Raw genomic sequence first — 239,865 nt, 5'->3', positions numbered from 1 at the left:
ACATAAAAAAAGCTCTCAAGGCGCTTTTTTTGATGAAATGCTGGGATGAGGTGCCAGCACCCTGTGAACGATTTCCTATCATGAAAAAAAGATGCTTTGTGGACACGGGCCCCTAGTTAGCATGCTAACATTAGCTAATTAGCAGTAAACACAAAGTGGAGCTGAGGCTGATAAGAATTAGTCATTAGTTAATGCCGTTAGATAAAAAGTCAGGGGATCAAGAAGGGTATCGGGATTTTATCCTCTGGGGAACATGAATGTCTGAACCAAATTTGAACAATCCATCAAGCTGATATTGAGATAAATTAACTGGATGAATGGAACTTGGACCTGCTTGTTGCACTAGATGAGAAATCGGCGGACCACTAAAGTTGGTAGGATTCATCCATTTAGGAACATGAACGTCTGTACAAACTCTCATGGCATTCTATTAAATAGTTTCTCAGATATTTCTGTTTCACCACAGTGGTGGATCAACAGACACACAGCCAGGATTGATAACAGAAAACAGTGAAATCCCATCATGACAAACAAACGGAGGCCACTTCAATCTTCACTAGGAGTGAAATCCATCCATCATGTTTCTGTGCATCACAGGTGGTGGAGTGGCCAAGACATCCTTCATCGTGTGTCCCTCTGCGTCTGTTTCAACTCCCCATATTCATGCACCAATATCACCAACAACAACTCCATAAAAAGGAGATTCGTATTGTGACGCATCGAGTGATTGTGTCGCAGACCTGACCCCTGAGTATCAGTCAGAGCTGAGTGGATGCATGAGGATGTTCTGCTCTGATGATGGGGTCAGGACTCCACAGTTTGATGGATGTGTTTACCAACTCCGCAGCGCAACGACCTCATCACAAGTCTGGGTTCCCTACAGTCAATAAGAAGCCTTCTTATCAGCCCCAACAAACAATCAGCTCCGAGATTGTTGTGTAAAATGGGAGAAAATCATCTCTCCGAAGCCCAAATGCAGCCAAATATAGGCTGACTGCAAAGTCATTCACCACATGAGGGTACCGGGATATTATAATTGCTTCATCCTTGTTTTAAGAGAAAAGTTTTCAGCCTTGTTAATGCAAGTTTACCATTAGTCCATTTGTTACTGTTGTACAATCAGACAGTTTAATTCTCTTTCACAGCTGGAAGCTGCGAGATACAAACAACCAGAGCAGTTAGAAGATAAATGTTTCTCAGTGGGGGTTTGTGAGGAGTCTGGCTACAGGTTTAGTGCTGCATAAAAGCTGGAGAACGGAATAACATTAATAATACAATACTGAATGGTTGTCCTTGTCCTATTGATGAGCGCTGTCAGATGGCAGTGCAGCAGAAAAGTGAGCAACAACCTTGAGACCATGATATACGTTGAATAATAACCCTCATCCCTGAAGTGTTTTAGTGTAGTTCCTGTCTCAATTTATCTTTTAACCAAAGTGTGCGGTTTGGCACCCGGCCGTACCACCAAACTCAAGGGAAACAGCAACTCGTTAGATGAGTTGGACTCACCAGGGTGCAGGTGAGGCCCAGATCCTTTATATTACCTTCAGAAAATAGACAGGAATGAAACTGGAAAGTTCAGTGTATGTAAATGCTACTGAAGTGGAGATTTCTGGCTCAAAGTTTGAGGAAAAACTCTTCAACCTTTAAAGAAATGAATTACATAATTTCATACATTTTTCAAGATACTGTAGGTGAATAGGGTACAAAATGTAACTGCTAGATATCACCATTAAACTTCCTCAATTTATTACTTACCTTATGACAAATAGCATCTTTTTAGATAGTAGTGTCTGCAGCTTCTCCTTTCAGTACATGTATGACCCCAAACACCTCCACTTATAAGGATGGGCTGAAAGAAGAACGATTTCAGCACAAAAAATGAACATGATTATTTATTTATTATTTTATTACCCATCCCCAGTGGAAATCACACCTTTGCCTAGAATTTAGAACGAACAGTGACCAAGATTTAGACTGAGAAGCAGTGGTGTTTGTGTCGAGGTGATGAATGAATAGTCTAATATTCACTCTCTTTTACCTCTGTTTTTGGTCTCCACCAACTCCTGAGGGACATACATGTCTGTTTAGCAGCTAAATGCTCCACTATGTTCACCATCTTGTCTGTCTGCGGTTTGCTGTACAGCAGACCTGTTCAGTGGCTTTTTACAGCTTTTTATTGTACACCAAGAAGTGTACAATATTCATTAAAAGGAAAATATATTTGTTACTTCAGTTGCTCATTCATGCAGAGAAACATACACTTTTCACAGCTGTTGAACAGTCCACGCCAGCTGGGCTGACTCATTCTGGATGTCGGCTGTTTGAGAAAGAACAAACGATCTGAATGAAATGTCAGACAACCGTTAAACTGTCACATTGATTAGATGACTCAGTGACGGTTTAGACAAAGCTGACCAGCTTTTACGACTCGTCCTTTGCCAGGCGAGTCAATTAAAAGAGCTGCTGCATCCATATAGGAGGTTTGTCCCTGCTGTGTGCCGGCAGGTCATTCAACTCTGAATAGGTTCTCATAAAAGTGTTATTTTTAACAAGAGATTTTTAAAGGTTTGAGCCGGAAACAACACTGCATTTACTCAGCAACTGCCACAATTACTAATTTGTTGAGTTGAATATGTAGCAAGTAACTCAACTCCACAATTTATTTTTGTTGTTGTTGTTGTTGTTGTTGTTTAGTTTACAGTTGAAAATAATTACACTCTTGGCCTCTTCCACCTCAATCAGTCGCAGGCAACACACCTGCAAGATCGCCGTCTTTAATTTTTGATTTCCAGATGAGTTATCTCTTCAGCAAATGTTACCTTTCAAGTCTATTTTACTCACACAGGAAGCTCTGTTGCTCTGCATTTGTTACATGATGAAGCTTGTATCTGGGCCCTATTATTTCATCAAAATTACAACTTGCAAGCTGCCATTTGCAATATGAGATCTTTGAAGAATGACGTGTTGCATATATTCTTTTAAGAAACAGACTCCTAGTATTCAGAGGGAGCACAAAAGCCTAACAGACTGCAATTGAGTCCTTTTTCCTTTGACGTTGTTTTAAAAAGTGTTTTGGTAAACATTCATACTGTCCGTTTACATGTTCATAGCCTGGAGGTCTGATGGTTTATTTCTCACCACACCTGAGAGGAGAAAAACCTGGACTGATCTGATGTCAATGCTCTTCCTCACATTATTTATTCAACTGATTTAATTTAATTGTGCATAAGAACTGATAATTAACTGACTCGTTTCATACAGAGCTCTGAAAAGGTGAAACAACTCCCATATGTAATGCCTCTGTGTGCGTTTGACCTCGTGCTTTCTGTTAATATGATGACATTCAGTTCAAGCTTGTGCTGCGTAGGAAGTTCTAAGGTCAATTTAGACAGATTGCCTTTTGTGACTTTTACAGTAAAGTGACACTGTTTGCACTCTGCTCATTTTCAGATATTTAAAACTCTCTCGGTTTCCCTGTAAAGCATGAAACCCTGAAATGTCATTAGTCTGACATTTACTGCTATAAAATACATCACATTGTGATTCTTTAACTGTTTAATGGCGTACAACAGTGATTAACATTAACTGACAGCAGAGAGGAAAAGCATGATAACCAAATAGTATTATTAGCTAGATGACATGAATGAAGTCAACAGCATTTATATTACAGTGGTGGAAGTACTCAGATCCTTTACTTAAGAAAAATCAGTCTAAAAATATTCCTTCCTGAATTCAAAATGGTGCTTAAGTGCAGGTAGAAGTATTATCAGCAAAATGTAGTAATATTAATAATATATATATATAATATATAATAATCTAAAAGTATTCATTATGCACAACTTTCAAAGCCTCATAGAATATTATATTATTATTTATATAACTAAGAGCATTTTAATGGTGTAGTTCATCAATGAGGAGCCAGTTTAAGATATTAGTACTGTACTGCATCGTATGTTCTTTATTTAATTAAGTAGCATATATAGCATGTACAAGTACCTCAAAACTGTAGTGACACAGTACATTTGAGTAAATGTTAGTTTCAGTCCATCGCTTCCACTATTTGTTCTCTTGTCTCCTTCATGTCTCCTTCATGCTCGGCCACTTCTTTCCTCTCTTGGTTTTGAAGCCGATCACCTTCCTTATGATGTCACAGCAGCCGAGGTCTCCATGGTGACGGGCTGAAGGAGCTGGGTCCTGGGGGCTCCGATGAATACCTTGGAAACAATTACAGCTGTAACAGATCCTAATGTCATTACTGGGACGGAAGCAGTGCTCCCACACAAACAATATGATACAAAACAAACATTTAAGAGTCCATACTGAAGACGGAGCACGGGGTTAACACGTCGCTGTCCACGGGGGGGGGGGGGGGGTAGAAATGACAACAGCTCGGACAGAAAGAGTTCAGCTCAGAGGATATATCAAAATACTTTTACTGCAAAATACTACAAATGTTGCTTTAACTTATCATTATTAAGTGAGAGCTGAGTATTTCTTCCTCTACTGAAAATACAACATTCATTTATTTAATTAATTAAATCAAATGTATTTGAGTTTAATTGAAGCGTAAGTCTTCTCAAAGTGAAGAGTTCCTATTATTTTATAAAGTCAAGTTAAAGAAACACTATTAATAGCCAGGACGAGCCACAGGGTTCGTCCCTTGGTCCTTGATGTACCTGCAGAGTGTGTCATGAATGCCGCACTCACCTGCAGTTCTGACGGCTGCTCGCTGAGACACCTGAACGCCACAGCAGACCAGCGCACGATGACACTCTCACAGAAAAACCCCCGCAGCCAAACGTCAGAATAATGACTCTTGGTACCGTAAAAATGAATCTGGATCTGATGCGTCACGTTCGCGCCTCTCATTCTAATGTTACTCAGGTCCCACACAATGAATGCACACTGTCGCACCCGTCACGTTGTGGTTCAGCAGACCCGTAAAGGACAGCGTGTGTGCAACGTGTCACTCTGTTTGAGTTCATGCTAATAGCTTTAAAGGGGAGGTTATAAATAAAGAGGTGAACTGCACCGTGAGCAGGAAACATCCATCACCATGGACACTGATTGAACCTTTCATCGGTTGGCTGGTGTTTTATATCTCATGATTAATGGACATTGTATCAAGCTGCATGTGGTAGCTTATGTTCTTGGGATTGACATGACATTTCGTGCAGAGCATCTGAGTAAAAAGTACAATATTTCCCTCTGAGATGTAGTAGAGTAGAAGTATAAAGTAACGAATGAAAATACTCAAATGAATTACCTTAAAAGTACATCAAATTTGTACTGAAGCACAGTACTTGAGTAAATGTACTTAGTCACTGTCTACTTGTTTTGCAACCAGCCTTTATATGTCGATCCCTCAGAGGGTTTGGGGGCTGAGGCTGAGCCCCTGACTCTCTCTGTAGTTATTATGGAGCTTTCCAGATCCCTCATCACCTGACCCGCCACCTGCTTGCACACCTGTTCATCGTCAGTCTCTGTGTGCACATTTAATCCCAGTTTTCACCGTTGAGTTACCACATTGTCTGTGTTTAGTACCGTGAAACTTTCGTCACTTTCAACAAGGCAGACTCTGCGCTATGGGAAGCCCTAAAACCTACACAAATTCTTCCCAAGGTGCCATGTTGGGGTACGTAGGGCGCCAATTAACTGAGAATAACCTTTTCAAGAATTTCTGACAGGAATCCAGGTTTGGAAATAGATCTGCGTTGGACAGAAATGTAGAAAAAAAAACATTCATGAAAGTTAAGATCATGAGATACGATGAATCAGCAGAACACTTCAAAGTTTGAATGGACTATATGAAAGAATCTAAAGGACAATGGAATATAAATTCAAGCATTTGTGCATATAATCCAGTCCATCTACTTACTGCTGGAAAATGTTTTTGACTTATCAGGAAGGAATTCAATCACATGGGTTAGTGATCACACCATGGGCACATCTAATATCCTGATTTACATCCACTCCGCCCCCTTAAATTATTTATACCGGGACACTGTGGTAAACAAACACATGTTTCATATTCATCAGCCAGCTTCTCAGATTTGCTCTTTTGATACGAGGCACTGAGGGAACAGAGCTCTTTAAGGTAGCTCTGTTCCAAAATATACTTTAGTTATTTATCTATTTTCCTCACATCCTACTTGTTTTATTTTCTCTTCTTTTTAGAGGATGCGCTCAAAGAACTGATTAAAAATATTAATGGATTCAAAAGACACTTACTGCAGTACATTTACACAAGTACTAAAGTACAAATTCAAGGTACTTTGACTCTTTTCTTTCATGCACTTTATACTTCTTTTACATACTTTACAAATCAAGATTTTTGAAAACTAAATATATTCAGAGATTATAAATATGTTGTTTTGTTATAAATCAAACTACCCAACAGTTTATACAAGTATACAGCTGAAACAAAAAGTCAATTTTCAGTTTAAGATTTGCTGCTTTTCCTTTTAATAATGTGAATTATTGTAATTTATTAGCAATAACTGAGATTACTGAAGGATCTGAATACTTCCTCCAGCATTGAGTATGAATTTAGGTGGACTTTAAAGCAAAATCTCACCTGTTGGTTTCTTAAAAAGCTAATTTGGCAATGATCCGCTGAAAGAGATGAAAAGTGCATTTGATGTCTTTGGATGAGATGAAACAAAATCAGACCTTTTTTAGGCTTCTCTCACATTGTATGCTTCTTCATTGCTCGATTGTTGAGAAACGTTCGCTCAGCTACTTCACTTAAACGCTTCATTCAGCCCAAACAAGCTGCACTCTCCTCCCTCCTCCCTGCTGCTTTGAACTAAAGAAAGAGTTTCCACTGAGCAGTTAAACATCTTGCTGCTCTTATAACGTTACATAAAAATGTTCATCACAATGCTGCAGCACAAACAAGATTATTCTGCTTTTAGCAGGCTGTCAAAATGAATTAAATAAAAGTATTTTGGGTATAACAAAATTCGGAATAATCTCATCTTTAGATCATGAGAGAGCCATGAAGTGATGCACGCAGGGAGGTTTCTATCATGAGGAATGCTAAGAATCAACCAGGTGGTTGTGGAGGACAGGTACTGTGAGGAGATGAGGATACGACTTATAAAAGAAGACACTTCAATGCGTCCGTTTCCATCCATGAGTGAGAATTCAGAGAAAGAAAAAGTCTAAATACTCAAAATATGTTAACACTTGTCTGAGGTGGAAAAGTTGGTGTCTGGGTAAAAGACTAAATTGAAAAATTATATTTATTCTGTGAACAATTGTACATTCTTGCACGTTCTATCCTCTTTGTATTAAACACAGTACGGTAAAACAATGTACAATAAATTGTGTCTACAGTACTTTTTAAAATTTTAAATAGATATTTCTCTTGTAAGTTTTTAGATTTTAAATTCTTGACTTTAATTAATACTACTTGTTTTTTTTGTGACCGTTATGCACCAAGATACTGAAGCAAATTCCTCGTGAAAATCGATTTGGCAAAAAACCTGCTTCAGATTCTGAAACAGACTTACAGAACATGAGATCTGTATGAAGCGCTGAGGAGACTGTAACCTTCCTCGCATTAATAGATTAAACGGACAGAAATGTCATATTTCGATGTTTTCCACATGGATCTCCATCGTTTCTTGCATGAAAATATCCAGTATATCTGTAGAGTCCTATAATAACATGTGGTTTGTGGAGCTTTTACAATTTGATGAATACCTTTGGACTAAATCTCATCTAAATGATATCGAATTAAACTAAAGATATCCTTAAATTGATATGCATGCAGAGAGTTCCTCATTAAATCATATATATCCAGAGTGTGGCGGAGTGAGAGCAGCCAGCAGGGACAACAAGTAAAGGTCAGCACAGAGGAGGATGACCACGGAAAGTGAGCTTAATGTCACCTAACAAGCGCTCCAGGGGATTCTGGGAGTGTGAGTTTTTTAGTTGGCAAGGCTCGCTTGTATCCGCGGACACGGAGAGAGGGATATTTTTAATATAACTGTAGGTCTGATATTATCTGTGATCCATTACAGGGAGAGAAGAGTGGTTTGGATACGAATATTTATGTTCAGGGCTGACCTTTTATAAATGTAGAGTAGTGTGACTTAAAATGAATGAAGAGACTAAATCAAATGTTTGTAAGAGACAAAGTAACACAAAGTCACTAAGACAAAAACAACAATAAATGACAAAAAACGAAATCACTATGATGCAGGGAATATGTGCTAGCATAAATAAAAGTCAGTAACTGAATGGGCAACACACACACCACTGGCTTTGTCTCCTTTGTGTTGCAGGTAATTGGTTTCCCCAAATATCGAATTCCTGCACACAAGCATCACCTCATATTGAAACAGCTATTGTCTTTACAGTATTTCATCTACCATATAAAGATGACAGTGGGCTCAAGATATCAGAAATAACTTGTCTCTGTTGAGTCTGTGAGACAAAGACACGGCGGGTTGACCATGTCTCATTTTCAGAACAGCAAGTGTTTGATTCCCTATATAACACAATATAACACATGGTTTCAGCCTTTCAGACAACAAAGCTTTTGACCTAATAAACAGCATCCAAACTCGACATATGAAACACCAGCGGTCGCCGCCGTCAATCTGCTGAAAGGAAGGAACAGGAAGCTGTCACGTGAAATAAAAGTCAGACAGAGCGCTGTGGGTTATACTCCAATATCTCATGTCAACGCACGGACACAGCACCATTACACTTTCATTCCGTGGAGACAGAGGAGAGGAGGGAGATAAGGCAATGAGGAAAACACACCATCTTAGAAAAAAATATTTATGGGATGAACACATCACAGAAGTAGGAACATTTTCTACACAAAATATAGGCAACAAATAATTTATGATGTATTATTAGAGGGAAATATACAACTTTATTGGTTGCTGCAAGAAAAATTCAGAAGCTACACAGCAGATAAAGTATATAAAGTTAATAGACTTTAGTTCAAATTAGCTCCACTTTTAGCAGCTGCTACGGGAGGCAGACCTTAGCGCTTAGCTAGTTAGCGCTTAGCTGTAGCAACTCAATGTGTCCTCATACAACGGTTCGATTGATATCTTCTGAAAAGTTGATCCTCATTTTTTGCACGTTTTCCTTCAAAAGTCCTGCAAAAACTGTCAATCTATAGGTTTAGGAATAGATCATGAAATACTTGAGGTTTCGGCAACAAATCTAGTTCAGGAAAAGACAGGCTGGTCTCATCCAGCATTCGTAGCAATACCTACGAAAACTAATGTGCCGTACTTTGTAGATATCCCACAAAATGACTTCTTATGTTGCTTACTTGGCGTACGTATTATAACCCAAACGACAAAAAAGTGGTTTTGTTGCCTAAACCTGAGTTTCCTGAAGATGGATGTTTTTTTTTATAAAGACCGTATACATGTAACGAGCGGCAAATTGACTCGTGTTGCTGGCTGTTGTTGGAAAACGCACGAAAAATGAGGAGTAACTTCTCGCAGGATATCATACGAACCGTTGTATGAGGATACGTTGGGAAAAAAAACATGGTATGGGTTAAAATGATCATGGAAGTGCCGTTACTGAAGTATGCAAGTTATGTGACAAATAAATCAACGTTAACTTATTCACATGGGGAACGAACAGCCGACTGGCTTTTTTTTGTTTCCGATGACTGCATGTATGTGTATTGTAGGGACCCAGCAGTAGATGTGAAATGCTGCCACCTATCTGATTGGTAATCTGGTAATCGGTCATAGCTCAGGCTAAACTTAGTAGACAGACATGTCTACTGCAACAAGACTGTGATATTGTGAGTGTATGACTCCGATCACTGCAGCAGCAGAGACTTTGCTTGACGAAACACACACGCCTACATTTCTCACTTCAAAAGTTCTTCAAATGGTTAATGAATCAGGTTTTTATGGAGTTTTTATTCTAAATGTGCCTGTGACAAATCTACCAGTGCCACCATCACTCCCCTGCATGTCGTGGCTGTATGGAGATGACTTCCTGTCGACTCTGTGAACTGAGCTGCTTCGGGGTGTAATAACGTGAATGAAGAGCCACTGGGTGCCGGAGAGCTAATTTTACCTCTCCCCCGAAATGGCAAGAATTTAAAATGAACGTCTGCTGGGGAGGTGTGACAGAGAGACACAGCGTGGAGGAGGGAAGTAACCGCGACCACTAACTCACAATGTCCACCGCTGTGTGAGTGATGGATACTGATATGGAGAGACTATTTCTGGAAACCATCGGCTGAGTCATGCTTTGAAAAGGTGATTTTTCTTTTCTTTGCCTTCTTAAAAGTAACCTGTGGGAACAAAAGGGAAGATATGTGAATAGGCCTGGACTACGCAGCCACCGTAGAATCTCTGTGAGGCTCAAAGGAAGAATTTAATGAAATGAAACATGATATAGAGTTTTCATTCGGTTCAAACACACCACGTTTCTGAAGAATATGGTAGAGAAATAATAATTGTAAACGTTTATTTGTCTCAATTTTTATTTAAAGGACAAACAACTTGTTTTTAAGGCGCAAAAACCTGGAAATAAACAGACGTTTAAACAAAAGCTAAACACATAAACAATAGCAATGACAATGCATTACACAATTCAAACGACACAAAAGAAGCAACATTGACACATAAACCAGAACAAACATAAGGGCCCTCCCACAGTTCCACACTACACACACAGTGTCATATGCACAAAAACAAATCAACACTGCCAGACAATATAGCATGATTTGTTCATATAGTTAACAGTTGTTTTGATGACATTTTTAACACGTTTGTAGCTCATTTAAACAGTAACGCACGCTTTGAGACATATAATACTATCTTGCCAAAAACAAAATTAAACTCACCAAGCTGTCAGCCCGCGGCTGAGTTGCAGAGAGGTATAGCACTCTGTGTACTGGTAGTTCCGTTAGCTGATAGCGGTTAGCCAAACACACAAACTTTAGTGTAATTAAATACATCAATAAAATAATAATTAATACAGGCATACATATACATCCCACAACGTTACTGTACATGGTAATTGTTGTCATTATGTCATTATTGATTTATTATTTTTCACCCTACTTCTCGTTTACGTCCATCTGGTTTATTACTCCTGATGCTGATGTGGAAATATGTGCTACCATGCGACCCCTCGGGGAGGGGGGTCCATCTGTCCATGAAAGTAGTCGGTCTGTGTGTGTGTGTGTGTTCACTCCAGGCTGCTGGTTGTTCACACATCATATACAGGTGAGGACATCTGTCTGTCCAGCTGTTTCCAGGTTTCTGCAGAAACCACCTGCCTTCTTACTGTCAGCTGAGATCTGTTTGTGTGTGTGTGTGTGTGTGTGTGTGTGTGTGTGTGTGTGTGTGTGTGTGTGTGTGTGTGTGTGTGTGTGTCAGATAACCAAACACACTGTAAACTGAGGGAGAAATTAATTATGGAATAGTTTGACATCTGTGTGTGCTTGTTTGCAAAATCGGAAACATGAAAATGAAGTGACATTTTCAGTTTTCATTTTGTTGCCGCTACTTTTAAGGAATAGTCGGACATTTTGGGAATACACTATTCGCTCTCTTGCTGAGAGTTAGATGTTGTGATCACTCTCATATCTATCCGTTCAATGTACAGCTTCACTCAGCAGCCAGTTAGCTTAGCTTAGCATAAAGACTGGAAACAGGGGGAAACAAAATCCACCTCCCAGCACCTCTAAAGCTCAATGATAAACATGTTATATCTCGTTTGTTGTATAGGTAGTGCCCTCTTGGATGCCCATGATCTTGCAAAGCAGAACAAGAGGACCATTTAATCGCTCTGTTTCTGTTTATTTGACCGTTTTATGGAAATGTCACAGTTCCGACCTTGTAAGCAAGTAAAAGTTTTATTCAGAGTCCGCCATTTAAATGAAAATCACATTTATGCAAAGAGCTGTAAGAAAGTTGAGTAATGTAAATCCAAACAAAACATTTCGGAGACCACAAATATGTTTGGACAGGACAAAACAGTTTCTTACTTGGCAGCTCAATTTACAATAAATCCAACATGACTTGAATGTGGCATTAATTGTGGTTTGGAAGTCAACATGGTACCTGTAGGTGGACAGGTTTGAGTGTGAGTGACAGCTCCATCAGCAGGCAGCCTCAATTATCTCTATTTAAAACGACATCTGCCCCTTTCCTCTCCTTTACACTGGAGAGCAGAGAAAAACATCAGCATGAGTCATCACACACCTGTGGAGAGGACGAGCGAGCCTCACTGATGACCAGAGAGAGAGAGAGAGGGGCGAAGAAAACACGCTGCTGATGATGACGACTCAGACACAAATTACATTACGATCAAACCCGAGAATCTGCAGTGAACAGTAGCACTCAGAATGAAAACAATGAGGTTTTCTTATGTGGTTTATTTTAGAGGAGCATTCTGGTGTTTCCCACACACAACTACTCGTCTTCTTGACAGTGAGTTGACCATTTTGAGAAGGACTCAAACATGTTTTTTTAGCAAAGCTGGTGTCGGTGGACCACTTTGCTCCAGACTTAAATATTTCAACAACTTTGGGATCAATGGCCAGGAAATTTGGTTCAGACATTCATGTTCCCCTCAGGATGAATCTCAAAAACATTGATGATCCTCTGACTTTTTATCTAATGCCATCATCAGGTCTATGCAACATTGTGTACAGACAAACAGTAAAGTCGTCTGCTGTAAAAGTCAAAACGGGCTGAATGATGCTAAAAGTCAGGAGATAATTATCTGTAGGTTTATCACTACGAGAGACCCCTTCCATTCAAATAGTCATGTGATCCAAATTGTTCATAAGAAAATATTTCTAACAGCCGCTTTAAATGACGTGAATTGGACATTAATCACTAGAAACAGAAAACAAGGAGAAAGATGTTTGATCAAAGTGATTGTGCAGCCATGAAATTGAACGTTAAGCTTAGTTTAACATCAGAGTGGAGCTCAGCTGCTGTGACCAAGTCAATCAGGATTTAACGGCTCACTTTGATCAACTCTGCAGTGACACGGAAATGAAACTCTTCAGAGTAGTTTTAAAACTTGTAACATGCAATATACACAAAAATAAATAAATATTCTGCACTTCACCGCTGTCAATACATGCATTATAATCAGTTCTATATTAAATAATTTACAATAAAATTCAGCTGCTCTGTTTGGTTTACCTCTACAGTCTGTCTCTATATAACTGATCATTTCTTATAATTGTAATTGATTATCGATCACTGTGGTCCATTATGTGTTACTTTTAAATGATGTATATATTGTGTTTCTGTGCTGTAAGCTTTAATTAGTGCTTCATAAGGCTGCTTGGATTTATTAGTATTCACTCCATTTGCAAGCTAGCATAGTGACACTAATGCTGTTTTTAGAAAGATCGTGCACACACAAATGTCTTCACAACTATTGCATAGATTACCATGAAATTACCATGAACACTGTACTGATGATCAGCTCACAGCAAGTTTGATTTAACGGAGCAATGTTTGGATTGAAGAGAAACCTTCGACAGGCATCGTCAAATCACCATCCAAATATTTAGTTTAGCATTTTGGCTAAAAATATAAGAGGCTCAGCTACACGGCATTCACAAAGGCACCAAAGCAAGAGGTCTTTGTAAGTATGATATAATATGGATTAAATATCGTAAACTACCACATTTTTTATATATTACGCAGAGCCTTGACATCATACCAGCCGGGGGATCATGTCAGTGAATTGGAGTTAAATACAGACGATAGGAAATAATGTGTGGAAGTGTTTCAAAGTTTTACGTCGCAGGTATAGTGTTGTCTTTTAGTTTGCTATAGATAAAGTGTTTTTCCTCCATTCTGTATTCCCATATTCATTTCTGTCACCAGTTTTAATTATTTCCACCTAGTTTCTGAGATGTTTTGTCCACCCGTTTGGCAGCTGCCTCTAAATACTACAATACCCATGAGCCCCGGCTGCTGTGAAGCCAGTCAGAAAGTGGTAGTGAATTTAAAACGATGTGTTGCTGCAGTTTGGGGTCAGCCACCACAGTTGTCCCACTCGCTTGGCACAGAGGGAGAAGTTGCAGTTGGTTGCAGTCTGCAACTTCACCACTAGATATCCCCAAATCCTGCACACTGCACCTTTAAGTAAAACATCTGAGTACTGTAGTGCATGTACCCTTTAAAAGGGATATAAGTTATGTGGTTTTCATTTTATTCAGAATAACCAGAGGACGTATTCAAAGCATTAAACCCCATTTAGCTTCTTGTCCTGCCATCATTTGGACGTCTTCTACAAGTCTGATCAGTGAAACGTCCCTCTGGCTGGTTTGGGCATACCCGAGCTCGTCATCCTGCTGGTGATTACCGGCAGGTGATTGGTGGGCGGAGTCGTCTCATCAGTGATTGGGAGCACCTGAGCGTGATGCTCCTCAACCACTATAAGAGCTCTCTACTGGTGCGTGGTTTATTTCAGTCGCACCACAATCCCCCACACAGCAGTCACTTGTGTGAAATGCTGTACCGACTACCACTAACATCCTTGTTGCAGGAATCTCTTCGTCTTCTCCCTTTCAATCAGTCTCTTTCTCTGCCTTTAATAAATTCATATGAATGTAACACAGTTGACTCTAATTTAATAAGATACAATCTGATGATGCAATGTCAGACAGATGGTTTTGCGATCCTATCAGCCAGGAAACATCTGCTGCTGCGTCTGGTTTCTCTTCCCACCGATCACCGTCTGAGCTCTCGCAGAGAGATGGTGAGAAAATAAAACTGGACCAAGAAAAAATCTCTGCTAACACGAGATGGAGTCATCATGGCAGCTGGTTGTAAAAATACTCCATTACAAGTAAAAGTCCTGCATGGAAGTGTTACTTGAGAAAAGTTTGCAAGTACTATCGGGTAAATTAATTTAAAAGTAATATATGCAGTTAATCTGCTGATATATAGCAGAGATTATATATATGTATATATATATATTTATCAAATATTTATGCTAAATCCTTAAATTCCTACAGAATCCTCTATTAATAGAAATCCAAACTTCAAAGTTCAGACTGCAGGGCTCAATAACGGAGGCGGATTCTGATATTAGCAGAGAGCATTAGAGATATTAAATGTCCTGAAATAGGACGTCACTCAATTTAGCATCCTTGAGCCACGAATGATGAAATTAAACTATTTATTTGCTTTAAATCTGGGAGGGATCAGAGACGGAATGGAAGAAAGAATGAACGGTAAAAGAACAGTGAATGGAGGAATAGCAGTCTGGTGAAAACTCTCTTATGTTGAGGAAAAATGCTATTTATGTAAGAAAACAACGTTTTCAGGTTGTTTTGGTAAAGATGTCCGTCCGTAAATCCCTCCTTCATATTCTCTTGGTCGGCAAACAACATACGTGTTTGTTCCATTGTCAGGCGCTTCATGTCAGATGTATCTGAGCCTTCAGAAAAATCTGTTTGCCCGTCTTAACTCGGATGGATGTTGATGTTGAAGTCAGAATCTCATTATTACGAGAACTCTGATGTGACCTGAATGCAGCGTGTGTGAACGTGATCGGGGCGTTCCTGGAAAAGAGCTTACAGCAACGTCTCCCCGGATAAATAAAGCTGAAAGAGGATTTGTCTAATATACTTAACTTAATATACCTGTTGACTTCATATATTATCGTGGGTTGAGTCATTTCCTCCTCTGCAGGTATTTAAAACTTGAAAAATCCACAAAACTTTAAGTAAACTTTTTAACTGGGCCACTCAAGAAATATTAATGTCATTTCAAGCACAGAATGCAAATTTACTTTTTCTGAATGGGCTAAAATGACCAACAACCACCACCTCTCCCACACACACACACACAGCTTACTGAGGCTGATCGGCCTTATCACCACGTGAGTAAATGAACTGGCAGCTGCAGCAGCACGACTCCCCGAAACCCTGAACCTTATCAGTCTGCGCCAGCTGAGAGCAAACACCCGGCCGAGCCTACCTGCATGTATTTACACTGCAGGACCTCCATCACTGTCTGCACAAAGGTGGAGGTACTGAGGAGGAGGAGAAGAGTCTGCATGAGAGAGAGAGAGAGAGAGAGAGAGAGAGAGAGAGAGAGAGAGAGAGAGAGAGAGAGAGAGAGAGAGAGAGAGAGAGAGAGGAAGAAGAGATGGAAGGAAAGTTATCTGTGTTTTTGTGACCTAATAAAATGATCAAGGACATTTGATCATTTTGAAGCTCATCACTTTCAGGCTGAATCATGCAGAATGGTTACAAATTAGATCTGTTTCCATTTACATCACAAAGTTGCTGTGTTTGCTGCCAGAGGTAACTATGATGATGAAGATGATGACCGCTCTGAATAGTTTATTACTTACACAAACAAAGCGTGGTGCAGCACATGAAATCAAATATTAAAAGGTGAGTTTTTAGTCACGTCTTGACCAAAGCAAGAACAGAGTAGTCGTAGTAGTAGGAGACTGTCCTCACCAGAAAAACTTCAGAACTTGTCCACTACTTTGTTTTACGACATACCTGCAGAACTAATGACATTCCCATCAGCCATAGCTGTACTTTGATGACTGCTCATTCATATGAGCATGCCAACATGCTAAGGTGCTAACGTCAGCGAGTTGTTACCCATGGATGTGGACAGAGAACTGCATGCAGCGTATGAGGCGGGGCCCCGTTCATTCAAGTTGCTCAGAGGTGCATGAAGCCAAAAGTTAGACTTCCGAGAATGAAATAATCTGGATCTTCCCATGGAGTCCATAGAGCGAGTGCACAAGCTTTTCTTTTAACAGCGCCTCCCACCCGGTCGATGTCGGGTTATTCACATGAAAGGCAGCAAGAAAATAACTCAACATTAGTGCCTAATGATTTGAATAAGGTGTGTATAAGTGTTTGTACTGGAAATTTGATCGATCTAAAAAGAAATTGAACATTTTAAGTATAGTATCTGAATACTTCTTCCACCGCTGTGTCATAGTAAAATATTCTAAATAAATGTTGGATCCTATCTGAACTATACTGAGTGACAATGATGCACATTGTGTGTACATATGTAATTCAACAGCCAAACTTTTCTAAGATGGAGATCTGTGGTTCAACATCTGGGAAGACAGATGTGTCCTGATAAGAAGAGGCCCTGATCGCTGAACGCACAGGTTTTTTTTCTAAGTGATACAATGTGTGTTTGGTTTTCTCTTCAGTCAGACATGCTGTTAATCTGCTCAACGTTCTTCCCACATCGCTGCAACAAAGCAGGCGCCAACCAGCCAGCGGCAGCAGATTAGGATTCACAGGAGAGCGAGTCTCCATCGGCTGATGCTGAGGGAGGACGTGGGAGTCCAGATGTGATGCGTGTTGGCGTTTCAAAAGACAGATCAAACACAGCTGGTGGAGGAAGCATTTATGTATTTTTTTTACTTCAGAAGAAGAATTGTTTCAGTTTAAAGAACTGAAACAATTCTCTGTTGAAGCCCGACCTATAAGGGATATTTTCAGACCAATACAAACATTGACATTTGAGAGTTTTTGAAATTCTGATACATCTGCATTTTTATTTTTTATTTGACATAAACCCATAAATATGTTTAATATGTGTCTTCTGATCTGACACCTGTATCAGCAGGACGATGTCATTTGTCTGTTTCAAATCAGAGAAATAAAGTTTTATGATGCGACAAGCTTTCATTTTTTTTCATTCCTCCATGCTCTCTAACCACAAGGTACATATATTGTGTGTTAGCAAGTTATGTAAAATTACTGTCATCTCTTTCTTTTGGCTAGAAATGTATTTTAATCAGCGCTAAAAATAATTTTTACCCATTTTCACGGATGAAAGAAAAGGAACGGAGTGATCCTGGCAAAAAAAAACACCCACAGATCAAATACAAAATTGAAGGGGCTTAGGAAGATTATCAGCAAAATCATGTAGACACACCAGAGCAAACAATTTAGATGACTTAGAAAATGGAGCTTCAGATTTTCTCTCACTTGGCTTCCGAGACCTTCCTTCTACATTGGCTTTAGCTGCAACCTTGTTTAAAAGTATTAAATAATGATTCATTCATGACAAGGTTTTCTGCCTCTGTGGCCTTTTCAGCTCCAGAATAACATGGCAGCAAGTATGTAGAGAAATGTCTTTTCTTATAGCTGGAGGATAAAAGTTGAGCCTCTGTGTCACAGAAGAAGAAATCGTGGCAATAAAAAAAAAGGCCTGAGCAAGGTCTTCAAAGCCGAGTGTGTGTGTGTGTGTATGTATTGTGGCGAATTACTAAAACCAGCTTTTCATCTTTTGAAACATCTACAGGTACAAATTCACCAGCTGTCTGCTTCCTGTTATCCCTGGAGTCGATTTCCTTTTAATTATAGTCTGCTTTGTGTTCACAGGGAATTATTACACACTAGTGAAGGTGATGACGAGGTGTGAACATGGCAACGTTACTAAAATAGGTCCGGTACCTTAGAGTTGAGTCATGCTACTTAACTCCCATGGTTCAGTGTGAATCTTGGATCACTTTCACACCTGTGGTTCTGCTAATTTGGTCAAGATAAAAGTGGAAAAAAGGGTACAAAATATCACATTTTGATGATGGTTTGCTTTATATTCATGCTGAAATGGCTAAATTAAGTCTAACAGGGCGACAAATACAAGCAGCTAGATTATCTAAGATGCTGTCAGTTTAGTCAAATTTATTTGAGGGCGGAAAACAAAAAGGCGAACACAAGAATTATCAGCCAAACTGTCTGTCGTAAAGCTTGGATTATCAAAACTCTGTCCAGTAATTTATACCCGAGTCATGTGACTCAACTCTCCTGGTTGGTGCAGAACAAATAAGGAACATTATGACATTATTGTGTGCTTTGTGTTCACGCTGACTTACAAACTAAACCAAGAGCTGTAAACACACAGTCACATGGACTGTCAGGCCAACAGTTTTGGTTAAAACTGCTCCACTTTGTTCACCAGCTAGTCTCTAACGGTTTGTCTGCTGCTGAGCAGGTAGAGTTCATTGGAGTTTTACAGATCATTGCTGAAATTCAATATAAAGCTCCGTGAAGACGAGGGGAGCTGCAGATTCATCACGACCAACAAATTGTCATTTGATGAATTGTTGAACAGAGTTTGGATCATTACGTGTCTATTTCTGTCTATATGAGTCAACGGCATTTTAACCTGCCGTCTTCTGTTGTGCCACTAAACACCCACTCCAGCAATCAACCAGCCATTAGAGCCGGCCTCGTGTGACTGTTACACAACAAGAACCTGTAATCAGAGCGAGCTCCGTCAGGGCCACGGCAGTACCAACGCAGACGGAGACAGTTAAACATTATAATCAACAGAACGGAGTCCATGACCACACCGTCGGCCATCCTTATTAAACACAAGGAAACGAAACAGTTGATAAAAGTGATAGTCTATACTGCTTTGAGCAGTTGCAAGGCGACCAGCAGATTATCCATGAATTAACTGGTCGTGCCCAAGAAATAGCCTGAAGCATAACCTGAAGCAAAACAACAAATGTGGTAAATTTATTCAAATAATGCCTAATTGGAATTTTGTGACTGGCTGGCCAATGGCCCTCAATGTCATCAGTCTTATCTTGGCAGCCAACTTGTTGCTGGTTCTGATGTCTCTGTAGTGTTTTCATTTAATATTTAATTCCTTTTGGAAGATACATTTTCGTCTCAGAGCACAAGTTTAACATTGCTGCCTCTGTGGACTTTGGAGTCCTTTTATATGTACGAATATCACCACACTTTAATATAAATTCTACATTACAGTTTGGGCTGAAAAAGCGTTTTTTTCCCCCAGAAAGCTCGGCTCGTGGACGTTTGATTTGAGAATATGTCACAGTACAGTCAGGTATGATCACAGATTTATACATTTTTTTGTCCACAGGGAGTTAGGAATCGGGATCCTGCCAAGTATGTGTACTATAGCATTACGGTATTTACGAAATATTCTACGGACCCAGATAAGTGGCAGAAAACGGACGAATGGATGTTTTCGTTGATACAAAAAACCAAGACAGGAAAAGAAACAAACCACAGAAACATTGGTGTTCTCAGTATTTTATTTTTTCTTCCTTTGTAGCAGCCCATTGAAGGAGCATAAATATTTTACAGCGAGAGAACATCAGTTTGGTTATTTACAAGATATAACAAATGACGTACAACTCACGACGTTGCTTTGTGTTCGGAGCGCTGCAGGAGGGAAGAGAAACCACTACAGTCATTGTATCGTTGTTGTGAGAGGTCACAGCCGGCCTAAGGTCTGACATTACATACAGAAACAAAGAAAGAGAATATGGCTACCGCTGCGTGGCATGATGGCAGACTGAACATACAGTGGAAGCCATTGCAGAAGTCCCTGTTCAACCCTGAAGCAAGACAATGAACGGGATTCAGTAGGACTAAATAAATACACAAACACAAATCTCAAGTGTCTCCATTTCTTGTAACTTTCAACATGCAAAGGGAAATAAAAAACAACTAAAAAAAACAACTCTTGCTGCAGTAGTTCTTTTAAATGAGGGACTTCTACGATGGCTGCATCCAACGGGACAATAAACCTGCCGCTGAGGCCGTTTAACGATCTTATCTGGTTTACGCTTCGAATGGAGAAACAGATGCGACTCGTGAACATCCGCCTGCACCTCAGACGTCCAGTGCGCCCTCATTAGCAGACACAATGACGCATATGCTTCACTTAAGCAGGACGGGGTCAACAGATCTCCAATATATGCGATGACAGTGAGAGGATGCACACGAGCTCACGCTACAGCAGCTTGCAAATGATCATCAGGGAAGAAAGAGAGACGAGCGTCCTTTTGCTCATTTAACGGAGCGACAGACGAAGTGGACTCAACCACATCGTGTCGATTTCACTTTCGCTCGACTCAACTTTAAAGTTCCTCCCTCGGGGCTTTTCTCTGGGAAAGTTCAGTTCCACAATAGGAACACTGAATAATTCATTTGACTCATTTAAAAATCTGAGATGCACCTCTGTTCAACACGACCCTCCCCCCACACACACACACACGGAGCTTTACCAGCAGCCGAGGCAGAAACAGAAACTCCAGGACCGTTCGTCAATACCCGCCCCAGATCTCTGCAGCGATCAATACGCCCCGGTCCACAGGTGTCACAGCTAATATTTTAGACTGACAAATGTGACCTGTTCAAAGCCGAGGGTGAACCGTGTGAGCCATGCTGACCCTGCAGTCTTTATCCATCAGCACTTCATGCCGGGAGGTTTGGCGTCTACAGACTTGAACCACCAAAACACTCAAAACTTAAAGCTGGAGTTCAGGCTTTTAATCAACTCTTGAATCTAGTTTAGCGACATTTTGTCTTTTGGTGATTTATTTCAAATTACAGCTGATAAAATCTGCCACAACGGCTCATAGTGAGAAGGTTTATAATTTATCATTACTAACCAAAGAACCAGGAGAGCAACCTTTGTAACACTCTCACTGCATGTGTCCAAAATTGAGAAAGTCCAGACATAGTTTTGGATTAATTTGTCCAGGCTTAGGGGATTTCTTTGTTAGAATATAAGTTTCAGCAAAAACTTGATTCACCTCCATCATATTGGGATGGCGGCATCTCAAAAGCTGGAAAAAAAATAAATCCAAAACCATCTGCATGGATAGATAAAACTGGAGGTAAATTATATCACGTTTTTTTTTTAGGGAAAAAGGAAACGTGTGCTATTTGCCCAGTAAAGACCGGCTGATGAACACTTCAGTCTACAGGAGGTAACAGAACAACGTGGAGGCGTCTGCGGGGGGGAAACAGCTCATTCTCGGAAGCAATTTGTGTGTCTAAACACTATTATTAAATCAATGCTGCCGTGTTATTCAGCGTATTTGACTGAGACACAGCTCAGTATTTGTTTGGCTTTTCAGCACCGATTTATGTGTTTGATGAAATACTTCAATGTTCTGCACAGAGGGAACAAATGTTTTTTATTCTGTTACATTCCTACTTTGAGACAAAACACTGAAAAGGCACTCATACAAAACTGTGTGTTAAAGAAAGTAGTGCGATTACAATCCTTGTCCTGATGCCTTTTCAGTCAACCATCTGCACCCACTTGATATAACAACAATCAGCAAACTATTCATTTTAACTGAACTGAAAACACTAAATAATGCCAGTCAGGCTTCAGCTGCAATGCTTGTATTTCTCTAAATAAAAGGGCGAAGGACCATTTCCCAACAAGAACTGAAGTAAACAGAACAGGTCATCGCGTGTGAAGGAGTTGAAAGTGGAGGTTTGTGCGTATCGACTCAAGTGCAACTCAAGTTTGTAGGTCTGAGGAAACGTGAAGGATGACAAAGGGTTGAGACTGTAAGCGGAGATGCCAGTGAGACTAAAAAGGAGGCTGCTTTCTGCCTAAGTGAAACCTGTTGCGGACTACCCTGTTGGACACCTGTACAGAGTCATGCCATCATGCCACAGCACAAGAGGGAGAAAACTACGCGTCTTTGATCTCCTCTCAGGTGTGAGAGGCTCGTCTTGCTGTCCGTCTGTTGGGGTGGAGTGGTGGGCGGCTGGGGGTGTGATGGAGGCAGTGCTTGGGGGAGGAAGTCATGGAGGTTTCTTTCTTAGATGGGCAGCTGGAAGGTGATGTCCACTTGAGCTTCCTTAGCCAGTGAGACGATTTCAGAAAGCTTTACAACCTGTGACCAGAGAGACAGTCAAGTGAAGTCAAACGAACATTTTTAAATTCAAAGTTCAGCAGATCCACACGGGAATATACTTGTTTTGCATGTTTTGGCCCATTTACTACAAATCATATATATACTTCACAACACAGCTGAAGAGTTTGAAGACCGTGCTGCTGTTTTAGAAGTATTTATTATATCAGATTAACTGTTCAAGGAAGCCATTAGTTTCTGAATGATTTGAAAATGTATTAACAAGTAACCAGGGCTAAAAAAAAAAGCTTAATTTGAGTTGTAAATTGCTATTCAACCGTCTCAGATGCAAAAAAACAAACATAATTGGCATCTTATCAACTGCTAAGAATGTGTCGGTAGAAAACAAACTAAATTAGGCTCAACTGGTCACCTAAAAGATGAACAAAAAAACGAGAAGTTTAAAAGCAGATTGGTGAAGGTGTGACCTGTGATTTTGGGGGGTATTACAAATATTCTTTTGTCCAAAGTGAAGTAAAAAGGCAAGACACAGTACAACAAGTAATACAGTTACATGTTTCACCTGACAATCACAAATTGAAGATGTTCATACCACTCGGAAAAAGATGGAAACCAATGACTGCTCAGAGCTTTAGAAACAAAAAAAAACATCCACTAATATAAAAAAATAAAAAATAACTGATTATTCCAAAGGAGCTGTCGTGCTTTTTGGAAAAAAGGAGAAAAGAACTGCTTCTTTTAATAGCTTTTTAGTTTCAGTACTCGTGATTGTAGCCGGTACTGACAAGAAACAAAAAGACAAAAAGAAAAGGAGAGCAGGGACATGAATAAAGGATGATGAAGAGAAAGGTTGAAAAGTTAAAGATGAATTTAACATTCATCAGTGGGAGGCAGCTTACGTACCTCACTGCAGTTAGTAAAACATATATTACCATCAATCACATTTATGTGTCCGAGTTATGTCCATTATGTAATCTCCGTAGTTTGTTCTTGAGCTTTCCGATTTCTCCGTTCTCTCGGATTCACTCACCCTCACTCACCTGCTTCTAACCCTTTTCTCACCTGTGTTTTCACAGGTTGCTGCTTCCTGTGCTCTGGTGAGCTCATGTGTTATAAAGCCAAAGTGACATTTCATATCACACCTGGAGCTTTTAGAGACAGGTGCATGTTTATTCATCTATCTACCTACAATACATGGTGGTGTGTGCTTAAGTGTGTGTTGTCACGGTAAATCAACTCAACGTTTTTTTTCACAGCACGAGGAAGAGAGTGTATTAGTGCGTGTGTGTGTGTGTGTGTGTGTACCATTTTGGCAGCCTCGTCCAGGTCGTCACAGGCCAGGATTTTCAGCGGACTGGCAGCGATCAGAGCTTTGGCATCGTCCACTCTCGTCCCTTCAAAAAAAGAAGACAAACGAAATTCAAGATTTTATCGAATGTGAGTTTTTGAAAACAGTCTAACATCTCAGAGGAGAGCAAAAATAAAGCAGCTGAATCATTCATGACATTCTTAAGTTTTTTTTAATTAAATATGCATTATTATGATGTCTTATATCAAAATATACTGAACTTAAAGTCAGCCGTTCTGGGAGTTAATGAAGCCAGTCTAGCCAGGAGGCAATGTCTGCTTGCATGTAGTTGATTGGCTAACGTAGCGTCTTGCCAGCTGACATACGGTCGCTGAAGTGTCTTCTCACTGTGGTGTTCAGTCGTGTGTCACAACCGCTGTCAGTCACTTATGACTTCAGGGGATTTTAAAAAGGTAAGAAAAGAGTTGTACTTATTATATTTCAGGGTTTTATTAAATCAGAGATTTAAAAAACGTGTCCAATTTCGTTCCCTGTTTTTTTACACATGGACGACAACTGCCAGGAAAGACTAATAAAGTGTCACTGAGTACGTCTGTTTATGCACAGAGTGTTAGAGCTTCACTCCAAACCGAGACATCGGGCAGGACGACCTGATGATGCACCAAATCTGTGAGCTCGCAAATATTTCTAAACGTCATTTGAAGGTGATGTACAGACAAAAAGGACTTTTTGATCACCAGTTGCCCCTCAACAATACAGAGTATAAATGTACACATGCCTATAAATACACAACAATCCACAGTTCAGTCGGGTTCATCGTTCTCTGCATGTGTCCAGGAGCCAGACTTTGAAGTGGGAGGCATCAAACAGACACAAGTTCCTCTGAGCTGCCAGCTGCTGCCGGTTAACCCGTCTGACTGGAGGTGGTGAAGTCTGTCAGTGTGTGTGTGTGTGTTTAGTTTACTGGAGTGTAAAGAGGCTGATGGCTCAGGTCGGTTGAGTACGTAAAAAGCTTTCAGTTTAAGTGTGTTTAAATTCATTTTCAGGACATTTTCTAAAGCAAAATGTCTCAAGTATAGATGTAGTATTTGGGTTAAAGGGGCTAAATTAAAAATTCAGAGCATTTCTATTGCCTCCACATGGCTCCAAACATGGCGACGGCTGAGCCAACGACTTGCAGCTAACGGTGCTAACAGCGCACACAGAGCTAACAGTGTTAACCTGAAGGGGAACCAGATGGTGGGTGCTACACTTCCGCAACAAGCTGTAACCATTGTATCAGAGCTAACCACTGGGGCATGCGCACATGCACTAAAAGACAAGCGCAGTGAGACTGCCTATGTCCGGCATCCATGGATAAATTGTTCCAGGTTTTCCCAGATGTGTGAGAATCTAACTGTTCATTTTATGTGAGAGATTTCTAAGCGTGTGTGCGTGTGCGTGTGTGTTTTACCTTGTAACCGCACTACGATGGGGATCTTGAGGTCCAGTTCGCTTACAGCTATGATGATGCCCTGGGCGATGACGTCGCACCTCATGATGCCTCCGAAGATGTTGACCAGGATGGCCTGAACCTGAGCAACACCGCCATAACATTAGCATTAACTAAAGTGTAGCTATGCTACAATAAATAATGTCATGGTGTAGCAAACATAATTCCAGCATTACATAAAGAATTAAGCAGCCTGTGGGATCAGCAGGCGGTGCGTTCTTACCTTCCTGTCAGAGGTGATGAGTTTGAAGGCCTCGGTCACCTGATGAGCTGTGGCTCCTCCTCCTACATCCAGGAAGTTGGCCGGTGTGCCGCCGTGGAGCTTGATGATGTCCATGGTGGCCATGGCCAGACCCGCTCCGTTAACTAGAAGGAACAATGCTCTTTGGTCATTTCAAAGTAAAATATCAAACTTGAAAATCACTGACTGCAGTACAAGCTAGCAGGAAAGTTATGCGTTTGTTTAGTTCACCTCCCATTGTTGACATATTGAAATAACAGATGTAGACGGTCCTGATTCAAAACTATTATGTTGACACACTGATAAGCAGAACGTTGTAAAGAACGGATTGGACTTTGATTGGCAAATACATTGAAATATGCCCGGATCAGCTGGTTATCATCATGTTTGGTATATTGGTGTTTGTTAATTCTTATCTTATTTCACAACTTATTGACAAAAAAGCCTCACTTATAAATAGAAGACAATAACTTTGAGCCTCAGGCAGGAAACACTATGTCCTAAGAGGGATGTTTGAGCAATTTAAGAGAATGTGTCAGTCACACATACGAAGGTCCAGACTTGTCGTACGAGTCATACTCACAAGTCAATCAACCAATGTAAAAATAAAAACCTGAAATAAACTTCTATTCTGTTCACCATATCATCATGGCTTACTGAGAGGTTTGACAGCTTTTCTTGCAGGTCTCTGTCTGGGATCATCCCCCGTTACACCAGCAGACGGTGTAATGCCAGCAACAACTTCACGTCAAACCCGTCACAGTACAGTGCTGCTCTGATGTCACGTCGCTGGCAGCTATATTCAAATTTTCTAACTGCTTTGAGTCCTCTTTTATCACCACTGACTCTGCCAACTTTTCTCTATTTTAGTTTGATGATTTCTGACAGCAGACTTGAAACTCTTCGGTAACATTTTTGTGAATGAAACATGCCCACAAATGGAGCAGAACAGCCAGCCTTATACGTGCGCAACTCCTCTTGTCACGAACATGAGGAATTCATCAAGGAGATATGGGCGAGATTCGGGTTAGGAAAATGTTCTCGCATGAGCCAAAATGTTTTCCAAAAAGAAAAATTGTCACAAACATTTTCTTTCAACCACAGATATTTTTCAACATGTTTGACATCTGATTTTGAAGTCCTTGAAACCCCTTATTGACATTGCTTGTTCCTTTGTAGTCGTCTTTGGGGCTTTTTGCGGCGCACTGACCCAGACAACCGATGGTTCCATCCAGGCCGATGTAGTTGAGGTCGGCCTTGGCAGCCTGCCTGTCCCGGGGATCCTCCTGGGTCCAGTCCTGCATGTCGAACACCATCTTCTGGCGGTACTCTGCGTTGGTGTCGAAGTTGATCTTGGCGTCCATGCACATCACTGGGGACAAATAAACACAACATTTTGCTCTACTGATGTCACGGACGACATCTGCAGTGGTGTTTTGTGCAGAGATTTCCATTTCGGTCTTAAAACCAGAAGGGGCACACACAATCATAACAATAATCAACAGATAAATACACAATAAAAGGAGACATTAGTTTGAGTTTAAGCATCATTACAGTACATTGATACATATTTCAGGCTCTCGTTAGCTAGTGGTTAAGGTTCGGTTGCAGCCGGAGGAACCTTAGTAGTCCTGCAACTAATGATTGTTTCATATCTGATGGACCTCTCCATTTTCTTGGCTTTTTTGTTATTAGTTGTCATTTAGCACAAAGGTCTGTGTTCTCCTCTTCATACGAGTGTGTTTAAAGAGCTCTGACTCACGCCTGAAGAGCTCATCAATGTGGGTTTACAGAGAGTCATTAACCAGCACTCAACACACGCAAAACACCTCAAACTGATCTCTCTCTCTCTCTCTCTCTCTCTCTCCAAGTTAAGTTTGTGCAAATAGTGAGATCCACCCATAGATTATTAGATGCTAAATGCCTCCCTAACTTATTGATCCGAGAGAGCCGGAATTCAAGCCACGACTTAACTTAAAAAGGTTAAATATGGAGCTTTTGTTTTATTCTTCTTTCTTTTCTTCAAATCTCACGAAAAAGACCAAAATCACCCATGTGTGTTAGTCCATCTCTCAATATTGTCTGACTTCCTGTCTGATGCTTTCAGCCACAAGCTCATTGGTTCCAACTTTGCTGCTCTAGTAAGTATTTGGGGCAGCAGGCCTGTGTATGTGGGATTGAGTCAAAATAAACTACAGTGTACGTGTTCATAGTAATGAAACGTGTAAACATAGTGTTTACATTTCAGTTAAAACGAAGGACCTCTACGGCACAGAGGAGAAAGATAAACCAGGCGTTGATGCACACACAATACTTGTTAGTAGATACATTCAGTGTGTGTGTGTGTGTGTGTACCGATTCCAGATGCGTCCTCGACCATGGGGTTGATCTCCAACATGGAAGCGTCGTACTTGATGAACAGATTGTACAGTTTCATCATGTTCTCCGCCGCCTCGTCCACCAGCGCCGTTGGGAAGCCCATCTTCTGAGCTACCTGCAGCAACACAAACGATTTCATTATTAAACACTCAGTGTCGTGTTCACGCGTTCTGAAGATGCAGCAGGTTAGCTTAGCTTAATACATGTTCATCGTTGAGCTCAAACATGTTTTCAGTTTGTTTATAGATCAAACAAACAAGAGTAGATACTAAAATACCGTCACATCAAACAGATTATAGCACAGCAGATGGCTCGTGTGTGCGTCATTTCTCAGAACATTTCCATGTAATTCAGCATTACACGATTAAACCATGGTGCTCATACTCTTTAGTAAAACCAGGACTGTAGTACTTGACTCAGGTCTACAGATGTCGTTTCTATTAATTCACAATCTCCACCAGTTTGCTTTTTCCTGCCCAGAGACTCGGGAGAGGCTGCTCTGCTGTATGTTTACCATAGAGATGCAGAAAAACCTTTAATAATCACGTTTTTCAGAGGGCAGAGTCAGAGGGTCTATCTAACAACCATGACAACACATTAGCTAGTAGACCTGTGGATTTCAAACATTAAGTGATGAAGAGAAAACTCTGATGTTTTGGTATAATTGAGGGCAAGACACTAACATTACATTATAATGACAATAATAATAGTATTATTCTTGTTCTTTCATTTCTTCTTAATCTTCATGTAAAGCAAGGCACATTGTGTTTTCCGTATGAAATGTTGCAAATAAATAAAAGCAGGTCTTGAATAAAGGAATTCCCAATAAACTGTCCTAAACTTTTAACATCCAACCTGCTTATATTCATAAAGTTGTTTAGTCTCTTCTGTGTCAATGCTTTTGTAGAATCCAACAAAGTTACATCATACGAGGAACGAGTAATTTATCCAAATGTGAAAGTATATAATTTAATGGAAGTATATCATGAATTACTTTTATATCTTTATAATAAGGGTCGTATATTACACGATCACTTGATCTGTGAAAACAATGAGAATCAACAGTTAGGCGTGAAGTAATTTCACCACATTTTAACTCTAATAGAAGTTTTAAAAATAAATGGAGGTGGAATGATGGTACTCTACAAACTTTTCTAAAGACACTTATGAACATCAGCTTCTTCATGCATCACTGTAAACACAGTAGAAGCTGCAGATGTTTCGATGAATGTCGTGCAGTTATACAAACGTGGTCTCGCTGGACAAAAATAAATGAAAAGGAGTGAAAGAACATCAATGAACCTCCGACTACTTGGAGAGCCTTGCAATCAGCACCTCTCCCCTTTGTCAAATATATCGAGTCTCTGCTCTCACTGCGACAACCAACATTCAATATCCAGAGCACAAAAACACAAGATTATACAGCGAGAGACGAGAAGGAAACTGGACTGAGACAAAGAAGATGAAGGGAGTGGAGAAAATAGTACATTCACAATCAAATTCAGAGAAGATAGATTAAAGATTTATAAAAAATAAACTCTTGAATCAGCTTCTGAAAAGACGTCAGAAAAGATAAACATGTCCGTTCACAAAGCCTGAGCAAAACACAGAAATGTCAATGTCACAGTTTTTGATTTGTTGCTTACAAATGCTGCATCCATGCATGAGCCGTTTGTTTGGTTTATGTGTATTTTACATATACAGTGGAAACAAGAACTCTGTTTTTGTTCTCTAAAAACTCCTGAAGGAAATATCTAAACTTATTTTCTCTGTATTCGCTGAATGCTTTATGATGTTCACCAGCTAGTCTCTAACTGTGTCCGTTCGCTGCTGAGCAGGTGGTGTAAAGTGGCTTTTTACAGCTTTTATTCTGAAAATGATGCTATGAGCGCTGAGTGAATGTGCCATAAAACCAAATCTCCGAGCCAAAAGAGGCTGAAATGCTCCTCGGAGCTGCTGACGGGTGATAATTCCCTGTGTTCATCACTACAAGCAACGTCTCTCACATTCTAGAGTCAGTCGACGCTTTATCAATATGACAACTTTAATTAGCGCAGCTTTAGCGACTTCATTGATGTTTGCTGTATCGCACATGCATGTCAGCTCTTAATAATTCAGATGGCAATTGGTTCCACACTGATGTTTGTCCAAAAGACTATTTGTTCTGTGAAAAAAAAAGCTAAACTGTTTAGAAAAACTGTAATCTTTGTAAATAAAACAATAATTGTTTCCCGTCATGTTCTTCAAAGTCGAGGGTTTATTTATGACTAACGGACGATTTGAAACATCAGAGTGTTGCTAATAACAATCGGACTGAAAAATATAAATAGGATGATTATTTTCAAAGCAGCTTCCACAATCATAAAATACAGATTGTTTTCTATAAAGACCTGGAGATTGATTATAATTTTGTTACTCTGAAAATAACATCTGCATCCGGGAGGAATGAAGTCTGCGGAGAAGAGATTCTCTCTAACCTGAGACTTGATTTGTGAGAAAAGCATCTTGTTAAATAAAACAGTTTCCGTCTGAGAAACAACATTTAGCCTCTTGTGATTTAGACATCGTCTCCCACAATGCAGCGTGAACACAAACAGCATCCCTTCCTTCTCTTTTTCGATTTCTCCTGCAGCCCAAGCCACACAGTTGGAGCGTCTCCCGTGTGTTTTGTGACTTGCTCCATCTACTATTGATTGTACCTTGACAGCCTGCTCCTTCTTAATGCCCTCGACAATGTCGATGGGCTCCTTCACAATGGCGTCTGGACTTTCGGCGGCAACATCTTCGATGTTCACGCCCCCCTGCGAGCTGCCAATTAACACGGGGCCCTGTGGGAAACAAGAGGGGGTGATGAGGAGTTTGACACTCTGACTTTCTGCACTATTTCAATTAGAAAATGTGTGAAATTAAAAGATTTTAGAAAGAAAAAAGGATGGAATCCAATGCCAGACACGCACACATTTTCACATTTACAAAGAATTACAAAATATCCGAACGATGTCCACAAACTTCAGGTAGCCTACAGATTGTTTGACTTCCTGTAAATTCTTTGAAGGCTGCTGGAAACTGTCCCGACTTGATCGCAGCTTTTGGTCTTCGCCCTGATGAATGATCTCGAACTATTTCCATCCACATACTAAGGAAAGTGGTTTAATGACATAAAATGAGAGATGACGAGCATCTAAACAGCAAAAAGTGGAGTCTTACATTAACTTAAAGTTATTTTTAGGGCTGGAATTATCAATAAATGATAATGATTGAATCGTGTTGTCCTTATATTTAAGGTTTTTGTTTGAAACGTGACTCAAACGATTAGTCAATTATCTAAATAGTTGCCAATTAATTTCTGTATTTCTGCATCAATTTCTTGATGTATTGATTAATTAACTCAGCATTTCAGCTCTATTTTTGTATTACAAGACGAGGACAAGTAGGACAAAGGACAAGCTGCACTTGCTCAAAAAAGTTAATATATCCAAATAGTATTTTTCAATCCAGTTGCTAGAAGTTCTGTCAGTTGTTGTCATTTTCTGATAATTCTCTGTAGGTTGAAATACTCCGAATCAACAAAAACAATGTCTGCCAACTGTTGCTTGTTGTCCCAAAGTTATGTTTCCCTTTCACAGATCTAAGATCCACATTTCCAAATCTGCATTTCGAGACGGCTGAATGCTGCGTCCTAGTCACACTTCTTCTGCACATTGAGGCTTAACCTGTGAAGCAGCAAGTCTCTCTGAAATGTAAATAAAGGTGAACTAAACGTTGTGGAGATGCTGGATAGATTGGTGAGCACAGCTGGATCTTAAGATCTGTGGTTACTAGAAGTCTCCCAGTCGACAGATCGTAAGGGGAGGAACTTTACTTCAAACACTCCCCTTTAATCAAAGGTTTAGTTCCACAGACTCCCACCAGTGAAATAGCTTCTTTTGTCTTTTCTCTGCTGTAGGAGTGAAGACTAAGAGCAAAAGGACATCGCTGATGAGTATCATTATCTATGACATGTATGGTAATGATCTCATTGTGTGTGTGTGTATGTACGTAATGTCTCTGTATTACCTTCTGCAAAACGAAGAAGAGCAAGGATACTATACCTGCTCCTACAGACATCTTGAGACGCATTTAGTATCTTATCTTACCACTCAGTCTCTTCTAAACTGTACCATTGATGTTTTTCATCTTGCGGTATGTCTTTGGACTTGACCTCCAACTTCTCTCAGACTTAAGAGCTACTTTTAGCACTAAAATGTTGGGGAATTACTCTTAAAGTCAAGACTGACAAGCCCCTTATTTTAATTCCCACATTTGCTTCTAGCGTTATGGTAGTTCAGGGAATACCGCCCCTAATTCTAAGCTTTTGGGAGGTGGACTGACAGCAGGGCTGCAGGCAAACCCAGTGGTCAGATGGAAAATGCGTCAATGATGAAGCAAGGGTACAATTTAGTTTCTTCGCTGGTGAAAGATGATGCAGGTTTTCTAACTCGTTAAATCACATTTAAAGCCTTTCATATCCCATCAACAATGCCCATTCTGTATTCCCCTGAATGAGGACACTTCAGATTCACTGGATGTTAAAGGGATCAAACCTCTGACGGTCTGTCATTTAACGTACATTAAACCGTGACCTGAGACCATTGTACTCGGTGTCACCATTATCTTCAGTGCTGTGCTGCCATCTAGTGGTGTGATACAGCACAACCAGCATAAAGGGATGACTTTTGTTTTTAATAACTCTGAAATCACTCTCCTTTTGGTCTTTATTGATTTTCTGCCTTGTGTATATTGTTGTCCACTAATAGAGCCATTTGAGCAAGAAACATAATATAAATTAGGCCTTCGGCTACAGCAACGATTAGCACCTTCATCAAGCTACTGAACGACGCAGGAAATAAAGATAGAATTATATATTTTTTATTAACGCGAGTCTGTGGTTTTAATTTATAGCAGAGAGTCAGATGTCTTGTACATCATAATGTCGTATTGTGCTTTAATTTCATTAATTTACTTTGTAATGAAGAGCAATGGTGGGTTGCACACAAACTTATGTCTCATTCGTGAATACGACACTATCACAGTTGCAGTTGTTGTGTTTCCATTCCCTCATTAACACAGAACAGACATCGTCAACTTCCTCACCCTTTGTCTTCACTCTCAACAATCTCCACCATTACCAGAAACGTGTAGCAGACAGTACAGACGGCAGTTTAAATCCACCTTAAGGCCTCACAGTATCCAAAGGTTTGTGTGTGTTCCCTCACCTGGTAGGACCGCTCCATGGTGATGGCAAAGTAGTACTCTCTGCGCGGGTACCTGCGTTCGCAGATGAACACCTGGTTGCAGATACGACCCGCCTCCCCGGTCTGCTTGGTGTACAGCTTTCGACCAATCATCTGGGATGAAATGTCCCGGGCCTCCTCTGGCCTGGACAGGAGCGTGAGGAAGAACATCATGAGTGTCAGAAGAGACGTCATGTACACGGCCTTCTCATCACATCTAATAAGTAAAATCTAAGAATACCACATGAAGCTGATGGGGACTTCTAGAGAGCTTCTGGTAACTGTCTTTTGTTCCCTACATGCAGCCTGAAGATAATCGTCCCCTTCATGTTCTTGCAGCTTCTCTGCAGGTTGTTCCTACCACACTGTTGACATTTTACCAGTTCTCAAAGACAGCTTTGCCCCTTAAAACTAATGTAACCTTCTAAAAGACGCCTGCAGCACTTCAGCTGTGACTTAATTCTTTGGCGTGTCTTGAAAAGCAGAAGTTTAAAATTTCTCTACAGGAAGCTCAGAAGAAAATGTGGATAATGGTTCATGAAAAGCAAAAGCCTAAAGTTCCCAATGTGGGTGTATTGCTGAGGACCCAATGATGTGCAGTGTCCAAGTTAGGGAAGTGAGGACGCGTTCAATAGTCTTAAGTGGGCCTTTACAGGCCGTGGCTCATAGACTTCAGTTTACTTTTACTGCTGGATATTTCATCGTTACAACCAAACTCTTCTTCACCCCCCTGGAGTTAATGAGCGGTTCTTGAGAACGCCGCAAGCACCCGAGCAGTCGGCCCGTTCTCGGGGAGCTGCACTAATACTGTCAATGCAGCATTATTTATGTTTGTTGGCACTGGATTTGTGTTTGATGACAAGAGGCTGGATTACTTACGAGTAGACGATCCTCACTCCTCCCTTCAGTCCGCCCTCAAATGTCCCCTTTCCTCTGCCGCCAGCCAGCACCTGAGCTTTCACCACCAGGTCCTTTGAAGCTGACACACACACACACACACACACACACACACACACAAGCGTCCTTCAATAAAACACTGTCCTATTAACTGATAGTGACAAAACAAGAGGTCTATAACAGATGACTCTGATGATGACTTCTGCAGCCCAAACCTCCCCCTCACATCCCGCCCACCAGTGACAACAAGTCAATCAGGCGACAGATTATCAGAAAACAATTCAGATAATTAATTAACGCTAAGAATTAACATCAAGAGTTTTGGGCTCATCAGTCTTAAATGTAAACTTAATGTCTTTTGGGTTTGGACTGTGAAAAATACCCGAAGACGTCACATTGGAAAGATATTGTGATACATTTGATACACATGTGATACGGTTTGCTAATAAGCAGGTAGAGTACAGTAGCTTTTTACATATTTTTCCTCTGAAAACGATGCTATGGCAGCAATAAGAGTGAACTAGAACATTAAAGCTGTGGGCCTGACGGATAAATAATGAGCTGAAACTCACTATAAAGCCGAGCAGAGATATTAGAGCTGCCTCTTACTGTCCTGCAATTATGTTAGCAGGACAGGACAGTTGTCAACTGATACCACTGAAGCAGGAGGTTGCTATGTTTAGACCAAGCGTGTGTCCGTCCCCATACTAGACAGCTATTTAAAAAACCCTCATAGAAAGGTCATGAAACTCTGGGTTTGTCTATAAGAACTAGAGCGGGGTGTTGAACCTCAATACTCTTGTGGAGGCTGCTGAAAAGTGCGTGTACGGAAGTTAGCATTAAATGTCTGGCCAGATTTGTTATCTTGTTGAATTATTCTCTGATCAACAAACTGTTTATCAGAAGTTCTTGTACGGCTGCTTGTGAAACTCAATATTCCTCAATATAAGATGCTTTAAGTTCAGCAAAGGCCTTTCCTTTGATCCTCTGTACAGATAAATATTTATGATATTATTATTATTTGATTATTGGCAGTTTCTTACCGATCTGCTTGGCCACAGAGTAGGCCTCCTCCGAGGAGCTGGCCACCAAGCCTTCTGGCACAGCGATGCCGGCCTCCTTCAGCAACCCGATGCTCATGTACTCATGCAGGGAGAGGTTCCTCTGCTGCTGCTGCTGCTGCAGCTGCTGGGACACATGGGCTCCAAACAGACCCGAAGAACCACCGAGAACCTGTGCAGCAATAGTGGACTCCTTCAGTGCCGATGAAAACTTCATGTTTTTATATAGAGGGTTCATTACTGCATGTACAAGCATTGAATGGCTTTTGCTGGCTGAGAACATTGTTCAGTCCCGATACCAATATGAAAAAACAAATACTGATATGATATCTGGGTTTTGGGTATCGGCCAATTGGTAAAAAAATAAATAATAAGTCTTCAGAATTCAATAAAATTCCAGTATATCATGTATAAAGTGTAAAAACATAGAATTGAATATATCTGCCATATTGTCCAAGATCATGTTATTGGAATTATTGTCGTCGCATTCCTATTTAAAAACATTTAAATCTTTATCAGAATTAAAATATCTCAGAGAGATGCATTACAGCATCTGTAAAACTGACAACAGCTAAATTACAGACAACAGGGTGGGACTGTCCACCCTAAACACACACATTTATAAAAAACAATCTATAGCAACAACAAAAGCATCCCGAGTTACTCTCTAAGAACAGAGAAGTGTGCAGTCAGCAGAAAAACACACGCAGCAGGGGAAACTTGATTAAGGATATGAAACCGAGACAGTGTGTTAAAGGGCTTCTCGACTCAAAATACCAAAATCTGGGAAAACTACAGAAGTCAGTAATGCTGGTCTGAGAAGTAATTATATATATATATACCGCCTGCTGCATCAGTGTTTACACAAAAGACTGCTGATCTGCTACACCAACACAATGATCAAAACAGGGCAAAAATAGATAGAAGAAGAGCATGTATTCCAACATGGCGTCGGAAGACACTTTCGGTTCTCAATTTCAGCTCCAGCACGCGACTGTTTGAACCCTTTTTTAGCAGCTCGGACATCTGGTCAGGACTAAACGGGGCAGATCGGGGAACTAGGTTCCATATCTTGTTTAGTCTCAGTTTCCGGTTGCTATCCCCATCTGATGTCATTCAAGGTATATATATTTTTTGAATACATTATCGCGAGAGCTGGCTAATGTTAATGTACAGACCCCTTTGCTTCTTATAATCCCTGCACTGCAACAGGAAATTACCTGGGACGTATTTGGAATGTTTACATACAACTGTGAAACGGGAACACAATAGAGTACTTAACAGTAGAATATCACAGATAGTTAACACATAGCTAACAGGAAAAATGCAAAAGTCAATAGTCATGTGGATGAAAAATCCTATTTTAAGCTGCAATACCTATTAAAAATAACAATCCAAATCGCTGATATCTAGTTTTATATACAGAACAGTGCATTCAGAAAGTAGTCCCCTTTCACGTTGCAGCAAAACAGCACTTTAGACATTGAATTATGACGTCTCCCATTGCTCTTGATCATCACTGAGATGTCTCTACACCTTGATTTACATCCATCTGTGGTAAACTCAATTGATTGGACATGAACACACCTGATATTAATGAGGTTGAAGGAGCTGCCAGCAGAGCTCAACAGACCGGATTGTGTGGAGGCTCAGAGCTGGGGAAGCGGTGTGAATACTTTCTGAATGACTTTCAGTCAACCACAAGCTCTACATTAAGGCCCAAATCAGACGTTACAAGCTTCCCTTGAGCTAAGCAACTCAGGAGTTGTTTGCAACTTGCGTGAGCGGGACAATACACGAGACGAACTTGAGTTTAATAGCAACGTAATTATGAGTTTCCCACCTGCTGTGACTTGTACTTACAAAACTAATGGCACCTCCTCTGACATACCAGCAGGACGCCATGTTTGTTGATCATTGTTGTTGACAGACTTTATCTGCAGTGCTCACTGAGGCCGAGTGGATTCGTCCAGCTAACTTTCCTCCAGAAGACACAATGGGAACAGATGCAATGGGACAGAGGCCATGGGACAGAGGCAATGATAGGCAATGAGACAGAGGCCATGGGACATGCGCCATGGGACAGAGGCCATGATACGCGATGAGACAGACGCAATGATACAGATGCGATGGCGCAGAGCTTCTCCTCCGCTGTGCGGGTGGAGGTCACCGGGCTACAACTGCGAACATTCACCTCCAAAAGACACCGTTCAAAACACACAGATGTGTCCGAATAAGCGCCGGATAAAACAAACGTTTATGTGTGTGTTAGCTGTTGTTTCTGCCCGGGTCACTTCATTGTGACAGCCGCTAACGCTAACTCCGTGCTAGTTAGCATGCTAGCCAAAACAACAGGACCCCAATGATGATGTTGCTAATGTCAGATTTGACCCTGTCCGTTTTGGGATAAACTGTAGTCTTTAACGATGGCGGTTCACTTCCACACATACCTGCTCGGGAAGCAGGAGAGCATCGCTTCAATGCAGGACACACACACTCACCTTGGAAGCGGAGCTGATGGTGTTTCTGGCCCCTGAGTTTCTCAGGCTAGCCGTCAAACGGCCGCAGAACAGGGACGCCGCCATGTCTCCCTTCTTTAGTGGAGTAACTGACGCGCATGCGTGGTGAACTGCTAAGACGGCTTTCGACCAGTGTCTTCAATTGCTGTCGGAAATTAGTCAATCATCTAAAAACGGATCCCAGTAAACACGACTGGAAAATATTTAAGTTACTAAAATTTGTTTAAGGTGAAGATGAAACGCAATTGATACCAGATAAAAAAAAAAATAGCATGTCTTTGCTCTTACTCTTTAACTATAATACACACTATTGATGCATGACATAACGAGTTTACAGAGAGTGCATGAAGGCAGCAGTGTCATGGCATTGACACTGTGTAAATATAGCCTCATTCTGGCCTTTCACCTAAATTAAATCAATCACTACTGAGTAATACATGGTAATTATTAGAGTGTTAATCATATTTAAACGAGTCAACTCATATTTGTAGATGAAGAATAGACATTGTATCTTGTATGTTTTTCAGGGCTTTTAATCAACACCTTGTGGAGTCTGAATATTATCAACTCATAAAGAAACACTCCCTCCTTCACGTTATCACAAACATTCACATTCTTTTTTACAATGGAAAAAACGAACAAAAACACACCCAGTTTCTATTCAAAAAGTATTTATTTACAAGGCTGAGTATGTACAATCTTATTTACACAGAGGTAAATCCACAGCATTAGTCCAAATTGTTATTCAACAACCTGCACTACACGTAGAAACACTCACGCTAAAACTGACAAAAAGGAGTTACACACTTCAAACACCGGTCACCAAAGAGCAAGAGGTCAGATTTTGGGTTTGGTTTCTCTTTGAGTGTTTTTGAGAAGATTAGAATAATTACATCGTGTAGAAGTCTAGAATAGGAGTTCATCTTTCTTATTTGTGTTTAAACTACACTATACTTGCGTTTAACTGGTGCAAATTGAGGCTGTGAAAGGAATAGTAAGAGAGTGGTATCAACCTTCTCATTTATCTCTCAGCAAACGAGTAAGAAAGAATTGTTCCTTGAAATAAAATGTCCACGTATCGGCCAAAAACTGTGACACAAACCTTCACTTGACGCCAGTAGAAGCTCCGTTTACTCTGGAGGAACAGCTCCCTTTGACTGATTAAAGCCACACAGACTGACGATTAGGTCAGATTTAATTATGATAAGGATTTCTTCAAACCTTCAACTGCTGGGCCACACTGGACCAGTTATGAACAATCCAGAGAAGAGGAGTTAAAACACAAATATAACCTTAAAAATGGCTCATACAAACCGGCTCATTCGACATGGAAGATGGCACTTATTTACTAAAGGATAGCAGGGAAGTGACTAAACTAAAGATGTCAGCTGAGAAGAATGAGAGTGGAGCTTCTACATACAGCTTTTAATCTCTTTCCACTTTAGGAATTAGCTCCTTCGTGACTCCAGATATTCACTACATGCAAAGTTTTACCACAAGACACTCGTGTAGACTTGGATTTGAAGGCAAAGAAACAAAATGGTCTTTTAAATTTACAAGCTTAATTGTTGTCCTTTTTGTCTGACCAAAGCTCAGTGGTGACCTTTCAAACACTCACACTCACACTCAGTCGTTCAGTCGGAATCACTGCTGCTGCTGGAGGAATCGGTCGACATGGCTTCCACGTCGTCCTCGTTCTCCTTGTTGTGACCCGGAGGCTCAAGGCCGAAGTCGTTCCCGTGATGAGGAGGCAGCATTCCCACGGAGACGTCTGAGGACTGCCAGGGGTAGTGAGGCGTCAGGACGTCTGAGAGGACAAAGAGGAGAGACGGAGGTTATTCTGGGGATTCACAAATCTAGCGAGCGAGTGCCCATGTTATAACAGTAATAATGTCCTCTGAGGTGTCCAGATGAAGACAAATAATACACACAGTAGAGGACTCTTACTTTGACAATTACACCAGACTGGTTTGGGCAAAATCAAATCCTTCATCAAAGAATATACAACGACTTACGACTTAAACTGATTCATAAGAAATTGTGTTATTAACTGATGTCTCACTCGTGCCACTTTAGTGAAGAAGTGCTAGGAGAGTGGAGTAACATCTGCAGCATTACACGTGATAAACAAGCTGATATTTTCTAACCATAACTGGAACATGCGTCTGTCCACAATGCCATCAGTTCATAATGTTGTCCCATTAGATGTTTGTGTGAAACGGTCATAATAAGCACATGAATTCTTGAGTTATGGCCAAAAACGTGTTTTGCAAGGTCACAGTGAAGTTCATTCTTCAGTCCAAGATGATGTCTGTGCCAGATGTAATGAAATCCCCTCCAGGCGTTCACATAGGTACGCACAGACGGATGGACAACCTGAAAACATCCTGCCTCCATCTCCGGCACAGAGGCATAAAACCCTAATCCTTTGGACTTACCTGGCAACCTCCCAGCAGCCAGAGCGTCACCCGGCAGATGACCGTTCACGCCATTGGACGGCAGGTTGGCCATGTGACCCAGCATTCCACTGCGCATTTCCAGGTCAGTAGGATAGGGTCTGCGTGGATCACCTGTAACGGACACGCGTGTTAGCGGTGAAGGGAAACATGAGGAGCAGGGGGAACAGTTATTCTGTGGTTCCTACCTGGTACCCAGTTGAGCGGCGCACACACAGCGTTACTGGCACTGATCCTGTGAGCGTACTTGATGATTTCCTCTGAAGAGATGCTTCCTGCAAAACAACAAGTCAACAAACCATCAGACACAAAACCAGAGCCAACAAGCGCAGCAATCATCAGAGAGCGATGGACAGGTGTTTTAGCTCACCTTTCCTGGCTTTGTCAATGGATTTGAGTTTCTCTTTTGCCTGGTAAACAGCAGTGGCCTTAAAAAATAAAGATGGAGGACTCGATTTAGATAAGATTAGGTAAGAAGTCAGTCCTGAGGAAAGACGGTGTTGGTGCAGAAAGATCTTCTGGACTGTTTTTAATGTAAAAGGTATTAAGTCCCATATTTGAATTTGTCACAAAAGCACCACCCACCAGGATGTGCTCCGCCTCCTTCAGCTGCTTCTGGAGCTGCTGGATGTCGCTGTCTCTCTTCTCCACCTCCTTCTCCAGCAGCTGCATCTCCTGGTGGACCTTCCCCTGCTGCTGAGCCGTCTCCATCAGCTCCAGGAACTCCCGGTCCCTTTGCACCAGCAGCTCCAGGATCTGAGGACCACACACAAAACACTTCTAGTATATACACACATAGGTTTTATTTGAATAGATTGTACTAAATACTACCTCCACCACTCTGATTGAAATGAGATGGTTTAACTATTGGTCTGTGTATCGTTATGAATGAAACTCTTGGTCAGTGTGTTGTGTTACCTGGGTGTCCTCTCCTGTCTGTGGCAGCTTCTGAGTCCTGGACAGAGCCAACATCTCTATCAACTCTCTGAAATAATAAAAACACACGCAAAGGAGATTCAAATAGCGGCTAACGTGATGGTTAGCTAGCTGATTCATGTGCTCTGATGGGCCGAATAAACTCTCTACACGTGAAACAACGATACCGTAATTAACCTTATAAAAGCGAAACCAGGTTACAACTGTGAGAGTTTGAACTTTACCGGGATAAAACCTCCAAATCGTCCAACGCAGACAGCAGCCGTTCCTTCGTTGATTTCTCTGCCACCGTCGCCATGGTTGGCTCGCGTCGCTTCTGCGCAAGACAGGAAGTGACGTCTGCAAATTCTTCTTTGAGTTTTATTTGCTAATGTAAGCTGGAAGTGCCGTACTCTACTACCATCTTCTGGTGAAGTTACCTCCTACAAGTACATGTATTCATCTTCTGATGAAGTTCTTCTTCTTTCTTTTTTTGTAGGTTTATTGGCGGTTGGCAAATACTTAATTGGTGAATTACCGAAATCAACTGGTATGGAGTGTGGACTAGTACTTATGGTTTAGTATGAAAAATAAAATAAAATGAAATGAAATGAAATAAAAATAATTAACTACAATTCTGATGTACTTGTACATTACTTGAATATTTCCACTTTATACTTTTAGTCCACTACATCTCAGAAGGAAATATTGTACTTTTTACTCCACTAACCGTAGTTAGTTGCTGTATATTATAAATGTGCATTTTATTTACAGCACAGACATTAAAGTAATAATACACATTATAACAGTATAATCAAGTATACATGATAGAAATTGAGGTGGATTTTTTGATAGAGCATATCATTTGGTGATACAAAAGCGCAATAATAACAATATTATAATTAAATATTATTATATAGTGATATAAGTATTGTAATTCGTATACATATAATGTATACGTATGGGTTGGACATCTGCTGCAGTCAAATTTCCCACATGTTTCTATATCCTTTCTATACTACATAACTACTTTCACTTGTGATACTTTAAGTACAGTTTACTGATAATACCTCTGTACCTTCACTTAAGTAGAATTTTGAATGTATGACCACGGGGGAAATCAGCCGAGGTCTGGCAACCATTCCCCGGTTATCCGTTGAGTTTTGTTAATGTTGATCCTGTAGCAGCTGTGGGAACCATGGGTGTGAACAGATCAAGCTAACGGTAGGTAGCCAGACATTTTCCGGAACATGAGTGTGTTTGACTTCAAAATAAAAGCGCCATAAACACCATGGAAACATTTTGGGAAATATCTTTATTAGCTTTCTCTCTGGGAGTTAGCTAGATGTTCAGATTGACACCACTCATGTCAGACTCGTGTCTGTACAGTAAATATATGAGGGAACAGAACACAGAACAGCTTGATCTGTGTTCTGTGTGTGTGTTCTGTGTTCTGTTCTATGTTCTGTTGTCTGTGTTCTGTTCCGTGTTCCATGTTCTATGTGTGTTCTGTGTTCTGTATGTGTTCTGCATTCCGTGTGTGTTCCGTGTTCCATGTTCCGAAAGAAGAAAAACATAGAGATAGCTAGCTTAGCGTAGCATGAAAAGTGGAAACAGTGGAAACCGCTAGCCCGAGTCTGTCTGAAGACATCTGAATCACTCAATGTTATATCTCATTTATTGAATCCGTACTAAAAGGTTTTTCACCGGCGTGTATATGTGTTATATATAATATATATTTATATATATATACATTATATATATATTATGTGTTATGTAAATATGGGTGTAGCTTATATGCAAAACTATTTCTTGACCGTTGCTAGGCAACCAGCGGAGAATTCAGGAAGTTAGTCTTTATGCTAAGCTAAGCTAATTGGCTGCTGCCTGCAGCTACATATTAAGCGCACAAACATGACATCAATTTTCTCATGTTATTCCCAGTAAGAAGGGAAAAAGCATATTTACCAAAATGACAAACTATTTAATTACACAATAAAAATACTAGACCCCCCCCCTCTACCGGACTGCAGGTCAAATGTAGAACCTCCTTTAGATGCTTAAAGTCTGTATTATATGCTTCACTCTTTCAGTAAAAGTCCTTCATTCAAATTCCCAAATAATAGTTCAGAAGTATTATCAACAAAATGTATTAAAAGTACCAGCAGTGCTGTTGTGCAATAAAACGTCTCCTGTGACTGATATATTAATACTCAAACATAAACACTCAAAATTGTACAGAATAAATGTACTTTTTTCATCTTTTACTAAAGTTAAAAATGAAAAAAAACGTTCACCAAAGCTCAAAGAGGAAGCGTTGCCATGTTTTAGGAATTTATGCTCTTATGTTGAAACCAAACCGGAAGTAGTTTTGTAGGTTTGTTTCATAGTTTGACCCTCTCTCGTTATCACAACAGATCAGACTTGGCACCGCGAGAGAAGAAGTGTGACTTCCTTTTACTTCGGAGAAAATTCTCCCTGTTTTGCTGTGTTCCTACAGGTTTTTTCTAAGTACTTCTTTCGTCCCGGACTTCGTTGGGTTTACTTCCAGGATGGTGAAAGTGTCTTTTAGCTCCGCGCTGGCTCAGAAAGACGTGAAAAAGGACGCGGAAACTCTCATTCCCGAGGAGGACAAAGTGAGTAGAAAATGGCTAACCGAGCTTCCAGCTCGAGGGAGGAAGGCGCAGTTCATATAAACACACAATAAACACACAATGGGCTAGTTTAGCTAAGACTTCTATTTATAGTTTACCGTTTTTTTAGGTTAGACACTTAAAAACAAAGACAAATGCAATAATTTAACAGGATTTTGTAATCGTGTTATGGTAACGTTATATAGGTTACTTCCTCATGTAGCACTTCATGTTTCTATTCTTTGAAAAACATAATATAATATTTAATATTACACAGTGTTTGTGTTTGACGGTCTGACTTGTCTACTCACATTTTAAATAATTAAATGTATTACACATTTTTTTTCTTCTATTTTTTGAAAAATAATTGCAGCATAGTTTTTAAATGTGTGGTAATTCGAGAAAACATCCTTGTTAGGTTGTGATTCGAAGTTTAAAAGGCATCACTTGTACATAGTTATTTGTTTTTAGTGAGAAAACTCAACATGTGTTAAGAAAAATAATTGAAGTAATCAAAAAGTGAAGAATAGTAACTCAAATGTTTCCTTTAAAGAGGGTCAAACTCCTTTTTCTTTCTGTCCCTTTTGGTTGGATTTGCTCTCATGTTTCCCTTTTAGTCACTCAGTCTCATTATCTCTGATCTTCACTATAAAGAGAAACCAGAACCTTTATCTTGCACTAAAGTGTGTCACTCTTACAAAATAGAAAGCAGACAAGTTTATGAGATTAAATGTCCCATCAAGCAAGAAAACCCATGAATATTTTAGCTGCAACAGGTAACTTTATCTGATCTCCTGCCAATATCAAGCTCATGCAAATGAAGAGTTTGGTCTTTGAATTAGACAGAAAAGCTTTTGAGTTTCTGAGTTGTTCATCCTCTGCCTGTTACAGTCACAGAGAGAAAGCTTCCTGTCACAAGTTGCCTTTTTCACAGGAGTCCTGGAGAAGTTGTGAAAGTTGTTTTCCGAGATTGAATTGCTTTGGAAACGTCAGGAAACGACACATTGTAGGTTGCAGTCGCTGCAAAAATGTGACACCTCTGAGTCAAAACAAAGAAAAAGCAGCTGCTGTGAATCTCAACGTTTCATGTGATGTTTTTGTAAAAGTACAGAGGCTGTGAGCACGCTTTACTTCTGCAGACCAACTGGATGAATAATCCAGGTGACTGGAGGTTAGACTGCAGAGGGTTGTTGTTTCTCTCTCTGGTATAAAGTCTAGTTAAACCCTTCAGAGGGTTGTTGTCTCTCTGGTATAAAGTCTAGTTAAACCCTTTCGTGCAACTCCTTCCGTCTCCACCCTGTTGTGAAAGAAGCTGATTCTGTTTCAGGCTTTCTGAGGAAGACTCTGTAGAGTAATGCATATGAATCTAAAGAGCTGTAGACATCATGCATGCAGAGGCTGTGTTTCTTTTAGTTGCTGTTGAGCATAACGCTGCTGTCTTCCTGTGTGGTTATTAACACTAGACTGGGTTGGTTTCAGTATGACTGTCTCTTATCGTGACAACAAGGGGCTTAATGTTGTTCTTCTGGCTGCAAACGCAGCAGATTCTGTCCGTATTCGTGCCGTTCGGAGGGATTTTCCTGCACTTGGGTGGCGTGGCTCCGCCTGCAGCGTCAGATAGAACATTTCTTAGTTCCAGCGTCTCAATTGCAGGATGAAATTGTATTTAAATGCATTTTAGTTCTTATAACAGACACGACTCAAAAATAAAACATGTATCAGCATGTTGTTCCTTTCAGTTCTAAGGAAGCATGAAGAGGAAGTGATTCTCTGACATGTCTAATCTATTTAGTTAAATTATGTATGTAGAGCTATGCATGTTCTATGCAGCTATTTATCTTTTGTGATTTCTGTAAATTGTTTCTTTTGTGATTTCTGTAAATTGTTTAATGGGCCGTTTTTCTCTGTAGTGTATATGTTAAAAATTAGTGAAACATGCTGTTTAATTTTCCTGAAGCCCAAAAGTAGCGTCTTCAAATTCAGTTTCAGTCTCAAAAGACAATAAAAAACTGCTAATTCATCACATTCTCTTTCTGTGCTTTTGTTTTGAAAGAAATCCCCCAAAACCCGATGTGACAAGTGAGAAGGGAAACAAGCTCGTCTCATTTTCTATGTTAATGAACTTCATCGGAGTTGAAACCGGCCAGCTAAAGCCGGTCGCCGAGACGTTTATAGCAACAACAAAAAATAGACCGAGCTTAACATTTAGGCCGAGCCTGCTGAGTTCAGCCCTCTCCTCGAGTGAGACACGGTGCTGGTTCAGAAAGGGAAGCAGCTTTCTTCCTGTCGAACATTAAGTTCCAGCTCGCTTAAAAAAACAAAAACAGAAATACTCTGATACTTCAAGTAAAAGTATCCATACTACAGTATTTAAATACTCGGTAAGGAAACAAAAGTTATTTCCCTTTTGTGACGTAGTGGAGTAGAAGTATAAAGGGGCAAAACAATGGAAACACTTTTTTCATATTAAATCACTTAGTTTGTCATCAAGTTGCTGAGGTCTTCAGGCGTTAAGAAGTGTGTCTTTAGACGGAGGTAATGGAGCTCAACATGTACAACATCGGGTCTGTTTGTGTCTAATTAAGCCAGAGCATCGTTACAGTTAATCAGCGTCTTATCGGCTTATCGGCTGCAAACACAGTTTGACTTTGTTGCAAATGAACAATGAGCTTCCCGCTGCGTCTTTGTGCTGATTCTGCTGGTTTATAGATGCAGTCTTTACTGGGCTCTGCTCCATTAGAACCAGGACGGACCGCTCAGCTGTCGTCTCTCTTTGCACATTTAAATTCTACACCTGAAAGCATTAAAAACTCTCCCAATCTTCACTTTGTCTTTTGCCCAAAAGGGTCTTCAAACAGTAATAACTGTGATTTGAAAATGCAGCAAATACTCACAAATGAAAAGCTGTTTTTTGAATTGCTATATTAATAAAGCTATTGATTTATCTTTTATAAGTTGTACAATGGAACAGACGTTTATTACGTCGACTTGAGTTTGTGGTGACCGGGCCTCGGTTTCTCTGCTAATAGACGACACTTAAAATAACCTCCAGGCAGCTCACCTGAGATTATCTTCCAGCACGTTAACACGTCACACTCGGCTGTCAGCTCCGCGTCGTAAACATCACATCAGCAGCGTGTGAATCCAGGCTAATCAAGTCTCCATCACAAGTCGCCTGCTTTTAGCTTCACAAAAATCGTGCGTTTGTGAAGCTGTACTTGTGTTTCTTCCACAACAACGGACTGATTATCACAACTTTTGAGTTTTATTACTTTCCTGTCTCGAAGGCAGCTGAGTAAACAGCGTTTTTGTTGCTGATGGAGAGAGAGGCTGAACTATAAAAGAGGTTTTATAGGAGCTGAGGTACTGCAGCCGGATTTAGTCGCGGTGTGTGCTGTGGATGCAGGAAGGAAGCTTTATTAAGACGTGTTGGCTGCTGCTGACCTCGCTGTTGCTCTGCTGCTAATGTGTGAGAGGGAATTATTTTTATATATGCGGGTTAAGAAGCGTGCATGTGGAAAACCTGACGTGCACATACAAGTCATTAAATACTGTTGAGTTTTGTTTGCTTTTACAATGAAAGTGGTGCTTTTTTTTTTAAGTATTCCATGACTGTGCAGTCTGTGACTTTGTGGACGTGTGTCGGCAGGTAACTCACACCTGTGTGTTACCTGTTTGTGATGACGGGATGAGTACACAGTGTACCAGAGGATTCATTGTGTGCAGATCTCAAACAGACATGACGGTGGGAGTGAATCCTCTCCAGGCCCTGGAGCAACGATGACATCTCTCATTTAGTCAACAGAAAGTATGCATGTAATCCATTTCCACCTCTACTTTGTCTCCCTGCTACAAGTGTTTTTTGGGTAGATCACCGCAGGGTTTAACAGGGCTTTGTGAAGTGATGAATCGATGAATCAGTCGATCCTAAATGCTTACAAATGCAACGTTCCAGCTTCTAAATTGTGAGGAAAATAGTCAATTAAGGACAATTAAGGAAATTTGGACTCCTAGTCGGACAAAATATTCAATTTTGGATTCAGGAAGTGACGGAGAGAAATTGTGACGTTTCATCGACCAAATGATTCAATTGGAATGATAATAGTCATTAGTTGCAGGCAGCCATCTTTCATACTTGATGATGTTCTTCATCTTGCAGCAGTTAACAGGTGATTCATTCATGGGAATGATTTGCATCTATTTCCATCTCTGGCTACCAGAAACCGTCTCCATGTGACTCACACGGCTTTACTTTACTTCAGTTTTACTGGCTTTACTTTGGTACATTTGGTGCAAACCCCAAAATACAACCAAACTGCATCAGTTGCATTCTTTTTAGGGATAAAGATGGCTGGTGGACTTGAGAAGGAACAGTCATTTGAAGGGAAAATAACGTGTATTTGTGAAGAAGACTTTGTACCTTTTTAATGTATTAAAGATCTTAGTCCTCTCAGCCCAATCAACTGGACCCGATCAAGCTTATGCTGTAGGAGATTCCAAACCCTCCAGCGGTATCGTACATACGCGGCTACATTACGGGATTACGGCCCAAATTTCTCCCTGAGCCACTTGCCGCTGCTCTCGGCCTGCGTGTCCTCCGATCATCGTCTGAGGCATGCAGACGGCTTGAGAAGGATTACGGTGTAATCGGTCAGATGGAGACTCAGCCGGAGAGACTTAGCAGCCTCCTGCAGGGGCGCCGAGCGCTAAAACTCAAGAAGAGAGAAGATTAACAAACAGATATGCAACCTCCCAGAGACCCTTCACCCAGTGCAGAGAACCACATTTACAGCAACTACGAGATGGATGTGTTGCGTCGAAAGCTGCGGCAACAACTTTTGATAATCGAATAATCGTGTTGGCCCTCTTTCAAACTAAAAAAAACGCCGAACATTTGCCGGTTCCAGCTCCTTAAACGTGGGGATTTTCTTCCTTATTTTGTCACAATATGACAGTTGGTAAAATATCTGTGGGGTCTAGACTGTTGGCGTCACAAAAGAAGACTTATATCACAAAATATCACGTTGGGATGTTTCATAATCGTTAGTTTCAGCTCTGGTTATGTCGCCAGTTAGTGTAGTTCTGCTTTACTTAAAACAAGTCTTGCAGTTTTGTTTTAGTGAAGGCTTACTGTGCTCATTTTACATTTGTTGTGTAACTGGTTTAATGGCAAAGAAAGAGGAACAGACAGTTGGCTTTGGATTATAGTTTCACTTTAGTTTTAGTTTCTCTTTTATAGTTTTCGTGGACTTTAATCACTGGAGAATACATTTTTTTTTTTTCCGTGTGTGTGTAATGTCTCTGATATCTGAATAAGACAATCCAAGTAACTCCTGTGGTGCATCCGCGTGGCTTCGCAATCATTCGTGGAAATGTTCGGTCGAACTTTGTCTGACTTTATCTAAACTACGGAGGAGGTTTTTTCTGGTTAAGTGTTGAAGACGGTCTTCGGTGTGTCGAGTTCCTCGGCCTTCACAGAGGCCGCATGCAGCTCCGAGCAGAGGATGGAGTTTCAGGGAAACTGGAGCGGAGTCCTGGACACTTGATACTCGCCTGTCTCACCTGTCTGTCTCCACAGAGACGGGAACACAAGCTGCTCTCAGGTGAGGCGACGCTCGCAACGCTGCAGGCTGATCCGCTTCAGATCTTTCGCCGTGGACTGAACCGTCTATCTGATCACGGAGAGGAGTCGTGTATTTACGCAATGTAGAATAAACGTTTTTGTTGAGGCGAAATGAAAGACGAGCGCAGTCAACATAGAGTTGAAATGAACGACGATAACGCTGTGGGTGAAAGCAGAACTCAAAATGGTGAAGAATCTGTCGAAATGATGTAAAATGACACTGAAATAATAAAATATTGACATCAAATACATCCTCGAATGTTTCAACGTCAGAAACAAACAGTTTGTTTTTTCAGAATCATTACTTTTCTGTAGGTTAATAACATTTCGAGCAGAAATGCCAAACTGCTTTCAGCTCAATGTGAGGATTTGGGGGTTTTCTAGTTGGTTCATCTCAGTCACACACACACACACACAAAGACGGTCATTGATCGCTGTTGTAGCGTGACTGTGTGATGTGAATGCAGCCCAGATAAACCAGCCTCACCACAGCACACCCACACCGGGGAGTTCTGCAGCAAAATGAGACCAAAAAGTACCAACAGTGGATGTCAAAGTAGAGACAAGTAATACTAATAATAATAATAATACGTTTAAATCATAAACGAGTTGGGCAGACAGTTTGGAGAACAAAAGAGGGAGTGAATCAGTTTAATTATTTAGATACAAAAGGCTGAATGAATGGGAATCAGTTCCTGCACATACATCTGCACAAGTCGGTCAGTTTTCATATATATATATATATATATATATATATATATATATATATATATATAGTTATTTTTCACACCATTTGTTGTTCTGTTGCTTCAGGCGATGTGAATAATTGACATTAGGCTCTTTAATCACTTTAATTGAAGCACTTTGGTGGCAGCTCTAATCTGCAGTTTTCACATTTGCTGCTTAATTTACAGAGTTAAGGAATTGTCAAAAATATTTATGTGAGAAAGTGATTTTACTCCTCAAATCATCAAGTAGGCTTGAAAAGATGTTTATTGATTGACGAGTAAAAGAAAGAAATGCAAAGAAAACTAAACAGTAGTTTAATCCGTTAAAAATACAAATCCTTCTCTGGTTTTAGCTTCTCAAAGGTGAGGCTTTGCTGCTTAATATCATTAAATATTTAAAAAACATTTCTTTATTCAGTAATGGAAGTAATCTTTAGCTGCAGCCTCGTCCTCCACTCCTCCGTGAGTGAGTTTCTGACTGTACATGTTGTTCCTGCTGTGTGTGTGAAGTTGACATACTTCACTGTGTTGACACATGATTGTGTTAATGAGGGTGTGTATGTGTGTGTGTGTGTGTGTGTGTGTGGTCTGTGTGTTGAAGTTATGAAATGGCGGTCTAAAGGCCTGTTGGGTCTTGCTGTTGGTGAAGCTTTAGCAGACTGTTGTGAAACAGGAAGATCGCTGCAGCAGAGTCCAGGGCTCACATGTTGTTTGAAACATATGTAACTGTAATAACATTTACATTGTGTGTGTGTGTGTGTGTGTGTGTGTGGAACAGATTGAAGTAGTTCATCAGAATGACCCGTTGAACTCTCAGTAAACTGAGCTGCTACGCTGTGTTTCATCATTGAGTAACAGATTAATGACTTTAAAGACTTACGAGACGCTAAAACACTTCAGAGTCGGTTGATAATACCAACTCACCACGACTATTATTTCATCTTTTAGCTCACCGGTGAACGGTAGAACCACCGGTCACATGCACAGAGTTTGCCTAAACACCGTAAGAGGAGATAAGTCTCTAAACTCGACTGTTTGATATTCTCATCTGTCTGCTGGAGGACATGCAGTAAGTGCAAACATCCTCCTCTGCCTTCGTCTCTTTTCTTTCCCTCGGAGTCAAAGGGAGGAAGAGTGATTCCAACAAACCTTCACTCGGCAGAGATGTCTGGAGCTTTACAGCCTCGGGGAAATGTTCCCTTCTAGTGTCAGTCACACACTCGCTGCATCTCACATCTAACGGCACGCTCTGCACTTCCCTCTTTGAAGGGCTCACCCTCACTTCCTCTCCTCAAACACTCGTTCTTTGGTTCCTCTTTTCTCAACGTTCTTCTCACTTAGCGCCTGCCAGAAGAAAGAAAAACGGTGCACAACGTTTGGGGAGTTTTGGGGTTTTTTTTGCTGTCCGAAAGAGCTTTCAGTTTTTAAAAGTTGCTATTTTTGTGGTTTTCGGTGTTTTGGAAATGCCGACTCATGCCCCAAATTCATCGATGTATCAAAATTCTAATTTGAATGTTAAATTGACGGCTGACTGTCTGCTTATGTCACGAAACATGTTTTATGATGACTGCAACAGAACATCCACTGAACACACAAAGTACTTCTGTAAATAGTAGAATAATTACCGTCTGTTTATTATAGAGTATGTATTGATTTACATATATTACTGTATTAAACGGAGTTTATTAGCTTTTGACAGTGACTCGTTTTTAAAAGAGGAACTTCAATTTGAATATCTGACATCTGCAGAAACTGTTTGTAAAGCGGTTCCTTCGAGGTGTTTGTTTGTTTCCATGTGTTATGAAGTGATGCATTGTGGGAAACCAAACCCAATTCTGCACAAACATAATGTCAGAAACATTGTAGTTGATCGTCTCTTTGAGGTTTTGCTGCTTTTCTCAGTTTGACATCAGAAGAAATTGTTAACACGTTTTGGAGGTCTGACAAAAGCAGCCATTTAAAGGAGCTCTGTGAGTCTGTGATGGTGTCTTCTATTCTTTCTGACGTTTTGTGGACTTCTAAGGGAACTAAATAGAAAGTTAAACACAAGTGTCTATTTTGGACTGTGACTTGTAAAAGCACCCTAAATAACAGTGACTCATACTTTAACAAAAACAATCTCAAACACCAGAAGTTTTCACGAGAGCCACTTAAGTAAACTTCAGAAGACGCGTGTTGACAATAAACAGCGAAATGCTTTAGTCGGTGTTTCTGTGAGTGAAACCGCAGGCTGTGTTTTCAGGCATAACATCAGTTTAAGAAGACGTGATGGTGGTCGAGGGAAGCAGCTCCTCGAACGCTCAGACTTAATGGCTCCCGGCTGTTAATCCTCAGACCAGGTTTCTGCCAGAGTCTGAAAACGGTTTTGTGTTCGTAGCAGCAGGAGACGAGTCGGGGCTCGTTCTGGAAGAAGCTGCTGCTTTATCCGCCGTGCCCAAAGTCCACCGGCTGATGTCGGTCTGACGGTGATAAGCTCTGGTTTCTTCTGCTCCGTTGAATATTTACTGATGATCGTGCTTTCCCCTCAGCTCCGCTCAAAGTCTCAAGTTTCTCTCAAACACACAACGCAGTGATTCGTGTTCAGTGTTCTCCACGACTCAGGCGGAAATAAAACGCTGAAAGATTCACAGATTCATCTGTTCTTTAATTTATTTGAACTATCTTATGGAATAGTGATCTTTCCGCTTCCACGTGTACTTATATATTTACAAAGGGAGTAGTTGCGTAACCAAGAGGTGCTCCTCTAGCACTATTGGTTTATTGGCTTTATTGGTTGGACTTTTTTAAACTACAGCCACTAAAAACAGCATGAAGTCAGCACTGGTGATGCTGTGTTTACAGAATGTTTTAGTTCCCATTTGATGCTATTCTTCAAAAATGTTTAAATCAGTTTAAATGGCAAAAAAGAAGAGATGAGGGCTGCAGCTCAGAGGTCAGGAACCGGGCCAATGTGGACATGTGGTCTGCAACTTGCATGTAATTTGCATTTGAGGAATTAAAACGTGTCGTAATGGTTAAATGTAGATAAAACACTGTGAATCAAAGGGTACAGAAAATACACTAGTGATGAATTGTGGAAATAATGGAAACTGAAATGAGTAAGTAATGCAAGATCATAATCGGACACGTTGATCTCAGGAAGTGTGTTTTTATATATTCATCATGTGGTTGAAGGACATCCTATCTAATCCCTGAATAAACATTCAAACTTCATGACGTCTTATGGCCCTCGTTCTTCTTCTTCTCCTGCAGGATGCGGAGGCGGCGCTGCCGGTGCGTCACCAGTCTCGGGCCTGGTGCTGGTGCATGTGCCTGGGTCTCGCCCTCATGCTGTCTGGAGTGGTGGTCGGAGGTGCATACCTGTACCGCTACTACTTCCTGGAGGTGAGCTACCAGCCCCAACAAGGGTGGGAAGAAGAGGTAAATTAAAACGATGATCAATTATCAAAGTATCAGCAAAGGAGGATTGGAGGCGGATTAGAACTTGCAGCTTTAAAATGTGCTCGTTGTTTTGCAAAGGCCCGGGAGGAGTTGGCCGCTTAAAAGTCTGGAGACGCAACCGGAGAGGTTTCACAACAAACAGACACACAAGCAAATGTATGCAATACATCATAATAACGTAAAAGTAATAAACAAATCATCTGATAAAGTCTTTATGCGGGTTGAAGTCCACGATCCAACAACAACATCACGAGCGTGGCGTGTTAATTAATCACACGTTTCTGGAGAAAATGTGAACAGACGAACGCGACAGGTTGAAGCAAGTCAGACTGCAGTGAGCTGTTCTTATGTGAAGCGCTATCTCCGCCTACCTGGGCAGGTTTTAAAACGGTGTGACGGATAAACAGATTCCTGGGGATTAATAGCCAAAACAGACACTTCTCAGGAAATACAGCTGTGAGATGTTAAATGAATCTAGCTGTGTTTCCTTTCAACACCTCATCACTTTACAGTAGTTAGTTTTATTATGTCCGGGTGATTTGATCTCGTGTGGCATATAACCCGACTATAAATCTACAGACGCACGAGGCTGTACTGGATGAAAAATGCAGATACACTTTTTCTATTCTTGGGTTTCTAATCTCGAGCATTCCAAACCCTTGATTCAGAGGAAGAACCCTCCAAAATAACGAATCTAACCGGTAAAAAGGAAGCAGCATCAGGTAGAGAAACAGATTGATGATGTAAACACAACATTGATCCAGGACGACGTCAAGCAAACCTCCTGGTGCTACGACCTCTTCTCCACCACTCGCACAGAGCGAGAGGAGACGGAATGTCTCGTGTAGTGATACAGGCTCAAACTAGAGACATTACTCTCTGATTATGTCTCTTTTTCTGTCTTACTTTCTCATATTCTCATCCTCCTCTCGTCCCTGCAGGAAGGCCGGGTGTTTGTGTGCGGCGTGAACTACCGCGAGGAAGACTTCATGATCCAGGAGGAAGAGGAGGTATGAAGCTGTACAACGCATCGCTTCATTAGTGTCTCTTCCTGCTGCATATCAGACGTTGATGTTTTGAGTTCAATACGTGTGACATGAAGTGTGTTTTTCTCTGCAGCTTAATTAATCATTACAGACTGAGTCACCGATTGATTGATGACCAAAGTCACTGACTGACTAATTAACTCCAGTCAACAGTGGACTCGCAGTAAAGCCATTTAAATCTGTGTGTGCTCACAGAGCTTTGGTTCTTTATGTTGAGTTATACGCAAAAAGAACCACTCTGTTGTTTTTGTTAGTTTTAACTTTGGTTTAGTTGAACATTTTCAAACTGTTTGCTGTACAGTTGTAGATTTAGCGGGATTTTTTCTTCATTGTTTCTCCTTCATTTCCACACTATGTTAGCAAGAATGTGATGCAGTGCTGCAAGGATTTGCCAATTAATCATTTATTAATTGATTGGATTTGTTCAACCGTGCGAACTCTGCCTCACGCTTTCATTCCTTCCCTTTATGTGGTTGGCATTGAAAACCGCTCTTTCAGAAAGTGAACAATGGCGATAAATCACCAAATAACCGCCCGTGTGACTGGTTGTGGGGCCGGTTAATTAACTGGCTGAACTGGTCCGTAGGTTGCCGTGGACCTGCCAAACCAGTTCCACCTGCGGCAGATGGAGGAGAGGATCCGGGTGCTGGAGAGGGAGCAGGTGGAGCTCATCAGCGTCCCCGTCCCCGAGTTCGGTGATGGAGACCCGGCCGACATCGTGCACGACTTCCAGCGGGTGAGACACCAGATCCTCTGCTGCTTCCTGTTAGAAGCACGAAGGACTTGAAAGATTGATAGCTAATTATGATTAATGTTAATGTAACAAGGCTCTGTGTGAGAGATTACAGTTACATTCTTAAGACTTCACATAAAGAACACAGTATTCAACTAATGGCAGCTGTCAATGAAACCTGTGGATTTTCACATTAAAAACCCACCAATAACAAGCAGACTGGAAGACTTTTAATGTGAAAAATGAGCTGGAAGTGTCTTGCATTGTGTTAAAAGTCGAAGGGCCATTGAGGTAAATAAAATACTGCTTTTGTAAATACTAGTTTTCTTGGTTTGTAACCGTTTGTTTTGGTTTTCAGAGGTTGACCGCCTACCTTGATCTGAGTCTGAACAAGTGCTACGTCATCCCGCTCAACACCTCCATCGTCATGCCCCCCAGAGACTTAATGGAGCTCCTCAGCAACGTCAAGGTGACTGACGACAGCTTTAAACGAGGAAATAAATACCTGTGGACAGTCTTTATGCTAAGCTAGGCTAACCAGTAGCTGCCTGTGGCTCCATATTTAATGGGACTGTGTCGAGCAAAGAATGTATATTTAAGAGCTGGCAGCTGGTGTTAGTGGATGTGGTGTAATCATTATTTTTATTTGTCCTCCCCCTGCGCAGGCCGGCACCTACCTGCCTCAGTCTTACCTGCTCCACGAGGAGATGATTGTGACGGAGCGCCTGGAGCACGTCGACCAGCTCGGCTACTTCATCTACAACCTCTGCCGCGGCAAAGACACCTTCAAGCTGCAGCGCAGAGACAGGATTCTGGGTAGGAATAGAAAGCCATTCAGGCCTTTTTTTATTTATTAAAATGACTTTTACGTTTTAAGTGTAACAGTTTCTCCCGCAAACGTACTCTGGTGTCGTTCAGGCATGTGGCCACGTGTGTTTCTGTGATACTTGTACAGATCAGGGGGTTTATTGTCTGTATCCACAGGGGATCAGTTCCACAGTTCCCGCAGAAGAAATCAGGAAACAGAAATGAGTTTGAACCTGTTAACAGTGTAAACAAATCTAAAAGACTTATCAACGGAAATGGACGAGACAATGACAAGATAGTGACGATATAAAGAGCCTTAAAGAGGAATTTGGTTCACCACGTGTTGCTTAAAGATCACGTGTGGCTACGGATGTAACAATACACCGAAGTCATTCGTAGCGCCTACAACAACCGTCTGAACACACCTCGATGCTTTTAAGCTGAGTTTTATCTTCGCTGTCCGTGGAGCTTCACAGGGAATCTAACCGGGGACCTCAGCGGTACACTAAATCCCTCCATTTGACTTACAGGTATGCAGAAGCGTGAAGCTCTGAACTGCCACAAGATTCGTCACTTCGAGAACAAGTTTGTGGTGGAAACTCTGATCTGTGAGCTGTAGGAGTCCTCGTCGCCTCACAGCTGCTCTTAAAGTCACTGGTGTGCAGTGAGATCTGTTTGTTTTTTCTGTCTTTTTTTTTTTCTTCTGTCCTTTTACTTCAGGTAGTTTGACTGGTTGAGAGGAGTGAAATGTGAAGCTGTTTGGTAAAAATATTCATTGATTGTGATTTAAAACAAAAAAACAAAACAAAAAATAAAGACAAAGAGTTGTGTATTTTTCCACTTTTCTGTACGGGGATCTTCTTGGAATGTTTTCATAAATAACTAGTTAAAAGTCATCTGATTATGAAATAGTAAATTATTTTAATCAAAATAAATGCAATTATTAGCATGAACACGTATTTCACTAGGCGAGGGTAAATGTAGTTTGCCTTTTTTTCAGTACAAACATTAAGTTTCAGGAGAAAGGCGACTTTTATACCACTCATCCTGGTTGTTGAAGCAGATCAGTCCAGGGAGACTTTTTTTTGTTTTTTGTATTTTGTCTGCTGTAGCTATTAATACACTACAGCTGTTCTTTCTTAACTGGAAAATGATCTTAAAATACGAGTGTGAATACGTGCTTCTCTTTTTAAGCTTCAATTATGAGTTTGCATTGAATAGAAATGAGAAAATAGAACTCACAACAGGGCGTTTAGACACACACTTATGTTGAAATCTTTTTTCTCAAGGGTTGTCTGTCTTTTTTTTGAATGTGTAATTTGTCTTTTGGATAACTCTTCTTGTTGTACTAATTTGTGTATATACTCTCTTTAAAGTTACGAACAGACCAACACAATAAACAAAATAGAAAAACAAACCTGGTGCTCGCGTGTGTTTTCATTCGTTGGAGTCGTCGTTAAGCTGCCGGTGTCCTCCGCACAAAGGAACGTTTTTAGCGACGCTAGCTAACGATTAGTGGATTGTTTAGAAATAACATTCGGACATTCATGTTCCCCTCGGTATGAATTATAATGACTTCGATGAACCTCTAAGCTTTTATCAAGTGCAAACATTTTAATTCGACCATTAGCATTTAGCCCACAGAGCTGCTAGCAAAACAGTATTATTACTATCAGAATTTAGATTTAATGTTAACTTCTACTTTATATTCTCCCCCTTCTTCACTATATTTATCTGACAGCACTAGTTACTCTGGATTTTACATAATATTAAAAAAGTATAACATATAATACATTGTTGAAAAGAGGGGTTTGTGTGTAGTCGCGGCTGTGGCTAACGTGAGAGCAGGGCCGTCCTTCAATTAGAGGATCGGCTCCGCTAGTCGCATGTCGATGTGTCCTTGAGCAAGACACTTAACCCCGTAGCTGTGCCTACAGTGTATGACTGTGATATAATCTAAAAAATAAAAGCGTCTGCTAAATGACTAATGTTAGTTGCGTCTCTTGTAATGTTTGACGTCTGAGTCCTCATCAGTTCCACCAAAGAGACATTTTCCCTCTAAATGTCTCACATGGCTTCATTTCAGTTGCTGTTTTAAATTAGCGATATTTCAATTATAATTAAATAAGAGAGAAACGTCTGTGAGCTGAAACTCGATAGGGCTTGACCCCTCGGTTGGGAACCCCTGGACTAAACTAGCTAAGTGTTAGTACTTAAAAGTAGCTCCACCTTGAGCAGCTACAGTAAAATGCTACAATCTCATGTCACAGAAGACATTTTACAGAATGCATATTTTAATATTTCACTGATACGTAAGCATCATTTTGAATGCAGGCCTTTTACTTGTACTTATTCCACCACTGATTAGTACACATTGTTTATAGTATTATAAAGGATGAATATCAATGTGTACTAGTTGACTTGTTTATTTGTACGACTCTGCTGTGTCATCATGTGTCTGCCGCCGTCACCTCGGAGGACTGACCCCAGATCAGCTGTCGTAGCAGGCGCTCGGCCCCGCGTGTCATTTGATCACAGTGGAAATGTGTCCTTGATTAAAGCACTAATCGTAGGGACCTCGCCAGGGGCATCATGGGAAACGAGCCAGGTGGTTGGAGGTGGCGTGTCACCTTGACGGATCAGAGAGGAGGTTGTTCAAAGAGATCGTGTAACAACATCATTGACTCTTTATTAAAAAATAGAATTTTATTGAACTGAAAAGGGTACTTACACTACTAAAGTATTTAAATGTAATGGTACTTCTACATTTATCTGATAGCTGTATAGTTTCTCCTTTCCGGTACATTTTTATCCAAATGTGATAATTTTACAAAATATAAAACAATACACAATACATTTTGTGGTGACTGAATAATCCCGATGACTATTAGCTCAAACCTTAAATTTAGTTTGGCTGTTCATGGTCTCCAGAGGATGAATCCTACTGACTGTGGTGATGCTCAGACTTTTCCTGTACACCACCAGCATCTTTCAGCATTTTAATTTCATTTATCGGGCACTATGATCACAGCTATGGAGCACAAATATAACATACAAGAATAACAAAACAATGGCACACCAAATCACTGAAGTACAACAAATATTACTTAAATGAATATAGGACATTCTTCAAAAAGGCACCTTACAAATGACTTTTGGCTTATCTGATTGCAATAACGTTTATTTATAGATGGGCAGTTGTGGGTCTGTTTTTGCAGTGGGAAGGTAAATGAAGCTGATAATTGAAAAGCTAAGAGCTGGGAGCTAAAGACAGACCATTACATATTGCTTTGTTAATTCTCTGTCCTCCACTATCAGGTGAGAGGAATATCAGTTTCACGTCTGTATGTTCAGTGCAGATATGGGATCAAGATGTAGTTAGCCGAGCTTAGCACAACAAAAAATGTATTAATGTATAAGGAAAATATTCTGTTGAAGATGCTTACACTACATTTCCACCACTCTTTCAGATAGAGTAACATACAGTACTCTATGAATAACTTCACACACACACACACGATAAATTCCTGGCATATCATTCTGGGGTGTGATGGCTAAAATGTGACAACGGCAACATGATCTGTAACTGTGAATAAAGCACCAAACCTCTGCTGCCAAACTGAGGATTTAAATCAGGATCTTGTATTTGCAGTCGCAGTGAGGCCTGTGGTTCTGATGACAGAGTGGACAGGTGAGAGATGAATGCATAATATATAAATAAAATACCATCACACCGTTATAAATCTCAATAAATCTTTCTGCTCCACACTGATTATCAGTTTTTTTTGTTTTTTACTTAAACCCTTTAAGTTTTACATCAATAATATGACAGCAGTAATCAATATGCTCAAAGATGAAGTACATTAAAAAATCATCTGAATTATCATAAAAATTATAATTTATTATAATAATAAAATAAAGTGTCAATGTTTATGTAAACTGGCAGTTGAGTTCTTTAGGGTGTCTTGTTATCATAAACTGACTCTAACGTTTATTTCATCATTATGCTGAAAAAAAGAGGCATCTTGTCGAACTGAGCAAAGAAAACTACTACAACTACAACTCCCAGCATACCCTGTGTTTTACCCCTTGCACTTGCCGTATTTTGACGGTATTCAGACAGTAGACACATCAACGTCTCATTAGTTTAAACTCGTTGCCACCGCTTTTCATTTCACTATGTGACTTCTGACAACAAGACAACTCTGTAGAGGGTAAGAAGATGTGTTATTATCTGCCACTAAAAGAGAAAACCAGCCTTGTTTTGCCAAAACTCAACTTGTGTTAGCATGGAAGCTAAGTTAGTAGCCCCGTGTATCAGTCTCCACGGCAACAAGCCCTTTCCGCCGGAAGTTGTCACTGGGAAAACTGGGAACATTTTGTTGTTTACGTTAAATTAGCTACAATTGAGCAGATAATACAGACTGCTGTAATTTCAGGAATAGTATCTGTATTGATTAATCACATTAGTGGAAAGTAACTACATATACTCAAGTACAATATTTTAGTACAATGTTGAGGTACTTTACCTGTGTATTCCTATTTTCTATTCAACTTTATACTTCAACTCTACTATATTTTGAGGCAAACACTGTACTTTTTACTTCAGTACATTTATTTAACAGTTGTAGCTGCTCTATTTATATTTCACATACAAAATAAATGATTAGCTTATTAAATAATGATGTACTGCTGTTGGAGATTAAACTAATCAACAGTAAATATCACTACAACATAAAATGCTGCACACATAAAACCTACATTTGTTAATTGATTGATGAATGATCATTTATTTTTCAACCAAAAATGCCAAATATTTGAAGCTCCTCAAATAAAGAATTTTCTCTTCTCACATTTCGGGGAAGAAACTTTCTTGTTTTTTCTCGTTGCAGGTGTCATGAACAACTATGAGGTCATCCGTCAGATTGGAGAGGGTGCGTTTGGTAAAGCCTTCCTGGTTCGAGACAAAGGGGGAGGTGGAGACAGACAGTGTGTGGTCAAACAGATCAACCTCAGAAAGGTAAAACGGTTCCTCACCAACAACCTGCAGCTCACTGATGTTTTAAAACCACAGCTGATACTGCACGGGCCTTGATGAATAAAACTATTTTTAGAATTCATGATTAAAAAAATAACACTGAATGGAAGTTGTATCCATTTTTGCAATTTCCTCAGTTAATAAGCAGTGATTGCTTCAAACCAACTAAATATTTGTTTCAAAGAAACACAGGAAATTATGCAGCATCCCAACATATTAAGGAAATCCAAAGTTCTGAAAAACACGAGTGTTTGTTATGTAAACCAGTTGTTAGCCAGCTGTTTCAGGTCAGTGTTCATTTACACATGTAGAAAGTTAAAGTGTTGGATTAAAAGTCTGTTCGCTGCTCAGATGTCAGCGAGGGAAAAGGAATCGTCCAAGAAAGAAGTGACGTTGCTGTCAAAGATGAAACACCCGAACATCGTGGCCTTCATCAGTTCATTTCAAGGTGAGTGTGAAACTCTATACAGAACATGTAGTCGTGTCTTTGTGCTCAACATGTACTGTAGGTTTGCTGTGTGTGTGTAGAGAGGGGCAGCCTGTACATAGTGATGGAGTACTGTGACGGAGGAGATCTGATGAAGAAGATAAACATGCAGAGAGGAGTCTTCTTCACTGAGGGGCAGGTGAGGTGGCCTCTGCAGGGCTGAGGATGCTCTCCATGTTTCTGTCATTACAAAGTAATTTGGTCTTAAAACTGAGCCGTGTGTTCCTCAGGTCGTGGACTGGTTTGTTCAGATCGGCCTCGGCCTCAAACACATCCACGACAGGAAGATCCTTCACAGAGACATCAAAGCTCAGGTATCTGACCGCCTTCAGTGCTGCACACAATCACACTTCATTCGCTTCCAAAAGCAGCACATTCATGTTGTTTCGACATGAGGGTCGAGTGAGCAGAGGGCTGATGGGTAGCCACTACACAAACACACTTTCAGGTTAAACTTGGTCTGGTTCTTTATGAGATACTCAGAGCTCAGTGGCCTACTTTTGGGTGGCCTATGACTTTAACTGAGCCTTGTATCCCACAGACTCTACATCATGCATTTCCTAGTACAACTTGTACATGGTAAACAACGTTATCCACAGACCCTGAGGTTGAACTTTTTAATTAACAAGTATTATCATTACAGAGTTCAGAGGATTGTGAGGCTGAACTGTCCGGAGCTTCAGCTTTGTTCTGAACAAAGACCTCGCTGTGTGCCAACTCCCAGAATAACTGACCACAGGCTGCGTCTCTGTTCACAACCATCACTATCTTTCATCAATCATATCTGTTTACGCACACACACACACACACACACACACACACACACACACACACATTCTCACACACACGCACACACACACACACACACACACACACACACACACACACACACACACACACACACACACACACACACACACACACACACACATACATGCACAGTCACTGTTTCTCTGCTGGAACACAGACGTGCTTTCATTCCTGCTCTCCGTCTGCTCCAGAATATCTTCCTAACCAACGGGGGGATGAAAGCAAAGCTGGGGGACTTTGGAATTGCAAGAATGTTGAATAAGTAAGTCAGTGTCATCTTCACGCACGCACGCACACACACACACACACACACACACACACACACACACACACACACACACACACACACACACACACACACAGTGCAGCTGTTTGTCACTGACTTCTCTGTAACACATGGAAGATCTCCAAACAAGTCATTATCATTCCACAAACTGTCGACCAGGACATGTAAACACACATGTTCGTGGAAATTATGGTCGCTCTGCAGGACGGAAAAAAGGGGGAACATATTTATATGTATTATTTAAATTATTTTATAGAGATTAGACTAATGATTCACAACCGATTTTGCTTGTAACCCGATACAAGCAAGCAGTTTCTAATTTGGGCCCGTTGCTATGTTTTAGATGTATCTGAGTTGTCGTCAGTTCCACAAAAGAGACGATTCTCCTCTGAACAATAACTGTTCAAATAAGAATATTTCACAAACAAATCAAAGATCTCTTTCCTGTTTCCACTTACTCCCCGGGTATGAAGCCAACTCCTTAAACAAATTGTGTTCCCAGTTGTGGAAGAACTTGACTGGACAGTTTGTAGTCAGGCTGCAGGTTGGCTAATGAGCTAACCTAGCTGCAACTTTAACCTAAACGGCCCTTTTGAGTTGTGTTCTAATGCAGAGCAATAAGCATATTCCTATTTGCTTGTTTCTTTCTTACCTATTAGCTGTTTCAGTGGGCTGCAGGTTGATGTTTTTTACAAAGTTTTTAAAGCCTCATTTTACAAGCATGTTAGGAAGGGGTCATTTAATATTTGGTATGAATAGAAGGAGGCGATTTTACAATTTTGTGTGACTTTATGCCATGAACCCTGACTGTGCTGTGTTTTTGTCCTGTGGCTGTGCAGCACCATGGAGCTGGCCAGGACGTGTGTTGGGACACCGTACTACCTCTCCCCGGAGATCTGCGAGAGTCGACCCTACAACAACAAGACGTACGTACGGATGGAAGCGGATTTCCTTTCACATCTCTGACATTCTGTAATGAGCTATGGTGGCTCATAGTTCACACAATAAAAATAAAAAATCAGGTCCGGACTCAGACAGAAAAATCTTGTGAAGATCCAAAATTAATACATTTTCACCACCTTTACCACCACAAACTTAAACTGTAAAAATCTTTACCAATTCAGCATTTAGATGCAGTATATAAACATTTATAATTATTAAATAACACACTATAATGTAGTTGTAAGCAGATATAAAGACATTTTAAGTGTTTCTTTCTCTTTACTAAGTTTACTGGAATATTTTAAGCAGTTTCCCAAAGTCGCAGTTTGACTGGCTGCATGTTATGAATCAGCTCCTGTTAGTACAAAATGCTATGATTTATTGATTTCTTGTATAATAACTGCCAACATACTATGGTTAGTATACAATTCACACTGTGCATTATTAATGCAGTTTGTAGTGTGGAAATGGTCCAGTGTCTCGTTTATTTACATCTACTTTGAGTCCCAGCTGGGTGGAGTCTATCTTTTCTGGTCAGTTCACAGAGGTTCCTGTAAATTGTCACATAAAGAACCGAAAGAGGAGATACAGTTTGACTGATGAACATTCTGATGCTCGTTATGCTGTTGGCTGAAACAAACCACTAACATTTGCACATGCAGTGTGACAGTTATTTTTAGTTTTCAGTGTGATAAGAATGAGGATGTTGTCGTGGTTGTTTTTTGCTGCAGCAAAACAACCATAACGACAACATCCTCATTCTCATCAGTTGATGAAGACGTGGAACTAAAGCACTTTGGTCTTGTATTGCAGGGAAGAGATAGTTAGTCCTAGTTCATTCTAATGAGCCCCGTTGGCTGCTTAACTTGTTCATATTATAATGATAGAAGTGAATACTTCCGTAATCATACTGTTATCATCTGGTTGCACTGGGGTGTTTCATTTCACCACCACAAACACACACACACACACACACACACACACACACACACACACACACACACACACACACACAGACACACACAGACACACAAACACACTCGCTAGCAGGAAACTCAGAAGTGCAGCAAACACACACACACACGCAAAATGATAATCATTCTTTACCCTCTCTTCTGTGTGTTTAGACAGATCATTGCGCAGTTATTCTCTGTAATCTTGTTTTGATACTACTGAGGTCAAAGTTACTTCCTGTTTCCCACACTCACACATGTTTGGATCGCTAAACTTGTGAGCCCCTACCTTCACCTAAACTTAATTCTAAACTCACTGGACAAAGAGATCTTAATTCCTGGTATTGGCCTCATCCTTAAGTTCTAAAGCTATAGTCGGACCTCACAAAGATAGAAGTACACTAGCACACACACACACACACTCAAAAAAGAAAATGCCAAAGCTGTCGTATGACTCCAGAACTGAAAACCATTTAACTAGAAGTTTGTGTTGGCTTCGCTCTGATTGGAGACTTCACTGTTCTGGATTTTTACATGATGGTTTTGTTTTCTGGTGTTAATGACTTTAGCTCAGGGGGACAGGGGATAATGTCAGGCCCTGCCCCAGCATCCTGTTTCAGCACGAAATATGTCAAGTTACACAAGACGCACTAATGGTGCATCATGAATACAGAAATGCATTCCCTGATTCTGTCAAGTTTTAAAAACATGAGCTGGGAACACATCTGGGGGTGATGTAACAATCCTGTTAAATTAATGTCAGATTGCATTTAATACACTTCATAATGCCTCATGTGTGTGTATGTGTGTGTATCCTCCCTGCAGGGATATCTGGTCTCTGGGCTGCGTCCTGTATGAACTCTGCACCCTGAGGCATCCAGTAAGTTGCACCACACACACCCACACAAACAGCTCGGCACTTACACCGTGCACGCAAAGATTGCTGCAACTAACGATTATTTTCAATATATATTAAGCAGCGAATCATTTTCTTCATTATTTGATAGATTGTTTAGTCTTTAAAGTGAAAAATGGCTGTAACAGGGCTTAGTGCTTAAGATGCTGACCATAAACCACAAAGTAACAAACATATCGAATCCAGTCGGGCTCCTTCGCTGCATCTCTCTACTCTTGAGGTGATGTATTCAAATATCTTGTTTCATACAACCAACACTTAAAGTAACGCGCCAAAACCTCTCACTTTAAATCTGTCACACACTTAAACATTGACTTTCTTCTTTAACGTGTACTATCAACATACACTGTCACTGTCTCAACAGATCCTACACGCAGTATAGACCGTATATAGACATGCGTATAATGTACATATCTACCCATACAATATGAATTTCTTTGCACTATTTGTAGTACAATTTTATTTTGTGTTACAGAAACACTTGACCTGTTTGACACTTGACATTTTATTTATGTCGGTCACTGGTGGTTACTAATACGTATTGATGCACATATTATACTATTATATTTCTACCTGTCTTCACCTGCAGTTTGAGGGCAGCAGTCTGCGGCAGCTGGTCGGTAAAATTTGCAGAGGGAGCTACAACCCAGTACCGAGCCACTACTCCTATGATCTCCGCCTGCTGGTCACCCAACTCTTCAAGGTGAGATACTCATATATTCTCTTCACAGTGTGTGGATATGAGGTGCATCAACCATAAGCAGGTCTGTATAAACAACAGATCAGGACTTGTGGCTAAACCTTGACTTGAACATTGATGAAACAAATTTTAACAATTCAAGTCAATTCAGTTGTGACGTGATTCAAAATTCTGGAAGGAACCTGAAATGAAAACAATACAGAATACCAAAGTTGCTGGTTTACCTAAAGGGTCGTCTGACATTTTCACAATTTGTCAGACACATTCTTCCTTTAATCGCCTGCTGAGTTCTCCGAGTTCAAACTGCAAAAGAAGTTAATTTGAAACAGAAAGTGTGAATGTCAGAAAGTCAGGAAACTGTTTAAGCAGCTGTTCAGGATATCAGCCTGAGCTGCAGATAAGGCAGCTTCCATTGTCTACTGTAGACACTCAGGCAGATGAAACATACTGCAGCATTTAGACTATTCATTATTGCCGCTGTCAGCGGTAATATGTCTTTCAGATGTTCACAGTAGCTTTGGAACAGATTAAACAGAATTTAGAGAAGAGAAAGTGACACTGTTGAAAATCTATGTTTTGTCACTTAAGATGAGTTTTGTTATTGGACTGCACAAATAATGATCAATTAATTATTGCGTCTTCTGCAAATGATGCTGCTCTTCAGTGTTCATCTTCACTTTCATTATGCTCACACACATAAACACACTCACGTTGTTTATCAGGTCAACCCCCGGGACCGACCCTCGGTCAGCTCCGTCCTCAGGCGTCCATTCCTGGAGAAGCACATCAGCAAACACCTGGATCCACAGGTAATGAATCTGATTGGCTCACTACTCACTCCATTAAACAATCAAATCAGTGAAATGTTTAAAAATACACAGTATATCCCTGAAATACAGCTAAATATTTCAGTGCCTTGAATTTAGTGGTACTTAAATTTTACATGTATGTATTCAGTTTCTTACAATATTTGAATATCTGTTTCCATGGATCAGGGTCCCCAGAAAAACAGATGAATAAACATACGTGTGTGTGTGTGTGTGTGTGCGCAGGTGATGCAGGAGGAGTTCAGCCACACGGTGCTGCATCAAAACAGAGCACCAGCGTCTCAGGCTGTTAAAACAAGAGCAGGAGCAGCAGGTAAGGCTGCACACACATAAACATGAAAATAACATGTATACAAGCAGTATATTTTTGGTATCTTGCTGGAACAGCAACTTTTCTTTCAGCATATTCTGCCTTTAAAAAAAAATATTTCACTGAAGAGTCCTGCACGCACATCTGTGTTTGTGGAACAGCCAATAGAAACGCCCTCTCTGTTATATGACCTGTGATTGTCTCATAAAGTCTCCCATCACTGGCCAGATTTAGTAAATCCTGAAAACAGAGCCAAGAGGAGGTTCAGAGGTCTAGGTTTATCTCAGACCACTTCAATTATAATATGCTGAAAGGTTATCGTGGAACGTCTGCACAATAATGCTAAAAATACACAGCCTCCCACAAGGTAAAGGTGTTTCAGTTCTCATAAGATGTGTTGAATCTGGTTTCTGGCGCCACCCAGTGGTCGTTCACCGACACCAGTTCAGTCTGATCAGGCTCTGTTGCTGCTGGCTCGGCTCCAGCTGACGTCCTTCAACACGTCTGATAAAGTGAAGGGAAACTCGACTCTCTCCTCGGTCGTATCACAGCTAGGCGGGATCCTGATCGGACTGATTGTGATCCTGTCACATCTTGGCACGCTTTGTGTTTTCGGTAACATCAGATATTAAAGTCTTAAATCATTGAGGAAGTGCCTGTTTTTACTTGCTTGTCTGCTTCACGATGGTTACCTAATTTCATCTTTCATCCCTGCCCTGGCAGCTCATAATGTCTTATTACATGTTTTTTGTAAACTTAGAAGTGTTTATTCAAATTCATAGCAGTCTTTTGGGCATTTTTAAACACTTTCAGACAAAGGAACAAGAGCAGTACTAAACAGGCAACTCATGCCACCTATAGGTGCACATGTGATATATGCATACAGCAGCCAGTGTTGTTGGGTAGTTTAATCTACATCAATGCATCATATTCTATAAGATCATCATATGTTTATAGGGTTGTTGTTCTGTGAGAACCACGAATCTCTAAAAAGTCAACTTTTCATGAGCTCAGATAACCGGTCCTGTTCTCAGCTTTGTGTCGATGTATTTTACATCTGATCCAAGAGACTTTTTAAATTGTTCAAGTAGCTTAAGAGGAAGGAGAATGTCTTAACTCATAAAGGAACACCTTCATTTTATCAGACACATTCAAAATCAACAAATCTGGAGATGCATGATTTTCACTGGACAGGAAGTTAACTAAAGCTGAAGTATAATATTTGCCTCTGAGAAGTACAAAGTTCCATGAAATGGAAAAAGTACAAGTGACTTGAATTTGTACTTAAGTAGATGTACGTCACTGACAACATTCAAAGTTACACCATTATCTAGATAAACGGCTTGTTTACATGCTTTGCTATTCTAACTTAAGACTTTCCTGTTATCCAGAGAACAAACAGAAGTCCAGAGCAGCAGAGAGGCCCGGAGTCGCTGTGAAGAGACCAGACTGGAGAGTCCCACTCAGAGTCTACACTCCTGCCCACTACAAAGTAATAATAATAATAATTGGCAATAAAAATGGCCTCGTATTGGGGTATGGGGTAGTATGTTATGGTGCTGGTGCTGTATGCCCTCATGAAATTTACCTGATGATCAAAATGTCGTAATAAAATGATTCCAAGTATTGACAGTATTGAACTTAAATACAATTTTGAGGTACTTTCATTTTGATGCTACTTTAAACTTCAACTCCGCTACATTACAGAAGGAAATACTGTCATACTGAAATATTGTTTTTCTTCTTTCTATTGTTCTAATAATTCATTTAATTATGATTGCAGCCTCTTCATCAAAGAGTTGCAGACAGAGAAGCTGCAGGGCAGCAGAAGCAAAGGTGAATTAGATCGACTGTATCAACCTCTTTCCTCCATGAGTGGAAATCTTCCTCAGCTATCAGTGATGTTGTGACTTCTCAATGAGCTTCAGAGGTGCACTTTGACCCAAAACTATTACTGATGCAGGTTTAATGGACAGCAGCCAGTCGGCCATTACCAGCACCACTACGCCCAGCTGGACGCCTTTCAGAGGAGGAACAAGGAAGACGTCCTTCCTCCTCCTCCTCCTCCTCCTCCTCCTCCTCCTCCTCCTCCTCCTCCTCCTCCTCCTCCTCCTCAGGAGAGAGAGAAGGAGCGATGTGAAGACCACACTGTGGAACCATACCAGCTGTGAGTGTTCATACACCCAGGGCAGCAACTAACAATTATATTCATTATCGAGTAATCTGTGGATTATTTTCCCGTCAATGTCCCAGAAGTCAAGCAGATGTATTCAGACTGCTTGTTGTGTCCGATCAACAGTCCAAAACTCAATAATATTCAATTCACAATCACATAAGAGAAAAAAGGCAGGAAATCTTCACATTTGAAAAGCTCAAACTTGGTAATGTTTGTATGTTACCTTACATTAATTCCCAAAATGTTGAATGTTTTAAGTCAACAATTCGTTTTAGCTTGTTCTTTGGAGCTGATATTGTGTTTCCTACATAATTCATTGGTGATGTGTTGTCATAATGGATTCTGATCAAAACCAGACATACTGTCTTAATAACAATATTAACCATGTCTCTGTTTCCACCCCTTCACTTGTTTGTCAGTGTGGCTGCAGCTCGTAATGAATACCTGCAGAGGAGACACGAGGCCAACCAGTACAAGCTGAGAGCAGAGAAACAGCTGGTAGGATGAAGCTCCTGCTTCACAGTCTGTTCTGTCACTCACACATGCTGACTCTACTCACTCTACAACATATTTCTGATTATTGGCGTGACTATTAGATTATTAAATTATTTATTTTAGCTGTCAACTCATTCAGGTTCCTTCGAGTTTTAAAAAAAACACACTGAGAGAACACAGTAATTACCTGAAACAATGAATAGTAACAACAGTACAATCAGATTGTTGGGAAGTTTGGGAAGAAATGAACAACATTAACACATTATACAATTGATTGTAGCATTGAAAAGAGAAATTTGAAGTCACTATGTGGAGAATTTAAAACATAAAACAACTCAGACTGACTTTTACTTTCTGAGCGTCAGGGTCTGCGTCCGTGTACAGCTGAGTGCAACAGGAAGCGCGGTGGTCAGGAGCAGGAAGTGCGACCTGAACAACAACACGCACCTCACGACAAGAGGCAGGAGGGACAGCAGGTAGTACGCACAGGAGACACACCAGTCATTACAGTCAAGGGACAGCTGTATGGCTCTTGAGTTCTGACTTTTTATAGTTTAGATGATTTAGTGAAGACTGAATGAAATGTGTTGGAGTTGTGCTTTGCAAAAAAAAAAGTAAATAGTAGAAAAATGGGCTGGCATAAATGGGTGTTTCACAGAAATCTGGGAAAGAAATAATATATGATAAAGTAATATAAAAATATAAAATACAAAAATACCACTGCTTCTGCAGAGTTTTCAACCACATTTTGGCAGCTACTACTCAAGTATTGTATTAAGTAAATCTGTGAACAGACCTGAGCGTATAGTTTATGTCACTTTGTGTGTGTGTGTGTGTGTGTGTGTGTGTGTGCAGGAGTATCTGCGTCAGCTGGATTTCATCAGGCAGCAGTATCACCAGGATATGAGACAGATGAGGCTGAGAGCTGAAGTAGAGGTACACAAAAACCTAATTTCCAGAACAGCGGTCAAAAATACAACATTTGTGTCTGATTTCAAAGGACGGTTTCTGCCTCTCTGCAGCCCTGTTATCCCTTTATGGCACGGCACGTGGCCTGTGCAATGATTTGTCTGGGTGATCCTAACAGCACCAGTGTGTAGGATTTAGTGTGAACTAAAGGTTGCAGATTACAACCAACCGATACCGATACTGTAGGTACATGGTTTGTTTACCATTAGCTGTGTAGTATATTTGTTGACAGCACTATTATACACTAAGGAGAGCATAGCTACGAATATTATATTCAACTTTTACTTATAGATCCCCCTAAATCCTACACACTGTCCCTTTAAATACATTACAGTACTGTACAGTTATGAGTCAAATTCACCTCCTGCAGTATCTTTGCCTCCCCATCGAGTCTGAATGAGACAACATCAGCTCCTCCTGTCAGTAACTCTGTCATTGTGAATGTATATTTGTTTCAGCATGATGAATGAGACCGAGTTAAACATTAATATATTTTCATTTGATCATGTGTCAGCCACAACACAAACATGAAACCTTTGTGGTGGAGAAACCCAGAGACCCAGAACCTGAGCAGCAGAGAGCTCCACCTGCACAGGTAAATACTCACAAGAAATCAGTTGTGTGACTCTCATTCTGGCCATAATGGTTTTCATACTCCAGTCAGTACTCCATAAATAACAATAATACTCTGTAAGGATTGTTGCCATCGTTGAAATTTTCCTTCATTACTTTGAACACCGTATGGTTTGTTTTTCTGTGACATCCTCCCGTCATCCAGCTACTCTTCAGAGATAAAACATGCAGACACAGAGTTGTTTCAGAATCAACTATACAAGTCACGTTCATCCCATAAGCTCTCAACTAAACACACATGTATGAGTCTCTAATAGCTTGTCCTTCCTGTGTCTGGCTCCTCCTGCAGGACATGGATGCAACTCTGAGGCAGATCAGAGAGGAGCCCAGAGACCAGAAGAGAGCGCTGGAGAGTAAACACAAAGACAAGGTGACTAAACTAAATATTCAGTCAGAGCTGAAGTCTTAACCTGAGAGTCAGACCTGTCTTTTAGTTTAGTATTACAGCTTCTAATCAAGCAGCACACGTGACTCGATAGCTCCCTGCAAGATTTACATGATGTGCTGCTGAGGATATTCCTGCTCTCAGAGGATGATCCCTCTGGATTAATCAGCACCATGATGATGAAGATGTCATCTTTTTAAATTAGTCTGTTGGAATCAGCTGTTATCCTTTTCATCTGTGCAATTTTACTAATAGCCTTCATTTGATGTGTGTATTTTTGGTAATTAAAATGCACAAACGGCCAAAAGACCATAAACCTCTTCGAACAACAGCTGTAAAGTGTAAATCCAGTATTTTATAGATAAACAATTTTACGGCGATTCAGACTTTGGGGAAAAAAACAGTACAAATCTGACAAAAAGATGAGTTTCATTGTTGTTCTCTTGTTTTGTTTCTAACTTTCCTGCAGAAAGGAATCATGTTTGAGATTCGGTTAGATGAGGAAGGCATGAAAGAGGACGCAGAGAAGGAGAAAGAGGAGGGAAGCGAGGAAGAAGAGGAGAAAGTGGGTGATGGAAGACAAATGAAGGAGGAGGTAAGTGACAACTCTCTCTGTCTCTCTTTCACAGCTCCTCTTCTTCACTTTGTCTAATTTCTCATGCTGTCCCTGATTCTCCGATCAGGAAGTGGACCCTCTGAACCAGACTCTGAGCTTCCAGGAGGGGGAGGAGTTGAAGCTCAGAGATTGGTCGGAGGGGAGGAGGGGGTGGAGCCAGAGGACTCCACAGACTTTGCTGGACGCTCTCGCAAACATGGACATCAACTCTGCCCACAGCACCGCTGCTGAGGCTGAACAAGGTGCAGTACACCTGTTAAACATCTGAGTGAAGAGGCCCAGAAATTGTTTTAACTTTTAGTTATCTATTATTAGTTAGTGATGAAAGCACATCATCTCTTCTCTCTATATTTCACATTTTACAAAACCCAAAGTTTCACAGATTTAAAGTTTATTCTCTTAAGTTACTTAATTTTTATTTTCTGTGCTTTTCTTGTCTTCTTCTCTTAGTTTTAAGGTAGTTTTATTAACAATTTGACATTTTCATAAATATGTTTATTCGCTTTCTTTCTGAGAGTTAGATGTTGAGATTAATAGCACTCTCATGTCTGTACCTTATATATGAATTCACAGTCAGTGTATGGGTTAGCTTAGCTTAGCATGAAGACTGGAAAACAAACTTCACCTTAGCGGAAGTGCAACAAAGCTTTAAAATCCCTGTGGAGAAATTCTACAGCTATTCCTGTTGAGAAACTCGACCATGACAATGCGGGATGTATGACTCCTGACCCCGCCCCCCCCCTTCAGGTGAGGAGGCGGCCGGTCGCAGACAGTGGGTGGACGACCCCCCCAACACCCTGCTGAACGCTCTCGCTCAGGCTGAACTCGCATCATCAACTCTGGACTCAGTGAATGCAGGTCAGACTTTACTCTCTCACACCGACATCTGAATAATTATTAGAATGATGAGGTGTTCAGTTAAAGGATTTTAACTTAACAACATGGACAGAAAACCGGAGGTTTTATTACAACCACTTAAAAAAAGAATCTGACTTACTCTCAGATTTAGAGGACAGAGAAGAAGAGGAGAGGAAGGAGGACGAGGAGGAGGACTCTGATGTGGAGATGGATGAAGATCGTCTGGAGCCGAGGTCAGACGATGATGACACGTACGTAACACTGCTTTCTGTTCGCTGCTCTTTACCTCTTAATTTTTTAGGAATATAATAATAGTATCTAGCTGTTTTTTGCTGCAGTATTTGTATCCGTTACTCTTTGTACCTGCTGAGGAACTGAAGAGCATCCTGACCTACCTCGTCATTACATACCAAGATTTCTTAGTCATCAATCAATTACCACAAATCTTCCTAAATTGAGCCAAACATGAATCCTTCCAACTGGAATTTAACCCAACCTTTCAGATTATGTCTGCCTTTGGGAAATACTGTCAGATGTGCTCTGCATGAGATCATTTTAATTCCCTCATCAGCAACTTTGAGGAGTCGGAGGACGAGCTGAGAGAGGCGGTGGCCGACTCCATGCAGAACCTGTTTGTGATGGAGGACGGGAGCTCGGACGAGGCGGAGCTCACAGAGGAGAGGGCAGCGGTTGAGGAAGGGATGAACGAGAAGGAGGTCGGACGAGAAGTGAGCGCTGCAGACTCTCAACACAACCAGCGGGAAGTTGAAGACTCCTGTGCAGACATTGTTTCGCCTGAGACCGAAGAATGTGACGGTCAGTCCGAGCATTCAGACGATCACACGTCAAAACAAGACAGCAGTAACTAAAACATGTCAAATTCAGCTTTGCAAATGTTTTATGGGGGAGGAGATGCATTTGTGTGTTCGACAAATAAGAAGCTTTGGTAAGATTTTCTCTGAGGGCTCCTTTAACCAGCCACTTTCATTGTCCTATTAATTCAGTTTTTAAGGCTCCAGTCTGCTTGATACCGACTAGTTTGAACGTTGAATTATCCAACCAGGTCTAAAAGTGTTTACAGCGGCTCTGAACATAAGTCAAGGCATCCAAATGTAGTCCAAATTATAGCTAAATTTGGCTAAAGTAAAGGCAAATTAATTTGCATGTCCATCCGCTACTGTTGTGTGAATGTGAGTTCATTGGTTGATGGAGATAAGCAGCTGGTGGAGCTAATTATCCGTTCAGCGCCGTTAAAATTAAGAGGACACAATGAGATGAGGTCATTAATTAAAAGAGCTCTGGTCAAAGATCAAATGGTGGAAAACATGATGAAGATATGACATTTATTGTCATGTATTAATGTGAGGAAGTGTACAGTCTCCTCATCGCTCCACACAGACCTGATGTCTTCTTCTGCCACACTGTTTTGTCTGAACTAGTTTAATGTAGAATACATAGAGAGAGCTTGAGGTCCAGCATGTCTGAAGGTCCAGTTGTTAGGTTTCTTCGTCCGTTGTTTTGTACTTTATAACGGATGAGTCTGGTGGTTGTTCTGTATCGTTCTTACTTTCAACAAATCCAACGAAAAGACCAAAACTACCAATGTGTTTGTCCGTCTCTCAATACTTTTCTTCCACGGCTCTCAGCTCCGGGCCAATTGGTTCCTACTGAAGACATAAATCTTTAAAAACAAATGTTTTTTTTAAACAAGGCTCAGTCATTTTAAAAACGGTTGGTCACCGTTATTAAATGGATGTTATTCTCTAATAAGCAGCAGTAGTGTTCTACCTTTGCTGTGCTGTTACTGTTTCTTGCCACAGGTTGGCAGCACAAACAAACCGTTTCTATGAAGTGTTTGACGGTTGCGTTTATTGCAGTATTGTTTAAGTAGAATGTCAGTTTTCTCATCCTCTCTACATGAGACATACTTAAATAGTAACAATTCCTTTTTGAAATAAAGATTTTTAATATTCCACACGTATAATATTTTGGTGAACTCATTACAAACAGGAATGCAGGAAGTGAAACAACATTTAAATGAGAGATATTTGGCCATCATTACTTTTGAAGAGCTCAGAAACATCAAAAAGTCTTCATTTTGGTAACTTCGTGAGGAAAAATAACATCGCAAACCGCTTTACATCTATTTAAGAATCGGTCAGTAATTGTAAAACATCATCATAAATAAACTATACTCAAAGTCACACCAGTATTAACTTCATATAACTCACTTCTACACCAGCAAACACATATGGCCTTCAGTGATGTCGCATAAAAAGCTGGTTGGAATGTAACTACTCTCAATTTTAATCAAACACCTCAAAAGGAAAATTTTTTGGGAAATATGCTTCATAGTCAGATGAGAAGATTCATACAAGTTGAATATCTGTGTGTCCAGTACTGAGATGAGTCCAGCATGTGTTAGCACAAAGACTGGAAGCTGGGGGGTAACTGCTAGCTTAGCATAAACAAAAGAAGAGAAACACAAGCTGGCTAGCTAACAAGATCAAATGTGTTGGTAAGGAAACAGATGGAAGAGAAACTTTTTCTTATTTCACGCAGGCTAGCAGTGTCCCTCTGCTGTCAGCCTTTGTGGTAAGCTAGGCTCAACAGGTCCTGGACCAAATATCACAGCGATATGACGTTAATGATAATAAAAATTCCCAAAATCCATTTCCTCTTGTAAATGTAACTTCCCACTTGGAATAATGTGATTAAAAGTTTCCTGAAGCTTGAGGTCTTTTCTGAGCTGTTAGCCACGTTGATGGTTTAATAGTGAACACGATGAGACTCTTTTATGTTTCATCTGCTTCTCCACGCTGGGTCACTTTGATAAATGCACATTATAGCGATCAGTCCTGCTACGGTTTTCTGTTCGGGGAGGATTTCAACAGTTTGTTATTACGAACATTACAGACGCTTCATCTCTTCTCCGTGTTTCTGTCCGTCTGGTGAACAGTCGTCGAGAGTTTGACACATGCAAAGTCACTGGAAATGTTTTTGTTTTTGCGTATAAGACAGACAAGTTTATCTCTGGGTGTCCACCAGGAACTTAACATTATTTTAAATGAGGAACGAGACACTATGTCACACTTTAGTAACAGCATCGGAAGCTTAGCTTGTTTTAAACTTAGATATGACTCACTGTTTCCCCCCCATATATATGTGTAGCAGAATTAACTTAATATGAAGTCCTGGTCCCTGGTGGACACCGGGCCTCGTCTGGTCCTCCTCATCGCTCCAGTTGACACATCAGAGACTCCATGGCAGCGATGAAACAAGCCTCAAACTCTTGGTCGGAGAATCGCTCCACAGAGCGCCGGGCGTTGTGTCGGATCTCCAGTCTGGCCGATGGAGACAGCGCCAAGATGGCTTCCATGGCAGCGGTGTAGCCGTCCTCGCTGTCGGCCAGGAAGCCCGTCTGTCCGCCTTCGTACGGCACCACGATGTCCAACTTTGGACCTCCAGACTTATGAGCGAGGACGATGGTGCCTGCAGCCATACACTCCACCACACCTGGAGAGGGAGCGAGAGAGAGAGCTGCTGATCTAATACAAAACAAACATGTACCGTCAGAAATCCTCTGCCGTCATTTGTATTTTTGTATCTCTTAAAATGTCTAACATGTCTGGGGAGACCTTCAAAGTAATAAAGTACCTGTGTAGTTTTTGTAAATACTATGGAGGTGAAGTGTGTGTGGGTTGTGAGGGGCGTGTTGTCCTCACCTATACCAAAGTGTTCGTTCCACATGGTGTGCAGACCGATGGTGGCGTCCACCAGCTCTCTCTTCAGCTCATCGAAGGGCACGTTGAGTTTGAAGTCGACGCGGTCGGCCACGTCCAGCTCCTGGCAGAGCCCCCGCAGCATCAGCACCCGCTCCTCGTCCTCCGGGTTCCTGCATCCACCAATCAGCACCAGCCGCAGAGACTCCCGCCCCCCGGGCCCCTCCTTCTTCCTGTCCAGCAGTTTGTGAAACGCCCGAATCTGCAGCCGGTGGTCCTTCTCTGGTCGGAACTGACCCACCGACACGATGGAGTGGCACTTCCTGTCCCCAACTCCTTCCTCTTCACTACTCAGCTCCCGTCCGAGCTCCTCCCAGCCCTCCTCCTCTTCCTCTTTATCCTCCTCCTCCTCCTCCTCCTCCTCCTCCTCATCCAGCGGGACGCCCAGGAAGGCCCTGACGTCGCAGGGAGGGTAGACGATGCTGGTGCGGCTCGGGGCGCGCCACAGAGACAGTATGTGTCCCAGCGTCCAGGTGGAGTTCACCATGATGACGTCGCTGCAGGAGCCGGCCAGGCCGTACAGCACGGCGAAGCAGCAATAGTACACCACCTTGACTGCGCTCAGCACGGGGTTTCTGGAGATGAAGTCAGCGTTGTTGAACCTGGGGTTCCCCTCTCTGATCACAGACAGCATGTCGGTGCTGACAGTGGGATAGTGGACGTAGCTTGCCACCTTACAGCCTCCCAGGTAACGGAAGATGGGCAAGGTGAAGGCGTAGCCCATCGAGTCCACGTACAGGTCGGGGACGAAGGCCGTCAGCGCCTCCCAGCCTGCAACACTCACACAGTGTTAATGTACTTGCATTGACAATCCCCGTCTATGTCCATCAAAACTAATTCAGCACAAGTTCTGGCGCGGCCTTACCGAGGAACATGGAGCCGCCGCTCTGACCCAGCAGGGTGAAGTGCGGGTAAGAACTGGCCTCCACCAGCGAGCGGTGTCGCAGGAAGATGAAGGTGATCGGTCGGGGCAGCGTGATGTTGAAACGCTGTCGGGCTCCCTCCAGAATCTGCTCGCCCGTCACTCCCTGGTCTCCAGTGTAGACCACGAAGGAGACGCTCGGGTATCTGAGGAGATGAAGGAAAACATCAAACCAGTTAAGTACACTGAAGTATGTGAACAATGCAGTGCTGGAAGAAGTACTTGACAGATCTTCTACACACAGGCATTAGCATTAAACTATAATATAACATCAATATTTATGTGTGGACTATATTCTACATTATTAAAGTATCAGGAAATGTAAATACTTCAGTGAAATCTCAACAATTGTACTGAAGTACAGAACTTCCGCTATTAGAACAAGTGTGTCCACGTGCTGTTGGCCATACAGTGTAAACAGGTGGTGCAGTTGGACAGTACCGGTTCATGAGGGCCCTCAGGGAGCACCAGAGGACCCGCTCCCCGCCTCCTCCGGCGTTGCAGTACGGGTGAAAGAAAGCCACCGCGGGGGGGCCTCCGTCCGGAGCCCCGCGGGCCTTGCGGCGGCCATGCAGCCACAGTCGGACCCCCAGCAGGAGCAGCAGCAGCACGAGGGTCAGGACCAGGCTGAGGTAGACGCAGGGCACCACCAGGGACCACAACAACCTAGGACACACACACAGGACTGTGAGTAGACGGGGACACCAGCGGGACTTTACCGAAAGACGCGTTACTTTCCACTCGTGACTCGAGTTCATCTCAGTGGGATTCTACCTTGTTTTAAATAACATTTCATCAAGTGATTGAAGAGGAGGGGTCGTGTGAGAAGAAGCGTACCTCATAAAATCGCAGTAGCACAGAGAGAAGTGATGATCATGATGATGTTCTGCCATTTTGTCAACACAACACAATCCCGGAAGCTTCTTGTCGGCTGACCGAGCTGCCTCTCTGCGATTGGCTCAGCGCTTTGTTTACCTTCACGTCATCGACACGTGACATTTATCTATTTATTTCTTTATTCATTTCGAACACGTGTTAAAATAAAAGTAGTAATGCCAAACAAATACATACACATAGAAAATAAGAAAATACCATATATCAAATAAAAACATTGGTCATGGGTCTAATATCCATTTCATCCATAATGGGCACAATTATATACAATATTCAACAAACACGTTTTTAAAATCTATTTATTAACTGCAATACATGTTAAAATAAAAAAAACATTTACAAAATGTAATTAAGATACTATATGTTTTTACTTTATTTCTTTTTTTAATAATTGGTAATATAATTCTAGTCTCTGAAGTAGTTTATTCCCTTGTATGCATGTGATAAGTTAACAGTGTTATTTATTTATCTGTAAAATCCATCTTTCCACCTGATTTGTCCAATCTTCCTCCTTCTGATTGACCTCAGCCACAAATATGTTGGTGTATATGTAATTAGACAAAAAAAAAATAACAACACATAGTTTACTAAATAAAAATTCATATATAATAATATCACACACACGCACACACGCACACACACACACACACACACACACACAGAAAGCAGGGCGGGTAAATATGAGTTGGTCACATTCAGTTTCATCCCTTGTCATCTACAGTAGGATTTCGAGGTGTAGATGTTTTAAAACAGTTCCCTCTGTTTGCCATTTGGAGGTGCAATGTTCAATGCTGCTCAGTGTAGTTTTCAGTACAGCGAAAAGTATCTCAAAACACAGTTACTCCACTACTGGACTAAAGCCATGGGCTGGATTTAGTTTTAGGAATTTGGGACAAAGTTAGCAAACTTAAGCATCTGAAAGCAGATATCAGAACTCTTCATTCAACTCTCTTAAATCATCTGAATTTGTACAGTAAAAAACAGATCGCAGGCCACACAATCTCTGTCTTCTTCCTGAAATAGTTTAAATATTCCAACCTCAATGACCAGAGGAAGAACAGCAGCTCTCAGCGGTGTGGGAAGCGAGATGTACGCTAACATAGGATTTAAGACCAAACCTTTGTTTGATTTGGACAAATGTCTTTCATGTTGGCTTCGTCAGGACATTTCAAAACATTTTTCTTAAAACTTCTGCAAAAGCTTATTTTGAATAAAGTTAATATCACAGCACAAGGTATTCACAACGTCCGCCTCCTCTAGAAACACAAGTTAGAGTTATTATTGAAGTGACATATTGATATTCGTACTACATTCAGTTTTACCTGACTTAAGGAGTGTCAGTAGGGGGTTCTTGGGGCGTGGTGGTTTACACCCCTTAGTGATTGTGTCCGTCAGAGGGGTGGAGGTGTCAGGCAGCAGAGGGGTGGGTGGGGCTGCACCGTGGGTCAGGGGGGTCTGTTGCCTGTTATATCCCCTCACCCTGATACCTGCTGAGGTAAAGAGTAGAGGTGAGTTTCATGATACCTGCATCGATATACTATCAGCTGAATCTGAAAATGCAAACAGTGATAGAAGAGGAACAGGTTCATCCCACGAAACCAGTCCTGCTGAGTTGGAACACTGACTGTAACTTCTCTTTCTCTGTTTGACACTTCTGACATTTTTATAAAAGTATCAAAACAAAGTTCCTTCTTGATTTGTCATAATTTCTGATACAACCCCCCCCCCTCTCTCTCTGCAATATGCTCACATGATCAGCAGCATAGAGAGGACAGATTTGTTTTAGTTCCTTGTTTGAACAAATGAAAACATCCCCACATACTGGGTTCTGCATATTTTACATATATTTGTGGGAAATCTGCATTCATCAGAAGTGAGTTTACTAGAAGCAGGATTGGGGGTTTTACGATGGAAGGGAGCTGTTTTGGGGGCAGAGGCCTCCGAAGAAGAAGAAGCCAGATGTGATCAGAAGACATGATGTGAAGATGATGTCTGGCTCTGCTGAATGTCAACAACATTAAGGTCATTTTGTGTTTCCGAGCAGCAGATGCCAGAAGCCCATAAACAAACATGAAGCCGATCAACACGAGAGCGCAAACTGTCGCAGATTTTATCGGCACAGAACACAAAGACCGGGAGTTTAACGAGGTCTGGTGTAGTTTAATAGTTGTAGTTTTAATTTTGAATGCATTTACTTGGTAGCTTGTTGGACGAGAAAGTATAGAAAGATTTTATGTAACATTTCATATAACATCCCCAGAGGGAACTGACAGGTACACAGATGTATTGCCAAAAGTATGTAGACTTCACCTGGTTGTCTCCACCGGTCTTATCCGTCTATCTTCACCCTCCTGCCTCTCTACCTGTCTTTATCTTATCTGTCTTAACTTGTCTTTTTACCAGTATTTCCTCATTACTACCTGTCTGACTCTCTTATTTACCTCCCTGTCTCTAATTATCTGCCATACCTTTGATTGGTATTTTAAACTACGTGTCTGTGTCTTTGCCTTTTACCTGTCTTTTCTGTCTTTCTGTCCACCTCACTCTGCCATTCTGTCTCTACATTGACATTTAAAACTATACCCGTCTGCCGTTCTGGCTACTCAACTGTATCTGTGTCCTCTTCATCTAACTGTCTGTCTCTCTAAACACCTGTCTATCTGGCTGCTTGATTTAAATGTCACTGGAAGGACCAACAGTATTGTATTCAGATATAAAATTTTAAAAACTTTGTCCATTAAAATAACATCCAGTTGATCAGAATTGTGAATGTGGTCTCTATCGCCACCTTATTCTGATTATGACAGCATTTCAAGTGAAGCCCACAGTCCTGTAACATCCAAAGGTGGTCACCTTCGCTAGCAGCCAGCGTGCATTGCCATATAAAGACAAAACCTCATTCATTCCTGTTTCTGAAAGGTTGCATGTCACTTCCTTCCATGTAGATTTGAATAGAGGCGTCGTCGCACTGCTTCTCGGTGGCGACTCAGTGCGCTGCTTGTCAAGCAGTGAGTCGCACAGCAGCCGGAGGAACCAACCGAGGAAGAGAGAGACTAATAGTCCTCCACGCCCAGAGATCACCAGCCTCCTCGCCTCACCTCTCAGGTAACTAAGCATGAGATCAGGGGGCCTCTGGTCCACACTGGTGTTTCCTGAAGGCATCACTGCGAGATGAAAGACACCTGAGAGGTTCTTCTTTACTATTCTGTATGTTCTTTTTTAAAGAGGGATGGCAGAAAAGAACAAGAGGGGAAGACAGAGTGTGTTTGTAATCTTATTTTGTTTTATTATATCTACATTTTCATAATCCAAACTCCTGAATGTTCTTCACTGTAGCCCAGGTTCATGCTAACAAATCCCACTTCTTAAACGAACACGAAGCAACAACTGAAACTTAAAACCCGGATAGCTTCCGTTTTTCAACTTTGTGCACATCACGACAAAAAAATCATATAAAACGTGTACCACTGAAAAGATAAGAGCAGTTGGAGGCAGAGTGAGGCCTTCAGGGGGAGAGGAAGAAGAAGTTAAAACCACTGCAGCGAGCTGAAACGGAAGTTTGCGGTTAGCCTCACTTCAACTGCTGCAAAATCCTTCCAGAGACTCTGACATCTGCTCAGGACTGTGTTTCTTTAGTCTTTTATACTTTGACGTTGTGAATGAAGTTAGTGAAACTCAAGCACGTGTGAGGCACGCTGAGGAGGTTCAGCTCATGCAAATATACTCTCACAGATAGAAGCCACGCTGCTCAGAGACAATCCTGTTTTATTGTCTGAAAATGTATTTGTGAAGTCTGAAGTACCTCACTTCTTTGATCAGTCACAGATTCAGAAATTTAATTGCACTCACAGTTGAATAACCACGTTCACTGTATGTCTGTTCCCCAGTAATTCTATGTGGGGGAGAGTTGGTTGATTCCCAGCAAAACCGAGGTGGCTCTAGTGCTGCAAGAAACAATTGTTTTCCTTTTTCAATCAATTGATCCATCACTTAGTGTTTAAAATGCCTAAAGATTCAGTCAAAATGTCCTAGAGCCCGAGTCGACCTCTTCAAATGTCTCGTTGTGTCTTAAACCCAAATATATTCAGTTTACTGGGATTAACAAAAACTGAGAAAAACAGCGAATCCTCACATTTGAGAAGCTGGAACCAACAACCGTTTGTTATTTTTGTTTAATTTATGAAACAATTATCAAAACTGTTGGCGGGTTAATTAATCAGTTATAACGGCTTAGTTGTTTCAGGACTAGGCGTCGTCACTGGGATTCAAACCACAAACCCTCTCAGTGGCGCTGCCTTGCTTTACACATTGAGGTGCTGCACACAGAGATCTGAACCCTGTGAATCGTTAGAGAAATCCACTTTCACAGAGCAAAACTAAAGTAGTCAAATAAAACAATAGAAACAATGTTGATACTTAAGATGATTAAATAATACAAATGGCTGCAAAGAAGGTGGAGCTTGTTGCCATGGACAGAAACGGTAAAGTAGACGTGCAGAGAATCTCCAGTTTTGCACCTTTTAAATGTCATTTAACTAAAATCGGCACAAACAAAGCTGATGAGAAGTGAATGTTTAAAAGTGTTCAGAGGTTCTTTGTAGCGGCTGAGTTTCATTTCTGCTTCTTCAGGACAGACAGAGCAGAGCTGCTGTCACATTTAGACTTTAGAGAAGGAACAAATGTTCCTTAAAATGTAAAGAAGTGACGTAATGTCCTCTCTTACTTTAAAGCTTAAACTGAGCTTTTAAATGTCCTAATAGTAACATTCAGAGGTCACGTGTGCTCGGATAAAGATAAACTTCAGTTGTTTTGCCCGTAAACGATTATCAATTCATGATAATCAACAACATTATGAAAAGTTTCCGGGTGTTTTTACTTCACTTGGACTTGAAATGAGTCATGTCCTCCCCAAACACAAAGATTAAAGATATTATGGAACAAATCAATCTTGTTATTTTCCTTACAACAGAGATACTTTCAATCAATCTGACAGAAGCCAACCAGGAGGCGGGAGCACGAGGGAAAGAGGATTTTAATATTAATGTTTATTTTACATTAATATTAAAAAAGAAAAGAAAATCACGGTTTCACAAGACTTTTATCTACAAGTAATTGATATTTCAATCTGACTGACTTCAGGGAGATTGTTTCAACACATAAGAACAGTTCTCAACTGTCGGCTGCTGGGGTTTGATAAGATCTGAAACATGTATTTTATTAAGAGCCTTCAAGTTGATTTCATCTGAAAGTTGAGCTGAAAACAAACAGGAAACGATTAACTTCTGATCAACCGACTCCCCCGTCTGAACGTCACACTTTCCTGCATCATGAGCAAGCTGTCAAGCTGCAACACGAATGTGTTAGATTTAGATGCAGGTGACAAACAAACCTGTTGAGGTGAGTTGACCTCAGCATCTCTGCTCCAGTTGTTGAATTCAATTCAGTTAGATTTAGAGCTGCAACATTTTGTCAATTGACAGAAAAATTATTGGCAACTACTTTGATAATATATTGATTGTTTCAGTCATTTTTAAAGCAAAATTCCAACATTTTTAGATTCTCAGTTGTGATGATTTTCCGTATGTGATAATAAACTGAACATCTCTGGGTTTTGGAAAAAGACTTTATGAAATTGTTATTTTCTTTTCACTATAATCTGACATTTAACAGACCAAACAAATAATTAATTGATTGAGAAAATAATCAGGAGAATAACTGATAATCAATGAATCTTCAGTTGCAATTCAGTTTAATTTAAAATTAAATTAATCAACTTTTATGATCCTCAGCAGTGGGGCAATTAAAAAGTATGTAGCAGAGCATCTCTATAAATCAGCTAGAACAAAACAACCCAATAAATGTCAAAATAAATAAAATGAAATGTTTAAGGATAAAAGTACCAACTAAAAGTGTTTAGTCAATATAAGTCAGTGGGAGATGTTCACTGTGCTCTGAGCAGTGGACCAGTGATCTGTATCATTTTTTTAATTCTACACATTGAATTGATATTTAATGCTCTTTAGTAACTGTAACAGCAGGAACAGGTTGTTCTCCGGTTACTTACAGAGGAGCAACCAGCAGCTGTGTTGTGGTATTAAGGAGCTAATAAATACTGAATCAACTTCATATTAAGACTATTTCATTCATTACATTAGTCCTTGTTCCCTCCACACTTAAAAAATACAGATTTGATAGAGTTTGACAGATTAATAGGCCAATATATTATCTTGCATATATGTTGGCCAGCAAAAAACTACAGTATGAAAACGTCAAAGATATGTTTGAAACTAAAAAAAATTCCGCGGCTTGCTAATGTTAAAATGTTAGATGCAACAAAAGCACTTTAGTTAAGGTCAGGAGGAAAAGATTGTAGTTTTGTTTACATTTTGATGCTTTGAAAATAAAAAAAGAGACTTTGGGTGGTAAAAGCCCAATTTCTAAGACACAAGGTTTCCTCACATGGACATAGAACATTTTGCTCCCATTGTAATGAGCGGAACAGATCTCTCAGTATACTGTAATATATCATCACTACTTCATTTGGCCTCGGTCTTCACACCGTTGTGCTTCCTCTTCTCATATGTCACCATCAGGCTGCTTTTTTTTCTCGAGCACAGCAGGAAGTTGAATCACTCGTCTTGAGGGTTGAAGTCAGTCTTCTTTGTGGTTTCAAGTGTTCTCCTCAGTATATCACACTCTTCTTTTAACATCCACCGTGATCACATTTATCGCCAAAAAAGGATCTATAGACACACACACACACACACACACACACACACACACACACACACACACACACACACACACACACACACACACACACACACACACACACACACACACACACACACACACACACACACACACACACTGTGTCAGTGAATCACCACAGGCTGAAATAAAATGGCCTTTGTGTCATGTGATTTCCTACTTCTCAGAATTGCTTCACTCTTCCTCATATGCAACTTTTTCCTTTCTTGATGAAGTTGATGTTAACAGTTACAGAACTATTGCTGCAGCTATTTTAAAACACACAATGTACTAGTGTGAAGACCTCATATTACTAAATAAAGACAGAACGTTTCCCCCTTTAGTTTCCCCTTCAGTAGCTTTAACGTTATTGTTGAGATGATACCACATATGATCCTACAGCCAGCAGCCAGTTAGCTTAGCTTAGCATAAAGGCTCTGTGCTCTGACTCTGTCCAAAGGTAACTAAATCCACCTACCAGCACCTCCAAAGCCCACTGATTAGCATGTTTATATCTTGTTTGTTTAAGGGAGAGTTACATTGTGGGTAAGGAAGATGAAGAACATCTGAACCAATACCCCTACTACTATAGTATTTAGTATGTGTCAGTACATGGTACGTAAAACACAGCGTGCCAAATATACCAGGATGTCCTACTGCACTCGGTCACTTTTTCCGGCAAGTTTTTCTGGCTATTTTGACCACAGCGGATATATCACAGCGGATATATGAGCAAGCGTGTCATGGTGCAATGTAATGAGGAAGTAGTAGTATGTCCCAATTAAATGCCTAAAGTACATACTAAAAGTAAAAAGAAGTACGCAATTTGGAAAGCAGTGTATTTCTCTGCTTCTGCTGGCATCAATGTTCCATTTCCACCGTGAGTCTGACAGTGTTATACAAAAGCAGTGTGATGCCAAGTCCACCGGTCAGAGTACAGACTACCTGTGGGACCAGCAGATCTTATTACAAACGGCAGCAACAAACAAAGAAGCACTTCTCTGTCAGGCAGGAAGTGCAGCCGACGCAGGAAGTTGGAGGCTGGCAGAAGTGAGAACTATGAGCAGTTTTCATTGGGAGACACCAAGTTCCTCCTTTACACACGCATGCCGAGCCGCTCCATCCTGTCAGGTTCTGACTTTTCATTTTAAGGATGTTGTTTTTTTTGTTCTGTTTCAGTTTCAGGTTCCCAACATGACCACCCCAACGCCGACCTCTCCGGAGGAACAGGAGGAACTTAGAGAAGCCTTCGCCAAGATTGGTGAGTGAACTGACGGTGGTTACTGCCACCTCCTCTTCTGATTCAACCAGCAAAGGACGGGTGCATCAGAAATATACAAAACACACTAAACTTTAGATATTATAGGTTTGCACCTTATTGTTAACCTGTTTCCATTTCTGGCATTGAGTACATTTGTTTCTTTTTGCACCTTATTGATATTTTCAGTTGTTTACAATTGTTTTATTTGCACAATAACTTCCCTTGGGATAAATTAAGTTATCCTTTCTTAAACCCTTCAGTTGTAACTTACTCATTTTGAAATTGTCATTTTAAAGACTTGACGTTTTCTACTTTTAGCATTTAGAAATCCAAACAAGTCTGTCCTCATTATAGTTATAGCTCAGTAATAAAGGTTACATCTAAAAAATCGAACTAGATCTCATTGAGACTGAAGGAAATCTGTGTATTTTGACATTTTTGGAAATTTAAACCTGAAAGTAGAATGATCTTATAAATAGCACAAAAAAATCAAGGTTTCAAAGTGTGTTCAATGCGCATTTAGGAAGAGTTCAGCATACGCAGGTGTCGTGTATGATAACGGTATTAAAGTTATGCTGCCTGTTTCCTGTGTTTGACCTCTGACCTCTTTCCATTCTTCTCCAGATGTGGACAACAATGGGTTCATCAGCAAGGCTGAGCTCACCGAACTTTTCAGGGCCGCTAACCTGGCGCTGCCGGGCTACAGGGTCCGAGAGATCGTCCAGGAGCTGACCAAGACCACCGACCAGCTCACCTTTGACGATTTTACTCAGGTGAGTCCACGGGTCAAACGTTCAGAAAGAAATGCTCAAAGATTATCTGCCCTCTTGCTGTCGAAACCCTGGACCTCTTCCCTTCTTCTAAACTGTCTTTGGTGTGAATTCATTACTAATCTTTCTGCTTGTGTGTCGACCGTCAGATTGTCCACGGGCTGAAGAGCTCAGAGGTGGCAAAGACCTTCAGGAAGGCCATCAATAAAAAGGAGGGAATCTGTAACGTGGCAGGAACCTCAGAGCAGTCCGGCACTCAGCACTCATACTCAGGTCTGTGATCAGTGACACACACACACACACACACACACACACACACACACACACACACACACACACACACACACACACACACAGTCTTAAGGATTGTGAAGGTACAACTTATTTAGTTTTTCACACAGATGAAGAAAGAGTATTATTTGTATTCAAGTTCAAAATGTTCCGTATATCAGGGCTCTGTAAGAGCACCTTGTTTTTGGTTTTGGCTGCTCTCTGTGACCCGCTGTGTGATTTTTCTCTGTCTGCAGAGGAGGAGAAAGTGGCCTTTGTGAACTGGATCAATAAAGCTCTGGAGAAGGATGCCGACTGTAAACATGTTCTGCCGATGGATCCCAACACCGACGACCTGTTCACCGCTATGGGAGACGGGATCGTTCTGTGGTACGTTCTGCTTAGAAAAATATACCGTCAGATTTCTTTTAAGGATCTTTAAACATTTCGAAAGTTCGCTTTTTTTTTGCTCTCTTGCTGAAAGTTACATGTTCAGATTGATGCGACTGTGATGTCTATAAGTTGCATATGACGCTGGAGTCAGCAGCTTAGCTTAGCTTAGCTTAGCATAAAGACTGGAAACAGTGGGAAACTGCGTTGCAAAATCCACCAACATCTCTAAAGTTCACTAATTGATATGTTATTTATTGTTCCTTCTAATCTATACAAATACTGAAGAGTAAAAGCAACAAATTAGGTGCTGGTAGGTTCATTTCAATACCTTTGTACAGAGCCATGCTAGTCTTTGTGCTAAGCTAACCCTCGGCTGACTGTAGCTTCATATTAACTGTAAAAACAAGAGTGGTATGAATCTAATTCTCAGCAAGTGTGTAATTCCCACAATGTCAAACTGTTCTTAAAGTATGTTTAAGGATGTGCTTTATTCTATAAACGTGTCGATAAAATGTTAAAATGTTCTCGCTTGTTAGTAAGATGATCAACCTGTCTGTCCCGGACACCATCGACGAGAGAACCATCAACAAGAAGAAGCTCACACCTTTCACTATCCAGGTGAGACAGGAAGTGTCAGAGTCAGTTTGGTCCCGCTGTTTCCTGCTCTGCTCTGTGAGTGTTTTTACATCCGGCGTCGTGTCCTTCGGCCCAACAGGAGAACCTGAACTTGGCTCTGAACTCGTCGTCGGCCATCGGCTGCCACGTGGTCAACATCGGAGCTGAGGACCTGAAGGAGGGCAGGCAGCACCTGGTCCTGGGTCTGCTCTGGCAGGTCATCAAGATCGGGCTGTTCGCCGACATCGAACTCAGCAAGAATGAAGGTGTGTGTATGTGTGTGTGTGTGTGTGTGTGTGTGTGTGTGTTTGTTCATTTTGATTCAACTTTGAACAGCAAAACCTAATACAGCCTCAAAAATGAGTTTAAAGGAATAGTTCCACATTTTGTCAAATACGCTTATTTGCCTTCTTGCTGGGAGTTAGATGTTCAGTCTGTACAGTTAGCGTAGCTTAGCACAAAGACTGGAAACTAGGGGAAACAGCTAGCCTGGCTCTGTCCAAAATCAACCCGAGCAGCACCTCTGAAGCTCACCGATGACCACGTTACATGTTGTGTGCAGCTCTGATCGCTCTGCTGCGTGATGGAGAAAGTCTGGAGGATCTGATGAAACTTTCCCCTGAGGAACTGCTGCTGCGTTGGGCCAACTATCACCTGGAGAAGGCTGGCTGCGCCAAGATCAATAACTTCAGCTCCGACATCAAGGTTATCATCACACACACACACACACACACACACACACACACACACACACACACACACACACACACACACACACACACACACACACATACACAGATACACACAGAGAAACACGAGTCTTAGACTGATCCATCAGTGGATTTTTCCTTAAATAAGAGACTTGTTGTTGCATGTCATCCCCTCATTCTCCAGTTTCCTGTCTGTTTAAAATCAATACTGTTGATTTTCTATCTGCTTTAAAAGACAAAAGACAAAGACAGATTAAATATGTTAATATAATCTGTTAAAGGCAAATTCCCCTTTTAACTCCCAAACTGTTTGTGTATGTTTCAGGACTCCAAGGCGTACTACAACCTCCTGAACCAGGTGGCACCCAAAGGAGACGAGGAGGGAATCCCCCCCATCGCCATCGACGTGTCAGGACTCAGGGTGAGAGACTCCGACATCATGTGGAGGAATTGTACAACATCTGTTTAATAGCTATAGTTTGGCAGCTTTAACTTTAAAGGAATAGTTTGTCATTTTAGGGAAAGAAGTTGTTAAACTATTCTAACTATTCTAACTATAAAGACAAACTCTAAGTGTATGAATATAAATTAGTGCTGAAACCCACATCTATTTACTTGATTAATCTGCGGACTATTTTCTATCATTACTTTCAATTCTCTGGTATAAATGTCAGAAAATTGTGGAAAACAATCAGTTTTATTACAAAAAAATGACTTAAAGCTCGAGGTGACGCCTTCAAATCGCATGTTTTTAAAGCAACAGTCTAATAATAATAATGATATAATATAGTAATAATAAACTTGGAAATAAAACAGTGCTAGCTTTTATAAAAATCTTCGAGAAGTGATTTAAAAGATCTGAATGTGAGATAAACACAGTTGTCGTCGTCCATCTCTGCAGGAGAAGGACGACCTGAAGCGAGCCGAGTGCATGCTGGATCAGGCCGACCGGCTCGGATGCAGACAGTTCGTCATGCCAACTGATGTCGTCCGCGGCAACCCCAAATTGAACTTGGCTTTTGTTGCCAATCTGTTCAACAAGTACCCGGCTCTGAAGAAACCAGAGAACCAGGACATCGACTGGAGCTCCATCGAAGGTGCGTTCATCCACAGAGAAGGAATATGAGACGATCTGTTCTTCTCTCTCTTCATCTCAACCTCTGTATCTATGGACGGGAATACGTTTTTAATTACAGCTATTTATTTATTAACATTCAGGCCATCTGAGAGAAAGGAAGCTCTGTAGTCTTGTCACAGCATTCTCTGTCACAAAGTCAAGTCTGAAAAATCGACCGAAAAGTCTGGAAATTTGAAATTTAAAATGTGTCTGACCGCTTACTTTCAGGATTCGTAAGCTGTTGTCAAACGCAAAGACGCAGTTCACAGTTTGCTGCTTTCAACTGATATTTTTGCAGTAATATTTGTCCTGATTTAAACTAATTATAATAAAATAATGCAGAATGATCTATTATTACCCATTTTATGAAATCATTAACTCCTTGTACCAACTTTTACATCCATTTGAGTCTCGTCCCATTCTATACACAAAGAAAGAAAAATCACGAAATGTGACCCAATGCACAATATTTTACTCCCGTTCTGTCTACCCAGCTTTTATTTAGACTCAGTTTAGGCTTTAGTTGTTCTTAAAACCCGACCTAACGCAACAAAAACAGAAAAACACATGAAGAGCAGTGGAAAACAACCTCTGGACTGAATTCAAATATTTTTGTGACGCAGAAAAACAGATCACGTTACACTGTACTTCAGTAATTCCCGTCTTTTAATCGGAGCACTGATGTTGTTCTTTCAGGTGAAACCAGGGAGGAGCGAACCTTCAGGAACTGGATGAACTCACTGGGGGTCAATCCTCGCGTCAACCACCTCTACATGTAAGAACGCTCACTCTTCTTCTCTCACCACTACAATGGGTTGACATTATCTGACGGTGGCCCCGCAGTAAAAGTAAATGTAATGTAATGTTTGTTACAGAGACATCGATGACGCCCTGGTGATCTTCCAGTTGTACGAGAAGATCAAGGTACCGGTGGAGTGGGACAAAGTCAACAAGCCTCCCTACTCTAAACTGGGCAGCAACATGAAGAAGGTACGACAAGCAAAGTTCAAGTCTGTTACGATTGAGAATTATGTTTCTCAGTTTAAATAGTGAGAAACAGCTCAGCAAATATATGCTAACATGCTGATGCCAGCAGGTATAATGGTTCATCATTGTGTCGTCTGTTAGCATGCTGACATTAGTGATTAGCAATAAACACAAAGAACAAATGAGGCTGACAGGAAAGTCATTCGTTTATCAGGTATTTGGTCATAAACCAAAGTATTTGACAAATGTCTGTGTGTGTGTTATTATAAAAAGATCAACACACACTTTCCTTTTTGTATTCCAACAGGAAGTTATACAACATGTGTGTCGTATTTTAGTTTGTTTCTGAGATATTTCTGGAGCCGTCTCACCTCCTGCAAGCGATTTTAATTTTGTCCAGCTATGAGCAGCTCCAGCATGTCCTTTGTGCATTGCATTGTGGGAGAATAATGTGTGACAGCACACTCAGAAGTCAACAGATTAAGCCCGATTACTGTGTGATTTGAACACACTCAACATGCTTTGTGACGCACTGAAAAAGCAGAAAGAAACTGTTTGTGGAGCTCTGTAAAAATAAACGACTTCCAGCAAATACAACTGGACTGTAACTAAAATAGAATATAATTCTTCCGTCTGTTCCAGCTGGAGAACTGTAACTACGCAGTGGCATTGGGAAAGAAGGAGGCCAAATTCTCCCTGGTGGGAATCGCAGGTCAGGACCTGAACGAGGGGAACCGAAAGCTCACCCTCGCTCTGCTCTGGCAGCTCATGAGGAGGTAACAACACCTTTGTGTTTTAAACCTTCATTTTTAAAGAGGTAACAAAAACATCTGTTTTTTTAAGGGAATACGGCAACAAAAATAATGTTTTAAGTACCAAAGTGGCTCTGAAAAGTATGTTTCAGAGAACGACGCGTCTTTAAAAGCATTTAATTGAGTTCCCTCATCTATAAAAGAAGACCTTATGGTTTTGTATCAACCCTGGTCAGGTGAAGCTTTTATTTTGAAAGCAGGTGTTGTTGTGCTCTCCCCTCACGCTGCCTGTAGTGACGGGACCGATCGCTGTCTGTTCCCTCAGATACACGCTGAACATCCTGGAGGACCTGGGCGACGGTCAGAAAGTGACGGATGACACCATCGTGACCTGGGTCAACGACATGCTCACACAGGCTGGAAAACCCCAAATCTCCAGCTTTAAGGTAACTGAAGCACAAAGATGCACATCAGCTCACCGTTTATGGAGCCAGCGACATAACAGAGAACCTGAACTGAAAACTGAAACATTGGCATTCAAACAATTCTTTTTTTTTTTTTTATAATTAACTTACCATTACATTTTATTTTGATATATATATATATATATATATACATTTATTTTATTTTCATTCTACAATATTTCTGACTAAGTGTGTCAAAAATAATAACAAGTGTGTTTATTTGTTATTGGAAACGTTTTTTAATACCTGTGTTCTACTTTTCAGCTGAACTTTTTACAATTGTTTCAATGTTTCCTTTTTCAGTTCGGGTTTTGTTTTCAATGTTGAAATCTAATGTCACTGTGTCGGCTGCATGGTATCTTTAGCGAAGATGATTTCAAGCTTCTTTCAGAGGGCCAAAGTAGTGATAATATAGGTTGTTCTTTATTTTTATTTGTCACCCAGATATTAGGTAAGATGTCACTAAACTGGCCACCACTAGTCAGACTTGAGGTTGTTTCAAACCTCAAAGTATGGACACACTGAATATCAAAAACGATCAGGCAGCCTAATTATTAGATCAGATATTGTGCAAATAATATTTTTCATTTATGCGATGTCTTATGACATACTATACTGTGACGTTTTATGACATTTTTAACTCAACCTTTAGGACTTTTCAATGATGTTCTAATGACATTTTATGACATGCTACGACATTTTTTATTTACTTTTTTATGACATTGTAATGATATATTTATGACATACTAACTATACTAAGACTTTTTTTCATTACATTTTTAATGACAAACTGTGCTTTGACTTTTTTACGACAGGGTTATGAGAAATGAAAGACATTATTAATCAAGAAATGTCATCATTATATTTTAATGACATACTATACTCTGACTTTTTTATGATATATTTATGGCATCCTTTACTTTGACAGTTTTATTTATAGTTCTGTGCAGTTACAGAGGTTCATCATGTGTGTGTGTGTGTGTGTAGGACGGGTCTATCAGCAGCAGTATGCCAGTTCTGGACTTGATCGATGCGATCCAGCCCGGATCGATCCGATACGACCTGCTGAAGACAGAAGATCTAACTGAAGAGGAGAAACTCAACAATGCAAAGTATTGACACATTTGTTACTTCACATAATTTCTGTCTTTTATATCATTTTTAAGTCTTGTAGAAAGAAAGAGATTGTGAGTAAGTGTTTGGAGACAGGAAACGGTTCTTCTCATCGCTCTCATTGTGTTGACAGGTACGCCATCTCCATGGCCAGGAAAATCGGCGCCCGGGTGTACGCGCTGCCCGAGGACCTGGTGGAGGTGAACCCTAAGATGGTGATGACGGTGTTCGCCTGCCTCATGGCCCGCGGCATGAAGAGAGCCTAACGACCACATCCACCTAAAACATTGGCTATACAGGGTTTCTGACCGGGTACAGATATTAGGTTACGGTTCACATTTAGAAACAGTAATGTCTGAAGGCAAAGGGGCATTACAAAGTTTATTTTGGTACAACCACTGCAGTCTATTCCTTTTACACACACTTTAGAAAAGTCCAGACTTTAAACTCAAACAGAACTTCCTGGAGTTTGATTCTGCAAACAATGTAAAGTAATCAGATTGTTAAACTCTTTGTTGTAATATTTGCCTTTTTCTTTTAAAAACATCTGTTATGTGCAGCAGTGAAGCAGGTTGATCAGCAATGTTCCCTTCACAGGTTTGCTGCTTGTTTGTGCACAATGAGGCCCAGTCTTACCTGCTCAGGTGTATCATGTCTTGATTACAGACAGATTCCAAATGTATTGAACAAATAAACAGATTTTTGTATCAAGCACTGTGTTGTTATTGTACGAGAGAGATTGTCCTGTAACAACTAATGTCACTTGACATTTAAAGAGTCGCTCCCTGAAAATCTCGTCTTTGCTGACATGACTGAATGTTTATAATTCACGTACAAACATGAGTGGTATAAATCTGAACATCTGACTCGAGAGAACAAGTTTCTCACATAGTCACACTGAGGATCAGCTCCCCATCTATCCCTGTTGTGTCTTTATGAATGTTTAGCTGCGTTCAGCATCGAGTTGATTCATGTCATAAATATTTACCTGAGAAATTAAAACATCAATGAAAGAACAGAAATACCACAGGATTGAATTAAACACTCTGTTTAATTTGAGAAAAATCGCAAGATTTCCAAAGGAAAGAGAGCCCTGGTTAAAAAAATGAAATGGTGAACAGAGTTGATCCTTTTTTTTTAAACTTCTGGAAAAGAGAAAAGGGGAAAAATGGTGACGGAGTTCAGAGGCAGAACTGGATTTTAAGGTCTGAAGAAAACGTCACTACATATTTACAATATTAACTCGCTTTAGTTCCGGCTCCTGTGACGTACAAAGACATGAAGAATGTTGAAACAAACCACGTCCCTCTGATAGTTTTGATAAACGTGGCATTATTTTAGTAATTCAGGTCACTTCCACCGTCCGTGCAGTGTCTCTGTGAGCGTCGTTATTTGGCCGGTTTGGCCTCGCCGGGGTTTTCTCCGGTGTCCAGGGTCTTGAGGAGGCGGAACAGGCCGGCGGCTTCTCGGATGCGGCTGAACTCGATGCAGAAGGCCTGGACCTCGATGAAGAGGTCCTGGACGTTGATGATCTTGTTTCGGATCAGCGACTGGAGGAAGACGCAGACCAGACGGACCAGGCGGTTCTGGAGGACGGCGTCGTAAACGTCAGTGAAAACAACTCTCAAGCTACAAAACTAAAACCATTAAAAACCTTCAGGAAGGAGGATTGATTGCAGCGCTGTTGAATTAGACTACACTAGATGGACCAAATATTGGACCTGAACAGTTTAGTTATTCTGTTTTAATCATCTGGCGTGGTGAGTATATCTTGTATGAAATAATTACTATAAATGAATAAACAATGAATGTACAGAAGTAGAATTACTGACATGTTTGGCGTCTCAAGAAACATATTTAATGAATTTCTTTCTGTTTTTGTTCGACCGAAGATCTGATAAAACACAGCATTTTAACTATAGTTATGAGCAAAGCGTTGTACTCTACCTGCATGTACTTGTCTTTGATTTGCTCACAGGTGGAGATGCAGTTGGAGATGTAGAGGTGGATGAACTCTGGAGGTAAATCCACAGCTGTGGTCAACCTGAGGAAGCACGAGCAGCGATTTAGGAAAAAAAGATAGAAAAACATCGACATTTAAAGAAGAAGTGGCACCTTTAAAGACGTGTCCACCACATTATGACAGATGTGTTGATATTGAATGTTTGTGATCAACTGAAGGATGAAGTGTGTCTTTATGTGTTGAGGAAATGATCCCGCTTCTTAAGCTAATTAAAAACCTTCTTGGATAAGCTGGAAAATGTAATGTCACAAAGCTGAAATAAGGTTTGTTTACGTGGCTCTCGGGACAGCGACGCTACAAACATGATGATCTCAGTTAAAATGATGAACAACACGGGACATTTTACTGCAGCGGCCTCACCTGTTGACGACCTCCATGGAGTGCAGCGACATGTCCATGTTCACCAGCACGGAGAAATACTCCGTGATCTGGCTGCTCTGCATCAGCTTCAGCAGCATCTCGATGGCCACCAGTGGGTTGTTCTCCACCAGGTCGGGGAGCTTCGCCGGGGACAGACCGATGTGATAAACCAACTTTGGGTCCTTCTCCAACTCGGCCAGCAGCTGGAGAGAGAGAGCGAGAGAGAGAGATGAAGTACACAAACACTGAATGCATCTACTAGTAACAACTGGGCTTTGAACAACCATGTGAGTGACACAGCGGGAGACGAGCTCACCTGTGACTGCTGCTGGGCGGACAGCGGGCTCTTGAAGGCCTTGGACATGATGCGTTTGATCTCCACGCCGGTGCTGTTCTTCACGCACATGGAGCGATCCCATTGGACGCTGTGGTCCGGCTCGGTGGGGTTCAGCCACGCCAGCTCGTCCTCGCACACGTGCAGAGGAGGCGGTGGCCGGATAAACTCGGGCCGAAAGTGACCTGAGGTACGGAGACGGGCGGACAGGTTGTTTGGACGCACATTTTAAGGAGTTGAGAGAGAAGGGGTGAGGGCTCTGGGATCTAGAGCAGCTTCTGTTTTACCTAAAATTCCCCTGGTTACTTGCCAAAGTGACATGTCGAGCAGGTTGAGTTTAAAGACATGAATTTAAGATTTCACTTTGTCTGCAACCCGCTGAGCTATTAGCACTCAGTCAAAAGACAAAATACAGAAGATTGGATAGAAGACTACATTATAACGTGCAACAAATCAAATGCTTTCCTTTCATGTGAATAGAAACCAGTGCGTTAACGTTCACTATCTGCCACATTGAATTAAATGTAGTCTCTGGTTCCTTCTGTTCAAACGCAGTTCTGAGATGTCCTGTAACTTTGTTTCTGTTTTCTACACGATGACCAATTCTTAAACTTTAAAAACAACATCAGCATCCAAAAAGACTCACTCTCCAGAGGAGGGCGGGGCCCTGTGACCAGAGACTCGATGATCTGATTGGCCACGGAGCTGTCGAATCCGGAGTTGGATGAATCTGGATCGGGGTCGTTCAGGATGCTGGGGAAGCTGGCTTTGCTCTGAGTGGGCAGCTCTGACTGACGCTCTGCACAACAAACACAAAACATGGAAAATTAAATAAAGAAACAAGGAGCAGGCTGATGGTGCGTGTGCTCCAACAAATTTGTAAAATGCTCAAATTGTTAACTTTTCAGCAAACACTTAAAGTTCCAGCCTTCAAACATGAGCAGTGTTGTTGTCGTTTCCGATAGATGAACAGTTGTGTAGCCGAGCACTGACCTGCTAACGCTAGCTGCAGCCCACTGATGTCTATGGACTGGGGCATGTTGCCGACATCCATGCAGGACACCTGCCTGGGCGTCTTTTTGAAGAGATCCCTGGGCGGCGCCAACATCAGCTGAGACAGGAAGAACTTCTCTGGCTGGGTGATGGGAGGCAGGAAGCCTGCAGGGGTCAGAACAGACGTATGTGTAAGACTAATAATGCTTCAAATGTATATTTGTATCATTGAATCTGTATCTACAAAGTAAATTAAGTTATCAATCAACGTAGTGGAGTAAAAGGTACAATATTTGGCTCAGAAATGTCAAATATAAATAAAGTAGCAGAACATACTGTGCTGAAGTTATTTAAAAGTACGTCAAAATTGCCCATAAGTATATGTACTTAGTTACTTTCCACTACTGTATTAGTGTGCAGTGTGGACATGGTTCAGTGCATTAAATAGTATCTGAAATGAGGATTTCTTCTACTATTAGGGTAATTACTCTCTGGTCCCCTTGAATGCAATCGGTCTTGGACACACAGGACAACACATATTTTGAATAATGAGTGTTGTGCATCCCACACACCCCTACATACCCACACACCCCTACCTACACCTACATACCCCCACACACACCTCTACCTACCTGAGAGCACCTTCTCCGGCTCCTCCCCGACAGGTGATGGATTCAGAAGGTGTGCAAATACTGCGGCGAACGGGTTAGCGGCCAGCGGCTCCGTGCGGTACATCTCCCACAGCAGGTAGAGCGCGGTGAGCCGCTGTGGAGAGCTGGGCAGCAGGTCCGGCTGCTGGAGGAGCATGACCAGCACCGAACCCACCCGGAAGTGCTCCGCTTTCCCGAAGTAGTGGTGGAAGTGGGTGGAGAGGCTCTCGAAGGTGTTGGTGCATGCCTCCTCTGAGATGATGCTCAGCAGGTTGGACAGCTCCTTCGGGGCGAGGGTCATGGTCTCCTCGCTCCTCGGTGGCGTGACTCTTCGGAGAATGGCGTTATAATAAAACTGTAGTTACCGTTAATACCGTTGATCTGTCATCACCCGCGAGACGTCACAGAACGCACTGAAAGTCATCACACGTTAGCAACGAGTTAGCTTAGCCTAGCAGCGCTAACTGGCAAAAACCGGTAAAAGTCATGGCACAAACGGAAGAGTCTGTCCGAGGAAACCCACGCTGATCGGGTCGGTAGCTACATACGTCTACACGACACCACGAAACATCCACCGAGCTGAGTTATTATGGTCTGTTTGAAGCGTTAAGGGAACTGTTAAACACAGCTCTGCTGCTTTAGCCGTTTAAATTCAGATTTGACCCCTTCGGAGCGTTGCATTGTGGGTAGCGTAGTTTCATGTTCCAGGGTTTCACTTCCCGCACAAATCGGGACTCTTGTCCTCAAAAGAAAACCCTCGCGCTAACACTACGATAATACGTGACTTTAAATCCTGTTTTATTGTAATGTATATGAACCAGTAACCTCATAGCTAACGCCTTTAAAGACAAAACGGACCAGAAATTAACACTAATTTGACTGGCTTAACAACCCTCTTTACCCATAAGCCCTTGCGATGTACTTCCGGGGTTTGCGCTGGAGTAACGGTAAAAGTTGTAACCCCTTAAATGGCCCTTGTCAGCTTCTTGCTGGAGCAATAATAATAATAATCAGTGTTAGGAGTGACTACGTTCATTTACTCAGGTACTGTACCTACACTAAGTACACTTTTAGATACTTACACTTTACTATTTCCATGTTTTACTTTCTACTTCTATCCACTCAGAGGCAAATATTTTAGGCACAACTTTACAGCACATTTATCTGATAACTTATGAAATACAATTACCATTTAGTTTCATTATTGATAATAAAAAAGGTTTTGAGTTTGTATATTTAGAGTTATGAATCAGGGGCTTTGTCTGTAACTATTTAAGTAATTAAGTAAATATTTTGTAATAATTACATTTTCTAAACACATCTTACAGTCTGGTATCAATTATGAATCTTGCATTATGTTTATATAAATTTGTAAATGTGACACAGTGTCCACACACTAATGTCTAGAGCTGACGATTAACCATATTAATTACTTTTAATTAGTTTTACAACTGGTGTGAGGATGATAAATAACTCGTTTTAAAACATTTACTCAAAAACATAAACATTCCTGCTTTAGTTCCACACTATTCCACTGACATACAGGTTGCGTTGTCGGGACATGCAGCAATTTTGTGCTCTCAAAACTTAACTTGTGAGGCTTTGACAGTGTATCTGTGTGTAAGATGAAATAAAGCACTAACACAGACAGGCTGTTAAAACATTTACTTCTGACTTTACCTTTTTTTCCCCACTTTCTTACAAAATAGCAATGTGCTTTCAGTCAAGGTTTAAGTTTGGAAAGCAGAAAGTTTCTCTCGACGTCTCGTTCTACCAGGAACACATGCAGACTGAGGATTCAATCAATATAATGAGAGATGAATCACGGCTCATCAATGAGCTCTCAGGTTAAAGTGTACAAGAACGATCCAGAGGAAAGCTTGAAATTGACTTCACTTCACTCCAGATGAAAGGATTGATTTTAAATGTGAGTCGCTCTTTCTGGTGAAACTTGTTTTTCAGTTACATTCAAAGAATATCCCAGAAAGGTCTCAAATTTGCTGTTTAGCTACGACTTCAACACTTCGTAAACTGCTCTTTGCTGATAAGAAACAGAGCAGATTAAAGGTTTTACATCAGATTTGTTGGATTGGAATCAGACTCAGAATGGAGCTGGTTTTCAAAAACAAAACTTTAACAATGAAGTTAAAGGTTAAACGTCTGCAGGGCGACAGATTCCTGGTAAAATCAGCCTGAGAGAAGCTGTTACATTTCACAGATCATCTCATTTTGCAGTCCACTCTGTTTTAAAGGGTAACAGCAGGCAAAACAAAGAAAATCAGAGTATGCCAACATGTAAAGATTTGATCCAGACCTCATGAATCGATGTCTGAATGTTACGTCTTTCTATCATTGACATCTACAAAGCTCTACAGAAATAATAACTGTTACATTTACACATTTCTTCGATCGCCATGATGAATGTTAACTACCCCCAGAATCCTTTGCGGCTCTGGTGTGTCAAATGAAGATGTCTAAATGACAAAAATACCTTTTTTTCTTTTTGTTTGTTTCCCAAAGCGAAAGCATGAACGTGATGGTGAGACTGAACAGTAACACGGAAATAATTACAGTTCAGTCTGACTATCAGTCCTTTACATTTTAGTGCTGGACGACCCCTTTTGGTTGAATTTTAATTATGAATTCTGCCTTTTACCGTTACCTTATTTCTTGAATAAAACGTGTGACTGCTGTGTGCATTGATGATATTTTTTAATGTCTTTATAATCACAAGAACACTGACTGGCCATAATGTATCGTTATAATACAATATAAATCCATATACTTTAATGCACTATACATATGAATAACTCTAAATAAACGCGTCATCATAATGACCTGAAGTACACTTGATCAGTGTGCAATAAAGAGCATTGAGGAATATTTATTGCCTTTTGTACTGAATCCTTTTTGCTGTGATATGAACACATTATCTGTCTATAGGGGTGGTTCTAAATCTCAATCATTCATAAAATACAGTTATCAATTAGAAAAGTCACAGCAGCCGTCTACGAAGAACGGTGCATCATTTTAGATATTTGTTTTTGTAGCATCAAAACTGGAGGAGATATGGAGCAACATGATGTTCTTCAGGCATGCGTCTTCTTCCTGTACTTCTCAGAACACTAAAAGGTTAAATAATTGAATGCGATGCACTCGTGGCTGCTTAGTGTTTCTAGCGGTCTGTTGGATTCACACTGTGAGGAAACATGTACTAAACCTTTTTATACCGAACACACACCGACTCCATCTTCAGGAAAATAAAGATGCAGCTGAGAAGATTCGTTTTCCTCTCAGGGATCGGCATACTCTGGTTTCTGTGGCTCTTAAATAACACTGTACAACAAGGAAACACTGTTTCAGGTCCATAGTCACTTTAGTCCATGAGGGAGGGTTTGGTTCACACGGCGCGCACACACACACACACACACACACACACACACACACACACACACACACACACACACACACACACACACACACACACACACACACACACACACACACACACACACACACACACACACACACACACACACACACACACCTGGATATATGGCACAATAATATCCACCTCCGATCTGAGAGTCAGTCTGGAGTCCAAACACACGGGACGTCTCTTTAAAGGGCTATTACAACCAAACATTACTGAACAGAAACATCACAACCTCCAGCTGATCAAACAGAGACCATAAAGCAAGTTGGTGAAAAAAAAAAAAATTGATATGAATATGAAAACAATTTGAATAAAACTGTTAGTTATATATCAGGCATGCAGGCAAACACACTGTAAACTTCAACACTGGCAACAGGTCCACAATCTCCACCAGGCGCTTTGTTCAGGTCCACAGGCTGAGGCAGCAAAACAGAAGTCACACTTCAGATACGTGTGAATCCATTTTAAATATGTTCTGGTGTAGTTTAATATGTACTGGTCAACACGTCAGTGGATGCTTAGAGGAAAACTCATCTGATCCTTTAAATTAGAGCAAAATTAATATAAGTAATAATAGGTTAAGTTCTGTTTAGCTACACGTAAATGATTCCTACATTTTATGCAACTTTTCCTACTTTAAAGTTAAATTAATCTATCTTATCTTAATGTCAGTATTTTTTGGGTATCAGTGTAGAGTTAAAATGTTCAAAGACTGAGCTGTGTCCCTTTAATATAATATTCTTATGCTTATGTTTCATTTCTCTTCCAAACTAGAGGTTTAGATTGTCAGGTTTGAGTTATGTTCTTAGACATTATAGTGAAAACTGCAACTGTAAGACCAAACACTTTATTTTTCCTTTGATGAATTTTACTACTAAATCTTCACAATCCAAAAATAATAGTCTTCCTCTACGCCGACCACCAGATGTATTTAAGGTAATTTATTGGTGGTAAAATGCTTCATCACCTCCACACTAACACACAGAGGCTCAAGTTACAGACTTCACATAAAAGACGGATGTGTGAGGAAGCTGATGATGATGAAGATTTATGGCACAAATCCTACTGAAAACTGTTAGTCACAGCAGGATGACTTCCTCTTCACTCACACGGCTTCACTGAGTGTTATTGTTCTTCTATTGAAGTTGAATGAGTTTAACTCTTTTGTGACACTACGTGCTTCTTTTTCCAGAGGTTGTTTCTACTTTATTGATAGATAAGATGGAGGTAAGGCTCTTGACAAAGTAAAATGTTGAGATATCTGTTAAGGCAAAGGTCAAAGGGAAGTAAAATATAAATAAAATAAATCCTCCTTAAACACCGAAGCCACTGATGTCGTGGTGTGTAGGCGTAGCGGTCAGTTACAACACTCTGTAAGCTTTTACAATATTAATACAAAAGCAGGTGAGGTTGACGTGAAGGAGGAAGAAGATGGTAAAAAGTGGAAGGAGGAGGGACAGTTATTGGGGGAAACTTAAAAGATAAAATGCTTATACTTCTTGTGCTGAAAGTAGAATAAAAGACGCGTCACTGAGAGTTTATGGCCGGTTAGGAATGATTTCCTGATAAATCCAGACCCTGAACTCACTTCTGTCCATAAATAACCGAAACATTCTGGCAGGTTCTAGACTTTTTCTAAATTTGATGTGAGTGATATTAGCTTCACTGTTTAATCTCCTGCAACCATATTACATTTGGGTTAAGTTACTGCTAACATGACGTTTCCTGCTGCTGCTTCACATTGAAAGTCATCAACTGGTGAAACACGGAGGGGCTTTTATTGTGAAGCAGTCACAGGAAACACGATGTGTTTCTCACTAAACCAGACAGAGAAGACCAGAGAGAGTCTGTAAAAGTGCTTCAGAGGAAGAAAGACGGGGAAGAAAATACAAAGAAAGAAAATCTCTGAATTTAGTGTTCAGTGCTGAAGTGTTTCCTTTCAACTCTGGAATCAGACTCAGCATATGTAATATATTTGTTCTTGTTTCCTACGTGGTAATATTAAAAATAATCTAAATTTTTCCCACCAGGGTAAAGACTGTGAATGTCTTCTGTTGGGTGTCGCGGTGAGAGTAGCAGGGGCCAAACCTACGGAAGCCCAAAGAGGACATAATGTAGTGTACATGCAATTATTGTTTTCTTTTGATCACAAAAAAACAAATCATGGCCTGAACATAACAAGATCTGTTTTCCTGTAAACATAAAATGATCATTCCATGATTGAAAGTTGAGGTGACAAAAATATTAATTTCAATGTCACGAGAAGGAACGTTTTCACAGCTTCTTCCAGAGTAAAGAAGACGTGTTTAAATGTCTCCTTCAAAACGGGGTCACGCACATTTTGTCACGAAGGATTAAGATAATCATTTTGTGATTTGAAGAAAACAAACTTGTTGTGTCGACATTTATACACATTTCCTGTGATCAAAGGAAACTTCTCTGATCATTTTGTAAAAGAAAAGAAATGTTGGATCCTTCACACCGAACACATCTGCAGTGAAACTCACACCGAACAACAACATTAAGCTGCCTGAAATGCCTCTCAGTTCTCCAACAAGAGACCTTATTAATACTTATTAATACATAAACTGAACCAGCAATAAGAGACCCCTAAATACAAGGCCTATTGGCTAGAAAAAGACAGATGTAGCTCAGGAAGCCGAACAAAACTCACTTACAGCTTCTGATTCTGTCCAATAAACTAAAGTCACATTAAAATATTAGTGAAACTACGAGTTTTGTTCACATGCTCTGATTTGCTTGCGATTGATTGGTGCGACTCTAAAGGAAAAAACAAAACAAAAAGTAGCCGAGTCAACTTTCCCCCTCTAGTTCAGATCCGAGAAGCTGAACTGGAGTGAGACGACACATGTCCGGAGACAAACAGACTGAACAAACAAGGAACAAAGACACTCCTCTTGGTCCTCAGTCGGCGTAGTGCATGATGGACTCCACATAGTTCCCAGGGAAGAGGCCCGTGGTCTCGTTCATCACGCCTTCGTACCACCCGTCCTCGTTCTTCTTGATGACGTAGATGATCGCTCCTTCCTGGAACGACAACTCGTCCTCCTTGTCGGCTGCGTAGTCGTAGATGGCCACCACTAGAGGGCGACAAACACACCATTATATCATTAATAAGAATCAATATGTTCTCTATGTTCTTCTATTGAATGGCGTTAAGGAGAGGGGAGTGCCCGAAAAATGTTTGAGTAAGGTTACACATGATCATGTCTATCCCTGTCCCACAATGCAACACTACACTAAATGTAAGCTGGTAGTGTACGGTGTACGTACCTTTCTCGTGGTAGGTTCTGGGGGCCCATGGTGGGTCTTCCTCAGCGTACGGGTCGCAGTACTCCACCACCGCTGAGTCCTCCTCTTCGTGTCCGTCCTCCAATGGCTGAGGACTAAGGAGGGGCTCCTCGCTCCCTGATTGGCTCTCGGCGGCTGGGTGAGGGGGAGGAGGGACGTCTGAGACTGGAGGTGAAAAATACATTTTACAGACTCACACCTAAAACCTCCCAAACAATATTACAATACGAGTGAAGGAAACTGAATACTTACTGGACTCCTGAACTCGAGCAACGAAACCCATCAGAGGAAGCTGAGGACTGAACTGGAGGAGGGAGGGGGGCGGGGGGGAGGCTGCCAACACACACATATCAGAGGCAATTTACATATTGAGCTTTAAAATACACAAATAATCAAATTCTGTCTGATTCCCAAAGTATTCAAGATGAACAAATAATGAAAATGACCAAAAAGGACCAGTTCACCCGCCAGGCTGAACAAGACTGGTGTGTGTCCCGGGACATACCTGGGCTTTCGTTGTAGTAGGGACCGCCGTTGACCTCGTTCTCTGTTACGATTGGCTGGCCAGTCACAGAGGGGGGGCGGCGGTACGGCAGTGACCCCCCCACCTGTTGAGCCTGCTGTCGGGGCTGAGGCCGGTTCATACTGAAGAACTGAGGGACGATGGGGCCTGACGAGGTTACAGAGCAAGTTAAGAACTGGTAACTAATACATTTAAAAAGAAAAGATTTAACTGTTCCTTTTGGCTGTTTGAACACTCATCAATGAAAAAGCAGGACGCGAAGATGAACAACCAGCCGAATGAATCAAGTGGTGACAGAATGAGTTTTGAGAAACAGCTGTTTGTTGTGTATTCAGTGAACAACCTGAAGCTACAACCTGATAATGAGATGAGCAGCAGAGTATATGAAATGTTGATTAAAAATGTATCTGACACACTGAAATAATAGCTGCAGCACACTGACACTACTCCCAATACTGGATGTCAGTATTATAAAGTTGACTTTTAAAACTACTGATCTCATATGAATTAAAGTTTTTCTGGGAGAACGTGATCGAAGATAGATCGAGGAGATAAAAGATTTGATTAGAAAATAAGTAATTTTTTAAAGCAAATATACCAAAAATGTGATGATTTTCTGTTTTGTATCCTTATAAATAGAATATCTTGGGGTTTTGGACTGTTGGTCGGACAACACTAACATTTTTTTTTTTACATTGCAAAAACTAAAAAACTAATTGATTAATAGAGAACATAATCAGCAGAGTAATCAGTTATTAACAATAAAACTTAAGTTGCAGCCCTAATAGGAACTCAACCTCATAAGAACATCATATATGTTAATACTCAAACATTACAAGATTCACTTTTCATCTCTACAATGTAATAAAAACACAACAGAGAAAACAGATGAACAGTTTCTTGGTAAGAAAGTGGAGAATGGAGGAAGGGAGAAAGCAGGCGATGGAGGTGGTGGGGTCGTTGGAGAAACTCACCTTCGGCAGGTGATGAGGAGGAGGAAGAGGGGGAGAGTGGAGGAGGAGGGGCAGGAGGAAGGAGAGGAGACACCTCTCCAGGAAAAACAACCGATTGTACATCGGACGTGCTGGGGGCGGGGTTAGAGGCCGGAGAAGTGTTGTTGGGTGCATTTGATTGTGGGTTCGGTGGAGGAGGTGAGTCGGTGTGTTGCGAAGATGAGTTTGGTAACAAGGGTGCGTTGGGTTGTGTTAAGGTTGCGGTGGAGGAAGAAGACGAGAAGGAGGAAGGAGTTGGGGAGGGGGAGGAGTTAGGAGCAGTGGAGGAAGAGCTAGCAGGTCCAGTAGTCGGGGAAACTTCAAAGACGAAGGGTGGAAGGAAGGAAAAGAGGGACGAGATAAGCAGGAAGGGAGTGAGAAACACAGCTGGAAATATCTCAAGCAGCGGTTGCTACAAGAAGACATTCAAACATCAGGTCCAAAACATAAGCTGTTCATGTGGTTACACATACTGTTGAGTGTGGATGTGTCTGTGTCCAGTGTGTGTGTTACCTGGGAAGGTGGAGGGCGGGGAAGGCGTCGGCACAGCGATGGGAATGCCCACGCTGCCGCTGCCACTGTTCTCCCTGCTGCTGCTCCGACTGCTGCTGCTGGGATGGCTGCCTCCACTGCTACCACTGCGATTCATGGCACACACAGAATTAAAAATATATTTGTTTCTGGCTTTTGTTTATCAAAACATATTTTCCCTGAAATAAGGTCCCATGCGGGACACCAGGAAGGGGAGGGACTTTGCCTCTCTATTGAGATTCAGCAACAACGTGAATGTCACTGAACAATAACCAATTTGATTTTGACGTTGAATTTGACTCATTTTAAAAAGGACGTAAAGCAGATAATGAAGATTAAGAAAGGAGAAAAGAGGATGTTAGAAGCAGAAAGACAAACTGATGAAGACAATAATAAAAGACAAACAGACAGAAAGGAAGTCAGCTGCCTGTAGAGAAAGAAAAAAAAGGATACAAGCAGAAGCGATGGCTGCAGGAACAGCAGCAGTGAGCCAAGTTAATGTCGGCACAGAAGCAATGAAACAACGATAAGCCACAAACACATACTCTGATTGGCTGGAGGCTCCAGATCAGGACAGACAAAAAGGTGGAGATTGGATGGAAAAGATTCTAGAACAATCCGTCTTTTTCCATCCAGAGCACCAACAAAGCCCACACAGTTACATAAAGTGCAGAAAATAAAACTGAAAATGAATCTATGAATGAGAAGAAAATCAGTTAGTTGACGCTGTGAAGATGAAAGCAGAACGTTACTCCTCTGTGTTCACTCAGCAGTGATGCTGCAACACAGTGACGGTCACTGCTGGAGGCTTTAATACATTTGTACGTTTTTATTTAAGAGCTAAACAGTTTGAAGGTTTCACATTTCTGCTCTGGATTCACAAACTTCTTCTCAATACGGAGCTGGAGGAGATGCTCAAAAGGAAATTTTGTTTGTCAGTAAATTGTACCATCTGTACCATCTATTTGTGAGTGTTTGTCTTTGTAAGCAAAGTAGGAAGAAAGTTAAAGATGTTTTTGATCGTTAATGATCAACTAGTCAGGGTTCACTGCAGTAACCATGTCAAATATTTTCGCAAAGCACAATGCTGCATTTCAAACCAACCAAAACTATAGTAACTCGCTGAGCATCACTGCTGAATAAAACCAGAGGAAACACGGGACAGCAGCAGATTTTGTGATGAAGTTTAGCAATGAAGTCAGAAGAAAGGTGAGAACTCGTCAGCAAAGTATTTAGAAAAACGCAAATCGCTCCGATTATTATTTTCTTTTCCAAACTCATCAACAATGCACAGAGATGCTTGAGAGCACAGGTCCAAATCTTATTATCGTTACCACTCTTATGTCTGTACGCTGAATATGAAGCGACGGATAGCATCTGGTTAGCTTAGCTTAGCATAGCATACAGCCTAGCTCCGTCCAAAGGTTAACAAAATCTGCCTACTAGCACCACTAAAGCTCACACATTAACATGTTAGATCTTGTTTATTTAGTCTTTATGCTTCATAAATAAATGCACAGAAACTTTCCTTTAATAGGATTACAGTACACAGTATTACTATTTATCAACCCGTCTCTCCTGGTGTCACCTGCTTGTGGTTGAAGTTACCAGTCCTGAGCTTTTTTCTGTGGCATTGTGACAGAAATGAGCCTCCAACAAATCCAAAATATTTGTTCATGTTCAGTTAGCTGGCTAAATGGGATGAGATCAGCCAAGAACAAAAGCATTAAGTAAAGCTGAGAGGATGCGTTTCATTATCTTCAACACATCTGTCGGTCTAGATTGGAACGAAGCATGTTTGTGCAACTTCAGCGAGACCTCATATTGCATTGAAGAGCGGCCAAAATACAATCAGTGATCCCAAACTAGACATACAGTTGTGTTGAATATCTGCCTTTTTTTGTAAATGAACAAAGAGGCAAAAACAACATCAGAGTGGAAAATAGAAAAAAGCATTAGAGTCGAAGGCAACGCTCTGAAATCCCATTCTGGCAGCCATGTTTACACGGCGACCCGGCTACCTGTATGTTCGGGGTCGATGGTTGAGGGTGGCAGTGCGGGCCGGACTAGGAAGCTGTCCGACGGCCACATTGTTTCTGGTGGGACTGGAGACATAATCGTTGGGCACCACGGGGGGGCGCACCGGCTCCAGTGTCCTGTAGGGGGAGTTCTTCCTGTACATGTAAGGGGGGTAAGGGTGGAGACGGGGTTAATGGGGGAGATATTTACGAATGACAAGGTCCAGCACCATTGTTGCGTAACACTACAAACCATAATTGGTGATTTCACATGAGCAATATTACACATTTCCTCACTGGTTTAAAGTGGGGCAGATGGAAAAAGGCGACGTTACAGATTCCTACTTTAATAAGATTTAATCAAACATGTCAAGTCAGCCTGGTTAATAATGTAACTGTGGGTAAGGAGCCACAGGAGGGCGCTGTAGCTCTAACATGTAGTAGCACCAGCTCAAAGAGTAGACAGTGTATTCTAGTATTAACTGTCAGTCACAATTAAATAAAACATGACATTAAAAAGTCATGGATCCTAAGGTGGTTCATATGTAATTAAAGGATAGTTCTACATTAAGTATGGGCTGTGATTTTGTCTCCCTGCTGTCAGAGAAGCGGAGAAATCGGTTACGGTTTAAAAGGTCAGGATGTATTTTTAGAGGATTATGACTCCTCCAGCATCACAAACTGTAGAGGATAACGACAACTGAGCATCATCACAGAATGAAAACCAGACTAAAGACAAACAGGAGTAAGTTTGATTAGAATTACTCCCAAAATCAACACAAACAATGTCGGTTATTGCAGGAGAAAGAAGCACGAGCATGGTTATTACTCTGCAATATGACCAGTTACACCTTTGGGTGGCATAATGTGCATACAGCCAATAATAAATAATTAAATTTTCTGTCGTTCAATTATAAAACAAGTATGCAAATACAAAAACAAGAATTACATAAGAACAGAACAGATATAGAATGAAGTGTGAGCGTGTTTCTGGGGTGTTGTTGGAGTGTGTGTGTGTGTGTGTGTGTGTGGGTGTGTGTGTGTGTGAGGACAGAAGGACTTGAGCTGGTGATTGCAACGTGATGCCAACACACTGCTGTGCGTTTGAGGGACTTGGCGCGTTAACGACAGCTTCAGTTCCAACAAAAGGGTGAGCTGCTTCCGTTTACTCTTTCCAACATACTCAAAACACGCTCTCTTCTTATTCTATAAATTACATTTTTATTCCAATGTTTCATTCTCTTACATCGTCAGCTCTTACTTTGACAGTTTCAGAAGGATAAAGCTCCTGCCACCTAATGAAGGTTTATAGTAGAGAAACAGCCGGCTGATCAGCAGGTTACGTACAGGAAACAGGAAGGAACACACCAACAGGAGGGCTTAGGTGGCACTACACCAGCTGACTATACACACCACACACACCCGCACACCCACACAGTTATATAACATACATTGTAAGTGCTGTATTAAGGATTGTAATGACTTAATGCTCCAACAAAGGAATTATTAAATAAATAGACTTGCTATACTAGTTTATAGCTTGCCTCCATATCTTTTAGCAGTATTGAATTTTAAGTTAATATTTTAGGTTCTGAAATCTATCACGCAAATATGAGATGTAGAATTCTTTAAAGCAATAATTCGACTGTGAAACAAAATGGTGCGGTAAATATATAAAACAGAGCTGCTGGTAGAGGATGATCTTGTTACCTTTGGACATTTTGCCAGGCTAGCTATTTCTTCCTGTTTCCAGCCTTTATGCTAAGCTAACTCATCTTCCACCCTCCACTATATAATATAGTTTGGCCTATTTTTTGTGAGTTTTTATGCAGCCTATGGGACTACAAACCGCATTTGGGTCCACAACCCTGATTTTGTACAATGTCAATAAATGAACCTTGTAACCTGAGCTAACGGGCCACTGGGTCAGAGGAGAGAGAGTGAAGAAGAGAGAGAGAGTGAAGGAAGGAAGGAAGGAAGGAAGGAAGGAAGGCGAGAGAGAGAGTGAGAGAGAGGTTAGAAAGGAGAAGAATGAGATGAAGGAGAAGATGAGACTGAATTAAACAGAAAGGGAAAAGATTGGGAGAGGAAGCAAAATTGGAGATAAAGATAAGTAGAGAGAAGGAGGAAGAGATACAGCTGCGTGACCTAGATGTTTGAGAACACAACAAGCTTTCACAACGCATGACGTTACTCCTCTTCCTCTGAGCACTACGTTTCAGTGTGTGTGTGTGTGTGTGTGTGTGTGTGACGTCATCCCCCTCTGCCGGGTCTAATCTGTAATAAACTCGCCGCAGGAACCCCTGTCCTCCCACAAGAGACAAACACACACAAACTGCAGCACGCCACTTATTTCGGCCGTCAGCTCAAAGAACGACACATCTGGGACTCTGTGAAGGAGGATTTGTGTCTGCATAATCTTCTATTTGCATTTGAAATAAAACATTTAATACAAAATGCTCGCACTATTCACACATTCAGGACCAATGTTAACACAACGCGAGAATCGCAATCACTTATATAAAAACATGAACACAGGAGAACACATGACAAAAGATGCATAAATGTCAGAGTGCGTGTGAGTGTGTACATGTGTGCGAGTGTGTATGTCAGGCTGGGTACGTACCCTAAGGTGCCCTGGCCTGCCCTCGGAGGGCTGGGCGGTTTCTGGGTGGGGGGGTTGGACCGGGACAGGCCCACTCCTAGTTTCATGTTCTGCTGGCCATTCACCTGAGGAAAACACATATTTGAACATGATCGTAATGTCTTTCAAACTACCACATATGTTTTTATTTGTTCTTTTAAATGACTAGGCAGTACACACTTCAACTAGCAACCGACTGGATCAATCTTTCCGTTTGTTCATTACTGGCATTTCTTATAACTTTACTATGGCTATTTTTCCTCCCTCAGTTACACACAAGATCTATTGTCCTGGTATTATGTACAGATGTGTTGTGCATCCTTACCTTGAACCTCAACAACCACTTAATGCATCAACGAAAGCAAAAGGGAACAGGAGGAAGAAGAGGGGAGAAAAGTTGTCTAGAGGTTAGCGTCTGTGCAACAGCATCATGCAAACATTAAAGACAGACACAGATAAAGATGAAGCACAGGCAGACAGAAAGAGATAACGACCTAAGAGTCAGAGGGAAATGATACCATGCAGCTCTCACCGTGAGGACAAGAAAGAAATGAAATAAATCAGAATGACTAGATAATCAATTCCACTTCTACACAGAGGCATTCTACACTACTGCAAAGGCATACTCTACATAATCTGTGAGACACACACAGATGCTAAACTACACTGCACACAAGCATGCAAGTTTGGGATTCCTTCAACTTTGAGCTGTTTAGCTTTAGCTCATTTTCTTCTTAACGTTGCAATTTCTTTACATGGCTGCATTTCTGTCTCGTTGCTCTGTGTGGCACATCTGTTAAACGTGCCACACCGACTAGAAATATCTGTTCTTGTGCTGAAAACATGTATAATTATTTTCATCATCATTATTATTCCCACCTTGACTCCATGTCCAATGTCATCTAGCACGTTGTAGTCAATGGGCTTCCTGATGAAGCGCACCGGTCTCTCTGGATTGGCCGGAGCAACTATTTTATGTGAGCGGGACGTGTTCTTATTGGTGGTCAAGATGCCGATCTCCCGCCTCGCCACCTTCTCTTTGTGAATGTCAACGGTCTGCAAAAGAATGGATTCAATAAAACACAGAGAAAATGAAAATATGTGATTTATCCCACCTGAAATCAAATGATTGTCACAATCCTCTTTACGGTAACAACAAGAATCTACAGCTAAATACTGACTGACTGCTAACATGCTAATGTGTAGCAGGTACGTTTATCAGGTTAGTGTTATTATGCTAACATTAGCTAATTAGCAGTAAACACGAAGTACAGCTCAGGCTGATGGTAAATGTCATTATCTTTGCAGGTATTTGGTCATAAATCAAAGTAATGGACAAATTAAAAAGTCAGAAGACCACCAAAGTTATTACAACCCATCCTGACGGGAAACATCATTTCTACAAACTTTGATCAAATGAAACGAAGGTGAGCTTTTTAGTGTGACCTCTCTACTGGAAAATGACATCTTTAAGGTGCTGAAACATTTCTCAACATTACACTCTGCAGCCGAGAACTTACGGCCACATAAACGATGACATTTTGGTACGAATGGCTTCTGAACGTTTCCTGAGAGACACAGCTCTGATTCTCTTTTGATACAAGCTTGTTGTACCATTGAAGTAACGTTTAAGGCCAGCTTTGATTAAAAAATGGGCTGCATGTAACTACCAACTTCACTATGGTAAATAAATTGCTTCTTACGGTTTCATAATGTCGAAATTGAAACTCGTTTCAGGAGCCCACACATTCCCTGTAGTGACGTCTTCACAGTCTAAATGTATTCACTGTGATAAACGACAGAGAGACACTGGTTCTGTGCTCTCACACCAGATATTTTCGGTGCTATACATTTTAATATGTATGAAAAGCTGCTTTTTTCTCGAGTCAGAACAAGTGTTAATTGCATTTTCAGTGGTGCATTATAAATGATAAATTTAATGAACGATTCTTCTCTTCTAAGACATTTGTTAGCACACAGCAGACCGGACTGGATCCTAAAAGTATCCCTCATTTGTACTGAATAGAGAATGGATTTCAAATCTGAAATCAATTTTGAATCGAATCTTGACCCCAAAAATCTAAATGGAATCTATTTGTGAGATACCAAAAGATTCACACGTCTATTTAAGATAAATGCCTGAAAACTCAAGTGAGATGAGAAAGGTGACCGTTCTGAAACAGTCACCATCACGATGGTTTTTACATTCAAAGCAGGGAATTCCAGCTGTGAAAACATCTATATTACTAGATCATTATACTTACAAATCATTACACACAGGAATTCCAACATTGATGGGGGGCAAGGTGGCCACTACGTTTAAATCAAACATTTAAAAGACACATCCTGCACACATATGTTTGTACCCTTCATCTTACACACCGTTGGCTGATTTCTACAGCATGAAATGCTAAATGGATTATATAAGCTCATCTCAGTTTTAGTCTTATGAGAGGGAGCCTCGTGGCAAGAAACGTTCGCCTACATAACAGATGTGACTGTGTCTCACTGAACTGAAAGCAGTAATTATGACGTGTAATCACAGTGCTGGCTTAACATAACAGAGAGAAGCATCTCATTATTTCTGCATGCAGAGCTTATTCTCATTATACTGAATATTCAGAGGTCTGAGGAGCAGAATGGATCCTCTGTACCACTGAAATCTAAAGTTGTATTCCTTTAAGTACTACTCTGTATAGGGACGGTTGTGTATTTCAATGTTTAATGAATGACAATTCTTCTTTTCCTTCAGTCGTTGTTAAATAATGAATCTCAACACAGAGTGCACTGAGCAACGTGTCAGCTGACTTTGTATGGGTGATGTGTGAGTTTTTTCTAGGAATATGAACGCGGTGTTATTGAAGTATGACAACAGATTTGAGAGAGCGTTAATACACAGTGTGGGTGCAGAGTATTGTGTAATCAGACCACTGGTGATGCTTCACACCTACAGATAGTTTTATTCGTCCGAGCAGCTGACAAACATGAAGAAGAGTCTTGTTTTTCTTTGTCTTCCTAGACTGTGTCCTTCAACATACTGAAGTAAACTGTAAATGTACTCAGTTAGCTGTATGTTAACATGCAAACCGGTGTCCTGGTTTGGAGCCTTATCCTCGTTTTCATTTTATTCGTTCATATTCGTCTGTGTCAAATTAAAAGTGTTTTTGACTCCACATCCATTTGACAATTTGCAGATTTTAATTTTAACTTACATAATAAGCTGCTCCTGAACATTTTAAACCAGTGACCGTTGATTCCACTGGCTATGAAGACAGCTGTCACCAGCAAATGTATTCAGTTATAGTTCATTAACACTGATGCAGGCCAAGAAATAACTTTGTTCATAACCCCAATGAAACACATACATCAAACTCTCATGTGTGCAGAATGCAGAGTGTGAAAATAGAAACACATATTTCTGCACTCTAGACGATTTTCGCTGTTAATTTTCCTCCGCAGTTTATCACTGTTGCATGCTTTGGGATTTTGTAAGTGCAATATCCTCCTGAGATGCAACACTCGGCATGACGCGAAGAACATAAGTGAGACTGCATGCATACATGATTATACTATGTTGTGTGTGCTTTCATCCACGAGTACTCTCACTGTGAATAACAGACCTACACTGTGTCCGTGCTAGTGATTGGTGCACACTGACAGACGTATCTAAGGTTTGAAAAGAAAGTTGTTGATCAATGACACAATATTCTTCAGCATCAGTGGGCCTGTAGACACCTGTGAACAAGGCAATGTGGGCGGGTGGAATTAAAATGTGATTTCTTATTTGTCTAATCTATGAAGTGTTGCTGGTGGGAAGAAATCCTGATTTTTAATTTATCATAAAGAAGAAAAACTGTTTTTTAGACTGATGACTATGATCTTTAGAATTTCTATGACCGAGGGGTTTGGAGAAGTCTCTGTGCAGTATAAAAATAAACCAAACTGAGGCTCCTCTTGTGTTCCCACCAGACCTGTGAAATGTGGTTGATGGAGCTTTCCATGCGGCGGAGCTGCGAGGCCTGGATGTCCAGCATCTGCAGCACATTGTTGGCCAGCGTGTTGATGAGGTAGGCGACACTGGCCAGAGACTGGGTGGTGTAGCTCTTCGTCTCCTCCAGCGCTCGCTCCTTGTCTGCTGACTGTAGGGAGAGGGGAGACAGATTTAGGACGGGGGGGTCACACCGGTGACACCATTTTATTCTCATAGACGCAGAAGAAAAAAAGACAGTAGTGGCAGACAATCAATGCAAGGGATGAAGTACACACATGAGCAAAACCAAGACCCAACATGCTACTTGTATTTTTCTCAAGCGTATTGTCTTTATGTATCAACAGGGCATATCAGGGGTTACCCATAATGCCCTGGGAACAGCTCAACATGACGGGTGATGCCTTAATTGTTTTGCACACTGGCATTATAGCACTATATATATATATATATATATATATATATATATATATATATATATATATATATATAAAAAAGTATTAGTGCATCGAATTAGAACATGAATTTACTCACAGAGAAGAATTTATTCAACAAAAGAGACAAATGCACATTAACTTACTAACCCTAATTAATCCACTTTAACGTCTTAGTCAAGATATGATATCCATGTTTGGTTAAAGGAAACACAATCAGAACGACAAAGCGATCTGAAAATGAGCATCAGTATGTGTGTAACCAAATGTGTGAGTTGTTCATTTGTGTGTCTGCAACATGTATACTGTACGAGTACATAATACAGCAGGGACAGTATAAAAAGACACTGATATATGTGTGTGTGCTGGAGCAAGATGTAGGTCAGGTCTAACTCATTCATGCCCGAGGTTGACAAGAAACACACTGACACCAATGTGTGTATGTCTCTGATTCTCTCACACACACACACACACACACACACACACACACACACACACACACACACACACACACCTCAAACTTAAAGTACTCAATCGGAGCGCTCAAAAGTATATTCAAATACATTTTCAATGCAATTTTATTTGTATAGCCCAATATCAGAAATTCACCTCAGAGGGCTTTACAATCTGTACAACACGCTTGCATCCGATAAGGAAAAACTAGCAGTAGTATAGTAAGTATATATCCAAAGTGGTGATATAGAGGACTGTTGGGATCCACCCACAGCTCGTTGACTCACGCCGTTGGACACGGAGGAGGACGAGATGACTAAATTAGGCTAGAGCTCAAACACGCTCTTGAAAATGTAAACAAAGATCCAAACACAGTCTATGGTGTAACGGTTCAGAAACAAAGACCCAAACCACAACACAAACGGAAAACTTAAGGAAAAGATCTGAATCTTTCACCTCTAATGTGTAGATACATTTTTAAAGAGGTCCAGGTCAGATATAGTGGGACTCCTTAAGTAGAGACGGGGCCTCCACACACACACACCCTTACTTTCCCTTTCACTACTCCCTCTCTTCATCACACCCTCCTCATTACATCTCTTATTTTCTCTTTCTCTTTCCCATCAGCCATCTGATGTCCTATTAGCGGTGACCTAGTTGGAGGGCTGCCTCTCTGGCCCGAGGACAGCGCAGAGCATCAGACACACACACAGTTTTTTCTCAATTCCAGCTAAATGTACGCGGTTCATGTACATGACTAAGATCAGATCTACATAGAATCATATGCACGCTCTGATTCCTCTGACCTCCTTTTTTTAAAGAGGATTCACTCTAACACATGTTCCTGCGTTTGGTTTAGGCTATTTGTTGGTAAATTAATGCTACAACTCCTGATTAAAGCTAATGGGGTTAGCCACACCTCCTGTAGAGGCTCTTAAAGGTGGGCTGGCTTTTAATGTGGTCCAGCTTCAATTTAGTGAAGAGCCACTGTCTCTGAGTTTTGCTCAACATCAACATGTAAAGAGCTTAAAACTGCCTCAAGGTGTGGAGGCAAATTATACGGTCATATGTTAAGCAATTACCATATTTTCACAAAATAAATGAATATGATGGAAAAACAGGCTCCTCTCCTGAAAACAGAATTACTTTCTTTAGCATTTCAGTTTAGCGAAATAATAAATTTACATTACAGTCAAATTAAATTCCTAAAAACACATTTTAGCTGTTTAGACTAATATTTGGTCAAAATTGTGATTGCCAAAAAGGAGAATTTTAAGTTTTATGTATTTTTAGTGTAGTTGTAATTTAGTTTAAGATATTGTTTTAAGTTCCTGTCAAATTATCCACTTAGATGCTGAAAAACAACACGAAAAAGTCTGGGAAACCAATTTTAAAACATGTTCAGCCGAGGTCAACCAGCCGACAGATCCTTGGAAATTCTAGGTTCACGTACTTAGATGTTCCCACAGCAGCGGGACATGGCTGAAAGCTTTAGCAATAGCCAAGTAAGTGATAAAAATAAACCTCAATGCTCAAACAAACATGGATGTTTAGATAAAGGTTGTTTTAGACTTTCCTTTTAAGCATCTTTGTCAAAACACAATAATGTAAAAATACCTTTAACAAATATGTATTGGAATGTAAAACTGTCTGGAAAAAAAATTGAGGCTTGCAAAACAATATTGGTGGCTGAGTTAGAACCAGACCTCTGTGTGTGTGTGTGTGTGTGTGTATAATCTACATCTGCAAATTACAGCCATGTCTGTCACACAGCCTCTACTTACAGACCATGCATGGCAGTGTGTGACAGAGGGGACTCTCTCTCTCTCTGTGTGTGTGTGTGTGTGTGTGTTATAGTAAGATACACCTCATTACTCTGTATAAGTGCTATTCTGTGTAGCTTTGAACCAGACACACACACACACACACACACACACACACACACACACACACACACACACACACACACACACACACACACACACACACACACACACACACACCTTACAAGGACAGGTCCCTCAAGTGCAACAGAAGGTGTTTAAACTTCTAATACAGATGAAGCAATCTACGTTTCATCACATAATTACTACGCGATATAACAGCAAACTCTCTAATTGAAATGAAATGCTTAAATAGAGACTGCTGAGCTGTGAATCTTACAGTGTCTGACACAAGAAGAGGAAACAGAGTTTCAACACAAGATTTGAGCAAGACGCCTTCAATACATGATGAATGTCTTATTGATCTGAGTGGAGTTGTTAGTTTTTGGTTTATTTATTCATTCAAACTAGTCATCTGAAGCTGTACCCCTTTAATGCACCCAAGGAAATCGGGACTCTCTAAACCACATATAAGATAATTAAACTCCTTCAGACAGGCTGTCAACTAGTCAAGTACATTTTTATAGTATTTAAGTATTTAAGATAAGGAAAATCTACCCCCCACAAAAACCCTTTAACAGGGAAAGAAGGGAAGAACCCCCTGAAGAGCAAACATAAAACAAAGTATGAACATTAAAAGAATACTTTTTCTCTAGCTGTGATGTGAAACCGTCATGTGATCTGCTCAGGTTTAAAAACTGCCAAGCTTCTGAGAACAAACCCGTCTTTCCAAAACGCCCCCGCAGGAGCTGTTCCTGGCACCGACACTGAAGGTGGAGGCTGATACTCCTTCAACTGGAAAACCAATCACCATGGTTTCCAAGCTAAAACACACACACACACACACACACACACACACACACACACACACACACACACACAGTGACTATGTCCAGCCTCCTGCAGTGGTACCATGTGTTTTCAATGAGCAGTAGGAGGTCAAGTTACATTATGACTACTTCTGCTGACAGCTAACTAGTACCAGCTGTGGAGGACCCAGAAAGGACAGGGGGGGGGTAAGTCCAAATTAAACAAATTTGAAAAATGATGATTAGACTGATGGATGCAGAGTTGCATCTCGTTTTCCTGCTTCAGCTCCCTCAGCTCAACATCATGTAAAAAAATATGTATTTCAACAACTTGGTTTTCCCGATGTCAACAGTCGATGCCTTAGTACTGAGTTTGTATTATTGGTATGAACAATATCATTAATAGTATAACGATGAGCAGCTGCTCAGCATTAAAAAAGAGATGGCCACAACGGGCTTAACGTGGGTTAACACTGAATCCAAATATTTAGTCCAAAAAACAAGATCAAAAGCTCAACTGTTGGATTATGTAATAGCTCACATCATCTGCTGGCAGCAGGGATGTAGGCCATCCAGTGGGTTAGGGTTAGCCCTGTTAGGCCCTGTTTGGGCATGTAGTATGAACCGGCTAATGAACTAGAAAATAGTCCATTCACAAAGATGGTGGTGTGATGCTGAGAGGAGACAGTTATCAGGAAAGGAGTGTTTGGAGTTATTCCAGTGAAAGGACATGAGGAAGGAACAGTTATTAAAGACGGCAAGGAAGGAAGAAACAATTGACATTTGGAGAGACGGGAACAAGACAAAATAAGGTAAAGATAAAGAAAAAGGGTGAAATGAGGAAAGAAAAAAGGAAAGAAAGAAAAATGGGGAGAACTCATTCCCGAATTATAACATATTCATTTCCAGACTATTCATGCAGCTTGTCTCGTTGATTGACTGCTGCAGAAATGTGACGAAGATGTGGCGATGAACAGGTGTTAATTTAAAGCCAACTGACGAGGAACAGTTGTCCATAACAGTCTTTGCTGCCCCCCCCACACACATACAAACACACACCCACACCCTCCACTAACAGACTACAGAGATGGATGTCAGCCCAGTGCACAGATATAATATATATATATATATATATTTACAGATAAGCAGAGCTTAAACGATTCTGGTCGATGAACAGAAAATTAACACGCAACCATTTCAATAATCCATTTAAATCATTTTTCAAGCAAAAATGCAAAATATTACTCAGCTTGCTTCTTTTTCTTTGTCCAACAAGATAATAAACTGAATATCTTTGGGTTTTGAACTGTTGGTTGAACTCCATTTTCACTATTTTCTGACGTGTTGAACTAAACAATAAATTGATGAATCCAGAAAACGATCGACAAATTGTGGCTGGTATTTACCAATCTGGTGATAAACATCAACATATTTGACTTGACATGTTTGTTTATTTGAGTATTTATTTGGATCCCCATTAGCTTTTACCAGCACTAAAAACTCCTCCTTAATCTACAACAACTGTATGTTAATATAATAGAACATTGATAATAATAATAACTTTATTTATATGGAACCTTTAAAAACAGAGTTTACAAAGTGCTTTGACAGACAAAGCAGCAAAAGCAAAAGGCAACAATAACAATAACAGAAAGCTCAGTGAGACAGTTGATAAAAATAAAATGTTGTAAAATCAATCAATGATCACAAGATTATGTTCAGCAAAATCCCCCAAACTGGTAAAAGAAGATAATGTTCTCACTACAATGAAATCATGATTTTGAGTAATAATCACAACACCACCATGTTGGTTTGATGGTTAAGTTGTAGCTAGCTGGGCCATCCTCTCCCTCACCAGACTCCCTCTGAAACACCTCCATCTGACGAGTCCCTGCTTATCTGCATTCATCACACACCTTCTAGAAGATGAGTCAAGATATTTTAAAATAAAACACAAAACGCTCTTTCATTCGGCATGCATGCAGTAAACCAACTAAAACTAAAATCACGTAAAATATCTACTTTGAGAAACTGAATAACCTAATTACGTATTCAAACAGTCACGTTTCAAAACCAGTAAAAGTTGGATTTCCACAAAAGCAGAGGTGTTTGTCGGAATATGTTGAAGCCGAATTGACTTCGAGGTTCAAGCCGTTCAGCTGTATGATTTAATGATTTGATTAAATTGAATCCGGCGTGACTTTTATCTCTCATCTAAAACCTAACGGTCACATAACGGAGCTTGGTGCTGTCATTCCATCACTCCACTCTCTCCATACCGCCCACTCCCTGCTAGCATTACACCCGATTTTGTCATTTTTAACTTCACGTAGACATCTGGTGTTTTAAATACTAACATGTACCTGGACATAGTTGCTTTCGCAGTACTCCGCTACTCTTTCCAGATTGGTAAAACTGTCCAGTAAAGATCTCCGTCCCGCAGGAATTTCCTCCTCCAGCAGCATTTGTAGCTCCGCCATCTTTGCATGGTTTTACAACTAACGGCTGCGGCGCGCGCTGACTGGATGTATCCCGCTGCCTTCAAGGAATGTGGGCAATATCACAACTCTAATACGACAAAACGGGAAATTGGGAAAATGGGATTTTTTTCTGAGATGTCAACGGAACAGCAGCATGTCAATCGTCATCAATTTTGGCAGTAATTAAGAGGCCTTGTTGGATTCCTTATGGAAACAGCAAATCATGTCTATTAAGTATCTCATTATTACGCATCTTCAACTCTCATCAGTTTAATGGAGCGTTCATGTGAACTTCGTCAAAAGAAAACTGCAGGATGTAAATCAGAGAGGACTACTCCATTGACAAGCTTGACAATTTCCAGTGGTGGAAGTAGTTTTTAAATATTTTTCATAAGTATGATAAATGGACTGTATTTAGGCAGAGACTACCATGCAAGATGCCAACCTTCCAGCATCAGTTAGGGGTTCACCGTCTTGCTCAAGGGTTAGGATTAGACACTCTCACTGGAGGAGAGTTTACCAAAGTTGATGTCAAACGTAAATGTGTAAATGTAGTGCAGTGGAAAGTACAATAATAACTATAAAGTAGCATAAAATGTAAATAATACATTTAAGTAAGAACCTCAAAATGAGGTTCAGGTATTTCTCCCATTGCCTTATTGCAAACCTTTCTGTGTTTAGCAAGAGTGAAGACTACAAATACAACAAGCTACCACTCTTCATTAAAGATTTTACAAACTGTGGGGATTTAATTATAGCTTCATTCTACTTCATTGCACTTCTTAGCCTCGTGACGTTAACTGACTGCTGCAGACAATGTGATAAAATTAAATATTAAAATAATTCTCCTCAGTTGTTTCTTAGAGCAGCAGCGCCATCCTGTGGTCAAATGCTGTAACAACAAAAACAACCACCAAACAACGAACAGGTGATACTGTACATATACTGTATTTCTTTATTTTACAAAATAACACTCAGCAAAACAAAGTGCTAGATAAAATTTTGTACAAAAACATACATTAAATGAACAAGATAACTGATTTAGAGTCGGACAGATGGACGGTCGGGGAGAGGTTTAAAGACTTTCAGATAGGGATGTCCAGATTCTCGTCTCCTCTCGGGAATCCCTCCACTTCCATTGTCATCAAAAACTCTGCAGAAAAAGTAGTCACTGTGTGTAGGATTTGATAACATGTTTTTTTGGCGCTATGCAATGGTAGCATCAAGCATAAATCATACATGCACACAACTAAAAAAGAATGGTCTTTACACTATTACGTGTTGCTTCAGCCTTAATGAATATGACTTAATATATGCATTCACAATAATCTGAGAGAAGCTATAATGGCACAGCTATTTACCTAGTAATTCTACAAAATGAATCAGAGCGAGGTTTCCTCTTCTCGTATTTCTATTTGTCTTTTAACACCTCTAGTGTACATGTGTTTAAGCCATCATCCATATCTTGAATTGAATTAGAGTCGATTCTATACATGTGTTTCACCAAAGATTTAACCTGACACTAAAGTGCAGCACAATATCTCCACCTACCTTCTGTGTAGTCGACGTCGGGCCGGGTGGAGACGACAGCCCAGGCCAGACCCACCAACATCGCCACCACCAGGTTCACTACGATCCACGGCCGCAGGATCTGCTGCTCTGAACCTGGAGGCCTGAAGGAGGTGAGAGTAAATACAACAGAGAACATTACGTTACAATACAATAGAATACACAATATGGTGCAGTACAAAGCAATACAGCGCAGTACAATACAGTGAAACACACTACAAGTTCTCACCATAGAGTCTCGTTGGCCGTAGGATAGAGGTTGATGCGATCGCTGGTCATTTGCTGACTGAGGGACAGGATCAGGGCTATGAAATATACTGAACACAAAGAGAAACGTTTTTTGTAACACATCATCATCATCTTCATCATCCACGTCATATTCTTCGTCTTGTCTCACTTACAGAAAGAAGCCAGAGCAGCAGGGTCCAGAGTGAGGAAGCCTCTCAGTGCCATGGAGGCTTTGGCCAGGTTCACCCTGCCGGTGAGACCAAACATGAAGCTGGTAGTCGCCGCAAATTCAACGTAATTGTACTTTACTCGAGTAATTTAATTTGAATGCAACTTTATACTTCTATGCCAGTTCAGCTCAGAGGCAAATATTGTATTTTTTTAGCACCACATTTGTCAAGTCTTTCATCATGTAGCTCCAGATGTGTTGATTTTAAAGTATTAAGTGTTCCTTAATGTGTTGTGAAAATTCTCCTACTTCTTAAGTTCAATAAACTATTCAAATGCTTCATTACAAAGCTGAAAAAAGAGCTGTTTTTCTCATAGGACAGTGGCGCTACAAACATATGATGATTTTATAGAATATGATGCATTTAGATAAAACTACCCAGCAAGTATTGGTACAATAACAAACACACACACACACACACACGCACACACACACTCACACACTCAGAGATCCACAGACCTGTCGAATGCCGACACGGTGCTGATGGCCAGCAGCAGGTACAGCAGGGACTGAGCTGGGTAGGCCAGTAGGTGATACTGCTGCAGCAGGTTGGGCAGCATGGTCATCTGCTCACCCGCCAGCACATACACAACAATGATGTTCCACACCGCGTAGCCGGCCAGGAAACCGTGAGAGAACAGACCAATCACCCTGCAGAGGGAGAACACACACACACACACACAAACACAGGACAATATGTAAAAGAGGAGTTATCTAATAGTATGTATGTGTGTGGTTGTGAGTGTGTGCGGACCTGAAGCCACTGTGGACCCTCATAGCGACGTCTCTGGTGGTCCAGATCTGTCTGGGGTCCATGTAGTCATCCATCATCTCTGAGTGTCGGAGCTGATCAACTCTCTCTGCTTGGAAACGCCCTGCACACACACACACACACACACACACACACACACACACACACACACACACACACACACACACACACGCGCGCTTTTTCATGAGATCAGCCAAAGCATGAAGTGACTAATTTTAAATTGGGTCCAAGTAAAATAAATCAAGTCCTTGCTGGTTGAAAATGAAGTCATGTATTATTGTATGAACCCTAGAACAAGCTTGTGGGTTTGCTCTTTTGAAATATATAAACATATTTGCCTGAAGCCATTACAAAATACAAACTACATGAAGTGGGACAAAATACTACAAAAGGACAGAAGAGTATGGTACTTAAAATGTAACAATCCATGGATGTTTGTTTATTCACTCCAGTTTATGTAAATTCAAATTCCCTCTTTTATAAAAAGGTTTATTCATATATTTCTGCACTGTTTTTGTAAAACAAACAAACGAATGAATAAATAAATGCCCAAATGTGTGTGTGTGCGTCCGTGACTGAGTGAGTGTGCACCTCTGTGTCCGTCTACGGCTAATCTCGCATTCTGCTGCAATATTTTGGGTTGCCAAACCCAATATTTTGGGTTGCCATGCTCAAGGTCCTCTGGTGGTTGCGGTGAGTCACACTCTCTCAAACACTTTTTATTTCCTGTTTTATACTGCCATTGACTGCCTGCTGACTCCTCACACACCTATAGTCGTAACACAGCTGAGAGCATCACGACCCCAAACCACACAGTGGGGGCCTGTGTCTCTGGGCGCAGAGTAGTGTTGTATTTTGGGCAGAACTACCAGTAAACACATTGTTAAATACTGTAAATACATGATGAGTTTCATTCTGTTTTTGGCAAGATTGTATACTTGTTTCATTCAACAACTTCAAGATGATTGTCTGAATTTATCTCCTATTGTTTTTGAGTTTGAATGTTTGTTTTACGACGCCTTACAGGCCATTGTTGTAGCAAATTGTTGGTTGTATTCACTGAATCACACAATACGGCAGTGGTCGATCTGCACTCTAAGGAGTGCACCTTTCTAGTTGTGCTTGTTGTGCACTGCCAGCCTCGTCTTTCACACTCACTGTTTCTCTCCACAAAGACTTTGCCGACCGGCTGGCTGTGTCCGTGTGGGGCGGAGAACAGGGAATGCTGGGGGATCGGGGACTGGGCGTCTGTGATGATATCGTCGTCCTCGGCTCCCAGATCACTGCTGTAGTGCTCCGGCGCCTTCGCCTTCCTGCCACGTGATTTAAGAAAGAGCGTTTTTTTTTCTCCAAAGCAACTTACATGTTTAGCCACGCTGTGTGGTTGGAGACTGAAATACCTCAACAACCATTGGATTGATTGTGATGAAATGTGGTTCAGAACTTCCCCTCAGATTGTAATAACTTTGGTGATCCTTTGACTTTTCATCTACAGCCATCATCCCTTCAACATTGTCATTAACTCATTAAACTCACTTCTTCCTTTTCGTCTTTCTGCTTACGGCAACAGTCATTTCCTCTCCGTCCACGTCGGGCTCGGCCATGTTACCGTTTGGCACGTCGGCATTCTCTGCTTCCAGATCTGAACAAAACAAAACGTCACATGAAACATGAGGTTTATTTTCAATACAAAGACAACCTTTTCCACTTTAACTAATCAATGTATCTTGCTGAAAGTCAGAACTACATGTACCTTTCTGAATAAAATCTATTTTTTAATACGACATATTCATAAGGATTCATAACGGTAAAACCCTTCAGTTCATGAAACACAGTGGATTCAGGGATTTGATTAATTTCCTTCCTTCTCATTCATTCATTTTGTCTCCATAATGTGTTTAAAGTAAACTTTAGTGTCAAAATCGGTTTTATCCATTAAAATGTAACTGAAATAGTGAAATATCTCAACAACAACTGGATGAATTAAATGTGGTCAGACATTAATGTTTCTCTATGGATGATGTAATAACCTTTTTGATCCTAAGACTTTTCATTTAACGCCATCATTAGGTAAACATTTGCCCTCTGCTGTGTTTACTTACACACACACACATGTTAATCGCAGGTTCTTAAAACAGGTGGCATGAATAACAGTTGGTCCATTGTTTCTACCTATAGTAGGCGCCCTCTTCTTTTTCTTCTTCTTCTGTGGTGCTGGATCCTGCGGCTCTGGAGTCAAAGGGTCTCTGCTGACAGAGTGGCTCCTATTGGTCATTTCCTCCATCTCCACCTCAACTGTAGAGGAACAAAATATGGTGAAATAGAATAGAAGAGAAAAGAGCGTGGTGTGGAGCTGCAGGCGTCACCTCTCACCTTCTCCCTGCTCCTCTCCTTCGATGACTTCCTTCTTCGGCTTCTTCTTCTTGCTCTTGACAGTTGGCATGGTTTCTCTGTGACAGGATCAACAGTTCAGAATGTCCCTAATGAATAAAATCAATTACCTGTATCTTTCAGCATGTAACATCCCCTTTTTTTGTGTCTATTTAGGTCAGTTAATTAACGTTTAACAGGGATCTTGAGGTGGCTGGATGGTGACGACTGTTTGAGATAATTGGATTTAGCCGGAGCTTTGAGGACAGCTGGTGGAACGAGGCTTCAGGAAACACACCACAAAGGACATTTTAACAGTTACAAAAGAGAGTTCTGCTTTGTAATCCAGTCTAAGACAGAACACTGCAGCATGTCAGTATTCTACGTTTTTAAATTATGATTTCTGCGTTCCTGTATGGCTAGCTGATATAGACATAGCCAGTTTTAGGTATGTTGATTTGAGCCTGAATTTTGAGCTGGGGATCAAACCACCAATTCTACGATTAACAGACCAAAGATAAAGCCTCACATGTTTTAACTGTGATTTATTCGTCCGGGGGAGAATGAACTTCGTTTGTCTATTTTCTAATGTGATAAAATCAGAGTTAAATTATCTTGAGAAGGGGCCAAAAACACATTTCCAGCCTTGGCTAAACAATGAAGTTGAATTGTTTTCTATTGTCTTTTATTCCATTCCTCTTAGTGAACCCTTGGCTGGTAGTAAATGTTAAAGCAAAAGTTCCATATTTTGAGAAATACACGTCGCTTTCTTGACGAGAGTAGGATGAAAAGTTTAAGACCACTCTCATGTCTGTCTTTTGAATATGAAGCTACAGCCAGCAGTCAGTTGGCTTAGCATTAAGACTGGAAACAGGGGGAAGCTAACTGGCTGTTGAATGTACCATGTGTGGTGACTATCGTCTCATGTAACTCTCAGCAAAAGAGCCAATAGGCTAATTTCTGAAACTGTCACAAGTATTTCTTTAAGTGTCTTTTTTTTGATGATATCAGTCACTGCCTTGAAAAGTACGTCCATGGGGCAGGAAGACATGTCAGTCCATGTGGTTCTTGTTTACAATCTGTAGCTGGTTCATCAGCTGACCTTACAAAGTGCGAACTGTTGCATACTGAACGCATTTCATTCGGACATACTACCTCGTCATAACATGGCACCTTGAACTGTGACCCTGTTGCTCATATATCTGCTGCCTAAAGCTTTGTGGGTCCTAATAGCCAGAAAAGCATGCTGGCCTGCATGCTGCAAAATGGGACCGGATACAGTGGGATATCCTGGTATTTGACATATTATGTATTGGGACATACTAAATGTTTTTCTGGCATGCTACATTGTATGGTAGTATGGGTATTGGAATGCACAAAGGGAGGAAGTATCTCTTGACAACGCTACATCCTCGCTGCTCCACCATCATACATTTTGATTTTGTGTTCATGTTTATTAAATGTTGTGTATCTCAGGCTCTGCATTAAATGTTCATATTCACATAACGTTGAGCACTAAAGCTGCATGAAAACACTACATAGTGCCAGCTGCATCCAACAAGGAACAGTAAAGGGTTAAAAGAAACAATTATTATACGTCTTTTCTCAGTTTTACACTCCATGATGAACTCTTTTTCTCCTTAAAAACAGAATAATAATCATCACAATCAATGTTTATCTTAATGCTAATACCACCAAAATACATACAACCTGAATGGTTAGATGCTGCACAATAAAAGACTGAATATTTTGCTTTAGATTAATTAATAAAATATGAATCAAATGAAGGATTGCTTGAATTTGCTAAATTATAACTTCACTTTGGCTCGATGCTTTTTTAAATAATTACCTTAATTAAGTATTTCTAATTGTACATCTTGTAAAAAAGATGAACAATCTCTATACCAAGCACATTTTCTATAAAGGTATTTACAGGTGTATTTCAGTGCTCACCTGTGCAGCTGACTTGGTCTGCGGCTCTGAAGAAACAGACTGTGATCAAATCAAGCTGAGGGAAAGTGTCTTAGGGTGAGCCTCAGTGCAAAATCTCACCCTCCTTCCCCTTTATTTCTATCTCTCCCGCTGTTGTTAAATCCCAAACGGTGGATTAAAGATGGCTGGTTCACTTTAACATCTTTTAAACTTGGATGGATGAATCCAAAGGGTGGGAGATAAAGTGAAGCAGATAGGACAGCTAGCTTAAAGACTCGTCGTGGGGTTTTAGAGCGGCAGGTGGATCATGTGCTGAGCCGTGACAGCCTCTAGGAGCTTTGTGGTTGGCTGATCAGCCGTGATGTCACCTGCTGGTAGTGCTCCAAAGTCGCCATGGATGCTAATAATCCCTCACTCGGCTCTCCTGCCAATCTTGTCTTCAACAGGTCCAATCACTCTCTACTCACAAATGGGAAGAATTAATAGACAGGTTTCTTTCTTTTCATTGATAATGTTTTAGCTTTTTCCCTGCAGATGAATGTTTAGACTGCATAAGGAAGGTTTTTGGTCGTGGCAAAGAAATGCTCACTGGCTGCCATGTATGAAAAACCATAAAAAAATGACTATAGAAATCTTAGTCGACTAAAACCAAAAAGACACTTAATGGGACATTAATCATGCCCTTTATACAAGACACACAATATGTACATGTACTGTAGTGGCTTTGTCTCTTCACATGACATCCTGACCTGAAGAGTTTATTAAGTAGAAGACATGTTAGCTCTGATGTTTAATAATAATAGTTATGACGCATTTTTTATAATTTATCATAGAAACATTTGAATGTCCTGCATAAATTGCTGATAATGAAGGTTTATTCCGTGACAAGCAGTTCAGTTAAAGTCAGCTTGATACGGTGGATGACTGTAAATACTTTGGCACAGATGAGTCTCAGCCGTTGGTGCTGTGGGAAAGAAATGAGCTATAACACTGTCTGAGCAGGTCTGCTGGTTCTGAGGTTAGCAGGGCGAAGTTAAAACCTTCACACCACAGAAACCAGGTCAACACATTCAATCCTATTACTTATATACACACACACGCACGCACGCACACACACTGTTAAAGGTTCTACATAATTCAGAATCACTAGATGTCGCACTAAAGCAGCAGCATCTCAAACCAAGACAAATGGGCACGAAGGCCACACAAGCTCTTGCTCTAAGTGGAGATAAAGTGATTGATTTCGGACACAACCAGAGGATTCTCTGCTCAGGACGCCATTACTCTCCTAGATCTTTACATAGTAAATAGTTGTTTGCTGCTAATGTTCAAAATATACAATTATTTTAAAGTGATTTACACATGCATGCATCAAATAAATATTTCCCAGTATATTCTGGGCAACGAGTACTGCCATTTTGGGTACTTAAAGCATATTTTGACAATTAATTCTAAACTGTGGTATTACTGCTTTTACTTAAGTACAATATCTGAGTTCTTATACAGGCGCTCTCTCTTTATATTTTTTGGTTGTTATAAAGATCATGTAGACACAATATTCCCTGTCTTATTCGCTCACTGTGTCATGTTACCTGTTGTGTTGTGTTACACTGACCACAACTTGCTGTTTGTATAGATGGCAGTTAAAGCTGAATGATGCAGCGAGAAGACGCTAATCCTCCTGTTAAATCGGCTAAACTACAGCTGTCCTGCAGAGGATTAACCTGACAACAGACAGAGAGAGAGAGAGAGAGAGCGGGGGAGACAAACACACCCACATAGTTGTATCTTGATCTTTAATTAAATAAAACCAACATGTCATGGTTTTCGTAAAGCTGCCAGTCTTTGATGATCAAGTCTTTTCAGAAGGTTTAGACTGAAAAATAACCAGCATAGAGTTTCAAAGATAGAAACTTCAAGACTGGTTGAGTTAAACTGTAGTCAAGTGCTGTGGATCAGTTAATGGGAGCTTTGTAGTGAGTTTCAGCTCATTATTTATCTATCCGACCCACAACTTTACTGTTCCGGTTCACTCTCACCGCTCTCATGGCGTCGTTTGCAGGGAAGAAGCAGTAAAAACCTGTCGTACACTTCACCTGCTCAGCAGCAAACGGCAGACAGACACAGTTAAGAGACTAGCTTGTGAACAGATATTTCCCTAAGGAGCTAGTGGAGACCAAAAACAGAGCTAAAAGAGAGTGAATATTTGACTCGCATTCCTCAGGTGGACACAAACACCATTCAAAATGAATGATCATGTTGCTCCATGAGTGCTGGATGTGCAAATAAAAATCAGTTTGCTTACAAGTTCAAAAGATTAAAGAAATGTCCAGAAAAACTAATAAAAACCTATAAATTAACCTATTAATCATCTCACAACCCCTCATGTAACATGTCACTAGTTCTACAAGATCCCCTGGACAGATAGAAGGAAATCCTTTGTAAAACATCAGAGTTAGGTTTACGGGTGAGGTGCCACAGCAGTTAGTGAGGCTTGTCTACTTAAACCTACAACACAAACCCATCTATAAAGAGTTCATAATTAAAATACATTTGATAATTTAAGATACTGACGTAAATAGTATCAAAACCAATACAAATTAACTTTAAAGTGCAGCTTTTAACAAAAGACATGAGGTAACGTGAGACGACAGTCGTCCTTTATTCTTATTATTCAAGCTAGCTAGTAGGTTACAGAGTCTGCTATCCTGCCAATGTCGAGAATGAATAAAAAGAGAATGTAGAGGTCGTTATTCAGTTAGCGAGTGCTCTGAAAAACATGCTTCACACCGTAATTCCTCCCTGAGAAATATTTGCATAACTAAAATTATAAATACTATCTGAGAAGTTTGGTGCAAATTCCAAAGACGAAAAAACAAATACGAATTCTCTTCACGCAGTCTCCTCTCCATCATGTCATCACATCCTTCTTCTTCTCATCTGACTCCATATCCAGGTCTTTTCTCTTCTCCCAATTCATCTTTAATCTCCTCCCCAGTTCTTTGTATTTCACTCAGTGTGGTCCCCTTTTATCCAACACGTCTCCACTTTATTTTATTTTCACATCCTCACTCGTAGTTTTTCCATCCCATAATCTTCCAACATCTCCCCTCTCCTCTTTTACTCCTCCGTCCGGCTCCAGCTGACAGGTATCCACTGTGGTTCGTTCTGTGCCTCCTGGATGATGGAGCAGAGCTGCATGCAGGCGTGCTGCAGGTCGTCGTTCACCAGCATGCTGTCGAAAAACTGTTTGTACTTGGCCTCTATCAGCCGGGAGAACTCCTCCATCTCCACAAAGTCCTCCTCCTGCAGAAGCAGAAACATGACGGCTACATTTTTTTTAGCATTTTCACTTCTTTCTTTCTGCACTTGGTGCCGTTACATGAAATATTTGTGTTGTTGTGCTTTCATTTTGTCGGAGCTCTTACTGTGAACGCTCTGTTGATGGAGCAGTTGGTGATGATTCTGGCGTCTCTCCGTGTTTGTCTCAGTCTGTCTGGACCGGGAGCTTTGATGAAGATCACGTAGGGCTTCAGTTTCCTCGTCCTCAGAGGCTGGATGCTCTGACGACAAAACCAACATATCTGGGATTACCAGTGTGTTAATTCACCGCTAACAATAGTCCCCAACAAATGCACTATTTCCTCCCGTTTGTTTGATAAAAACTACAGTGACCAGCTGTTTTAGGAAATTACTGAGACTTTATTTTAAACACGAAGTTATACATTCGTGTTTTAACGATTGACGTCTTCAATATGAACCGATGGGCTTGGAGCTGAGAGCGACAGACAGGAGGTCAGACAGTACTGAGAGACGGACTAATGCGTTGTTGGCTTCTTTTCATGTGATTGTTTGACAGTAAGGAAATATAGAATAACCTAAAAAAACGTAATTTTCAGAAACATGCATACATGTAATCTGACCTCTGACACTTCGACATGCAGACATGAGGAGCCAGGGATTAACAATACGTCCATAGTATGTGTGTGTGTCTTGATAGTTTGGTTACTGAAATAAATCCAAAGTGGCAGAAAGGAGAAAATGCCACGTTGCCCCACCGCTGGGAGGCAGCTTGGCCGGGACTAGAGCATAGGGCAGCTCCTGGAGATGTACCCCCAGTAGCAGACGAGACGAAGGTGCACATGGTTTTCCCGTTTCTGACACCTTGGATTTAGTCCAAATAATCAAACTATCAATGCGTAAACTAATTAAGTGGATCAATGATATCAACGACGGGCTTCTCAATGAAACTCACATGCGGTTCAACATCGAGGATGCACATCCGTCCTTGTTTAAGCACCTCATCAATAGCATCAGTGCTAGTCCCATACAGGTGGCCCTTATACTCCCCATACTCCACAAACCTGAACACACGTCAACAAACACAGGGCAGAGGTACAAATACAGATCAGAAAAGCTAGAAATGAATAATAACGAAAAGTAAATCAAATTCAATTGAGTAGCAAATATACATTTAACCTGAAGTAAAATAGACTCCAAAGACTGTGCCTCCAAATCATGTGTACAGTCAAATACAGAAATCATGTCAAAAGAAAAGAAAAGTTAGGAGAAGCCCACCTGTGGTTACAAACCATGTACTCAAACAGCTCTTTGGTGACAGAGTGGTACTCTCTTCCTGTCTGCTCCCCTGCTCTGATTGGACGAGTGGTGTCTGGAGGAACAGGGCGACAGACAATCAAAACCAGTGCATTAATATTTACTTTATATGTTTTTTAGTATATTTTTCTTCATGTAGAACTCAAGATTATGAACCATTAAATCCTTGCTCTTCTGTTATGATGTCATATTCTTATAAGAACATAATAAAACACCAAAACATTGTGACCTGGCACCATGAGGGTTATAGCAATACTTGTTGGTTTATTAAATTCATTTAGCTGCTAACATGACTGAAGACTTAGACTTGCTGTTATGTATTTATGTGTGCAAACTAAAACATACATTTTGTCCTAGAAAATCAAAAAATGTGTCTTTGATTTTAAAGTAACTTTTATCTTCTTTTCTTTAATTCCATGATCTTTTACTTATCACACAACATTCCATGTGAGCATTGTGAATGATGCAAAATATGAAAACACATTATAATTGCTTTTATGTCTTTTCTATCATTGTAGGTTCCTTCCTGTCACCATGTCGCACACAAAGTAAAACAGTAAACTCATAATTGTGGAGACACTTTATATGAATATGTTGGATTTGTGGAGGGCACATACGAGGTACGGGCCCCTGGAAGGTTGAAGGGTTCAGTTTGATGAGTCTTTTCCTCAGTTCATTCACTCCAACTCTTGTAGCACCTGGACATGTGGAAATATATCGTATATACAGTTAATATTGTAGAGGAATGGAAAATTAAAGAGGAACATACTGGGAGAGAAAATAATCGGAGCTTTCAACAAAACAAAATGATAATTTGAAGATTCCTGTCTCACCGATAAGGATGATGAGGCGGTGGTTCTCCTGCGGAAGGCGCTGGTACAATGCCACCTCCTCATAGGGGGTGGACAGGGCACTACTGTTGGGTGAGCAGGAGCTGCAGGACTGTCGTCTCTTCCTGAAGGACGTCCTCCTCCAGAGACGGAAACTCTGCCGGAAACCAGCTGGCGAACACAATTAATTTGTTCACTTATTGTATCTGTGACACAGTGAGAGTATTTCTCATGAATTAAACTGCTGACAAAGTCTCCCAGGGATTAAGTGGAGAGATGAATATACATTTAAACATCAATACTGTATATACAGAATCATATATACAGAATAGAGAATATACAGAATAAATATATAATTGGGAAATTCAAGTAACTTTTGACTTTCTCAATAATTATCCAAGATCAAGTTATTCCCCTAACCGTAACCAGGAGCAGTGAGTGCACAACCATAAAGAAGTTCAATCAAGTTTTAGCTGCTACGAAATGAATAAAACAAGTTATCAGCAAACATTTTTTCTTATTTGTGTATAAACTGAGAAACAAACGAAACAAATTAACTAATTGTGTCTTACCCAGGTAGATTCCATCAGTAATATCAGAGTCAGCCTTATCTGAAGGAAGAAAACATAAAAAGTCTTCACTCACTTCAACTGTTAACGCAGACAACCATTGCACTGTAATGCCCTAAATAAACACCTACCAAAGTGTATTTCTTCCAGCTCTGTGGAGATGAGGAAAACAGAAGATGATGATTAATTTCAGTCTATATAAAACGTCAAGTATCATATATTCATCATTGTGTCAGACATGTTGTACCTGTTACGGTGCGTTTGTCATCAGAATGTATTTGATTATTCTCTGGAATATAAAAAAAAGGTACTTTTTAAAGTCAGAGCTTGTTTCCACAAAGTCACAGTAACTCTAACACTGTGTGATAAAAAAGGTTTTGGTGTAATGACCAGCAGAAATATGAAGAGGTAACATTCCTGATGATGTTTTTAACTGTTAGACACAAGGCGTCTAAATAAAAAAGGCAACGTTAATGTTTCTTAGTTGAGGTTAAATCACAAAAAACTTGGGAACTTTCCCTTGAGCTGCTTCTTAATTGTTGCCACACATGAATGTGTCACCTCACCCGAGGCAGTACTGCAGTTTTAGTGTAAGAACAACTCTGGTTGTGGGTACTGTGTGTATGTGTACTGCTTGTCTTGTACATTTGAGTTTAATAGCTCACATCGTATCGTATGTGGTGCTGAAACAAAACTTAAAGGGAATATACGTATATATATACATCATATGAATCAGCAGCTGAATAATATTTATTATTACACTAATAAAAAGGACATTATTTTGTCATTTAATTAACTTGTCAACATTTCCCTTCCACGGATAAATAAATATAAACCAAGCTTTAACACTTGCACACAGTCATATATAGATACAGCTACTTTCCTCACCATTCATACCACATTACACACATCATCAATAATAAACCTACTGACGTCACACGAACAGACAAACTATTGGATTTAAATGTTTGAATTAAAATAAAAAAACTGACACAATGAGTGAACAATAAGCTGTCTCACCCACCGTTACCATCCAGAGTCACTGAGGACAGACAGAAGAGAAACGTTGTCAAAAGCGTTTCTTGTTGTTTTTAAGTCACTTTCACAACATGTTCAGAGGCTGTATGGAGATTAACACCAGTCTGTACTCATGTTCATGCATTGTGAGCTTGATTTTATTATGTGTGAGTGATGTTATAGTCTGTATGTGCTTTTAAATGCTAGTGCTTCTGTGTTGTATGTTTGAACTCGTGTTCAACAATGCAGCACAATGTATTTTATAGTGCATGCATCTATTAATGTTAATATTACTTTGCATGTCTAGTATTTTGTGCTGCATGTTTTAATAAGTACCTGATGTTCACACCAACTATCTCTTTGTAAACTATTTCAATAACTTTTAAATCTTGTTATCGTATAATCTTCATAAAATGTTGTTATTAAATATTCTATATAGCAGGACAACTTTGTAATGTCTGTCCAGGGATCACCGATGCAAAACATCGCTGCAGCATTTAAAGTTAAATAAACCATACCTAACCCAGTTACTACTGCTACACATTGCTGTAGATGCAAACAATATACATAAATGTTGAGATAATAATGATGAGTGCTTACAGGGTCGGATGCAGGTATGAACCTGTAATGGCTGACACCACCACTGTTCCCTCTGTTTACTGCAGAGAGAGATGATAAATGTCCATTTCTTCCTTTTGTACTATGTTTATATACTTAGTTCTTTCGTATTGTATTATTCATTTTACATTTTGAACATTAGAGTGTGTTGTATGGAGGGAGTTCCAACTGCATTTCATTTCATGTTAATGACATCAAAGATGAACCTTGAAAGCATATTACAGACATCTTACAGTTTGTATAGTGTATGGTATTTCTATTAAATCTGTTAAAAGATGCTACAACATTAGTATGGCCCTTTAAGATTTGTTGGGAATGACGAAACACATGTGAGGTTCACATTCAGGGTGTGTGAGGTGTCACCTCTTCAGCATGCTGGCAGAGGGAATCAGACCAGCGCAGGATGCAGAGCAGGGCAGCTTCCTGGCCTGCCACCAGTGTCCGTCCGACTGGTCGACCACCTCCAGCACGTCTCCTCGGCTGAACGCCATCCCTGCATCAGGACAGGGGATGGAGGAGTCCTGCAAGGGGGAGTAGTCCACCAATGCCCTCATACACACCTGACGGACACAGAGAGAGGAATTTAAAGGAAATCTCCCACATTTAAACATCCTCTCACAGGTCTTGTCAATTCCGATGTTTATGTGTTGTTAGCGGTTCCATCAAAGAGACATTACACCTCCAAACTTCTCCCATGGTTTCATTCAAATAAAAGCTTGAGGTCCAAAGAGGGGGAATCATTTAATTTGTCATAATGTAACATAGAATGACATATCAGTCACTTAAGTTAATACTTATTTACTCTTACTCAAGTAGTCAAAACAAGTATTTTTACATTAATATATTTGTACTGTTAGTAAAGGTGAGTATTTCTTCCACCACTGGCAGAGAGACAGAATCAACCATCTGAGGATGTTTGCTGGATGTTTCTTACCGACGTCTGTCTGCTGCTGCTGCTCTGAGCTTTTTCAGGAATGACTTTGAACAGGATTGTTCCCTGGGAATTGATCTGCAAATACAACAAATACTAGTAAATAACTGATCAATTGTTTTAATAATCAGATTATGATCACAACTATGAGCACCTGCAGTCACAAAACCACACAGGACCTATTCCTTATTCGATTTTCTAAATAATTAATTTGTTCAATACGCATGTCATTTCCTGCCTTTATTTTGTTATATTTAAGTATTTATTTCCCCCTCAGGTGTCCTACCAGTATCTGGATGACCTGTTCTGGCTCCAGACCCACCACAGGGTTTCCGTTGACCTCCACTAACAGATCACCAGGATGGAGAAGTCCTGGGACACATACAAATTAAACCATGGTATTGCACATTCTCACCATGTTGAATACATTATTTACTCTCTGGTATTGTATGTTATATTTAATACATATTTATCTCACTGCTGCGGTCGGCCAGTCCTCCATGAATCACCCTGGCGATGTAGATCTCTCCCGTCTCCTCGTCCCTCCTTATCGTCGCCCCCTGACATAAAGACAGTTATCTCAAATTTAACATCAATGGTTACATTAGCAGTAACTATCAGCACTGTATAAATAGAGAGGAGTATAACTGGGGAAAGATACAAATGGAAGATGGGATGAAAGCAACTGATGATTGAACCTCTTAAAGCATGAGCTGAGGCAAGGAAATGCGTTGGTCTTTGGTTTATGCCAATTCAATTTATCAAATAATTTCACAGTGTAGTATTAGTGATTTTACTTAAATAAAGGATCTGGAAACTTCTTCCACCACTGGCAAAGATATACTAGAATCTAAGCATGTATATGCTAAATGCAAACATCAGCATGCTAACATGTTGATGTTTAGCAGGTATAATTGTATAATAACCTTCTGATGCTGCCATTAAAAGAGTGAAACTGATTTAGTATTACCATATAACGAATCATGATAGACTGTTCAGAATCGATGCAGCAGAACCAGAGATATCAGTTTTTTTTTCATTTCCCACATTTTAATTTTTTGTCTAAACCTGGTGCCTAAATTACCCACAATGCAAAGTCTAATCTGACAGTGGTGTAGTAGAGTGTTACATGTTATGCTTGCAGCGGCTAAAGTACTCTGAAGCCTCCAGCCTGCAGCAGAGATGAACAGTGGGCTTTTTTTCTCACTCCACACCTACAGATTTTTTAAATATGCAAACTTAGTATTCAGACCCAACTGACGCTGACTCAAGTGACATAACTTGAGGACATTTATCAGATTCACACAGCTCCCACTAAAGACTTTCTATTACTTAAAAAAACGTGTGCAGCAGAATCCCCAACACCTGTTAACACACTGATCTGTGGTGTTCAACTTGATGATGACACCCATATTTACCTTTCTCTGTCACTAAGCAACTACTGTTCCAGTTGATTTGTGCATCAAACCACTCATCGTTTGATGGGCCTGGACTTCCTTCAACTAATTAGAGCCAAATTACGATAAGAAAGGCTAAGACGAACATATGGTCTGACAAGAGCAACTGCAATGAATACCATGAGGCGATGACGGTGGTCACAGTTTTAAGTATAGCTGAATGGAATAGGAGATGTAATTTTTTTCTACCTTCAAATATTTTGTTTTCCCCCCTTCCAATCCAGAGATGAAAAAACTGTCTCTCAAAAGTGTTTGTTGTTCGAGTCAGTCTGCTTCTGGTACTTTGTTCCTTAAACTGATAGTTGGGATCCAAATTCTGATGTAGATTTACATTAAAAAGAAGAAGTAGAGATATCTTAATCCGTTTCAGAGTCTATTTTCAACACAACAGCAGACAAGGAGAGGAGACGGTTCGTTTTCAGGGCCTACTTTTTCTTTTTCTTCTTCTTGGTTGTCAAGCACCCTGTCCTGTGACAGTCTTGTTGGTCCTCCAGAGGAGCTCTAGAGACTGCTCCATTGTTGAGCCTCACTTGTCCGTTACTACCACTACGACCTGCCCTTTGGGTGGCACCAGAGGTCACCACCGTCCTCTTGGAGCCTCCGTTCATTCCTTTTGGACATTCCAAAACATTCCTCGATGTTGCGAAGCCGTCTGCACAGGAACTGACAGACGTAGATGAAGACGAGGAAGAGCAAGAAGAGGAGGACGAGAGGTGTCGTGGGTAAGGTGTGGGAGGTTTGCGGACCTCTTTCGGAGACATTGAGGAGACTCTTGGAGGAGGTGGGGGAGGAGTGCGCTGTTTGGGCCTGCATGGAGGTAACACCTCTGTGTGTTTGCTGGCCACAATGAGCCCTTGGAGCTTGTCGACCACCTCAGCCAGCAGATTGAGCGCCTGGGCATTCTCTTCCACACTGTCAGTGATCATCTCTGTCGCCGCCACCATCTTCTGGCCAAGATGGCGGACGTCTTGAGTGCCATGCTCAATGCTAGTGGCCACCGTCTGGACGGTGGACCTGAGTTCCTCTATGCTGCACTGTTTGGTGAGCTCACGTTGTTGACAGAGTTTTGGTTGCTCCTGCTCGTTTCGTGTCTGTTGTGGTTGCTTCTGGCGTCCATTGTGACGAGAAGCAGTAGAGTATTGGGTCACTGAGGGACGACTTAGAGGGTCTTCTTGGAGTTTGCTATGAGATCCAGTTTGACACACATGTTGCCTGCCAGGGGTCGGGAGAGTACTAACCCCCTGCTGCCGAGTGGAGCGATGAAGTGCAGGACTAGAAGGTGCTGTGTGGGCTCTAAGTGGGTTCATCCCAGTACAAGAGGGTCTCCTGCCGGGTGTAGGGATGTTCCTCGAGTGTCCCCCTGTAGCCCCCTTTTTGTAAAAGATGGGGGAGTTGGGAAAGCTCAGACTGTAAACTGGGACTGGAGAAGGAGGGTAGGCGTAGTCGTCACTGCTCCCTCCGTTAGAGGCACCGTCTCCCTCGTTCTGATTGGGTTTTTCTAAAAATGGACCTCCATGTTGGGTGGTGGATGAAGACAAGAAAGAAAGCGACGACAGAAATGTAAAATATACATTATTGAAAGAGAACAGCAGTGCAGGAACAAGAAAAAAAAGGAGCCAAAGGATGGTAAGATGAAAGAGACGGATGATGACTTGATGATGATTGATGAACGGTGAGGATCATAAAGCATGTTTGTGAGGTACACAATGGATGAACTTATAGATGAACTGGTTGCTGCCTTTCAACACATTTTCTGGATGAGCCAAAGATGGTCTTTCCGACAAAGGAATGTACAAATGCCGAGATGGATGAATGAATGAAGGGATGAACCGAATCATGTATGGTGTTTGTGAAAATATTGTGCCCATATTTATCAAGCATCATCATAGGAAACCTGTCCTTTTTCTGGGTGATATTTAGGAGAGCTCCACAGGCGTCCTAACCTGTTGGGAGCAGCCAGGAGAGCTTATGAGCTTAATAAAAGATACTGTTTCAGCAAAGATTGAACAATGTTTTGATGAGCCTTGTGCAGGATGCAAAAGAGAGCGTGATCTCCGCAAAAACTGAGCTCCTCACAACCACACAGAGATACAGTCACAATACTACAACACGTCATCATAAGTTGTACTGAGAGTCGTGCTCTGAGTTTTTAGTCCTCTGTTAACTCTCAGCGTGATTCCTGATAAATACGCCTCCTGCTGGATGAATTGTTTATTCCCTGTTACTAATATGGTGATCGGTCGTCTTGAGTGAATGAAAAAATGGACGGATGATTGATGATTGCATTGATTGACAGTCCTCCTCCTCTTACCAGGGCAGGAGGCCGGGCTAAAGACAGAAGGAGCTGATTGGTTGAGCCCTTTCTTCCAAAGCGCTGCGGTTTGTGGATGCAAACAGCAGCTTCCCGTTGACTCGTAGCGGGGGAGAAAAGGACGTGGCTGTCCTCCCCTAGGGAGGGGCAAAGGCCTGGCTTCACTTTCAGTTGCTCTGAGCTCCTCCCCCGACCACGCCCTCCTTGCAGGGACGAGACGGTCCAACGTGAGGCGACGGAGGCTGCTCCAACGACTACGACTTGGAGCCACTCGTACTCCGTCTCCTACACTGCCTCTGCGCTCTTCTCCGTTCTTGGTGAACAGAAGATAATGAAAGATCTCTTCTGATAGCTTGAAATCAACTAATTATCTGTGAGGCATTTACAGATCAATACTTCTATCAACTCTCAGCCTAGACGTTATATTTACTAGGGGTGTCAGAATTTATACATTTATAAAGAAGACTGAAAATCAAAAAAAACAGTTGTCAGGGCATAAAAACAATGATCTGCTGATCTCTACGAATCAAGATTTGATCATCTAACAATGAGAGCTGAACAAGAATCGTGCACAACAACTTAGAATCCAATAATATACTACATTATTCTGAAATCAGCCATTCTTCATAATGAGTCCTTTTACTGATTGTACTTTATGTATGTTCTTATCATAATACTTTGGCACTCTTACAAAAGTAAGAGTTTCAATGTTTTAGTTAAGTAAAATATCTGAATACTTCTGAAGTTTTTAAATCAATGTGGTGCAGTAAAAGTACATTATTTCCCTCAGAGATTTAGTGTAGTAGAAGTATAAAGGAGCAGAAAATCAAGTACAGTATAAGTACCTCAAAGTTCTTAAGTAAACAAACTTATTAATCTTCCCAAGAAAAACCTAAGAAAGTGGGTTGAATGATTAATATGAATGATTAATATTAGTTCACCAAATTATTATTTCAGACAGAATAATGGTCTATAATGCTTCACTGACAACCAGATTTATTTATTTAGGGAGGAATAAATGAGATATTTAGATTTCAGGTTTGAACTGTTTCAGCATTTTATAACTTCTCTTGTAAAACTGGTGGAAATTGAACATAACAGACAATTTGTCTCAGGCTTTGTGTTAACTGCACCAGTTACACCAGGATCTCACGTCCCTTCAAACAAAAGCTTATACCATCAGAACAACTTACCACTATTAAGTTACTATAATCATAGGGTCTTTATTTGCAACCAGATCCTTATGAAACTAGAGTAAAAAACTACAATTGGAGAAAAGCTTATGTCTCACCAGCGGCTGGTTGTTCTTCACCAGACAAACGATCCTCATGGCCTCCTCGCCCTCGGGCATCTCATCAGGCAGAGGCGGTAAAACAGGTCCATAGTCTGACTGGGCCACACTGTCGTGAGATGATAGGAGGGCCTGAGAGACAGGTAAACGTGTGTTATAACAGAGCACCGAGCACAAGTTCTGCAAGAGCTTGTGCATGAGAGACACACACCTGGATGTGTGGTGAGCTGAGGAGGCTGTAGAGCTCTCTGGCTTCAGCTGAGGGATGGTGGACCTCCTGTATTGTAGAAATGATCTGTTGGACGGACAAAGAGACAGAAAGACAGATACATAGTCAGACAGGAATACAGATGACACTCCAGAAGATCAGATGTAATCTGTAAGGCCTCTATTTTCTTAAAATGAATAAGATTAAGAAGATGAGCTCAAACGTTGGTGATGGTGTTGGGTATGAACAAGGACATGTTCCTACTGATGTCAAAGTAGTGCTGTTTTTAGGGGCTTTTCTTTTTTCGGTAAAGCCCTCTATAACCTGGTTAAGAAAAGTACTTTATAAATGAAGTTCATGATTATGATTATGACTATCATTATTATTATTATTGTTATTATTATTATCATTATTATACATGCATAATTTCTGAAGACACATTTTCTGCATTGCCCTTCTTTCTGTTGGACAGAAACATGAACATATTTATTCTAGTGTGTTCACGATACATACTGACACTTATCTAGGTGTGTGTGTGTGTGTGTGTGTGTGTGTGTGTGCATCAACCTCATGTGAGAGTCCTGAGGCATAAGGCAGAAGGGGTGAGGGTGTGGACATCTCGAACTGCAACAGGCACTCATAAATCTAGAGCAACAAAACAGGAAATGAGGTCATTGTTCGACATGTCCATGGTGTGTCTGCTTTAGTGCACGGTTCTCTGAGTCATGTCGTACCTTCAGTAGAGCATGCAGCCACGGTGCACTCAGCAGTTCATGCAGAACTTCAGCACCAAAAATGTTTCTGCTGACCGCGTGACTGACGTCCTCCACCACACTGGACAGCATCTCACTGACACCTGCACACACACACACACACACACACACACACACACACACACACACACACACAAAATTAGTACTTTTACTTTTCATGCTTTAAGTACATTTAGCTTATCATACTTACATACCTTAACTTTGGTAAGGTGTTGAATGTTTACTTTTATTTTAAGTAGAGTATTTTCACAGTGTGGTAATAGTACTGACACTTAAGTAAAGGATCTGAATACTTCTTCCACCACTGGTTATGTCATGCATTATTTCAGATTATAAATGTATGAATATCAAATAAGATAATCTCTCCCACTAAAAAGTGAAAGAACAAAGGCACTAAAGCCTCGCCATGTTGAATAAGATGCATTACACCAGACAACAACAGACAAAATTGTATTAGAACATTCTGTAACATCCCGGCAGATGCTTGCGGATGAAAGTTTCTCCTAAAGGGTGATAAACAGACATGTTTGGGCCAGACCGGATTAACTGACACTGAGGAGCCCTGACCCCGCAGAGAGACACTAATACCATCTGAATTAGATTTCATATTAGAATTAAATTGAAGCTAAAACCACCCCTGGATTTAGATTCAAGTTCAGGATTAAGACTGAATTCTAGTCCGACAATAAACAATGAATTCAATCAATGAAGGTCAGATATACAGAGAGTGTGTGTGTGTGTGTCTGTTCGTTTTTCTCACCGTACTCCATTGCTGGTCTCATGGTGATTGTCCAGACTCACCGCAAAGGAAAGAAGGTTTTTACTGGAAAAAAGAAGGGGAAAAATGCAATTACTTAAAAAATTGAACAATTGACATAATTCAAAAATGTTATTAATCAATGTCTTTAGTTACTATTTTTTTAAATAACTGAAAAATATGTTCATGTAAATATCTTACTTTGCATGTACATCTATCATCAGGATTTTAAGGTGCTCAATACAGAATTCAGAGCATTTCGATTTGCCTCTCAACGGTTCTCAACATCGTGATAGCTGCGGCGACTCCCAGCTAACAATGCTATTCGCACAGCTAACGGCGCTAACAGTGCAAACTACAGCAACAGTGCTGACAGAGCTAACAGTGTTAACATGAGGAGGGAGCCGGAGGTCGGGTGAACGGTGTCAGCTGTAACCGCTGTATGAACGCACTCAGCGCAGTGCAAACGGGGCAGGCTCACATGCACTAGCATGCACTAAAAGAACCGCATGTACGCTTGTCAAGAAAGCACAAGGAAGCACTTGAGTTAACAGTCACTGAAAGTGAGCACCTCTGAAATAATTATTTTGATAAAAACTAGGTGCGTTCACATCTGCGGTAAGTAGGTCTAAGTTTAAGGCAGAAAGTCTTTCTGACATATACATCACAAATACTTTTGTTTTGTCTTTCTGAATTTATTGTGAAGTAAGACATATAAACACAAAATCTTGCTTTTCGATTCCACTATTATTTCTATTTTTTGCTTCACGAACTGGTTTGTTATTCTATTAAATTGTATTTATAAAAAGAAATTAAGAGGAAAGAGAGTTAGAGACCAATCAATGCCAATTATAGGGAGAGACAGTTCACGTTGGTGAATACGTCATTATAGTCTTTTAGTGGGCATGCATGATTGCCTTATGAAATCAAAAATGTACACAATGTAGCAAAAAGACCAATCTTTTTCAGGTGTGAAAAAGCCTTAATGTCAGTGCTTATTTCCACTTTCAGCAGTTACAGAGCAAGTCTAAAATTCTCTCTCTTTTATCATTGTTTTCGGTCTCTACCAACTCCTGAGGGAAATATGTGTCTCTTTATGAACCACTATGTTCACCAGCTAGTCTGAAACTGTCTGTCGGCTGTTTGCTGCTGAGCAGGTAGAGTACGGTTGGTTTATCAGAGCTTTTTTAATGGAAACACTGAGACCGAACGAAACAGTAAATGTCCCACTAAACTAGCAAAAAGAGGCTAAAAATCATACATGACACATCGTCATATGATCCGTTGTTAACAGAAAATATAACACACCATAAACTGTGGAATTGTTCTCATAATTAATTGTATTACTTTTTGTATGCTGGCGCTTGAGAAGTCATTGGTTGTTTTAGTGTCTTTCTTCATGTAAAAGCGGAAAAGTGGGCTTTCTTGCCGGATAGGTTTTGGCCCATATGATATGATTAAATGTGATTGTCATTTTGTTTTGTATGTATGAATTACTACCTCTTTAATGTTACTAAAGATGAGCTTAGAAAGCCCAGTATTATAATTTATATTTCCAAACACAGCCGATAAGCTGTGTGATATTCCTTTGTGAGTGTTAATGATTTGTAATTCAGCAGCAGCACAGAGACAACAACTGAATGACCTAAATGTTTCAGATACAGCTTGTGTTATTTTGGTACTTCCTCTGACAGCAGCAAGTTTCTAAATATGGGCTAATTTGATGTTACGTCCCCTCTTTAGCTTCTTAATTAGCTCAGCTTCCGTTCCCACTTACGCTGCAAAAGCTTTCATTAACTAGATCCCAAAGTCATCAAATGTCAACTGAGCAAATCACGCAGCCTCACAGAACCTCTTGAGTTATGTAAAGCCTGTCTGCTTTTTGCCTAAAATAAGAAGGCCTAGATTAATCAAAACGTTTTAATTGTCCATAAATAACCATTTTTTTTTCTAAACAGTCACAACTCACTTAAGAAGTACTGACAACAAGCCTATTTCAAAACTCCAGCAATACTTGATATATAGGAATAATATATAGACCAACACGTTGTTTAGACCAACAGATTTCGGCTTGTATTCTTAAACCAGCCTTTTGCACGGGTATTTATTTATTTGTTGGCTGTTGAAGGACCACTAACTAGTGCTGGTGACATACATTTCAAAGTTTGCTTTTAGTTAAGCATACTATTTCGTTATTTCATGGCCATTGAAATGTTTCGCTAATTACCAACAGTTCACGTTTTCCTCCCTAAATTGACCTTGTCAAATTTAACTAATTGCTCCACTATTCATAAATATTTGTTGCGACAGAGGAATTTTGATTAAATCAGCACTGTGAAATTAAACTCCAAGCTTATTAAAAAATGCCTCAGCTACAGTCAGAAACCAAACACCACAGCTACTGAACTGAGTGCCAAATTAATTCTTGAATTCCTGCAAACTTAAACTTAAACTCCATTTTGTTTCAGTTAGCTCTGCCAGTAATTTCATCCTGCCATCAGAGCCAAAGATAATATATGTTTTAAAGGTTTAAAGCTCATTTTACAGGTGAACAATGGATATAATCTTAAATTGATTACAAATGATGTTCTTTCCTTGAAGGTACAAATATTGAAGGAAGTTGAACTCTTTAATGTGGGTTTTTGGGCACCAGCTGCTGTGATGTTTACATTGTTAATACATCTAAATATAATCTGCTTTGATGATGTATTCTGCTTTTGATTCTATAAGAAGCAGCATGTTATTTAAATTATGCAGTTTGATGATGTTTGTTGCACCTGCCACGGTCTCCAAAGCCCTTTTTTAATTTTATATTTTTATGTAATAGTCTTAAATTTTGTCCTTGTTATTCCTGCAACTTTTGGATGGATTGCCATAATATTGTATACAGATATGAATTGTACCCGGAGGAGGATTTGAAAACTAAACTAAACTAATGAGCCAATAAGCCTCAGCTGTAACTTGTGTTTACTGCTAATTAACAAATGCCAGCATGCTAAACCAAGATGGTGAACATGGTAAACATTATACCTGCTGAACATTTTCATGTTAGCATGCTGGTGTTAGCATTTAGCCTCACAGAGCTGCTACAGACTACAGAGTCTAGCATGAAGTCGAACTCTTGCTCAGAGAGCTCAGTCCTCGACACATCCAGACAAAGCTGTGAAATAAGACCAACTCACCACCTCTTCGTCCTCCTCTTCCTCTGGTCCGGTGATGTTTCAGTGTGTGAACTGTGAGCTGAACTGAATCAGCAGTGTGAGCATGTCAGCAGCAGCCAGTGGTGACTGACATGGAAGCGATTTTACTACCAAACCAAAACAGACATTAATCCTCTCTAACCCGACTTAATCCACCCAACCACCAACCTCTCTCTCTATCTCCCTCTTCTCTCCTTCTCTTTGCTTCCTTCTGTTATTTTTTAAATCTTATTCTTACCCAGCTTCACCTCCTGTCAATCACTCCATCTGTTTCTTTGGTGTGCTCTTCACTCTTTCATTGTGTAGCTCCCTCTTTCTATCTTCACTCACTTTAAGCACTTCTACAACAGATCACAAAGCTTCTTAACTCTTTGCTGCTTTTAGCGCGCACACACACACACACCTACACACACACACACACACACACACACACACACACACACACACACACACACACACACACACACACACACACACACTCACACACGCTCAGCAGCAGCAGGCAACACAGTGTTAAGAGGGCAATAACAGTAGTTGTGATGTATTAAATCCTGCTGAAACATCTGGGTTTTTAAGAGGCAAGCCGTTATCAACTGTGTGTGTGTGTGTGTGTTGGGGGATATCACAGAGTAATGGTCACTGGGTCATCTCCTCAGGGATTAACACTGATCCTTCAGAAACAGAGACTGTGACAGACGCCACAGAAACCGGCAGACGTAAGAAAACATGACCGCCAAAAAAGAGCCCTGTTCTCGTACAACATTTCCTCCCAAAGTGTATAAATAACTGCGAAAAAATGTATATATATATCAAATATTATTGTCGCTTTAAGATAAACAAAGTGTTTCAAAATTCCAGGCATGGAAATTATAAAAGGGTGATTTATTTTTCCAGTAATGCTAAATGAGTTGCGTAACGCACACACACGCACAGACACACACAAAAAAAGTTATTCAGCAAAGCTAATATTTTCTTTGTATTACAAAGCTTTAAAAAGCTCTTTAGACTTTTGAGGAATAGTATTGTACATGAAAGGTATTGTTTCTTTTCTCCTTTTCCACAATGCTCTAAATATATTATAAATTAATGTTCATTAATGTCAGGTTTCTTATATATAAGATGCCCGATTATTTATATTTCATAAAGGTCTGAATTCTCTGATTGATTGCTAATCATCTGAGGCTCAATATCAGCAACACCAAAGAACAGGTGGTAGACTACCAGAGGAACCGGGGGCCCCTTATCATCCAGGGAGAGTATGTGGAAAGAATGGACTCATACAAACACTGAGGCCCTCCTCGGGAAGGGACAAAGCAGAGTGTTCGTCCGGAGGAGACTCAGATCCTTCAGTGTGTGCAACAAGCTTCTGAAGGTCTTTTACCAGTCGGCAGTAGCCAGCACTCTTCACTGTGAGCTGGGGTTTAACCAGCTGGTAAGGAAGGCCGCCTCTGTGGTTGGGCTGGAATTGAACAGTCTGGAGTCAGTCTGGAGAGGAGGATGAAGAACAATATCAACGCCATCCTGCAGTTAACCCCTCTCACCCTCTCCATGGCGAGCTGCGGCAGATGGGCAGCTCGTTCAGCCACAGGATCAACCCACCCAGATGTGAAGCCTGTGCCCACTGCCATCTGACTGAACAACAACAGTATACAGGGTAATCAAGCATAATTCTTCGGTCAAAAAACGAAAAATTGTAATGTTTTAGTTTTAGTATTTTGACCGGAATACAAATTTAACTTTAGCACCCTGACCACCATTGACATCACTCTGACCAGCCAGCTTCAAATAACATGATATGTACAGGTGTTCAGATTTCACTGAGTAATGACAAGGAGTGCAATTCTGAGGCTAATGGCAACAATGCCTCTTTACTGTATCTTAATCAGCTCTTGCTCTCTTACTCCAAACGTAAAAACACAACATGTTTGTGCTCCAGACCCACACACTTCAGTGTTTTCTGATCTGGCACCGCTATCGGCAGGACGATATAGTTTGTCAGTGCTTTTCAAAACTGTTACAAACTGAAACTGCTTAAGGCAGGTAAATCAACGTCTGCTAACTGCATCACAATAAAATAGCACAAGTCGTTTTTTATCAAGAAACTCTCAACCTCAGTAAAAAAAGATGTTAAAAAGCTACGGAGGAATAAAACCTGATATAGAAACAGATAAAACCACGTTAGGTTGAGAAGATAGCAGTGCGGTCATCCGGGATAAAACAGGAAGGGGCCTTCATTGCAGGTAAGAAGGTCAACAAGGAAGCAAATGTAAAGATAATTCTTTTGATGCATTTGCAGATAAAATAATTATTCGGGGGAAAACTGAAAGAAACAGTGGTATTGTTTACGGTTTGCTTTGGTTTAGGCACAAAAACAACTTGGTTAGGGAAACATTGTGGTTTGGATCAAAAGTAGTACTTTTTTGCGAAAGATCAACTAAATAAAAAACTGACACCAACAACACTGACCTCACCATTGTGTTGTTTTGGATCACAGAGGTCCCCTGAGGCCTTCACACTGTGACTATACTGGGTCATGATTAGCTGTTTACAGACTGGCTGTACTCAGGCCGCTCCCATGAGGCCTGGCCTGTTGTTCACCACAGAGGAGGTGGCCGACTAATGACCCTCATTACAGTATCCTTACATCAGCTGTGTTTTTGTGAGATTGCATCATACTAATTGGAGGAGAGACACACACACAAAACTTTTTTTAAAAGTTACTTTATTACCATAGCAGATGCATTGAAGATAAACTACTGCCATACAAAGGTTTTGAATTGGCTGACAATGTTTTTCTTCTTTCCTTCAGTCATTTAAACAGAGGCAAAAACTGTATAATTTAGACACCAAAATGTATTATTTACATTTCAAATAGTTTTGGCTCTAAAGGAAGAAAGATTAAATGATTCAAACTTCCATTTAGTCAACATCCCCACAATGGAGAGTGCTGTTATTTTGAATGAGTTTATGTTTCCATGTCCAGATTGATTTCTATGATTTCCGCATGGACGTAATTTGATATTAACCCTCCTGTTATGTTCGTTTCTTAGGTACAGCCATGATGTTCGCGGGTCAATATGATCCGGTGCATGTTTAATCATCCAAAAGTTGTCAGAAACCAAAAATCCTAATAAATATAGTTTGTACCTCATCACAAACACCCTTACTAATAATTCAATCAGTATTTAGTGGAATGGAGTAATTCCCCCCTCCATAGATCATAGTTCAATGAGGATAACTCACTCGTTTTAATGAAAAATACATGTTCAAACAATTTTTTAGGTACATTGGAAAAACCCAGATGTAAATTGTATTAGTCTACCATAACATGTATTTTTCTCTAAATTATTTTTACATTTTGAAACTTTATTTTTTTCATGGGGTGATGTAGATAAATGGAGATGAGACACCTCTGCTGTTCAGGGTCATATTGACCCGCTCACTCAAAATCAAGCCAAATGAGTCATAAGGATTTGTATTGAAAGTAAACTTTACTCATGTTTACTTATAGTGTTAAGAAACAGACATTTACAAAAATTAACAAGATATGAACACAATGAACAAGGTGTGTGTGTGTGTGTGTGTGTGTGTGTGTCTACACAGCACACGAGTGACATGTCGTCACAGTGTGCTTTGTGCAAATACATGTTGCCACTGTCTTTATAATATTTTCAGCAGACAGTCTTGGCTGACGTGTATTGAGTGAGGATGAACACTGTATTTCAAAATGTTTTGACACGAATGTCTCGCTTGGAGGAACAGGTATATCAGTTTCCTCATCTGATGGGTCATAATCAGCACCATTATAATCTGAATTGACCTCAAGATGGTCTTCATCTTCAGACACATCCGCCTCTATTTCACTGTCGTGAACAAGGATGTGCTCCAGAGCCTCCAGGGCTGTCATCCTTTTGTTTCTGTTGCTCATGTGGTCCTCCAGTAAGCTGCTGTGTTACATGTATCTGCAGAGTGTAATGTTGGTAGGACTCCCAAGCAACCCTTTCGTATGTTTCTCCCCTGTGTGTGTGTGTGTGTGTGTGTGTGTGTGTGTGTGTGTGTGTGTGTGTGTAATGGGGTGAAACATGTTGGGAGGAGTAAGAAATATTTTGTCTCACATTTTCAAAGAAAGAAATGGTCTAAACTTGACTCCACTTTCACTGCCGGGTCAAATTGACCCGAACATCATCTCTGTAATATAAACCTGCAGAAGGGGGGGGGGGGGGGGTTGCAAATACATGATATTTTTATTTAATTTTTTTCAAGTTTCATACAGAAAAAGTACTTTAACATATTTTTTCTAGATTTTCAAACTTTGAAACGGGTCAATTTCACCCGCAACATAACAGGAGGGTTAATACTGTATGATGAGGAATATTGGGGAATTTGCTAACATGTGGATACAATATATAAAAACCTGGGTGTGCTATGCTGCTATACTTTGGTGTCATTTACGGGCACGCTGCTTCAGTCCTCTGTGCTCTCTTATGAATTATGAAGTTTATTCTTTTAAGTGCTGAGGCCACCATGACCAAGGACAAGGAGTTTTGTTGAAAATAATTGGTTTGGCTGTGATCCATCAAGGAGCAACAATGTTTAACATAATATATTGTACATACGTATAGTTTTGCATCTACTATGAACTTATCATCATGATTCTCCGAAAAGCAATATGACACTATGAAGGAGTTGTAACAGTGCGTTTATAAGTATGCTCATTCCGACTAGAGGATGTAGAGGGCAAATGCATAATATTGTGTTCAGCAAAAAACATCAACTTGATGCATCAGGTCAGTGTTTTGAGAAAGGACACCTGCCTTGTAAACTCCTATGGGTACTCCATCCGGTACGAAGAATCTTTCACTCCAACATAAGAAAACATTTCTCGCAAATATGGCCACGGGTGTTGGTCTTCGTTACCACCGTCTTTTGTTGTGGGAGCAGCAGGTGCTTCCACTTCTGGTTCCATCATGAAATCAGTCATCGTAGAGTGGAATTCTACTCATGTAGTCGCTCGCTAGCTAGCATCCTGGGCATCACTGGGAATCAAAAAAACGCGGCTTTGAGAGCACTTGTTTGCAGTTGCGCATTAACGTGATTAACCAAAGATTTAACTTGCAAGCTAGGTCTGCTGATTCAGCAAACCTGCTTGCTTGCAGTCTGTGTTCCACCACAGTCCCCGACGTTGGTCTCATGATTCATTTTTTTTCTAAAGATAGATTTGATTTTGTAGTGAGTAACGAAGGTTTCAGGGGAAATGTATCGGAGTCAAAGTATCACTTTTCTTTGCAAAATGTAGTGAAGTAAAAGTGAAAGTCAACAGAAATATGAATAGTAAAATAAAGTACAGATATCCAAAAAAACAACTTAAGTACAGTAACAAAGTATTTCTACTTGTTGCTGTCGTATTTCCTTACTCTGCATAGTCAACTATTGGCTCGTCTGCGACTGAAGTACCCCAATAGTGAGACACACACACACTGTTGGAGCTCCCACAGGTCAATGTCAACTGAAGCTGTGTCAGTCAAGGACAGCCTAGCTGTTCAAAGAGGTGAGGATCTCCCTTTGAATTGTCATTCCATCATCATCATCATCATCATTTCTTCATCCCATCATTGGATCATCAGCAGTTCCCTTCACCACCACCACCAGGGTCAAGACTTAGCTGGGAATATTAGTCAGTGATCACAGCATCATTACCTCCTTTAATATACTAACAGAAGATTGAGTATAATCTCTTCACTATTTATCTCACCATGCATGTGTAGTAAATATTTACTCTCAGTGAGTTCTATCCTGATTGAAATAGTTTTAGTCTTACTAGTGCAGTGCTCGTTCAAAACATGTCTGTTCAGAATGAGCTGAATCCTTGCCCTGTGGTGTTGCTGCTTTCAGCTTTCTCAAGTGAGAAACTTGAGTCCAGATAAATACGTCTGCCATGACATACTTCTGTCACACACCCAAGACACGGCTACTCACGGTCTAAAACAGGTGAAATTAGCCTACAGTGTGGTTCACTGGTAAAAAACACCAGGGGCAAACTTTACTGTTCTGCAGCAACCTGGGCTTGGAACGCACAACTAAAAAGGCCCCAAACAGCTTTAGGTTTATTATGATGTTTAGATATACTGCTCGATGGAACATTAACTACAAACACCACAAGTGCTCCAACAAAACAATAAATGCACAAGCACATACAGCTTGAATGTTGTTGTGAATAGATGATGCCATAAAAAACATCTATGACTTCATGTCTCTAGAATCAAGTTGTTTACCGAACTCATTCTTTGGAGAGTTTAATGAGATCCATGGAGGGAGAAATAGTCTGATAAAGACTTCCCACCGACTCCAACAGATCCCTTTCTAGTTCCTGTTTGCCAGATCACACCAGAGCATATCAAGGTCAGGTACTGAAGACTGAATCAGACAATTTAGTGCTGGTTACATGAGCTTTATTATTTGTTATCATCTTATTTGATATATCAATAATGGATAATAGATTAAATGTGACATATATAACTTTTGATGGGCATGTGGAAGTGCACAGATATAGATATCTTTATTTTGTGATCATGTTTACGATGTATATTTTAATAATTAGCAGTAATTTCACTATTGTGAGCATCATAGTGATTCACAAATCCCTCCATGAGCCAATGTACATTTTCATTGCAGCTTTGTTAATCAACTCTGTTCTTTTCAGCACTGTTATCTACCCAAAGCTTTTGATTGACTTTTTATCAGAGAAACAGATCATATCTTATCCAGCCTGTCTCTTCCAGTGGTTTAGTTATTATTCTCTAGGTTGTTCAGAGTTCTTCCTGTTGTCGGTCATGGCCTATGATAGATATGTGTCTATATGTAACCCTCTGCAATATTCAACCATCATGAGAAGAACTACTGTTAATATGTTCCTGATCTTTCCTTGGATTCTGCCTGCTTGTGAGTTTTCAGTACTGATATTACTGAGTGCTAAAAAAGAAATCTGTACGTTTCATTTGAAAGGAATACATTGCAACAGCACAGTTCTCAAACTTCACTGTGTAAGTTCAAGACTGCTTAATATTTATGGCTTGGTTGTTTTTGTGAGTGCTGTCCTTCTCCCTGTGCTCTTTATATTTTTTACATACACCAGGATACTTGTAATATCCTATCGATGTAGAGGAGTCAGGAGAAAAGCTGCACAGACCTGTTTACCCCATCTGCTGGTTCTAATCAACTTTTCCTGTTTAAGTGCATATGATGTACTTCTTGCTCGACTGGAAGTTGATTTTCCCAAAATTGTACGTTTGATAATGACTTTACAAATAGTAATATACCATCCTCTTTTTAATCCAATCATTTATGGACTAAAAATGAGAGGAATTTATGATCACCTTAAGAGGCTCTTCTGTAAAAGAGTCTAATGTATTCACACTGATAAATGTTGTACAGTCATCATTTTGTGTCATAATAATGCAGAGATGTGATAACTTTGAACATTAAAAAGACTTGTTTCTGATAGAATAATGCAGAGAGAATCTTCCACTTCAACCATGTAATACAAGTACTGAGCAATTCACTGCAGTTTTTCAAAAGCAAAAAGGTAATGGTTAAGTCTAGTAGATAACCACAACTTAAGACATTTTACAGTTTGATTATAGTTACCGGTGATGACATGAACATTGTCTTCAAGTGTATTGATAAAGTTTATAACAGCCCTGAAATAAGCATAACATCAGATGAGAGAAGCCTTTATCAATCCCTGGAGGGCAACCCAGTGTTTTAGCAGCACAATACAGAAATAAATACAAATAAGAGAAGTAAAAATAAGTATTATAATATAGTACGTGGTGCAGTGAGTTGTGATCGGGCAGTGGTTGTTATGTTATGGAGGAGGGTGGGGGTTGTGATGAAATGAATGCATGTCACGATTTTAAAATGAACAACCTTGAAAGCAAGAGCATGTGTCTGATTTGACAGTGTGTGTAAGTTAAATTGAGTTTTGTGCCCTGAGAGAAGCGTTTTTTATTTTATGGTTAAAATAAACAATTAAACCAACTGTTGTTTCCGTCAAGTTCATATTTTATCATGACTCCATCTTGAGTAAATAATCAAATTTATAAAAGAGTACATTTTTTATATGTGGGCTGGATTCAAAAAGCGCAACATTTTAATGATCTTAAAAGTACTGCTGAAAATATCTTTTATATTATATTTGACTGTTTCTAATCTGTAGTCAGCTGGGATATTTTTGAAAAAGCTCTTTCATGTACACACCATTGTGATATCCAAGTCTTTACTCGTGCGTTATTTCATCCATTATGTTTAAATAATAATCGTATAACATTGACAACACATTATTGTTTCTATGTGTGGTGAATTTTTCAAGAGGGAGGTAAACAGAGTGGTTTCAAGCTGATACTTTCAGTGTTTTCTAACCCTCTTCTAATGTTTATGACTGTGTAGTAGTAAAACAAACAGCTCTCAATAAATACTATGCCTAGACAGATAACTATACAGACATAATGATTAATTTACAGTTGAATCACCTTCATAATAAAATAAAGCTGTGATCAAAACTACTTGGATGATGCACTGAGTGGGGGCCAGCTCCCTGAACTGGTGGAGGAGTCCTGAGGGAAAGATGAGAACAAGATAGGAAGAAAAGAGTCTAATTACAAATTCTGATTCCTTGTCCTCTAAACAGACATTCCTCCAACCTTTATCCATCAGGATGTTGACTCTGGAGCAGGAAAAACTCAGGAAAACTCATAGTGAAGTTAGGGCTCAATCAATTAGAGATATATTTTAGAAAAGTTGCAGTTTTAATTTCATCAAGCTGATATTCTTCTGTACATGCAGTGCTTTACTGTCACCGCCCGGTGCCAGCCAACACCAGGACAATAACTGATGAATTCAACTCTTTCAGTCAGTGTTCTTGCAGCATGCACAATGTGGGTTTGAATCATTTTCAATTCAAATAATAATAAAAACGTTGCATAAGTCATTTTCTCTTATATGCAAATTACTGACATAAAAAGTGTGAAGCTGCTTCCACAGTGTTTTAAGCATTTACAGAACATCTGAGTTTCTGGGCTTAGTCGTTACTCGGGATGCCCCCCGGGAAAAAAACTGGAACTGGTTCTAGATTTGTAAAACCCGGAGTATTGATAAGGTCCGGAGTTAACGGTTCTACTATCAATACGTTGAAAGTTACGGAGTGAGATCTCCAGGAAATAGCAGCATCACAAACCTCCTCTCTCTGTCTCTGTGTCTTTGTACGAGGGCCAGAGTCGTGCTCTCACCGACTCCGGCTCAGTACAGCGTGAGACACACATCATGGCAGAGACAACAAAAAGATTGGAATTGTGGCTACATTTTACTCGAGTACATGCTGATAACTCCGTCAAAAAAGCAAAAAAAAAAACAAGTGAGGGAGTTAATACCAGCAATTTGTCACAACGTTTGGCGAACAAGCAGAACATAAATATGCAGGAATGCAGTTTTCTGCTGTTTGGCGAGCAGCCGTCCATTCTTGTCCACTGCAACATAATCGATGCCACGTGGAGTTCGCCAATAATAACAGGCTAATATATGGAAGCTAATCGCTTAGCTAATTGTTTATCTGCAAATTTACATTCAAGACTTTCGAGTTTTTTTTGCTGCTCACTAAAGACTATTTTTATGCATGTAGTATCTTGGAAACTTCCGGTTCAGGTAACCGTCCTGTTGTGATGATGTCAGCAATGTGCGCCAGAGTGTGAAACACAAGAACAATAAAGATGGACGCCCTATGATACAAACTGGTATCATTCGTTTTACTTAGACACTTAAATGTCAGTAGAAACAGAATACTACAATGCATACAAGAACAATAAAGTGATGTTGAGTCTTTTATGAAGTAATTGTCTTTTTTTCTCAACAAATAATCAAAAAGAACCGATAAGGAAACTAAAACCGATAAGCAGCATCAAATAAATTAGAGTACCAGTATCCTATAGTATGTTTCCAGTATAGTTACATTTGATTACCGGAGTCAAATTCTTTGTCTGTGGACACATACTTGGCAAATAAAGCTGATTCTGATGAAGGCTTGGAGACGGCTGGAGTATTTACAGGACCTGGTTTCACATCAGCTCAACCCTCCAGGATCTCTAACATCTTTTTGGTTTCAAATCAAGTTCTATGTGACTTTTAAAACTCTCTTCTTAATCTTCAAGTGAGTTCATAAGCTGAACCGTAAATAGCTCCCATAGGGCTCAGTAAAACCACATTTTGCCCTTGAAGCACAACTCACAGACAGTAAGGTAAAAACAACGACTACTGGATAGATTATGATATGCAATGACAAAAATAAGCAGTCATACCTGGAAAACAAGTACCAAAAAGGCAGGCAGGGAAGTACAGGAGCTCATGTGGGTTTGGTAGTAAGGAGACTGGGTCTGGTGGGAAAACACTGAAGGCTACTCCTGGTGAGACTGTGAATGGCAGCATCTGAAATGACAGGTGAGTTACTAACAAGGCAGTTAGAAATGTACAGTAAAAGAGATAAAAAAATTAAAGAGCTGGCAGATGCTATGACACCAACATTCACTTTTATTCAGGTCTCAGCAAGAAAAGCAGAATCAAACAATACAAATCTAATAACTGATTTCATCAAATACTTAAATCAGTAGCACTCACTTATCCAGGGTTTTGTTTGTGTTTAATATTACGTTTTGTTAAATACACATTGAAATCAAAACAGATATGTATTGTTTTTGTCCTGTCGAGGTGAGGAAGACTTCTTACAGTCTCATTCATCCACAAATCTCTGTCTCCCTCTCTCTTCGGCTTACACTCTAATCAGCTGATTATTGGCGTTCACTCTTAAACTCAACAACCAGATTCTGCCACAATCTCCTTGAGCCAATCACATCGTTGCTGTCAAATTTAAAAACTGCTCTCCTCTCTGCTGCTGTCAGTCATTTCATCATCAGAACCGTTTATTTCGCCAGAGTATGTTGCACATACAAGGAATTTTACATGGTGGATGGTGCACAACATTAAAATATAAAATATTTCAATTTGCAATAAAATATAAAATAAAGTGTACAGACAAACAGATAACAGTACTTTAAACACGTGTGATGTAAGTGTAATGTAAAAGTGTCAAGTGTATTTAAATATGAAGGGATGTGCAGGGGAGTGACATGTAGGAAATTGTCCTGGGGATGTCAGAGTCAGTGGGGGTCTCGGGCTTTGTTCATGAGTCCAGCTGAAGATGGGAAAAAACTGTTCATGTGGCGTGAGGTCTTGGTCCTGATGGACCGCAGCCTCCTGCCAGATGGAAGGGGCTTGAACAGTTTGTGTCCAGGGTGAGAGGGGTCAGCTATCTTTCTTGCTCGCTTGTGGGTCCTTGAAGCGAACCAGTCCTGGAGGGACGGCAGATTGCAGCCAATCACCCTCTCGGCAGAGCGAATGATGCGCTGCAGTCTGCCCTTGTCCTTGGCTGTGGCTGCAGCGTACCAGACCGTGATGGAGGAGCAGAAGATGGACTCAATGATGGCTGTATAGAAGTGCACCATCATTGTCTTTGGCAGGTTGAATTTCAGGAAGTACATCCTCTGCTCAGCCTTCTTGGTGATGGAGCTGATGTTAAGCTCCCACTTGAGGTCCTGGGATATGATAGAGCCCAGGAAGTGGAAGGACTTCACAGCGTCGACCGGGGAGTGACACAGGGTGATGGGGGCAGGTATGGCTGCATTCTTCCGGAAATCCACAACCATCTCCACTGTCTTTAGAGCATTGAGGTCTAGGTTGTTCAGACCGCACCAGGTCACCAGATGGTCAATCTCCCACCTGTAGGCGGACTCATCCCAACCAGAGATGAGTCCAATGAGGGTGGTGTCATCCGCAAGCTTCAGGAGCATGACGGACTGTTGACTGGAGGTGGAGCTGTTAGTGTACAGGGAGAAGAGCAGAGGGGAAAGAACGCAGCCTTGGGGGGGAACCAGTGCTGATGGTCCGGGAGGCTGAGATATTTTTTCCCAGCTTCACGTGTTGCTTCCTGTCAGACAAGAAGTCTGTGATCCACTTGCAGGTGGAGTTGGGCATGTGCAGCTGGGAGACCTTGTCATACAGCAGAGACAAGATGATGGTGTTAAAGGCAGAGCTGAAGTCCACTAACAGGATCCTGGCGTAGGTTCCTGAGCAGTCCAGATGCTGAAGGTTGAAGTGAAGGGCCATGTTGACAGCGTCGTCTACAGACCTGTTGGCTCTGTCCACATCATAGTTATTTCTTCATCCCATCATTGGATCATCAGCAGTTCCCTTCTAGACTTTGCGGAAAACATTAGTGATCACAGCATCATTACCCCCTTTAATATACTACGTCACTGTGGAGTATAATCTCTTCACTATTCATCTCACCATGCATGTGTAATAAATATGTTTTCACTCCAAGTGAATTCTCTCCTGATTGAAATAGTTTCAGTCTTACTAGTGCAGTGCTCGTTCAAAACATGTCTGTTCAGAATGAGCTGAATCCTTGGCCTGTGGTGTTGCTGCTTTCAGCTTTTTCAAAACAACTGAACACTGTGCTTTCTTGAGTCCAGAGAAAAACTTCTTCCATGACATACTTGTGTCAAACACCAAAGACACGGCTACTCACAGTCTAAAACAGGTAAAATTGTCCTACAGCGTGGTTCACTGGTAAAAAAAACACCAGGGGCAAACTTTACCGTTCTGCAGCAACCTGAGCTTGGGACGCACAACTAAAAAGGCCCCAAACAGCTTTAGGTTTATTATGATGTTTAGATATACTGCTTGATGGAACATTAACTACAAACACCACAAGTGCTCCAACAAAACAATAAATGCACAAACACATACAGCTTGAATGTTGTTGTGAATAGATGATGCCATAAAAAACATCTATGACTTCATGTCTCTAGAATCAAGTTGTTTACCGAACTCATTCTTTGGAGAGTTTAATGAGATCCATGGAGGGAGAAATAGTCTGATAAAGACTTCCCACCGACTCCAACAGATCCCTTTCCAGTTCCTGTGTTTGCTGGATCACACCAGAGCATATCAAGGTCAGGTACTGAAGACTGAATCAGACAATCTAGTGCTGGTTACATGAGATTTATTATCATCTCATTTGATATATCATTCATGGATAATAGATATAATTTGACATATATAACTTTTGATGGGCATGTGGAAGTGCGCAAATATAGATATCTTTATTTTGTGATCATGTTTACGATGTACATTTTAATAATTAGCAGTAATTTCACTATTGTGAGCATCATAGTGATTCACAAATCCCTCCATGAGCCAATGTACATTTTCATTGCAGCTTTGTTAATCAACTCTGTTCTTTTCAGCACTGTTATCTACCCAAAGCTTTTGATTGACTTTTTATCAGAGAAACAGATCATATCTTATCCAGCCTGTCTCTTCCAGTGGTTTAGTTATTATTCTCTAGGTTGTTCAGAATTCTTCCTGTTGGCGGTCATGGCCTATGATAGATATGTGTCTATATGTAGCCCTCTGCATTATTCAATCATCATGAGAAAAACAACTGTTCATATGTTCCTGATTGTTGCTTGGATTCTGCCTGCTTGTCAGGTTTCAGTAGGAATATTATTGAGTGCTAAAAAAGAAATCTGTACGTTTCATTTGAAAGGAATACATTGCAACAGCACAGTTCAAAAACTTCACTGTGCGAGTTCAAGACTGATTAATATTTATGGCTTGGTTGTTTTTGTGAGTGCTGTCCTTCTCCCTGTGCTCTTCATATTTTTTACATACACCAGGATACTTGTAATATGCTATCGATGTAGAGGAGTCAGGAGAAAAGCTGCACAGACCTGTTTACCCCATCTGCTGGTTCTAATCAACTTTTCCTGTTTAAGTGCATATGATGTACTTCTTGCTCGACTGGAAGTTGATTTTCACAAAATTGTACGTTTGATAATGACTTTACAAATGATAAGTTATCAACCTTTATTTAATCCAATCATTTATGGACTAAAAATGAAAGGAATTTATGAACACCTTAAGAGGCTCTTCTGTAAAAGGGTCTAATGTATAACCAATGATAAATGTTGTCCAGTCATCGTTTTGTGTCATAATAATATAAAGATGTGATAACTTTGAACATTTACAGACTTGTTTCTGATATAATAACGCACAGAGAATCTTCCACTTCAACAATGTAATGATAAGTACTGAGCAATTCACTGCAGTTTTTCAAAAACCCAAAAGGTAATGGTTAAGTCAAACAGATAACTACGACTTAATCAAACATTTTTATTTTATGGTTAAAATAAACAATTAAACCAACTGTTGTTTCCGTCAAGTTCATATTTTATCATGACTCCATCTTGAGTAAATAATCTAATTATAAAAAAGTAAATTTGTTATATCTGGGCTGGATTCAAAAAGCGCAACATTTTAATGATCTTAAAAGTACTGCTGAAAATATCTTTTATATTATATTTGACTGTTTCTAATCTGTAGTCAGCTGGGATATTTTTGAAAAAGCTCTTTCATGTACACACCATTGTGATATCCAAGTCTTTACTCATGCGTTATTTCATCCATTATGTTTAAATAATAATCGTATAACATTGACAACACATTAATGTTTCTATGTGTGGTGAATTTTTCAAGAGGGAGGTAAACAGAGTGGATTCAAGCTGATACTTTCAGTGTTTTCTAACCCTCTTCTAATGTTTATGACTGTGTAGTAGTAAAACAAACAGCTCTCAATAAATACTATGCCTAGACAGATAACTATACAGACATAATGACTAATTTACAGTTGAATCACCTTCATAATAAAAATAAAGCTGTGATCAAAACTACTTGGATGATGCACTGAGTGGGGGCCAGCTCCCTGAACTGGTGGAGGAGTCCTGAGGGAAAGATGAGAACAAGATAGGACGAAAAGAGTCTAATTACAAATTCTGATCCCTTGTCCTCTAAACAGACATTGCTCCAACCTTTATCCATCAGGATGTTGACTCTGGAGCATCCCTTCACAGGAAAACTCATAGTGAAGTTAGGGCTCAATCAATTAGAGATATATTTTAGAAAAGTTGCAGTTTTAATTTCATCAAGCTGAGATTCCTCTGTACATGCACTGCTTTACTGTCACCTCCGGGTGCCAGCCAACACCAGGACAATAACTGATGAATTCAACTCTTTCAGTCAGTGTTCTTGCAGCATGCACAATGTGGGTTTGAATCATTTTCAATTCAAATAATAATAAAAACGTTGCATAAGTCATTTTCTCTTACATGCAAATTACTGACATAAAAAGTGTGAAGCTGCTTCCACAGTGTTTTAAGCGTTTACAGAACATCTGAGTTTCTGGGCTTAGTCGTTACTCGGGATGCCCCCCGGGAAAAAAACTGGAACTGGTTCTAGATTTGTAAAACCCGGAGTATTGATAAGGTCCGGAGTTAACGGTTCTACTATCAATACGTTGAAAGTTACGGAGTGAGATCTCCAGAAAATAGCAGCATCACAAACCTCCTCTCTCTGTCTCTGTGTCTTTGTACGAGGGCCAGAGTCATGCTTTACTCTGACACACTCTCACCGACTCCGGCTCAGTACAGCGTGAGACAAACATCATGGCAGAGACAACAAAAAGATTGGAATTGTGGCTACATTTTACTCGAGTACATGCTGAGAACTCCGTCAAAAAAGCAAAAAAAAAACAAGTAAGGGAGTTAATACCAGCAATTTGTCACGTTTGGCGAACAAGCAGAACATAAATATGCAGGAATGCAGTTTTCTGCTGTTTGGCGAGCAGCCGTCCATTCTTGTCCACTGCAACGTAATCGATGCCACGTGGAGTTCGCCAATAACAACAGGCTAATATATGGAAGCTAATCGCTTAGCTAATTGTTTAGCTGCAAATTTACATTCAAGACTTTGGAGTTTTTTTTGCTGCTCACTAAAGACTATTTTTATGCATGTAGTATCTTGGAAACTTCCGGTTCAGGTAACCGTCCTGTTGTGATGATGTCAGCAATGTGCGCCAGAGTGTGAAACACAAGAACAATAAAGATGGACGCCCTATGATACAAACTGGTATCATTCGTTTTACTTAGACACTTAAATGTCAGTAGAAACAGAATACTACAATGCATACAAGAACAATAAAGTGATGTTGAGTCTTTTATGAAGTAATTGTCTTTTTTTCTCAACAAATAATCAAAAAGAACCGATAAGGAAACTAAAACCGATAAGCAGCATCAAGTAAATTAGAGTACCAGTATCCTATAGTATGTTTCCAGTATAGTTACATTTGATTACCGGAGTCAAATTCTTTGTCTGTGGACACATACTTGGCAAATAAAGCTGATTCTGATGAAGGCTTGGAGACGGCTGGAGTATTTACAGGACCTGGTTTCACATCAGCTCAACCCTCCAGGATCTCTAACATCTTTTTGGCTTCAAATCAAGTTCTATGTGACTTTTAAAACTCTCTTCTTAATCTTCAAGTGAGTTCATAAGCTGAACCGTAAATAGCTCCCATAGGGCTCAGTAAAACCACATTTTGCCCTTGAAGCACAACTCACAGACAGTAAGGTAAAAACAATGACTACTGGATAGATTATGATATGCAATGACAAAAATAAGCAGTCATACCTGGAAAACAAGTACCAAAAAGGCAGGCAGGGAAGTACAGGAGCTCATGTGGGTTTGGTAGTCAGGAGACTGGGTCTGGTGGGAAAACACTGAAGGCTACTCCTGGTGAGACTGTGAATGGCAGCATCTGAAATGACAGGTGAGTTACTATCAAGGCAGTTAGAAATGTACAGTAAAAGAGATAAAAAAATTAAAGAGCTGGCAGATGCTATGACACCAACATTCACTTTTATTCAGGTCTCAGCAAGAAAAGCAGAATCAAACAATACAAATCTAATAACTGATTTCATCAAATACTTAAATCAGTAGCACTCACTTATCCAGGGTTTTGTTTGTGTTTAATATTACGTTTTGTTAAATACACATTGAAATCAAAACAGATATGTATTGTTTATGTCCTGTCGAGGTGAGGAAGACTTCTTACAGTCTCATTCATCCACAAATCTCTGTCTCCCTCTCTCTTCGGCTTACACTCTAATCAGCTGATTATTGGCGTTCACTCTTAAACTCAACAACCAGATTCTGCCACAATCTCCTTGAGCCAATCACATCGTTGCTGTCAAATTTAAAAACTGCTCTCCTCTCTTCTGCTGTCAGTCATTTCATCATCAGAACCGTTTATTTCGCCAGAGTATGTTGCACATACAAGGAATTTTACATGGTGGATGGTGCACAACATTAAAATATAAAATATTTCAATTTGCAATAAAATATAAAATAAAGTGTACAGACAAACAGATAACAGTACTTTAAACACGTGTGATGTAAGTGTAATGTAAAAGTGTCAAGTGTATTTAAATATGAAGGGATGTGCAGGGGAGTGACATGTAGGAAATTGTCCTGGGGATGTCAGAGTCAGTGGGGGTCTCGGGCTTTGTTCATGAGTCCAGCTGAAGATGGGAAAAAACTGTTCATGTGGCGTGAGGTCTTGGTCCTGATGGACCGCAGGCTCCTGCCAGATGGAAGGGGCTTGAACAGTTTGTGTCCAGGGTGAGAGGGGTCAGCTATCTTTCTTGCTCGCTTGTGGGTCCTTGAAGCAAAAAAGTCCTGGAGGGACGGCAGATTGCAGCCAATCACCCTCTCGGCAGAGCGAATGATGCGCTGCAGTCTGCCCTTGTCCTTGGCTGTGGCTGCAGCGTACCAGACCGTGATGGAGGAGCAGAAGATGGACTCAATGATGGCTGTATAGAAGTGCACCATCATTGTCTTTGGCAGGTTGAATTTCAGGAAGTACATCCTCTGCTCAGCCTTCTTGGTGATGGAGCTGATGTTAAGCTCCCACTTGAGGTCCTGGGATATGATAGAGCCCAGGAAGTGGAAGGACTTCACAGCGTCGACCGGGGAGTGACACAGGGTGATGGGGGCAGGTATGGCTGCATTCTTCCGGAAATCCACAACCATCTCCACTGTCTTTAGAGCATTGAGGTCTAGGTTGTTCAGACCGCACCAGGTCACCAGATGGTCAATCTCCCACCTGTAGGCGGACTCATCCCAACCAGAGATGAGTCCAATGAGGGTGGTGTCATCCGCAAGCTTCAGGAGCATGACGGACTGTTGACTGGAGGTGGAGCTGTTAGTGTACAGGGAGAAGAGCAGAGGGGAAAGAACGCAGCCTTGGGGGGGAACCAGTGCTGATGGTCCGGGAGGCTGAGATATTTTTTCCCAGCTTCACGTGTTGCTTCCTGTCAGACAAGAAGTCTGTGATCCACTTGCAGGTGGAGTTGGGCATGTGCAGCTGGGAGACCTTGTCATACAGCAGAGACAAGATGATGGTGTTAAAGGCAGAGCTGAAGTCCACTAACAGGATCCTGGCGTAGGTTCCTGAGCAGTCCAGATGCTGAAGGTTGAAGTGAAGGGCCATGTTGACAGCGTCGTCTACAGACCTGTTGGCTCTGTCCACATCATAGTTATTTCTTCATCCCATCATTGGATCATCAGCAGTTCCCTTCTAGACTTTGCAGAAAATATTAGTGATCACAGCATCATTACCCCCTTTAATATACTACGTCACTGTGGAGTATAATCTCTTCACTATTCATCTCACCATGCATGTGTAATAAATATGTTTTCACTCCAAGTGAATTCTCTCCTGATTGAAATAGTTTCAGTCTTACTAGTGCAGTGCTCGTTCAAAACATGTCTGTTCAGAATGAGCTGAATCCTTGGCCTGTGGTGTTGCTGCTTTCAGCTTTCTCAAAACAACTGAACACTGTGCTTCCTTGAGTCCAGAGAAAAACTTCTTCCATGACATACTTGTGTCAAACACCAAAGACACGGCTACACACAGTCTAAAACAGGTAAAATTGTCCTACAGCGTGGTTCACTGGTAAAAAAAACACCAGGGGCAAACTTTACCGTTCTGCAGCAACCTGAGCTTGGGACGCACAACTAAAAAGGCCCCAAACAGCTTTAGGTTCATTATGATGTTTAGATATACTGCCTGATGGAACATTAACTACAAACACCACAAGTGCTCCAACAAAACAATAAATGCACAAGCACATACAGCTTGAATGTTGTTGTGAATAGATGATGCCATAAAAAACATCTATGACTTCATGTCTCTAGAATCAAGTTGTTTACCGAACTCATTCTTTGGAGAGTTTAATGAGATCCATGGAGGGAGAAATAGTCTGATAAAGACTTCCCACCGACTCCAACAGATCCCTTTCCAGTTCCTGTGTTTACTGGATCACACCAGAGCATATCAAGGTCAGGTACTGAAGACTGAATCAGACAATTTAGTGCTGGTTACATGAGCTTTATTATTTGTTATCATCTTATTTGATATATCAATAATGGATAATAGATTAAATGTGACATATATAACTTTTGATGGGCATGTGGAAGTGCACAGATATAGATATCTTTATTTTGTGATCATGTTTACGATGTACATTTTAATAATTAGCAGTAATTTCACTATTGTGAGCATCATAGTGATTCACAAATCCCTCCATGAGCCAATGTACATTTTCATTGCAGCTTTGTTAATCAACTCTGTTCTTTTCAGCACTGCTATCTACCCAAAGCTTTTGATTGACTTTTTATCAGAGAAACAGATCATATCTTATCCAGCCTGTCTCTTCCAGTGGTTTATAAATTACTCTCTAGGTTGTTCAGAGTTCTTCCTGTTGGCGGTCATGGCCTATGATAGATATGTGTCTATATGTAACCCTCTGCAATATTCAACCATCATGAGAAAAACTACTGTTCATATGTTCCTGATCTTTGCTTGGATTCTGCCTGCTTGTGAGTTTTCAGTACTAATGTTACTGAGTGCTAAAAAAGAAATCTGTAAGTTTCATTTGAAAGGAATACTTTGCAACAGCACAGTTCTCAAACTTCACTGTGTGCGTTCAAGACTGCTTAATATTTATGGCTTGGTTGTTTTTGTGAGTGCTGTCCTTCTCCCTGTGCTCTTCATACTTTTTACATACACCAGGATACTTGTAATATCCTATCGATGTAGAGGAGTCAGGAGAAAAGCTGCACAGACCTGTTTACCCCATCTGCTGGTTCTAATCAACTTTTCCTGTTTAACTGCATATGATGTACTTCTTGCTCGACTGGAAGTTGATTTTGGCAAAATTGTACGTTTGATAATGATTTTACAAGTGGTAATATACCATCCTATTTTTAATCCAATCATTTACGGACTAAAAATGAGAGGAATTTATGAACACCTTAAGAGGCTCTTCTGTAAAAGAGTCTAATGTATTCACACTGACAACTGTGTACAGTCAGTGCTTTGTGTCATAATAATGTAAAGATGTGATAACTTTAAACATTTAAAGACTTGTTTCTGATATAATAATGCGCAGAGAATCTTCCACTTCAACAATGTAATAAGTACTGAGCAATTCACTGCAGTTTTTCAAAAACCCGAAGGTAATGGTTAAGTCTAACAGATAACCACGACTTCATCAGACATTTTCCAGTTTGATTTTAGTTCCCGGTGATGACATGACCATTGTCTTCAAGTGTATTGATAAAGTTTATAACAGCCCTGAAATAAGCATAAGCTCAGATGAGATAAGCCTTTATCAATTCCTGGAGGGCAATCCACTGTTTTAGCAGCACAATACAGAAATAAATACAGATAAGAGAAGTAAAAATAAGTATTATAATATAGTATGTGGTGCAGTGAGTTGTGATCGGGCAGTGGTTGTTATGTTATGGAGGAGGGTGAGGGTTGTGATGAAATGAATGCATTTCAATATTTCAAATGAACAACTTTGAAAGCAAGAGCATGTGTCTGATTTTGCAGTGTGTGTAAGTTAAATTGTAGTTTTGTGCCCTGAGAGTCAAAGTGTTGTGCTGTTGTTTTATAGTAGAAATGAACAATTACAGCAACTGTTGCTTTTGTCAAGTTAATATTTTATCATTATTACTCCATCTTGAGTAAATAATCTAATTTGTCATTGTCAGCTGGAATATTTTTGAAAAAGCTCTTTCATGTACACACCATTGTGATATCAAAGTCTTTACACTTGTGCGTTATTTCATCCATTATGGATGAATAATAATCATATAACATTGACAACACATTAATGTTTCTATGTGTGGTGAACTTTTCAAGAGGGAGGTAAACAGTGGATTGAAGTTTATACTTTCAGTTTTTTAACCCTCTTCTAATGTTTATGACTGTGTAGTAGTAAAACAGACAGCTCACAATAAATACTATTTCTAGACAAATGACTATGCAGACATGATAATTAATTTACAGTTTAATCACCTTCATAATAAAAAAAAGCTGAGATCAAAACTACATGGATGTTGCACTGAGTGGGGGCCAGCTCCCTGAACTGCAGAGAAGTCCTGAGGGAAAGATGAGAACAAGATAGGAAGAAAAGAGTCTAATTACAAAGTCTGATCCCTTGTCCTCTAAACAGACATTCCTCCAACCTTTATCCATCAGGATGTTGACTCTGGAGCAGGAAAAACTCAGGAAAACTCATAGTGAAGTTAGGGCTCAATTAATTAGAGATATATTTTAGAAAAGTTGCACTTTTAATTTCATCAAGCTGAGATTCCTCTGTACATGCAGTGCTTTACTGTCACCTCCCGGTGCCAGCCAACACCAGGACAATAACTGATGAATTCAACTCTTTCAGTCAGTGTTCTTGCAGCATGCACAATGTGGGTTTGAATCATTTTCAATTAAAATAGGGAAAGCCTAAAAACGTTGCATAAGTCATTTTCTCTTATATGCAAATTACTGACATAAAAAGTGTGAAGCTGCTTCCACAGTGTTTTAAGCGTTTACAGAACATCTGAGTTTCTGGGCTTAGTCGTTAATCGGGATGCCCCCCGGGAAAAACACAGGAACTGGTTCTAGATTTGTAAAACCCGGAGTATTGATAAGGTCCGGAGTTAACGGTTCTACTATCAATACGTTGAAAGTTACCGAGTGAGATCTCCAGAAAATAGCAGCATCACAAACCTCGTCTCTGTCTCTGTGTCTTTGTACGAGGGCCAGAGTCATGCTTTACTCTGACACTCTCACACCGACTCCGGCTCAGTACAGCGTGAGACACACATCATGGCAGAGACAACAAAAAGATCGGAAGTGTGGCTATATTTTACTCGAGTAGATGCTGAGAACTCAAACTGTCAAAAATGCAAAAAAACATTTAAGGGTGTTGTTACAAGCAATTTGGCAAACAAGCACATAAATCTGCAGAAATGCAGTTTTCTGCTGTTTGGCGAGCAGCCGTCCATCCTCGTCTACTGCAGGTAACGTTAGCGATGCCATGTGGAGTTTGCCAATAACAACAGGCTAATATATGGAAGCTAATCGCTTAACTAATTGTTTAGCTGCAAATTTATGTTCAAGACTTTGGAGCTTTTTTTGCTGCTCACTAAAGACTATATTTATGCATACAAGAATAATAAAGCAATGTTGATTCTTTTATTGATTAATTGTCTTTTTTTCTCACAAAATAATCAAAAATAACCGATAAGGAACCTAAAACCGATAAGCAGCATCAAGTATATGTGAGTACTATCGTATAGTATGTTACTAGTATAGTAACATTTGATTTGGCATTATTTGATCAGCTCTGCTGTCCTCGTTCTTATGTCTATTTCTGTGTAAGTACATTGACAGCAAGTCAGTAACCGGAGTCAAATTCTTCATCTGTGGACACATACTTGGCAAATATAGCTGATTCTGATGCTGATGAAGGCTTGGACAGGCTCTAGTATTTACAGGACCTGGTTTCACATCAGCTCAACCCTACAGGATCTCTAGCATCTTTTTGGTTTCAAATCAAGTTCTATGTGACTTTTAAAACTCTTTTCTTAATCTTCAAGTGTGTTCATAAGCTGAACCGTAAATAGCTCCCATAGGGCTCCATAAAACCACATTTTGCCCTTGAAGCACAACTCACAGACAGTAAGGTAAAAACAACGACTACTGGATAGATCTGATAGGCAATGACAAAAGTAAGCAGTCATACCTGGAAAACAAGTACCAAAAAGGCAGGCAGGGAAGTACAGGAGCTCATGTGGGTTTGGTAGTCAGGAGACTGGGTCTGGTGGGAAAACACTGAATGCTACTCCTGGTGAGACTGTGAATGGCAGCATCTGAAATGACAGGTGAGTTACTAACAAGGCAGTTAGAAATGTACAGTAAAAGAGATAAAAAAGTAAAGAGCTGGCAGATGCTATGACACCAACATTCACTTCTATTCTTATTTCGAAAAAAAGCAGAATCAAATAATACAACTCCAATAAATTATTTCATCAAATACTTAAATCAGTAGCACTCACTTATCCAGGGTTTTGTTTGTGTTTAATATTACGTTTTGTTAAATAAATATTGAAATCAAAACAGATATGTATTATTTATGTCCTGTCGTGGAGAGGAAGACTCTTCTTACAGTCTCATTCATTCACAAATCTCTCTGTCTCCCTCTCTCTTCGGCTTACACTCTAATCAGCTGATTATTGGCGTTCACTCTTAAACTCAACAACCAGATTCTGCCACAATCTCCCTGAGCCAATCACATCGTTGCTGTCGAATATTTTATTTGCTCTCCTCTCTGCTGCTGTCAGTTGTCACTTCATCAACATAGTCATTTCGTCATCCCATCATTGGATCATCAACAGTTCCCTTCACCACCACCACCACCAGGGTCTAGATCTTACGGTGAATATTAGTGATCACAGCATCATTACCCCCTTTAATATACTACATCACTATGGAGTATAATCTCTTCACTATTCATCTCACCATGCATGTGTAATACATATTTTTTTACTTCAAGTCAATTCTCTCTTCATTGAAATAGTTTCAGTCTTACGAGTGCAGTGCTCGTTCAAAACATGTCTGTTCAGAATGAGCTGAATCCTTGGCCTGTGGTGTTGCTGCTTTCAGCTTTCTCAAAACAACTGAACACTGTGCTTCCTTGAGTCCAGAGAAATACGTCTGCCATGACATACTTGTGTCACACACCAAAGACACGGCTACTCACGGTCTAAAACAAAAGTGAAATTAGCCTACAGTGTGGTTCACTGGTAAAAAAACACCAGGGCCAAATTTTATCGTTCTGCAGCAACCTGAGCTTGGGACGCACAACTAAAAAGGCCCCAAACAGCTTTAGGTTTATTATGATGTTTAGATATACTGCTTGATGGAACATTAACTACAAACACCACAAGTGCTCCAACAAAACAATAAATGCACAAGCACATACAGCTTGAATGTTGTTGTGAATAGATGATGCCATAAAAAACATCTATGACTTCATGTCTCTAGAATCAAGTTGTTTACCCAACTCATTCTTTGGAGAGTTTAATGAGATCCATGGAGGGAGAAATAGTCTGATAAAGACTTCCCACCGACTCCAACAGATCCCTTTCCAGTTCCTGTGTTTGCTGGATCACACCAGAGCATATCAAGGTCAGGTACTGAAGACTGAATCAGACAATCTAGTGCTGGTTACATGAGATTTATTGTTTGTTATCATCTCTTTTTATATATCATTCATGGATAATAGATATAATTTGACATATATAACTTTTGATGGGCATGTGGAAGTGCACAGATATAAATATCTTTATTTTGTGATCATGTTTACAGTATATATTTTAATAATTAGCAGTAATTTCACTATTGTGAGCATCATAGTGATTCACAAATCCCTCCATGAGCCAATGTACATTTTCATTGCAGCTTTGTTAATCAACTCTGTTCTTTTCAGCACTGCTATCTACCCAAAGCTTTTGATTGACTTTTTATCAGAGAAACAGATCATATCTTATCCAGCCTGTCTCTTCCAGTGGTTTAGTTTTTACTCTCTAGGTGGTTCAGAATACTTCCTGTTGGCGGTCATGGCCTATGATAGATATGTGTCTATATGTAACCCTCTGCAATATTCAACCATCATGAGAAAAACAACTGTTAATATGTTCCTGATTGTTGCTTGGATTCTGCCTGCTTGTCAGGTTTCAGTACTAATATTATTGAGTGCTAAAAAAGAAATCTGTACGTTTCATTTGAAAGGACTACTTTGTAACAGCACAGTTCAAAAACTTCACTGTGTGCGTTCAAGACTGCTTAATATTTATGGCTTGGTTGTTTCGGCGAGTGCTGCACTTCTCCCTGTGCTCTTCATACTTTTTACATACACCAGGATACTTGTAATATCCTATCGATGTAGAGGAGTCAGGAGAAAAGCTGCACAGACCTGTTTACCCCATCTGCTGGTGCTAATCAACTTTTTCTGTTTAACTGCATATGATGTACTTCTTGCTCGACTGGAAGTTGATTTTGGCAAAATTGTACGTTTGATAATGATTTTACAAGTGGTAATATACCATCCTATTTTTAATCCAATCATTTACGGACTAAAAATGAGAGGAATTTATGATCACCTTAAGAGGCTCTTCTGTAAAAGAGTCTAATGTATTCACACTGATAAATGTTGTACAGTCAGTGCTTTGTGTCATAATAATGCAGAGATGTGATAACTTTGAACATTTAAAGACTTGTTTCTGATATAATAATGCACAGAGAATCTTCCACTTCAACAATGTAATAAGTACTGAGCAATTCACTGCAGTTTTTCAAAAACCCGAAGGTAATGGTTAAGTCTAACAGATAACCACGACTTCATCAGACATTTTCCAGTTTGATTTTAGTTCCCGGTGATGACATGACCATTGTCTTCAAGTGTATTGATAAAGTTTATAACAGCCCTGAAATAAGCATAAGCTCAGATGAGATAAGCCTTTATCAATTCCTGGAGGGCAATCCACTGTTTTAGCAGCACAATACAGAAATAAATACAGATAAGAGAAGTAAAAATAAGTATTATAATATAGTATGTGGTGCAGTGAGTTGTGATCGGGCAGTGGTTGTTATGTTATGGAGGAGGGTGAGGGTTGTGATGAAATGAATGCATTTCAATATTTCAAATGAACAACTTTGAAAGCAAGAGCATGTGTCTGATTTTGCAGTGTGTGTAAGTTAAATTGTAGTTTTGTGCCCTGAGAGTCAAAGTGTTGTGCTGTTGTTTTATAGTAGAAATGAACAATTACAGCAACTGTTGCTTTTGTCAAGTTAATATTTTATCATTATTACTCCATCTTGAGTAAATAATCTAATTTGTAATTGTCAGCTGGAATATTTTTGAAAAAGCTCTTTCATGTACACACCATTGTGATATCAAAGTCTTTACACTTGTGCGTTATTTCATCCATTATGGATGAATAATAATCATATAACATTGACAACACATTAATGTTTCTATGTGTGGTGAACTTTTCAAGAGGGAGGTAAACAGTGGATTGAAGTTTATACTTTCAGTTTTTTAACCCTCTTCTAATGTTTATGACTGTGAAGTGTTAGTAAAACAGACAGCTCACAATAAATACTATTTCTAGACAAATGACTATGCAGACATGATAATTAATTTACAATTGAATCACCTTCATAATAAAAAAAAAGCTGAATCATTTTCAATTCAAATAATAATAAAAACGTTGAAATGCAGTTTTCTGCTGTTTGGCGAGCAGCCGTCCATCCTCGTCTACTGCAGGTAACGTTAGCGATGCCATGTGGAGTTTGCCAAAAACAACAGGCTAATATATGGAAGCTAATCGCTTAACTAATTGTTTAGCTGCAAATTTATGTTCAAGACTTTGGAGCTTTTTTTGCTGCTCACTAAAGACTATTTTTATGCATACAAGAATAATAAAGCAATGTTGATTCTTTTATTGATTAATTGTCTTTTTTTCTCACAAAATAATCAAAAATAACCGATAAGGAACCTAAAACCGATAAGCAGCATCAAGTATATGTGAGTACTATCGTATAGTATGTTACTAGTATAGTAACATTTGATTTGGCATTATTTGATCAGCTCTGCTGTCCTCGTTCTTATGTCTATTTCTGTGTAAGTACATTGACAGCAAGTCAGTAACCGGAGTCAAATTCTACATCTGTGGACACATACTTGGCAAATATAGCTGATTCTGATGCTGATGAAGGCTTGGACAGGCTCTAGTATTTACAGGACCTGGTTTCACATCAGCTCAACCCTCCAGGATCTCTAGCATCTTTTTGGCTTCAAATCAAGTTCTATGTGACTTTTAAAACTCTTTTCTTAATCTACAAGTGAGTTCATAAGCTGAACCGTAAATAGCTCCCATAGGGCTCAGTAAAACCACGTTTCGCCCCTGAAGCACAACTCACAGATAGTAAGGTAAAAACAACGACTACTGGATAGATCTGATAGGCAATGACAAAAGTAAGCAGTCATACCTGGAAAACAAGTACCAAAAAGGTAGGCAGGGAAGTACAGGAGCTCATGTGGGTTTGGTAGTCAGGAGACTGGGTCTGGTGGGAAAACACTGAAGGCTACTCCTGGTGAGACTGTGAATGGCAGCATCTGAAATGACAGGTGAGTTACTAACAAGGCAGTTAGAAATGTACAGTAAAACAAATAAAAAAGTAAAACGCTGGCAGATGCTATGACACCAACATTCATTTTTATTCAGGTCTCAGCAAGAAAAGCAGAATCAAACAATACAAATCTAATAACTGATTTCATCAAATACTTAAATCAGTAGCACTCACTTATCCAGGGTTTTGTTTGTGTTTAATATTACGTTTTGTTAAATACATATTGAAATCAAAACACATATGTATTGTTTATGTCCTGTCGAGGTGAGGAAGACTTCTTACAGTCTCATTCATCCACAAATCTCTGTCTCGCTCTCTCTTCGGCTTACACTCTAATCAGCTGATTATTGGCGTTCACTCTTGAGCTCAACAACCAGATTCTGCCACAATCTCCTTGAGCCAATCACATCGTTGCTGTCAAATTTAAAAACTGCTCTCCTCTCTGCTGCTGTCAGTCATTTCATCATCAGAACCGTTTATTTCGCCAGAGTATGTTGCACATACAAGGAATTTTACATGGTGGATGGTGCACAACATTAAAATATAAAATATTTCAATTTGCAATAAAATATAAAATAAAGTGTACAGACAAACAAATAACAGTACTTTAAACACGTGTGATGTAAGTGTAATGTAAAAGTGTCAAGTGTATTTAAATATGAAGGGATGTGCAGGGGAGTGACATGTAGGAAATTGTCCTGGGGATGTCAGAGTCAGTGGGGGTCTCGGGCTTTGTTTATGAGTCCAGTTGAAGATGGGAAAAAACTGTTCATGTGGCGTGAGGTCTTGGTCCTGATGGACCGCAGCCTCCTGCCAGATGGAAGGGGCTTGAACAGTTTGTGTCCAGGGTGAGAGGGGTCAGCTATCTTTCTTGCTCGCTTGTGGGTCCTTGAAGCAAAGAAGTCCTGGAGGGATGGCAGATTGCAGCCAATCACCCTCTCGGCAGAGCGAATGATGCGCTGCAGTCTGCCCTTGTCCTTGGCTGTGGCTGCAGCGTACCAGACCGTGATGGAGGAGCAGAGGATGGACTCAATGATGGCTGTATAGAAGTGCACCATCATTGTCTTTGGCAGGTTGAATTTCAGGAAGTACATCCTCTGCTCAGCCTTCTTGGTGATGGAGCTGATGTTAAGCTCCCACTTGAGGTCCTGGGATATGATAGAGCCCAGGAAGTGGAAGGACTTCACAGCGTCGACCGGGGAGTGACACAGGGTGATGGGGGCAGGTATGGCTGCATTCTTCCGGAAATCCACAACCATCTCCACTGTCTTTAGAGCATTGAGGTCTAGGTTGTTCAGACCGCACCAGGTCACCAGATGGTCAATCTCCCACCTGTAGGCGGACTCATCCCAACCAGAGATGAGTCCAATGAGGGTGGTGTCATCCGCAAGCTTCAGGAGCATGACGGACTGTTGACTGGAGGTGGAGCTGTTAGTGTACAGGGAGAAGAGCAGAGGGGAAAGAACGCAGCCTTGGGGGGGAACCAGTGCTGATGGTCCGGGAGGCTGAGATATTTTTTCCCAGCTTCACGTGTTGCTTCCTGTCAGACAAGAAGTCTGTGATCCACTTGCAGGTGGAGTTGGGCATGTGCAGCTGGGAGACCTTGTCATACAGCAGAGACAAGATGATGGTGTTAAAGGCAGAGCTGAAGTCCACTAACAGGATCCTGGCGTAGGTTCCTGAGCAGTCCAGATGCTGAAGGTTGAAGTGAAGGGCCATGTTGACAGCGTCGTCTACAGACCTGTTGGCTCTGTCCACATCATAGTTATTTCTTCATCCCATCATTGGATCATCAGCAGTTCCCTTCTAGACTTTGCAGAAAATATTAGTGATCACAGCATCATTACCCCCTTTAATATACTACGTCACTGTGGAGTATAATCTCTTCACTATTCATCTCACCATGCATGTGTAATAAATATGTTTTCACTCCAAGTGAATTCTCTCCTGATTGAAATAGTTTCAGTCTTACTAGTGCAGTGCTCGTTCAAAACATGTCTGTTCAGAATGAGCTGAATCCTTGGCCTGTGGTGTTGCTGCTTTCAGCTTTCTCAAAACAACTGAACACTGTGCTTCCTTGAGTCCAGAGAAATACGTCTGCCATGACATACTTGTGTCACACACCAAAGACACGGCTACTCACGGTCTAAAACAAAAGTGAAATTAGCCTACAGTGTGGTTCACTGGTAAAAAAACACCAGGGGCAAACTTTATCGTTCTGCAGCAACCTGAGCTTGGGGCGCACAACTAAAAAGGCCCCAAACAGCTTTAGGTTCATTATGATGTTTAGATATACTGCCTGATGGAACATTAACTACAAACACCACAAGTGCTCCAACAAAACAATAAATGCACAAACACATACAGCTTGAATGTTGTTGTGAATAGATGATGCCATAAAAAACATCTATGACTTCATGTCTCTAGAATCAAGTTGTTTACCGAACTCATTCTTTGGAGAGTTTAATGAGATCCATGGAGGGAGAAATAGTCTGATAAAGACTTCCCACCGACTCCAACAGATCCCTTTCCAGTTCTTGTGTTTGCTGGATCACACCAGAGCATATCAAGGTCAGGTACTGAAGACTGAATAAGACAATCTAGTGCTGGTTACATGAGCTTTATTATTTGTTATCATCTCTTTTGATATATCATTCATGGATAATAGATATAATTTGACATATATAACTTTTGATGGGCATGTGGAAGTGCGCAAATATAGATATCTTTATTTTGTGATCATGTTTACGATGTATATTTTAATAATTAGCAGTAATTTCACTATTGTGAGCATCATAGTGATTCACAAATCCCTCCATGAGCCAATGTACATTTTCATTGCAGCTTTGTTAATCAACTCTGTTCTTTTCAGCACTGTTATCTACCCAAAGCTTTTGATTGACTTTTTATCAGAAAATCAGATCATATCTTATTCAGCCTGTCTCTTCCAGTGGTTTAGTTTTTACTCTCTAGGCGGTGCAGAATTCTTCCTGTTGTCGGTCATGGCCTATGATAGATATGTGTCTATATGTAACCCTCTGCATTATTCAACGATCATGAGAAAAACAACTGTTAATATGTTCCTGATCTTTGCTTGGATTCTGCCTGCTTGTCAGGTTTCAGTACCAATGTTACTGAGTGCTAAAAAAGAAATCTGTACGTTTCATATGAAAGGAATACTTTGTAACAGCACAGTTCAAAAACTTCACTGTGTGAGTTCAAGACTGCTTAATATTTATGGCTTGGTTGTTTTTGTGAGTGCTGTCCTTCTCCCTGTGCTCTTTATATTTTTTACATACACGAGGATACTTGTAATATCCTATCGATGTAGAGGAGTCAGGAGAAAAGCTGCACAGACCTGTTTACCCCATCTGCTGGTTCTAATCAACTTTTCCTGTTTAAGTGCATATGATGTACTTCTTGCTCGACTGGAAGTTGATGTTCCGAAAACTTTACGTTTGATAATGACTTTAGTAGTAGTAATATATCAACCTTTATTTAATCCAATCATTTATGGACTAAAAATGAGAGGAATTTATGAACACCTTAAGAGGCTCTTCTGTAAAAGAGTCTAATGTATTCACACTGATAACTGTTGTACAGTCATTGTTTTGTGTCATAATAATATAAAGATGTGATAACTTTGAACATTTAAAGACTTGTTTCTGATATAATAATGCACAGAGAATCTTCCACTTCAACGATGTAATAAGTACTGAGCAATTCACTGCAGTTTTTCAAAAGCAAAAAGATAATGGTTAAGTCTAACACATAACCACGACTTCATCATACATTTTTCAGTTTGATTTTAGTTCCCGGTGATGACATGACCATTGTCTTCAAGTGTATTGCTAAAGTTTATAACAGCCCTCAAATATGCATGAGATCAGATGAGATAAGCCTTTATCAATCCCTGGAGGGCAATCCACTGTTTTAGCAGCACAATACAGAAATGAATACAGATAAGAGAAGTAAAAATAAGTATTATAATATAGTATGTGGTGCAGTGAGTTGTGATCGGGCAGTGGTTGTTATGTTATGGAGGAGGGTGGGGGTTGTGATGAAATGAATGCATGTCACGATTTTAAAATGAACAACCTTGAAAGCAAGAGCATGTTTCTGATTTGACAGTGTGTGTAAGTTAAATTGAGAGAGATGTTTTTTTATTTCATGGTTAAAATAAACAACTAAACCAACTGTTGTTCCCGTCAAGTTCATATTTTATCATTATGACTCCATCTTGAGTAAATAATCTAATTTATAAAAGTACATTTTTTATATGTGTCCTGGATTTAAAAAGCGCAACATTTTAATTAACCTAAAAGAACTTCTGAAAATATGTTATATATTATATTTGACTGTTTCTTACTCGGGATGCCCCCCGGACAAGAAACGGGAACCGGTTCTAGATTTGTAAAACCCGGAGTATTGATAATGTCCAGAGTGCCTCTGTGTTCTGGGTGTCTGTGTTACTCCACTCTACCTGTCAGTCACTCCCTCAGCCTAATTCCCTTCACCTGCCGCTGATCAGTAATCAAGCACTTCCCCCTCATCAGCACAACTCTTCTCACCTGTTCTACCCTCTTCATAAGCTCCTGCCCATCAGTCACTCCTTGCCAGATCCTTGCAATGTCTACCCGCCCGTTCGGCTTGTCCTGTTCCTGGTTTCCCTGTCTGCCTGCCCTGTTTTCTGTCCTGCTGGATTTCCTCCCCTCTTCCCTTGTCTCTTCCGTGGATGCCCCATTGTGCCTGTAAGTCTGCTGTTGGATTTGAATTGTTCATTAAAACACCTTCTACACGCTACTCTGCCTGGTCTGCGCTTGAGTCCTCCACCATGCCCCGTGACACAAGCAGAACATAAATATGCAGAAATGCAGTTTTCTGCTGTTTGGCGAGCAGCCGTCCATCCTCGTCCACTGCAGGTAACGTAAGCGATGCCACGTGGAGTTTGCCAATAACAACAGGAGTAAGAACATGCAGCATCTGCCTTGAGCGACGCAGCTCCAATACAAAGGAACCGATGCTCTCGCATCCTATCCTGGAACGACCCTGGCAAACAGTACTTGTTCACCTGGCACAGTACTGACTATATAGTTGTCATTGACTATTATAGCAGGTATTTTGAGGTAGAAATAAATTCACTGACTTCACATCCGCAACTATTATCCAAAAGCTGAAGTCCATGCTCGTCAGATTTGGAATACCCCAGACAGTAATCAGTGACAATGGACCTTGTTACAGTTCACAAGAGTTCCGAGGTTTTGCTCATTATCTCTTTGGCTTATACTCTAATCAGCTGATTATTGGCGTTCACTCTTAAACTCAACGACCAGATTCTGCCACAATCTCCCTGAGCCAATCACATCGTTGCTGTCAAATATTTTATTTGCTCTCCTCTCTGCTGCTGTCAGTTGTCACTTCATCAACATAGTCATCATTTCGTCATCCCATCATTGGATCATCAACAGTTCCCTTCACCACCACCACCACCAGGGTCTAGACCTTACGGTGAATATTAGTGATCACAGCATCATTACCCCCTTAATATACTACATCACTATGGAGTATAATCTCTTCACTATTCATCTCACCATGCATGTGTAATACATATTTTTTTACTTCAAGTCAATTCTCTCCTGATTGAAATAGTTTCAGTCTTACGAGTGCAGTGCTCGTTCAAAACATGTCTGTTCAGAATGAGCTGAATCCTTGGCCTGTGGTGTTGCTGCTTTCAGCTTTCTCAAAACAACTGAACACTGTGCTTCCTTGAGTCCAGAGAAATACGTCTGCCATGACATACTTGTGTCACACACCAAAGACACGGCTACTCATGGTCTCAAACAAAAGTGAAATTAGCCTACAGTGTGGTAAACTGGTAAAATACACCAGGGGCAAACTTTGCCGTTCTGCAGCAACCTGGGCTTGGGACGCACAACTAAAAAGGCCCCAAACAGCTTTAGGTTCATTATGATGTTTAGATATACTGCTTGATGGAACATTAACTACAAACACCACAAGTGCTCCAACAAAACAATAAATGCACAAGCACATACAGCTTGAATGTTGTTGTGAGTAGATGATGCCATAAAAAACATCTATGACTTCATGTCTCTAGAATCAAGTTGTTTACCGAACTCATTCTTTGGAGAGTTTAATGAGATCCATGGAGGGAGAAATAGTCTGATAAAGACTTCCCACCGACTCCAACAGATCCCTTTCCAGTTCCTGTGTTTGCTGGATCACACCAGAGCATATCAAGGTCAGGTACTGAAGACTGAATCAGACAATCTACTGCTGGTTACATGAGCTTTATTATTTGTTATCATCTTATTTGATATATCAATAATGGATAATAGATTTAATGTGACATATATAACTTTTGATGGGCATGTGGAAGTGCACAGATATAGATATCTTTATTTTGTGATCATGTTTACGATGTATATTTTAATAATTAGCAGTAATATCACTATTGTGAGCATCATAGTGATTCACAAATCCCTCCATGAGCCAATGTACATTTTCATTGCAGCTTTGTTAATCAACTCTGTTCTTTTCAGCACTGCTATCTACCCAAAGCTTTTGATTGACTTTTTATCAGAGAAACAGATCATATCTTATTCAGCCTGTCTCTTCCAGTGGTTTAGTTATTATTCTCTAGCTGGTTCAGAATACTTCCTGTTGTCGGTCATGGCCTATGATAGATATGTGTCTATATGTAACCCTCTGCATTATTCAACCATCATGAGAAAAACAACTGTTAATATGTTCCTGATTTGTGCTTGGATTCTGCCTGCTTGTCAGATTTCAGTACCAATGTTACTGAGTGCTAAAAAAGAAATCTGTACGTTTCTTCTGAAAGGAATATATTGCAACAGCACAGTTCAAAAACTTCACTGTGTGAGTTCAAGACTGCTTAATATTTATGGCTTGGTTGTTTTTGTGAGTGCTGTCCTTCTCCCTGTGCTCTTCATACTTTTTACATACACCAGGATACTTGTAATATGCTATCGATGTAGAGGAGTCAGGAGAAAAGCTGCACAGACCTGTTTACCCCATCTGCTGGTTCTAATCAACTTTTCCTGTTTAAGTGCATATGATGTACTTCTTGCTCGACTGGAAGTTGATTTTCACAAAATTGTAAGTTTGATAATGACTTTACAAATGATAATTTATCAACCTTTATTTAATCCAATCATTTATGGACTAAAAATGAGCGGAATCTATGAACACCTTAAGAGGCTCTTCTGTAAAAGAGTCTAATGTATTCACACTGATAAATGTTGTACAGTACTTGTTTTGTGTCATAATAATGCAGAGATGTGATAACTTTGAAAATTTGAAGACTTCTTTGTAATATAATAACTCACAGAGAATTTCAGATAACCACGACTTAATCAGAAATGTTACAGTTTGATTGTAGTTACCGGTGATGACATTGTCTTCAAGTGTATTGATGAAGTTTATAATAGCCCTCAAATAAGCACAAGATCAGATGAGAGAAGCCTTTATCAATCCCTGGAGGGCAATCCAGTGTTTTAGCAGAACAATTCAGAAATAAATACAGATAACAGTAAAAAGAAATGTTATAATATAGTACGTGGTGCAGTGAGTTGTGATCGGGCAGTGGTTGTTATGTTATGGAGGAGGGTGGGGGTTGTGATGAAATGAATGCATGTCAATATTTTAAATGAACAACCTTGAAAACAAGAGCATGTTTCTGATTTGGCGGTGTGTGTAAGTTAAATTGTAGTTTTGTGCCCTAAGATATGTGTTTTGTTTGTTTTATGGTAAAAATAAACAATTAAACCAACTGTTTCTGTCAAGTTATTACTTCATCATTATGACTCCATCTTGAGTAAATAATCAAATTTATAAAAGAGTACATTTTTTATAAGTCAGCTGGATTAAAAAGCGCAACATTTTAATTAACCTAAAAGTACTGCTGAAAATATGTTTTTATATTATATGTGATTGTTTCTAATCTGTAGTTGTCAGCTGGAATATTTTTGAAAAAGTCTTTACTTGTGCGTTTTGTCATCCAATATGGATGAAAAAAATAATCATAGAACATTGACAACACATTAATGTTTCTATGTGTGGTGAATTTCTCAAGAGGGAGGTAAAAAGTGGATTGAAGTTTATACTTTCAGTTTTTTAACCCTCTTCTAATATTTATGACTGTGTAGTGTTAAAACAAACATCTCTCAAAAAATACTTAGACATGACAATGCAGACATGATGAATTTACAGTTGAATTACCTTCATAATGAAAAAAAGCTGTGATCAAAACTACATGGATGATGCACTGAGTGGGGGCCAGCTCCCTGAACTGGTGGAGGAGTCCTGAGGGAAAGATGAGAACAAGATAGGAAGAAAAGAGTCTAATTACAAAGTCTGATCCTTTTTCCTCTAAACAGACATTCCTTATCATGAATATTTTTTTCACTCTAAGTGAATTCTCTCCTGATTGAAATACTTTGTCTTACTAGTGCAGTGCTCGTTTAAAACATGTCTGTTCAGAATGAGCTGAATCCTTGGCCTGTGGTGTTGCTGCTTTCAGCTTTCTCAAAACAACTGAACACTGTGCTTCCTTGAGTCCAGAGAAATACGTCTGTCATGACATACTTGTGTCACACACCAAAGACACGGCTACTTACGGTTCCAAAACAGGTGAAATTGGCCTACAGTGTGGTTCACTGGTAAAAAAACACCAGGGCCAAACTTTACCGTTCTGCAGCAACCTGAGCTTGGAACGCACAACTAAAAAGGCCCCAAACAGCTTTAGGTTTATTATGATGTTTAGATATACTGCTTGATGGAACATTAACTACAAACACCAAAAGTGCTCCAACAAAACAATAAATGCACAAACACATACAGCTTGAATGTTGTTGTGAATAGATGATGCCATAAAAAACATCTATGACTTCATGTCTCTAGAATCAAGTTGTTTACCGAGCTCATTCTTTGGAGAGTTTAATGAGATCCATGGAGGGAGAAATAGTCTGATAAAGACTTCCCACCGACTCCAACAGATCCCTTTCTAGTTCCTGTGTTTGCTGGATCACACCAGAGCATATCAAGGTCAGGTACTGAAGACTGAATCAGACAATCTAGTGCTGGTTACATGAGCTTTATTATTTGTTATCATCTTATTTGATATATCAATAATGGATAATAGATTTAATGTGACATATATAACTTTTGATGGGCATGTGGAAGTGCACAAATATAGATATCTTTATTTTGTGATCATGTTTACGATGTACATTTTAATAATTAGCAGTAATTTCACTATTGTGAGCATCATAGTGATTCACAAATCCCTCCATGAGCCAATGTACATTTTCATTGCAGCTTTGTTAATCAACTCTGTTCTTTTCAGCACTGTTATCTACCCAAAGCTTTTGATTGACTTTTTATCAGAGAAACAGATCATATCTTATCCAGCCTGTCTCTTCCAGTGGTTTAGTTATTATTCTCTAGCTGGTTCAGAGTTCTTCCTGTTGTCGGTCATGGCCTATGATAGATATGTGTCAATATGTAACCCTCTGCAGTATTCAACCATCATGAGAAAAACAACTGTTAATATGTTCCTGATTTGTGCTTGGATTCTGCCTGCTTGTCAGGTTTTAGTACCAATATTACTGAGTGTTAAAAAAACAATCTGTAAGTTTCATTTGAAAGGAATACTTTGCAACAGCACAGTTCACAAACTTCACTGTGTGAGTTCAAGATTGCTGCATATTTATGGCTTGGTTGTTTTTGTGACTTCTGTACTTTTCCCTGTGCTCTTCATATTTTTTACATACACCAGGATACTTGTAATATCCTATCGATGTAGAGGAGTCAGGAGAAAAGCTGCACAGACCTGTTTACCCCATCTGCTGGTTCTAATCAACTTTTCCTGTTTAATTGCATATGATGTACTTCTTGCTCGACTGGAACTTGATGTTCCTATAACTTTACGTTTAATAATGGCTTTACAAATAGTAACATATCAACCTTTATTTAATCCAATCATTTATGGACTAAAAATGAGAGGAATTTATGAACACCTTAAGAGGCTCTTCTGTAAAAGAGTCTAATGTATTCACATTGATAAATGTTGTCCAGTCATCGTTTTATGTCATAATAATGCAGAGATGTGATAACTTGCAGCAGCATAAAACAGAAATAAATACAGTCAAGAGAAGTAAAAAGAAGTATTATATAGTACGTGGTGTAGTGAGTTGTGATCGGGCAGTGGTTGTTATGTTATGGAGGAGGGTGGGGGTTGTGATGAAATTAATGCATGTCAATATTTTAAATGAACAACCTTCTTGATTTGTCAGTGCATGTAAGTCAAATTAAGTTTTGTTCCCTGAGAGACAATGTTTTTTTTATATCTTATAGTAAAAATGAACAATTAAACCAACTGTTGTTTTTGTCAATTTATTATGTCATCAATATTACTCCATCTTGAGTAACAAATAACATAAAAAATGTTAAATTTTTAATAGGTTAAAAGTACTGCTGAAAATATGCTTTATATTATAATTGTTTCTAATATAATAAAAATAACCATTTCTAAAAATAACCTGATTACATTAACACATTATTGTTTCTATGTGTGGTGATTTTTTCAAGTGGGAGGTAAACAGAGTGGATTCAAGCTGATACTTTCATTGTTTTTAACCCTCTTCTAATGTGCATGGTTGTGTAGTAGTAAAACAAACAACTCAATAAATACTATGCCTAGACAGGACTATGCAGACATGATTAATTTACAGTTTAATTACCTTCATAATAAAAAATAAAAAAGCTGTGTTATAAACTACATGGATGATTCACTGAGTGGGGGGCAGCTCCCTGAACTGGTGGAGAAGTCCTGAGGTAAAGATGAGAACAAGATCGGAAGGTCTGTTTATCAGATCATGGTCGGTGTCCCAGTTTCAAATGTGACCCCTGACCTCTGTTAAGTTTCCCTGAAACTGTGCTGCAGATGGTGTAACCAGTCCAACCCTTACTAGCAATGAAGAGGTTTATGGTGACCACATGCACTGCTTTACTGTCACCACACGGTGCCAGCCAACACCAGGACAATAACTGATGAATTCAACTCTTTCAGTCAGTGTTCTTGCAGCATGCACAGTGTGGGTTTGAATCATTTTCAATTAAAATAGGGAAAGCCTAAAAACGTTGCACAAGTCATTTTCTCTTATATGCAAATTACTGACATAAAAAGTGTGAAGCTGCTTTCACAGTGTTTTAAGCGTTTACAGAACATCTGAGTTTCTGGGTTTAGTCGTTAATCGGGATGCCCCCCGGGAAAAAAACAGGAACTGGTTCTAGATTTGTAAAACCCGGAGTATTGATAAGGTCCGGAGTTAACGGTTCTACTATCAATACGTTGAAAGTTACCGAGTGAGATCTCCAGAAAATAGCAGCATCACAAACCTCCTCTCTCTGTCTCTGTGTCTTTGTACGAGGGCCAGAGTCATGCTTTACTCTGACACTCTCACACCGACTCCGGCTCAGTACAGCGTGAGACACACATCATGGCAGAGACAACAAAAAGATCGGAAGTGTGGCTACATTTTACTCGAGTAGATGCTGAGAACTCAAACTGTCAAAAATGCAAAAAAACATTTAAGGGTGTTGTTACAAGCAATTTGGCTAACAAGCACATAATTCTGCAGAAATGCAGTTTTCTGCTGTTTGGCGAGCAGCCGTCCATCCTCGTCTACTGCAGGTAACGTTAGCGATGCCATGTGGAGTTCGCCAATAACAATAGGCTAATATATGGAAGCTAATCGCTTAACTAATTGTTTAGCTGCAAATTTATGTTCAAGACTTTGGAGCTTTTTTTGCTGCTCACTAAAGACTATTTTTATGCATTCAAGAATAATAAAGCAATGTTGATTCTTTTATTGATTAATTGTCTTTTTTTCTCACAAAATAATCAAAAATAACCGGTAAGGAACCTAAAACCGATAAGCAGCATCAAGTATATGTGAGTACTATCGTATAGTATGTTACTAGTATAGTAACATTTGATTTGGCATTATTTGATCAGCTCTGCTGTCCTCATTCTTATGTCTATTTCTGTGTAAGTACATTGACAGCAAGTCAGTAACCGGAGTCAAATTCTTCATCTGTGGACACATACTTGGCAAATATAGCTGATTCTGATGCTGATGAAGGCTTGGACAGGCTCTAGTATTTACAGCACCTGGTTTCACATCAGCTCAACCCTACAGGATCTCTAACATCTTTTTGGTCTCAAATCAAGTTCTATGTGACTTTTAAAACTCTTTTCTTAATCTTCAAGTGAGTTCATAAGCTGAACCGTAAATAGCTCCCACAGGGCTCAGTAAAACCACATTTTGCCCTTGAAACACAACTCACAGACAGTAAGGTAAAAACAACGACTACTGGATAGATCTGATAGGCAATGACAAAAGTAAGCAGTCATACCTGGAAAACAAGTACCAAAAAGGCAGGCAGGGAAGTACAGGAGCTCATGTGGGTTTGGTAGTCAGGAGACTGGGTCTGGTGGGAAAACACTGAAGGCTACTCCTGGTGAGACTGGGAATGGCAGCATCTGAAATGACAGGTGAGTTACTAACAAGGCAGTTAGAAATGTACAGTAAAAGAAATAAAAAAGTAAAGAGCTGGCAGATGCTATGACACCAACATTCACTTCTATTCTTATTTCGAAAAAAAGCAGAATCAAATAATACAACTCCAATAAATTATTTCATCAAATACTTAAATCAGTAGCACTCACTTCTCCAGGGTTTTGTTTGTGTTTAATATTACGTTTTGTTAAATAAATATTGAAATTAAAACCCATATGTATTGTTTATGTCCTGTCGTGGAGAGGAAGACTCTTCTTACAGTCTCATTCATTCACAAATCTCTCTGTCTCCCTCTCTCTTCGGTTTATACTCTAATCAGTTGATTATTGGCGTTCACTCTTAAACTCAACGACCAGATTCTGCCACAATCTCCCTGAGCCAATCACATCGTTGCTGTCAAATATTTTATTTGCTCTCCTCTCTGCTGCTGTCAGTTGTCATTTCATCAACATAGTCATCATTTCTTCATCCCATCATTGGATCATCAACAGTTCCCTTCACCACCACCAGGGTCTAGACCAGTGGTCGCCAAACTACGGCCCGCCTCCACATTTGGTCCGGCCCCCTGAACAATACCAGAGACGCATTATGATTTTTTTTCAGTCTGCACAATTAATCGAATTTTAATCTCGATCACGATTTTGGCTGCCACGATTAAATGAGCATGATCGTCTGCGATATTGACGTTTAAAATACGTGCTCTGCTACATATCAAATCAAACGCTTCCTGAATCAGCCAACCACCAGGGGGCGAACGAGATGAGAGCTGTCATGCACGCACCCTGTAGAAGTAGAAGAGTAGAAGAAGTAGAAGAGCCGAGAGACGGGAACTTGAAGGACGAGTACTTGTGCTTAATTTATTTACACGCCGGCATGTCATGTCTGTCAATACATGGTCGCGCGTTTTCAATTCCCCTGCTCTCTTTATCGCGCACGGCGGTGTTCCGCCCCGATCCGCGCGCACGATGCAACAGTCGCTCACCTGCGAGTGGCACCCCCCCCCCCCCCCCCACCCCCCTATAATCGGGCCCTAGGTCAAACGATATGTTCAGTGATGTGGCCCTCACAGGAAAAAGTTTGGGGACCCCTGGTCTAGACCTTACGGTGAATATTAGTGATCACAGCATCATTACCCCCTTTAATATACTACATCACTATGGAGTATAATCTCTTCACTATTCATCTCACCATGCATGTGTAATACATATTTTTTTACTTCAAGTCAATTCTCTCCTGATTGAAATAGTTTCAGTCTTACTAGTGCAGTGCTCGTTCAAAACATGTCTGTTCAGAATGAGCTGAATCCTTGGCCTGTGGTGTTGCTGCTTTCAGCTTTCTCAAAACAACTGAACACTGTGCTTCCTTGAGTCCAGAGAAATACGTCTGCCATGACATACTTGTGTCACACACCAAAGACACGGCTACTCACGGTCTAAAACAGGTGAAATTGGCCGACAGTGTGGTTCACTGGTAAAAAACACCAGGGCCAAACTTTATCGTTCTGCAGCAACCTGAGCTTGGGGCGCACAACTAAAAAGGCCCCAAACAGCTTTAGGTTTATTATGATGTTTAGATATACTGCTTGATGGAACATTAACTACAAACACCACAAGTGCTCCAACAAAAAAATAAATGCACAAACACATACAGCTTGAATGTTGTTGTGAATAGATGATGCCATAAAAAACATCTATGACTTCATGTCTCTAGAATCAAGTTGTTTACCGAACTCATTCTTTGGAGAGTTTAATGAGATCCATGGAGGGAGAAATAGTCTGATAAAGACTTCCCACCGACTCCAACAGATCCCTTTCCAGTTCCTGTGTTTGCTGGATCACACCAGAGCATATCAAGGTCAGGTACTGAAGACTGAATAAGACAATCTAGTGCTGGTTACATGAGATTTATTGTTTGTTATCATCTCTTTTGATATATCATTCATGGATAATAGATATAATGTGACATATATAACTTTTGATGGGCATGTGGAAGTGCACAGATATAGATATCTTTATTTTGTGATCATGTTTACAGTGTATATTTTAATAATTAGCAGTAATTTCACTATTGTGAGCATCATAGTGATTCACAAATCCCTCCATGAGCCAATGTACATTTTCATTGCAGCTTTGTTAATCAACTCTGTTCTTTTCAGCACTGCTATCTACCCAAAGCTTTTGATTGACTTTTTATCAGAGAAACAGATCATATCTTATCCAGCCTGTCTCTTCCAGTGGTTTAGTTATTATTCTCTAGCCGCTTCAGAGTTCTTCCTGTTGTCGGTCATGGCCTATGATAGATATGTGTCTATATGTAACCCTCTGCATTATTCAACCATCATGAGAAAAACTACTGTTAATATGTTCCTGATTGTTGCTTGGATTCTGCCTGCTTGTGAGTTTTCAGTACTAATATTACTGAGTGCTAAAAAACAAATCTGTACGTTTCATTTGAAAGGAATACTTTGCAACAGCACAGTTCTCAATCTTCACTGTGTGCGTTCAAGACTGCTTAATATTTATGGCTTGGTTGTTTTGGCGAGTGCTGCACTTCTCCCTGTGCTCTTCATACTTTTTACATACACCAGGATACTTGTAATATCCTATCGATGTAGAGGAGTCAGGAGAAAAGCTGCACAGACCTGTTTACCCCATCTGCTGGTTCTAATCAACTTTTCCTGTTTAAGTGCATATGATGTACTTCTTGCTCGACTGGAAGTTGATTTTCATAAAAGTGTACGTTTGATAATGACTTTACAAATGATAATTTATCAACCTTTATTTAATCCAATCATTTATGGACTAAAAATGAGAGGAATTTATGAACACCTTAAGAGGCTCTTCTGTAAAAGAGTCTAATGTATTCACACTGATAACTGTTGTACAGTCAGTGCTTTGTGTCATAATAATGCAGAGATGTGATAACTTTGAAAATTTGAAGACTTCTTTGTTGTATAATTACTCACAGAGAATTTCAGATAACCACGACTTAATCAGAAATTTTACAGTTTGATTGTAGTTACCGGTGATGACATTGTCTTCAAGTGTATTGATGAAGTTTATAATAGCCCTCAAATAAGCACAAGATCAGATGAGAGAAGCCTTTATCAATCCCTGGAGGGCAATCCAGTGTTTTAGCAGAACAATTCAGAAATAAATACAGATAACAGTAAAAAGAAATGTTATAATATAGTACGTGGTGCAGTGAGTTGTGATCGGGCAGTGGTTGTTATGTTATGGAGGAGGGTGGGGGTTGTGATGAAATGAATGCATGTCAATATTTTAAATGAACAACCTTGAAAACAAGAGCTTCTTTCTGATTTGGCAGTTTATGTCAGTTCAATTGTAGTTTTGTGCCCTAAGAGATGTGTTTTGTTTGTTTTATGGTAAAAATAAACAATCAAACCAACTGTTTCTGTCAAGTTATTACTTCATCATTATGACTCCATCTTGAGTAAATAATCAAATTTATAAAAGAGTACATTTTTTATAAGTGAGCTGGATTAAAAAGCGCAACATTTTAATTAACCTAAAAGTACTGCTGAAAATATGTTTTTATATTATATGTGACTGTTTCTAATCTGTAGTTGTCAGCTGGAATATTTTTGAAAAAGTCTTTACTTGTGCGTTTTGTCATCCAATATGGATAAAAAAAATAATCATAGAACATTGACAACACATTAATGTTTCTATGTGTGGTGAATTTCTCAAGAGGGAGGTAAACAGAGTGGATTGAAGTTTATACTTTCAGTTTTTTAACCCTCTTCTAATGTTTATGACTGTGTAGTGTTAAAACAAACATCTCTCAAAAAATACTTAGACATGACAATACAGACATGATGAATTTACAGTTGAATTACCTTCATAATGAAAAAAAGCTGAGATCAAAACTACATGGATGATGCACTGAGTGGGGGCCAGCTCCCTGAACTGGTGGAGAAGTCCTGAGGTAAAGATGAGAACAAGATAGGAAGAAAAGAGTCTTGAATTACAAAGTCTGATCCTTTGTCATCTAAACAGACATTCCTTATAATAAATATTTAAATATTTGTTTCACTCGAAGTGAATTCTCTCCTGATTAAAATTGTTTTAGTCTCACTAGTGCAGTGCTCTATGTCTGTTCAGAATGAGCTGAATCCTTGGCCTGTGGTGTTGCTGCTTTCAGCTTTCTCAAAACAACTGAACACTGTGCTTCCTTGAGTCCAGAGAAATACGTCTGCCATGACATACTTGTGTCACACACCAAAGACACGGCTACTCACGGTCTAAAACAGGTGAATTTGGCCTACAGAGTGGTTCACTGGTAAAAAACACCAGGGGCAAACTTTACTGTTCTGCAGCAACCTGGGCTTGGAACGCACAACTAAAAAGGCCCCAAACAGCTTTAGGTTCATTATGATGTTTAGATATACTGCTTGATGGAACATTAACTACAAACACCAGAAGTGCTCCAACAAAACAATAAATGCACAAGCACATACAGCTTGAATGTTGTTGTGATTAGATTATGCCATAAAAAACATCTATGACTTCATGTCTCTAGAATCAAGTTGTTTACCGAACTCATTCTTTGGAGAGTTTAATGAGATCCATGGAGGGAGAAATAGTCTGATAAAGACTTCCCACCGACTCCAACAGATCCCTTTCCAGTTCCTGTGTTTGCTGGATCACACCAGAGCATATCAAGGTCAGGTACTGAAGACTGAATCAGACAATCTAGTGCTGGTTACATGAGCTTTATTATTTGTTATCATCTCTTTTGATATATCATTCATGGATAATAGATTTAATGTGACATATATAACTTTTGATGGGCATGTGGAAGTGCGCAAATATAGATATCTTTATTTTGTGATCATGTTTACGATGTACATTTTAATAATTAGCAGTAATTTCACTATTGTGAGCATCATAGTGATTCACAAATCCCTCCATGAGCCAATGTACATTTTCATTGCAGCTTTGTTAATCAACTCTGTTCTTTTCAGCACTGTTATCTACCCAAAGCTTTTCATTGACTTTTTATCAGAGAAACAGATCATATCTTATCCAGCCTGTCTCTTCCAGTGGTTTAGTTATTATTCTCTAGGTTGTTCAGAGTTCTTCCTGTTGTCGGTCATGGCCTATGATAGATATGTGTCTATATGTAACCCTCTGCAATATTCAACCATCATGAGAAGAACTACTGTTAATATGTTCCTGATCTTTCCTTGGATTCTGCCTGCTTGTGAGTTTTCAGTACTGATATTACTGAGTGCTAAAAAAGAAATCTGTACGTTTCATTTGAAAGGAATACATTGCAACAGCACAGTTCTCAAACTTCACTGTGTAAGTTCAAGACTGCTTAATATTTATGGCTTGGTTGTTTTTGTGAGTGCTGTCCTTCTCCCTGTGCTCTTTATATTTTTTACATACACCAGGATACTTGTAATATGCTATCGATGTAGAGGAGTCAGGAGAAAAGCTGCACAGACCTGTTTACCCCATCTGCTGGTTCTAATCAACTTTTCCTGTTTAAGTGCATATGATGTACTTCTTGCTCGACTGGAAGTTGATTTTCCCAAAATTGTACGTTTGATAATGACTTTACAAATAGTAACATATCAACCTTTATTTAATCCAATCATTTATGGACTAAAAATGAGAGGAATTTATGATCACCTTAAGAGGCTCTTCTGTAAAAGAGTCTAATGTATTCACACTGATAAATGTTGTACAGTCATCATTTTGTGTCATAATAATGCAGAGATGTGATAACTTTGAACATTAAAAGGACTTGTTTCTGATAGAATAATGCAGAGAGAATCTTCCACTTCAACCATGTAATACAAGTACTGAGCAATTCACTGCAGTTTTTCAAAAGCAAAAAGGTAATGGTTAAGTCTAGTAGATAACCACAACATAAGACATTTTACAGTTTGATTATAGTTACCGGTGATGACATGAACATTGTCTTCAAGTGTATTGATAAAGTTTATAACAGCCCTGAAATAAGCATAACATCAGATGAGAGAAGCCTTTATCAATCCCTGGAGGGCAATCCACTGTTTTAGCAGCACAATACAGAAATAAATACAAATAAGAGAAGTAAAAATAAGTATTATAATATAGTACGTGGTGCAGTGAGTTGTGATCGGGCAGTGGTTGTTATGTTATGGAGGAGGGTGGGGGTTGTGATGAAATGAATGCATGTCACGATTTTAAAATGAACAACCTTGAAAGCAAGAGCATGTGTCTGATTTGACAGTGTGTGTAAGTTAAATTGAGTTTTGTGCCCTGAGAGAAGCGTTTTTTATTTTATGGTTAAAATAAACAATTAAACCAACTGTTGTTTCCGTCAAGTTCATATTTTATCATGACTCCATCTTGAGTAAATAATCAAATTTATAAAAGAGTAAATTTGTTATATCTGGGCTGGATTCAAAAAGCGCAACATTTTAATGATCTTAAAAGTACTGCTGAAAATATCTTTTATATTATATTTGACTGTTTCTAATCTGTAGTCAGCTGGGATATTTTTGAAAAAGCTCTTTCATGTACACACCATTGTGATATCCAAGTCTTTACTCGTGCGTTATTTCATCCATTATGTTTAAATAATAATCGTATAACATTGACAACACATTATTGTTTCTATGTGTGGTGAATTTTTCAAGAGGGAGGTAAACAGAGTGGTTTCAAGCTGATACTTTCAGTGTTTTCTAACCCTCTTCTAATGTTTTTGACTGTGTAGTAGTAAAACAAACAGCTCTCAATAAATACTATGCCTAGACAGATAACTATACAGACATAATGATTAATTTACAGTTGAATCACCTTCATAATAAAATAAAGCTGTGATCAAAACTACTTGGATGATGCACTGAGTGGGGGCCAGCTCCCTGAACTGGTGGAGGAGTCCTGAGGGAAAGATGAGAACAAGATAGGAAGAAAAGAGTCTCTAATTACAAATTCTGATTCCTTGTCCTCTAAACAGACATTCCTCCAACCTTTATCCATCAGGATGTTGACTCTGGAGCAGGAAAAACTCAGGAAAACTCATAGTGAAGTTAGGGCTCAATCAATTAGAGATATATTTTAGAAAAGTTGCAGTTTTAATTTCATCAAGCTGATATTCCTCTGTACATGCAGTGCTTTACTGTCACCGCCCGGTGCCAGCCAACACCAGGACAATAACTGATGAATTCAACTCTTTCAGTCAGTGTTCTTGCAGCATGCACAATGTGGGTTTGAATCATTTTCAATTCAAATAATAATAAAAACGTTGCATAAGTCATTTTCTCTTATATGCAAATTACTGACATAAAAAGTGTGAAGCTGCTTTCACAGTGTTTTAAGCATTTACAGAACATCTGAGTTTCTGGGCTTAGTCGTTACTCGGGATGCCCCCCGGGAAAAAAACTGGAACTGGTTCTAGATTTGTAAAACCCGGAGTATTGATAAGGTCCGGAGTTAACGGTTCTACTATCAATACGTTGAAAGTTACGGAGTGAGATCTCCAGGAAATAGCAGCATCACAAACCTCCTCTCTCTGTCTCTGTGTCTTTGTACGAGGGCCAGAGTCATGCTTTACTCTGACACTCTCACCGACTCCGGCTCAGTACAGCGTGAGACAAACATCATGGCAGAGACAACAAAAAGATTGGAATTGTGGCTACATTTTACTCGAGTACATGCTGAGAACTCCGTCAAAAAAGCAAAAAAAAACAAGTAAGGGAGTTAATACCAGCAATTTGTCACGTTTGGCGAACAAGCAGAACATATGCAGGAATGCAGTTTTCTGCTGTTTGGCGAGCAGCCGTCCATTCTTGTCCACTGCAACGTAATCGATGCCACGTGGAGTTCGCCAATAACAACAGGCTAATATATGGAAGCTAATCGCTTAGCTAATTGTTTAGCTGCAAATTTACATTCAAGACTTTGGAGCTTTTTTTGCTGCTCACTAAAGACTATTTTTATGCATGTAGTATCTTGGAAACTTCCGGTTCAGGTAACCGTCATGTTGTGATGATGTCAGCAATGTGCACCAGAGTGTGAAACACGAGAACAATAAAGATGGACGCCCTATGATACAAACTGGTATCATTCGTTTTACTTAGACACTTAAATGTCAGTAGAAACAGAATACTACAATGCATACAAGAACAATAAAGTGATGTTGAGTCTTTTATGAAGTAATTGTCTTTTTTTCTCAACAAATAATCAAAAAGAACCGATAAGGAAACTAAAACCGATAAGCAGCATCAAGTAAATTAGAGTACCAGTATCCTATAGTATGTTTCCAGTATAGTTACATTTGATTACCGGAGTCAAATTCTTTGTCTGTGGACACATACTTGGCAAATAAAGCTGATTCTGATGAAGGCTTGGAGACGGCTGGAGTATTTACAGGACCTGGTTTCACATCAGCTCAACCCTCCAGGATCTCTAACATCTTTTTGGCTTCAAAAAGTTCTATGTGACTTTTAAAACTCTTTTCTTAATCTACAAGTGAGTTCATAAGCTGAACCGTAAATAGCTCCCATAGGGCTCAGTAAAACCACATTTTGCCCTTGAAGCGCAACTCACAGACAGTAAGGTAAAAACAACGACTACTGAATAGATTATGATATGCAATGACAAAAATAAGCAGTCATACCTGGAAAACAAGTACCAAAAAGGCAGGCAGGGAAGTACAGGAGCTCATGTGGGTTTGGTAGTCAGGAGACTGGGTCTGGTGGGAAAACACTGAAGGCTACTCCTGGTGAGACTGGGAATGGCAGCATCTGAAATGACAGGTGAGTTACTAACAAGGCAGTTAGAAATGTACAGTAAAAGAGATAAAAAAGTAAAGAGCTGGCAGATGCTATGACACCAACATTCACTTCTATTCTTATTTCGAAAAAAAGCAGAATCAAATAATACAACTCCAATAAATTATTTCATCAAATACTTAAATCAGTAGCACTCACTTATCCAGGGTTTTGTTTGTGTTTAATATTACGTTTTGTTAAATAAATATTGAAATCAAAACAGATATGTATTATTTATGTCCTGTCGTGGAGAGGAAGACTCTTCTTACAGTCTCATTCATTCACAAATCTCTGTCTCCCTCTCTCTTCGGCTTACACTCTAATCAGCTGATTATTGGCGTTCACTCTTAAACTCAACAACCAGATTCTGCCACAATCTCCCTGAGCCAATCACATCGTTGCTGTCGAATATTTTATTTGCTCTCCTCTCTGCTGCTGTCAGTTGTCACTTCATCAACATAGTCATTTCGTCATCCCATCATTGGATCATCAACAGTTCCCTTCACCACCACCACCACCAGGGTCTAGATCTTACGGTGAATATTAGTGATCACAGCATCATTACCCCCTTTAATATACTACATCACTATGGAGTATAATCTCTTCACTATTCATCTCACCATGCATGTGTAATACATATTTTTTTACTTCAAGTCAATTCTCTCTTGATTGAAATAGTTTCAGTCTTACGAGTGCAGTGCTCGTTCAAAACATGTCTGTTCAGAATGAGCTGAATCCTTGGCCTGTGGTGTTGCTGCTTTCAGCTTTCTCAAAACAACTGAACACTGTGCTTCCTTGAGTCCAGAGAAATACGTCTGCCATGACATACTTGTGTCACACACCAAAGACACGGCTACTCACGGTCTAAAACAAAAGTGAAATTAGCCTACAGTGTGGTTCACTGGTAAAAAAACACCAGGGCCAAATTTTATCGTTCTGCAGCAACCTGAGCTTGGGACGCACAACTAAAAAGGCCCCAAACAGCTTTAGGTTTATTATGATGTTTAGATATACTGCTTGATGGAACATTAACTACAAACACCACAAGTGCTCCAACAAAACAATAAATGCACAAGCACATACAGCTTGAATGTTGTTGTGAATAGATGATGCCATAAAAAACATCTATGACTTCATGTCTCTAGAATCAAGTTGTTTACCGAACTCATTCTTTGGAGAGTTTAATGAGATCCATGGAGGGAGAAATAGTCTGATAAAGACTTCCCACCGACTCCAACAGATCCCTTTCCAGTTCCTGTGTTTGCTGGATCACACCAGAGCATATCAAGGTCAGGTACTGAAGACTGAATCAGACAATCTAGTGCTGGTTACATGAGATTTATTGTTTGTTATCATCTCTTTTTATATATCATTCATGGATAATAGATATAATTTGACATATATAACTTTTGATGGGCATGTGGAAGTGCACAGATATAAATATCTTTATTTTGTGATCATGTTTACAGTATATATTTTAATAATTAGCAGTAATTTCACTATTGTGAGCATCATAGTGATTCACAAATCCCTCCATGAGCCAATGTACATTTTCATTGCAGCTTTGTTAATCAACTCTGTTCTTTTCAGCACTGCTATCTACCCAAAGCTTTTGATTGACTTTTTATCAGAGAAACAGATCATATCTTATCCAGCTTGTCTCTTCCAGTGGTTTAGTTTTTACTCTCTAGGTGGTTCAGAATACTTCCTGTTGGCGGTCATGGCCTATGATAGATATGTGTCTATATGTAACCCTCTGCAATATTCAATCATCATGAGAAAAACAACTGTTAATATGTTCCTGATTGTTGCTTGGATTCTGCCTGCTTGTCAGGTTTCAGTACTAATATTATTGAGTGCTAAAAAAGAAATCTGTACGTTTCATTTGAAAGGACTACTTTGTAACAGCACAGTTCAAAAACTTCACTGTGTGCGTTCAAGACTGCTTAATATTTATGGCTTGGTTGTTTTGGCGAGTGCTGTCCTTCTCCCTGTGCTCTTCATACTTTTTACATACACCAGGATACTTGTAATATCCTATCGATGTAGAGGAGTCAGGAGAAAAGCTGCACAGACCTGTTTACCCCATCTGCTGGTTCTAATCAACTTTTTCTGTTTAACTGCATATGATGTACTTCTTGCTCGACTGGAAGTTGATTTTGGCAAAATTGTACGTTTGATAATGATTTTACAAGTGGTAATATACCATCCTATTTTTAATCCAATCATTTACGGACTAAAAATGAGAGGAATTTATGAACACCTTAAGAGGCTCTTCTGTAAAAGAGTCGAATGTATTCACACTGATAAATGTTGTACAGTCAGTGCTTTGTGTCATAATAATGCAGAGATGTGATAACTTTGAACATTTAAAGACTTGTTTCTGATATAATAATTTACAGAGAATCTTCCACTTCAACAATGTAATAAGTACTGAGCAATTCACTGCAGTTTTTCAAAAACCCAAAGGTAATGGTTAAGTCTAACAGATAACCACGACTTCATCAGACATTTTCCAGTTTGATTTTAGTTCCCGGTGATGACATGACCATTGTCTTCAAGTGTATTGATAAAGTTTATAACAGCCCTGAAATAAGCATAAGCTCAGATGAGATAAGCCTTTATCAATTCCTGGAGGGCAACCCAGTGTTTTAGCAGCACAATACAGAAATAAATACAGATAAGAGAAGTAAAAATAAGTATTATAATATAGTATGTGGTGCAGTGAGTTGTGATCGGGCAGTGGTTGTTATGTTATGGAGGAGGGTGAGGGTTGTGATGAAATGAATGCATTTCAATATTTCAAATGAACAACTTTGAAAGCAAGAGCATGTGTCTGATTTGGCAGTGTGTGTAAGTTAAATTGTAGTTTTGTGCCCTGAGAGTCAAAGTGTTGTGCTGTTGTTTTATAGTAGAAATGAACAATTACAGCAACTGTTGCTTTTGTCAAGTTAATATTTTATCATTATTACTCCATCTTGAGTAAATAATCTAATTTGTCATTGTCAGCTGGAATATTTTTGAAAAAGCTCTATTATATACACACACACCATTGTGATATCAAAGTCTTTACACTTGTGCGTTATTTCATCCATTATGGATGAATAATAATCATATAACATTGACAACACATTAATGTTTCTATGTGTGGTGAACTTTTCAAGAGGGAGGTAAACAGTGGATTGAAGTTTATACTTTCAGTTTTTTAACCCTCTTCTAATGTTTATGACTGTGTAGTAGTAAAACAGACAGCTCACAATAAATACTATTTCTAGACAAATGACTATGCAGACATGATAATTAATTTACAGTTGAATCACCTTCATAATAAAAAAAAGCTGAGATCGAAACTACATGGATGTTGCACTGAGTGGGGGCCAGCTCCCTGAACTGCAGAGAAGTCCTGAGGGAAAGATGAGAACAAGATAGGAAGAAAAGAGTCTAATTACAAAGTCTGATCCCTTGTCCTCTAAACAGACATTCCTCCAACCTTTATCCATCAGGATGTTGACTCTGGAGCAGGAAAAACTCAGGAAAACTCATAGTGAAGTTAGGGCTCAATTAATTAGAGATATGTTTTAGAAAAGTTGCAGTTTTAATTTCATCAAGCTGAGATTCCTCTGTACATGCAGTGCTTTACTGTCACCTCCCGGTGCCAGCCAACACCAGGACAATAACTGATGAATTCAACTCTTTCAGTCGGTGTTCTTGCAGCATGCACAATGTGGGTTTGAATCATTTTCAATTAAAATAGGGAAAGCCTAAAAACGTTGCATAAGTCATTTTCTCTTATATGCAAATTACTGACATAAAAAGTGTGAAGCTGCTTCCACAGTGTTTTAAGCGTTTACAGAACATCTGAGTTTCTGGGCTTAGTCGTAAATCGGGATGCCCCCCGGGAAAAACACAGGAACTGGTTCTAGATTTGTAAAACCCGGAGTATTGATAAGGTCCGGAGTTAACGGTTCTACTATCAATACGTTGAAAGTTACCGAGTGAGATCTCCAGAAAATAGCAGCATCACAAACCTCGTCTCTGTCTCTGTGTCTTTGTACGAGGGCCAGAGTCATGCTTTACTCTGACACTCTCACACCGACTCCGGCTCAGTACAGCGTGAGACACACATCATGGCAGAGACAACAAAAAGATCGGAAGTGTGGCTACATTTTACTCGAGTAGATGCTGAGAACTCAAACTGTCAAAAATGCAAAAAAACATTTAAGGGTGTTGTTACAAGCAATTTGGCAAACAAGCACATAAATCTGCAGAAATGCAGTTTTCTGCTGTTTGGCGAGCAGCCGTCCATCCTCGTCTACTGCAGGTAACGTTAGCGATGCCATGTGGAGTTTGCCAATAACAACAGGCTAATATATGGAAGCTAATCGCTTAACTAATTGTTTAGCTGCAAATTTATGTTCAAGACTTTGGAGCTTTTTTTGCTGCTCACTAAAGACTATTTTTATGCATACAAGAATAATAAAGCAATGTTGATTCTTTTATTGATTAATTGTCTTTTTTTCTCACAAAATAATCAAAAATAACCGATAAGGAACCTAAAACCGATAAGCAGCATCAAGTATATGTGAGTACTATCGTATAGTATGTTACTAGTATAGTAACATTTGATTTGGCATTATTTGATCAGCTCTGCTGTCCTCGTTCTTATGTCTATTTCTGTGTAAGTACATTGACAGCAAGTCAGTAACCGGAGTCAAATTCTTCATCTGTGGACACATACTTGGCAAATATAGCTGATTCTGATGCTGATGAAGGCTTGGACAGGCTCTAGTATTTACAGGACCTGGTTTCACATCAGCTCAACCCTACAGGATCTCTAACATCTTTTTGGTTTCAAATCAAGTTCTGTGTGACTTTTAAAACTCTTTTCTTAATCTTCAAGTGTGTTGTGTTCATAAGCTGAACCGTAAATAGCTCCCACAGGGCTCAGTAAAACCACATTTTGCCCTTGAAACACAACTCACAGACAGTAAGGTAAAAACAACGACTACTGGATAGATCTGATAGGCAATGACAAAAGTAAGCAGTCATACCTGGAAAACAAGTACCAAAAAGGCAGGCAGGGAAGTACAGGAGCTCATGTGGGTTTGGTAGTCAGGAGACTGGGTCTGGTGGGAAAACACTGAAGGCTACTCCTGGTGAGACTGGGAATGGCAGCATCTGAAATGACAGGTGAGTTACTAACAAGGCAGTTAGAAATGTACAGTAAAAGAAATAAAAAAGTAAAGAGCTGGCAGATGCTATGACACCAACATTCACTTCTATTCTTATTTCGAAAAAAAGCAGAATCAAATAATACAACTCCAATAAATTATTTCATCAAATACTTAAATCAGTAGCACTCACTTCTCCAGGGTTTTGTTTGTGTTTAATATTACGTTTTGTTAAATAAATATTGAAATTAAAACCCATATGTATTGTTTATGTCCTGTCGTGGAGAGGAAGACTCTTCTTACAGTCTCATTCATTCACAAATCTCTCTGTCTCCCTCTCTCTTCGGTTTATACTCTAATCAGTTGATTATTGGCGTTCACTCTTAAACTCAACGACCAGATTCTGCCACAATCTCCCTGAGCCAATCACATCGTTGCTGTCAAATATTTTATTTGCTCTCCTCTCTGCTGCTGTCAGTTGTCATTTCATCAACATAGTCATCATTTCTTCATCCCATCATTGGATCATCAACAGTTCCCTTCACCACCACCAGGGTCTAGACCAGTGGTCGCCAAACTACGGCCCGCCTCCACATTTGGTCCGGCCCCCTGAACAATACCAGAGACGCATTATGATTTTTTTTCAGTCTGCACAATTAATCGAATTTTAATCTCGATCACGATTTTGGCTGCCACGATTAAATGAGCATGATCGTCTGCGATATTGACGTTTAAAATACGTGCTCTGCTACATATCAAATCAAACGCTTCCTGAATCAGCCAACCACCAGGGGGCGAACGAGATGAGAGCTGTCATGCACGCACCCTGTAGAAGTAGAAGAGTAGAAGAAGTAGAAGAGCCGAGAGACGGGAACTTGAAGGACGAGTACTTGTGCTTAATTTATTTACACGCCGGCATGTCATGTCTGTCAATACATGGTCGCGCGTTTTCAATTCCCCTGCTCTCTTTATCGCGCACGGCGGTGTTCCGCCCCGATCCGCGCGCACGATGCAACAGTCGCTCACCTGCGAGTGGCACCCCCCCCCCCCCCCCCCCCCCACCCCCCCCACCCCCCTATAATCGGGCCCTAGGTCAAACGATATGTTCAGTGATGTGGCCCTCACAGGAAAAAGTTTGGGGACCCCTGGTCTAGACCTTACGGTGAATATTAGTGATCACAGCATCATTACCCCCTTTAATATACTACATCACTATGGAGTATAATCTCTTCACTATTCATCTCACCATGCATGTGTAATACATATTTTTTTACTTCAAGTCAATTCTCTCCTGATTGAAATAGTTTCAGTCTTACTAGTGCAGTGCTCGTTCAAAACATGTCTGTTCAGAATGAGCTGAATCCTTGGCCTGTGGTGTTGCTGCTTTCAGCTTTCTCAAAACAACTGAACACTGTGCTTCCTTGAGTCCAGAGAAATACGTCTGCCATGACATACTTGTGTCACACACCAAAGACACGGCTACTCACGGTCTAAAACAGGTGAAATTGGCCGACAGTGTGGTTCACTGGTAAAAAACACCAGGGCCAAACTTTATCGTTCTGCAGCAACCTGAGCTTGGGGCGCACAACTAAAAAGGCCCCAAACAGCTTTAGGTTTATTATGATGTTTAGATATACTGCTTGATGGAACATTAACTACAAACACCACAAGTGCTCCAACAAAAAAATAAATGCACAAACACATACAGCTTGAATGTTGTTGTGAATAGATGATGCCATAAAAAACATCTATGACTTCATGTCTCTAGAATCAAGTTGTTTACCGAACTCATTCTTTGGAGAGTTTAATGAGATCCATGGAGGGAGAAATAGTCTGATAAAGACTTCCCACCGACTCCAACAGATCCCTTTCCAGTTCCTGTGTTTGCTGGATCACACCAGAGCATATCAAGGTCAGGTACTGAAGACTGAATAAGACAATCTAGTGCTGGTTACATGAGATTTATTGTTTGTTATCATCTCTTTTGATATATCATTCATGGATAATAGATATAATGTGACATATATAACTTTTGATGGGCATGTGGAAGTGCACAGATATAGATATCTTTATTTTGTGATCATGTTTACAGTGTATATTTTAATAATTAGCAGTAATTTCACTATTGTGAGCATCATAGTGATTCACAAATCCCTCCATGAGCCAATGTACATTTTCATTGCAGCTTTGTTAATCAACTCTGTTCTTTTCAGCACTGCTATCTACCCAAAGCTTTTGATTGACTTTTTATCAGAGAAACAGATCATATCTTATCCAGCCTGTCTCTTCCAGTGGTGTAGTTATTATTCTCTAGCCGCTTCAGAGTTCTTCCTGTTGTCGGTCATGGCCTATGATAGATATGTGTCTATATGTAACCCTCTGCATTATTCAACCATCATGAGAAAAACTACTGTTAATATGTTCCTGATCTTTCCTTGGATTCTGCCTGCTTGTGAGTTTTCAGTACTAATATTACTGAGTGCTAAAAAAGAAATCTGTACGTTTCATTTGAAAGGAATACTTTGCAACAGCACAGTTCTCAATCTTCACTGTGTGCGTTCAAGACTGCTTAATATTTATGGCTTGGTTGTTTTGGCGAGTGCTGCACTTCTCCCTGTGCTCTTCATACTTTTTACATACACCAGGATACTTGTAATATCCTATCGATGTAGAGGAGTCAGGAGAAAAGCTGCACAGACCTGTTTACCCCATCTGCTGGTTCTAATCAACTTTTCCTGTTTAAGTGCATATGATGTACTTCTTGCTCGACTGGAAGTTGATTTTCATAAAAGTGTACGTTTGATAATGACTTTACAAATGATAATTTATCAACCTTTATTTAATCCAATCATTTATGGACTAAAAATGAGAGGAATTTATGAACACCTTAAGAGGCTCTTCTGTAAAAGAGTCTAATGTATTCACACTGATAAATGTTGTACAGTCAGTGCTTTGTGTCATAATAATGCAGAGATGTGATAACTTTGAAAATTTGAAGACTTCTTTGTTATATAATTACTCACAGAGAATTTCAGATAACCACGACTTAATCAGAAATTTTACAGTTTGATTGTAGTTACCGGTGATGACATTGTCTTCAAGTGTATTGATGAAGTTTATAATAGCCCTCAAATAAGCACAAGATCAGATGAGAGAAGCCTTTATCAATCCCTGGAGGGCAATCCAGTGTTTTAGCAGAACAATTCAGAAATAAATACAGATAACAGTAAAAAGAAATGTTATAATATAGTACGTGGTGCAGTGAGTTGTGATCGGGCAGTGGTTGTTATGTTATGGAGGAGGGTGGGGGTTGTGATGAAATGAATGCATGTCAATATTTTAAATGAACAACCTTGAAAACAAGAGCTTCTTTCTGATTTGGCAGTTTATGTCAGTTCAATTGTAGTTTTGTGCCCTAAGAGATGTGTTTTGTTTGTTTTATGGTAAAAATAAACAATCAAACCAACTGTTTCTGTCAAGTTATTACTTCATCATTATGACTCCATCTTGAGTAAATAATCAAATTTATAAAAGAGTACATTTTTTATAAGTGAGCTGGATTAAAAAGCGCAACATTTTAATTAACCTAAAAGTACTGCTGAAAATATGTTTTTATATTATATGTGACTGTTTCTAATCTGTAGTTGTCAGCTGGAATATTTTTGAAAAAGTCTTTACTTGTGCGTTTTGTCATCCAATATGGATAAAAAAAATAATCATAGAACATTGACAACACATTAATGTTTCTATGTGTGGTGAATTTCTCAAGAGGGAGGTAAACAGTGGATTGAAGTTTATACTTTCAGTTTTTTAACCCTCTTCTAATATTTATGACTGTGTAGTGTTAAAACAAACATCTCTCAAAAAATACTTAGACATGACAATACAGACATGATGAATTTACAGTTGAATTACCTTCATAATGAAAAAAAGCTGAGATCAAAACTACATGGATGATGCACTGAGTGGGGGCCAGCTCCCTGAACTGGTGGAGAAGTCCTGAGGTAAAGATGAGAACAAGATAGGAAGAAAAGAGTCTTGAATTACAAAGTCTGATCCTTTGTCATCTAAACAGACATTCCTTATAATAAATATTTAAATATTTGTTTCACTCGAAGTGAATTCTCTCCTGATTAAAATTGTTTTAGTCTCACTAGTGCAGTGCTCTATGTCTGTTCAGAATGAGCTGAATCCTTGGCCTGTGGTGTTGCTGCTTTCAGCTTTCTCAAAACAACTGAACACTGTGCTTCCTTGAGTCCAGAGAAATACGTCTGCCATGACATACTTGTGTCACACACCAAAGACACGGCTACTCACGGTCTAAAACAGGTGAATTTGGCCTACAGAGTGGTTCACTGGTAAAAAACACCAGGGGCAAACTTTACTGTTCTGCAGCAACCTGGGCTTGGAACGCACAACTAAAAAGGCCCCAAACAGCTTTAGGTTTATTATGATGTTTAGATATACTGCTTGATGGAACATTAACTACAAACACCAGAAGTGCTCCAACAAAACAATAAATGCACAAACACATACAGCTTGAATGTTGTTGTGATTAGATTATGCCATAAAAAACATCTATGACTTCATGTCTCTAGAATCAAGTTGTTTACCGAACTCATTCTTTGGAGAGTTTAATGAGATCCATGGAGGGAGAAATAGTCTGATAAAGACTTCCCACCGACTCCAACAGATCCCTTTCCAGTTCTTGTGTTTGCTGGATCACACCAGAGCATATCAAGGTCAGGTACTGAAGACTGAATCAGACAATCTAGTGCTGGTTACATGAGCTTTATTATTTGTTATCATCTCTTTTGATATATCATTCATGGATAATAGATTTAATGTGACATATATAACTTTTGATGGGCATGTGGAAGTGCGCAAATATAGATATCTTTATTTTGTGATCATGTTTACGATGTACATTTTAATAATTAGCAGTAATTTCACTATTGTGAGCATCATAGTGATTCACAAATCCCTCCATGAGCCAATGTACATTTTCATTGCAGCTTTGTTAATCAACTCTGTTCTTTTCAGCACTGCTATCTACCCAAAGCTTTTGATTGACTTTTTATCAGAGAAACAGATCATATCTTATCCAGCCTGTCTCTTCCAGTGGTTTAGTTATTATTCTCTAGGTTGTTCAGAGTTCTTCCTGTTGTCGGTCATGGCCTATGATAGATATGTGTCTATATGTAACCCTCTGCAATATTCAACCATCATGAGAAAAACTACTGTTAATATGTTCCTGATCTTTCCTTGGATTCTGCCTGCTTGTCAGGTTTCAGTACCAATGTTACTGAGTGCTAAAAAAGAAATCTGTACGTTTCATATGAAAGGAATACTTTGTAACAGCACAGTTCAAAAACTTCACTGTGTGAGTTCAAGACTGCTTAATATTTATGGCTTGGTTGTTTTTGTGAGTGCTGTCCTTCTCCCTGTGCTCTTTATATTTTTTACATACACCAGAATACTTGTAATATCCTATCGATGTAGAGGAGTCAGGAGAAAAGCTGCACAGACCTGTTTACCCCATCTGCTGGTTCTAATCAACTTTTCCTGTTTTACTGCATATGATGTACTTCTTGCGCGACTGGAACTTGATGTTCCGAAAACTTTACGTTTGATAATGATTTTACTAGTAGTAATATATCAACCTTTATTTAATCCAATCATTTATGGACTAAAAATGAGAGGAATTTATGAACACCTTAAGAGGCTCTTCTGTAAAAGAGTCTAATGTATTCACACTAATAACTGTTGTACAGTCATTGTTTTGTGTCATAATAATGCAGAGATGTGATAACTTTGAACATTTAAAGACTTGTTTCTGATATAATAACGCACAGAGAATCTTCCACTTCAACAATGTAATAAGTACTGAGCAATTCACTGCAGTTTTTCAAAAACCCAAAGGTAATGGTTAAGTCTAACAGATAACCACGACTTCATCAGACATTTTCCAGTTTGATTTTAGTTCCCGGTGATGACATGACCATTGTCTTCAAGTGTATTGATAAAGTTTATAACAGCCCTGAAATAAGCATAAGCTCAGATGAGATAAGCCTTTATCAATCACTGGAGGGCAACCCAGTGTTTTAGCAGCACAATACAGAAATAAATACAGATAAGAGAAGTAAAAATAAGTATTATAATATAGTATGTGGTGCAGTGAGTTGTGATCGGGCAGTGGTTGTTATGTTATGGAGGAGGGTGAGGGTTGTGATGAAATGAATGCATTTCAATATTTCAAATGAACAACTTTGAAAGCAAGAGCATGTGTCTGATTTGGCAGTGTGTGTAAGTTAAATTGTAGTTTTATGCCCTGAGAGTCAAAGTGTTGTGCTGTTGTTTTATAGTAGAAATGAATTACAGCAACTGTTGCTTTTGTCAAGTTAATATTTTATCATTATTACTCCATCTTGAGTAAATAATCTAATTTGTCATTGTCAGCTGGAATATTTTTGAAAAAGCTCTATTATATACACACACCATTGTGATATCAAAGTCTTTACACTTGTGCGTTATTTCATCCATTATGGATGAATAATAATCATATAACATTGACAACACATTAATGTTTCTATGTGTGGTGAACTTTTCAAGAGGGAGGTAAACAGTGGATTGAAGTTTATACTTTCAGTTTTTTAACCCTCTTCTAATGTTTATGACTGTGAAGTGTTAGTAAAACAGACAGCTCACAATAAATACTATTTCTAGACAAATGACTATGCAGACATGATAATTAATTTACAGTTGAATCACCTTCATAATAAAAAAAAGCTGAGATCAAAACTACATGGATGTTGCACTGAGTGGGGGCCAGCTCCCTGAACTGCAGAGAAGTCCTGAGGGAAAGATGAGAACAAGATAGGAAGAAAAGAGTCTAATTACAAAGTCTGATCCCTTGTCCTCTAAACAGACATTCCTCCAACCTGTATTCACCAGGATGTTGACTCATCCCTTCACAGGAAAACTCATAGTGAAGTTAGGGCTCAATTAATTAGAGATATATTTTAGAAAAGTTGCAGTTTTAATTTCATCAAGCTGAGATTCCTCTGTACATGCAGTGCTTTACTGTCACCGCCCGGTGCCAGCCAACACCAGGACAATAACTGATGAATTCAACTCTTTCAGTCAGTGTTCTTGCAGCATGCACAATGTGGGTTTGAATCATTTTCAATTAAAATAGGGAAAGCCTAAAAACGTTGCACAAGTCATTTTCTCTTATATGCAAATTACTGACATAAAAAGTGTGAAGCTGCTTCCACAGTGTTTTAAGCGTTTACAGAACATCTGAGTTTCTGGGCTTAGTCGTTAATCGGGATGCCCCCCGGGAAAAACACAGGAACTGGTTCTAGATTTGTAAAAGCCGGAGTATTGATAAGGTCCGGAGTTAACGGTTCTACTATCAATACGTTGAAAGTTACCGAGTGAGATCTCCAGAAAATAGCAGCATCACAAACCTCCTCTCTGTCTCTGTGTCTTTGTACGAGGGCCAGAGTCATGTTTTACTCTGACACTCTCACACCGACTCCGGCTCAGTACAGCGTGAGACACACATCATGGCAGAGACAACAAAAAGATCGGAAGTGTGGCTATATTTTACTCGAGTAGATGCTGATAACTCAAACTGTCAAAAATGCAAAAAAACATTTAAGGGTATTATTACAAGCAATTTGGCGAACAAGCAGTTTTCTGCTGTTTGGCGAGCAGCCGTCCATCCTTGTCTACTGCAGGTAACGTTAGCGATGCCATGTGGAGTTTGCCAATAACAACAGGCTAATATATGGAAGCTAATTGCTTAGCTAATTGTTTAGCTGCAAATATATGTTCAAGACTTTGGAGCTTTTTTTGCTGCTCACTAAAGTCTATTTTTATGCATACAAGAATAATAAAGCAATATTGAGTCTTTTATTAATTAATTGTCTTTTTTTCTCACAAAATAATCAAAAATAACCGATAAGGAGCCTAAAACCGATAAGCAGCATCAAGTATATGTGAGTACTATTGTATAGTATGTTACTAGTATAGTAACATTTGATTTGGCTGTATTTGATCAGTTCTGTACCTGCTTCTGTCTACTCCGGGCTCGAACTAGCGCGTTCAATGTCAGTCTTGGAGCCCCAGGTGGGAGAGCCGGAACGTTACGCTGGGGACCCTACACATTCCTGACGAACTATTCCTTCCGGTTTGCGTTGCAGCCCCACATCTTCATTTCAGAGGACGCCAGAGTGGCGTTCACCATCAACCACCTGACGGGGAGAGCTCACCTGTGGGGAACGGCGGAATGGAATCGCCTCTCCCCCAGTCTGTTCCGGCCAGCGCCCTTGACAGTCATTTTCCGGGGACGGTGACATCAGACCGTTCCGGTCCACATGCTCCTGTCCAGCAACCACCACAAGACCATCAGCTTCCACATTCTGCAAATCCCTCATATCCCCCTCATTCTGGGATACCCCTGCTAAGTCGACACAACCCCCACATCGACTGGACTATGGGGGCTTTTCGGGGTTAGAGCCACTCCTGTCACCTCGTCTGCCTGAAACAAGCCGTCGCACCACAGGGTTCCTCTCTCACCAACTCCACGCCTGAACTTACGGGGGTCCCCACTGGATAGGTATTCAACAAGTCCAAGGCCATGTCTCTGCCTCCCCACTGTCCTCATGATCCTCCGTCCTGGTACGTTTCAACCTAAGGGGCGCATCTACTCCCTTTCTGCTCCTGAAAGAGGCAATGGACAAATACATTCACGACTCCCTGGCTGCAACTCTTATCCGCCCCTCGTCGCCTCCTGCAGGGGCTGGATTCTTCTTCGTGGAGAAGGACAAGACCTTCAGACCCTGCATCTACTACCGGGGCTTGAATGAGATCACGGTGAAGAACCGGTATCCCTTGATCAGAGGGAGTGGAAATCGGCATTCAACGCACGTATTCGTCTACCTCGATGACATCCTGATCTTCTCCAAGAACCAAGAGGAACACTTGCATCACGTCCAATCCGTACTTCAACGCCTACTGGAGAACTATTTTTGTGAAGGCAGAAGTGCGACTTTCACGTTCCCACAGTTTCATTCCTGGGATTTATCGTTTCCCATGGCAGCATCAAAATGGACCCCATCAAAATGGACCCCGCGAAGGTTGCTGCCGTCACTACCTGATCTGTCCCAAACTCCCGCAAGCAGCTTCAATGTTTCCTGGGGTTCGCCAACTTCTATAGGAGTTTCATCAGGAAAAACAGCTGAGTCGCTTCCCCACTCACTGCCCTTCCCTTCCTTTGGACTTCTGCAACCGAGGAGGCCGTTCAGAACCTTAAGTCCAGGTTCACCTCAGCACCCATCCTCCAAGTCCTGGACCCTGACAGACAATTTGTGGTGGAGGTGGATTCCTCTGACGTGGGGGTTGGGGGCGTCCTGTCCCAACCCGCTGTCCAGAAGCTCCATCCCTGCACCTTTTTCTCTCGTCGGCTTTCCCCCGCCGAGAGAAACTATGACATTGGCAACCGGATACTACTAGCAGTGAAGCTGACCCTGGAGGAGTGGCATCACTGGCTAGAGGAGACCAAACTCCCATTCCTGGTTTGGACCGACCATAAGAACCTTGAGTACATTCACACAGCCAAGAGACTCAATTCTCGACAGGCCAGGTGGTCTCTATTCTTCACATGGTTCTACTTCACTGTCTCCTATCGCCCCGCAATGTCAAGCCTGATGACCTTTCCCGTCAGTTCCAGGGGGAGGAGAAACCTACCTCTGGCTCCTCTTCCATCCTTCCTGCCAAGTCGCTGTCCTCACCTGGGAGATTGAGGAATCGGTGAGGGCCGCGACTAAGAGTCAAGCCAGTCCCAGTGCGTGTCCTCCTAACCGACTGTTCGTCCCTCAGGCCCTTCGGTCCGACGTCCTCCAGTGGGCCCACTCCTCCAAACTTACCCGCCACCTGGGTATCCAAAGGACCCAGGACGCTCTTCGGCAGGGCTTCTGGTGGTTCTCGCTCAACGAGGACACCAGGGAATTCAGTCTGCATTCAACACAAGCCTTCTCACCAGGCTCCAGCTGGCCTCCTTCATCCTCTCCCAGTGCCTCATCGTCCATGGTCCCACATCTCCCTGGAATTTATCACTGGGCTACCACCATCTGAGGGCCAAACCGTCATGCTGAAAGTGGTCGACAGATTTAGCAAGCTGGTCAATTATTTTCCTCTGCCCAAACTCCCGTCTGCTAAATAGATGGCAGAAGACAGCAGAACTCATCTCCCTGCACATCTTCCGCCTGCATGGGATCCCAGTCGACGTAGTCTCCGACCGAGGTCCTCCGTTCACCTCCATCTTCTGGAGGGAATTCTGCACTCTGCTGAGGGCCACCGTCAGTCTGTCCTCTGGGTTTCACCCCCAATCCAACGGCCAGATGGAGAAGAGGAACCAAGAGATGGAAACGGCCCTTCGCTAAAAGCTAACATGGACAACCAATACATTACAGCGCAAGATAATTTGACACAGAATCCAGAGATATCTTCAGAATTTCTCTCCGTGAAACCATTACAGAGATACAGCCAACAATCACCACAAAAACAAGCTGCTTCACTGCAGAAAAAATCATAAATGCTTCATACCTTGAGATGATCCATGAAGAGAAGGGAATAATATTCTGGTTCCCAGCTAAAAACACTGTTGCGAAGTAAAGTATATCCTGTGTGTTTCTCATCTACTTCCTGAAGAAAGGGGGGTCAACGAAGCTTATGGGACCCGGGGGAGGAGACGCACAACTAAAAAGGCCCCAAACAGCTTTAGGTTTATTATGATGTTTAGATATACTGCTTGATGGAACATTAACTACAAACACCACAAGTGCTCCAACAAAACAATAAATGCACAAACACATACAGCTTGAATGTTGTTGTGATTAGATTATGCCATAAAAAACATCTATGACTTCATGTCTCTAGAATCAAGTTGTTTACCGAACTCATTCTTTGGAGAGTTTAATGAGATCCATGGAGGGAGAAATAGTCTGATAAAGACTTCCCACCGACTCCAACAGATCCCATTCCAGTTCCTGTGTTTGCTGGATCACACCAGAACATATCAAGGTCAGGTACTGAAGACTGAATAAGACAATCTAGTGCTGGTTACATGAGCTTTATTATCATCTCATTTGATATATCAATAATGGATAATAGATTTAATGTGACATATATAACTTTTGATGGGCATGTGGAAGTGCACAAATATAGATATCTTTATTTTGTGATCATGTTTACAGTATATATTTTAATAATTAGCAGTAATTTCACTATTGTGAGCATCATAGTGATTCACAAATCCCTCCATGAGCCAATGTACATTTTCATTGCAGCTTTGTTAATCAACTCTGTTCTTTTCAGCACTGCTATCTACCCAAAGCTTTTGATTGACTTTTTATCAGAGAAACAGATCATATCTTATCCAGCCTGTCTCTTCCAGTGGTTTATAAATTACTCTCTAGGTTGTTCAGAATACTTCCTGTTGGCGGTCATGGCCTATGATAGATATGTGTCCATATGTAACCCTCTGCAATATTCAATCATCATGAGAAAAACTACTGTTAATATGTTCCTGATTGTTGCTTGGATTCTGCCTGCTTGTCAGGTTTCAGTACCAATGTTACTGAGTGCTAAAAAAGAAATCTGTACGTTTCATTTGAAAGGAATACTTTGTAACAGCACAGTTCAAAAACTTCACTGTGTGAGTTCAAGACTGCTTAATATTTATGGCTTGGTTGTTTTTGTGAGTGCTGTCCTTCTCCCTGTGCTCTTCATACTTTTTACATACACCAGGATACTTGTAATATCCTATCGATGTAGAGGAGTCAGGAGAAAAGCTGCACAGACCTGTTTACCCCATCTGCTGGTTCTAATCAACTTTTTCTGTTTAAGTGCATATGATGTACTTCTTGCTCGACTGGAATTTGACTTTCCCAAAATTGTACGTTTGACAATGGCTTTACAAATAGTAATATACCATCCTCTTTTTAATCCAATCATTTATGGACTAAAAATGAGAGGAATTTATGAACACCTTAAGAGGCTCTTCTGTAAAAGAGTCTAATGTATTCACACTGACAACTGTGTACAGTCATTGTTTTGTGTCATAATAATGTAGAGATGTGATAACTTTGAGCCTTTAAAGACTTGTTTCTGATATAATAAAGCACAGAGAATCTTCCACTTCAACAATGTAATAAGTACTGAGCAATTCACTGCAGTTTTTCAAAAGCAAAAAGGTAATGGTTAAGTCTAGTATATAACCACGACTTAATCAGACATTTTTCAGTTTGATTATAGTTACCGGTGATGACATGACCATTGTCTTCAAGTGTATTGATAAAGTTTATAATAGCCCTGAAAGAAGTATGAGATCAGATGAGATAGGCCTCCATCAATCCCTGGAGGGCAATCCAGTGTTTTAGCAGCACTATACAGAAATAAATACAGATAAGAAAAGTAAAAATAAACATAATGTAGTACGTGGTGCAGTGAATAGTGAACGGACAGTGGTTGGAGGAGGGTGGGGGTTGGGACGAAATTAATGCATGTCAATATCTTAAATGAAAACCTTGACATCAAGAGCATGTTTCTTATTTGGCATCGTATGTTAGTTAAATTATATTTTTTGTGCACTGAGAGACCATGTTTTTATTTTAATTTTATCGTAAAAATGAACAATTAAAGCAACTGTTGTTTCTGTCAAGTTACTACTTCATCATTATTACTACATCTTGAGTAAATAATCACATTTAATGATTTTAAAAGTACTGCTGAAAATATGTATATTATATTTGACTATTTTAAATTTGTAATTGTCAGCTGGAATATTTTTGAAAAAGCGCCATCATATACACACCATTGTGATATCCAAGTCTTTACTTGTGGGTTTTTTCATCCATTATGGATAAATAATAATCGTATAACATTGACTACACATTAATTGTTTCTGTGGTGAATTTTTAAAGAGGGAGGTAAACCGAGTGGATTGAAGTTTATACTTTCAGTGTTTTTAACCCTCTTCTAATGTTTATGACTGTGTAGTAGTAAAACAAACAAATCTCCAAAAAATACTATTATACCTAAACACATGACAATGCAGACATGAGGATTAATTTACAGTTGAATTACCTTCATAATAAAAAAAGCTGAGATCGAAACTACATGGATGATGCACTGAGTGGGGGCCAGCTCCCTGAACTGGTGGAAAAGTCCTGAGGTAAAGATGAGAACAAGATGGGAAGAAAAGAGTCTAATTACAAATTCTGATCCTTTGTCCTCTAAACAGACATTCCTTATCATAAATATTTTTATATTTTTTTCACTCCAAGTGAATTCTCTCCTGATTGAAATAGTTTCAGTCTTACGAGTGCAGTGCTCGTTCAAAACATGTCTGTTCAGAATGAGCTGAATCCTTGGCCTGTGGTGTTGCTGCTTTCAGCTTTCTCAAAACAACTGAACACTGTGCTTCCTTGAGTCCAGAGAAATACGTCTGCCATGACATACTTGTGTCAAACACCAAAGACACGGCTACTCACGGTTCCAAAACAGGTGAAATTGGCCTACAGTGTGGTTCACTGGTAAAAAAAACACCAGGGGCAAACTTTACTGTTTTGCAGCAACCTGAGCTTGGGGCGCACAACTAAAAAGGCCCCAAACAGCTTTAGGTTTATTATGATGTTTAGATATACTGCTTGATGGAACATTAACTACAAACACCAGAAGTGCTCCAACAAAACAATAAATGCACAAACACATACAGCTTGAATGTTGTTGTGAATAGATGATGCCATAAAAAACATCTATGACTTCATGTCTCTAGAATCAAGTTGTTTACCGAACTCATTCTTTGGAGAGTTTAATGAGATCCATGGAGGGAGAAATAGTCTGATAAAGACTTCCCACCGACTCCAACAGATCCCTTTCTAGTTCCTGTGTTTGCTGGATCACACCAGAGCATATCAAGGTCAGGTACTGAAGACTGAATAAGACAATCTAGTGCTGGTTACATGAGCTTTATTATTTGTTATCTCTTTTGATATATCATTCATGGATAATAGATATAACATGACATATATAACTTTTGATGGGCATGTGGAAGTGCACAGATATAGATATCTTTATTTTGTGATCATGTTTACGATGTATATTTTAATAATTAGCAGTAATTTCACTATTGTGAGCATCATAGTGATTCACAAATCCCTCCATGAGCCAATGTACATTTTCATTGCAGCTTTGTTAATCAACTCTGTTCTTTTCAGCACTGTTATCTACCCAAAGCTTTTGATTGACTTTTTATCAGAGAAACAGATCATATCTTATCCAGCCTGTCTCTTCCAGTGGTTTAGTTATTATTCTCTAGCCGCTTCAGAGTTCTTCCTGTTGTCGGTCATGGCCTATGATAGATATGTGTCTATATGTAACCCTCTGCATTATTCAACCATCATGAGAAAAACAACTGTTAATATGTTCCTGATTTGTGCTTGGATTCTGCCTGCTTGTCAGATTTCAGTACCAATGTTACTGAGTGCTAAAAAAACAATCTGTACGTTTCATTTGAAAGGAATACTTTGTAACAGCACAGTTCACAAACTTCACTGTGTGAGTTCAAGATTGCTGCATATTTATGGCTTGGTTGTTTTTGTGACTTCTGTACTTTTCCCTGTACTCTTCATATTTTTTACATACACCAGAATACTTGTAATATGCTATCGATGTAGAGGAGTCAGGAGAAAAGCTGCACAGACCTGTTTACCCCATCTGCTGGTTCTAATCAACTTTTCCTGTTTAATTGCATATGATGTACTTCTTGCTCGACTGGAACTTGATGTTCCTATAACTTTACGTTTAATATTGGCTTTACAAATAGTAACATATCAACCTTTATTTAATCCAATCATTTATGGACTAAAAATGAGAGGAATTTATGAACACCTTAAGAGGCTCTTCTGTAAAAGAGTCTAATGTATTCACACTGATAAATGTTGTCCAGTCATCGTTTTATGTCATAATAATGCAGAGACGTGATAACTTGCAGCAGCACAAAACAGAAATAAATACAGTCAAGAGAAGTAAAAAGAAGTATAATATAGTACGTGGTGTAGTGAGTTGTGATCGGGCAGTGGTTGTTATGTTATGGAGGAGGGTGAGGGTTTTGATGAAATTAATGCATGTCAATATTTTAAATGAACAACCTTCTTGATTTGTCAGTGTATGTAAGTAAAATTAAGTTTTGTTCCCTGAGAGACAATGTTTTTTTTATATCTTATAGTAAAAATGAACAATTAAACCAACTGTTGTTTTTGTCAATTTATTATGTCATCAATATTACTCCATCTTGAGTAACAAATAACATAAAAAATGTTAAATTTTAATAGGTTAAAAGTACTGCTGAAAATATGCTTTATATTATATTTGTTTCTAATATAATAAAAATAACCATTTCTAAAAATAACCTTATTACATTAACACATTAATGTTTCTATGTGTGGTGAATTTTTCAAGCGGGAGGTAAACAGAGTGGATTCAAGCTGATACTTTCAGTGTTTTTTTAACCCTCTTCTAATGTTTATGACTGTGTAGTAGTAAAACAAACAACTCAATAAATACTATGCCTAGACAGGACTATGCAGACATGATTAATTTACAGTTTAATTACCTTCATAATAAAAAATAAAAAAGCTGTGATATAAACTACATGGATGATTCACTGAGTGGGGGGCAGCTCCCTGAACTGGTGGAGAAGTCCTGAGGTAAAGATGAGAACAAGAAAGGAAGGTCTGTTTATCAGATCATGGTAGGTGTCCCAGTTTCAAATGTGACCCCTGACCTCTGTTAAGTTTCCCTGAAACTGTGTTGCAGATGGTGTAACCAGTCCAACCCTTACTAGCAATGAAGAGGTTTATGGTGACCACATGCACTGCTTTACTGTCACCACACGGTGCCAGCCAACACCAGGACAATAACTGATGAATTCAACTCTTTCAGTCAGTGTTCTTGCAGCATGCACAATGTGGGTTTGAATCATTTTCAATTAAAATAGGGAACGTCTATAAAACGTTGCATACGTTATTTTCTCTTACATGCAAAATGCAGACATAAAAAGTGTGAAGCTGCTTCCACAGTGTTTTAAGCGTTTACGGAACGTTTTATATTCTTGAACAATGTTCCTTAGCAACGTTTAATGCCCTCCACATGTCATGATTTTCCCTATTTTAATAAGAATTTATTGTTAACATGTGTTTTAGAAGTCGTCTGCAGAAAATCATACATTACTTCTATGTGGGGTCTCAGACCTCTGTTGATGGTTCGATACAGTCATACAGTTGATGTTGACAGTTCTTTGTGGTCAGCGCTACCTTTACAAATCCCATGTAAGTGCATTGTTAATTTATTTGGATCCCAATTATTTGTCACGCAACATAAATCACTCAATTAGCTGTTGGAATATAAAAGAAGCAGAAAGATCCATAATACAGGTAAAGAACTGCATTGGGATCAAGTTCAGGCTGCAAGATGGACTCCTAAGGTTTTGTTTTTTTGGCCAAAGCATGATTTAAGTCTGGCTCAGTGCTGAAAGTGTCCAACACGCAAATCATACACCTGATCTACAGAAACGGGTACAAAGTTCTACACACAAACATTAATACGCAGATATATTTTTGACATTTGACAAAATGCACGGCCAAATGTATGTAGACACAGGACCCCCGAAAAAAAACCAAACATTACACTGACGTTGACGATCATGTAATTCCAAAACATGGCATTAATACGCTGCTATAACATCCTCCACTCTTCTGGTTTCATGCTTTCCACATGAACCTGGGGGTGCAACTCCATGCTGCTACCTACCCACACATCATTCAATTTACATGAATGCACATACATGAGACTTCTGATGGCATTTTAATGACAAAAAGTTGAGTGCCAGCATTCAAATTTATCCAAGTAAAATGTACGTCCAGAAAAGAATATTCACATATATTGTACTTTCTATTTGACATCATTTGACGTGATCTTCTTTTATCCAACAAATACCTCCAACGCACTGTGTCTTTTCAGGTCTTAGACTCTGGCTTATTATTATTATTTCTCTCTTTTTGGTGAAATCACATAATTTCTTCTGCAGGCAGACATTCTCTTAGAAAATGTAATTGCAGGTCACAGGTTTGTATTCAGATCCATCTAATCCCTAACCTGACCCGCAAGATGGTTTGTTTACATAAAACCATCAGAAAAGCCGTCACAGGGAACTGTTTGGAAAAGGGCAGGCACTTCCAAAAAATGCTTTGCAGGTGATGGGATGAGCTATCAAGAAAGACTAGAAAAGCAGTATACAAGTAAAGTCCATTTACCATCTGTGAATCAAACTCTTGCCGAAAGTCTTTCGGTAGAAGAGCGAAAAACATCTTTACCATTGAGAGAAGCCTTCAGTGCCGTCCTTTGCTCTTCTCTCAATGAAGAAATTATCTCCAGCTCTGATGTAACTGATGCTATTGCAGCATCTACGCTAACCTCTTTAGCGGTCGCTATTTGTGTTTTGAAGGAACAGTCGTCTCTCACCTAAGCCAGCTGACAGTAAACTCCTCACAAGATGCTGATTGGTCTGTGCACTGGCTTGCCGGAGAGAGAAATCCCTGGATTTGTGTGCGATATATGATCCTGCTGTTCTCATGTGTTCTTGTGATATCGAGGTACAACGTAATCTTATCCCCTCTTTCCCCTGAAGATCTTACCCGGATTACTATACTGTCCTTTGTGCCAGCACATTCATCAATTGACTCCCACTTGACTCTCTTCTCTGTTGACCTTCTCTCTTGACTTGTTCTCCACTGAATGAGATCTTTATTTTACTCTGCACTATTGTCTTTCTTGTCTGTGGCAAAAGAAACTGGGGTTATTTTTTTAGAAGCACACAAAATTACCAAAACATTGTTTACGCATTGCTTCTTTTGACGCATCTCACCATTATTTCCCATCACGCACATGTGCCGTTTGCAACATATTGTACACCAGTAATGGATTCAGGCAGAATTTCGGAAGATTACATATCTCAACACTCTGCTGGTATTTTCAAGCTAATAATGAATGGCCAAATGAAAGCACAATAATTATGCTAATCACTCATTCATTCCAGTCTAACAAACTGGTTGTCATAGTGTTGGCAGGTTTGTCATAAGGGGGCTTCTACAATTACTAAAACATCCCTGAATGGCATATGCAGTTTTCCTCATTTGCTTTGGCTCAATTCTTGAATGAAAATGATTTTTTTCCAAAACAATATGTTCAAATCGTTGGACGTTAGTGTGTTGATCATGACAGATTTTAATTTCTAATATATTCACGCAACAATTGTCTACAGTATGCACAATAACCACTTGCACATGGTCATACTCTTCCTCATCGTTAATAGTATTCTATGACATAAACAAAGTCATTACAAAGTCATAGTATTGTATGCAATTAAAAAGTTTCAAAAAGTCAAAGTATAGTATATAAAAATTAACTAAAAGGTCAGAGTGCAGTATGTCATGAAAAAGGTCATACTATTGTGTGTTGACAAAAGTCATAGACTGTCAAAAAAAGGTCCGGGTATGGCCCGGGGTACGTATAATGCCTCAATATCTTTTGTATTGTCATGGTAGAGTTTCTCTGTGCTAAAACCGGCCACTGTGGAAATACAGTTAACATGCTGCTCTTGATTTGATCAAGTGTCATTTTACCAATTTTGACTAATTTTCTTGTCGTCCTTCTCTGCCTGTAGCTTTAGGAGTTCCTCCTTGTGAGCCACTTGCTGCTGCAGTTTGAATTAATCTGAACGTATTTTTGTGGCTAAAAAGAAAATCTTGTCTGGGAAGTTCTCTCACAATCAGAGGATTCCATGATGTTCAGACGATCATGCAACCTGTTTCCCTTCATTGTGCAATTAAGGCTTAAGCATCTTCTTTCACTATTCATTATACAAACCGGCCTCACTCCAAGCTGTTTTAATGTACACTACAATTTATTTTTCAATGCACAAATGTCATTGCGTCCCAAAGTAAATGAGTTTGAGCAGACAACTTAAGTTACCACCAACTCTTTGAGGCACTCATCATTTTTCTGTAACTGTGTGGGGCTTTTTGTCTTGATCTTTGTGAATTGGACTGTTTCTGCTATGACGCTCATTTACACAGAAAGGGTCACTAAATCTATGCATATTACCCAATTTAAATACTTGCAAAGAGCACCAAGACACTATTTGCTTGCCTGCGCAGTTATGAGATTTTCTCTTTGTCTTATTTGCAGAGGTGCTGCACTTACAAATGCTGCGCAATTCTTTATAAAGTGCAGTTTTGACTCAACATGTAAAAACCAGCGCTTACATTTTTCAAAACAAATCATTTTCAATTATTTATTCTTTTAGGTATCTATTTATACGATACATCTTTTTCATTAAAGGGTGTAAGTTATTGGTTAACCCTAACCTCAAATTACCTTGCCATCTGGTTGAAGCTGGTCCCCTGGGTTTCCTTTGTTGAGGGACGTGTGACTTGGACAGGTTCTGCCTCTCCAAACCTGCAATATTCTCGACTGTTAAGACGGCTGAAATATAACGGCAAAAATGTGTGTCTGTGTCTCAAAATAAATGAAGTTCCTACTGAGATATAATTTTCATGTTTTCTCTGTTTAGTAATTAGTCTTTCAACTGGTGTAAAGCCTCGTCTTTCCTCTCAGTGGAATGAGAAATGAATTCACACAGATATGTTTGCAAGAAGTCAAAAGATTTTAAGAGTAAAATTATTTATTCTATTCGTATCTATTTATACAATAAAGATAAATAAATGTTTTTCATTAAAGGGTGCAAGTTATTGGTGAACCCTAACCTCAAGTTACCTTGCCATCTGGTTGAAGCTGGTCCCCTGGGTTTCCGCTCTGTCTGTGTACAAAGGTAATGCATTCGTTGTTTTTTGAGAGAGCATGCTGTTAGTTATATACAATGTTCCACTGAAACCAGAACAAAGTGGGTGAGAGAGGCTCATGTCATGTCATGTTAAAAGCAACGTGTGACCAGGGGTGTGCGATGAAAACATTAGATGAAAAGGTGAAACAGTGTCACTTTCTCCACTGCACTAATAGCACCAAGAACTTGAAAAGAATAATGTGAAACTCCCTTTTTTTGTTTCTGAAGAGAAAACAGAAAGGATGTGGTCAACAATTGTGCATGAGGATACTGCTAATCAGCTGATCTTGCACAGAAGTTAAAGGTTCCCGTTTCCAATATAGATTTAGGTTTGTGGATCTCCAGCATACATTTCTTAGTGCGCAGCCTTGGTGTGAGCCACACTGCAGTCATCCCAGATGAAGAAACTCAATATTTCTGTCAAAGACTCCTGGACCCCAAGAAGGACGTGTGTGACTTTGACTGGCATGCTCTGCCTCTCCAAACCTGCAATATCCTCGACTGTCTAATGTGGAATAAAGATGACTACTTCAATTTATAACTAACTCTTGAACTGTTCTCAGTAATTACAATCTGTGGTGTAAAGCCTCGTCTTTCCCCTCAGTGGAATGAGAAATTACTTCACACACGTTTGCTAGAAGATTCAAAAAATGTTTTGAACCTACCATGTTTTTTCTTTCTGGTGTTTGCTCCCTGCATATGGTCCAAAAAAATTACAATATGCAATTTGAACAACTATGTAATATCCTCCCAATCTCAAAATGTAGAAGTAAAAAAAGATGTACACGTTATGGTTGGTTGGCACACTTTAGAGTAAGGATATACCGTATTGCCTCTTAATTCTTCCATTAACTGGAGCAGAGTTCAAAATAATATCAAACTTAATCTAGAGATACAGATCATCAACTGCAAAAATATAATTATCACATGGTTTGGGATTATCAGGGAGTCTGCGTTTTGGGAAGAGGCTATTACGGGGATATCCTAGTTCACATGTAAACAGTTCACGTACAAATAACTGATGTTTGCACACCCCCCCCCCCCCCCCCGAAATGAGAGAGAAAGAAGGGAGAGAAAAAAAGAAAAAGAAAAGGGGGGTTGAGGGGGAGGGATGTGGAAACTGAGTCAAAGGGGAAGTGGTTGGATCAGTTCTGCTTAAATTCTTTTGTGTGGAGGAAATGGGATGTGTTTTGGGAGTGTTCTTTGTTCCTAAAACTAGTTATAAAACTTCCTTTGTCCTTGTCTTCCAAGTGAGTATTTACAGCAGTGGGATGATGTGGAGGACTGAGCTGGCAAGGAGTCACAAGTGGATTTTTGAAAAGGTGGGTTTTTAATAACCCAGAAAATGAAGTAAACAATCTATGCCCAAATTATGACAATAAAAGAAGTGATCTAACTCAGGTAATGCTTACTTAACATGAACTAGAAATAACTGAACAGACTAACCTGACCAAACAAAGACTAAATCCGGCCTGCAACAATATTCTTCTTCGAGTATTATGGAGTGCACAAGATCCAAAACATTGGATTGAATGAGTTATTACATGATGCACTCAATGCACTGAACTGCTTTCAAAATAGCATACAGTTGGATGTTTTGTAAAGCTTGTAGCGTCGGTTTTCTCTCACAACTATTGAAAATATACGTTGAGCTCCAGACGGGAGAAAAAGAGAAATTCAACCCTGTCAATTTAATTAAAAAAAATCACTGCTAACAAACCCGACTAGCAAAATTAAATGGGGACTCCAGGTGAATGTCCATAGTTTATGTGCAAGTGAGAAGGTGTGAGTGGCATGGGTGTGAGTGTGTGTGTTGGGGTTGTAGTTCCGTTCCAAAGCTAAGGAAATCTATGGCAGTTAATTTCAGTTCAGTATATTTCAGGGGTGTAAGTGTGTTAGGAGAAGACAAAGTAGAAGCCTTGAGAGTTTCAGTTAAAAGGGACTTAGCTTGATGAATCCCCGAAGTTAAGGAGGCCTCAACCTGCTCCAAGCTGTAGCGGAACACGATTCTTTGTTCACCACCTGCTCCCGGGATCAGCACACACTCAGTAAGGCCTTGTCCTCCACGAAAGCTCCGTGTTTTCAGCCGGTTCATGGATCCTTGCTGCTCCGATTCAGTTTTGTCTTCATCAACATTTTCTTAGTTTTCAGTTTAACAGGTCCAGAAACTGAATAATCACTTCACTAGCATCATTAGCCACTCTCACTCCTCTCGTGGTTCTCCTCCATGGAGCTTTGGTGAATTAATTGTTTTTTCCCTTCCCCCCAGCTCACAGGTGCGTCTATTTTATAGCCTCTCTTTCCTCACCTTCTTTTCCTGTCAGGTTGGAAAAGGGCTATTCTGTGTATTTCTGTTCAGCTACAAGCTCGACAATCAGCCCCTGGACTACCACAGCAGCTCCTGTTGCATCCGCTGCTGGATCCAGATGCTTCCTTTATCTATTCTCTATGTGGCAATGACTATTTAATTCATTAATTCACTAGATCTACTTTTTAACTCCTCACTCTGGCCTCAGTAGCTCCAGATCAACCTTTGGGGTCTCTGGCAACAATAACAGTGCAGATGGCCACAATACTGCAGGGCATAGTCTTGGCTAACCCACCCAGAGCATGTGGTCTGTGCCGCCCCTCTCTCGCCCCTCTCTCCCAGCTCTCCTGCACCACCTGTTTGTTGAGAGATTCTCCCCGTGTCCCTTCAGGCTTAGCCAGTAGTTGCCTTCAGCGCATCCTCAACAGCATGCCCCCAGTTTCCACCTGTAGCACACATACTGTCAACGTAGAGCGTCCATTTTTCCCTGTATCTTTTACTTTCTTATCTTATTTTAACTTGGATAATTTTGCAAATCAGAAAATCCATTATCCAAATATATTTCCTCCAAGTGCAACTTAATTGGAAGACTTCTATGAATTAATTATATTGGCCAGAGCCCTCTTTCGCTCCCCCAAGGTAAATGGGAAATTGTTGCATTTCCTTTGTAAAGCCTACTTTTCCCAAATCTTTTTCCGTCATCTGACGAGTTGAGACAGCTGTGAAACCTTAATGTGTTTCCTGCCCTTGAAAACGATTTGTTGAAAAGTGGTTTGTTCCATCCTAAGGTGCTCTCGTTTGGCTGGATGGTTCATATATCACTCTGAAAAAATAATAATTGATTTTTGGCTGAATTCCATTTAGCTGGTTTAGTTTTTAGGGTTGAGGTATTGTTCATGCTGGCTCACTGTCACACTGTCATGGCATACTTTTTTTCTCTAATTGTCTGCGGTGAAAAAGCCTTATTTAGCCTATTTTTGTTTTCCAGCTAAGCCCCAGTAACTCTTAAGCTAGTGTCAAGCAGTAAACCCAAATCCAAGCTTCAAAAAGTCCATTCAGACACTTAGATGTGACATGTTTCAAAGACTGTATTTGTATACAGTCTTTGCTTGGTTCTACAGTTTCAGCAAACAGTGAACTACGGATATGCTTATGCATCCAAAAATATGCAAATATATTCTTCTACAAGGAGGATGGTGGTTGTGAATTATGTATTAAATTATTTGATTTCATCATATCTTATTGTTTGAATATCAGCAAAGCAGTCACCTGTGCAGAGCAACTGAAAAAGGAAAGAGGGAAAGAAAAGAGACAGAAAAACCGATAGATCACATTGATGGTCTCTGATGTTGCCTTGTTGCTGCTGTATTAAATATCCATGTGGACTTAATGCGTCTCAGCTGCCCACTGAGATGATGAGGATCTGTGTTTGTCTGTTTTTTTGAAAATCTGGTTGATTACAGGTACTTTGACACATTTCTGGTCATTATCTCCCCCCGGGGCTCACACTGTCAGTGAGCACTGTGCTGATGTTTTTGATGACGTCAGCGTGAAGTGGCTCTTACATTTGCCAAAAGGAAAACCTACTAACAAGCTGCGTACTGGAGATGGCCACGTTCATTCATCAGCACGTAGTTATCTCTTATTTACCAAAAGGGGTGAGCTTTTACAGACTGACTAATGTGGGTTTAAAATAAATACGACTCAGCATGTGAAAACAGTCGGATAGTGTCTTCTGAAGGAGCTTTGTCAAGTTTGAGAAAATAACCCAGATAAATTGATGATTCGGCTTGAGACTTCAAATGTATAAGAGGTTATTACAAAGTGTATAGGGTTAGAGATTTACAGACATTTAATAGTTAGTGAAGGACATTTTTGTTTCTATGCACCAGGTGTTTCTCCTCAGTTATGTCAGCAAGTATAGGTCGATATTTAATCAACTGAAATTTTACAGATCAACGTCTATTAAATGATATCAGTAAGCGAGAGTGTGCTTAGCCTGTATCGTCAACCCATACTGCCATGAAATTAGACCAAAGTCTTTCATTATTTATGTGAATAAATCTCCAAGAATCTCCAGAAAATTACTGATTTGACATGTTTATGTGTGACATATGTAACCTGAATTTCTTCTTTTTCTCAAGAAAGCAAAGGGAACATACTGAGGTCACTGCCAACTGTTTCTATGTGTGCTTTTTCTCAGGTTGGAGAGCAGCGAGGTGTACAAATATACCCATCCAAGCACATTTGCTGCGACAGTTGAATGTACCAGGGACACACACATATTGCAGCTCAGAACATAATTATCATTCAAGAGTCCATCATAGTGTTTGGGGTCATAAGGTGCTGGTAAACAGTCTTTTCATGCAACCAGCTGCAAAGCCCTTTGTAGAGAGCCATTTCAAATTCAAATTGAGGTAAAAGCAGGAATGTGTCAACATGATCATAACATACCATAATTCATCCAGTCCAATATGACAGTCACATATCAGTTTTTGGTGTTTGTATTTTTTTTTCTAGAAATGTGACCTCCAAAATTGAATGAATCTGTGATTAGAGGAAATGTCCCTCTTAACGTCATAGTGACTCCAAAAGTGATGCAGCGGCATGGGCTTGGCTGCCACCAACTGACCCTTTATGCATCTAACATGGTCACATATGCTGATGTGTTCACAGTCATGCAGGTAAATGAACATTAATCAAGTAAATATGTCATATTCTATCAATACAGCAGGAACGTGTAAAATGATGCATCGACCCGTCATGTTTTTCTTCTGATTGTGATAGTGGCATATGAAATTTAATATTTGAAGTTGACATTTGGATCATTTGAATAAGGAGTTGATTGAGGAGTAAATCAAATTCAACCTTTAATTATCGCATCCTATCATTTAATTAGTGGCATATCTGTAAACAACAGAGCACAGTGGAAGCATCACTCCTATGAATTTTATTTAAAGCAGCATCCTGTGGTATCACCTCTGAGTTTAACATTTAGCCATTAAGCAAATCATTCTTGTACTTATTAACATTAGAACAAATTAACATTTATTGTAAATCAAAAGGACTTTGTGCATCGTCTTCACATATATTAAAGATACTACAATATTAAATGAATGTGGTTTATTTACATGTTGATTGTTCTTAGCTTCCTAACTGAAGACGAGACTTCTAGAGATCTGTGTGTAGTCACCAGCACTAAGGTTTGTGCCTCTTGTTATCCAGTGACTTGTCCATATGGTAGGTTTTGAGTTGGTGGGAAGGACGGAACTGAGCTCAGCAATGCAAATACTATAACAAGTAACTACTTATTTTTCTTTAAAGTAAAGTTGCAATTAATAAGCAACTGTTGAAACATTATTATTACATTGCGTAATTTCAAAGGAAATATAATGTCTGCAGTACTCATACAAAACAGTGAAATTAAATGAAATGTGGGCAGTAGTGTTCCAGGCAGAACAGCAGTTACTGGGCAGAAAAATCATACACACAGGCACACAACTAAAGTCTAAATGCTGAATGTGGAACCCAAGCAGGGATTTGTCATTTGAATTGAATTGATGGGAGATGAAAGATGAAATGCAAATGAAATACAATTATTGTTGCTTGAATAACAAGTTCACTGCTAGCTCACTTTTTGAAACATGACAAAGTCACATATGAAAATCAGCAGGCAGGATGTAACTCTCATATCATGCTCCAACACATGTGCATTATGAGAATCATATGGACACAATAAAAGTGTCTTTTATAGCAATGCTTTTGTCTTAAAGAACCCTAACTGAGGCTGCCCTGAGATGTATTTGTTTCAGTTCTTTATGATAATAATTGCCATATTTAACCAAGAAGGCTATTCATATGTTCCCTTTCCAGATTTTCAAAAGGAAATTTAAATGTGTTCCAGGATGCAACAGTGAACAGCACTGAGTATAGCGGATCAAATCACTGAGCGGCTACACTCACCGAGCTAAAAGCAGGCTACAGTACAGCATGGTGTGTCGTTGATATTTTATATCTGTCTGCAGGCAGATAAGAATTAATTTGAATTAAATTGAATATGAAATATGGGATGCTAATCGATCACAAATGGTTTGTTCGTGAAGGTTTGATTTCAAAGTGCTGCCTCTTGCTTGCTTTTATTTTGTTCTAAGACTTCAAAGGAGCAGCACATTCACTTGTGTTCAGAGAGGTTCCTGCTGTTTCACCCTGCTGCGCTGCACCATGATGACCAGCATCATGCTTTATGGCATCCCAACAGATCCCTCTGAGCACATTTTAGTCCTGAGTACAAACATTTTAATTCCTTCAACTTATTGTAAAAAGAAATGTGTGTGTGTATTCAATTTGCAGAACTCTGAAGTCTGGTTTATGACCTTGTAAAGATGCTGTCTGTTTGCTGTCCATGAAACCAACCACTACATTGTTATAAAAGCCCCAAAACAGCATTTTAAGACAACATGCATATTTTTCAATTTGTGGACAAAAACATTTCAAAATTGATGTGCACATCCAATACAATGAATTTTATCTCTCTCTGTTTTTTTTCAGGTCACTTTGAGTTCAGCCAAAGACAGCCAATGAATAAACTGTCACATGCACAGTTTTTCTACCAAAATATTGTCGTTTCTGTTTTGTTTGTGTTCCGTTTTGTCCTTGAAGTTTTTTGCAGAAGTAAAGATCTTGAGTGAGACTTGAGTGCTCAGACCTCTAAACCCCATGTTTCTTTGAGAAAGAAACAGGGATTATTTTCGAGAAATCGAAAATAATTAGTTTTTGCAGAGATCTTAGCCCAGGTTGAAACAAGGGCAAACATTTCTTCTTATTAATCGTGAGTAAGTACAGGAAAAAGTTCTTCCTTTCTTACAATGTCCCAGTCTCCACATACAAACACACACACACACACACACACACACACACACACACACACACACACACACACACACACACACACACACACACACACAGAGTCGTGCTTTCATGACTTTGACTCACATTCATTTTCTGGAGACTTACCCAAACCATAACCGCTACCAGACAAATTCTAACCCTAAAAACCTAACCTTAACCTCACCTTAAACCAAGTCTTAACCCTAAATAAACCCATGATTTAAGTTGTATTAACAGGTTTATGTCACCACAAGACGGGTTAAACACACACACACACACACAAGGGCTACATCCATTTAGTTTATATTACAATTGCATATATTGTATTTCAAACGGCTGCCAGTAATTTTATAGTTAGTTCAACATTTGGGAAATGTATTGTATATTTCAGAATGCTTCATGTGTTGAAATTTGAGATTAGTCAATCACCCATTGAGGGTGAGAAGAAGCTGACTTTCGCCTGTTCATACGTCAGTTGCTCTGTAATGCAAATACAATTAATTCCTTAAGTTGTAGAAAGCTTAATTTAAAAATTTGTTTATACTTTAAACTTTCCTGTTATGAGCACATGGACATCTGTATTATTGTATCTGCATGCTTTTTACCACAGGTGCTATGTCCTGCAGTCTTGTTTGCACTTGGGATGAAGAAAGTTGATTAACAGGATTTCCAAAATGACGTTTGACGGAAATGACAGAAATCAATTTAAACCATAAACACTCCAAAAATACACTTTCTTGGTCTCCCATTTTCTCAAAAAAATGTCAGAAATGTCCATGTGTTACAGCAAACTATCAAATCACTCTTCACCCACAGTTGATTGTGAGGACCAATAAATGATTGAGTCTCTGTGAGTGAGTCCTCGTATTGTGCATGTTGGCAATTGAATAGAACAGATCCATATATAATGTTGTTAGTAACACCTGTACTTGGAAATTGTGGAAAAGTAGCAGCTGTAATTAATGGTATAATGAAAAAGAATGTTCATATATATGAGTGCATTCATGTATTGGTCCTGAACCCTGAATACTGAGCTAACTACAATACATTATTATCTTAATTCCACACTGACCCATAGAACATTTGATTGGCATTAAAGGAAATGCAGGTTTATGTCCTATTATCAGATCGATCTCAGTTTGCATACGTAAACGGTGAAACCTCGATGAAAACCAACGTTAGTCACGGAGTTCCACAAGGTTCTGTGCTCTCCATAAGGTTTCTTCCTTTTTGTTAAAAGGTTTTTTTTGGGGTCGTTTTTCCTGTTCCGATGTGAGGGTCCCGGGAGAGAGGATGACGCATGTGTACAGATTGTAAAGCCCTCTGAGGCAACTTTATGATTTTGGGTTATACAAAATAAATGTAATTGAATAGTATACAAGTAAATATTTACCTTTACCACCACGAAAATGTTAATCATATCGTCCAAGTAGTTTTTTTTTTATGTTGCGTGCTTAATATGCGCTGTAAACACAGCTGGGAAATAAAAGTTTAATCAAAAACTACAGTATCTGCTTAAAATTAATTTTAGCTGAAAACTCTAATGTGCCCATCTGTTGCAGCCTAAATGAGGTTTATGTAAATGTTGCTGCTGGTGGCATAGAGCCAGAGAGCGCCACATGGATAGCTTCAGTGGAGGGATCTCACACAGTATAAGTCTTGGAAATGTTTCCCACTGGGCCAACACATTGTTACTAAGTAACCTTTTTGGATTTCATCTGGTTAAGAATGTATTGTAACAGTAAGGTAGTCAGTTCCACAGGGTATTCAGGGTATTTAATTAAACAAACTTCAAGTAACACAAAACAACAGAAACTAGAAACTAGCTCAGTCCAGAGCTCTCTTACAAAACTAAAAAATAGATACTATTTCAGCTCTAATCAGTTCCCCTGCTTGACATTTGTTCATCTCCCTGATGAGATCAGCTCCAGGTGTGTCTTTTCCCACACCTGATCCCAATGCTCTCCTGAGGGAGTGGGTGGAGCCCTCTGGCTGGAATGCAGATTCCTCTAACTACCCTGCCCCTCAGCCCCTAACAGTATCCAGAGGAGAAAGCAGTGATGCTTGCATCCAGTGTGAGCACACACATCTTGGCCAGTAAATTGATCCGTACAAGATTCTGACCTTGCAAAAAGAATTGACAAAAGTTAACATACAGGATAAATAGAAACGCATCTTAAAAATACACAACAAATTGTACAACTAATAATATAGTTGTACAACCCTGGCTGGAACGACTCTTTGAGAGATACTATCTCTCGGGACATCTCCAGCACATGATGTACCAGACACAGACTCAGCTTGGAAAAAAACTACCTATTCTTCACACAAGCTCGGAGAGACTCAGTTTTTTTCCTTTAGCAAAATCGAAGGCATCAATACGAGAACCGAAGATAATCTTTCCTTTATTTACTGGACTGAGAGAAAATATCCTCAGTGGACTAAGTAGGTGCACTGACACTCCGATGCATCAATCAATAGAATAACATTCATAAAGGTGTAAAGGCGGGTGTGCATACTATTTGAAGACGAGGGCAACACACTCTCTTATGATTTGATGCTATATAGATGAATTGAATTGAAACAGACAAAAAACAAGGGGGCCTTCAGTAAAGACATTCTTGCGCACTTCATCTACTCCTGTTGATTTTATTTGAGCATTTTAGTTCCTCAGTGAGCTGCAGATTGTTTGTCTTTACTAATCAACTGGTGGTTTTTGTTTTGGCTGCTGAGATCATATACCTGCTGTTCATCCTCTATTGCATGTTCCTGCAGGTACACACTAACATGACTACAAAATGTTCATCCAGCCCCTTTGATTGCTTGGTTCTTTGTTACCCATGTACCTATTTGATGTTAGATATTTAATAATAAGACAGGCAAGGGTTTCTCTATTCACTGATGGCCTCACAAACTCAGACTGACCTCATTATGTGCAGACAGGGCTGATTAGTCCGTTCGCATAAACGCTCTCACCCTTTTTGGATAGGAGATGCTTTTTGGTTTTGAACCCATTTTCCCTTGACATACTGCTGTTTGCTACCGAGACTGGCAAGAATCAATCCAACAACAGCATTATTAACATTAGTGAGATTGATTTGAGGTGGTGATGAAGCCACTCATTTTCTTGTAAATCCAAAAGCGATTTACAAATGACTCAGAGCCCATTGTTTCCTCTAATCTAACACCCAGAATGGTAATGAAACAGGACATTAGATTTCCTCTTTTGAGTGTACGCCTCTTATTCTTACATAGGGAAAAAAAAATCTGAAGACATTAACTGTAATGTGTTGACGAGGTTGTTTTGAAGATGTAATAGCATTAATCTTCTGTGTGATTTTCTTAAAAGCTCTCAGAGTCACTGCTCCTTGTTTTTCTACAGCAGTTATTTTAAGGACAGTTCTATGAGTCATATCTCTAATTTTCTACTTTCTTCAAGGCCATGTTGGTTTATATTCATGGTTGTTGTTCGCCATTAACTGATTTCTGAGGCAATAAGGTCACACTGTGTGAACCCTTGAGACTATTGTTGTGATATAACAGATAATAGGTATCACAAATAACCATGTCTCATGAGTGTTTTGGTTTCAGTGACACCGAAAATACTGTTTTACATTAAAATTTTCTGGACTCAGGCGAGCCCCATTTGGGGTTGGCTCGGTTCCGACATTCGGTTCCGAATGTCGTAGAATGGACTTTTCATAAATGGGAATTAGCCTTTCCCAAACTGTTGCCACAAATTTGGAAGCCCACTACTCCTCCACAAAAATGTACTTGTAAAGGAAAGAAAAGAACGGTTCTTGAAAAGTGATTTCCAAGGCTGTGTTGTGAATGGCGAAACCAAGAACAAAACTATTATGACACATTTTTTTGCTTCAGCACTCGGCAGTTCTTTTCTGTGTGCTCGTGTGGCCTACCTCTCTCAGGTTAACCTGTTGTTGATCCTAGACTTTCCCACATTACAATAACAGCACTCACATTTGACCGGAGCAAATCTAGCAGTATTTTGACAAATCGACTTTTTAGAAAGATATCCAAGTCAGTCAACAGTCTCTGTAATAATAAAATGTTCCTCTTGAAATCAGGGAGCATAAGAATTTGCAGAAATAAAAGGTCAAATTGTACTGAAATGGAGGTGGTAGTGGTTTGAATATTTGTTCTGATGGAACAGCAGAGGCAGGGACACTGTGACAGCCCTTGAAAGTGCACGAATACCAGAGATTACACAGGCTGTATGGAAGCACTTAGAGGACTCTATTAAAATGATAATGTAAACATGAAAATAAAAATGTAATTCCACAATAGTATTATAATTTGCGAAGAGTTAAAGGGATATTAAAAGACAAAACTCACCCCAGCCACAACCTGTTCACCCTGCTGCCATCTGGAAAGAGATAGAAGTATCAGCTGCTGTACCACCAGACTTCAAAATAGCTTCTGTCCTCTGGCTGTGAGACTCCTTAACTCATCCTCCACTCTTCATATATAATGTATTATTTTTGTATTTTTCCTATGCAGCAAAGTGGGATGACTATCTGAATTTCGTTGTGCAACCCTGTTGTACAATGAGAAATGAAAAACCATGTAATCTTGTACTAGCAATTAAAAGTCACTTCTTTGGTTTACAGACTATTTAGCTTGCCTGTGGGGATCCAAAGGGATGTTTAGAAATAAAATGTATGAGGATTTGGTCTGCTAAACTGACAAGATATGATGTATAGGTCTAATGTCTGGATATTTTGATTACACGTTGTAAAGTATTAGACTTTTTGAGATATCGTCAGCATCCATACCCAAACGTGGTTGCTCTTCTTATCTTGGACATTAAGAGTATTTGCTATAAATGGGCTGTACGTCAACTTGCCACAAAATTGTAGTATGAGCATGAAAGCATCTAGCAAGCCCATTGTAGTTTGAGAATATATACAGATTCTGTGTTGGGTTTCTGCGTGAGGTTTTGGAGAAATATTTAAACAATGTTTAATCATGATGTACTTCCCTAGAGAGAGAGAAAGAGATAAAGAAGATAAGAGTAGACGTGATACATATTTTTGTGATATTAGGTTAAAACTTTTGTTGATCATAAAGCCCAGTGTTACTCTACAGTTGATCTCTGGTTCATCACTGAAGTGTATCAACTTGCAGGTTTACTGTGCATTGGTAGAGCTGCTTTATATACAGTATATGTATGTATCCTCCATGTGCTACATTCTTATCAACTATGATAATCTGGTCTCATCTGCATTCAGGCGCTGTCTCACCGTCGCTCAATAGATTACAACTACCAAATAGTGATTAACCTCAAACACAAACTTTCAATAACAGACGCTTGATTTATTATGTCACTTGCTCTGCGCGTTGCTCGTTGTACTACGTCGCTTGCTTTGACAAAGTGCAAAAACGTCCACATTTAACGTATCCATGGTTTGTAGAAACGCACAATGCCGACATTGTTCATGGACTACAATCCGTCTTATAGATGGATAGTTGTGTTGGTATGTGAGAACTTTGACTAGATGGAAAGTCTTTTGGGTACCATGCCAATCCATTCAACAATTGTTGACATTTCGCCAACAATCTAAAATGTCAACGTTACACCTCCCCACATATCTCTGGAGAAAGAAGTGACAGCACAGTATGAACCAATTATTCATGTAGAGCATGCTGAGAAATATATGCTAGAAAGTGTTTTCTTTAATATTTTGTTGATTTGTTTGCCAATAATTTGTATTGCAGGAGAAGGAATATCAACTGGCAGCTTCTGTTTTCAGTGTGATGACTAATGTGCCGATATATTGAATGGAATCATAGTTAGGACATGATCATCTTGTATAAGGAAAGAATGCTTGCTTGTCATGGGTCTCCCCTGCTGTGACTACTGCTGGAGATAGATGTCAACTCAATCCATGCATTTTAACACAACACAAGCTCATTCTGTGAACATTCTGAAGTGCAGGATACAAAGTATCTGAAGAGAAATAACACAGCGCAAAGAGCTTTAAAGATGAAAAGAAAGGGTCGATGAAATTGACTGAGTAAATTGAAAGGAAAGTGAACTACTGACTCATAGCTCATGACCTAAAGTGAAACACTGTCGTCAAAGACAGGAGAATGGCATGCAAAGAAACATCAAGCCATTACTGTGTGAGTGGGTGCCAAAGCTCCAAATGTAACTTTTTGGCACTCAGGTTGTTGCAGCAGCATTGTATTGAATGGCAATGGAAGTCATCGCTTGACATACAAGCCAAAAGTGACCTTGTTTTCCAACTACAGTAGGTTTCGCTTTGGTGCTGGATGCTGATGTGTCAGAAAAGATATAAAGTAAACAACAGGAAAACTCTTTCTGAAACATTTCAAAGACTGCTGAATGAGAGATTGAATTGAGTTACAGAAGCTAGTGGTACAGAGGCGAGCCCGACCATGACGTCAGATGTTAGTTCTCTATATGTTGGACTGTTCATGTTGGGTTTCCATATGTACTGTATTACTCAACCTGCAGCTAAATTGTTCAGTTTAATAAGTTTATTGCACCCACAAAAGCCATCTTGAGGGTCCTCATTGTTGGCTGGTTCACTTCTGAATTCTCACCATCATCCTGTTCCCCATTTTATCTCAGTCTGTCTTTTTATTGAAGCTATCCATCTCCTTTTTTGTCCCTGTCTCACTTTGTTTCATATCTATCGTATTACGTAAGATGTATTTTTGCAGCTCCCTGCTGTTTCCAATTTTCCCCTCCAAGAATTGATCTGCAGTCTGTGTTTCTCACCATTTGTTACCTTTTCTGGCCTGAGGCTCCACTTTTTATGTAATTATACTGAAGAGGTTCGTCTCAAAAGCCACAAAAGTGATGTGAGCTAAATAAATGATGGTAGAATATAAATTATATTTTCCTGATTAAATCATGTTTACTTTCATGACTAGGCAGTGTTTGAATCAAAATGTATGAAAAAAAGAAGTGTGTGTGGGTGCTGCCTATTTATTAATATCTACAAATTAAAATCTGCAGTCTCAGTCTGTGTCACGTTAACTCTCAGAGCACATATAAAAAAGTCTCAATGAGTCTAGAAATCAGCTTCGTTCTCACATTTCACTGAGCTACAAGTACTGAATGGACAGTGTTCTAGCATTGCGATTTACTAAAGTTGCTATAATATCGGTGCTTCTTACTCTGACTTACTCTTTTACTTGTCAGTTGTTCTGAAGGGCTTTCATTCTGTTGCTAATACGTTTTATACTTGCACTGCGATACAACATATACAAATAAAGAAAGGAGTATTAGTGCTTTGGGCTTTTAGTGCAACAAGGTATTAAAATAACAAACATTAGTCTGGAAATAAGACCAGGCAACAATCTAAATTGAAATACCTTAAAGTCTTAAGTTTAAGTTAGTCTTAGTTCAGGCAACACACAGGAGTCTCACTTGAATTGGCTGGTTGGCATCAGCTGTTTGCAATATGAGTTATAATGATCCAATCAAGCATCCAATCACATGTTTGTGTTTATTTTGGGGGATCAGCTCTCTCAGCAGACCTCTACGCTGTTTGGAATTATCATAAAATGGAAAATTGGGAAGGAAATTGTAATTCATGGTCAGCAAACCGAAAATAATTATTGCTGACTTAAAGACTGTTCTTTGCCTAATCTGGTTTTACACATTTCAGAATATTGCACATTGTCAATGTCGATTCCATTTGCTGTCAATCAGGTGACCTGATGATCATGTGCTTTAACTGCATGTTTCACCACTGCTCTGAGCCGGGATTGTTTTATGGGTATGCCTAAGGGCCTGATCAGACTGTGGTTGTCTGACAGTGCAATTTAAATTCATGGAAACAACCTACCTTCTAACTGATAGCCTCCTGCTATTATCAGCACCAACCACAATTAGAATAAACACAAACAACATTGGGCGAGTTGGTTCTTTTTTACACAAGGCGCTCAGAATAACAAACGCAGCGCACAAAACGCTTCACTCTCATTGAAAACAATTACCAAAACATGTCCTTGGCTGCTAAAATGCGCTCTGTCGGATCAGGGCCTCACCAAGCTCTTATTTGCATGACTGTGTGTTTGTGTATCAGTGTGGGTGCTCTGCTTTTCCTTCTCAAGGGGGAGGAGGACTATGTCTTTGAAATAAACAAGACAACAAAGAAGAGTGGAGGAGAAGGAGTAGTCATTTTTACATACGGCATAACCTGCAGCAGTCAACAAACAAAGCATAGAGATCTGTTAGGTAACACAACAAAGTCAGATAGCAAACATACAATAAACCTTTGCCTCCTCACCCACCCATTATGTTAGAGCATCTCTCTTACTGAGCAATAATTGCACATGGAGAGAAGAGCAATGCACAAATAATTGTAGTCAAATAATGTAAATCCCCAGATGGCTTTGTTTGGAAGAGCTCAGACTCGGCTGCAGATTTAATGCGGACATTTGATTTTCAGGAGCAGGCCCAATAACATTTTAGGCGTATTGATCAGGCTGATTATAGCCCATAATTATAACCACATCCGCCCTATGTATGCGCAATGTTCACAGATCTGGCAACAACACAGGTGAAGTCACTGACTGGTTAATTTACCAGGTCAATAGAAAAGCATCCCACCTGGATTTTTCTTCTTCTATTCTGATGCTTTCTTATGCACTCTAGAACCCTATTTACATACATATATCTTAATCATTGTAAGTGTGAAGCCTATATCCTACTGCTAAAACTCTTTGTTACTTTCCAGATTGATGAATTTGTGATTTGAATTGTGATGGTTAAGTATGATGTGACTTTTCTCCTCTTTGTGTCACTCATGGCTGACAACCAGACACACACAGACACACACACACACACACACACACACACACACACACACACACACACACACACACACACACAGTTAGTTTAGAGACCAGCATTTATTTTGACAGGCTGTTGTGTATCTCAGGAGTCTCTTACACACATTACGTTTTCGTTGTTTTTTTTTATTCTAGCTGCACATTGGCTCACATTTATTTACAGGCCAACACTTAAAAACGTTCAGGGTTGAGCACCGATCAAATTAAATGGCGACACCGATGCCCGTAACCAAAGTAACCCACTCCTGCCTGATTGTGCACGGCGAGATAGGAGAGGAAGAGAGACGCTGTGCTGCTGCCAGAGCTGATTAAGTTTAGCTCTAGAAGTTAGAGAAATGGGCTGACAGTGACATGTACACAGTGTGATCCATGTCCTCTACTCCAACTGGGAACACGTCTCATTATAAGGGCCATTATGACCTAATGTCTGCACCATTCTGTATATGATCCTGTTGTTGGAACTGAATAATGACGGCACATACCATACAAAACAATATACATGACATTTAAAAACAACACTCCCTGAATGCATATTAATCATAGCATCTCTGTAAACTGTTGGACTGTTTTTACACTTACATAGTTATTTAATTGTGTGCTTTTGTAATAAATGTGTTATTAATGACCAGTAAGTGTCAACGGATGAGAAAGTTAACTATTGATCACCTGAATTTATGTCATTTTCAGTAAATATCACAATAAAAGTCGATTGTTTTTTTGTCTAAATAGTATACATGTTGAAAGTCAACGAGCACTACTCACCTGTCTTTTAAGTGTCTCCAGTCTGATCTCAAGCACACAGCTCATACGTAGAGTTACATGACATTAAGAAACACTTGCTGTTAGGCCAAGGTGTCTCTCTGGGATCGAGTTCTCTTCCATCACTACGATTGTTGTTGAGTTACTCCTCACTCAGCTTGACCTAATGTTATATTTAATTTCCAATTAATTAAAGTGAGGATTTCTTACAATTCCACTACAAATTCAAATTTAGAATATCCGTCGACAGCCGTAAAGCATAAGTTACACCTCTGACTCCATTAGCCAACAACATGCAAGCTAACAACAGCTAACAACATGCTAAGCTGAAAACATCTTAGGCTAGTTAGCTTTTCTCATCAATTTTGTTAAATGCAGTCATTTTTAATAAACCAAACAAACCTCGTTCTGTTGCCTCATTCTAGCAAGAAACACATCTCATACACTTCTGTCAATATCATCACCAGTTGAGAGCATGTAAACAAGACAACTTTGGAGTAACCAGTACACAAAGTAAGATGCACGTACACACACACACACACACACACACACACACACTTTAACATAGAACTCACACTATGCATATGGGAATATACAGTAGAGTGTATTATTCTAAGGGCTTCATAGAAACCGTTAACATTTTTGGGGTTTTGCTTTTGAAGTCACTGACAAATACTGTTGAAGGCCACAAAAACAACATTTCAGTTTATGTTTTACGACACACAGGTAACTTTGAATCAAATATTATATTTGCTAATGTTATACTGTGTGTGGTTATTATTTTTTTTCAGGTGAATCATAAAAAAATAATTTGTCCATCTTATTAATTGACAGCTGGAATACCAAGGAGCAGATTGACAGGTTGTTGTTGCAAACATTCAACATGTATCGTCACTGAATAGGATAGTGGGTAGGGAGGAAACAAAAGAGGGGGAAAGGAAATAAAGGAGAGAAAGAAACAAAATCAAAAAACCAGCAATAGCATTTAGCACATAAACAAGACATGATTCA

At 40.0% G+C, this 239,865-nt stretch overlaps 20 protein-coding genes and 4 pseudogenes across 26 annotated transcripts; 17 read left to right on the top strand and 7 right to left on the bottom strand.

The window, feature by feature from the left end:
* Positions 1-20,044: 20,044 nt before the first annotated feature.
* Positions 20,045-37,899, bottom strand: sucla2 (succinate-CoA ligase ADP-forming subunit beta). The gene is made up of 11 exons (XM_079170209.1): positions 37,801-37,899; positions 35,282-35,471; positions 34,221-34,320; positions 33,324-33,486; positions 30,768-30,896; positions 28,045-28,183; positions 26,900-27,061; positions 25,672-25,814; positions 25,410-25,530; positions 23,953-24,041; positions 20,045-22,668 (listed from the first exon to the last, which is right to left on the bottom strand). The coding sequence occupies exons 1-11, from the start codon at positions 37,882-37,884 to the stop codon at positions 22,594-22,596; spliced, it is 1,395 nt and encodes a 464-aa protein (XP_079026335.1). The 5' UTR covers positions 37,885-37,899; the 3' UTR covers positions 20,045-22,593.
* Positions 37,900-38,506: 607 nt separating this feature from the next.
* med4 (mediator complex subunit 4) lies at positions 38,507-41,511 on the bottom strand. Its single transcript, XM_079170701.1, has 7 exons — positions 41,435-41,511; positions 41,193-41,259; positions 40,860-41,030; positions 40,645-40,702; positions 40,463-40,549; positions 40,257-40,388; positions 38,507-39,625 (listed from the first exon to the last, which is right to left on the bottom strand). The coding sequence occupies exons 1-7, from the start codon at positions 41,506-41,508 to the stop codon at positions 39,453-39,455; spliced, it is 762 nt and encodes a 253-aa protein (XP_079026827.1). The 5' UTR covers positions 41,509-41,511; the 3' UTR covers positions 38,507-39,452.
* A 2,085-nt stretch (positions 41,512-43,596) lies between these two features.
* Positions 43,597-57,617, top strand: itm2bb (integral membrane protein 2Bb). 2 transcript variants are annotated; one of them, XM_079169724.1, is made up of 7 exons: positions 43,597-43,825; positions 53,426-53,557; positions 54,556-54,624; positions 55,247-55,396; positions 55,752-55,862; positions 56,059-56,209; positions 56,731-57,617. In XM_079169724.1, exons 1-7 carry the CDS (start codon positions 43,742-43,744, stop codon positions 56,817-56,819), a joined length of 786 nt encoding a protein of 261 aa, XP_079025850.1. In that variant the 5' UTR covers positions 43,597-43,741; the 3' UTR covers positions 56,820-57,617. The 2 variants fall into 2 exon arrangements, with proteins under 2 accessions (XP_079025850.1, XP_079025849.1); XM_079169723.1 differs by having other exon boundaries at positions 53,426-53,593.
* A 3,486-nt stretch (positions 57,618-61,103) lies between these two features.
* On the top strand, positions 61,104-74,476 carry LOC306704073 (serine/threonine-protein kinase Nek5). The gene is made up of 23 exons (XM_079170284.1): positions 61,104-61,220; positions 61,590-61,686; positions 61,767-61,864; positions 61,956-62,039; positions 62,727-62,797; positions 63,661-63,747; positions 65,542-65,596; positions 66,222-66,335; positions 67,055-67,141; positions 67,385-67,472; positions 68,861-68,961; positions 69,253-69,305; positions 69,433-69,636; positions 70,065-70,143; positions 70,506-70,616; positions 70,996-71,076; positions 71,624-71,704; positions 72,032-72,112; positions 72,597-72,722; positions 72,811-72,985; positions 73,491-73,601; positions 73,747-73,852; positions 74,173-74,476. Exons 2-23 carry the CDS (start codon positions 61,590-61,592, stop codon positions 74,468-74,470), a joined length of 2,388 nt encoding a protein of 795 aa, XP_079026410.1. The 5' UTR covers positions 61,104-61,220; the 3' UTR covers positions 74,471-74,476.
* Positions 74,477-76,833: 2,357 nt separating this feature from the next.
* LOC306703557 (GDP-Man:Man(3)GlcNAc(2)-PP-Dol alpha-1,2-mannosyltransferase-like) lies at positions 76,834-79,198 on the bottom strand (the record flags this gene model as incomplete). Its single annotated transcript, XM_079169559.1, has 5 exons — positions 76,834-77,117; positions 77,327-78,154; positions 78,249-78,451; positions 78,747-78,971; positions 79,143-79,198. 5 exons carry the CDS (start codon positions 79,196-79,198, stop codon positions 76,834-76,836), a joined length of 1,596 nt encoding a protein of 531 aa, XP_079025685.1.
* A 2,990-nt stretch (positions 79,199-82,188) lies between these two features.
* Positions 82,189-95,112, top strand: lcp1 (lymphocyte cytosolic protein 1 (L-plastin)). The gene is made up of 16 exons (XM_079169971.1): positions 82,189-82,304; positions 87,129-87,210; positions 87,835-87,983; positions 88,130-88,253; positions 88,508-88,640; positions 89,180-89,261; positions 89,359-89,524; positions 89,821-89,963; positions 90,294-90,389; positions 90,870-91,065; positions 91,782-91,860; positions 91,961-92,075; positions 92,715-92,848; positions 93,150-93,270; positions 94,276-94,400; positions 94,535-95,112. The coding sequence occupies exons 2-16, from the start codon at positions 87,144-87,146 to the stop codon at positions 94,665-94,667; spliced, it is 1,863 nt and encodes a 620-aa protein (XP_079026097.1). The 5' UTR covers positions 82,189-82,304; positions 87,129-87,143; the 3' UTR covers positions 94,668-95,112.
* Positions 95,113-95,415: 303 nt separating this feature from the next.
* Positions 95,416-99,411, bottom strand: cnot11 (CCR4-NOT transcription complex, subunit 11). Its single transcript, XM_079169972.1, has 7 exons — positions 98,744-99,411; positions 98,112-98,276; positions 97,765-97,917; positions 97,101-97,303; positions 96,785-96,987; positions 96,349-96,445; positions 95,416-95,987 (listed from the first exon to the last, which is right to left on the bottom strand). The coding sequence occupies exons 1-7, from the start codon at positions 99,060-99,062 to the stop codon at positions 95,790-95,792; spliced, it is 1,338 nt and encodes a 445-aa protein (XP_079026098.1). The 5' UTR covers positions 99,063-99,411; the 3' UTR covers positions 95,416-95,789.
* Positions 99,412-105,122: 5,711 nt separating this feature from the next.
* On the bottom strand, positions 105,123-122,264 carry LOC306703662 (abl interactor 2-like; the record flags this gene model as incomplete). 2 transcript variants are annotated; one of them, XM_079169697.1, is made up of 10 exons in its annotated part: positions 105,123-105,298; positions 105,492-105,674; positions 105,762-105,842; positions 106,015-106,179; positions 107,538-107,662; positions 109,577-109,729; positions 112,200-112,303; positions 113,097-113,273; positions 116,189-116,356; positions 122,148-122,264. In XM_079169697.1, the coding sequence occupies 10 exons, from the start codon at positions 122,262-122,264 to the stop codon at positions 105,123-105,125; spliced, it is 1,449 nt and encodes a 482-aa protein (XP_079025823.1). The 2 variants fall into 2 exon arrangements, with proteins under 2 accessions (XP_079025823.1, XP_079025824.1); XM_079169698.1 differs by lacking the exon at positions 105,762-105,842.
* Positions 122,265-123,349: 1,085 nt separating this feature from the next.
* On the bottom strand, positions 123,350-127,505 carry LOC306704072 (transmembrane protein 237A-like; the record flags this gene model as incomplete). Its single annotated transcript, XM_079170283.1, has 10 exons — positions 123,350-123,417; positions 123,816-123,937; positions 124,063-124,150; positions 124,235-124,308; positions 124,750-124,941; positions 125,045-125,165; positions 126,221-126,375; positions 126,599-126,704; positions 127,235-127,357; positions 127,436-127,505. The coding sequence occupies 10 exons, from the start codon at positions 127,503-127,505 to the stop codon at positions 123,350-123,352; spliced, it is 1,119 nt and encodes a 372-aa protein (XP_079026409.1).
* Positions 127,506-132,484: 4,979 nt separating this feature from the next.
* Positions 132,485-144,064, bottom strand: LOC306704392 (MAGUK p55 subfamily member 4-like; the record flags this gene model as incomplete). Its single annotated transcript, XM_079170712.1, has 19 exons — positions 143,948-144,064; positions 143,781-143,858; positions 143,217-143,300; positions 143,006-143,137; positions 138,425-138,506; positions 138,233-138,318; positions 137,950-138,024; positions 137,379-137,575; positions 136,998-137,056; positions 136,405-136,422; positions 135,628-135,669; positions 135,512-135,532; positions 135,384-135,422; positions 134,815-134,982; positions 134,599-134,679; positions 133,943-134,036; positions 133,620-133,728; positions 132,793-132,927; positions 132,485-132,670 (listed from the first exon to the last, which is right to left on the bottom strand). The coding sequence occupies exons 1-19, from the start codon at positions 144,056-144,058 to the stop codon at positions 132,485-132,487; spliced, it is 1,797 nt and encodes a 598-aa protein (XP_079026838.1). The 5' UTR covers positions 144,059-144,064.
* Positions 144,065-154,428: 10,364 nt separating this feature from the next.
* Positions 154,429-155,346, top strand: LOC306703692 (olfactory receptor 10K2-like; the record flags this gene model as incomplete). Its single annotated transcript, XM_079169746.1, has 1 exon — positions 154,429-155,346. One exon carries the CDS (start codon positions 154,429-154,431, stop codon positions 155,344-155,346), a length of 918 nt encoding a protein of 305 aa, XP_079025872.1.
* Positions 155,347-161,080: 5,734 nt separating this feature from the next.
* Positions 161,081-161,945, top strand: LOC306703695 (olfactory receptor 10K2-like; annotated as a pseudogene). Its single transcript has one exon. The product of its transcript is annotated as an olfactory receptor 10K2-like (transcript).
* Positions 161,946-167,373: 5,428 nt separating this feature from the next.
* LOC306703582 (olfactory receptor 10K2-like) lies at positions 167,374-168,291 on the top strand (the record flags this gene model as incomplete). Its single annotated transcript, XM_079169584.1, has 1 exon — positions 167,374-168,291. The coding sequence occupies one exon, from the start codon at positions 167,374-167,376 to the stop codon at positions 168,289-168,291; it is 918 nt and encodes a 305-aa protein (XP_079025710.1).
* Positions 168,292-172,570: 4,279 nt separating this feature from the next.
* On the top strand, positions 172,571-173,488 carry LOC306704453 (olfactory receptor 11A1-like; the record flags this gene model as incomplete). The annotated part of the gene is made up of 1 exon (XM_079170813.1): positions 172,571-173,488. One exon carries the CDS (start codon positions 172,571-172,573, stop codon positions 173,486-173,488), a length of 918 nt encoding a protein of 305 aa, XP_079026939.1.
* A 4,659-nt stretch (positions 173,489-178,147) lies between these two features.
* LOC306704454 (olfactory receptor 6N2-like) lies at positions 178,148-179,012 on the top strand (annotated as a pseudogene). The gene has a single exon. The product of its transcript is annotated as an olfactory receptor 6N2-like (transcript).
* Positions 179,013-181,835: 2,823 nt separating this feature from the next.
* Positions 181,836-182,753, top strand: LOC306703694 (olfactory receptor 11A1-like; the record flags this gene model as incomplete). The annotated part of the gene is made up of 1 exon (XM_079169748.1): positions 181,836-182,753. The coding sequence occupies one exon, from the start codon at positions 181,836-181,838 to the stop codon at positions 182,751-182,753; it is 918 nt and encodes a 305-aa protein (XP_079025874.1).
* A 1,910-nt stretch (positions 182,754-184,663) lies between these two features.
* Positions 184,664-185,528, top strand: LOC306704156 (olfactory receptor 10J4-like; the record flags this gene model as incomplete). The annotated part of the gene is given in 2 exon segments (XM_079170384.1): positions 184,664-185,503; positions 185,505-185,528. Coding segments are annotated over 2 exon segments (864 nt in total).
* A 4,528-nt stretch (positions 185,529-190,056) lies between these two features.
* Positions 190,057-190,921, top strand: LOC306703972 (olfactory receptor 11A1-like; annotated as a pseudogene). Its single transcript has one exon. The product of its transcript is annotated as an olfactory receptor 11A1-like (transcript).
* A 1,967-nt stretch (positions 190,922-192,888) lies between these two features.
* LOC306703971 (olfactory receptor 10K2-like) lies at positions 192,889-193,806 on the top strand (the record flags this gene model as incomplete). Its single annotated transcript, XM_079170182.1, has 1 exon — positions 192,889-193,806. The coding sequence occupies one exon, from the start codon at positions 192,889-192,891 to the stop codon at positions 193,804-193,806; it is 918 nt and encodes a 305-aa protein (XP_079026308.1).
* A 4,476-nt stretch (positions 193,807-198,282) lies between these two features.
* On the top strand, positions 198,283-199,263 carry LOC306704070 (olfactory receptor 11A1-like; the record flags this gene model as incomplete). The annotated part of the gene is made up of 1 exon (XM_079170281.1): positions 198,283-199,263. One exon carries the CDS (start codon positions 198,283-198,285, stop codon positions 199,261-199,263), a length of 981 nt encoding a protein of 326 aa, XP_079026407.1.
* Positions 199,264-204,076: 4,813 nt separating this feature from the next.
* On the top strand, positions 204,077-204,941 carry LOC306703731 (olfactory receptor 11A1-like; annotated as a pseudogene). The gene has a single exon. The product of its transcript is annotated as an olfactory receptor 11A1-like (transcript).
* A 1,965-nt stretch (positions 204,942-206,906) lies between these two features.
* On the top strand, positions 206,907-207,824 carry LOC306704151 (olfactory receptor 10J4-like; the record flags this gene model as incomplete). The annotated part of the gene is made up of 1 exon (XM_079170378.1): positions 206,907-207,824. The coding sequence occupies one exon, from the start codon at positions 206,907-206,909 to the stop codon at positions 207,822-207,824; it is 918 nt and encodes a 305-aa protein (XP_079026504.1).
* A 5,424-nt stretch (positions 207,825-213,248) lies between these two features.
* LOC306703728 (olfactory receptor 6N2-like) lies at positions 213,249-214,166 on the top strand (the record flags this gene model as incomplete). Its single annotated transcript, XM_079169785.1, has 1 exon — positions 213,249-214,166. One exon carries the CDS (start codon positions 213,249-213,251, stop codon positions 214,164-214,166), a length of 918 nt encoding a protein of 305 aa, XP_079025911.1.
* A 1,985-nt stretch (positions 214,167-216,151) lies between these two features.
* LOC306703729 (olfactory receptor 6N2-like) lies at positions 216,152-217,069 on the top strand (the record flags this gene model as incomplete). Its single annotated transcript, XM_079169786.1, has 1 exon — positions 216,152-217,069. The coding sequence occupies one exon, from the start codon at positions 216,152-216,154 to the stop codon at positions 217,067-217,069; it is 918 nt and encodes a 305-aa protein (XP_079025912.1).
* Positions 217,070-239,865: the final 22,796 nt, after the last annotated feature.

This window comes from Pholis gunnellus, assembly GCF_910591455.1.
Source record: "Pholis gunnellus genome assembly, chromosome: 12".
NCBI lineage: Eukaryota > Metazoa > Chordata > Actinopteri > Perciformes > Pholidae > Pholis > Pholis gunnellus.
Note: the sequence above shows the minus strand (reverse complement) of the source record. Positions and strands in the feature narration are given on the sequence as shown.

What these genes read in the sequence shown, in the direction of transcription:
- sucla2 (XM_079170209.1), bottom strand. Translation starts at nt 37,884, where the DNA reads ATGGCGGCGTCCCTGTTCTGCGGCCGTTTGACGGCTAGCCTGAGAAAC. An exon ending in CCATCAGCTCCGCTTCCAAG is followed by an intron (nt 35,472 to 37,800) that starts GTGAGTGTGTGT and finishes ATTGCTGCACAG; the next exon opens with GTTCTCGGTGGTTCTTCGGG. An exon ending in CCATGGAGCGGTCCTACCAG is followed by an intron (nt 30,897 to 33,323) that starts GTGAGGGAACAC and finishes TGTTTCCCACAG; the next exon opens with GGCCCCGTGTTAATTGGCAG.
- med4 (XM_079170701.1), bottom strand. Translation starts at nt 41,508, where the DNA reads ATGGCGACGGTGGCAGAGAAATCAACGAAGGAACGGCTGCTGTCTGCG. An exon ending in GATTTGGAGGTTTTATCCCG is followed by an intron (nt 41,260 to 41,434) that starts GTAAAGTTCAAA and finishes TTATTATTTCAG; the next exon opens with AGAGTTGATAGAGATGTTGG. An exon ending in CATTGACAAAGCCAGGAAAG is followed by an intron (nt 40,550 to 40,644) that starts GTGAGCTAAAAC and finishes GTTGTTTTGCAG; the next exon opens with GAAGCATCTCTTCAGAGGAA.
- itm2bb (XM_079169723.1), top strand. Translation starts at nt 43,742, where the DNA reads ATGGTGAAAGTGTCTTTTAGCTCCGCGCTGGCTCAGAAAGACGTGAAA. An exon ending in TGATCCAGGAGGAAGAGGAG is followed by an intron (nt 54,625 to 55,246) that starts GTATGAAGCTGT and finishes ACTGGTCCGTAG; the next exon opens with GTTGCCGTGGACCTGCCAAA. An exon ending in TCGTGCACGACTTCCAGCGG is followed by an intron (nt 55,397 to 55,751) that starts GTGAGACACCAG and finishes TTTGGTTTTCAG; the next exon opens with AGGTTGACCGCCTACCTTGA.
- LOC306704073 (XM_079170284.1), top strand. Translation starts at nt 61,590, where the DNA reads ATGTCAGCGAGGGAAAAGGAATCGTCCAAGAAAGAAGTGACGTTGCTG. An exon ending in TCTTCTTCACTGAGGGGCAG is followed by an intron (nt 61,865 to 61,955) that starts GTGAGGTGGCCT and finishes TGTGTTCCTCAG; the next exon opens with GTCGTGGACTGGTTTGTTCA. An exon ending in CGCTGCTGAGGCTGAACAAG is followed by an intron (nt 72,986 to 73,490) that starts GTGCAGTACACC and finishes CCCCCCCTTCAG; the next exon opens with GTGAGGAGGCGGCCGGTCGC.
- lcp1 (XM_079169971.1), top strand. Translation starts at nt 87,144, where the DNA reads ATGACCACCCCAACGCCGACCTCTCCGGAGGAACAGGAGGAACTTAGA. An exon ending in AGAAGCCTTCGCCAAGATTG is followed by an intron (nt 87,211 to 87,834) that starts GTGAGTGAACTG and finishes ATTCTTCTCCAG; the next exon opens with ATGTGGACAACAATGGGTTC. An exon ending in CACTCAGCACTCATACTCAG is followed by an intron (nt 88,254 to 88,507) that starts GTCTGTGATCAG and finishes CTCTGTCTGCAG; the next exon opens with AGGAGGAGAAAGTGGCCTTT.
- cnot11 (XM_079169972.1), bottom strand. Translation starts at nt 99,062, where the DNA reads ATGACCCTCGCCCCGAAGGAGCTGTCCAACCTGCTGAGCATCATCTCA. An exon ending in GCCGGAGAAGGTGCTCTCAG is followed by an intron (nt 98,277 to 98,743) that starts GTAGGTAGAGGT and finishes TGACCCCTGCAG; the next exon opens with GCTTCCTGCCTCCCATCACC. An exon ending in GCTGCAGCTAGCGTTAGCAG is followed by an intron (nt 97,918 to 98,111) that starts GTCAGTGCTCGG and finishes TTTGTTGTGCAG; the next exon opens with AGCGTCAGTCAGAGCTGCCC.